This window comes from Pteronotus mesoamericanus, unplaced genomic scaffold, assembly GCF_021234165.1.
Source record: "Pteronotus mesoamericanus isolate MK-2021 breed Mesoamerican mustached bat unplaced genomic scaffold, CSHL_Meso_final scaffold_1186, whole genome shotgun sequence".
NCBI classification, from domain to species: Eukaryota; Metazoa; Chordata; class Mammalia; order Chiroptera; family Mormoopidae; genus Pteronotus; species Pteronotus mesoamericanus.
The window spans coordinates 14,694,507-14,971,672 of NW_026555302.1; the positions used below are offsets into that span (position 1 = coordinate 14,694,507).

A 277,166-nucleotide genomic window follows, 5' to 3' on the forward strand; every position below is an offset into this window, starting at 1 on the left:
CGGGCAAGCTCTGAGTTTGGGACCAGACCCGGCTCCTTGAATCCCCCTTCCAGAACTTCCCCGCTGTCCTTGGCGCCTCTACAGCCGACCCACGGGCGGGCCCTGAGGACCAGTAAGCACGCTTCCCCTCCATCGCTTCCCCCAGACGTCCCTCCCCGCCCCCGCCTTTGGACCCCCCGTTCCCAGAGCCCGTGGCTCCAACTCCGGCCCGCGTCTGCCTGCCCCGCCGCGCCCTCACCTGGGTGGTTCAGGTGGGAGACGATCAAGTAGATGGTGAAGTCCAGGAAGGAGCAGTTACACTTCCAGGGGTTCTCGCTCAGGTACAGGGTCTGCAGCGTGGGGAGGTTTTGGAAGGCGGCGTGGTCCAAGGCCTGCAGGCCGGTGTTCCTCAGGTCCAGGTGCCTCAGGGAGCTGGTGTTGGCGAAGGTGTACTTGTTCAGGGACAACAGGTGAGGGTTGTTGGAGAGGTTCAGCCATACCAGGCTGCTGAGCATGGAGAAGCTGTACGGGGAGATCAAGGTCAGGTTGTTGGAGCTGAGGTCCAGGTGGATGAGCCTGAAGACCCCGATGAAGGTGTAATCCATCACTTCGCTGATCAGGTTGTGCTGGCAGTCCAGGTAGACGAGGTCGCTGAGCAGCCCCAGGTTCATGGCAGGCAAAAAGGTGATGCCGTTGTCGTTCAGGTAGAGCCTCCGGGTGTTCAGGGGTATGTCGGGGGGGTACTCCTTCAGCTCCGCCCCCGTGCACACCACTTCCTGGGCCTGACACTGGCAGCTCTTCGGACACTTGGACCCCGACACCAGCCCCATGCCGAAGGAAAAGAGCAACCACCCAGGCCCAGGGCCTGAAGCAGGGGACATAGTAGGAAGCCACTGTGCAACTACTCTCTCCTTCTACCTCCCTCTCTCCGATCAGACCAGACGGCGGCAGAGGGGCGGGGCGGGGGAGGGGCGCTGGAAAGAACCGTCACACTCTAGCCTTGTGCAGAGCAGTTTTCCATTACAGCAGAACCTGACAGCAGTGGAGACGCGAGGCCGGGCAGCTCTGCCCAGGGCGCGCGCCCAGGTCGCCGCTGGCAGCCTGCCCGCTTGGCAGCCCTGGAAGGTCTCACCCTGGCCCTGCGTCTGCGCGTGAAGGAGAGCCAGGCGGGAGCCACATGACCGCGAGGTTGCCGGCGGACACCTCTGTGATGTCAGCTGCCTCGGACGCCTGCCGGGCGGGGGGAGGGGGCGCTGCCTCTCCGTCTGGGCGGCGTTGGGTGTTTGGGTATCGGTCCGCCGCTGCCCCCCGGGGGTCCCGGGGTCCGCAGCATGGGGTGTGTGCGTGCGTGCGTGAGCGTGTGCGTGTGACAGCCCCCCTCGGCGGAGGGTTAGGTTACGCTGGACCCCTGACCCACAGGCTGGAGACCGAGCGTGGAAACCTGCCCAACTCCCTTCTTTACTGATGCGCAAAGGGACTGGTTTAGGGTCCCTGCTCAGAGGGACCTTTTCCTGAGGTCTTGAATCAGGACGGGCGCCACTGTGTCAGCGTCGTCCGGGGGAGACGGGAGAAGCGGGGCCTCCCTCCGAGAAGGTGCTTCTCTAGGACTGTGTTCCTAGTTTGCCTAAGGCGCTGCCTGCATTATAGGTATAATGTATATGAGATATATATATGAGAGAGATGTGGGGTCTGGCACAAATAACGCCCCTTTTTATTACAAACTCTTGCGTGACAAAATCATAAGCGTGTCCTTCTGTAACAGAACCACATCGCACTCAAGCACGCCGTACATGTTAAGTGAAATGTTCAAATTGCTGTCCATCTCGTATGAGACATTCACGCACCCTACGGACCCCACTCACGCGGGCGTGACTTCTGCCGGGCTCTGGGTTTGTGTGTATTTACATATATAGATGCACACGCACATGCCGGGGTCTTACCGCACCATTCGAACAAGTATAAGCTACTCCCCCTATGACAAAACGCAAATGTCTAAAACAATCTGAGTGTGATGGTGTGACTCTTTCTTACCATTCGGCGTCTCCTAGGGCTGTTAAAATAGTGGCCGCTTCCAGGGCGGACCTGTATCCGTTAATTACCTGCCCGGGGAGGGGTGGGCAGAGAGCCCCTCAAAGGCTCAAGTGGCCCATGCAGCCCTGACGGCAGGAGTTCATTCTTTGAAACGTTCTCGGGGGACGTCGCTGTGATGGTTGATAAGGCAAGGAACGCTGCGTTTTGCTCAGCGTCGTGCCAGCCCCGGAGGGTGACGGCCACCGATCAAGTGGCTGACGCCTGAGCGCGCCCCCCGCTGCTCTACGCGGAGAGGAACGAGAACGCCCGGCGGACCCGTGGCTGGCGGCCGACGCCCGGCCGCGCGTGCTCAGTCGGCCTTCCTCGGGGACCTGACGCGCACGGGGACGATGGCTGAGGAGTGTTTACCAAAAGGAAAGTGACCTCATTTAAGTAGAAAACGCACTTAAAATAATGACTCACATGATAATTGTACTAATTGAAGCAGCGTTTTATTGATAGGGGAGTTACCCTCTCTCTCTGATTAAAAATCCTTGCGGGGTCCTACGGGACCGCCTAGGGGAGGAGCCCGGCACAGGGCGCCCGGAGGGGACCTGGCGCCCGGAGCCTCGCGGTCTCCCTGGGGGCCAGGCCGGGCTGGATGCGGGCAGCGGGGGCGCGTTCCTCAGAGGGACAGCGGGCTGGGCTGCTTGTCTGTCGCCTGTTTCTAATTGAATTGATGGGGGAGATGTCAGTCAATAAAACACGAAGGTCTCGGCGTGCAGTCCTACAATGCGTCATCTGTGTACGCGGTGCCGCGGGTCACCACCGTGCTGCGGTCTGGGTCTCTGAGGGTGTTGTTTTTTTCCCCTTAGCCCCTCGGTGGTCTCTCTCCTGCCGGTGAGGGCTGGCGGCTGCTGGCCCGCGGAGGCTGGTGTAGCCGTTTCCCTGACTTTCCCCCTTTCCTTGTCTGTCTTTCTCCCGCTTCCTGGCCCTTGGGGATCCCGCGCCTCCAGGCCGCCCCCGGAATCTCCAGCCTCCGCCCGCAGACGAGCTTTCTCGAGACAGTGGCTTGGGCCCGGGCTGGCCTATCTGGCTGTGGGATGACCAGAGCTTCCACTTAGCAAAGCCCCAGAGGCGGAACGCGTCCCCGGTCACCGACCCACACCGCGCGGCTCTGCCTGTGTCCCCTGAGCGCCGTATTAACCAAGCAGCGCCGGCCGCGTTAACCCCGGGGAACCGTCCTTTTGCGGGAGGTGGCTGTGAGGGTGGGTCCCGAGGTCTGAATGCCCCGGGGGGTGAGTTTCAGCTTTGCCGGGGGAGACCGGGTCCCTGAAATGTGCTCCTCGTTTTGACAGAGGAAACGTTTGCGGAGCAGACACTGAGTGGGCCGGGTGGGGGGAACAGAGGACGGAGCCGTCCTCCAGCTGGCCGAGTCTCGGGGTGCCTAATGCGGTTTTTCAGGGAGCACCCTAGGAGACGGTTGCCTCAGGGGACCCGCTTCCGGACAAGGCTGTTCGCCCTGGGTCGAGGGGCTGGTGTCTGGCCTTTCTTTGTCTCATCTCTGCACGGAGGGAGGCGGCCTGGGTCGCGTTCGACTCTCCTTAGGGTTCCGAATCCCTCCTTCGGGGAAAGGCCTCAGACACCGCCTGGTAGGGGGGCGTCGCAGGCCACGTGGCACCCCCGTTGGGTGGCTGCAGGGGAGGAACTTGCAGCGTCAGCCTCAGCTGAGCCGCCGTTGGGGTGTGTGTGGCCGTTTCGCCGGCCCCCTCGGCCCCTCGGGGCGAGGGGACCGCCCTGCCAGGCGGGGTCAGTGAGTGTCCTGAGAGGCCCCTGGTGTCGGCACAGCCTCTAGCGGAGTCCAGCCTTGGGCAGGCTCCCACTGTAGCTGGACCTCATGGAGACACTGCCTTCCTGCGTAGGGATCCCCAGGAAGCCGGTGAGCAGGTCCTCTCGGAAGAGAACAAAGTTCCGGAACATGCCGGCAGGCGGGGGGCCCCAGGGCCAAATACATACACCTGCCATGTCTGCATCTCCCTGCGAGCCTTGGCTCTGTTTTCAGCACCGGCTGGTGGCTCCTTTTTTGTCTTTCCGCCAGGCTGCCGGCAGGAGGCCCAGAGGTCTGACCCTTACAAAGCGCAGGCCCGAGGGGACCGCGTCCACTGTGGGACCCCAGGGAGGCCTGTGTCTGCAGGGGTCTTCCACATTCGACGCTTCCTGCAGCCTCCACTACTCAGAGCGACCCCAGAGGACGCCTGGCCGTTGCACGTGTTTTGAGAGGCGTGGGTCAGTCTGTCAGCTTATCACAGATCCACGTGATAGCAGGGGCAGCTGTCCTTGTGCTGACACTCACAGGGGACCCCGCGTGGGAGCCCAGTGAAGTGGGGGGCCCCCGTGGCCGGGCCGGAGGGTTCCGCCGAGGAAGGGCAGCTGGGCGGCGCCTGAGCTTCGCCGTGAGAAGGCCGCTCAGCTGGTGACCGCGGGCGGGCGGGAGGGCGGGCGGGCGCCGTGGCTTCTCGGGGCATCTATTTCCTCTCCGACAAGATGGGAGGAGAGAGACTGCTTTCCCGGGGTTGCTATCAAAATCGCACGTGACTGGATAGAAGACAACTCCCGTCACTTACTAATGCCCCGGTGTCAGGCCTGGGGCCCTCCCAGCAGTGCAGTGAGCAACGTCTTACAAACGGGGAGACAAGCTCCACCAAGTGCCCTTTGCCCAGGGTCGCAGAGCTGGTGACGAACCGCACAGGGGTCCAGGCAGCTCCACTCCTGAGCGCCAGCCCCGAGTGACTCGGCTCCGCCATCCCTACCATGAGCAAGTGCTGCAGAAAGATCTGCCAGCGCCGGGCGGTTCTTGTCCGTCCCTTGTGCCCCATGGCCCCGTGGCCCCGTGACTTGAGGCCAGGCAGACCCCTGGGGCCGCGAGCTGCTTGATCTTGGGGCTCCTCGCCCGTCAGGAGGCTCACGATACTTTTCAGCTATACATGCCTTGGAGGTGGCCTTGTATGACGCTCTTCATTTCTCAGGCAAGGGAGCTAAAAGCAAAAACAACTAGCTAATCTCAATAAACGAGTGGGGTCGCCAGCAGCCGCGGACGCGCTGGTGGCTGAGGTGAGCGGCTCCCGCCGCCGCTGCTGCGGTCCGGAGGGGACCTGCCCAGGTGCCTGGGCGCGCTCCGTCCACCGGGCCAGCCCCCGGGCATCGCGTGCCTGTCGAAGCAAGCACTGCAGAAGTCTCTCCAAACCGGGGAGGCCCCCTCCCCGCTGGCCGGCCCTCCACAGCAATGTCGCTACTAACGTCCCAACACGGAGAGCCCGTGGGGGCCCCTCTGGGGGATCTGTGCCGCCCCCAGGCTCCCGGGAGGTCAGGACGAGGCCTGGGGAAGCTGAGTCCTGTCCCGCTTTATCCGCCTTCCTTGCGCAGAGATTTTAAAGAGAGCGTGTGGCGGGGAGGTGAAGCCTTGCGCACTACGGCCACCAGCAGGCGTTCGAACTTTCTCTGAGGCGCTGTCCACGCGGCAGGTGACCGGAAATGGAAAAGGGCCTCGCGAACCCTGAGCGGGGCTGTGAGGCTGCCCCTGGGTCTCACTTTTCCCTGTGGCTTTAGAAGGCTGTTGACTGGGGAAGGCTGGCGTTCAGAGATCCATTCCCTCATGCGGTGCCCGCATCAGGACCCCCCAGGGGACGACAGGGACGTCGGGGAGAGGCAGGGTCCTGAGGAGGCCGGCTCCGTCCGCTGCGGTCTGGCCAGGGCCTGCCCCCGGGGTAACCGAGCTGGAGCGACCTGCTAACTTCGCGGTGCGCGCTCTGGCTCCCAGCGCCGGGCGGGCTGTGTGTCTCAGGCTGGTGCACGAGAACCCAGTGAGGGCAGATGTGCACCCAGCACCGGCCCCACCCGCGCCCCGGTGCCCTGGGATTATTAGCGTCAGTATCAGAGGCAGGAGCGCTGATCTGTTGTGGGGTAAACGGCCTCCTCGGCTTCATGGGTCTTGTCCTTCCTGGAGACCCTGTGTCAGTATCTGCCTGCTCCCCAAACTGCAGAGGTGAAGGGTCAGAGCAAGGCCCACCTGAGACCCCCGGGCCACACGTCCTGCGGCATCGTTGGACCGCTCGCCGCCACCTCCGTGTTCCAGCTGACAGCTGCCACGTCGGGCGCGCTCAGAGATGGAGTCTTCGGCTGTTGCCCTAGCAACAGAGTTATTAAGCCAAGTTGCAGCGCAGGGAGTATCTCTGCCTGGTGAGGTAATGTCTGTCACATGCAGCCTCCTCATCCTCCCCTTCCCCTCTCGCCCGCCCCAGCCCCCGGCCCCACACCTGGACTGCTGCCCCCACCCCTCCCGGCCTCGTGCCTCCGCCCACCCCCCCCCCGAGGCCCTTGCCTAGTCTCGGGGACCCCACGCTGGCCAGCTCCCCACCAGCCCGAGTGCCCACGGTGATCCCTGACACCCGCAGGGCTGTGGGCTCCGGCCAAGAGCCCGTGGCCGTGGCCGGCCGTGGGCAGGGATGGGACAGAGCCAGCAGGGGCTGGAGAGGGACCCACGAGGGGTGAGTGGGGGCAGGCTGGCTGGGAGGCAACGCGGCGTAACGCGCAGGGTTCGGGTTGGGCTGTTGGGGGCGTGTCCCTGCACCGGGGGGGCGCTGAGGAGGAGGTGGCGGGCGTCGGGGGGACCGGGGTAGGAGGCCGGACCATGTTCCCTCCACACACGTTCTTGGCAACGAGGGAACAGGCTCTGGAAACCCGGGGGACAGGAATTTGCCTGCCCGTGAAGGGAACTCAGACGCCGGGGTTAAACCTGAGAGGTGAACGTGAGGGACTGGTTGGGGGGGGGTGGCCTTGGCCAGGGTGGTCATCAACGGTGGAGCCCTCGCTGGCCGGATTGTTCTCTCAGGAAAGGGCCCCAGGGAGTGCCTGCGGGGGCGGGGGGCGCACGGAGTCTGAGGGCCTCGCCCGGCCCCGTGGACGGCCTGGCTCGGACCTCCGGCTCCCGGACCTGGGCGGGATGCAGGTGCTGTTGGCGAGGCAGCCTCGAGTTTTGTTAGAGCAGCCCAAGCAGAACGAGACGCCAGGTGCAATGGGCTGGTTCTGAACGGTTTTCTGTTCTTTTAATAACAATGCCTCAACGTGGCAACTTGGAAGTATCCCCCCCCCCACCCTCGCCCCATTCCAGGGACCTACACTTTCAATAACCTGCATATGGATTTCAATTCTATTTAATTAAGCCCGAACCTCTAAAGACGCACATTTAATACTCAGGGTAAACTCTTGACATGTTCCCTGTGAAGATAAACACTTGAGATGTCTTTCTGAGCCAGTTCTGAGAAATTACGCTTAGTTGCCATAGAGAGACAGAGAGAGAGAGAGAGAGAGAGAAGCGCATTAAAATGTATCGTGCGCTCCGTGTTTAGGTAACGCATTTAATTAAGCATTCAGGGCCACCGAGGGGCTGCCCAGACCCAGACACCTATTCATGGGTTGAACGTACAGCCCCCAGGAGAGCTTCCGGCTGCTCCCCACCTCCGCCTGGGCGCTTGCGGGGGCTCACCCTTGTCCTGAGTATGGACAGTGTTCAGTCTTCTTAGCCTGTGACACTCCAGCCGTGCCGATCTGGCCCCGGCTCCCTTCCCCGGCTCGCCCGTGCCCAGCTCGCGCCGCGGGCGCTGGCCGGTGCTGTGACACTCACCATTGTTCTGCCTCGGGCCCCCTTTCTCCGGCTCTGTCGGCTTTGCAGGCTCCGTGTGCCCTTTAAAACGCCGACCGCTTCCCCATCCAGTTCAAATGCTACTTTCCTCTGGATTCCTTCAGGCAGGATTAGCTGGGCTTTCCTGGACTTTGTACTTCCCTGGCCATTCTCATCAGCATGTAGCATGAGTATTCATTTTCCCGTGAATACTGACCGGGAGCTCCTGGGGGCCCGGGGACCTTGTCTAATTTATCTGTGTATTTATATAATGCCGAGCTCAGAATGAGTCCTGAGCCACTCTCGTTAAAGGGCGTCCGGTTAATGCTGCTACATTGCCAGTCAATAGTATGCGTCACGATGTTACGGAGATTTTGTTTCAAGGGAAGGGATGATCTGACCCCTGTCTTTTCTGTCGGGCTGCAAATAAAAGCCCCCCAGGGGGAGGAGGCAAGCACCGGGGGCCGTCTGGGGGGCTCTGCCTTCCCTCGGAGCAGAGGAGGCGCACGGCTCATGCGGAGGAACGACCCTTTGGAAGTCCCCCGTCCCGGCCTCTGCCCCTGTGGGCCAGGGCACCAGCGTGTCCAAAGCCATCGGCTCCCTGGGCCCAGCCGGTTAGAACAGGCTCTTGACTCCCGGCCCACGCTTGGCGCCTGGCCGAACGCCACGCTGCCCACCGAGGCCTGTCCCGTGATCGCCACCGCTCCCCGACCTGCTGAGCTGCAGGGTGGGGTGCGCCTGACTGGAGGCACGAGGTGCTGGCGGGTGAGCCGAGGTTCAGGGCTCACAGGCCCGTGGGACGTGCTGCCTGCAGCTCCTGCCAGACGTGCGTCCACGCACTTGCCTCGGAACCTCTTCTGTCGAGTGGTGACACCAGAACCTGCCACGGATGGTGTGAGGTGATCAAGCCCTGCCCAGCCCTGCGGGGGGCAGACAGTGGGTGGGAACCCCCCCGCCCCCGCTCCCAATTCTTCCTCTCCCCGCTCTGTGCAGTCATGAGGAGCCAGAAATGGGAGACGTTCTCGTTAACCTCAAAGGGCGCGAAGAGCTCGAAAACGTGCGCTGGTGATGGGTCCGTGGGCGTGTGTGACGGAAACTCTGCCGCGTCCCGAGAGCAGCCCTCACCCCGACTGCTCTGAGGTTCTGCGGGCGCCTTGGCGCCATCGCGCTGGGCAGGCGGGCGATGAGAGAGAGGGCGAAGAGCTCGGCACTCCCTGCCCCACCCTCTTTTCGAAATAATAAAACAATTTGAGTACAAAACCTTTTCGCATTCCGGTGCTTTTTGCAAAAAAAACGGAAAATACGGAAAAGCATAAGGAAGAAACGAAAAATGTCAGATTCTGTGAGCACGGTCCCCATCTGCGCGCACTCCCCGGCCGTTTTTCTCTGCCGATGGGGACAGGGACTGGGGACAGGGGCCGGGGACAGGGGCCGCTCAGTCAGGGAGGCCTGGCCTCCAGCTGGTGCTCGGCATGGAAGCCGGCGCCCCTCCCCGTGGCCTGGAGGCGGCCCCGCCCGTGACCAGAACGGAGCAAGGTTGTGCCACAACAGCCTGGCCGTCCCCCAGCGACGTGTTCTCAGAGGGTTGCTGGCTTCTTATTTGGCTTCAGGACGTGTAAAAGTTTTACCTTTTGATCTGGAGCGATCGACTCAGGGTTTTCTTTGGTGGCTGCGTCTCGCTTTTACGTCTGACAACCCGTCCTTGTTCCTGAGATCAGGCCGCTCTTCCGCTCCCGCTTCTTCTTCTGGTAATGGTTTCGCTTTCACATGAAGTCTTCGCTCCCTGAGATTTACCGTGTTTTGCGGGGCAGGACCTGGGGGTGTCGCTCTGCAGGCTCCCCGAGGGCACCGTCTAGCCTGACGGACCGCATCCTTCAGAGAGGGCGGTGTCGCTGGGCGAGGTCAAAGGTTAGCCTGAGGTCGTGGATGCTCTAGCATTTGCTGTGGACACACATATATATGTCCATATATATATATATATATATATATTTTTTTTTTTAAGTGACTGCATTGCGGTGACATTGGCTCGCAAAACCACTCAGGCTTCGAGTGCACGACTCAGTAAAGCATCATCGGCTCACGGGGCCGTGCGCCCACTGCCCCACGCAGAGCCTCTCCGTCCCTGTGTCCCCCCGTTGCCCACCTCCACCCAGCCCCCACCCCCTTCCCGCCGGCCCTCGCCACTCTGTGGGCTGTGCCCGTGGGCCGTGCATATATGTTCTCTGGCTCATCCCTTCACCTTCTCGCCTCCATCCTCCCTCCGCCTCTCCTCGGACAGTCCGTCTGTCCGTTCCTCATGGAAATGTTGGTTTTTACAGTTGCTACAGTTGTTACAAGCGAGGAGGCGATGTGTGAATGAGCCCCTGTTTGGGTCCTCGTCCCAGCCCACTCACCGCCCCTACGCCGGACAGCCCCTGGCCACCGGGGCCCACGGGCAGAGTCGAGGCTGCCGCAGGTGAGCGCGGAGCCCGCCCTTCGCTGTAGGCGTGGCTCACGGACCGGTGCTCAGGGCGCGGAGCCTGGGTCGGGTTGGGGGCGGAGATGCGTGGGCCGGTGTCTGGCGAGGGGACCACTTCGTTGTTGTCCCTCGAAGTCCTGAAGGACCGCAGCGAGGGGGCACGTCAGCAGCTGTGTAGGTGATACGGGAGACACGGAGACACGTGTCTGGGCTCCGCGGGAGGAGCTTTGCCCGGGCTGTTTGGGAGCCGGGGCGGGGGCGGGAGGGAGTCCGGCTCCGCTGCACGGCGCTGGGCTGGCGCGGCCACGCTCTCCACTGAATGCTTCAGCGAGAGGTCCGCGCCCTCCGAGCGGACGCAGGAGACGTTTCCGGGCGGACAGCGCCGACTCTTGGCCACCGGGCAGAGAGTACAAAGAGGGCTCTCAAAACGTGAGCGTGTCACCCCCAAAGCCAAAGTGTTCACTGACTTGTCGTCTTCTTTCCTCTTTGCAAATCTACCAGCGTGATGAACATGTGCCTAACAGGGAAGGCAGGCTCCGGAGGGTCTGGAGTTTGGTGGGGCGCCCTCCCACGGGAGGGGAGAGACGCGCAGGAGAAGAAGGAGGCGATGAAAATCCCTTCTCCGAAGTTAGGAATTCTAGCCCCTTGACTTCGGAGCGTGTCGGGGCGTTTTGTACAGAGAGCAGCGCACGGCCGGTTGAACCGGATGAGGCGCAGACCAGAGAAACAGGTGGGGTGGACCCGGAGGCAACGTGACGCCCGGAAGGTCTGGGTGGCGGGGGAGCTACGGTGCCCCCGCCAGGCCCTGGGAGGTGCCCGCTCCCTGCTCCGGACACGGGCCTCGCCACGGGGGTGACTTGGGCGGCTCTCTTCCTTGGGGGAAGCGTGGAGACGGTCCGTCGGCTTGGGAGCCCGATTCCGCACCATCCCTCGTCATAGGGCCTTGACCCCAACCCGCTCGTCCGCCCCTCGTTCCTTCCTCTGAACCGACCGCAGGTCTGGCCTCTGCGTGGGGCCCGGCGACATCGGCTCCCCGCCCGCCACTGAGATCCCGCCCTCCCTCAAGGCCAGCTCCTTGCGGGAGGGACGAGGCCGTGAACACCCGCCCACCTCTCCTCCCTTTCCGGTCACCTCCCCGCATCCCGGTTTCCCCTCCAGCGGTGAATATCTGTGTATCTGTTTGGTGTTCACACACACTGACGTGCAGTTCACAGTGTGTCATAGGCGTCTGTGTAAACGCCCGCTAGATCCTGTATCTCTTACGGTCGGAGCCCGAGTTGTATTCGTTGATCTATATTTTTTTAATGTCTTTTTTTATTTAAGAATTTTTTCAGTTCCAGTTGACAGTCCGTATGATTTTCTGCGCGTGTGAGACCTAGTTTTCTATTTCCTTATTACCCCCCACCCTGCCCCGGGGCTCAGTACAAGTGCGGCCGCTCACCAGGCGCCCGCGGTGGTTTGATGGTGTGACAGATCCTGAGCATCGTGAAGCTCCGCTGCAGGTCAGTCGTGGCAGCTTATTCTCTGGGTGAAGCTGACAAGACAGGAGCAAAGGTGACACTCGGTGTGGGCTCAGCAAGGCTAGGACAGCGGCTGTGTGCCCGAAGGTCAGGGCTCTGTGGGTGCAGAGCTGAGCGAGGCGTGTCTGCTCTGTGCGCACAGGCCATGCGTGGGGCACGGGAAGGACACTGACCACCGCAGGACAGCGTAGGGGACGTCCCCACAGCAGCCTGTGCAGGGGGTTGGGGAGCCCAGAGAAAGGGCATCAAGGCGAGGCTGGGTGAGGTGGGCAGGGAAGGCTTCCTGGAGGAGGTGGCACGTGACCTGCATTTGGATGCAGACGAGAAGGAGGCCACGGTCTCGCTGATCCTCGCCGCCTGCGCCAGGAAAGGGTGCTTGGGGAAATGCAGGCAGGGGGGCTTTTCTCGGGGGAAGGTATTTGACAAAGAAGAAGTGTCGAGGAATCTGGCGGGGGCGCGGGGGAGCGTTAATGACGAGTACCCCCCGAGCAGGGTTTGAAAAGGAGTGGGCGGCCCGTGGCAGCCTTAATTGCTGAGAAAAGTTAAGAGGAGAAATATGACAGATGTAATGGGTCTGAACGTCTGTCATGTCTGATCTGTCACTTCCCCAGACAGGCGCTTGCCTCCCGCCTTCTCCTCGGTGAGAGAGAGCAAGACCCTCCCCTTGCTGAGCTGAGGCTGCCACGCAGGGCCCGGCCGTGGAACAGGGACGAGTCCTGCCCCCTGAGGCAGGAAAGGGCCGCCTCGGGCTGCCTCGCGCTTGTTCAACGATAAAGACGCGCAAGGTGCCTGATGGGGTTTTGAGGCAGGCGAAGTGATGTCTTCCTTCAGACAATAAGAGCGAGCTTGCTGGGGTTCTCTCCCAACGCTGGCCTGTGGCTTTCCACGCCTTCGGAAATCCAGGCAGACGCCGGTTTCAGGGGCTTCTGGGCCCAGCCCCCCCGCCCCTGCGCGAAGCCGGGTCTTTGAGATTCATTCACACAACGGGCAGGGGGTGCAAGAAATGGTGCCGGATCGGCGGCTGGTAGCTGGCCAAGCGGCCGCCTGTCGAAGGCACCTGGTGAGGTTGCCCATCACGCTGCGGCCAGAGCGTCCTCGGCAGACACCAAGCCAGAGGCGTGGCCAGGGCGGGTGGGCGGAGCTGGGCCCAGGCCCTGGGCCGTCTGCACGGGATGGCGGGTTGGGGGAGGATGAGGTTTCAGAGTCGAGCGGGGGTCCCTGAGGTGGGGGGGCCGCAGGGACGCAGAAGAGGCTCCCCACGGCTGAGAAGAAGGAGGCTCCCGGCCTTCCTTCCATCGCGCTCACACTTTGAGGTCGTGACTCTCTGAATAAGGACTTTGTGAGATTTTTTCCCAGAGGCTGTAATAGCTCTTCGACCGCGGGAGTCCCTGGCGATGCACACGTTGTATACGTTAATGGAGTACGATCCTGTGCATATACGCCACCTCCCTGGGCTTTGCTCGTTTACAACTGTGTGGTGCTTCATGGTTTGCGGGGGCCCCATCCCACAGACTCGTCGCTTCTCTGTCGCTGCAAGGATGCCGTGTGACCAGCGACCGAAATCTCAGGGGCGTAAAGAAACCACAGGGCTGTGGTCCAGGCGTCGGGGCGGAGGCGAGAGGGTCCGCGAGGCGGCTCTGCCGGGGCCGGCGAGGCTCGCTCAGAGAGCAGGGGCAGGCGCTGGGCTCTCCGGCGTTCCATCGCGCCCACCCGGGCATGTCGTCATGGTGACGGGAGGGCGCGAGGAGAGGCTCGGGGGAGCCGGCAGGGGGTGGGCCTGGCTGCTCCTGCTTAGCAAAACCGGAGGTCGGAGCCGCTGTGTGAGGCAGTGAGACACGGGACTGTCTCTCTTAGACCAGGAGGTGGTGGAGGAGCTGTGGGGGCCCTTCCTGGGAGCTCCCGGCGGGAGTCCTCGCTGAGCCTTCTGTCGCTGGCGATGCTGGAGCACCGGTAACGGGACCCGGCCTGTGCCGGCAGCCGGGGCTCCTTCCCCTCCAGACACGACGGCTCAGTTTAGGCAGCCCCCCCACCCCCTGCCCCACAAGGCGTTGCAGAAGTTCACGGGGTATGGTCTGTCTACTCACAGCTGAAATAAAGCATTTGAGTTGGGAAAAAACCAAGATGTATCGAGGGCGTCCCTGAGCCAAGCAGGGGGCTGGTGCTCTATGAGCGCCGACGTGCGCCCGAATCACCCCCGGCGCGGATCGTCAGATTTCTGGGTGTCGCTCCCTGGCGATTCAGCTTCTGGGGCCTGCGCTGCGCCCCGTGTCGGTGAGTCCGTCAGGGGAGGGTGATGGAATCGGTCAGGGACACACTGGCGGGGAGAGGGGGAGGGTCACCCTCCCCCGCTGTCACTGTGCCGATGAGCCATCTGAGGATCCCGTTAAAATTCAGGGCCTCGTTCCGTGAGCAGGTCGGGGTGGGGCCAGAGAGCCAGCGCGCCTCCTGCTCCTGGGTGGCGTGGATCGGTTGCCCTGGGGACCCCCTTCTGAGCGGCAAGGCTGGAGGGAGTCCATGGTCGGGTTATAAAGCCCCGTCCCCGCGTAAGGGGCTTGCGGTCGAGGGCAGAGAGGCTGCCACGTCTCCGTGTGAACTTTGCCCAAAATAACCCAAGGATATTACAGATGGAGACGCTCCCACGCCCGTGCCATTGCGGGCGCATAATGAGGCATCCCGAAAAAAGGGTGCGCGCGGCTTTTGATAAATCGCTTCACAAGACAGACAAGTGTATTATGCGTTTGACACAGATTTCTGTCCCACATGGTTAATATCGTCAGAAAAAATATGGGTGCTAAAGAGGTAAGCCCTAATTCTCCAGAAAATTCACTGACGTGGAAAACTTCATTTCCTGATAATGCCGGTAAATCTGTGTTGTGTGCGGCGCTCCATATGTCGTTGGTGCTTGTGAATTGTTCAGTTTTATTAACCTCATTAACAGGGGTAACGCTTGCTTTGTAACAACCGGGGCCGCCATCTGGAGCCTGGAACCCCAGAGTCTGCGGCCCCAGTAGAAGGCAGGGACCCTCCCAACGGGGTCCCGGCCTGATGCTCCTCTGCCCACCACCCCGCCCTGCTGGCGTCCACGTGCTTGCCTCCTGGGCCCACGAGGACCAGACTGACGTGACGTTAGTTCTGGCTCTAGAGGAGACGGGAACAGAGCCAAAGACAGGGACCCTGAGAAACTGCAGGGACCGACGGTGTCGACTTCATCGTTGCGTTTCCTCTTCGTCTTCGCAGATATTCAAACAGCGGCTTTCCATGTGTGCCCCCCTCACGGCCCCGGTGACCCCGACTTTGCCGCCGGCAGCATGACGAGCCGGGTGACGGGGCTGCATCCACGCTCCCAGCTCTCGGGGTGAGTTGGGTTTGGGCTCCTGAGTCTCAGTCTTGGTGGGGAGACCGCCAAGCGCCTGGTAACCGTAGCAACCACGCGTGCCTGTCTGGTGGTCTTGGAGGCGCCTCCCCGGACCCGTCCCAGACCCACCTCTTCCAGCTCCGCCCAAATGCAGGAAGCAGCACTCGGAGGTGCCGTGTGGCAGCAGTGCCAGGGTGCGGCCCCGACTGCGCCCCTCCCCCCACCCCTGGAACAGCCCCCCACAGGGCGAGGGCAGGAGCTGGGGGAATGAGGAGCCGCGCCTGTGGGCACAGCCCCTGCCCGTGGACTGGAGGGGAGAGCGCACCCGTGTGTGCGTGTTTGTGGAAGCGGGAGACCGAGCCGGCTGCACCCGGGGATCGGATCGGACCGACCACGCTGCGCGAGCTCCGCCAAGACCAGCCCACGTCCCCCCCGGGCAGGGGTCTGGCCAGCAGGCGTCCCCTTGCTCCTGACCCACAGGACTCCCGCTGGCGTCACGGAGGGCGGCAAGGTGCCCGTGTGCACGGCTACGTTTCCTGGCTTCCCTTGCACGCGTGTGCAGCCTCGTCACCATGTCCCGGTCATCGAACGCCAGATGGAGCCTCGGGGTGGCTCTCCAGAAAGGCTCTGCGAGGATTGCGGATCCACCTGGAAGGGCGCCCATTTTGCCCTCCTTCCCGCTGCCTGGGATTTGCGGGTGGTGTCTGGGATGTCAGGGGTCATCCTGGCTCGCGAGTGTGGATGCCACGTGCTGAGGAGGGTGGGGCAGGGGAGTCAGAGGGGCCCAGGGCCCTGTTGATTGTGTGTCCATCACAGACGGCCTCCCCGCCGGACGGCTTCCTGGGCTTCAGCCTCGGTGGCCGTGGGCTTTGCATTTGCTGCATCAGATCCAGATGATACCGGAAGCCTCTGGTCTCCGGGGCCGTGTGGCCTGGGCGTTCAGTACCTGCACGTGGTCCCTTCTGTGGGCCTGGCCCCTCTCTGCTTGGAGTCACAGGGGAACGGAGCCAACGCCTGGGAGCCACAGGGCGCAGCGGACGCGTTGGTGAGGAGGCCCTGAGGCACCCCCAGCACCCCCAGCACCCCCGAGAGGTCCCGGGTGTTAATGGAGAGCCGCCCCTCTCCGCTCAGGCCCACGCCCGGTGCCGGGTGCCAGGGGAACGCGGAGTTCAGAGCAGCCACGCGGGTCCCGGGACCTGGGAGGAACCCAGGACCCCTGGAGTCCCCTCGGCTTGAAGCCCGCCGTGCAGACAGGACCCTTGGGCCATCACCTCTCTGCAGGGACTTCGTAGTTGCCTGGGTTTCAGCGACCAACGCGGCTGATGGCACCAGGTCCGGGTTTGGCCGTGGCTGCGAGCAGCCTCTGTGCCCCCGGGGGCCCTGCCTGAGCCGCACCAGCCTCGGCGGAAGCTGCGCGCCGTGCGCCGCGGGCCGCGGGCCGCGGCCTCTAATTCTAACGAAAGGCACGTGGTTTTAAAAAAATCACGGGCACTAGAAGTCGCTATTTTGGAGCACAGAGTCCTATGGATTTTTAATGCACGTATTGAGTCTCGTAATGACCGCCAGACACAGGACACAGGACAATTCCGGTGTCTCAGTGCCCTTCCCCAGGCTACATGGCGGTTTTATTTAAACCTTAAAAAAACCCAAAACAACCCAGCTTATTGACATACAATCACATGCCATACATTTAAAGCATGCCATGTAACGGTTTCTAGGATATTCACAGATACGTGCAGCCATTGCCGGTCTGTTGAGAGCATTTTCCCCACCGCAGAGAGATCCCCTGCCCTTCAGCTAGTGACATCCCCCCGGCCCTAGGCGACCACTCTACTTGCTGCCTGGACTTGCCCGTTGGATGTTTCTTGTAAGTGGACCCATATAGTACACGGCCTTCTGTGCCCGGCCCCGGATCAGCCTGAGGTAGCGTGTACCACTATTTCGTTCCCTTTATGGCTACATAACACCCTGCGTGTGGAGATCCCGCGTGAGTCCAGCCATTTATCCCTCAATGCGTGGACGTCTCTGCCTCCTGGCTGTTGCGACCACAGCCGCCACCAACACTCGTGGGCACATTTTCGTTTGCACACCTGTTTTCACTGCTTTGGGGTCATACGTGGGAGTGGGGGTGCGGGCCACGGGGCGCGTTTATGTTTAATTTCTGAGGAATCGCCGCGGCGGCTGAGCTGTTTGCATTCCCACCCTCACGGTGTGCAAGGGTTCTGGGTCCTGTCTTCTCTCCGCGTCCTCGTCAGCACTTGCTGTTTTCTGTTTTTTTGCTTATAGCCGTCCTAGTGGGTGCATGTTACGTGGCACAATCATTTTGGGGGGAGGTCGTAATATTCTCACGGTCAGGGTGAAAATGTAGAGATTTTTGTTTTATTTTTTGCCAGAAGCCCATCCAAGCTTAACAAAACATAGACTTTCAGAATGAGAGCAATAAAGGGGGATCGGTGGAGGAAATCAGAAGGAACTGCCTAATAAATGCAACACGAGAAAGGGCAAAACCCCTTGTGCACTTTAGTGTAGACACGTTTGTTCCCAGAATGCACCAGGCTCCGGGCTAGGCGCTGGCGCCGAAAACTAACCCGAGAGGAACTGAGCTTGCGAAGTGTTTATTGGGGTGCATGGGGAAGGGGGCCTTCACACAGTTTTGGGTAGCAGGACGGCTTCCTGGGGGTGCATGGGTGAAAAGTCAAGAAATTCTAGATGTAGTTGACGTGCGTGTGTTGGGGCAGCGGGAATCCGTGCTGCAATATTTGGAAAACATTCTCTGGTTGGCCTATTTTTTTTTTTTAAGCCCTTTAGGCTACAGCCTTGGTGGGAGGCTGATGGGCTTCGATCCCCACTGCCGTGGGTGGGTGTACTTCTTCCTTGGGGGAAAATAAATCATAGCTAAGACTTTCGTAAGTATTGCTAGCCTGTGATTATTTGCACTAATTAAAGAGGAACCAATCATTCAGGATGGCAACAATCTAAACAGGGTTTGTGTGGACTTGGGAATGTGTTTTTCCTGTTGGTTCCCAGATGTGGCCGCGGGAGACGTTCTCAGAAGACGCAGGACCGACTCAGTCACCGAGGGCTAGCAACTGGGGCCCGTGGTCTCTCTGGCCGGCGCTTTGCGGGGCTCCGGCCCTCCCCTTTCCTGTGGGGGGAGAGAATTGTTTGGCCTTTAGGCATTTTTGTTTCCTGATTTCTGACAAACAGGCAGAACCCCTCAGAAACCTTTTGATCTCTGTGAGAGGGGGCAAGAATTCTCAGAGGTCCCCCCGGCTGCCCATTCTTGGTTGGTGCCACAAAAACGTTTTGCTAAACCCCTGGAAAGTACAGACTTTTGGTAAGATACACATCTGTTTGTCTTACCCGGGAGGAGCCAGGCGGTGGCCTTGTAAATCAGACAAATGCCTGACGTCGCGGGCCCCACACAGCAGCCTAGACCTTGTCGTACGGTCCACGCACACACGCACGACAGGCCGCATTCTCGAGGACTTGCTTCTGAGCGGCCACCAGTGGAGGTCTGCAGACTCCAATCCCAAATACACAATATTACCCGTGGGTCCAAACAAGAAGCAGACTTGCAGATGGACACAAACACCCCGAACTTGTTTGGGCTCCCTCTGGGAAATGAGTGACACATCTGTATTAAATATTTTTAAAGTTTTGGAAAAATAAGGATCCTTGGGTATCTGGTTTGAATGGCCCATAAAAGTGATTTGTAATTAGCGCGTCAGTTACGTACTTGTTACCTACTGCAAGGTAGCAAATTACCCCCAAACCGAGTGGCTGAAGGTAACAATAAACATCTATTATCTACAGAGTTTCTGGAAATGGATTAGCTGAGCTGCTCTGGCTCTGGGACAGGCAGGGACTTACGCGGAGGCTCGATGGCCTCAGGATCTGCTTCCGTGGCCCCGGAAGTTCCTGCCTCGGTTTCTCTTCAAGGACAAGCCCCCGCCCCCCAGGGCGGGTTAGATGCCCCGCAGCGTGTCGGCCAGCCTGCTCCTCCCAGCACAGGACCCGGGGAGGCAGGGCAGAGGCAGGACTGTCCTCTGTGACCCAGCGTGGGGAGTCGCACGTCATCGCCTGTGCCGTGGCCGACGGACCACCCAGGAACCACCCCTGGGGCGCGTGGGGTAGGATGGGGCAAGGCGGCACAGCGGGGGGCAGGTCCCTGGGAGCCACCGCCACCCGGTACTAATGCACACATCGCCGCACATCAGTCGTTGGACCAGAACTGGCTGGAGCAGCCCTCTGGCGGCAGCCCTCCTCTGAGGACCGCCGTCAAAAAAGATTTCAAATGCAGGGAGCGCCGTTGTGCGTGTGAGCGCCTTTAGGGAGAACGACGTAGGATCGACAGCAGGCTGGGCCCCCGGTCAGGGTTCCGGGAGCCTGGGTTCGTGGTCGCTGTGAGCGGAGAGCCCCGCGGGGGCCGGTACCCTCCCCAGCGTCTCTGAAATGCGTCAGAGGCCTCGCGCTGCCTTGCGATGTCTCCGCGGGGCGCGCTTGGCCGGCCCCGTGGTTTCCAACGGCCTTCGCGGGACCGATGGCGTCCTCTCCGGTCACGGGCCACGTGCTCACGGCCGGTCCTCAGAGGGGGCGCGTTTCGCAGGCCACGCGCTGCGCACCCAGTCTGGCTTTTTGCATCCGGAATGTCAGTGGGTGAGGGGGGCGTCGCGGGCAGACACTCAACTCTGTTCTGGTTCATGTAAATAAGGAAGAACGGCATTTGTGCGTCACTGCGGCCGGGAGCCAACGCTCTGCGAGGCCCCGGAGTCCTCTGCGGGCGACCGCGGCCCCCCGCAGAGACGCCCGCGAGCTGAGCCCCGGGGTAAGACCTGGGCCCGCCTGTTCCTCGTTCCCAGTTTCACGGCAGCCTGCGAGATGTGCCAGTAATGGGGGGCGGCCAGGGTGGCAGTGTCTGTGTCGTGGGCTGCTGCCCGCCGAGACAGCCCCGCCGTCCCCAGCAATGGACGGTGAGAGGTAGGTCAAGTCCGGCTGCGTACGCTGGCGTGCCCCCTGCCGAATGCTCTGCAGACTCTGTCCTGGGTTCCCCTTTCAGCTCCCTGTTTTTGCTCTGGTCCCCCTCGCTCTCCAGCTCTGCCCGCTCCGCGCCGTGGCCCAGCCCCTGCCACCTGGGCCCCCGGGCTGCCGCGGCTGGTGTGGGCGCGTTGGCCGAGTCCGCCGCCTGGGTCTGCACGACCTGGGCTCAGCTCTGCCGACGCACCTCTGTGCTCCAGGACCCCTGGTGCGAGCCCATCCCTGGCCCTGCCGCCGGGGGCTACCACCCTCACGGATGCACCCCCCCTTGGGGACAGCAGCCAACGACCTTGAGTCAGGATCGTTATGGTACTTTGAATTCATAACAGTTCACATGGGCTCCTCCAGGTCTTTTCATTTTTTCTTAACATGTGAGAGTATTTATACGGGAGTCGTCTTGCTCCCATTTAACACACGAGAAAGCCGGGCTGAGAGAAGGGAAGCCGGCAACCGCCAAGTACGGGGGCAGGGTGCCCCGGCCTCCGGACACCGCCCGAGCGGTTCTCGTCACGCCGCAGGCGGCGCGGGATGCGCGGGACCAGAGCGCCGCGGGCCCAGGCTGGTTCGCGGGCGCTGCGCAGGGAACGATCTTGCAACAAACGCTGGACTCTTTTAAAAGAAAACGTGAATGTTGTTCACTCAGGTTGCCCCAAGAAATTAAAAAAGGAAAATGCACGACGGCCTGCCCCGTAATTATCCCGTGGCGGCCGTCGGCATCAGAAGGTTAGGGTGACCTGGCGAGACTTGTGGGGTAGCGGGCAGAGGCGGAAGTGTCAGGATTCTGGGGCCTTTTAATCTGGCTTCTAGCGTCGCCAGATTCTCTAAAATGGCCCTTTGCGGGGAAGAGCCCAGAGCGAGCCAAACAGCGACCTGGGGGCTGGCCTGGCGACGTTTCAGAGGTTCGTTTCCCCAAACACAGACGCAGTCGGACGCAGCCGCGGGGCCCAGCTCCCAGGCGCAGTGGGCGGCCTCCCAACCCCCTCCCCTGAGGCTGGAGACTTCCCCAAGATGCGATGCAGCTTGACCGAATTAAACCGCTGTCAATAGGATGAAAAACACCAGATCAGCTGGGGGCTTTCGCTTGGCGGCCGCGGCCGCCGCGCCAGCTCCTCGGCGAGGCTGGCGAGGCTCGGTCCTGCCGGAGCGGCGGTGGGCGCCAGCAGGGGCACGGTCCTTCGGGGAGGGTGGTTGGCGCGGGGAGGAGCTGGGATTACGCCTGAGCAGCCCGGGGGGCCCGGCAGCCCCGGTCCCCGCTCCCGGTGGGGTCACGGAGCCCAAGGAGCGGCCGCAGCCAGCGTAGGCGGCACCAAGGTCATTGCACCAGGCCCCCGCATCCTGGCGACCAGCCCGAGGTTCGAGCCCTGCTCTCTCCTGCCCGTGAGCCAGGCCTGAGACCAAAGAGTGTGTTCCAGAGCCTCGGCCCAGCCCCGCAGGCTGGGGACAGGCCTGGGTTGCGGGGCGTTCTCTGGGGCCCGTCTTCTCTGGGCGCTTTCCGCTCCTGGCCCACCCCTCCCACCTCCCCGGCTCCCCCTGAACTTCCCCGGGCATTCGCCTCGCATTTGCCTGTTGCTTTGACAATAGTGGGGAGGACGGGGGCGGGGGTGGGGTGGGGTGGGGAGGTCGAGGACAGCAAATGCCACATCATGGTGACAGGGCTGAGGAGTGGCGCGCAGCCAGCGCAGGGTGTCAGCAAACAGCAACAGAGCACCTGGGGCCCTGGGCTGGGGTGTCTCACGCCCTCGCCGGCCACGTCAGGCGCCTCTCGGAACTGGAAACTCATGGTTTTCTCTCGGGGGACAGAGCAGGTGTCCTGCCAGGAGAAAAGCAGGCAAATGAACACAGGTCAAAGCCCCGAGCTGGGACAAAATTCACAGTGGGGTTCATTAGCCCGAAGGAGGCAGCATGGGGCGGCCTGGGCAGTGTCCCCGGTCCTTGCGCCACAAGGGTAATGAAGCGCCCTGGGCCGGGCGCGGAGGGGTGGGGACCTGGCGATGCTGGGCGATCGCACAGACCCGGGGGCGGACCTGCTCTCGGAGCCCAGGAAGTCCCCGGGCGCTGCCCGCCGCCGTGATGGGTCCCACCCAAAGGTCACACGTCTGCCCCCAGGTCACGTGGCTGCTTCCCACGTGGCAATGCCGGGTGTGGCAGGGGGTCCGCTTGCATCGGTCCAGGTTTCCTCTGATCACATGTTAAAACAGAGCTGCTTCCAGGAGTGGGGCTTCTCACGAGACCGTGTCACGCTCACTCCTCGTCCACTGTCCCGAAGGAGACCCGCCTCCCATCCTTCGAGGCTGAAGGCGAGCTGGTTGGGTTTGGAGTCGAGACGAGCGTTTGGAAGGCTGGCCCCGCCCTCCCTCCCTGGCGGCGGCTGTTTGATACGACGCCGTCACGCTGCAGCCTGGGGCTGGGGTTGCGCCCCGTGGACTTGCCCAGCCACGCGTCTCTGGGCCGGCGTCCCCCCTCCCTGGCACGGGGCAGCGATCGACGGCCGCTCCCACTGGGAAGCAGGGCCTGCCCCCAGGGACGTGGGGGGACGCCATGTGCGCTTCCGTCGACTCTGCCTGCCCTCTGCGCGGCTTCGCCCTTGGCCAGGCGAGCTCCCCCTCGCTCCTTACACGCACCCGCGAGGCTGCCTCCTCTATGTGGCCTCCTCGGCTCCCCTCTGGGCGCCCGCAGCGCTCGGCCCGGACCCCAGGTGGAGAAGCTGCCACTTGGCCTGGGAACGTTTCCACGTCCGTCCGCCCCTCGAGTCTTTGAGTGAGTGTCTCGAGGGACTGGGCCTCTGGGGCATCTTCTTTGAAGTCCCCATGTCTAGTCTGTTGAATGACTGAATGACAGGAGCCACCAAGCCACAGCCAGGACAAGGGCAGGCCTTGCCTGGGCGCGATTCCTCTGTGCTCAGCGGTGCACACGCCTCCTCTCTCTCCCTCTCTGTCCTTTAAGGAGTGCGACCTCACGGTCCGTTTTATCACAACGTGCATGTGGTCAGGAACGCGGCGTCGCCTTTGTTCTGTCTGGAGAGACAGCACTTCAGAGGCTGAGACGTGTCACCAGGAGGATGTTTTTAAAAGGTTCTAATGGCCTGGGCGGTGACGTTTCTCGACCCAGGCTGACGCGGTGGAGGCTCCCCCGTGCTCGGCAGAACTCTTAAGGCTGAGCTGGCTCCTGGGCCTGACGCCACTTTCCGCGTGTGCCTGAAAGTTGCAAAACTGCTTTTCTTTGGAAATACCCTCCGTGTCGACGTTTAGCGGGGCCGAGGGCCTGGCCCTGGCGGCATAGACCGGGCCAACGTGCTGTGCGTCCGGAGGCTGCGTGTCCTGCTGGTCCCCAGCGTCCCAGTGCCGTCCCCCGATGCCTCTCTGCTCTGTGCTGACCACCCCCGCTTCGGCGTCCAGTTCGAGGTGCGAAAATTGCTCAGTGAAAAATTAAGCCAAGGCCCCGAATAAGGCTCAGAAAGCTTCCATCAGAGGGACCGAGCCTGCTCCTCACAGCCGCGTCGCTCGGGGTTGCTCCGAAGGGCGGTCGGACTCCGATTTCTTGGGAGCCTCCGGGGTTTCGGCATTCACGGCGGCCTCATCCCCGCGCCCGCCCTGTGAAGCGGGCGGACTTTGGCCGCATCCAAGAGGAAGAATCCGGGGGCCGGAAAGCGGCGTCGGCTGCCCAAGGCCTGGCCGCGCGGGAGGCCACCCTTATCCCAGAGCCCGCGCTTGTCCCCAGTGAACCACACACGGGACGGTGCCCGCAGCACAGCGCCTGCAGCTGCCTGCCTCCCTAATCCACCCTGTGGGATCCGGGCCATTCCTGGCTCGGCACCTCCGGGGCGGCCACGTCCTGTGTGCTGAGGAGGGGCGGCGGTGCGGGGGGGCGGCGATCCTGGAAAACATGTTTGCTCACGGCCCCGTAGGGTCGGAGATTCCTTTGGGCCTTTCCCCGGGCAGCGGAGGGCGGGCGGGGCCAGGGCCAGGACAGTGGAGGACAGCCGCAGCTGGCACAGGCGCAGGGACACTGGCTGGCTGCTAAGTAGGCCGTGTTTAAACCCGTCCCTGACCTTTCCCCGGGCACCTGCCTCGCCTTATCTTGTTTCCACTCCTGGTGCGAAGGCTCTAGACCAGTGTCCTGGTGAACAATGAAAACACCGCAGAAATGCTCTTACGAAGGAGGATATTTGTCTTGGAGACGGGGAGCCCGCCCGTGGGCCGGCAGGAGCTCCGGGCGAGTCCCGAGTGAAGGCCTGGGTGGTCCCTCGCTGTCTCGCACGCTCAGAGAACCTTGGTGGAAAGAGACTGTAGTTTCACCGATTTGGAGCAGGTTGCAAATAGTTCTCTGGGCTGTAAAACTTACCCACTAAAAGCAGCCTGGTCTCTTGAGCCAAAGACCCAACCTTCTGCCAGACGTTGGCTTCTCCTGCCGCCTCCGCCTCCGACCGGAAGGTGTTTGTCTACATGTTTTCATATAGAGCAGCTATGTCTTCAGAACCAAAAAAGGGTGCTGGTTGGAGCAGTTAACCGGACAGTTAGTTCAGTGGATGTCGGCTGGCCAAGCGTGTCTAGGCATAATTACTTTTGTCCTGGTTTTAATTTGTCGTTTATCCGTGTCCAGAAGTGTGGTTTGGCTCAGACGTCTATTTGACAACTCGTTTGTTTCCTCTGGCCTTGGATTTGTGCTTCCTTGGATCTCCCCCTCCCTCTGGCTTGTTCTCTGCTGCAGAAACCAGGGCCGGGTGGCCATGGGCATCCGCTGGCTCCCTGGCACGGGAGCGCTTGACGGCGCTGGGCTGAGAGGGGCCGGAGCCCCTGGTGTCACCTGGCCGGGGAGGTTCCGGCCCTGGGCTTCGTCCGCGGCTTCCAGGCGGGTGGTTCAGTGGAGCAGCTGGGCCTGGGCGGGGCCGCCGGGTCACAAGTGTAAGCGAAATCGGGAGCAGCCTTTAAGGCCACCTGGGGACATGCACGGGGCCCATGGCCTGCGAGTCTAGTGGACCTGGGGAGGCGGGAGTGGAGCTGGGGTCTGATTGATACTGACCCCCCCACTGCGCCCCCGCCGGGCAGATGTCCTTGCATCAGGGCCCGGCTGCGGGGAGGGCGTTGGACCCCTTCTCAGGCCAGGGAAGGACGTCAGAGGCACAGAGCGCGGAGCGACCTGTTTTCAAAGCTGTTTTAGATGTTTCTGCTTCATTGATGGGTATGTTCGTTTTTTTCAAAAAGCAATGGCGGCCCCTTGGTGAGGCCCAGTTTGCGCATGCATCTGGGAGGCAGTCGTTGTTGATACGTCCCTGGAAGGTGTGTGAGGCGGGGCCTGCGGCGTCCGTGGGCGGCCAGGACTGGGGCCGCAGCCCCAGGGCGGTGGTCTGGCCCCCGCCTCCCCCCCCCCCCCGCGCTCCACCGGGCAGCCAAGGCTGGGAGGCGGAGCCCAACCTGGTAGCTTCTGCAGGCGGAGAAACTGAGGCCCCGGCTTCTTGCCCGAATCCTGCTGCTTGTTAGAATGTGTCAAGACCAGGTTCCATTTTATTTTTAGAGAGAGGGGAAGGGAGGGAGAGAAACGTCAACTGGTTGCCTCTTGCACACGCCCCAACTGGGACCACACCTGCAACCCAGGCCCGTGCCCCGAGCGGGAATGGAACCAGCAACCTCTCCCCGTGCGGGAACACGCCAGCCCGCTCAGCCACGCTGGTCAGGGCTCAAGGCCAGAGTCTTCCCCAGCCCTCTCGCGCCACGGTGCCACAGTAAGCTGCTTCTCGTCGTTGTGGCTTTGCTATAAATGAAAAGCAAACTTCAAAATGTACGTTTCCAAAGTACCTTTAAGAAACGGGTTTCGTGTTAAGGCAGCAGTTTGGCCGGCGGGCACCGGTGGTTTCCTACACATCCTCGGGCCGGCGCAGCCGCGCGGTGTCCGCGGCCAGCTGAGGCGCGCGCGGGCTCCCCACGGCAAGGCCAGGGCCCGCTCGCCAGGAGCCGGCTTCCGTGGGCATTCTAGCGGGCAGAGCAAAGCAAGTGAGGTGTCGTTTGCTTTGCTGGGATGAACATGAGATGTCACGCGGAAGCCCAGGCGGGGGCGCGTGTCGCGGCACACGGAAGCCTGAGAGGCCTGTTGCGCTCCTGTCCGCCTCTGGGACAGGGCACACGCTTTCTTTCGGTCTTGACTGTCAGTGGATGACCTCCAGCTGAGATGTTGGGGACGTCCTGAGCAGGGCCACAGCTACAAGCTCAGGGCGGGCTTGTCGCCGATGCTGGTGTGAGGAGGGGGCCGTTCCGTGGGAGGCCGACGGTCCAGAGGAGGGGGTCCTGCCCCTGCTCAGGCTCCGGGGTCAGCCGGGAAGTGAGCTGGGTCCCAGAGGGACAGCGTGGGAGCAGGTCCGAGGGGGCTGACATTTATTTAGGGACATGGCAGCATTGCCTTTGGAATGGATATTTTGAAGGATATTGCAAAGGAGTGGGGACAGATCCCTTTATAACCCAGGGTTTGGTGTTTTCTCATTTCCTTGCCACACAAGCGTATCTCATTATTCTTTCTTTCTTTTTTTCAATCTTTTTTTTAAAGATTGTATTTATTCTTTTTTAGAGAAAGGGAAAGGGAGGGAGAAAGAGAGGGAGAGAAACATCGATGTGTGGTTGCCACTCGCGTGCCCCCTACTGGGGACCTGGCCTGTAACCCAGGCCTGTGCCCTGCCTGGGAATCGAACCAGTGACCCTTTGGTTCTCAGGCTGGCGTTCAATCCACTGAGCTGCACCGGCCAGGGCTCTGTTATTTCTGAATGTATGTGGGCCGCTCGGGGGTGTGAGCTCACATCTCTACCTGCTGTCTCAGGTCTCTGCTCTCATTCTCTTCCTGGCTTGGGCCCCCACCTCGAGTGACTGATACTTAGATTATGTGAAAGGACAGAAAGCAAATGGCCTTGTGTCCTAAGGTCAGCGTTCAGCTGTGCTGGATAGTGCCGCCTTGACCCCCAGGATCCTGCCCGCCGAGCTCTGTGGCATCTGCCCACTGGCCTTGGCCTGCCCTTGACCTTTGGCCGGCCTGGGCCTGTGGCTGCTGCCACCATTCATCCCTCAGCATGTCACCTCTGGCAAAAATAAAATAAAAGTAAAAGAAGGAAAGAAAAAGCCTCAGACATTCCAGATTCTGTCCTGGCCCCTTCCAAAGGCATTTCATAGGAAGGCTTTTTAAAATTAAAAAAACACCAGGGCAAAGAAGTGGTTTTAAAAGGAAATTTCAGGCCAATTATAGGATTGGCGATGCGGAAGGGCCCGGAACGGCAGTGTGGCCAGCCTTGTAGGGAGGACTGGGGTCCTCACCTGCTTCTCGCAGGACCGTGTGGGACAGACGGGCTATTGGCTCCCGCTCCCAGTTTCGGGCAGGTGACCTTCCAGCGACACAGGACGGACCCTCGCCCGCGTCCCCCCGAGGATTTCTCTGGGTGCTCCCCTCCGATCCGCCCTGTCGCTATTTTATCGCCCTGGCAGCCACAAAGTGCTTTCTTAGGCCCGGCTGGAATCTCGGCTACTTAATTGTGAAGTCTATTTTCCATCCCTTGTCAGTTCTGGTTATTTCACTGTGGATTTTTCCCAGATGTGCTCATGGTTTTCACGACGTGCTGAACCCACTTGGACGCGGCAGGGCCTGGCTGCTGCCCGGGCTGTGGCGGCTGCCGGGCCGGGCGTCGGCGAGACCCTCGTTCCCCCTGCCAAGAACCAATGGTTTGCCCTTGGACCAGTCGCTTCCCCTGTCTGGGCCCCTTGTCTCTAACGTGAGGGAACCAGACCACCCGATCTCTGAGGTTTCTTCCAGCTCTGACGACTGTGTTCAACAATTTTGCTTAAAACACTGTGTCTCCAGCAATGAGTCTGTGCCTAGCGTGGATTAGAGACACAAGGACTATTTGTGTCCAGCAGAGTTAAATCATGGGGTCCCCGTGGAAGGCCTCTCTCCGCTCCGCGCGCCCCCTTCAGCCCCTCGATGCGCCGGTCCCGCCCGGGAGCGGCTCCTCCTGAGGCTTGGCGGCCTCCCGGCTGCCGGGGGGGCAGGCCCCGCGGACAACCAGGCCCGGCCTGCGTCTGGTCACTTTGCTGCCGTAGCTGGTCTATTAAAATACCTCCGTGAACCAGTGCCCGTGGGGAAGAGGTTATAAATACATCCCATTATAAATATACCCCATTAAAAATAGATATTGACCGGGAGCTCCAGACACACGTGTGCTCAGCAAACTGAGCTGAGGACAGAAAAGTAGCCTGTCCCCGGGAAGCAACAACACTGGCCTAAATGGTATCTCGGTCTTATCTTGGGGTGCACGTGGCTCGTCATTAGCTCCCAGGCAGTGGAGAGGGCGGGGGGCAGATTCGCCCCGGAAAGTCCCCTGAAGGTAGCACAAGGCCCCAGGAAGTACGTCTTTCTCTCTGGCACAGGACCTAGTCTGAACCCCAGGGAGCGGCTGGGGTGACCGTGTTCCCGGGAGGAGCAGCTGGCTTTGGAAAGGGAGTGGTGTCCTGACACCCCGGTCTCTAAAAGCTGCCACAAGCCCTGGCCGGGTGGCTCAGTTGGCGGGAGCGCCGTCCTGGGCGCCTAAATGTTGCAGTACGTACGATCCCTGGTCAAGGTGAGTACGGGAGGCAACCGAACAACCTTGCTCTCTCGCATCGTTGGCTCTCCCACCCACCCCTGCTCTCAGACCAATAAAACTGTCCTCGGGAAATAAAACACAATAAATGAGTGAGTGAAATGAAATAAAATAAAAGCTGCCGCGAGCCCCCGGTGTGGCAGAGGAAGCCGGGCCGGGGCGGAGCTTCTGCCGGGGTCCAGCGTGTCCTGCCTGGGGGACCTTGGGGAAACCAGTGGCCTTGCGTGGACAGTTGACTGAGGGAGAAGCCGCCTAGCTCAGCACCGAGGCGCGGGCCGGTGGGTCTGCCCTGCCTGGCTGGCGGCCGGCTGCCCTCCGGCTGCGTCTTCATGTGGCTGCCCCTCGGAGCGCGGGGCCTGGGCGCCTCTCCATGTGGCCTGAACTCCTCCTCTTGTAAGGGCGCCGGTCAGCTTGGATTGGGGCCCTGGCCGACCGTCACCTTTTAACCTGGGTTCTCTTCAAAGATGCTATTCCCAGCGGCGGTCTGAGGTCCTGAGGGTAGGCCTTCGGCCTCGGGAGGTGGGTGGGGGAGAGGATCCCGTCCTCAGCACCAGGAGCCCCCTGAGCTTGCACGAGGGGCTGAGATGCCGTGGCTGCGTGGGCCTCTGCCATAGAGCCCCCCCACCCCCGACACGCGATCGGGTGTGAAGCTGGCCCGGCCCCCTCCCCGCCCCCCTTCCTCCTGGAGGAAGGCTCACGCTGACGCCTCCGTCTGGACAGGTGAATGCCTCTCCTTTTCTGAGACCCTTCACAGGTGGTCGCTTGGGTTTATGCTCAAGGACAGGAAGGTCCCTGGGTTCTCAAGTGAGCACCCGGGGACTGGCGGGGGGACTCTCACACCCCTCCAGAAAGCGGCTCCACCCTGAAGGCCGCGGTGGGAGCCGGCGGGTGTGAGGCCTGCAGCAGCAAGTCAGGACCACGCCCCGGGGGGCGGGGGGGCTCCTGTGCCCTCAGCTTCCCGCTTTCTCCCCTCAGCCCCTCCCGCGGGTGAGTCGCCCAGGGCTGCACCCAGCCAGCTATTCGGACCCCAAGAAATAGCCCCGCCAGAGGCGTCCTGACCCCAGACTCCCTCCCTCCCTCCCCTCGTCTCCTTCTACTGCCCTTGCCCTTGGTCCCTCGGCCTCTGTCCATTTCACTGCTCACGACCCAAGCCCCCCGCTCCCTGCCCATCGCTGGGCCTCTCAAGGCGTCCTCTGGGTGTCCGCAGACGGGGGCGGGTTCTCTCGGACGAAGGTTCTATCAAGAAAGGAGCCCTCGCCCAGCGCGCAACCTCCCCCGGCGGACACGCCCCCGCCCCCGCCCTTGCCGGGATCCTTACCTACGGTTTGCGTGTCCGGAATAGGGACCGGGCGCTCCCCGCCACGGCCCTCGGTGGGCCCGACGCCCTGCGCACACGGATGTGCAGCCCTTCCTGGACAAAGCAATGGTGCCTCAAAGGGCAGCATGACTTTCCGGGTGGGCAGGGCTGCAGGCAGCCGTGAGGAAACTAAGTGGTCCCCTCAGCGACCAAAAGCAGAGCCTCCGCGGGCCACCGAACTCTGCCTCCTTCCTCGCCCCCCGCTGGCCCTCGGCTCGGCCCCGGCCCCCTCCCCGGGCCTTTGCTCTGGCTGTCCCCTCGGCGTCAAGCCTGTCCTCGTGGTATCTGCATGCTAACACCCGTATTCCTTCCAATCTTTGCTCAAATGTCAACCCCTCAAGGAAGCTTGTGACAACCCTCTCACAGCAGGAGCCGCGCCTCCCTCCTCCCCAGCACACCCCATCCTGTGCCTTCTGACGCGGCCCTCCCCCCTCAGCTAGCCCTCCGCGTCCTCTTCCTCATGCCGGACGGGAGAGAGCGCCCGAGGTTCCCGCGTGTCCGGAGCCCCTCGCGGTGCCTGCTGAGTCCTCGTCTGCTGTCGGGGCCGCAGACCCTCGGCGTGGGAGCCGCCCACCACCCCGGTCAGCAGCCCCAGCTCCCTGGGGTGGCGAGCTCGCTCCCGGGGTGAACGGATCGGTCTCGCCCTCCAGCTGGCGGGTCCTGGCTCCCCGAGGGCCTTCCGTGTCCCGGGGGCCCCGGTTCACAGGGCTGGAAGGGCGGTCGGAGCGGCAGGAAGGGCCCCCGGGGCGGGCAGAGGCGGAAGGACCCCCGCCTGCTCCCAGCGCAGTTCAGCACACTCACAGGACGTGGGGTGCCGGGGTGGCTGTCACCTTGCAGAACTGCTACCCGCCCCCAGGTGTCCCCCGCCCCCTCGCTGTGCAAGCCTCACGCGGGCCTGTCTGGTGATTCAGCAGCTGAGGGGATGGAGGGTGTCCCACGGCAGAGCCGCGCCTCTCGGGGGAGCAGCATCGAGCGCAGTGCCCGGGGCCCCGCCCCCCCACCGTAAGCCTCGGATTTTCCGTCCCTTCCGTCCCTTCCACGGGAACAGTAAAGCCGGCCTCTCTCCCGGTCAGCGACCTGAGAATCAAGTGTAGCAATGCATATGGAAACGTTCCGGAAAGAATAAAGAGCTTCTCTAGGATAAGAAGGGGCTGTCATTCCCGACGGCTAAGTCGGGGGAGACAGCAGAGCGGTCATTTGCGTGGGCCGTTCCTGTAAATCCTGTGGGTTTTAAAAGCAAATAAGGGACAGACCCGGCCCGCCCTCCCCAGAGAGAGCGGTGGGAGTGTGCCCCGTCCAGCGGTCCAGTGTCGCAGGCCGCCCGTCTGGGGCTCAGCCGGCCTCTCCTGCGGGGCTTGCTCGGATGGGTCGCGCTGCCTGGCCGGGCGCCCGCCTGCTGGTGCGGCCCCTCCCGTGGCCCGGCCCCATCCACGCTGTGGGTCACAGGTGAAGCCGCTTCCCCCGGAGCTTCCTGGGCGCCGTGGGGAGACGGAGGGAAGTGGGTCCACCTGTTGGTTTGTGCGGGACCTGATGGGGGTTTGTAGCAAAAGAGGGAGAAACGTCCTCTCTGGAGGACCTCGCGCTGGGCCAGGCTGTCTCGCGCTTACGCGTCACAGGGTACCTGCCTGCCTCCACCGGGGCGGCCAACCTTTGGGCTTCCCCGGGCCACACAGGAAGAAAAAGGGTTGTCTTGGGCCACACGCTAAATACAATGTGACACATCATCACAAACACAACCTCATCATGTTTTAAGTAAATTTGCGATTTTGTGCGGGGCGGCACCACAGCCGTCCCGGGCTGCGTGTGGCCTGCGGGTCCCAGGATGGACGCCCCCGCCGGCCTAAGGTGTTCCTATGCTCATTTTCAAAAGGAGGGGACGGAGGCTCCGCGAGGCTTGCGGCCTGACCCAGACTCGGGGCCCCTCCCCTCAGCTGCGTGCTCTTGGGCGAGTCATGTCAACGCCTGCCTTCCGCCCCCTCAGCTACGAAGGGCAGCGATAGTAAGTGTGTCCCTCCCTGGGGGCTGTGAGGACCGAGTGGAACCCTGTGTGTGGAGAGCTCTGCGTGCTGGGAAATGGGCCAGGAAGCGAGGGCTTGCTGTGCGGACCTTGGAAGTACTGCTTCCAGCCTGGGACTCCCTCGCTCAAGAACCTTCCATGAGTCACTCTTCCCTGACCCGGGGGAGGGCCTGGCCTCCAGTGCTCCATCCCCTGCCCTCCCACGTCCCCCCCCCCCCCTCCAGCTGTGCCCCGGCAGATGGCGCGTCTGAAATGTCCTCCCTGCCACCTCGCTGCCCATCTGGCACTCTCCCCGCCTCCTCCAGGAAGCCCTCCTCGCAGCCTTGGCCTCCAGGCCCTGTGTCTTCCACGGGCTGCCTGGCGCTGGTGCTGCTGTTCTGTTGTTTCATAATCTCGAGCATCTCTCCGAGGAGGTTGTCGAGCGCCGAGCTCACGGCTCTCATGTCATCGTTGAGTGTCCTCCCAGGACTCCGTGTGGCACTTAGGAGCCTCGGGCTGAACACTCGGGAAACGTCAGCCGATGGACGGGCATACGCAGCTGTCGGATGCCGGCCTCTGCCTCCTGTGTCGCTGCGGCAGGTCACGGCCAGGTCAGCCGCCTCCTCCCCGAGTGCACACCTGGCGTGAGCCCTCGCCCCTCCTGCCTGCCTGGCCCCGCGGCCTGTCCTTGCCGGGCCAGCTCCGGGCCCGAGGACACCGACCTCGGCCGTCCTGCCGACTCGGCACGGCTTCCCCGGCCCGTCCGCGCGCCCGGCTGCGCCGGGCTTGTCTTCCGAGAGCCTGAGAAAGGAGCCCAGGCCTTCCCTGGCTGCGGAGCCGGTGCTCAGCGCCTGGGCTGTGCGGGGTGGGACATGGAGCCCAGAAGAGGGTCTGCCAGAAGCAGCACATGCAGGCCCCGAGCACCCCCGTCGCTCAGCAAGAAGGGACACGTGCCCCCAGGGGACAGGTGTCCGTGGAGTCTGTTCGAACTGCCGCTGGGCACGTTCTCGTCTCTCAGAAGCGTGGTTTCCCGCCCTGCAAACCGCGGGTGACGGTGTCAGGGAAGACCGGTCGTAGCGAGCGTGGCTGGCAGGCCTGTCCCCAGTCCTGTCCTCGAGCCGTTCGTTGGTCGGGTCTCAGCTCAGCGACCCTGCCTTTGAGAGGCCTTCCTTCCCCGCCACCCGGGGACGTCCCTGGTGCGGGCGCAGCCCCGGCGCCCTGGGCGCGTCCTTCCCAGCACCTCTGACGCCCTGGAATGATTTTATCGGTACACGTGACCTGTCTGTCCCCTCCTAGAATGTGGGCCCCGTGATGGCAGGGGACAGGTGGGTCCTCCTCGCCCCGTGTCCCTAACTCCCAGAACAATGCCTGGCGCACAGCGTTGGCAAATCGGGCCTCATTCCTCGGAAAATGGCGCGTTGCCAGGCAGGGGCGGGGTGTCAGGGCCCGTGTGTGACCCTCAGACAGCTCCTCCGCGCTTTCGTGCGGAAAAGGGGCGTTACGGACGGAGAGGCGCCCATGACATAGAGCCTGTTCCTTCAGAAAGAGAAAGATCCGGGGGCTGGAGAGACGGGTGCCGGGGACCTTCCCACTGGGAGCAGCTGAACAAATGCCCCCTTCAACCTGGTTTTGGGGGGTCCCTGCCTCAGCAGCCAGGCACCTGAAATCTCCCGGCCGGGGCACGAGCCTGGGCTGTTCCCACCAGCAGCCGGGCAGTGGAAGGGTGGGCATTTCTGGGGACAGCAGCCTGGCTGGCCCCCCCTTCCCGCGCCCACCCCGCCTCCCCGCTGCTAAAGGAGCCCCAGACGGCCACACCTCCAGGCGAGTGGCCCTCGTGGTTGGTAAGAGCTGTGGCCTCGCCTCGTACCCTCTCCACCCCCAGCCCCGTGCCTGAGCAGGGACGAGGGACAGGAGAGTGCATGGGGGGTGGGGGAGGGGATGTCATTAACAACTGTTCTTTGAGGGAAGAAGAGAGGGGGAGGGGCAGAGAAGAGAGAGCCAAGGCGAAGGAGGGATGGGGGAGGGGCAGGTGGAGAAGGGCGGTGGGGGGAGGGAGCAGAGGGGGGAAGGGGCGCAGAGGAGCGGTGAGAGGGACATGGGGAAGGGCAGGAACCTGGGGTGAGAGAGGAGGCGCCCCCGCGAGCCCAGGGCAGCGCCCGGGTGTGGGACAAGCACAGGGACTCCTCCAAGGCGCTTCGACCGCGTGGGGCCGCGTGGTTCCATCAGTGGCCGGCCTGCAGGGGCCACGTGACAACAGCAGGGGGCGGGCGGTGGTGGGGTGGCGAGCGATCGGTGCTCACAGACAGCGGAGAGAATGTTATTCACCTCCCGACGTGGCAGAGCAGGTCTTGCTCCATCGACCAGACTTTAGGAAGAGGCAGAGCCACAAGCACAAAGCGACAGGTCAGGGTCTGTGGCCGGTCCCTGCTGCCGTGCGTGCGTCGGGGGAGGTGGCTGGAATCCCAGATCAATGCGGTAATTGAGTTATTTCCGTCGAGTGTTTAAGGCTATTACTTTAAGTGAGCGCGGGGCAGTTGGCTGTTTGCTGTAATCGCTTTGGACTCATCGGGCGTATTGATCTCTTCCAGTGCTTCTGGCGTCCTGGAAGCATCAGCAGAAGCCTCCCCTTCCCTCCCGCCCCCCTGCCCCACCGCCTGTTCCCGCTCCCCTCCCCCCCGGCGCCCCTCCTGCCTTCCCAAGTCTTCCTTCTCAAAAGCAAAACAGCCTCCCCGCTGCGGGCCCGGCTGCAAGTTTTCCACTCCACATCATCACCGTTTGTTCTGAAAGCAAAACGCAACTTCCCGAGGGTCCTTCCACTTCTGCGTGCACTCACACACGGCCTCTGTGCTCAACAATGTGCTTTTTACGGTGGAACAGGAGCGAAGACAACAGGTCCACTATAGTCCCGCGATATCCTGGGGCAGGGAGGCCGCTGCCGGTCCAGCCGGGGACATTGTCCCCATTGAGGCCACTCTCCCGCTCCGGGCAGCTCACAATCCCACGCTTTGTGGCCACCGAAGAATCGCGGCCTGTGCCCAGCCCCTCGGACTCCACCCTGCGGGCCCCCAAAGGTCACTGACAGTGATGTCACGGAAAAGCATGCGGTCCCCGAGCCCGTCCTCCGAAGACACGCTGGAAACAGTTGGCGGACACGCCGTCCCCACCCAGCCTGGCCTCCCAGCAGCCCCGGACCCGGAGAATCTCTTCCCCTGGGCGGTGCGGCCCTGGGGCCAGGCCCGCTGACAGCATGTGGCGGCCCGTCGCGTTCCCTGCCATCCCGGCGTCCACCTGGCGGTTGAGGGGACCGGGCACGATGGACCGACGTCCCCGCCCCCGACACTCTGCACCCACTGAACACACGCGTGCGCGCACACATACATTCACACACCGGAGAGGCGCACAGAGACACACACACACACACCAGCTCTGCCTCCATCCCCGTTGCTGCCATGCTGCTGCTGGTCCCGGGCCTGACACGCCGAGTGCCGGGACCCCAGCTTTTACGTGGGAGAGCCCTATTGCCTGACACGTCGCTCCCCCGACTCTTGGTGGTGACCTCCTGCGGTCTTCTGAGTCCCACCCTGGGACCCCTTCACTATCCCGAGCGCGCTGTCTTCCCATCCACGGTGCACAGCTGACCTCGCCTTCCAAGCGCAGCCAGGGCTGCGTCTCCCAAAGGTCCCTGTGCCGGAAGCGTGGAGCTTGGCCAGGCCGGACGCTAGGAGCTGGGGAGCAGCCGTCGGGGAGCGAGGTGGCAGACGGGAGCCCGCGGGGCGGGCGGGGCCGGGGCGCAGGCACTGAGACAGCGGGCGCAGACCTGAGTGGGACTCCAGGGTCCGACCGGGGAGGCCCACGCCGCCTGAGGCGGGTTTCGGGGTCGTGCCAATGGCGGGGACTTTTCTAGAAGACCTTCCGAAGACCCTTTCAACCCTGTCACCGGTCCCGTTCGAGCGGTGGTGTTCTTCGGGTTGCTCAGAAGGCAGAGGCTCCAAAAATAGCAAGCCTCATTATTCCCGATTAAATTTCTTTCCACCTACAGAATTTTCTGAAGGTAACGGGAGGAGGGGGAGGCTGAGCCGGTGCTGAAGGGTTCGGGGAGCAGGGCCATGCTGAGAGGCGAGAGCGGAGAGGAGGGCGTGGAGGACGCGTGGCCCGGCGGGCGAGGCGCAGTCAGGGTGACGAAGCACCGACTGTCCGCCCTGAGGGATGGGGGCCTTCCAGGTGCGCGACGCTCCCAGGGAGGTGCACGTGGATATTAAGGCGATCACGTTGCCACGGGGCCATCGTCCCAGCTGCAGAGGACAGGGTGGGGCGGCCTCAGGGCGACGCCTGTGTGCTCCCCGCGGCGGACTGGTGCGCAGCCCCTCACCCCGACGTGCTTCATGCCCCTGAAAGTCACCTGCGAGGCTGAGGAGGGCACCATGGTGACCGGGGGTCTGGGAGGTCGTGGGAAGAGGCGAGTCTGAAGAAGAGAAGAAATGAAGAATACTTGAACTTCTCTACTTGTCTAAAGAGGAGATTGCCCTCCGTTGAATCCGGGCCCGGCCCCGTCGGCAAACCTGGATTCGCCCCTGTAGCTCCGCCTCAGAATAACCGAGGAGGGTTCCCTGCCTCTTTCCTGTGACATGGAACGTCCCCATTCACTGTCCCTGGGTTTCCTGGGCCTTCTCTTCTCCTGGGTGACTTAGTCCTCATCCCGGGCACTCTCTTCCCGAGTCGCATCTGCATGGACTCCCCCAGGGTTTTACAGGCAGAGTGGAAACCTGGCTCTTCTAGTCACGGCGCGGGCTGCTGGCCCTTCCACGGAACGATTCCAAACAGCCACTTGTTCCGGGGTAAAAATGGCCGAAGAACAGCATGGTTTGACTCAACGCCTCGGAGTGTCCTCCTCTGCAAAGGGGAGGCAACAGGGAGCTGTCGTCGACTGGGCGTAGAGTGTCCGTTTTGCAAGGTGCCCATCGTCCTGGAGATCGGTCGCACAACACGGGAGCCCAAATCCAGCCGGGTGCACTTTAAAGGCCGCACTGGCTCGCATTTCCGTCTGTGCTCCGGGCCGGCGCGGGAGCCAGGCTAGAGTCGTCGAGGACGCCGTGTTGGCTGAGTCTGTTGGAATCCACGGGCGCGTAGTGGGGACCACCAGAGACTGCGCACGGCAGGGGGCGCCGGCCCACCCTCCGCCTCCAGGGCTGCGCGGAGGCGGGTCGCCCGTCCAGATCACGGCACCGCGTGGCCGTCCTGACTCGTGCACGTGTCCTCGTCAGCCTGGCCCCCTGGGGGTGAACCTACTGAAGTTCTGCCCGGAGGAGCGCGACGGGTCGCTGGGCCGGCCGGTAGACCCTGGGTCCTGGCCTCAGACTGAGCACCTCCCGGGACAGGGACACGTGTAGAGCCTGCCTTCTTGTCCTGAGCGCCCACGACGCCCGTCTTTTCCCCACCCTCCCGTTTCCCCAGGCCCCACTCCCCCAGGTCTGTCCTGTTCGCAGCGACCGCTCCCGTTTCAGAGGGGCGTGTGCAAGGCCTGAGGGGCGCAGAGTGAGCACGTGACCCCAGGTCTCCGGAGGTCGCAGCACACGCCCTCCATGAAGGCGCGTGGGAAGGGGGAGCGGACCGGCGTGGGCTGGGATGGTCTGGGACCCTTGATGGTGTGTCTTCTCAGCGACTTTCGAGGGACAGGAAAAGCGGATGGCAAGTGAATGGTCGTGGGTGGGAGGGAGCGGAGGGGACCGAGCGGAGGGGGAGCAGCAGAGGCTGATGCATTCGCGGGGTGAGCCAGTCGCCTGTAGTCTGGGGAGCGGGCCCCGAGCGCCGGTGCCGGGGGTGCTCAGAAAGCCCGGGCTCTCGGCTCTGGCTGCGGGCTTTTCCAGGCTCTGAGGTTTGGGCTTTGTGTGCTTGCTGGTTTGTTTGGAGGCTCCTGAGCCACTTGCCTTGTGAAGTACAACGTATGGAGGAACAGGCTCGGGTGTGTGGTGTGCCCGCAGCAAGAACGCACAATTTAGAAAACTAAAGGCTATCTTTGTGTAGAATACTGAAATTATATGTCTCACTGTATGCGTAATGGGTAACAGCAAAAGGTGACAGAGGACTTGTGAACGACCGAGGCACGGGCAGAACAGACTAGAAGTCACCTTAAAAGCCCACGACCAGTCCCTCATTGTCCCACCTCCCCTATATTCCCGCCTCAAGGTTTCCGGAAAAAATCCAAAGCTCCTTTAAATTCACACAAGATACTGAAAGGACTCGTAGGTTGTTGCTCCTTTTCCCTGCAGGCACGTGCGGCCTGGGAGAAGAGACGTCTAGGTTTTCTTCCAAACCATAGAAAAAGAAGAAAAACACCCAGCCACCCACGATGTACCTTCCCAGCTGCGCCCACTCCCCGGCGGCCGGGGGGCCTTTCCGTTTCCGGAGCCGCCCTCCGCTTGTTTACACCCACGTCTGTTAGGCCCGGCCACAGCAGGGATGTCTGTGGAGCCAATAAACACGAAAACGGCCCCATTCCACGCGCCTCCGAGGCACCTGCTGTTTCATGGACGGAACCCGAGCGGAAGAGGGGAGCTAAGTCCAGGGAGCGGCCGGACGCTCTTCCCGCCACGTTGTGGCAGGACCCCATTTGTTGCGGGGGACCAGCGGGAGGTAAAGAAACAAAGCCAGATTAGCACATCTAGGGGCCGCTGGAAGAGGAAGCCTTATAATCACAGGCTCATGGAGCACGTCTGCGAACACCGTTCTCCTGGAGGAAGGCCAAAGCCCTCGCAGAGCCCCCAGCACCCGGCTCCCCGGCAGAGGCTGATGCGAACGGGGTGCCGGTCCAGGGCCGCGGGCTCAGATGGGCTCATGAGGCGGGAGCCCCCGGCCTCGCCCGTCTATGGTGCCTTCCGCGCGTGGACAACCTGCTCTGTGCTCGGGCGGACAGCTGCTGTTTCACAGGGTAGCAGTGCTGGACGGAGCGGAAATCAGCTCCCGTCTTCTTTAAGATTTGTATTTAGTTATTGATTTTTTAGAGAGAGATCAAGTGCGGGGGCGGTGGATGCGGGGGCGGGGGGCATCGGTTTGTTGTTGCACTTAGTGACACATCCATCGGTTGATTCTTCTATGTGCCTGACCGGGTTGGAGCACCGTCCCCGCGACCTTGGCAAACGGGGACGACGCTCCAGCCGGCTGGGCCGCCTGGCCAGGGCCGGCAGTGGTTTTGAACCCTCCTCCGCCCCCCGCCGACACAGCGCCCGACCCGCTGCCTCTCCCCACTCGTTGGGTGCACAGTGAACCTCGCCAACCAAGAGGCCACACTGAACGGTCCCACGGGGACTTCTGAGCGTCACCCACAGCTGAGTCCAAGGAAACACACGCGTTTCTGGTTTGTTTGTAAATTCACAACCGGTTTTATCCAGACTTTGGTATGTGCTTATATCTTAAAAAATAAGCAAACAAGCAAACAAGCCATCGGCCCTCCCCGCTTAAGCACGAGGGAAGAGCCACACTGCATTAGCAGCAGGAAAGCTGGGGGTGCTAAAGACCCCCCAGGTGGCAGGGCCCAGACAGAGGAGCCCCCCCCCCCGCCCCCTGCCCTCCCCACCGCCAGGCAGGACCCCACCAGGCCGTTTGCAGGTCCCCTGCGGTGCTGCGTCTGTCTGCGCGTTCCCCTGCCCCCTTCCCTGTCTGCAGCTCCCTCTTCTTATCCAAAGCAGCTCCTCATCTCCAGATCAAGTAACGCCCGTTACCATGGCACCCAGCCCTCCGCATTAGGAAGGCATCTCCTCATTGGCGAGCCGCCCCTGCGCCAGCCCAGCCTGTGTGGGAGGCTCAGGGATCGTCAGGGGTCAAGGCGGCTTTGTCGGGTCAGAGGGCGGGGCCCCCACCCTGGGCTCCCGCGACTGCGACCCCCCAGCCACCTTCCTCTCCCCTCGTGCGCGCTGGGGACAGTCACACGTGCTGTCACGGCTCACGTCTCACGGAGGGCTTTCATGTCCAGGCCTCCTCTCAATCCTCACGGCACCTCTGTGAGCTCAGAGGTCGGGGCACATTGTAAAGGCCGAGGACGCCGAAGGGACGTTCAGAGGGTCTGAGGGCTCGAGGCCACGCAGTTACTCAGGGGCAACGCTGGGCTTCAGAGCCGACACTCCCTCTGTCTCCACACTCACGTCTCTCATCGTAGACACACGGACAGACAGTGGGGCAGACAGAGGGACAGGCACAAGGACAGACAGGCAGAAGGGCAGGCACACAGACATAATTCCTACGCCTTCTGCCGAAGGGGTGGTCAATCATTATTCATCGATTTATTGGATTCCATGTGTCTGCTTTTGAATCAAATGTGACCCACCAGCACTGGTCTTGGATCACTTCCCCTACAGACACACTTCTTCCCCTCCCCCCGCCCCGAGGCAGCCCAGCGGGGGGATCAGGGAGGCGCATTTAGGGTTCGCTCAGATGCGGCTCCCAGGCCGGGCGGCGGGGAAGACGCCGTCCCCCAGAACAGCAAGGCAGCGAGGGCACACGGCGGGCGCGCAGAGGAGGGAGCAGGCCGTGCTCGGGAACGAGGCCGCCGCGCTTCTCCGGGGACTGGGACGGACTCCGTCGGGGGAGGGCCGACTGGCTTGAGAGGTGCTAGGGGACCCGCGTCGACACCTGTGTGGGCCAAGGGGGCGCCCTAGTGCCCCGTCAGAGCTGCGCACAAGAGGACTGATGGGCCAGGGCGCACAGGTGGGTGGGAGGCGGGGGTGGGGGGCGTGTGGGTGCCTCCCCGCCTCAGACACGCGCCTTCCTGGTCCACCAGCAGCAAGCTGGTCCGTCCGTGGGAGTTTACAAACAGTCCGCTGCCCGCCTCCCCTGGAAGAGTGTGATTGGTTTTAGCACTCATTCTAATTGCTTTGCTTAATTGCCAGGAAGTCGGATCCCTCCCTGCGGGACAGAGAGTTTATCCCCGTCCCTCGAACGCGGAGAGGGTAACGGATATTCAGGAACGTCGAGTTGGGTCGGTCGACTCTCCTCCCTTTTTGCTTTAGCTTGTGGTGGCCTCGGGTTCTCAGGAGCTGTTTCCACCTTCCGGGAAGCCAGGGGATGTCCTGTCTGACGTGGCAGCTGTCCAGCCTCGGCTGAGGCCCGTGCAGGAGCGGGACCGACCCGCGGGGCTGGGCGGAGGCAGGAGGGGTGACGTCAACACCGCACCCCCCCCCACCCCCCGCGCAGGCAGGCTGGGATTTGGCGTCCGAAAGGTGCAGTCCCTAAATATCTGGGCCCGGGGCGGTGATGTGTCTGAAGTTCCACCTGGAACGTCGCTGAGGTTTGCGCTGCTTCAGAAATAGCGAGGGGCCCTTCACAGCCGCTCCCCGAAGAAGCCGCACACCGGGCACTGCTTCCCGCTCCCCCCACCTTGTGCCTCCGCCAGCCCCCCAGCTCTGCCCCCTCCGCTTTGGCCTGGTGGTGCCGCTTCGCCAGGCCCTCCGTGCGCGAGCGCCCTGAGCTAGTCCTTGTCTGCCGGGCCTGCTGCCGCCTCGTGAAGACTTTTCAAGACGTGCAGCTTCAGGCCAGCGCCAGCTCGCCACCGCACTCAGCCCGTGTTCCAGAACCTTCCCCGGACCAGAGCCTGGCCTGCTGCTTGCCAGGGACAGAGGTGTCGGCCGCGGAAGGACCGCAGCTCCGAGGGGCAGTGTGTGGTGGGAGGAGCACAGGCTCCAGCGTCGGGAGGACTGGTTCCTAAGCCTGACCCGCGACGTGACACGGACCGGGGCCGCGGTCAGGCTACGGAGCGACGTGCGCGCGGCCTCACAGAGCGACCGGGAGGCGCCCGTGAAGGCTGGGACGTGGCGCGCCCAGCCCGCGTGGCCTGGCCTTCCTCAGACACCGCTCTGTGAGGCCTGTGGAGCGTGTTAAAGATACACGTGTCCAGGCATTTTCCACTGCCAAGTACCGGATGCAGGGCGTCCGGGTGGGACCCATAAATCTCTGTGTTTGGCGAGGCCCCCAGAGGAGGCTGGGGCAGAGGGTGCCTGGGCCCTTTGAGCGACGCCACCGCAGGGGGCCCGTCTCAGACCCCCTCTCCCTCTGCTGATTCCCCTGTGTCCCGGGGGTTGACACCAGCTACGCCGCTTCCGGCGTCTCTGCTAAGGCTGATGGGATGCACTGCACAGGACCCTCCCGGGCTCCGTCTGACCTGGCTAAACACTCTGCTCACGACCTTCCTGGTGCCGCCCCCGGCCCCGCCCCCTGTCACCCGTGTCTCCCCTTTTAGATGTTTCTGTTCATTTTTGCGCCTGGACACTGTTACCCAGATGCTGGTGGGGAAAGCAGCTCTCAGTCCTTTCCGAAGTAAAATGCCTTTTGGGGTGCCTTTGGGGTGGGCTACCTGGACACAGAGGTGGTCGCACAGGGCCTGGCGTTGGCCACGAGAAGCTGCGTCCCGGCTGAGCACTATAAAGGCCCTCCCCGCTGGAGGGGACGCGGCGTGGCCGGCGACGTCCCGAGTCCTCAGGGTCAGCAGGCTCTCTGGGTGCGGCCCCCTGCGGTTTGGCCTTTAACGCTGTTTCATGCCCATTGGTACATAAGCTAGAAAAGCAGTTTGTTGACGGTCAGGTGTCTCATGCCCGGGAAATGTCACGACTGCGGTTTACAGAATCGCAGGACCTTGCCGTGGTCCAAGCGCCTGGGGACAGACCCGGGCAGTGTCGCCGAAGTCCTCGCTGGCTTCCACACACTTTGCTCCGGGGACAGATGGTGGCTTTTACTGCCCCACAGAGCCCTTGCCAGAGCCCTGTCACATATAACGGACACTTGCCCTCCTGTAAATAGAGCTCACAGGTGGGGAGGCCTCGGGGAGGCGCGGGGTTCAAGGCGCGCGGTGCGGGGGGGCTCCCCGCCCCTCCCCGCCACGCCCTCCTCAGCTGCCGCAGGATAATCTGCCTCCCGTGGCGCTGGAGGTATATTTAGAGCCTCTTCGCCCAGACGGAGTGGGGCCTGAAAATAGATCTCCGGACTGTGTGCAAGGGGGGTGCCGCCTCCAAGCCCCGACCTGCGTACAGCCAGTGGCCAGCCCAGTGCATCCGTCCGGTCGCGTCCCAGGGCCAGCGGCCTGGAGCTGGGGCTGGGCTCTGCTCTGGTATCGCTTCCTCCGCCCTCAGGGCCTCCAGCAGGCCTCCCCGAGGCCTGGCGGCGACACCCGCCTCGTGGGCTGGGGTGCCTCGGATCTGGACCCCGTCTGGGTGAGGGTGTCCCGTGTTTGCCCTGCTGGCCTCGTTCTGGAGGGGACCAGAGCGTCTCTCGGGCCTCGGCCCTGTTCTTCCCTCCGTGGGCCGCAGGTGCCGAGCACCCTGGGAGCTCCCTTGGGCTCTGCAGCTGCGGCTGAGCTGTGGTTTGAAGTTAAAGGTGGTTATGAGTTACCCGTAGGCTCATCCCAGGAGGGAGGGGCGGGGCTGGCCTGCCCTCAGGTGTCACCCCAGCTTCCAAGCAGGAAGCGTTTATGGAGCGCTCACTGCAGGGGACACAGGCGCTGGATTCTTTGATGACGTAGAGGGGAATTAGCCTTCCCTGCGCGTCAGAAAAACATTCCGGTTCAGCAGCCAGTGAGGGTACTGGGTTGGCTGGAAAGTCCGTTTAGTTTTTTTCTGTAAAAAATAAAAGATACGTTTTTCATTTTCACCAGTAACTTGATCCATTTGTATATTTTCCATGTGGTAGAACGTTGATGGTTCTCAATTAATGTCTCGATTGGATCGCTCTCAACTTCAGTTCGTCTCCCCGTCCATGGAGCATCGTCCAGCGAGGAACCTCCAGCACGGACCTTCGCAGGCCACTTCTGACACGTTTGGCCTGTCACAGCGCCCTCTCCCCACATGGCACACCTCTTTTTTTGCATTTCAGTTGGGTTTTCACCATTCCTGAAATAGGAAAGCATCATAATGCTGAACATGTGTATTTTCTCCCATCTTCGGTATGAAAATGTTTGCACAAAAATTCACCAATTTTGATAAGTTTTTTTTTTTAATGCACGCTGATCTATATGACAGCCGTCACAACACGATCTTACAAAGTTGTGTCGAGTGACGTTAAAGACAACTAAGTGCTACTAGAGCCGTTGTACCGAAAAAACAAAAGTTCTTTTTGGCCCACCCAATACAAAGGGAAATTAAACTGGTGCTGTCATAGGTGTTTAGGCACGTCTGTTTTGGGAGAGGAGCTGGGAGGATGTCCTCACAGGCTGGCGTCGGGGAAGCTCCGCCCATTGGTGAACTCGTGTTCCTGCAGAAGTCACGTCACGGGGTTTGTGTTCCGTGTCAGACTCTGGTGGGAAGGCCGTGGGGGCAACAAAATTGGCTCCGGCCCCGGGGCCACTCATTCGGGGTTTGCTCTCTCGTAAGGCGGGGGGGCTCTCGGGTGCGCTCGTGATAATAGTACGCGGAGGGCGTGTTGGGCGGCCCAGGCGCGGCCCCAGGTCTGACTGAGGGGCCCAGCAGAGCGAGTACTTCACCCAGAGGCCCCCGCAGGGCCCAGGAGACTGGCCTTGGGGACCGAGTCCCATTGGACAGAGAGCAGGAGGGAGGAAGCCTCTTCCGAGTGGAGGAGCAGATTGAACGCACGCGTGAGGAGGGGTCAGTTCCTGGGGTGTCGTCGGTGGGAAACGGTGTGTCACCTGTGACCAGTCCGGGAGGGGAGATGGGGCCAGGATGCGGGGTTCCAGCAGCCCAGGGTCGACGGGACACATTGAGCACAGAGCCGCGGCTGAGGCCGTGGCGCGTGGGGCTCCCGAAGGCCAGGTCTTCCCGAGGGGCTTCCTCAGCCTCTCGCATGCACTGAGCCCCCTCCCTCCTCAGGGCCACTCGACCCTCGTGTCCGGGCCTGGTCCTAGTCCTCCTTGCCCTTCGCCCCGGGGGAGCTGTCCCTCCTCAAAGGCGCCTGCCCCGGCCCTTCCCGCATCAGGTTGGGTTCCCTGGGGGCCTCCCTTCCCAGCGCCCCCGGGCACGTGGTGACGTGTGTGTCCCGGACTACGGGCTTGACGCCGCTCTCCTCTGCCGACTCGCACACGTCCCCATGGTCACGGGCTTCCCGTGTCTGCCCCCTTAGTCTGTCTCCCGTGACGGACACACAGAAAGCTCTCATAAGCGTTGGCTGAATGATGATCGAATGAATGAATGCCAGACCAAAGAAAAAGAAAACACTACATACACCACCCCACGCACTTGTCATAGAAACATATTATTAATAAGAGAGGGACGATTGTTTGGTGCGAAGGTCATTAGCTGGGAGTCAGAGCTGGGTTTTCATGGCCACACCTGTCATTTCATAGCCGTTTCTGCCACCTCTGGGTGGAGAGAGACGGTGGCCTGAAATCGAACTTGGTAGAGCCGCTACCTTCCCCCCTCCGAGTTTGCAGCCGAGGGCCTCAGGTTCCTCATTTGTATTACTGGGGAAATAGAGCCTGCCCCATTGAACTTTACTACTTGGGAAGACCCATCAAAACTTTATATACTGTTACACAAATAGAAAAATAGTAATCTGCATCAACAGTGTGGAGATATTTGCATCTAAGTTTTACATCCGATGCCTATCGGCAATGATCAAATACGTGACCGTGTATTTTGTTCATGTTCGCTGCAAAATACTCTTTTTTTCTCGCCATTGGTCAAAAGCCAGACAACGAACCCGTGAAGGAGACCGGCGGTGAAGCTGCGCTTTCCGTTACCAGGGGAACACGAGACATCAGGCCGGCTCTGTGTCCAGCGTGCCCTCCGCGTGGCCCGGGAGGCCCGGGCGGCTTTGATAAAAACACGAGACCGTCCGAGGTCCGGGGATGTGGGCTCCGCGTCCTGCCGAATGAATTCGCTAATTCCCGCTATGGACCCCAAGTACTCGGCCGTTTGTTTGACAGCCGAGTGAGGACTCAGGGACAGCTGGCGACACCAGAGGGGCCGACGTCGGTGGGACTGTCTGGGAAGGGCTTACGGGAGGATCACGTTGTTATGCCAACAACGGTCTGGGACAAGACACAGTGGTGCCATGCAAAGGACGTGGATTAAAAACAAAAGCCACGTTCCTGCTGCTTCTTGTTCAGGCAAAGTTCATGGCTTGTCATAGGACGTGAAGCCGTATGGAAGGTGTCGCAAGAAAAGCGCTGGTAGAAGCATAACAAGCGTTTTCTAATGAAAAAGTATTTATTGAGCAGCTATGAGCGTTTCTAGCATGTACGTGGGGAAGCAAAGCACGTCGGGATGCAGGCGGGGCAAGGTCAACGGCGTGAGCAATGAACCAGACGCTGGGGTGAACACACCGCGCTGCTCCCGTGAGCAAAGGCTCCAGCCAGAAGGGACCGTCAGAGAAAGGGACGAGAGAGAACGAGAAAGTGTTCGTTCCTTGTGTGTGTACAGGACTTTATAGTATCACACAAAAACAAACAAACAAAAATGTTTGCAGCATTTTTACCCATGTGTTGGGCAACAGATGGAATGCAGTTCATCAGACCTTTGGAAGCAATGACCTGGGGGAGGAATGAGAAATGCGCCGGATGGAAGAAACTGGATCCCGAAGACCTGGGAGGGCGGATGGACCCCACCGTCACCGCTGAGGAACGTGGGGAGGGAATGCACGGGGGCCCCCGAACACACTGCCCGAGAACGGGAGGGGGGATGTGTGTAAAGGCGACAGAACCGGGGTGGGGGGAGCTTGTCGAGTTACTTTTCTGTGAGTGTATATGTGGGGTGAGTGCTCCTGACTTTGTTCCTGCTCTTGACCTTTTTCCTTAGTTTTTGTCCTGGGTTCTCCTCGCGTGGGAGCCCTGATTTGCTCCCATGGGGAGCTCACCTCCCGGGCTCTCGCCGTCCTTTGCTGTATCAGAGGAAACCCTGGGTCCTCGTTCCAGCCCCTCAGGGCTTGGCCCCTCGGGGGGGTGCTGGCGGCACCCCCATCGCCTGGTGACTGCACACGCCGGGAGGAGAAGATGGTCACCTGGCGTGTTGCGTCCGTGAAATTAAAGTCCATCTGTAAGGAAAGGACAGGTCGCGGATGCGTCATGCACTCGGCAATGTGTAGCATGATGGCGAGAGACAGGAGCACTTAGAGATGGTGCTCTGAGGGCCTGGGGGTTTGCGTCTGAGTTTGCCAGACATCCCACTGAGACGACCCCCACGGGCTTCTCTTGCGTGTCCCCAGGAAGTTGGCTAGAATCTGTGGGCTGAAACCATAGGGAGAAGAGGCAGACTCAGCTCAACAAAAACTTTCTCATGGTCAGAACTGCCCAGAAGGGTAATGATGGTAGAGTAGTGAGCTCCCCATCGTTGGAGGCATTCAAGTATAGGCTGAGCAGCGGCTTGTCAGGAAAGCTGTATCACAGACCCAGGCATCGAAGGGGAACCTGGACTCTTTGATCTGCGGGTGGGTTCCACCCATGAGAGTATCCATGTCGGTGAGGATCCCGGGGTGTTGTTGGCCGGGGGTCGTAGGTGAAAACACTGGCTCAGGGAAGGCCAGCGTGTCCTCCCTGCCTGTGACGGGAGCCCGGCTCCCAGCCTCCCTTGTCAGCTTGGCCCCCTGACAGCCCCGTGCCTCTGGCCAGCACCGGGGAGCCCGCCGACCCCAGGGTGCTGTTGCAGCTTCGGTCGCTGGGGACCTGTCTGTCCTCTCCGGCCCCCACCTCCCACGGCCGGTCCCAGGTCCAACAGCAAGTGCATTGGACAGAGGGCAGCCGGACTGAGAAAATGCACTGTAATAAACTCCATTGATTTTTGTGGGTGCAAGTCAAGGAAAAAAGGCACCTAAAGGGCCTTCCATCCGCTGCCGCCTCCCCCCTCTCCTGACCTACAGCGGGGCGGTCACACATCGATCGGCTTCCCAGATAATAGAGCCTGCGACCGGCAGGGACCTCTGGGACGTGCAGGGAGCTGGAAGAGTCGCACGCAGCAGCCCAGCCCCGAGTTAATCAAACTAGCAACAGGATCCCAGGCGGCGGCGGCAGCGGCGGTGGCGGCGGCGGCGGCGGCGGCGGCATTATGCGTGATTACTGACAGGCACCAGCTGCCGCGGTCGCCGGCTCCAGCGCGCTATGTGGCTGCCCCGAGCTAGAGGCGGATTCCTGGCTCATCCGGGAGGGCTGGCCCAGCCCGAGCTCCTGGCTGCGGGGCGGCGATGACCACTCTCGGTCGCCCGCGTTGAAGGGCGGGGGCTGTGCCTGGGGCTGGGGCTGCGATCTCCAGGAGACACGGGCGAGGACGATGAACTGAAGAGTCAACATGTACGGGAATTATTCTCACTTCGTGAAGTTCCCCACCGGCTTCGGCGGTGAGTGTGGCGCCAACTGGACCCCCTGTGGGGGCAGAGGGCACGGGGCACAGCTAACGGGATTAGCAGCGAACCTGCGTGTGTACCTGTGTGTGCAGGGCGCGGGTGCGGGGGAGAGGGGACAGGCGGCCGTAGGAGACGGTCCGCTCGCACATCACGGGGGGAGAGCGCAGGAGGGGATGGGGGGCACGCGGCGAGCGTGCGAACACCTGCGCGGAGCTGGGACCAGGCGTTGCTGCAGCCAGCGAGTCCGTGTGGGTAGGAGAAGTGCGGCGTTACAGGGGAATGACTGGGACTGCCGACCGCCGGCCCGCGGAGAGGAGAGGGCAGCGGGGGCGTTTGCCTCGGGCAGGGTCCCCGGATGGACGCGCCCCGAGGAGGGCGTGCTTGTGGTATTCAGAAGCAGATTTCCCCATAAGTGGGCTTTTTAAAAAGCAAACGTAGCGCTTTCATTTGCCACCTTGCTTTCCTTCCTGTTGGCTTCCCTTTTGATTTGCTAATAGCCCCTGTCCCCTCCCCGCCGTCCCGATTCCGCGGCGGCAGGGGTCACTGCCTCCTCTCCCGGGAGGGCCGGGGCTGGCGGACGATCCCTCCCGAGCTGTGCAAGGCGGTGGGTCGCTCACACCCGCGGGGGCTGCCCTCGCCCCAGGCCCCCCGGATTCGGTGGCCGCCGCCCAGCCAGCAGTGGAGCGGCCGGCCTCTCCCCGGGCAGCTGGTGCTCCTGGGAGCCCTGTGGTTCCTGCCCTGCCCTGCGGTGCTGGCAGGCAGGGCAAAGCAGAAATTCTTGTCAAGTTTTGAGAACGGAAAAGTCCCTGCTCACTCGACCTCCCGTGCGGAGAGACGGCTGTCGGTCTGCAGACTCGGAGCGGCGCCCGGCTGCCCTGCGGCGCAGGACAAGCTGTGAGCCGCGGAGGCCACGCTCGGGGTGGTGTGGTCCTGCGGAGGGGGGGTGCGGGGGGGGGGGCGTGAAGCCAGGGGCCTTGCTCGTTCATCAGGGGCACGGGGGCGTGGCGGCGAGCCAAGCACGGGGTTAGGCCCCGGGGCCAGGGGTGACTGAGACGCGGCCTCTGCCACTTGGGTCAGGGGGCTCAGCCCACAGACGGCCCACGGAAATGCCATGCAGGTTGCCGCTGGGACGTGGGGGTGTGGGGCCGTGTTCCTGGAAGCGGTAAGGTTCAGGCGATGGGGCCGGTCTTGTGACACTGCCTGGTGAGCGTGGTGGCCGGCGCTGGGAGCTGGACATCTGATCTCCAGCTCACGGCCGGGCAGCCAGTTCCTGCGGGTGAAAAGCCTCCTCAGCTCCCTTCTTGGCCCCACTCACAGCCCTTTGCCCTTTGCCTTCCGAGTTCAGGTGCCTGAAGAAGAGGCTTAGCCCTGAGCTTCTCGAGGCCCCGAGGTCTGGGCGGCCTTGGCTCCTTGAATGCCAAGGAGACCGACCCCCTGTGACAGCTGCAGCGAAGAAGGCGCTTGAAGGGGCAGGGCCCTGGGGAGAGAGCTGAGGTCTGGTCCAAAATTCCGGGGCGCTGCTGGACGGCGTCTTGGAATGCTGGCTCCCCGGGGCGTCGAAGAGCAGGCCAGACCTCTCCCTGTGCAGACGTGGAAACCGGGCTCCCAGGGGCAGCAGGGACCAGCCCACGGGGGCGGGAGGGAGGGGCAGGCCCTTCCAGAAAGCCCCTGACTCAGCCTGACCCTAGTATCCCTTGAACCTGGTATAGTGGCCAGAGCGTGACAGGAAGAAGGAAGAAAGAGGGAGGGAGGAGAGAGGGAGGAGGGAGGGACGCGGTCTGGTTCCTAGTTTTTCACCGACCAGCTGTGCGACCTTAGGAAGGCGGCTGGACCTCTCTGAGCCCCAGTGTCTTCATCTGTAAAATAGAATTTATAACTAAGCCCTGTTGTTGTAAACACTAAATGTGCTAACGCCTGAAAAAGCAGCTCCTGGAGCGTCGTCCATACATTGGGTACTAGATTAAAAACAAAGTTAATACATTCACTCCCTCCCTTTTACTTCAGTTCTGACATGCAAATTAATGTTAAAACCAAACCTCCCTGCGGAAGGGGGAATTAGGAATCTGGGGAGATGAAGTGAAACCCGTGAGGGCCCGCAAGCCTTGCGGGTCTAGGCTGTGTTCGCTGGGGAGCCCGGGGTCCGGCTGGGATGAGAGGCGGCCTAGAGGGAAGCCTGTCGGCAGAGAGGAGGGAGGGCGCGTCCAGGTCGGTTCCGGTCCCCAGGGCGGCTTCGCCTGCTCGCCGGTGGGAGGGAGGGCGGTCGCTTCGTTCTGTGGCTGTTTGCGGTGCCCGCCCTGCCAGGCAGGAGGCTGCCCAGGTGCTGAGCCCGTGGACAGAGACGGCGCCGCGCTTTTTCGGAGGTCTGTGCGCGGGCCGCCGTGGGAGGCGGGAGGGCCCGCCCACAGGGACACGCCCACACACCTCAGGGTCGGAGACTGTGTCACCTGCCGCTTCTCACTGCCTGTGCCCTGTGCGCCGGGTGGGGCGGCGCTCAGGGACCCACTGGGCGTGTCCCCGCCGCCCTTCACCTGTTGGCAGGCGGCACCTCAGGGGCTCTGGGGACGCAGCGTCGCCCTCGGGAGGTGACACCTGGGAGTCCTGTCCGGGCTGAGCTCACCCCCAGCTGTCAGACCATCAGGCCCTCAGTGAACAGGACGCGGGTCAGGCTGGCCACAGGGCGGTGACCGGCTGGGTGGCAGTGGCCCCGCAAAGGGCCCACTGTCCCCGCTGTGGCCCTGCCCTGTGACAAGGCGAGAGCCCTTGTCTTCTCTGCCAGGCCCTGGCTTTCCCAGCTGCCCAGGAAGAGATCTGTTAGCCCGGCTGAGCCAGTTGTCACCTCTCAGAAGACGGCAAACAGAGCCCTTAATCCCCGTGCGGCGTGGGACCGTGCGGCCGTGGGACCGTGCGCTAATCCCCGAGGCCAGGAGGCTGCGGGGAGAGGGGAGGCCGCCCCTGCGGGCCCTTGCCCAGCTCGACTCGTGTAAAACTCCTGGCAGCCCCTTGTGGGCACCGGTGCTGGCGCGGCCATGGCCCGGCCCTCCTGCCGAGGACAGTGCGGAGGCCCTGCTGGGGGCGCCGGCGGCGAAGGCCCCGGAGCTGCGGCGAGGCACAGCCACACGCTGGAAGCTGACGCCCGGCTGCAAAGCTGCTCCGCTGGGCTGCGCCTCGTGGCCCCTCTGGGCCTCAGCCTCGCTCTGGCCGCTCAGGCGGCCCACCGGGGGGTCGGGCGCTTCCGCTTCAGCCCTGCCCGCCGCTGCAGACCTGCGGCCTGTCCTTGGAGGAGAAAAACAGGGCTGCTCAGCGGTCACTCGGGGGTTGCAGCGAGCCCTGGAGAGTTCACGGGTGGCTTCTGGGGGCCCGATGTGCCCCTGACCATCTGTGGGATAGTCCCTTTGCACCTGAGAAAGGACACAGGGGAGTCGGGTTGGAGGCGCTTGTGTGTGTGTGGGGGCAATAAGATGGGGGTGTGTGTGTGTGGCGTGGGCGCATGAACGTGTGTGCACGAGTGTGGTGTGCACGTGTGTGCACGTGTCTGCCTGCCACGACATGTCTCCCTCTCTGCACACGTGTGGGTGGCTGAGAGGGCCCCCTGTCATGCACGTGGCCAGCGATGAGGCTCCCGTAGGGAGGAGCATGGGATCTAGGAAGGAACACATTTAGCATAAACTGCTTTCTGGAATATTTACAGTCTTACCGGGAGACAGAGAGCTGAGCGGCAAGTGGGGGAGAAGGACTCCCCGCCCCTCCCTGCCCCTCGCGCTGTGTGTCCTCGTGTGTCCGCGGAGACTCAGCCCCCGGACGGGGGCCGGGACGTCCCGGGCTCCCTGAGGAACCTGGCCCTTCTTCCTTGAGGGAAAGGAGGAGGCGCGGAGGCCCAGGGGGCGCCATTTGTCTCCAGGACGCCCGGGCCTGCGCAGCCCTCGCCGGGGGCACCCCAGTGCGTCTGACTGCGGCGCTGCGCACAGAGCGGAAGCAGCGGCCCGTGTCTGCCAGGCGCCTGCGACCGGGCGCCCCCTCAGTCTCCTCCAGGACCCCGGGAGGGGGGGTGCTGTTGTCCCCACCGCGCCCTTCCCCGGCGGTGCCCAGCCGCAGGGACGTTCCTGCTCCATGCCACCCGCCCCGGCTCACGCCGGGGCCATCACGCTCTCTCCTCTCTTGGACATGAATAATTGCAGCCAAAGAATGAACTCACTGGCTGGGGTCAGGCGACTGGGGCCTCCGGGGTCCCCATAAACACAGGCCGACTTTCCCTGGCGGACCCCGCTGTATTCTAACACACGAGAGCCCGTGTTGCCTTCGCGGGCAGGGGTTGGTGAACGTTTTCTCCACGGAGCCGGAGAGGAAGCGTCCCGGCCTTCGCCGGCTGCGGGGCCCAGGCTCCGTGCTCGGGTCTGTCCCGGTGCGAGGGCTGCCGTGGCCGGCGCATGACACCGCGCCACCTCGGGCGCAGGGCCAGCCGCCTCCGGGCAGTGTGCCAGCCCCCAGGGGATCGCTCTGGAGAAGTTTATTACCGCTTCTGATTTTCCTCCGGTTCACAGTGTTCCCCGGTGCTGGCTCATCCCTGGCTTTTCCCTGTCGCTGAGCTGGATCTTCACAGCTAGACAGGGACCTGCGGGTCACCTGACCCCTCAGGTACAGAGGAGGACACGTGGGAGACCGGTGCGGCTTGCCCAGGACTGGTGGCTATTTGTGGTCTTCCAGCTGGGCCCCCCAGCCCCCCACGGGCCGCCTGGGGCGGAGGCAGAGGAGGGGGTCCGAGCTGCAGGCGGCTTCCTTCCACCCTTAGGTGAAATAGCTCCGCACCCACCGAACGGGGTCGGGGTTAACTCTGCGCAGGGCAGGGATTCAGTAAAACAAAGCCTGGAAAATGATAAACACACAGTCAGGTTAGTTCCCTTTCCCATTCAGGGAAATTTAGAGACCATGATACTAAATCGAGCTAGAATTTTGTCAGTACGTTCTTCCTACGGGACGGAGGGGGCGGGGGCTGTCGGCCCTCAAGCGCTGGGCTGCGCCCTCGCCCTCGGAGAGGCAACTAGGAGCAGAGGCTGAGGCGGGGGATCCGCAGCAGTTGCCGAAAACGCCGTTTGTAACTCGTCCCCTTCGCTCCTGAGATCTGGAAGAGCGCGCGCCGTGACGGGAAGCTGCGGGACACCTCGGCGCCTTTGTCAGAGGGGGGCTTGGCGGGTGAGCGAGGGGCCGAGACAGTAAGAGCTTCTAGTTCAAGCTCAACTCAGGCTCCAGCCGGGGCTTCAGGATCCCGCGTTGGAACTTCACTAATGGAAAGGCTTGTGGCCTCTGATTCCAGAACCACTTGCAAGAAGTCTGAGAGGCGGCAGAGACCGCGCCTCAAGAAAAGCGTGGAGCTGTGTCTTCCGGGCTGCGTGCCGGTGTGCTCTTCCTTGAGGCGACATCTCCTGTCCCTCCTTTTCCCTGTCACTAGTGTCCTGGGGGAGCGGGCTCTTGCAGGGGCTGGGGCTCATGGTGCCTGTGCGTTCTCAGCCCCGGGAATGCAGGGAGCAGAGCAAGGGTTAAAGGTCACCGGCAGGGGAATGGGTGCCCGTCGATCAGCCGTCGATCAGCCGTTCGGCACACAGTGGGGCGTGGGGTCAGAGGCCCAGAAGGGAGCTGTAAACTCGTTACAAGGTCTGAAGTCTGCAGAACGTCTGGAGATCAGTTCTTCTGGAAAGGTCTCTGGGGGCGCAGCTTGGGGGAATGGGCGTGCGGAACGTAGGCCTTGGCCTGGGACCGAATGATGTTGCGTGCGTTACCCCATGGCAAGTGTTGCAGCAAACAGACGTTGGTCCCTGTATAGGTGTTAATTTATTGATTTTAGGGGGAGGAGAGAGAGAGCAAAAGAGAGAGGCACATCGATTTGTTGTTCCACTCATCTATGCATCCATCGGCTGATTCTTGCACATGGCCTGATGCGGGATTGAACCTGCAACCTTGGCACAGTGGGGTGATGCTCTAGCCCAGCTGCCTGGCCAGGGCTGCCTCCCTTATATTTTAAGATGAGGGCAGTCTTTAGGGGACAGTCCCTGTTCAGGGGCTCTGGGGAGGACACCTGGCCACCAAGTCCAGAGAGACAGGGAAGGGGAGGGAGGTCTTGGAATCAGGGGCTGCGTGCAGACACGGTGGGTGTTCAGGGGCCCCAGGAGCAAGGGGGGGCACCCTCAGCACATGCCTGAAACGCCCGCCAGCGTTTGTCTTGAAAGACCGGCTGCTGCGTGCTGCACAGTGTTTGAAACTGGTTTAAAGGGACAGGGCTTCTTCCCGTTAGGGGCGCCCTCTGTCCACCCCGTGCCTCTCCTGTGTTAGGGACGGCATCATACCCACCTGGACCAGCGAGGTTTGTAACTGGGCTCTGGGTGGGGGCGGGTGGGGTGCAAGCAAAATGCGAGAGTCGCATGCAGAAACGTTGACGGTCGTTGTGCCGAACTCGACTTGGAATCCAGACCTGGGATAATTCACAGCAAAGCCCGGGGAAGGCCGCTCTACCATGCGGGACCTCAGCCTCCGAATGCAGCGGGGGTAACCCCGGACGGGCTGACCGCTCCGAGCCAGTGCGGTGTTTGAAGGAACTGACCATGGCCTTCAGCAGGGACCGCCACGTCCACAGTGCCCAGCACGGACCTGGCACGTAGTAAGTGCTCAATAAATGTTTTTTGACTGAACCGGGTGACTGATAAGGAGCCGGGTGAATGGCAGGCGGTACTGTGCGGCTGAAATGAGCTTGAACTTGGGAGCGGGAAGACCTCAGGTTTTCGTCCTGTGTGGCCTTGAGCAAGTCGGCCACCTCCCTGGGACTGTTATCTCTTCTATAACATGAGGTGGTTCTTCAAATCCCAAAGAGCCTGGTGTCTAACCCAAAGCAATATGGCCTTATTAATGTATGACGTAATTCACTCGGAATGGTGATTAAATCGTCAAAAGTATGAACTAGTTTGTATTTGCTCGTTCACCCAAAAAAATAAAATAAAATAAAATAAAACTCCCAAAAGGTTGGTTTGGCAAAGAAGACGGTGGAAGTGTTGGGCCTATTTAAATTGCATCTGTTTGCAAGCAGTTTAAAAAGCATAGTAGGAACGTCATTAGCATATTAACGGGGTGTTAATTACAAAAGAGCCTTTTAGAGCCGATTTTATAAAATCCCCACTTCATAACCATCAGCTCTGGGTCCTTGAAACACAAACTCTGCACTCACATGTGTTACTCAGAAGTAATAAAATCGTAATTTAAAAGTGATCTGCCAACTTGTCACAGATTTCGACGGATTTTTCTCTCCGTTGATCCAAATGAGTGAGGTTTTGCTCTAATTACATATAATGCTGGTGATAATGAGGCTGATTATCAATCTTTGCCTGCTTTTCACTCCTCCATCATTCCAGGTTTTCGGGGAGGGGCGGTGAGGAGCGGGAGAGAGAGGGGCTGCCCCCACCCCCTCTTCCCAGCACTTGAGGAAGCAACCGCCTCCGGTGGCTGGGGCTGCGCACTGGGGGTCAGCCCGCGTGGCTGCCTCTCTGCTTCCTGCTGGTCCGCAGGAGGCCTAGGGGCGGAGCCCTGGTCAGGAGGGGCGTCTCCCCTCCATCGCGTTCCAGCGAGAGGCTCCCCTTTCAAGGAAGCGGCCCGCACCCCACTCCCCATGCCCTGGTACTACTGCATGTTGGACCCCTGTGTCCACCTGGGTGCATGTGTGGAGATTGGAGGCTGGACCAGCCTCCCATCCCAGCTCAGGGCAGCCGGGCAGCTCTGTGTGCGGCGAAGGTGCTCCTGGAAATGCAGAGAGCGATTCAAATGTTGAGATGCGTGTTGCCACGCCCTGGCTCCTGCGGATGGAGCGGGGCGGGGGCCCTGAGGAGGGAACCAAAGCTGGGGCTCAACCGTGAGGGGCCCGGTCGGAAAGCGCCGGAGTGGAAATCCACAGAGGGGCCCCGCTGGCTGGGAAGGGCAGGAGGGGACCGAGATCGGTAGGTGCCTCAGGAGGGAGGTGGCCGAGCCGGCCAGTCCTCTCCGTGGCGGTGAGTGTGGAGGTGGCCTGAGGCCTTCAATTCCCTGGGGTCTTCAAAGGGAATTTCCACTTGTCTTTTGAGAAATACAAAAATTAAAAAAAAAAATTCCTCTTTTTCTAAATGAAAAATGTTTTATAGTTACTGTGTATGTATCAAGAAAACTACCGCTTCGGGTGTTTTGTTTTGTGTTTTTGCATATTTTGGAACTACTTGTTTCTTTTTCTAATTTTAGTGAAGTTTGCTGCTTCAGCCGCATAGGACAGGGTATTTTGAGTCACAAAATGACAGACAAACTGGAGCAAAGTGGTTCTGAAAGTTTTTCCCTTTTTATTTCTAGGTTGTTAATGTATCAGGAAGAAACAGCACAATTTTGTGTAGGCTTTTTCTAAAGAGCTCAACCTTCTTTGTCCAGGTTTCAGCTCCTCCAAAGAAATGTCTTCTACAGATTTAAAAAGAAGGGTTCGGCAGGGCTGGGGTTGGAACCGCCTCTGCCCTCTGTATCCCTGGCCGGCAGGTTCCCTCGAGCGAGCCGTTTATTCCTCTGTCCCCCAGTTTTTGCGTTTGTTGAGGAGGAAGAAGAGTCCCAGCCTCACATTTGTGGGTATGAAACGCACCCATGTGTGCAGAGAGTTTAGAACCGTGTCTGGCTCATGGCGATTGCTCACCTAACATTAGCTGCTGTCGTTGCTATTGCTATTTGTCATGGAGGGGGCTGCTTGAGGGGGCCTTCACGTGGCCGGGCCCTGCTTACCCACCATGCGGAGCGGCCTGTCTGAGTGCTGCAGGCGAAGCAGGGCAAGGGGGCGGAGTGCCTGAGGGCAGGAGGAACAGCCGGGGGTAGGGCCAGCAGGAGATGAGAGGGTGCCGCCGTGAGGGGGTGGGGGGGTGGGGGGGAGGACCTGCGATGCTCCCAGACTTCAGGTGGGGCGCTCTAACTCTTAGAAACTGCAAGTTTTCCTCTGTCCCCTTCCCCGTAGGTGGGTATTAATCGTCTCCATCCTGAGCAGGGTGGCTAATGGGACTGCAAACTCTCTGCCCCAGCCCAACAGCCATGGCCATTTGCTCCCTTCCAGCCAATCAGAAAGGCCCAGGCGTGACATTTTGTTTTTATTGGCTGAGGCTGAGGTTGCTAAGCAACTTCCTCACCTTGGTTCGACTTCTGTAGTTCTAAGTACCCAGCTTGTCTTTCTCAATAAGTGCCCCTTCAACACACATGCAATTCCTTATTCGGGGATTTCAGAGGTTTTCGTTTGCGTAAACATCAGAGACAGATTTCTTATGCAAATGATTTCCATTGATGAACTCTATATATGGTTACATACATTAATTAGCACATACAATAAAAGGAGCCCATTCGTGGGTAGTCGACAGATATGTTTGGAGCATCTCTCACGTTCCAGGCGCAGTGATCGTTGTCTGCAGCCGGGGGAGGGGAATTGAAACTCCGTGGCGGCCAGCAGGGCAGCAGGCGTGCGGAGCGGCAGTCCGTGTGGAGGGCCTCTGGGTGCCGTTCTGGGTTTTGAGGAGCCCTGGGGGTCCGAGGGGAGAGGCCGGGGTGGCTGGGACGGTGGAGGGAGACTTGGGGCCCAGAGCTATGACTCTTTACAGAGCAATTCAGAAAATTCAAAACGATAAACAGGGAGTGTCCCCGTCCCTACCGGTGTAGGCAAAGACCGTCCCTAACGGAGCCCTTCCTGGTGGCCTGGCTCGGGCGGCGTCCTTCGGGTGCCTGGCCTGCCCTGGAATTCCGGCCCGCCCCGGCCCCGCGGCCTACGACGGTCAGTGAGTGGCCACGGCTGCTCCCACTGGGCCCGAGGCCGCGTGGATCTCCATTTCTGGGCCAGGAAACCGCGGTCCAAGGTGCAAGTCCCACCTGCGGCATTTTGGCTTCAGAACCTCACCTTTCCTCAGTGCCCCGAAGCCCTTGGGGACTTCAGAAGCTGCGGTTATGGATACGCCCTGCAGCGTCCCAGTAGCCCTGGTTCCTGGTGACATTCTGAGAGCCTGAGGCCTGACGGAGTCCAGTTCACGACTGGGGGCCTGGGCCAGACTCTGGCCACCCCAGACCGCCCCCCGCACCTGCTCCTCGTAGATGCCGGTCACCTCCTGCCGTCTCTGTGGTCACGAGACAGGGCGGGGGGCCTTCCTGGTGGGCAGGGGGAGACCAGGAGCATGGAAAAGTAGTGTGCGCGCATGTGTGTGCACGCGCGGGGTCGGGGGGAGGTCCCAGCCCTTTCCATCAGAGAGGCTTAGTTTCCTAAAAAGTGTGCCTGAGCAAGGAAGCTAAAATACGTGGGGGAGGGGCGGCCGGCTGGGCACGAGAGGCAGAGGGGGCGCGTGCCCAGCAGCAGCGAGGCTGGGGCGCTGCCGAGCCTCGGAGAGCCAGGCAGTGGGACCAGAAGCAGCAGCAGAGAAAACTAGACTTCGGGTTTGGGCCAGAAACCAGGGTTCTGGCAGACTTAGGGTGCCTTCAGGTCCCGGCTGCGGTTCCCACGAGGCTGAGAGGCAAGGAGGGCACGCGGGAAGCTGCGCCCCGTGGCGGTCAGGCAAGCCCTCGCATCTGCCCCGGGGAGCGGGTGCGTCTTCCACCGAGAGACACCTTTGCCATCGAGGCCATTGCTTTGTCCCTTTTCTAAAAGAAAAGCCATTAGGTTCCCAGAACAGCTGGGTCCCCGGGACACCCAAAGACCCAGAGGGCCTGTGTATAAGGTGCCTGTGCCTTCGAATTTTCGTTTCCAAAAGCATGGCCATGAGCTGGCTCACCTCTTCGGGGCCGCCGACTCAGCAGGAAGGGAGCCGCGGTGTTGCAGGCCACCGCAAACCCAACGCGGACTCGCTGTTTCTCTGTCTCACCGCGCCCCGCCCCGCCCCGCAACGAGCAGCCAAAGCAGGTTCTGCCAGTCGATTCAGAATAACGGAAGCAATGTGCTTTACCCTCCGAATCTCTCTCCCGTCCTCTCCTTTTAGTCTTGGAGCACCTTGTGTGTTCTCCAAAGTCTGTGTGTGTATACACACACATATACATGTATACACACACACACACACACACACACACACACATTTGTGCTGGTCGATGTTTCTTAGATATCATGGTTTACAGACCAATTTGATGATTTTTATATAATGAGTGTCCTTGCGTGTTGAGTGTAACTTTCTCTTAGGTCGATTTACTCTTTTTCTTTACACTTGAACAGCCATTTTTCAGAAGGGAACTCCCTGCAGCCATGGACGCCGAGTCCCTTGCCATAAACAGAGGGACATGCTAAACGTGAACACGGAACGATGAACGCCCTTTGCCGTTCGCCTCCTCACCAGCCCCCGGCCCGTGGGGGTGCGGGGCACAGTCCGGCCCGTCCGGCCTGCAGCTCCGGTCTGGTGTCCTGTACGGGGCGTCCCCGGGATACAGGGAGGACAGGCCGGTCTCCCCGGGACCCACGGGAGCAGAAAGGAAGGAGGGCTGCAGGGCCCGTGGTGGGTGTCAGCAAAGTCGGGAGGAAGGGACAGCGGTTCCCTCAGGGGGCGTGGCTGCGGGGGGGCGGGGCCGGGCCCAGCAGGGATCACGGCTCCTCCCCCATCAGGTCACCTGTCTGGAGGTAGACACGGGCCTCTGTAAATGTCACCGCCGTCCAGGGCCCCAGGAGAGTCTAAAATTATTCTTTGCCGTCCGTCGCCGACGGGGAAGGGCTCTGGTTCTGCCGGCTCGGGTGCGGGGGCGCTGCCCTCTGCTCCCCCGTCCACAAGGCCTTTCTGGTCGAGGCCACTTCAGAACGGAGTCATCTTTTCCCTGCGACTGAGGGCTCTTCACATCATCTCTGCTGTTCTTGACAGCGCAGGCAGGAGAGGGCGAGGGCTTCGGACTGCGCTTGAATCTGGGTTCTGCCGCTTGCGATCCGGGCAGTGCTGGGCGCTGCGCTCGAAGTGGGCAGACAGAACCAGACGCCGCCCCCCACCCCCCGCCCCCCAGTTTCCTGGAAGAGACTTACGTAAACGGACTGTTACTTAGAAAACAGGAAGAAAACCTTAAACCAGGCCAGGAATACCAGGGAAGTCTTCCTGGAGGAGGTGACGCTTGAGCTAGGCCTTGAAGGATGACTACGAACTCACCAGACAACAGAGGCGGGGGCCCGTCATCCCGGACCTGGGCACAGCACGGGGGGAGGGGGAGACCAAGCCTAAGTTTTCCCTGGAGCAGGCTGAGCTGGTCCCCACAGGATAAAATGAGTTAACGTGTGGAGACCCTCAGTTGCTCTTCAGGCCGCGTCGTGTGCGTCTGATGTTCGCCTGAGTCCCCGTGTCCCATCTCCGTGGACCCGTAGCATGTGGTTCCTCTTCAGCTGTGGGCTTCGAACAGGGGCGTTTGTCCACTTATGAGACGGGTCCCTGGGAGCTGCAACGCGCTAGGCAGAATGACTAGAGGGCCCCAAGCTTTGGGGGGACAGGAGCGGCTGTCCTCTCCCCAGCTAGACCTTCCCTGAGCGGACAGGAGCTCAGGAGAAACGCCACGCCGGCACCCCAGTGGGGCGCGCACGCTTCAGGAGAGTCCCACCGCGAAAACGCTGACCTACAAAGACACCGGCACCGCCTGTTCCCGGCCGCATTATTCACAGCAGCCAAGGCGGGGAAGCCCCCTCGGGGCCCCCCGACGGGCGAGTGGAGGCACAGGGGTGCACGCATACGGCGCAGGAGGACTCAGCCGAGAGACGGGGCCCCCGGCCGTTGGCGACAGCACAGGCGGAACGGGGGGGGGGGGCCCTGCTGAGTGAGATGTGGGCCGGGAGAGGCAGTGCCGCAGGACCTCACTCACGTGCGGAATCTAAAGAAGGGAACCGAACAAAAACGGACCTCGGAGATGGGGAGCAGATTGGAGGAGGCCGGGTGGGGCGGCGGCAGAGCTGTGTCCCCTCGGGCTCTGACTCCCGGCACCTGGGACAGTCCCCGGCGCCTCGGTGACCGTGCGCGTTGGTACAAGAGGTGGGGCATCCCACCTGTGTCCTCGCCCCGTCTCCGTGGGCTGGCATTGGCTCCTCTCCCCTGGCTGGCTGGCCGGCCCAGGCCCGGTGGCCAGGCCTGGGGACCTGCGGGCCGTGCCCCCGCGGCCCTGCTGATCTGATGCAGCTGGTGGTGGGCTCCGGGGGGCGGTACCGAGAGCTAGCGCATCGGCGAGCGTGTCGTCTGCGGCCGCCCCGTCCCTGGCTGGCACTCTGCTGCCCGTCGCTCCGGCCCCTCGCTGTGGGCGTGAGCACGTGGCTCGGCTGGAGGGAAGGGCAGGGCACAGGGAGGGAACCCAGGGAGGGGTGTGCGTGTCCCCGCAGGGCCAGCCCGTGCTCCCCAGCCCCCTCACCTCTGCTCTCCCCCCGCAGGTGCCCCCGGCCACTCCGGCTCCTCGTCCATGAGCCCGTCGGCAGCCCTGGCCAGCGGGAAGCCCATGGACGGCCACCCCAGCCACACGGACACCCCCGGGAGCGCCCCGCGGACGCTGAGCGCGGTGGGGGCGCCCCTGAACGCCCTGGGCTCTCCGTACCGCGTGATCACGTCTGCCATGGGCCCGCCCTCAGGAGCACTGGCGGCCCCTCCAGGCGTCAACCTGGTGGCCCCGCCCAGCTCTCAGGTAGGCGCCCTGCCAGCGCGGTCCGCCCCGCGTCCCTCCCATCAGGCGGTCCTCCCCGGGCAGGGCAGCACCGCAGGACCCAGGAGGCCTTGGGGCGCAGGGGACTGCGGTTCTCACGTTCATCAGCGTGGCAGCGAGGTCGCGTTCCTCAGGAGGGGAGGTGCACGGAGCGGAGACGGCACCGGGGTGGTGGCCTGGTGCCTGTCCCTCCCTTCTGGCAACGTCACGGGGAGATGCCAGCTTGTAGTCGGCTGCTCTTGCTGTGATGACGCTGCGTAATAACCAATCCCCAATTTGTCACGGGCCGCAAAAGCACGCCCATTTCCCCTCCCACTCCCACGTCCCTGTGTCGGTGGCTGGGGTGGCTCTGCCCAGGGGAGGCGGCTCTGCTCAGGCCAGGTCCTCTCGTGTCCACCGCGGAACCCGCTGGGTTGGCGCCGGCGTTGGCGGGCAGAGAGAGGCTGTGCTCATCGTGGGAGATTCTGCGGAAACAGTGCAGGGGGTGTGATGGGGGGGTCAACGCCCCGGGGGTCACGTGGGGGACACGCAACGTCACACAGGTAACTGCCAGGCAGCGCTGTACACGCTGTTGTAGGGTGTAGGGTGGAACCGCAGGGACCACAGAGAAGGGGCCGGTGAACGCCCCTGTCGTGGGACCCAAGAGGGTGGGCGGCCGCTCAGAGCGGGGGGGACCGGACAGCCGTGGGGACGGGCACGTACCCACGCCGTTCTCAGCGCCGTAACTGGCAGGGCCCGTGGTGCACCCTTCACGGCGGGCGAGACCCTCAAGGGTTCGTGGACCCATTTTTCTGCGTGTCCGTGGATTCCAGGGGACGGGTGAGCGCCCGTGGGTGAGAGAGAGAGAGGCACGGGGTGGGGACGGGGGGAGGTTCTGGGACAGACAGATGAAGGGAGTTCGTTCACCCGGACGCCAATTTGTGCGGCCCTCGGGGTTTGGGGGCCCTGCAACCCTGTCCTGGGACCGGGACCAGCTTCGAGGCCAAAGCCTGTGCTGTCACGGCAGGGACCGTGGAGCAGGCACAACAGACAAAACCCAAATGGATGGGGGACAGAGTCTCAGAGAGCAGCAGCCGTCTGCTTGAACAGACAAGCAGGGTGGGGCGGCGGAAGGGGCTGGGCCGTGGGCAGGGAGCGGGCAAGCCCTGCCCCCCACTGCGGCTCATGGCCGCCGCGCTCCGGCCCCACGGAGCCAGAGCTGGCCAGCCGACCCGTCTCGTGGCCGTGTGAGTGTGGCTGTTATTCCTGGACCGTCTGTCTGTGCAGAGGGATTGGGGTTGGAAGGTCAGCTCAAAGCCGGGTCCTGGCCAGTGGGGCTGGGTGCGGGGCCGAGGCCACGTGTGGCTCTGGGAGCCGCCCTCAGCCTGCCAAGCGCGCCGGGCCTCGGCGGCCTCAGGCACCAGCCGCGTGTGGGTGGGGCGCCGGAGCCGCACGGCAGCTGGGGCCTCCTTGGCCCAGTTAGCCAGGGGCCGCGGGACACGCGTGCCCTTGGGCTGGCCACGCGCGTCAGACCCTGAGCAGTGAGGATAACTGTGCGGGACGCCCCGGGCTGAGTGCGCGGAGCGGGCCTTGTCTGGGGCCCCGCCCCTGCCGTGCCCAGGGTCTGGGTGCGTATGGCGTGGCGCGAGGGGCGGGGAGGAGCCCCCGAGGGCGCGGCAGGCAGGCCCCCCGTCCCGAGCTCGGTCACTCGTGGTCTGGGCTGCTCTTTGTCCTCTTGTCGGACCTTCGGTCGTGAGGAGTGAAGGGGACGGGGCCGACTCTTTGGGACGGGGCTGTGTCGCCCTTTGCCAACCGCCGCATCTCTCAGGTCCTCGCTCTCTGGTGGGGGGAACCCATTTTGCCCTGGAACGCGGCCGTGATTTTTCTGAAAGTCAAAGTGACTTGCAGACTCACTTCTTAGGCTCCGACAACGCTCTATGGCAATAAGTTATTAATTAGCATTATTTTATTAGACCTCAGTGATAGTCCGTGCACCGAGGGGATGTATATCACACACCGACGTGGTCATTGCCCACCGTGTCCCCGGGGCTGGCAGTTTCTAGAGACGTTCACTGCGGCAAGACTTTGCTGACGTTGGCTCTGGAGGGTGGAAAACCCGTAAGGCCTGCCCCGCTGGGGAGCGGCGGAGCGGACGGGCCGTTTCCAAACACGCCAGGTGTGGGGTTGGGCAGATGCTGATGCGGCTCCAGACAAAACGATCGGGGCCGTGTTTCCTGGGCGTGCGTGTGTGAGTGTGTGAGGCGAGTGTGCGGCGTGTGGCTGTGTGTGCGAGGCTGCGCGTCCTTGCGCGGGGCCTGCCGGCGGGGCCTGGAGCAGGCCCGGGTGTCCCTGGCAGGCTCCCTCCTCTGTCCCCTCCTGACCTTGCCGCCTGGCCTGGGCGCTCTCTGCGGACATTCCTGCCCAGGTGGCGACCGTCACCGAGTCTCTGTCCTTCAGGTGTTTGCATGGATGTAACACAGGCAACGGTCAAGCTGGACCGCACAGGCCATCGGTCTAAGGATAAAAGAAAACGGAAGCCATAAGGTCTTTTCTTCCAGCGAAATCCTCTCTGAAAGGCTAATAATAGACACGTGAAATAAAAGCAGCTCTGGCAGAACCAGGGGACGGAGAGGCGACACCTTCTCCGTCTGCCTCCCGCTCACCTGCACCTCACACTCTGAGTCTGAAAACCGCTGACCTCCTTGCAGACGGGACACGCAGTCTCAGTGACGTGGCCTGGCCGCTACGGCCCGGCTCGGCCCGGTGAGGGAGCGGCGGGTCTGGGCCAGAACCCGGGGCTCCTCCTTCCCAGGGGCCTCTCCTTCCTCCTCAGGACACGGACCCTCCAAGGCCCTCGCTGGAGGAACCAGGTGCCGCGAGGCGTCCGTTTCCTGCACAGGGAGGGTCTTCCTGCCGCCAGTGGCCACCCACCTGCCTTCGGGGGGATCGTCTGGGCTGAGAGCAGCTCAGATGGGGGCTCGGGCTCCGAGTGGCTCCAGGCACCCAGCAGCCCAGGCTCCTCCTGGCCTTGTCGGCCTCGTGGGCCTCGTGTGTTTTCATCCCAACCTCAGGGAGCCTGGAGCCTGGAGCCTCCCTTCAGCCGGCTGCCTCCAAGGGGAAGGGCCAGCGGCGGGGGATGAGGGAGGAGCTCGGGGACCGCCAGCTCCTGGGCTTGCACTCTGGGGGCTGCCTTCGGCCCCCTCCTACCGCTTGGAGGCCGCAAGGACCCCAAGCCGCAGGGAGGCCCCGGGGAAGAGAGCGGCCACACCTGCCCCAGTGCCCCGACCCCCGCCCGGCACCACGTGGACTCGGGAGCAGGGGAGGACAGGGGCTGTCCCGGGGCTCCTGGGTGGGGGCGGGGGGCGGCGGGGACAGGCAGCCGCCAGGGTCTGAGGACAGACAACGCAGTGAAGGAGGAGTGAAGACGGGGGTCCACGCCCCAGGGGGCACCTCCCACCTGTTAGGCCTGGAAGGCACCTGCCTGGGCACCTGGCAGGTGTGACAGCTTGTGCGTCTCCCCTCCTGGCTTTCCTTGCGTTGTTGCCCCAGGCGGAGTGTGAAGGGCCTCAGTCCCCTGCCCAGACCTCTGGTGCCCCGCCCCCCGCCCCCCATCCGCCTCTGCGGCCTCAGCCTTCTTTTCCGCCCCTCGTGGCAGCTCCGCCCACCCCCTGGGCCCGATAAACACTTGCTTAGTGACTTGAGAAGCTACTAAATTTAGAGGGAAGCTCACTCAGGCTCTGTCGTATTTTATGTTTTATCGATCAGTCCTTCGTCCCACCTTTGGTTCAGTGTGAGAATCATGGTTGTTTGATGAGGCGATAGGACCCACAATTCACAGGGACCATATAGAAGTCGGGGACTTCCCTTAGACCCCCAGATAGTCACCAGCCGCCTCCGCCGGCCACGTACGCACCCTGTGCCCCCTTTACGTGAGTTCACGCGTGCCTGTTGTCGATGTTGGTGCCTGTCCCGAATCCTCAGCAAGACCGTGCACTTTTGGGGAGCGAGACAGGTCTTCCCGACTCTCTCTCTCCCTTGACGGTGCCCAGAGGGTGCGCCTGCACCCACGGGACGCAGAAAGGCTGCCCGTGGGATCCGGTTACCCTGTCACCCTGGGAGAGGCCAAAACGCTTAGCAGCGGCTTCTCCGCTGGGGGACGCGGGGTGGGTGACAGCCGCGGGCGTGCGGAGGGGGCGCCCACAGGCTCACGTGTTCCGGCGCCCACACCACCGGCTCCCCAGCAGGGGCCGGGCCCGCGCCGGGCACCGGGAAGACAGAGGCGACCGTCTCCAGCTCCACGGACTTCATAGTTTCGCGGGAAGAGCAGGTGTTCTTTCAAACACGCGACCTGGGGCGTTGTGCCCCATTTCTGGTGCGTTCGGGCAGTTGGCTCGCCATCCTCAGCGGCCCGTTGAAACCATTTACCGTCTCGTCCCCTGCCCCGGGGACTCCGGCCCAGGCGCCCCGGCCGGTTGACGAGAGGAGCGGATGCGCGTGTTCTCTCCCGGCGTTGGCGGTCCGCCTTTTGCCCCCTGGGCCGCGGCTCCTCCCGCAGCAAAGTCGATACTAGCCCGACCCGTGGACGCGCACCGAGGACCTGTCCTGAGCGCGCCGCCCTGTGCGGACTCCCAGCTCCGACGGGAGGCCCGCGTCCCCGCGGCGGAAGCACAGACGCGGGCGAGGGGTGCCTGTCAGGCTGGGCGTCGGCCTGGAAGGGCTGAGGTCTTCCGCCCCACCTTTTCCTCCCCAAATCCGTGTCGCACGTGGGCAGCTCTCAGATGCTCTCTGCCCGGGAGCTACTTCTTGAAACGCACCCCGTGTTCTCTTGCGGACGCCCTGTGGCTTTCGGCCTCGGGGGCTGCGGGCTTCATTGCCCTTTTTTCTCTTGCAGCTCAATGTGGTCAACGGTGTCAGCCTCTCTGAAGACATCAAGCCCTTACCCGGGCTTCCCGGGATTGGGAACATGAACTACCCGTCCACCAGCCCGGGGTCTCTGGTGAAACACATCTGCGCCATCTGTGGGGACAGGTCCTCAGGTGCGCGCGGAGCCGCTCCCCGCGGCCCCAGGCAGGGGCGGCCCGGAGAAGTCCCAGCCGCACCTGTGCGACCCGTGACAAGGGCGCTGAGACAGGTCACAGGGGATTCTGGGCCCAGCAAAGCCACCTCCCATCAGAGCTTCATGTCACAGCTCAAGATGGCACGTCATGTTACGCTACCAAGGCCATGCACCGATTTGTTATTCTAATGGGGAACAGCATTTAAAAAATTCATCGGAGGCCTGCTCATAGTTTACAGACAAGGATCAAATTTTTTTTTAAAGATTTTATTTATTTTTAGAGAGAGGAGTAGGGAGGGAGAAAGAGAGGGAGAGAAACACTGATGTGTGGTTACTCTCGTGCACCATCTACTGGGGACCTGGCCCACACCCCAGGCCTGTGCCCTGACTGGGAATCAAACCGGCGACCCTCTGGTTTGCAGGCCGGCACGCAATCCACTGAGCGTGCCAGCCGGGGCATAAGGATAATAGTTTTAAGCAGGGAGGGCTTCCTAAGTCCCTGGGTCTCAACTGTGGGGAATTATTAGGGAAACTGAGGGTCTTTCTCTGCTAGATCACATGCAACGAGCACAAGTATTTTTAGCAAATATCCCTGTGCCTCGAACGGAAGCAGACATTTTGTTTAACTGCATACATGAGTTGCTTGATAAAATAAATGAAAGCGGCACCTGAGCTCGGACTCGGGCGCCCTTGCGGGGCCCCGGGGCCGGCGCGGGGGCAGCCGCCCACTCTGCGGGTCGGGTCCTGCCCAGCGTCCTGCCCAGGTGACACGCCAGGGTCCCTGCGGGGGGCGGCGCGGGGGCCTTTGACGGCAGAAGCGAACGCGTGCCACAGCGGCCGGTGCCCCCGCCCCTCCCCCGCGCAGGCAAGCACTACGGCGTGTACAGCTGCGAGGGCTGCAAGGGCTTCTTCAAGCGGACCATCCGCAAGGACCTGCTGTACACCTGCCGGGACAACAAGGACTGCCTCATCGACAAGCGCCAGCGGAACCGCTGCCAGTACTGCCGCTACCAGAAGTGCCTGGGCATGGGCATGAAGCGGGAAGGTAGGCGCCCCGGCCGCGCCCGGCCTTCGCCCAGCAACAGCGGCGGGAGCAGGCGGGCGGCCCACGCGGGGCTCCGCGCGCCTGCGAGGCGGGCTCCGCGGGGAGAGGCTGGCGGAGCGGGGAGCCAGCAGGGCCCTGGCAGACCCCGAGTGTGTGTTGGTTTGTCCCCAGAGCAAAGGGGGCAGCAGCGGCTCCCTCCTCCCAGTCGGGGAGGGCTTGGTGAGTGCCTGAGATGGCATCAAAGCAGAGATTTTCAGCCTCTTTCATCTCACGGCACACATAAGCTAACGAATTACTAAAATTCTGTGGCCCGTCAAAAAATATATATTTTTGCCAATCTGATAAAAAAAAATAGGTCTAATTTGGATCCATTCACACCGGACGGCTATGGTTGTGCTGGCCGCTGGCATCTTTTTATTTGACAGTCTCAGGGCAAAGAGCTCCGTGCCCCTGACTAAACGGTCAGGGGGTGCCTGTGTTTGCGGCCCATGGGTTGAAATTCGCTGAATTAGATGAAGGTAAAGGCTCCGCTCAGAGAAGTGCTCATTTCTACCTCTTTGCAATCGGATTCTATTTTTCAAAATGCAGCCTGAACTCAAGCCACCTCGCCTGTATGTGGAATCCACACCCCTCCTCAAACAAACAACCGCGTGAACCAAGCTCAGAGTCGAGAAGAGATGGGTGGCCGCCCGGGGCAGGCGGCCGGCGGTGGCCACGGTGGACAAAGGGGGTCAAAATGTCCAAACTATAAAGCACATACGCCTTGGGGATGGGAGGTCCAGCATGGGGACAGTAGTTGATGATACTTGATTGTGTATTTGAAAGACCCGCCTCCCCGCTGCTGTCCTGACGTCTCTGGACATCTCTGTCCCTCCGTCTCCCAGCTGTGCAGGAAGAAAGGCAGAGGGGCCGGGAGCGGGCGGAGAGCGAGGCCGAGAGCGCCGGCGGGGGCCACGAGGACATGCCCGTGGAGCGGATCCTGGAGGCGGAGCTCGCCGTGGAACCAAAGACGGACGCCTACGGCGACGTGAGCATGGAGAACTCGGTAGGTGGTCTCGACCGTGTCCAGCCGCCCGCTCTCTCGTGGGGGTGGCTGGCGGGCGGTGGGGCGGGCCAGAATCCCAGGGATCGCTTCGCCCTCTCCAGACCAATGACCCCGTCACCAACATCTGCCACGCCGCCGATAAGCAGCTGTTCACCCTCGTCGAGTGGGCCAAGCGCATTCCGCACTTCTCGGGCCTCACCCTGGAGGACCAGGTCATTCTGCTGCGGGCAGGTAAAGGGCGTCGGGGTCCGGTTCTCCTTGGGGCCATCCCTTGGGCTGCCCTTTTGAAATGCCCCTTGGGGGGCCCTAAAGCGAGCAACTCGAAGGGGCCGCCGTCCGCCCCAGCTGTGCGCCACGTTGCTGGTAACCGTAACTCTCCGGGGCTGTTCATTTCTGTGTTATTTGCAGGCGCTTAAATTTGGACGCCGCCCTCCCCCCGCCCCCCCGACACGTTCATTCCCCAATGAAACACCTTTTGTTAACGGAGGGGTGAGACCCTTTTTCTCACGTGAATTTTTGCCGCGTTTAACTTGCAAAGACTGTTCGGTCCTTTGGGTGGAGGCCCCTCTGAAGCCTCATTACCGTCGTGAAATTGGAATAGAGAGCACGTCCCGCATCACAGGCTAGACAGGGCGGCCGCAGGCTTGTCCCAGGTGCTTCCCGGGGTCCCGCCCTACCGGGCGACTCTCCGTTGGCTCCTACTCCCGGGACACGGTGCAGTTGACACATGCCACGTCTCCTGTCTGTCACTGAGCCAGCCCGCTCCCTCATCCCTGTTAGATGACGAGCGAGGGCCTGGCGTCAGCTGGGGGCGCTGTGCTGGTGCCTCCAGACAATGCTGAAGAAATAAAACCAGGTTGTCCGGTCGTGGGGCGAAGATGGCAAGGTCTGTTCCCTTCCTCCGTGTGGCACGGGCATGGTGACCCTTGCCTGCTGCACCTTCAATCCACATTTGTTGATTGATGGAGGAAGTAGAGTCCTTGTCATCACGCTGCCACCTGGGCTGTACTGGAGAGACAGTGGGGGACGCCAGAGCCCCGCCCCCCCCCCCCCCCGCCCCCGGTCCCGCCGCAAGGGGGCCCCAGGCTCCCCCTGTTTCCTCACTTGTCAGCGCTGTGGCCTAGAACCAGCGTTTACTCTCCCCGGACCTCTGCTCCTGCTTCTGTTTTGCGGGGGCGGCTATCAGTGGAGCAAGGCTGTGACCGGGGCCCCTCACGGCTGCCTTCACGTCCCTGCAGGATGGAATGAGCTCCTGATCGCCTCCTTCTCCCACCGCTCGGTGTCCGTGCAGGACGGCATCCTCTTGGCCACGGGCTTGCACGTGCACCGCAGCAGCGCCCACAGCGCCGGCGTGGGCTCCATCTTCGACAGGTGACGCTCCTGCTTCCAGCGTGCACGTGTGCATGCGTGCGCAGGCGTGCGTGCGGGGGCATGGGGGATGGGCAGACTCCGCAGCCGCCCTGGGCTGGAGGCAGAGCCTGAGGCCGAGGAGACCGCAGGCCTGGCGGACGGGGCAGGGCCAAGAGAGAGGCTGAGCCATGAGGTGGAGCCTGTCACGGTGCGGTGGCCGGGAGGTGGGAGGACCCCTTGTCCCCGTGGTTTCCAGAGAGGGACTGGGTGGTTGGCATGACCTCCTAAGTGGGGCTGACAGGGGGCGTTGCACAACGTGCCCTGGGGCAGGGGAGTGAGGGCAGGAGGCCCCGGGGTCGGAGCTGCGGCGCCCAGGCCGAGGTGCTGCGGGACCCTGCAGCGGGAGCCCCGGTCAGGCAGGGACAGCCCAGCCCGGGACCGCGTGCCCTGAATGTCGCCAAAGGAAGATGGAGCCTCGCGGTTTGAGGGCATGAATGGAAGGCGCGGCGATGGGGGGCGCGGGATGCGAGGATGGGGCGCGGGGGAAGCCGGTCTCTGTCCAGGGCCAAGGCCGGGACCCCCGGGCCCCTCCCCCGCGCCATCACGAGCGGTCTTTCAGGGCCACGTGCGTGTCCATCCGCTGTCTCCTCCCCCCACCCCCGCATGCCCCACGCAGACGCCAGCCAGGCCTTGCGCGGGCCCCGCCCTCCTCACGGAGCCCGCAGGCTTCTCCCCGCCACTGGGCGCTGTCCCTGGCTGCGTCCCTGGACGTGCGGTGCCCTCCCCCTGCTTTGTCTGCAGCGTTCCTACTCATTCCCACCGCCCGGGGCTGCCTCGCCAGCCGCAGCGTCCACCGCGCGCCCCGCCCCCCGCCCCCCGCCGGGTTCCCTCGGACTTGGCTCGCGGCCGTCGCTGCCGTTGCGCTGCTGCGTGTTGTGTCCGAGTCCGTTCCTCCGTTTACGTGGTGACCCCTGAGGTCAGGGCCGCAGCTTGTCCCTCTCCGTGCCCCCCGTGCCTGGCACGCAGTCTGGAAGCGAGCGGGCGCCCGGGGAGGGCGGGCCGCGTTCGCGCGTCCCCGCGGCCTGGGCCAGCCTCACCGCCTGCTACTCTTCCCTGTGCAGAGTCCTGACAGAGCTGGTCTCCAAAATGAAAGACATGCGGATGGACAAGTCGGAGCTGGGGTGCCTGCGGGCCATCGTCCTGTTCAACCCAGGTGACCGCGCGGGCCCCGCCCCCGCGGTAGCCCCAGCGTGCCGACACCCTCCAGTCCTCCAGCTCGGCCGAGACCGCGACACAGGGCGGGGGACACGGTGCCTGGGGAGGGCGGAGGGCCGGCTCCTCCCAGCCCCCCCACCCAGCACCATCGTGAAATGTCTTCAGTGTGTGTGGGAGTGGGTGTCTGGGGCCACTGGGGAGACCTGAGCTGGCCGTGGCCTCTGGTAGAACCGAGAGAGGGGGTCAAAGGTGGTCCGGGTGTGCGTGGAATTTTAGGCAAAGCCGGGGCATTTGCCGGTGGATGAGACGCAGGTGCGCCGATGCGGAAGCAGACAGGCGGTAAATGCTGGTGCATGTCTCAGGGCCTTTTGCGTTGTTTCCCTGAGCAGCTGGGGAAACGGGGTTCCCGTTTATAGAGGTGGGGCCGCGATGGGGTGTGTAGGAATCGGGCTCCGTGTTTGGCGTTACCGCCTGAGCTGGGGGTAGACTCCCAGGACCGGTGTCCGGGAGGCCGTGGTCCCCATGAGCCCGGAGCTGAGAGGGCAGGGCTGGTGGTGGCGGACACCTGTGTGCAGGGCTGGGCACCAGGTGGGAGCGAGCTGCTCCCCTCCCCCGCCCCGGGAGCAGGGCAAGGTCCGCGGGGAAGCGGGAGGAGGGCTGCAGTCAGGGCGAGGGCGGGGGGAGCAGGAGATTCATAAAGGACCTGAGAAGGGGCCGGGAGGCAGGCGGGAAGAGGAGCCGGCCCGCGGGCTGAACCTGCTCAGCAAGTGGGGGTGGCTTCGCCCTGCGCTGTGGCTGGGAGACCATGAAGCCCTCTGGGCACGTGCCTCACCCCCGGAGGCGGGGGCTCTGGTTCCCGACGCAGGACGGAGCCTGCCAGCCTGTGCCCACCTCACCCTCACGCCGTGCCCAGCACGTAGCAAGCGTGCGCGCGAAGGCGCTCTTTCTGAACCGCCCAGATGGGCTGACACTCTCCTCCTGGGAGTCAGCGGCGGAGCTCGCGCCTAGGAGCTCTGGGACTGACGGGGCACGAGGGGCCGGCTGTGGGTTTCGTGGCTGCTCCCCGACCAGCGTGGGGCTGGGAACCCTGCGGCGGGGGGTGGCCGGCCTGGGCGGAGGCAGCCTCTGTGGCTGGTGTCCCCGCGGTGAGATCAGCCATCTTTTCCAGATGCCAAGGGTCTGTCCAACCCCTCGGAGGTGGAGACGCTCCGGGAGAAGGTTTACGCCACCCTGGAGACCTACACCAAGCAGAAGTACCCGGAGCAGCCAGGCAGGTGAGGCGGCCACCCCGTCCTCCGGGCCCGTAGTGGGCGGTGGGGGCGGCGGGCGCGGTCTGGGTCGCTTCCGGATGGCACTTTACGTCCACGACAAGCCGAAAGCCACCCAGGCCCTGGCTCCGGGAAGCGGGATCTTGCATCTTGTGTCCATCGCGCAGCCTGGCGGACGCCCTTCCCCCGTCAGCCCTTTGAGGACTGGGTACTGAAACCTACAGAACGGCCGTTTTCAGGGCTTTGTAGAATTTCACGGAGGGTGTGTCCTGACGTGTTTAGTCACAGCGTTGGGCTTGGTGCTGAGCTGGTTCCCAAGGACGCGCCCTTGAGAAACTTGGGGACTTGTTTTCCCTCGGAGGGGCTGCGGGGGCCTGGGCTGCCTCCTGGCCCAGGGCAGAGCCTGGGAGCTCAGGGACAGGGTGCAGCGGCTGGGGCCCTGGGTGTCGCTTCGGTGTGGACACAAGGTGACCACCCCGAGGCTGGGCAGCTATGTCAGGGAGGTCCCCTGGCGGCAGGGCGCGCCTGTTTCTGGGCGGTAGCATGCTGCCACCCAGTGTACACTCTTCAGAATGCATGTCGCAAAGGCGCAGCCTGTTCAGGAGGGGACAGACGCGTCCCCTCACCCCCAGCAGGCCCCTCCCCCCTCCCCGTGAGCGAGGACAGCAGCGGCTGCACCCCGGGGCTGGGACTGTGAATGGTGTGCTTATGCCCAGAGCCCCCATCTCAGCTCCGCGATCCAGGCCACGCGGCAGAGAGGGCCGCAGCGCCGGACGCCCAGCCGTTCACGAATGGCCCGACTGGCGCTGTTAGAGTAAAAAGAACTGTTTCCAGAGGTAGGCTAACTTTGCACTTCATAGAGAAGCTGCTTCCTTTGCCGAATTCCGTACAATCCCCTCGTGGGGGGGCTTCCTGCCCCTTCGCCCGCGGCCTCTCCGCTGCCCGCGACGCTGGCAGATGCGCTCGGAGGCTTCAAACAGCACTTGGGCAGGTTGCCGGGGCCTAGCAGAGACCTTCGACGTTTCCACGCAGAGAGGTGACTCCTGCCTGCCGGGCTGGGCCGTTCTGTTTTTCTCATATTACCTTGTCCCCTGCGGTGTGAACGTAGAAACAGAGGTGCTTTTGGGCAGCATTAAACTTCTTCCTTGAACCCGCCTCATCAGAAGCTGCCCAGGAGGCCAGGGGACTGACGGCGCCTTTAGGAGAAAGCTCCAGCCGCGCCCAGCGCTCCCGAGGGTTAGGTTCTCCGGCTCCCGCGTCCCCTCTTCCACATGGAAGGCCCAGAGGACGGACCCCGCCCCACGGCCCCGTCCTCACTGCCACGCGTGTCTGGCCGCGCCCTGACCGCCCCCCCGGGTGCCCCCGCAGGTTCGCCAAGCTGCTGCTCCGCCTGCCGGCCCTGCGGTCGATCGGCCTCAAGTGCCTGGAGCACCTGTTCTTCTTCAAGCTCATCGGGGACACGCCCATTGACACCTTCCTCATGGAGATGCTGGAGACCCCGCTGCAGGTCACCTGAGCGTCACGGCCGTGCCCCCCGACCCGGGGAGTTCCGGGCGGGTGTGCGTGGCCCCTGCCCCGCCCACGGTCCTCCGCGTCCCACCGTCCCTTCCTGCTCCCACAATGTGACGCTTATAATAAAGACACCTTTCTACAGACTCGGCTTGCAGAGGCAGGGTTTGCGTAGGTGCGAGGGGCCACCTTCTTGGCTGGATAAAGGGCGGGGGTCCTTCTGGAAGCGCTTGGGAGAACTCACCCCGTCTCTGTACCTGCAATGGGTTTGTATTTTTCTTTCCCTTGCCAAGGAAGCAAATGAATGACTAATAAAATAAGACGCCTCGTCTGGGCAGTGGCGGGGCAGGTGTGTCGGTGGGGGTCGGGGGTCCGGGTGCACCCGGGCTGGGTCCTGAGGCAGCCCCTGGACAGCCGGGGAGGAAACCCTGTTTCAGAGCCAGCTTGGCTGTTGTGTTTTGGTTTTGTTTTTTCCTACTAAGAATAATAAACAGAAAGAGCCCTGTCCTGCCCTGGGGGTGGGGTGGGCGTTGAGTAAGGAGGCGGGGGAAGGGTCTTAGGCCCTGGGGGGCGGGGAGACTGGTAACTAAACAGTGAAATTCATGTGATTACCCAGCCACAGTAAACAGACCAGAGTCCATGGACTTTATTTTCTGTTATTATCTAACCCCACGTCGCCTGTTCTTAAAAGGGGATGAGAGAAAACCTCCCCAGCTCCAGCCCTTGGAGCCCTACTGTGTGCTGGACAGGGAGCGCCCAGAGGGTGGGGACCTTGCCTTACTGAGGTCACAAGCAGCCCGTCTTCCGCAAGTCACCTTCCCGCCGCCGGCAGGACCAGGGCTTAGGGTCCCTGCCCCGCAGTCACCGCTCCTGAGGGAAGCGTGGTCCCACCCTCCTCGGGTGGTTGGTGTGGGGACGAGAGGATGTCACGACAGCACCTTGTGCACTAGGAGGGGCTGTAACGAAGACGCCGTTGGCACAGCGAACCTCTCTGGGCCTCCACCGCCCCTGTTCGTACCCTCAGCGGAACCGGGCAAAGGGCTGTACCTTGCAGTTGCTTCCTTGCTCAAACCCCCTGTGAGTCCCTCTGTCTATTAAGCAGCGGGTCTCGCCAGGGGCAGCTGGGCTCTGTCCCCGCCTCCCGCCCCGGCGGGAGACCGAATGTCTGCAGTGTGGGGGCGGTCCCCACCCCTGTGTCCGGCCCCAGGTGTCACCAGTGCGGGAGACGGCTGCACAGCATCGCTGACAAGCACGGGGTGAAGGGGACGTGCTCCCGCCGGGGACGCTGGCTGAGGGCCCGAGGCGCGGCGAGCACGCCCCTCGCACTCGGGGCAGGAGCTACCAGGGGCGTCCGCAGGCCTTGGCGACATTATGAAGTGATGCTGGGGCTGTTCCCTCACGTTCTTCTTGGGCCTAGACTCACAGAAGGTGGAGATTTCAGGAGAGAATTGCTAAAAATTAGGGAAACTTGGCGGCAGAGCTGTGCTTTATCCCTCCTTGTCAGGGGGGCCTGGAGGAGGGAGGGGCCCCAAGGGAGCCCTCCCGAGCCTGGATGCGGGTCCCTACAGGGCAGGGGGGCTGTGAGCCCACCCCCGGCTGAGGCTCCTCAGTGGCAGAAGCACGGGGCCGCCCTGGTGGGGCGGCGGGGACCCATGCCTTCCCCTCGACCAGGGCCCCGAAGACCGGGCCCATCTTGAGGGTGAGAGAGGAGCGCAGAGAGGGGGTGGCACTGAGCGTCCCCGCCCCACTCGGCCCGGCCAGGAGGTGGCGTTTCCCGGGGGCCCAGTGAACACCGGGGAGGAGGTCAAGCTCAGAGCAGCCGCAGGTCTGAGCCCGAGGGCGTGGCCGGGCCCGGCCGGGGCGCCGGCAGTAAGAGGCCGCGGCTGAGCGGCCGTGGGGTGTGACAGGGGGCCCCCAGAGGTCGGTGTTGCATCAACCAGGAGGTCCAGGGGAGCCCGCGCTGCCCGCGCCTGGTCCCGGTGCCGGCCCCTGTTCCCCAGGGGGCCTCCTGAAGAACCAGCTCCCCCGTGCCCCAGCGGGAGGCACCTGCGGGGGACTTGCCAGGCAAAGGGCATTGCTGGGACTTGCCCCTTTATTCCCATTGAGCAGAGGGAGGGAAGTTAGATCCAGAGAGCGAGGCGGGAGGGATGCGGCAGGGGTGGGGGCGGGGAGGGGTAGAGAGGGCACGCTGGTCCCTGGCCAGTGGGCAGGCCCGGCTGGGAGGGGCTTCGCAGCCGATGCGAGGTGGACGTTTGCACGGCACTGGGCTTTTTAACTGGATGCTCGGAGCTCGGCCTGAGGTCCTGTCTCTGGGAAGGTGTGCAGGCCACGGCGGGGAGGGAGAGAGCCTTTTCCTGTCTGTATCCCCCCGGTGCCACCTGCCAGAACAAGGCCTCCCTCGGTCCCGCCCCTCTGCCTCCAGCTGTGGCCCCCCGGCCCCCACGGCAGCTGCACCCACGTGGTCTCTCTTCGGAGAGAAGCCCGGGTTTCCCGAAGGGCGACCGAGGCTCCCCCTGGCTGGGCCCCCCAGGCTCGCTCGCCTCCTGCCGTGGAGCCCTCCCCTCCACCCAGGGGGCCTCTGTCTGCTCCACCGCCCCTCCCCTCGGCCCCTCCCCTCGACCCCGCGTGAACTCCCGCCGCCCTGCAGCTTCCTGCGCCCCCTCCTTGGGCCATGGTCAGTCTTTGGTGCCTCCATTAAAAAAATTACTTTCCAGCGACAGTTGAAATGCAATACCCTATTAGTTGCAGGTGTGTGAGGTGGTGACGAGATGTTGACAGACCTTAGGGGTGGTCCGGGACCCCCCACCCCCCCACCCCCGCCCGACCCCGCAGCTCCTGCACCGTCACTGTGCCCCCCACGGGCCCCTGTTTCAAACCACCGGTGCTGTGCGCTGCTGCCGCAGCGGGCATCCCACCTGCATCGCGGGTAAACCCCGTGAGAGCAGTGGTCAAGGGTTTCCAAACGTCCCCACCCACCACCCCCTAAGCAGGGAAGGCGGGTCTCCAAAAGACCTGCAGCCTGTGAAGGGGAGGAGGGGACACAGCCTGTCCCAGTGCGGGAAGAGCCGCTTTCACCCCGCCGTGGGACTCCACGCGCGCCTTCTCCACACTGCGCGGCCGCCGGCCAGGCCCGGTGCACCTGCCGCGCGCGCGCTGCCCGCCCGGCCCCGCGGGATCCCCGGCGCGCAGATGGCCGGGCGCGGGCGCCCTCTGCCGCCAGCCCGGGGCGTCGCAGGCGCCTTCCCGGGCAAGCGGCCGCGGGTCGCTGCCGTGCAAACTGCTTTCTGGGCTTTCCGAGAGTGCGCTCTGCGCTTTTGGGGAAGACCTGCGTGTGCACCTGTTTCCACGTAACCGCCCACGGAAGAAACCCGGAGACGATCGCTTTAAGGAAAAGAGGCGAGAAGCAGCCAGCGCTCCGCCACGTCGGCGTCACGCCGCTGAGTGTGGCTGCGCTGAGCACTTCGGCACCGCAGCGGTGCCGGATCAGGGCGCAGGCGCCACGGCCCGAGGTTTGGTCGGCGACTTTGGGGTCTGGGAACTCTCCGAAATGTTTCCCTGTAAAATCAACGCTAATTGCGGCTTCCCTTTGCGCCATGTGGGGTCACAGAAGTTCCCGAGGCACCCCGACCTTCGGGAAATGGGGGGCAGCTGGAGTTTGAAAAATAGGCCTTAAAGCGACCCAGAAGGTCAAACAGGCCCCTGGCCAGACAACCACACAGTGGAGGATCAGCTTCTGGGGGTGATGTGGGGTCAGAAGAGGAATCAAAAGGGCAGGGCGGGGTGGGGGCTCATGGGAAAGAGGGGGTGTCGTGTGAAAGTTGGGGGTCCGGCGGAGAAGGCTTCCTTCCAACAGGGCTTGGTCTGCGCTGCAGAGGAACCAGCCTCTTCTCACCTGCCAGCCCCTCGCTGACTGGCGGGGCCCCTGGCCTGGAGCTTCTGAGACACGGGGTGATGGGTCATGCACCGTGTGACAGCAGATGTTCCCATGGCAACATGACCTGCAGGCTTCTTTCTCAGAGGTAGATCGGGGACGTTTGAGGGGGACTGAGTGTGCGTGTTCAAGGGGACCGTTTTAGTGGCAAATTTGTTTTAAAAAGATTTTATTTTTTTAGAGAGAGAGGGGAAGGGGGGGAGAAAGAGAGGGAGAGAAACTTCAATCGGTTGCCCCCCACACGCCCCCACTGGGGACTGGGCCCGCAGCCCAGGCGTGTGCTCTGACTGGGAATCGAACTGGCGGCACTGCGGTTTGCAGGCCGCACTCTGTGCACTGAGCCACACCAGCCAGGGCTTAGGGACAAGTTCTGCTCTTTTCCTGGAAAGGCCCGGACCCGGCCACAGTGCGGTGTGTGAACATGCTGGCTCAGCCCTCCCTGAGTTCACAGAGTCCAAGTCCACAGTACACGCTTAGTTCTAGAGCTCATCCAAGGTCACATGGCTAGCATGGGACAGGCCCCAAATACGAGCTCAGAAATGCGCCTCAACGTGCATCATGCACCGCCCCTTCCCCCCACCTTCGGGAAGACGGCCGGTTCCAGGCCCCACCCCCCACCTTGTGAAGCAGACGCACAAACCCAGGACTGTCCTGCCTCGGTTTCTTTTGTGGAACCTGGATGTCACTCCGTTCAGGCACTCCCTCCCCGGGAAAAAGCCGACCACCCATGGGACAGCTGACGTGAGCAGGGGACAGCTGTTTGGACTTGTCCACAGCCAGAGACACACTTGGTTTTTCCTCTGTAGAAGGATGTTCTCTCCCGCCCCCCCCAAGTTGCCTGATTCCAAACTGGCTGAGCCACTTTTGTTCACATTTTCCAAGCGATTCCGTCCCTGGGGAGGGGAGAGAACGTGGAGAGACCTGGAGCAGAAGGACAAGCCCGGGGTGATGATGCGCGCGGGGAAGCAGGAGGCTGCGGTGGACGCTCTCTCACCCCTCACGCTCAGCGTTCCGCAGCCAGGGGCCGTCGCAGGCCGTGGCAGCCGGTCGTGATGCTCAGCGGGTGTCTGGGCCCACGCCTACCTGTCCACTCGTCACACACGGTGACGCCCTCGAGGGACCCCAATGAGGGTTGCAGAGCGCCGATGCACGTGAGAAAAAAAGGGAAAGTGTTGGAAATGCGTAAAGATAAAAATTGAGCAAAAAACAAAACAAAACAAACATTTCGCCTATATTTCAAAAGCAGCTCGGGGCCTCCCTCTCAGAATTGCCCAGTGAAAGGTCTGATGTCACTGAGCTCTGCGTGAGGAATGAGATGCAGGCAAAGCTGACAGTGTTCAGTAATGACAAGAAGGCAGAACTCTCACGTGGGGGCGTGCGGTCCGTGGAAAGACGCAGCGTGATTTAGTGTGTAAGTCCGGTGACACGGGAGGAAGCTAATGTGTCTGCGAAAAGGCACTTTGACGGCTGGTCCGGGGTGGAGGCTGACTCACTGCGGTTCCTGGAAGGCCTGTCAAAGCTGGGGCGCCCCCCGCTCCTGTCCTCGCCGCACACAGGCTTCCCGGAGGCAGGGACGGCTCTTGGGGAGGAGCGTCCCTTCCAAGCCAGTGACTCCTCAGGGCCTTTGCGTCTTGCCCAGGGGGCAGCGGCGCCCCCTCCCCCCCACACGCACACACACAATGTAGTCACATGGTCGCGGGGCTGCGAGGGATGGAGGAGGGAGAAGCGAGGACAGAGGCGTAGGCGGGACGAGGAGACGCCCCTGTCCCCCGCCCTGGGCTGGATTCAGTGCCGAGGAAGAGTTTCTGACCCCTCCCCCCACAACCACAGGCACCTGGGTCAAGGCAGCTGCAGACGCCACAGCCACGGGATTCCTTCCTGGGCCGTGCAGGGCAGGGGGCGCCGGGCGGCCGGGTGGGTGCAGACTCCCGGGCCCCCTCTGCGCAGCTGCCCCGTCCAGTCTGTTGGAGGAACCCAGGGCCTCTGTGAGCCAGGCCCCCGGCGCTGCCCCACGCGCTCACTCTCCACCTCCATCTCTGCTCTGGGGCCGCAGCGGCAGGAAAGGAAACGGGGAGACTGGGGCCGGCTCTCAAATGTCCTTCCCCAGGCACGAGGCGCGTCACCCCACCCACAGGCCGCTGGCCGGAGCAGGCGGTGAGGACACATCGGCCTCGAGGGACAAGTGCACGGAAGGAGAGGTGAGTCTGAGCCTCTGGTGAGCGTGCGTCATGTCCGCCACTGAGTGTCACCGTCCAGGCGGCAGGGGGACACCGCCACACCGGGACGGGAGACCGGGTTCGAGGGGCGTCTCACCCCGTGTCGCACGGCTTTCGGTGCTCAGGGTCCTGTTGCGCCCACTTGCCGCCCTCCTGAGTCCTTTGCATCTCCGCTCGTCCAGCGTTGAAAAGAACCAATTCCAACAGGTCGCGAGAATGAGCAGAAAGAAGGGAATTCCATGTCGAGTCTTCCATCCCCGACGGCTGCTTCCGTCAGGGCTCACGACACCTGTCACGCTTCTCACGCACCTGCGCTTGTCAGCAGCGGCGTGTCCTTGGGCGCCGGCCGAGGCCCAGCATGACTCACAGGAGACCCGCCGCGCGTCCACGGGCCTTTGACCGCGGCGTATGTTCACGTTATGTGCCCCTGAACCGTCCCTTGTAAACGCCTCCTTTTCCACCAACCTCTTCCAGAAGAATCTCCACCTTCTTGCTGGGGGTGTCCTGGATTGGGGGGTGCCCTGGATTGGGGGGTGCCCTGGCTCTGCAGAAGCTGCTCAGGCAGTTCCAGGAACATGGGTGCGTTAAGGCAAAACATCGGACATTCAGCCACTGAGCCTCTCATGCTGCCGTGTAGCCCCCCAACCGCCGCAGGAGTCGGCCCTGCCGGGGACCGATGAGACGCGCCGATGTGCCCGGCCCCCGTGGGAGTCAGCCTCTGCTCCAGGTGGCAGGGTCAGCAGGGGGCGCAGCAACCGTCCGCCCTCGTGGCGTTTGCCTTCTGGGCAATCGGAAAGCGGCCAAGGAAACCCGCAGGTAAAGAGCTCTGTTTCTGGGAGAGGATGCGGGGGAGGAACCTGCAAGAGAAGGGGAGGCGGGACGCCCTGTGGCGGGGGAGGGGCTGGCCGTCTTAGACGGAGGGGCTGGGGAAGGCTCCGGGGAGACGCTCCTCATCGGAGACGGGGCCAGCGCGGCTGAGATCTGGCCCAGGATTCCGTTCAGCGTGCGTGTGCAAGCGTGTGCAGGAGTCTGCGATGCGTGTGTATATGTGCACATGTGTGCAAGATTGGGGGGTGTGTGCATCTGTGTGCAAGAGCGAGTATCTAAGGAGCAGTGTTCGCAAGTGTCCTCAGGGGCAGTAAGTCCATCTTGCCCCACAGTCCAGGGACAGCACCTGTAGGGGCCCCTGGCAGGAGGTAACTTGGCGAGGAGGGCACAGGGACCTGGCGTCCTGGTGAGCAAGTGCAGGGCCGGAAGCGCCACGTCAAGGCCGGCCTCCCTGTCCGTGCTCAGGGCCAGAGTCTGATGCACCAGAGCGAGCCCGGTTCAAAGCCCACAGCGACCGGCGTGGCCCACAACCCCCTCCTCTGTGCAAAGGGGCGCAGTTGCCACTGCCGTCAGAACTGGGGAGATGCTGGTCCTCGCAGCGGCGGGGGGCCGGGCAGGAGAGGGCCAGGCTCCTGAGGACCGGCCCGCGGCAGTTTCCTGTCACCGGTAGCTGGTGTGGGACGCGGGTGGGCCCTGCTCCCTCGGTGTTTTTGAATCTGCTTGACTTCTGGGAAGTTTCTAGGGCTCCTCACGAGTCCTGCAAGGAGACGGGGGGATCTGAGGGGCCCTGTTTGGAGGGACCATGGGGCCCTGGACCCCAGTGGCGGGCGGCGCTGAGACCGGGCAGCAGAGGGCCCGGCTGGCCCGCCCTGAGGCCCAGGAGTTCGGGGACAGGGCCGTCCTCGCCGCCTCGCCCGCGCTCCCTCGCCCGGTAATTGCTTTTCTTGGCATTTCAGGGTAGGAGGTCATGTTAGATTCTTTTCCTTCAAATACTCCCCTGTACATCAAAGTGGAAGGGCAGGAAGGTACAAAGAAATAAATCGGGGAGGATGCAGCGCGCTCTCGGCGGCTTTCATGTCTGGGATGTGCAGGAATGCTGGGGTGGGCCGGGGCGCTTATCTCCCCGAGTTCAAGGAAGCCGCTGGGTGGGAGTGTGGCGTCCAAACGCAGACACCGGCCGGGCAGAGAGCAGGGCCGGGGCCGCACGAACGCCGGAGGCAGGGGCAGAGCTCCTCAAGCTGAGATGGCGCGGCGGATAACACCGGCCTCAGACAGAGCGATAAAACACGCCAGGGAGGGGAGGCGGCCGCGAGGAGGGCCCGCGGAGGGGGCGCCTTGGCTCGCGGGCCTCGCTGGACCCGCTTTCTCACCTGCAAGGAGCATCTCACAGTCTGGTGGGTCCATGTGCGAGAGCCTCCTGGGCACTCTGACTGGGCACAGCTCAGCCTCTTCCAGAGAGCGCGGGGCGCACTGAGGCCTGAAGGCGGTTGGATTGTCCCAGCCTGGCCTTGGTCCTTGACCTTCACAAGTTCACCATCTGGTGGAGGGGACGGTGGGAGCCTGTGGTAGAGACGGCGAAAGTCTCAAGCCACGCAGAGCAAAGGGATACCCGATGAGCTCAGGAGAGAGGGGCCTTAAAGGGGTGCCCCTGAGTAAGCCGGGGAGGTCCCCGCTGGAATCCTCAGTGCAGGAGGGAACTTCCAGGACAGAGAGGGACGGTGCTGGTGGAAAGGCGGCTGGTCACCTGCCAGGCTGTAGCACCGGGACGCTGTGAGGGTGCCGCGCACGTTTGTGAGCTCCCGCAGGAGCCTGCGTTGGTCCTGGGCGCGCAGGGCGCAACACACGTTCGATTTTTGTCTCTCCCTGTCTCCTCTTCCCGTTAAATGAAATTCATACTTTTTTTTTTTATAGGGCAGCTTGGCAGTGTGCCTCGAAAAAGTTAGATATGGTCAAACTCCTTCACCCAAATGTTTTCTGTGTCCAGGAACATGTTCCAAGGAAACGCTCGGGGCTGATGACTCCCATTAACCGAGCTCCGGGTGCGAGGCCCGGCCTGAGCCGACTCCGGGTGCTGGTTTATTTCGTCCTCGCCACCGCGGGGCATCGGGCTGGGAGGCGGCAGTATGGCCGCGCTGTGTGCGAGAAACGCGAGACCTAGGAAACCTGGGCGGGTTTGCCCGAAGTTACAGTGAGCAACAGATCAGGCCAGGATTCGAATCCATGTCTGAGTGACTCAAAAGCCTATTTGGGACCCACGCAATTTTCTCCCTCTTTAGGGACAAAGACAGTGACTGATGTTTAAGGACGGATTACACCGCGGACACAGTTCACAGGCTGTGTATTACGGAGACACGGGAAACCGGAGAACACCTCCCCGCCCTGACAACCTATTTATAATGCGCTGTGTTGCGATGAAATGCCGTGTACAACGGGGGCCTGATTTTATGAAAACACAGGACGGCGGAGGACACTGAGAAAAATAAAGGGTCGCTATTTGTTACGTGTTCACACTGGAATTGTGGACAGCTTTCATCTCATGCTTTGTGTAGTTTCAGGCATTTTTAAAAAGACGGCATGGCTGTTGCAGTCAGAAAACGGGAAGAAATCTCCCAGAAACGGTTCGCTTTTCATCGTGAAGCAAACACCCGGCCGGTGTGGAAATCTCCGAGACTGTCTGGCGGGCACGGGAAGGGCAGAGCGGCCCTCATCTGCGTGCTCAGGGGTCCGGGCTGGCCCTCCGGCCTATTTCCTTTCAGTCTCTCATCTGCGCGCCGTCTGGTTTTCGGTTTATCTCACGTGCTCAGGTTTAAGTGCGGGCGCCGCCGTTTCCGTGGCGACTGGGAGTAAGAAAACTTCCTTTCTGGGTCCACTGTCTCCGCCACTTGACCGAACACCTGCAGGGACCGAGGTGAGCCCTCGGCAGGCCTGCGGCCCCTCCGGGTTCAGAGCCTGGCGCTTCTCAGCTGTCGATAGCTGCCCGCAACCGGGGCGGGGGTGGGGCCCCTGAGTTTTGCGCGTCCGGAGCTGAAGCTTGGCAGGGGTGAGCGGGGAGAGGAGGCCCCAAGGCGGGGCAGGCGCGATGGGGGGCCGTGGGGAGGATCTCACCGCTCACAGTTAGAAATTGAGATTTGACATATAAGGCCGCTGGGACGAGGCCGCTCTTCCAAGTGGGGGATGCTGCGTGATTAAAACAGGGAGCGGAAACGCGTCTCTGGCAGCTGCGCCCTGGCGGAAGGCTGGGGCCGTGGGCTGGGAGGCGGGCCTGCGGGTTCCAGCCAGAGCGCCCTGCCTGACTGCCCGCCCGGCGAGGCTGCTGGGACAGCGCTGGCCGAGGGGGAAGGGTGACTCAGGGCTGAGATTCGGGGACCCCTGGGGCCGAGGGGGCAAGGGCGGGGAGCCAAGGCCGTGGGGAGGCCCCAGTGCCTGGCAGGGGGAGAAAGCGCCGTTAAGCAGCATCTCCCCCCGCCCCCCCGCCTTCTGGCTTCTCGGTTGCCTGGGTGTACAAGGAACAAATTTGTGGTGTGGCCGGATTCCAGGCCAGTCATCCATCATCCGCCATGAACCCTCACTAAGCTCTCATCGCACACTCGGCGGCCTCGCCCACTCCGAGAGCGAGCTCTGGAGGCGGTCCAGGGGTCTGCCCGAGGTGGCTCGCCAGATCCTCCCTTGAACTCTGCTCCCTCCCTCGCTCTCTTCCTGTGTTTTCTTTTAATTCAGAAAAAGCAACAGCAACAGCTGGCAGCCCCTTCCTGCACCGGCCTCATCCCTCCCTGTGGCTTGGCCGGGAGCGCGCCTGGCCGGATCGGGGTGATCTAACCGCGAGCTCAGGCTCTGGCCCCGAAGCCCCAGCCCTGCCAGCTGCCCAGGGTCCCCAGGGGCGGGGCCGCGGCTTGAGGAGCTGGGCGCTGGGCCTGGGTCACGTGGGCACAGGCGCGGGAGCAGCCCAGCCCTCCCAAGGCCCAACTCCGAGCCTGAGCCTCCTGGTCTGTGAACCCTCAGGGACAGAGGCCGCCCCCCTTGCTGGGTTGTCGCCAGACTCCCGCGCAGAAGACCTGCCGGTGGGGCGAGCCCTGGGCCCGTATTTGAGGTTATTAATCATTAGTATGGGGCTCAGCGTCCCCTCCCTTTCTGTGACACCGCGCGGCTTGTCCCCCCGGGCGGGCTCAGATGTGCCCGTGTCTTCCAGTGTTCTGCGGGCATTTTTATCATTATTTTTTAAATATTGTTCTTGTTAAAACATGAAATATTTTGTTTTTGTCGGTCCATCATACTGCAAAATCGCCCGTGGAAAACACCATCCCAAAACATGCTGGGATGGGAACGGTAGAGACTCGCCTAAATGGCCTATAAAATGTACCTCACTGGACACGCAGGGCCACGAGCAATGGAGACAGAATGTCCTGGCGGCCGAGATTCGATGCAAAGCGCCAGGAGGCAAAGCCCAGGCCGAGGACCACCGACCGCATACTCGGAGGGAGGGCGTCTGTGCCGGCCGCGGAGCGGGACCCGAAAGCGTCCCCGCCGGCTTGCGTGCTCCCTGTGTTGACCCCGGTGCTGACCCGGACCCCCGTGGGCGGGCCTGAGGGCGGGCGCGTGAGGCCGCCTTGCGGAGCCTGGGGAGGCGCGGCGGTGCCCCAGCGCCCCGGAGTGCTGAACGGGCGCTGGCCGCTGTGGGGTGGGGGCGAAGGGGCCCCGTCCCCTTTCCGCACGCAGCACGGCTACGGCACCCCGGCAGCGCAGGCGAGCACTGCCCAGGTGAGACCTGGCGGTGTGAGGGGCTCGGGAGGGAAGGGGCCTAGCAGCGGCCACCTTACCTGCGAGCCCCCATGCCGGGCGGCAGTGCTCGTGAGGGTACACGATCGGGGCTCGGGGCTGGGTCTTCAAGGACAGAGAGTGAACCCCGTCAGTGCTTCAGGGAACTGGGGACTCCCCGGGGTCCCCCTCCGCCCTGCCCCACGCCGTAGCTGGGCTCTCTCAGCTGAAAGATTGGAACTACCGAGTCCGGCCTCTGTGAGTCTCCCAGGGGAGAAGATGGACTTGGAACGTTTCCCACGGGAGGCCCGAGTGTCCTGTCCCGTGGGTGAGGGACAGCCAACCAGCCGGGAGGGGACAAGGTGGACGGAGGGGCCCCGCCTGATCCAGGCACACAGCTGAGACGCGAACCTCCCAGGAAAGGGCCCCGCTTGTCAAGTACCGGTGTCAGCCCTTACAGAGCGCTGACTGGAAATCAACCATTGAACAGCGTTAATGTTAAAACACACTGGGAATCTGTTCACGGCCGATCTAAGCCGTCTCTTTCTTTTTATTAAGGGCAGATGTTTTTCTTGCTGAAGGTAACGCACGTACATGAAAAGCCGTGTTTGCAGACAAGTGAATAGAAGGGAAAAGGTCCCCCCCAAGCCAGCCCCTCAGATTTGACCCAGGGCCCCCAGGGGTGACAGGCACAGACACCACTGTGCTGGGCCAACCCCGGGCCTGCCGGTCGTCTCGCTGTTGAGCCCGATACTCGCTCTCCCTTCCCGAGGGAAGGTGGGCAGCTTGGTTGGAATCATGTGGGGTCCCCACGGAGGCAGCTGTGCTCTGGGGAGTGAACGGGGTTCTCTGGCCACCAGAGAGGACTAGAAGGTCTCAGAACAAAGGCCATCTGTCCCCGGAAGGGGCAGCGACACCCCAAGCGGTTCCTTTCGGGGAACAGGGTTTGAAGTGGAACATGACACAGCTTGGGAGGCTCTCGGGGCGTGAGGGCACCGTGAGGCAACTGCACATCCGCGCCACGCTCAGCGCGCTGGGGCGGGGACGACAGGTCTGAAGTCCCGGCTGGTGCTTGGAGAGGGGACGCTCGGCCGTGACCGTGAGGCCGACGACGGGGGGCCGGGCTCCTGTCGCGATTGACTGTGTTTCTTTTTCTTTTTTTACAAGATTTTGTTTTCCAAGAGAGGGGACGGGAGAGAGAAAAGCATTGTTTGGCTGCCTCTTGCACGCCCCCGACCAGGGACCCGCCCGCACCCCAGGCAGGTGCCCTGCCCAGGAATTGAACCAGCGACCTTTTGGTTCGCAGGCCGGCGCCCAATCCACGGAGCCCCACCAGCCGGGCCGGCGCATTTCTAATCTAAGCTGTCATTTCCATTTCTGTGGTCGGACCTGTCTATGATGTGGCTCCTGACCCTGCTTTTGTCCTTCCTGATCGTCCTCTCCGAACCTCAGTGTTCTCGTCTGTAAAACGGGGACCACCCCACTCCCTCCCCGACGGGGTTGTTAGGCCGGCGACCTAAATAACGCAGGCAAAGGCATCGGGAGGAGGGCTCGTCCTGCAGGAAGTGCTCAGTGAGTACCGGGTGCTGACGTTGCTTGACACCATCAAGGATGTTATTGCCCGTGCCCTGTCTTCCCGACATGGGCTTCGGCGGACTCGGTTCCCGGGGCCTCGACAGCCTGTGCGGGTCCCGCTTACTTTTGGTTAGCAAATAAGCGAATCGCAGCAAATTTCCTGCTTTGGTCTCTTTCTGGATATTTTCACGGCTGTCGATGCCTGAAGGACTCTGATTACTTCCCTGTTTGCGGCTTTTCTTGGCAGTTGAATTGAATTAAATTGAATCGGGATTTTAAGTGTCTGAGTGCTGAATAAGAAGGGCCCCTGGATCTGAAAATAATAAAAGTGTATTTGATTAACAATTTTAATAGCCCGGACTTTTCCGTAATTCCCTTCTGCCTGATTTCCAAAGAGTCAGAGTTGGCGAGGCATTTTATACGTGTTGAAGGTACGCTTTTTTGCATGTTTGTATATTGTCGGTCTCGGTGTTTAATCGGGAAAAACAAAGGAGCACGTTTATGTCTACGATCAAATTACGACCGTGAACTCGGCTCGACGTGCCTGGGTGTCGTGCGGGTAAGACCGGCCCCTCCGCCTGGGAGGCTGTGTCCACCCTCCGCCTCTCGTCTCCGTGACGAGGCTCTCGGTGCCGAGCGGCCGCCTGCCCTCCAGGGCGCAGCCAAGTGCCCCTTTCAGACCCCTCGCTTGTTGGCATGTGGACGCATTTGTCCACTCCCGAAGTGCGTGTTCATCGATGGCTCCCTGTGGCCACGCAGGGGCAAGCGGCCCCTGATCTCACGGGCCTGTCCTTCCAGAAGGCAAGTCGGCAGAAAACAGACGCAGGGACGACCAAGCAGCAGCCCGACGGCGATGAACACTGTGAAGAAAAGCCGGGCCCGGGGCGGGGGGGCGGGGCGGAGGGGGCGGCAGAAGGGGCCGCCGTCTGGCGAGGGCCAGGGTGGCTCTGACAGAGAGACAACGGCGCAGAGGCCTGAGGACCCAGGCAGGAGGCACAGGCGTCCGGGGGCAGAAGGGACGCCGGTGCAAAGCCCCCGAGGTGCGATCTTGTCCAAAGGCAGGCACGTTGAAGGACCCGAGACCCAAATTTTAAAAGGGGGAAGCCCTGGGCTATCGACAAGGCCGTCGACTGGCCTCTCAGACCTGGAACCGTGAGCGTGCCCAAGAGCAGCTTTCGCTTGTATTTTGTTTTAAACTGGGCCGGGGTCCGCAGGGAGGCTTGTGTTCCTTGTGCGTCACGTCCAACCGACGGGAAGTGGCTGCTTGGAGCTCACGGCCGAGCGGGACTCTGAGCCACATCCCGGCTCGCGGCCACGGCGGGGGTGTGTGGGCACGTGGGGTGGGCCCGGGCGGTGTGGAGGCCTCAAATTTGCCATCGTGGGGCGGGTCAGCCCCAGGGTGGGGCTTGTCTCATGCTCAGTTCTCCGTGGGAGCGCACACCGGCGTGGAGCGGGGGGAGGCCGCCCCTGCAGTAACTGCCGCCCCCCAACCTCGACCACGTCCACTGCCCCGTGGCCTGGCCTCCTCGCACACCTGGCCCCTGCGCCCTGACAGCTACAGTGTGTGCGGGGGGCAGGGACGGTCAGAGATGTGCTCAGTGACATTACGTACACCCTCCGGGTTCCTGGGAAGGAGGCTGAAGCAAGGACGTTGCCTTCTTATGGTCCACTCGGAAACCACATGAGTGCTTGAAACGGGGATCCAGACCTAGGCCTGCGGGGGCCGGCTTGGGGTGACCCAGCCGCGGTCCGCGGTCCCTGGAAGGGCGTCGTGACCAGGCAGCCTCTCGTCCTGGCGCCTGGGAGCGAGGTCAGCTGCGTGAAGGGGTCTGCGACGATCCGGCAGCGCCACGCCTGGGGCCTGGCCCCCGCGGGGGGCTCTCTTCCAACAGGCCTCCAACGCCGGGAAGTCAGGGAGTCAGAAGGGCCCCCTTCCTCACCCCCGCCACACCCCTGCGACAAACACTGTCACGTCCGTCTAAGACCCGAGAGGCGTTCCTGGTGGTCGGGGGGCCAACAGTTGGCCGCGTTAGGCAGGCAAGCCGGGGAGAGGAACCAGGAGGCCGCGGGGCCTGAGGAAGCTGGGATTTGTTGATCCCCATAGGCATGTGGCGGGAAAACGTGAGGATTTGGGTGACTTTGAGCTCAGGTGAGCGTGGAGGCTGGGAGAGGGCCCTGTGCTTTTGCAGGCTGCGGCCACCAGGGGGTGCTCGAGTTTGCGGCACCGTCGGAGCCGCTGGGTCCCCGTGGTGGGCGGTGGCGTTCTGGGCCAGGGGACTGGGGCTTCCTGAGCAGGAATCCCGGTGAAGGCGTCCGGGGACTCAGTGCCCTCCGGGAATGACGGCTGCTTTCTCAACGCCAAAGCGGCACGCTGTGTCACTGCGGGGAGGCCTTGGCCAGCGGCTTTGCATTAGGCAGGGACCGGGGACTGTCCTCCCCACCCCGCACCTGCCAGGCATCATGGGGCAATTTTGCTTTTAATTTTTTTCCACTAGAAAGTAGTTTCAGCTCCTGACACGAAGTGCCTTCTTCCTTGCAGCGTGGCCTTCCTTCCGCGTGACCCCTGGGCGCTTCAGTCAGGAGTCAGCAGGCGGGACGGCTGGGCCCCGTCTCTTGTGCCCGAGGCGGCCCCACCCTCGTCTCCCAGCGGCGGTGCCAGTGGGGGCAGCCGTCTCCCTCTTGGCCAGACGCGGCTGAGCACGGCGGCGGCCCCATGGGCTCCGGCATGCTCGCTTCTCTGGGTCCCCGGGAGGGTTGGGGGGCCAGGTGAGGGGGGCTCGGGGAACAGACGCCGGCCAGCCCGCCTCCTCCCCTCCCCAGAGGCACAGCCACAAGGCAGAGAGCCAGGGTCGAGGCCCAGCAGGGGCCCCGGAGTACAACACCGGAGACAGGCGCCTGCCGCTCAGCGCCGAGGCCTTGTCTTTCCCAGGTGGGTACCCGACAGGCGTTTGGGCTTAAATTTTCAGGGCGGTACCAGCGGGGGCAGGTCTGTGGTCCAGCATTTCACAGTGAAATCCCGTGTGAGTTTGGGACCTGAGAAAAGGGATGTATCGCCAGGGTCCGGCTAGGAAACAGCGAGCGTTTCAAATAAAGAACAGTGAACGGGGTATAACACTGTTATTCGGTCACTGAAAGGCAGGAGGGGACACTAGGTTGTTGTAAGGGTAGCGACAGCAGGGGGCCCCTATCGTGGGGCTCAGGGCTCAAAGGGAAGATGTCGGAATTATCGAAATCGGGACCGTGGAGGAGAGGCCTGCGGGCCTGGGACCCAGCGCTCGGAGGACGGGGCACGGCCAGCTGGGGTGTGTGTCTCGCAGGCGGACACCGGGGCGCCAGGTCTGCCGGGGTGGGGGCCGGGGTGCAAGCTGGGACAGCAGAGAGCAAGGAGAAGGGAGTGGGACCGAACCTCTGCTTCTCTTCCCCTGTCCTTTATTTTTAAAATTCTTTATCCCTGATGCTTCAAGACCCACAGGTTTGATGACCAACCCCCAAGACGTCGGACTGGCTGCCCAAGTTCCTGCACAGGAAGACGGCCCCGTTCTGACCTTCAAGCTGGAGAAAGTTCTGTGCAGATGGCAGGACAGGGGTCTCTGGGCTGCCCTCCTGAACTGGGAGGTCCCGGGAAAAACTGCGGAGGGGAGCTCCTGCCCCCTTGTGGACACTTGTGGTTCTGCAGGAGGGTACTGTGACCTACTGCTGGCTGGCTGCTGACTTCGAGTGCCCCCAGCCTTGACCTCCAGGGATGACCAGTTTGATCCTTGATGCAGACAAGGGAGCCCTCAGCACCGGTTTATGGTAACAAAGTCTTTCTTTCAAAGGAATAAAAGTCTTATTACAGAGCTCTCTGTCCACTGCTCAAAGATCCTCCTGGCCTATGTGGCCAGGTGCAGACATGTGCCTGAGGCCTCGGAGGACCCTTTTAAATGGGGATCAGCAGCTTTTTCTGTAAAGAATCAGTGAACACGTCAGGCTGTGACCACGCCGTGTGTGCCTCAGTCACTTGACTCTGCCGCTACGGCTGGACGGTGGCCGCAGGTGGGGACCAGACCGAAGAGTAGATTGCGTTCTGACACGGCTTTATAATCTACATTTTATATAATTTTCAGGTGTCATGAAATGCCCTCCTTTTGACTTTATAAAATCATTTTAAAAAGTAAAAACCGTTCTTAACTTACCAGCCGTATACAAACAGGCGGCGAGCTGCGTTGGACCCGTGGCTGAGGCGCTGGGTCATGGCTGAAGGCACTAGATGGGCCACCGTGAGTGGAGACCATCGGGGCGCCTCCGGCCCCGCCTCGCCATCCCGGGAAGGAGCCGTGCCCGCGGGATGTGGCCGAGGGGCCAGCCCGAGCTCCCAGTCCCCCCTTCTACAGGTGCCAGGGGGTTTCCTAGGGGAGAGACTCTTGCTCCGAATGTCCCCCTTTTTCTTACTGGACAGAGGGCCTCCTTTTCACCAAGATCCGTGTTGCTGGCTCTCACACACCAAGGTGTTCACAGGCCTGAACGTAAGACACGGTTTGGGTGCGCCTTGCACGCCAGCCCCTCACCAGTGAGGAGAGCCCCCCTCCACGCACAGAAAGCGTGATGGGTCTGTGGCGGTGGCATTTCGATGGGGTTACCCAGGAACTCAGTCCTTTCCAAAGCAAGCTGCCCCTGGCCTGTGACTTCTCTGTGTCCTGGACATTCAAACAGCAAAGCTGGAGGCTGACATAGAAACAGGATGAACATAAGGAACTTTGAAGGCTTCAAAAGGGCTTTTTGTGTGGGGGGAGGGAAACCCAGTTTAGAGCAGTGTTACTTTTGGGTTGCAATGTGAAAAGTCAAGGCTCGGTCTTTGTGTTTTGTTGGATGTGGGTGAAGAAAGGACACCCGGTTGGCGTGAGGGGACAGGGACAGGGGGGTGAGGCCACTGCACCCGTCTTTACTCCCTGGGTTCAAACCCGCTCAGCTTCTGCTTTGCCTCCTTCCCTCCCCGCCTGTCGGCAGGTCCGACGCCGCCGGGCTGGAGCGCAGGCCCCAGGCCCAGGTGTGCGCGCCGGACGACAGGTCCGGAAAGGCGGTGTCCTGTGCCAGACGAAGGGACCCTGAGGAGGCCCTCAGGACGTGTCTGAGGGCACAAGAGGCAGGCGGTCAGCCGGGCGGGGACGGGGACACGCACGGTGTGCAGGGGAAGCGTTGGGTCAGGTCTCCGCCAGCCACCGGTGGGCAGGGTTAGGGTTCGAGTTGATGGGGGAGGGGGAAGCTAGAACAGGGCGCGCGGTCAGCCTCGCGGAGGAATTCGGACTTTGTGGGGAGGGGGGCTCTGTCACAGGGCCCAGGAGGCGTGTGTGAGATCCGGCGGTGACAGTGTGGGACGGCCCGGGCGGGACAGCTGACCCCCGCGTCCCCCCAGGCTGCCTTTCTGCTCTGGAGGCCGCCGGCCCATCCGGGGAAGCCCCGCCCCACGTCCGCCCTGTTGCTGGGGAGTGGACGCAGCCCCGCCGGCCGGGCGCAACCACTGCCTGGGCCTGTGAGTCAGCGGGAGCCCAGCCAGCGCACCCGTGGGGAGAAAGCCGAGCCGAGGAACTCCGAGGGACGCCCTCCTCCTGCCCCCCCAGCCCAGATGTTCTGGGAGGCTCCAGCGGGAGCCTGGGCACACCCACTGCGTACAGGCCAGCCGGGCCCCGCTGCTCGGCTACCTGGCTCTCAGCGGCTGCTGGCGCGGAACCAGGCCGGCGGCTCAGCGGTGGCGGGGGCCCCGGACCGCCGATGGGGGCTCTGCCGACCAGGGGATGGATCCGAGGCATGGCCTCGGTCACGGACACTTGGCGGCTCCGGCCGGGGCAGAGCACGTTCAGGCTGAGGTTCAGGGTGGACCTCACTCCTCTGTGTGTGAAATCAATGAGGTAATGAATGTGGAAACTTTGGAAAAGTCATCAAACGTTCGCTGCACCCCATCCCTCTCCTCCTCCTGCTCTGCGCTGTCCCTCATGTCCTCAAGCTCCTCGGGGACGCGCTCCTGCCTCACGCCTTCCTAACCACCGACAGGGACTGGGCGTTGCTGACGCAGGTTCCCGAGGGGACTCTCCTCCTGCCCCGTGAGTTCATAGCAGCTGTTCTTGGCCTGATCTGGGCCCGGAGATTCTTATTTAAACAGAGCAATAACGTCTGTCCACTCCGCTCCCTCCCCTTCCTTCTTCTCGTGAATTGTCACTCACTGTGGCCAGGGGCGGTCACCCCTGATACAGCTTCCGCCCCAGCCCCAGCCCGCAGAGGCTCTCCGCTGCCTGCAGACCAGTGAACGCTCAGGCCCAGGGTGCGGGCTCCTGGCCGGCCCCTCCCTGTGCTCGCAGAGACGCTCCGACTCCCCCGGGCTTCGCCCTTGGCGCCTTCGCCCGGCCGTGCGCCCAGCACGCCCGCAGATCACTCGCCTCCCGACGAACTTCCCCGCTTTCTCCAGGGTTCAAACGGGGTTGTAAATTAATTATTTATGGGACGAGAAAGGTGGGAATGATTATATTTTAGGCACATCAAAGAAACAGTCTTTGTCATGATCTCCGTACTGTTTCCAAGCTGCAGGGGCTCACTGTGTGCAAGGCGCTGTGCGGAGGACCGCGCGGGAGGCTCGGTTTACCCACCTGGGCACAGGGACCTGGGGCTATGGGGTTAAGGCTACACTTCTTTCTTTCTTTCTTTCTTTCTTTCTTTCTTTCTTTCTTTCTTTCTTTCTTTCTTTCTTTCTTTCTTTCTTTTTTGCTTACTCCAACAAATCCACAATTACAACTCTAATTCTGCTGCAAAAGTATCTGGGGAGTGGCCGTTCCCCTTTTCGCTCCAGCGACCAGGAGGCTCAAAGGCAAAGTGGACTCTCGGTCACAGTCGCTCTTGGCGCGTTCAAACGTGCCCCCGTAACAGGTGCCAAGTGTGCATCCAGACCCGTGCAGGATGTGCCCGCGCGCGCGAGGGCCAGCCCTTGACTCGCAGGGTGAGCGTATCGGCACGGCCTCTTCTCTCCAGCCCTCATCCTGCCGTCCGATGTCATGGGTTTGTCATCTGTGTCCTGAGTTTCACGTTGACTAAAATTCTTTGCAGGAGCGATGAGGCCCTGTCACTCCACACACGGTGGGGAAAAGCAGGCTGACCGTTGTGAGTACCCGAAACTCTGGGTTTCTTCTTCTTTTTGAAATTCTCACTCAAGGACATTTTTTCCTGTTGCTTTTAGAGAGAGAGGAAGGGAGAGAGAGCATCAATGACTGGTGCCTCCCGTACGCGCCTGGACTGGGGATTGAACCCGCAACCCTTCAGCGATGAGATCACGCTCCAACCAGCTGGGCCGCACCAGCCAGCCTGCAGAGTTTATTCTTGTATTCTTACTTACTAATTATTGTATTGTTTTCCGTACGGACAACTAGAAGCCTACGGTGCCCCACCCTGAGAGGCAGCCATGCCCCAGCCCTGGTCTCGGGGTCATGGGTGTGCCCTCCGTGGCTCCCGGCGTGGCGGGCCAGGGGGTCAGCGCCCCGGCCCAGGGCGCTGCCGACCCTCACCTGCTCACATGGCTCCCTTGGTGTGGGGGCCGGGGGTTCCTTGTGCCCCCTACCCCCGCGATTTCCAGGTTCCTGGCGTCTGCTGTGAAATGTCGCGTGTAGACGTCGAAGGTGCGGTGGGCGGGAGCCCAGGAGGGCAGGGGTCACCGGGTGGCGGCGGGTTCTGGGGCTTGTTACAGAGCACGTGGGGTTGTCCCAGAAGAAACCCCTTCACAGCCAAAGGCCGACTTCTCTTCAGCGTGGTTAGTGCCAGTCCCGCTGTGCGGAGGCCTATGCCCCAGAGCCAGGGACCAGGGCCACGTTTATCAACGAAACACGGTCGGGGGGGGCGGTCGGCCGATGAGGGGGGGCTGACTGTGCGTCTGTTGCCGTGCTGCCTGTTTGTTTGTGTTATTTCATTTAACACACGCAGAAACACCCCCAGTTCCTTCGGGGGGGCCGAGGCTTGGAGAGGTTAGGGAACGTCCCGGCCCGCATGGGACCCAGGACCCCTCGTCGGACCCGAGGCGACGTTCCTTCGAAGCTGCCCGCTCATTCGTGGGCGGGGGCCGTGTGGAGATCCCCCCTGCCCCCGTGTACTTAAACACTAACGTGACCACACAGGCTGTCGGCTGTTTCACGCCTGTCACGTCCGTCCGCGCTTGAGGAGCAGGGACCTCCTCTCCTGCCCAGATGCGCCAGCTGGGACCTGGCAGGGCCGGGCGGGTTAAGGCCAAACTGTTCACCAATGTCACCGCGGGACTAGAACTCAGGCCTCTGCCTTCCCGTCACAGCCCGTGCCCTGGGACAGGGACTCCCATGGAGGGCAGCCTCCACTTAGCCACCAAGCCTTCCTTGGGTCTCTTCGGTGTGCAGGCTCAGGTGAGACCCGGGTGGGTCCTTCTCTGTTGGCGCTCAGTCCACAGGGAGCCAAGTGGGTAGGTGGATCGTTTTCCTCCAAGACCCAAAGAATATGGTACTTCAACTGGTGCCCGGGTGGCCTGGGCTAGCGTACCCCGTGCCCGGGGCCATCCTTGCCCTGCGGGCGGGGGAGCCACGCTTGCCTGGCTCTCCCTCCCCTCCCGGAAGCCGCTGTGCGATGCCCCCGCCCCCCCAGAACGTGCGGCGGCCCCTGGTCCCCCAGCTCCCCTGAGCGCTGTGACTGCCCGCCGGACCAGGGCCTTCCCTGAGAGGGGCCCGGTGGCCAGGGAGGCCTGCCGCTCTGCGTGTCCCCACCGGCCAGGCCCCAGCTGCCCCCACGGGAGGGCTGCCTCCTCCGTCCAGGCAGAGACGCGTCTGCTTTCTTTCCTCGCGCTGGAAATGCACTTGGACTTTTTTTTTAAAAAACAAATAACACAATTTTCCCTTTGTGTTTCCCTTAATAAAACACAGGAATGAAAGCAAGAAGGGAAAGTAAAACAACATGTTGCTGTCATCTCCACTCTGCGGTGGGACGTCCCTCTCTCCGCCCCCCCCCCACGCTCCCCCCGACATCCCAGCCACAGAGAGTCGCGGGCCTCCTGGTGCTGCTTCGTGTCCCGGCCCCGGCAGGGGCAGCTCCGAGGCCGGCCTGGGCATCTCGCCCCATCTGCCGCGACCGCACTCGATTGAGGACGGACAATGGGAGGGCGCCTCCTCCCGGAGGAGGGTGCCGCAGGCCGCAAGGCCCGCACAGCTTCTTGGGACCCCGCAGTCACCCCTTGCGCGTTGGCCCCAGCCTCTTGTCCAGCGAGGACGCCTCCCGGGCCAGCCTGGCAAGGACCCCGTGTCTCCTGCTCCAAGCAGAGCGCTCGGCTTAAGGCCTAGACCCTGGACGCCTTGGAATCTGCTTGAGGTTGAGGGACTCCCAGCCTTTGGATCGGCCGCCGGTCTCTCAGCGAGGAGGAGTACAAGTTTCCGCACGTGGGGCCAAATGCCAATTGCCCCCGGTGGGAAAGGGCGCGGGGTTCAGGAGTAACACCTGCAGCATGTCACCAGCAGCCACGCCAGTGGGAGTCCAGGCCATGGACACGCCGTTGCTGGAAGGTGCACGGGTCCGGGGCCACGGTGTGTAAGCGACAGGAAGCCGAGCGCAGGCAGGTTCCAAGGACGGAGAACAGGACAGAGCCGGCAGCGTTGCTCCCGTCTGAGGGGCCTCGGAAGGAGCGGCTGACGCGGCCCATGGCCGGCCCCGAAATTCAATGGGCCGGAGGTGGACGCCTGAGAAAGGGAATTTTGACCTCATTTAAGCCCACGTTGGAGCCGATGGGCGTCCAGGTTACGTTTAACTCTACACACCCAGCGTTTTGGGGGTGGTGTTCGGCTCGCTTCCGCACGTCCTCGGGACTCCTTTCTGCGGAAGGGGAGACCGTGGCCCGCCGTTCGCCCAGCGCCGCTGGACAGGGCCTCTGTGACGTGCTCTTTCATTGAAAAGGTGAAATGGCAGTGTTTGAGTTTGCAGTGGAAACCGGAGGCCTAATCAGGAGGGTGTTCTGTGGCTGGGACGCGCCTGTCCACCCGTCCACAGCCCAGAGCCAGGCGGGGATGGTCCTGAGTGTCCCTAATACCCCGGGAGAGGCCAAATAAACCACAGAAGAGAGAACCCCAGCTACGCAAGGTGTCTCTTTATTGCTCCAGGCACATCACTTAGACGTGTCAGCCGGCCCGTGCCAGGACAGGTTCTGCAAAGCACCTGTCAAGGACCGGGCGGTTCTGCTGCCCCGGCCCCCGCTCCCTGACTCCTCTGTCCCCAGCCTGTCCGATTTCATAAACTTCCGACAGTGAGGGCCTTTCGGACCGTGGCTCCTGGCCCCTTCGTTTCAGGCACGGAAGGATTGGTGCCCTGGCCCCGCCGTGGCCCCTCGCACTCCGGAGCGGGGCAGGGGCCGGAACCAAGGCTCATCCTGGGACGCTGGGCCCCCGCGCTTGCGCCTTCAGGGCAGACCCCACGGCAGCCCAGCACGTGGCGTTTGTCCATCCCGCCCGCGGGCCCGGCTCTGCGCCCTGGGGCTGGCGCCTGACAAAGGGACACAGTCTCCCTCCTGAAGGTGCCCAAGGGCCCCCAGCAGGGCAAAGGCATCCCCAGCAAACCCTCGCGCGACTCTGCAAGGAACATCCTCCCGCTCGGGCGATGCATTTCCTGTGTTCAAGGCCTTTGGTGACACCCAGGCTCTGCTAGGCATTCCAGAGGGTTCCTGGAGATGGTGCCGGCCCTGCTCCGTTTTCTTGTCTAACTTCTAGCTTATACACTACCCCTGAGAGCGCTTTTAATCCATAGTTTTTTCCCTACTCTTTTTGGGGTGGCAGAAAGCACAGAAGACAGGTGTTGGGAGACATGCCACTCGCCATCTGGGCCACCTCAGAGCACGCCCGCCCCCAGCCCTGCTCAGCCCCAGGGGCTCACGGAAGAGATGGCTAAACCGACTTGTTCTGCCTCCCTCAGAGGTGCCTTGTAAAGACCAAGCACCATCATGCGCGTGAAAGGACCAGACAGGCAGGAAGCAGTGCTCCCCTGCGAGGTGCTGCAGGCTTCGCCCTTCCCCACGGCTTCCCCACGGCTTCCCCACGGCTCCCCCGAGGGCCCGCGCAGTGCTCGGCTTGTGCCTGCTGGCCCGGCCCCTTGCACCCGCGCGTGGGGTCACCGCCCCTGAGCCCGCCGGAGCAAGGGCTGCCCGCAACTTTCTCTAAAAAATAAGGACGTGATCTTGTCCTCCGAGAAGGCTGCTATGGGGCACCTTGCCTGCTCAGGCACCGTGTGCCTCGGTGCCAGGCGATTCTGATTCGGTCTCCTCTGGACCCGCCACCGGAGCCCGGGGAGAATCCGTGTGCCCTGGGACGCCCCGGGGCACTCGGGGCGCCCCCAGCCCCGCTCCCCTAGCACCCGTGAGTATTGGGATAATCACTGTCTCTGCCTCACAGGCTTGTTGCAAAGATTAAATGAGTGAACCAGGCCTGGCACAAAGTCAATGCTGGAGAGGTGTCAGCTGGCCTTACGGTTTATTGAGGGGCCACGTGGGGCCAGGCACCGAGCTAGCCTCCTGTATACACAGCGGATGAAGACCCCGTTCCTGCTCCTGGGGGGCGGGGCTAAAAGTCTAGCACTGCCGGCCGAGGGTAGGGGTGCCGCACTGACATTTTCCCCAGACGCTGTGGCCCCCTCAGCGGCCCCCTTGAGCTCCGTCGATGCCGCCCCTGCGTCTGGGGTCAGACCCTGCCAGGTCTGCAGCAGGAGCCTGATCCACGCATCGCGGGGTCCCCTGGCCTCTGCACACCCCAGCGAGGAGCGGGTAGAGAGCCCAACTTGGGAACTCCAGGGAGCCTCTTGGTGACCTGGCGGGGTTTGGAGAGCTCGTAGGTGCAGGGGCCGCGACCACGCGCCGCCAGCGGCCTCTGCGCACGCCCCGTGGCCGGGTGAGGGCTGCCCAGCTTTCTCCCTCGCAGCGGCGTACGGGCGCCGCGGTCCGGGAGGCTCTGGGAGCTCGGTGCAGGCCCGCGCGCCCTGAGGTGGCGGTTACACGTGCAGGGAGGAAACTTGGCGCGCCCCGGAGGTCGCCGCGGCCGAGGGGCGCGCCCGGCGGGGGCCGCGCAGCCGGCTCGGAACGGGAGCGCGGCGGCCCCTCCGCGGGACGCGCTCCAGCCCCCTCCCCGAGCTCCCCACCCATCCCTGCGCCGCGCACGCAGCCGTCGCCCGGCCGAGCGGCCGGATTCGCCCCGGCCGACAGGGCCCGACTCGCACCCAGGACCAGGGCTGCCGCCGTCCCTCTCCGCTTCCGAGAAGCGTCGGCCCTCCGCTCGCCCCGAGGAGCGACCGGGGGCGGGCAGGACGTCCCGAGAAGGCCGGCGCCCGCGGCCACGTCCCGGCCCGGCCCGCGCGCCAAGGAGCGGGCTCCCTCCCGGGTGCGCCGGGCCGGGCGGGCGCTCCCTGCAGCCTCGAGGGCCTTTGCCTCCCGGGCCCGCAGCTGGTCCCGCTCCGGCCGCGCGGAGAGCTCGCCCGTCAGGTAAGGGAGGCGGCCCGCGCTGGGCTCCGGCTCGGGCCGGCGTTTCTGAAAGTTGATTTGAAATGCAGCCAAGAGTGCGCAGGGCCGCGCGGCTCCGCCCCGAGGCGACTCCTCTGCTCCCGCAGACGTTCCCGGCACCGGCGGGCGGCAGGAGGACGGGTCCGGACCTCCTGCGCTGCCCGCTGCGCCGGGGCAGGTGAGGGGCGTGCAGGGTCGGCCGGGCGCGGGCTGCGGAGCTGGCGGTCCCGCGTGCCGGGGCCTTTCGCCCCATCCCACCCGGGAGCTGGGTTCCGGCCGGGACGTCCCCAGGGCCCACCGCAGTGGAGGCTGGGCGGAGTCGGCCGGCTCGGGAGCCCTGGGCTGGGCCGGGGTGGGGACGTGGGGGCAGGGGAGGAGAAGCGCAGTTGGGGGGTGGAGGCCTAAGTACATAACGCGTTGACTTCGAGTGAAGTCAGATCAGTTGGAGCAGCTCGCGGTGACTCGTCTCTCCGCCCACCCCACGTTCCCCTTGGCTGGCCTCTACCCTGCGGCTCATTCTGGTCACCCTGGCCACTCCCTCCAGCCTTTCCCAGGAGTGCGGCGGCCCCGTCCCGGAGGGCACGACGCCAGACGCGTCGTTTCCTCTCCTCCGCAGGTCCTCGCGGCCCGGCGCGAACATGCTGGACGGGCTGAAGATGGAGGAAAACTTCCAAAGCGCCATCGAGACCTCGGCCTCCTTCTCGTCGCTTCTGGGTGAGTCCTCCCGCCGCGCGGCCCCCGGCGCCCCGGCCCTCAGGTCCGGATCCGGAGCCCGGCTCCCTGGGACGCGCTGGGCAACAGGGGAGCTGGCGCCCCGCGTCCTGCACTCCTCTGAGCCCCCGTCTGTCGCCGGTTCCTCGGTCCCTCCTACCCCAAACCGACCCGCTGACCCGGCCTCCCGCGCGCGCGGGACATCGAATTCCCCAAAGCCGCTGGGGCTGGGCGAGCAGGCTCGCAGACGACCGATTTGCAAGTGATTAAAAACACCCAAGGCTGGATTTTTAATTACGGAGCTGATCGACGGCTCTCAAATGCCTTCCCGTCCCGGGCGGCCCGGAGGCCAGCGTCGAGGAGGCTTCTGGCGCCCGCCGACCCCAGCCGCGGTTGCAGGCGAGGGGCTTTTCCGGGCCGGTGGGCAGCGCCGTGCCGGGATTAGCCTGCACGGCGGGGCCCTCGCCTGGGCTTTAATTAACTGGAGCCGGAGCTCCGGCCGGAGGTCCTCCGCCTCCCCAGCCCCTTCGCAGCGACCGCAGGGCAGCGACGCGCCCAGGGCCTCAACAGAATGTCCGCACACGGGACCCCGGAGCCAGGCCAGGACCTCACCCCACCCCGCGTGCCCTTGGGAGCTTTCAAGTTCAGGGAGTGGGTGTTTCGATTGTTTCAACGGGAGGGGCTTTCGTTTTGTCCTTTACTCTCGCCTCTCTGCATGGCTCGGAGCCGCTCGAGCGGAGTGAAGGCGGGGAGGAGACAGTTCGGAGGGAGAAGCCGTATCGAGAGAAGCCCCCCAACTCCCCAAATGACACGCAGTCGCGGGCGCTGCGTTCCCCTCTTCCAGCTGCCCTTCCGGAAACTCCCCGACTCGGCGGCCTGGGACAAGCGCGGGGCCTGGGCTGGCAGCGTTCTGGCGCAGCGCGTGCACGCACCTCCGCTTGAAGCCGGCAGCGGGGCTCGCCCCGGGCACTGCGGGGCAGGTTCCCACCATGAGACGGGGCAGAGAGGGTAGAGAAGGTCCACCTGAGAAGCGTCTCGCGGCTCCTCCGAGCTTCCCTGCCGGTGCCCCACGTCGGTGACCCCCATGCTGGCGAGCCGGTGGCCGGGTCCCCCGAGGGAGTGGCGCTGCGAAGTAGGGAAGAGCCAGGCCCTTCGGGACACCATGCACAAGGCTACTGTGACCGAGGGGCAGGGCCTTCTTTAAAATGCTGTGAAAGGTGCCAGCAAAGGTTGCCCCGCGTCCCCCACTCCCCACAAAGTGCCTCATCCCGCGCGCGCGCGGACAAAACAGAAGCCCTGTGCGGTAGGACCGAAGGAGAGCCCCGTTTGCTGAGTCGGTCTGGGCTCCGTATCGCTCTCCTGCAGCGGAGGCGCCCGCGGGCTTTCCGGAACCCTGGCTGGGGGCAGGGGCGCGCACGGTATCTCCGCGCCCAATGCGCTCCTGTTTTATCTTTCTCTTTATTTGGTTGCCTCTTAATTATGAAAAACCCATCTGCAGTTTGCACACCAGCCGAGATGCCGCGATGTGGGTTCATGGGTTTGAACACGCGGAGTTTGCCTGAGGCGAGATGGCATTTTTCTGTATGCACGGGACGTGTTAGGAAGCCGAGGGGGAAAAACATTTTTTTAAGTCTTCCCGCAAAGACATAAAAATAAAAAAATTCAGAACTTCGTTTTAGCAAAAGACAAACCCAAACAAAACGCTCGTTACACACTCGGTTTTAATAACAGTCCGTAGAGACAAGTGCAGGGAGTGATTTCACGACTGCACGGCAGGCCCCGGAGAGCAGAGTTATTGGAAGTCTAATTTTGCAGGATGCGCGCATACCCGGGTAGGTTTGATAATTAAAGGTTACTCACGGATTTCCTCTCCCTCCTCTGGTGGAATTTAAACCGTCCCCGTTTGTTAGAAGCGCCGCTTGGGTTGATTTTGCGCGGGTCTCCACACCTCGGCCGCCTGGGTCAGCAGGGGGTTCCCCCTGGTGGGGCCGCGCGCTCACCCGCCGGCCTCTGTCGCTGCTGCTGCAGGTAGAGCGGCGAGCCCCAAGGCTGTCTGCGAGGGCTGTCAGCGGGTCATCTCGGACAGGTTTCTGCTGCGGCTCAACGACAGCTTCTGGCACGAACAGTGTGTGCAGTGCGCCTCCTGCAAGGAGCCCCTGGAGACCACCTGCTTCTACCGGGACAAGAAGCTCTACTGCAAGTACGACTACGAGAAGTAAGTGTTCCGCGCTGCCCGGCGCGCCCCCGGGCAGACGATCGCCGGTGCCCTACGGCGCATCGATCCTGGGAGGCGCAAGCGGCACGGGAAGGCCCAGGGACGCGGGCCGCCCTCCTCCGCAACCGGAGCGCTCCTCGGGAGGCGGAGAACTGCGCCGCCCTCGGCCGCCGCCGGCCGCCGCCGGCCCCCCGGGACGCGCGAGCGAGGGTTGCCCTCTGTGGTCTGCTCGCCCGGTTTTCAGCCCTCTGGGGCCACTACCCGGACTTGGGGTGTCCGTCAAGCTTGTTCCCTCCATCCCCTCTTCCCTGGGGTGCCCTGCGGGCTGCCAGTGTCCCCCCTCCCCGCGCCCCCCTCCCCGTCTCCTCGCCGGTTCCCAGCCTGCCTGACCCACCTGTCTGTGCGCCCCCTCCCACCCAGCGCTGAGGCCCGGAGGTGAGGCCCAGCGGTGACGCTGTATGGGGGATCCCAAGGCTTCGGTGCCCCGCGCGCTTCTCTTGCTCGGCTTTGTCCGCTGGGGTTTCTACAGATTGCGCTCAGCAATGGTGTCGTGGCCCCTCTGAGCTCGGGGCGCGCACCCCGTTTGCTCTCACCGTGTGCTCTCCCCCTCCCTTCCCCGTTTCTACAAACCCCAGGGCGCAGGGCTGCCAGGCCGCTAGGCCTCCCGGCCGCCCCGGAGGCCTGACACTGCTCGGCGCTCCCTTGCTCCTCGCTCCCTTGCTCCTCGCTCCCTTGCTCCTCGCTGCTCCTCCGGCGTCTCTTCCCAGACCCCTGGGTGCGCGTTTGGGCCACGCAGCAGAGGGCACTTCCCGGCTGCTGACTGATCACCCCCGTTGCATTGGGAGGAGAATTAGGAGGCAGGTAATTCAGAAAGTGGATTACTGCGACTCTCGACTTCTTTGATATCTAAGGCTTCCGTGAGGCCCGGGAGTGGGGTAGGGTTTCCTGGTTGTCCCCAGGTGGCTAGAGTGGCTCCCAGGAGCTAAGGAGAGGGGACTGCTGTCCAGGTCAAAATGGCTAGTTAACAGGGACACCGACTGAGCAGAGCCACGGAGGGCATAGAAGGACAGGGAAGGGACAGAGTCGGAGGCCTGTGTGTTTTCTGCATTGGGGCCAGTCGGAGTGCCCCATCCGTCTTGGGAGCCCGCCGGGGAGTCCCGCATTTGTCACTAGTGAAGGGACCGGACAGTGCTCCATCGGGGTAATCAAGGGAGGGTCCGTGTGCATGCAAAGCGTTTTCTTCATGTTATTAAAACCACACAATGAAGGGGGGTGGGCAGAAGTCTCCACGCAACCAGAGCGCTCAGGAAAAACACGGACGGATGTTCTCCGTGTGCTGGGTTTAGGTTTGCTAAAACGTGACAGCGCTCTTCGGCCCGTGGCCACGTGGAAAATACTCTGTCTGCTACTCCGTGCTGCTTTGCCGTAATATACTTGAGCTTATGCCACCCGCCCCCCCCCCCCCCGCCACCCCAGTGGATAGAGTACCGGGCATTTTGTAATTTGTTTTGAGATGGTAACTACATTTTCAGCCCTAAAAGAAGAAATACATGTTTGATTTAGGATGAGCTGTACAACGCAGAACAATATAAAGTGCACACGCACGACCGCTTCCCAAAGTGGTAATTATGGTGAGCGTTAAAAAGAAAAAAGAGAGGCCTGTATCTGTCTGCTCTCGGTTGCCTGTTGATTGCCCCGGTGTGTGAGAGCAAGGTGCAGCCGTCAGGCGATCCGGCACGTTCTGCCTGTCGACGCGAGCTCCCGGTTGACGGCTCACGTTCCCTCCTCGCGCCTGCATCCGAAGGTTTGGGGATCTTGCGGACCTTGCGGACCGTCTTTATCTTTCTGCTTAGAGACAATTACGGAAATGCCCACGCCCTTTGGGCAGAACACCAGCTAATTCACCAGGATTGGAGCTTAGGGAAGGATTTGGGTTGTGAATTCCTATTCTGTTGGTTAAAAAAAAGAAAAAATCGCCATCAGAAAAGGCCGGCCGGCCAGTCAGAGCTCTTCTAAGGAGGTCGGGCTGTGTCCAGGGAGGGAACAGTGGCTGTGGGGCCCTCCCCACAACAACGGCCCTGCCGTGGCGGCCCCTCGAGGCCTGGCGGTTTGGGCAGATGAGCCCACTTAGGGTCACGTCTTCCCCCAACAAAGCTGCTTCTGCCGAGGGAAAATTGCAGGGATCGACTCAGCAGCTGTTGGCCAGAGCCGGGAGGATTTGAGAGAGGCCCTGGGTGAGCCGCGCTGCTCGGAAGAGAGGTGGCGGTGCGGCAGGGAGGGCTCCCGTTGTAATTTCCACACACATTTTGGAAATGCAGATGCCCGGACGCGGTGGCTTGGACTCGGTAGCGCGCGGTGCATTCTCAGTGCTTGTCTGCGCCCAGCCCATCGGTGGTGGTGGTGGTGATTTTTTTTTTTTAAGATTCCTTTGATTTCTTTTTCCCCTGCTCCTCAATCTCCCATCCCAAGCCCACGCTTCTTTCAACAAAACAGGGTTTTCTTAGATTTGACCATCTTCATGGTGTGAGTGTGCACAGTGGGAGAGAAAGGAGAACGTTGTTTCTTTGTTTTAAAGTCGGGCTCCAGACAAACTCCTTTATTCTTTGGCATCGGATGGAGCGGCTTCTACACGCAAGGCGCGGGCTGGGGGGCGGGTGAGGACAGAGGGCTCAGCCTGCCTTCAGGGGGCGTGCAGCGGGGCGCCGTCCCCATCCGCGCGATCCTGGCTAGCGAGGATTTCTCGGAAGCCCCTCCACGGAGCTTGGTGGGGGACTTGGTGCTGGACCCGGGCTGTCCGGAATGACCAGGTATTTGCCCCCTACAGGGATGCAATCTAATTTCAGATGATAGCTGTGAAACAGACAGCGCGTTTCCTCTTTGACAAATACGTTTGTGAACAGAAGTTTGCTTTTCTCATTGGATCGCTTTAAAAATGGGAGGCCCAGAGAAGGCAAACAGAGAGGAAACTATGGCAGAGTTTGAAGTGGTCAGACAACGATGGTGGTAGAAGGTAGAGCGCTTATTTCAAAAGGAGCATTCGTGAGTTCCCCAGCGTTCCTGCAATTCAAACGCTGCTTCTCTACGCGAAAATGAAAAAGCAGCTCGCTCGGGTGCGTCTTCGGGGAAGGTCAGAAACAGCGTCCGGACCAGGCAGGTTTATCGCCTTTATTTTAGCCATTTGTGTGTGCGTTTCTGGCTGCTGGGTAGTTTTGCATTTGAATTATTAGCTGCCTGTTCGCAGTGTCAGGCGGCCAGTTAAAAAGTGGAATTTCTGCTCTATCCACTAGTGGCGACACCTTCTCCACGTCAAGCACCGAATTTGTCTAATTAAAAAAAAAATGGGATCAACAGGGGCAGTGTAGGCGCACAGCCATCCGTTTGAAAGCCTCAGGGTGTTTTGTTAAATATTTCTGTCCTACGCTATGACACCCTTAGGAGAAATTTATCTTCTGCTCATCCAAAACAAATAAGCATTTAAGGCTGGAGTGGAGAACACTGATTTATGAACATCCAGAAATGAAGAACTGGACGTGACTTTTATTGTTCGTGACATGTCATCCAAGAAAAATGACTGGCCAGGTGGGGTGCTACGTTTACGGAGCTGAGGAAGGAGGCTGGAGGTGTGGATGCTTAAAAAGCCGGACGCGACTGTCTGCTGCGCTCCTGAAAGTCAGCAGGCAACCAAAATAGTTTCCAGCCGAGGGGACTCCTATTTATGGAACTGTCGGTCCCTCGTTAACCGAGCCCTACGATCTGGTTACATTGGAGTTTTCCCTAAATTTGTTCCCAAGAAATACTGCAGTTGGACTTCGGTCAGAGACAGAAGAGGCTGCTGAGTAACAGGAATGTGGTAATAGAGCAGAGGATGACGCCTTCTGGAAGGGGTCCCGCAGTTAAATCAAGCCGAGGCTGTGTCTTTCACGTGCCTGGCGGCTCGGCGCGGTGGGCAGGGTCTGCTCCCCTCCTGTGGGAGGTTCATCATCGCCCCTCGGTTGCTGAGGACGGCGCGGGGGTGGCCTGGGGCGGTATTGCTGTCACTGGGGCCGCTGTCCTCACATTGTCACTCCCCACATGCCCTTGGGACACGAGCCTCGGGAGGCCTTGGCTGGACGGCCGGGCCACGGTCCCCTCCCCCGGCCCCGACGCGGGGCCCCGTGCGCGTCAGGCCTAGCGCTCCCTCGGTGGCATCCTTTTGTGGACCTGCTGCTTGGCAGCTCCTCGCAGAGGATGGCCGAGCTAAGGGTCTCTATGCGGGCCCGTCACGCACCAACTCTGCGTTTTATCGAGGCTCTGCAGCGCGGGTGTGTAGGGAAGGCAGTGGTTCGCTTTTGTTGCTGGGACGTTACTTGGAGATCCAAAGTGGGCACGCGGGGACTCCTGAGGGGAGCCACAGAGGCCATTGTCCCGTTTTTGCTTGGCTTTGTGCTCTGGCCCTGCTCCTGGCGCAATCAGTGCTAAGGAATATGAATGCCAAACACGGCCAGGTCACGAATGGGTCTGCGTGCAGTTGTGGGGGAGGGGGGCGGGTTAGCTCCGAACATGCAGCGCCGTCCCCAGGCCATGGACGTGCGCGCGCAAAAGAACGCGTCCCTCTCTTTGTATTTAGAGGGAGACTGGAAATGGTCCTCGCTCGGGGCGTTTTCTCTGTTATATGTGCTGGTCCCTGCGCAGGACTTTCTTGGAATCTAAGACTAAAAAGTCTGAAGGAAACCCAGGCAGCCGGAGTAGCTGGTGACGGAGCCCTGGGACTTCCAGACAGGCATTGCCTTTCAGGGTGGGCGCGGGGCGTTCTTTTGGTTCTTACGCGAGCGGTGCACACGCAACAGTTAGTATCCTGTGCGATTCCACACACCGTGCACGCCTTGGACCCCTGTCACCTGGCTGAGGTGTGGCTCTTGGTCTCCAGAGTTAAGTGGCAAGAGCTTCCCTGGTAGTTCGTTGTTTGTCTGGCTTTGTAGTTTCATTTTTCTCATTTACGACTTTTGTATTCCCCCACTACTGTTAGAATTGTGAGAGGGGCCTTTTCATGGTTGCTTCTTAATCCTGGGTGGTAATGAAGAGGTGCTGGATCTCCGATGAGAACAATTCCGTTTATTAAACCATCAGCTAATTATTGCTCATGGTCAAAGACATTTGGGGGGCCCCAAGTGTTTGGAAGTGAGAGAAGAAACAAGGACTTAGAAGAGCCATGATAGTACCGGAAGTCTAGTAAACCTTCTTAGACTACGTGCCTATACAAAATGCCGTTGCTGAATCATATCAAGTTCAAACCACCCCCAGTGGAGTCACGTTCCCTTGACAAGTAAGCACAGTTGTGCAACACAGGGAGATGAATTATGGGGGCGGGGGGTGCCGTCACTACCAGCCTAAAAAGATTTAAAAATGATTTCTGCCTTTGCTGTGAGCTCTTAGCTCTTCTTTGAATGCTTTTCAGTTGTTTTTATATCTCTCCCATGGATTTTTAAATGCCTCTCACGTCTTCAGAGGGGAGGTCTCGGTGGGCAGGTGAGCTAAGGGGCGGGGCTGCGGGCGTGCCGGGTGCCCGTCCCACATGGGAGCCCGCCTGCGTCCGGGGTGTCTGTCGCCCTGCTGAGTCTTTTGGATGTGGTCTGGCGCAGTCCGTAATCTCAGGAGCCACGTGTAGAGAAGATTCTGGAGGAAATATCGTTATGGGACAGAGGGCAGAGGCCTTGCCTGTCCATGTGCCTGTTTTCTGGAACCACAGAGAACCTGGCTGGGTGTTCTCAGGTTTTAGGTTCTCCCCTTGTCTTTGACTTGTGGGACGTGGGTTGACACAAGTATGACAAGCCGAATAGGCCACGTCATCAGTGACCGTGGCCGGTGGCAGCTTTGTGCCGCTTTTTCACACGTGAAAGGAACCTCGTCCACCGTCCTGCTGAAATGAAACAAACGCCTTCCAAATGTCAAACTGTTATTTTAGTCGCGCACACTCGTCCGTCTATATTTTTAACCACGACGAAATCAATCCAACGGCTGCGGCCCCGGCCTTGGTCGGGGGCCGGATTAGCGCTCCGTGGGCGGACGGCGGTGGCACTCGACCCGTGCTGCGCGTCTCTTTTCACACTCCTGGAAATAAATAAAACGCGACTTAGGATGGGGATCGCATTTCCTCCGGTGTCAGACCGCCATCAGAGCGCCGCAGAAACGCGGGACACTAGGGACGATGCTGGGGAGGGCGGGCACGGGGGTCCCACCTCGGGGGGCACCCGGCCCCGTCACGAACGGCCTTGTTGGGGCGGTGAGGGAGGGATTTTTAAAACCTGCCTCTGTGCTGCGCTTGGCCGCGGAGACCCGCCGCGGCCCAGCCACCGCGGAGCTCGTCCCCACCTGCCCAGTGCGCGCAGCGAGCTGGGGCTTAGTGAAGCCCTGCTGACTCTGACTCGTGTGCCTTAACATGGCAACAGCTGAGAACACCGAGTGGACGGAGCTTTGCCCTGTCGCCCTCTGACGTCACACGGAGCAGTGTGGTCCCCTCCGGCCGTGCAGGTAGCCGGCGGGGGCCCTGTTTTTGGACAATAGGACCACTGCCTGCCGTTTCTGACTCCCCAGGCTTCCTTGGCTCTGCGCCCTCCTAGACGGACGTTTGGTTATCGTCACCATGGAGCGGGCGAGCCCTGGCAGACACCTGGCCGCTGTGGGTTGGGCTACCTGGTCCGACAGGCCCAATGAGACTCTCTTTATATATATATAAAAAAAAAAAATCCTCAGCTTCCAGCGTCGCTGGGGACAGACTATGTCTACATGGGGCAGGGCAAAGCAGCTTTATAGTTGTTCATATGGACTGTAATACAATACTTAATCAATAATAATAACAATACAAGAATAAATTCTGTGTTTGCGTACGCACAACCGCCAACCGGCTTTGGACCCGCCCTGCGTATGTAGAGGTCACATCCGGCCCATCCTGTCCTGCCCCACCCCCCACACCCCGGTGTCCTGTGGAATCCTGTTCACGTGACTCCTGCAAGTGTCGGAAGTCACTCAGACACCGTCTCACCCCCCCGCCCCCCCGGGCCAGCCTCGCGGACCATCAGGCCGCTCCGGATGTTCCCTCTTGGCGGGAGCAGACGAGGCTGTTAGATGCACAGAATGCCAGGCCTCCGGGTCCCGGAGCAGGGCTCAGCCCGATAGTGCTCTCAGGGCTGCGTGGCCCCGTGGCCGCGACCCTTTGGGTGGCCGTTAGGGGCCCCCGGATATCTCTCTGAGTGTCCCTCCCTGGCACCTTGGCGGGTACGGGGCCATGTGCTGCCCATGCCCGTGGGCGGTTTTTGGCGGGCCGGAGAAGTGCCTGGGACCGACGCCGTCACAGGGAGCCAAGGGGACTCGTCCTGTGCGGCAAAGCCTGGCCGGTGCCCAGTGGGGTGGACACCCATCCCCCGTTCCCAGCGCTTTGCTGCTTCTTTGGACACACGCCTCTCTGGCCAGGGGCACACAGTCCTCTCTCTCGAGCCCGGGGCCTGGTGGCTGCAACGAAAAGGGGCAGCCATGTCCTCCCTCCCCCGCCTTCAGCGACCCGGCAGTCACAGTTCCCTTGCTTCCCCCCCCCCCACGCGCCCCCCACCCCCCGCCGCCATGCCTCAGGAGCCTTTAAAAGGATTTTTTCAAAACAAAACAAAACAAAACACCCCCTCCTGGACTCTAGATTAGCCTCTTAAGCGCTTAAAAGTTCCTTTAAATACCAAACGCCGGGCTCCTGGGGACTGTCCCCGAACCCTATTTTCATTCTTCACATTGTTGTCATTCGCCGCGCAGCAGACGCGGGCCAGCCCGCCCGGCCCAGAACCGACCCCTCTCTGTGTGCGGCAGGGTCCCGGTGTGTCTTTGTTGGAGGCCTGGCCAGCTGGGCCCCCAGCTCCAGGCGAGTAGAGGTCGGTGTCTATGGGGACGGGGGGCGGCGCCCAGGAAAGGGAGCAGGCGGGCGGTGGGGGACGGCGTGGCTCGTACCGTTTCCGGGAGTTTGGCCATGGCCGGCCTCTCCCCCGTGCTGGGGAGACCCAGGAATGGGGGGCTCCCATGGCCGGGATTTGAAAACCTGCCTTCACCCTGAGAGTCGGTCAGGTGGCTTTGGGGCCCTTCTGCCTGGGGCCCCGCAGAAGCGTGGGGGCGCGGTTTCTGCTCATGCCCCCGGCGCGGCCGGCCCAACACAGCCCGGAGAGGGGTCCTTACGGCCACAGCGGCCCTTGCCTGGCGCTCGGACCTGCGCTGCAGCCTCTTTCCCAGGAGCCTTCTCCAAGCCCCCTCCCCTGCCCCCTGCCCACCCCGGTCCTTTCAGGCTTCCTGTCCCCCGGGTGGCTCGTGGGGACTGCTTTCTGGTTCCCACCGTGGAACAGATCCTTTTTAACCTGCCCGTGGAGCGCTGCTGCCCCTGCCGCGGGCGCCCCGGCCGCCTCCCCGCCTGCCCCCGCGTGGCATGACAGCGTTTCCTATTGTGCGTGTCTCCTGCCCGCCTGCCCAGGGACAGCCACCCTCCGCACGGGGACGCAGCACAGCGTTCCAGAGACAAACACCACCGGCAGGACCACAAGGTGGGCTTTGGAGATCCGGAGGTGGCGACAGTCCCCGAGACCCCTCCCCGCTCGTTTCTGGCTGGGCTGTCCCAGGGTCCCGCCCCCGCCCTCCCCTGGGCGCTAAGCCCCGGAGCTCCAGGCGGCCGCAGGACAGGGGTTCCCGCCCCACGCTCGGGACCGCCGCTCTGCCCTGGGCCCATCTTGGGACCTTTGGAATTTCCAAGTGCCCTGGATGCAGGCTGGGACCTGCCCGTAGCAGGCCATCCCGTGTGGGGGGGGGGGGGCGTCATGAAATAAGTCACACTGGGACGTCCGGAGCCATTTGATTTTCTTCCAGGGACACTTCCAATGGGGAGGGTGTTCGCGCAAAGGAATGACTATCGTGCGTGGGCCAGCGAGGGAGGCGCTTTGGCAGGAGGCACACACCGCTTGGTCGGGCGCCTGCCTGCCTGTCTCCGGGTGAGGCCGGCAGGGGCCCCCCCGCCCCCTAATCTGTTCTTTGGGGTGTTACTTTCATTCTGCTCTGTTACTGGTTGCAACCTCCCATTTCCTTTTCTTTTTTTAATAGTGATATTTTATTTATTACTATTATTGTTTTTAATCCTCACTCAAGGATATATTTATTGATTGGAGAGAGAGAGGAAGGAGGAGAAAGAGAGAGAGAAACATTGATCGGTTGTCTCCCATACCCACCCTGCCCGGGGATCGAACCTGCACACTTTCAGTGATGGGACCGTGCTCCAACCCACTGAGCAGCCTGGCCAGGGCAGTATCTTCCATTTCAAAAGTCAAGCCCTTCGATGGCCGGGGGTTAGACGGGCGGATGAGGGTCGTCGGGCACGGCTCCGCACTCTCCATGACGAGACATGTAATGTGAAATGCGTGTCCAGAGATGCCCGAGCCACTGTGTCCTCATCTAGATGACGAATAGGACAGCAACCGCCTCATAGGCTTATTGGGAGGATTACGGGAGCCAAGGAGCAGGGATAGCTTCCCAGGGAGACGGAGAATTCCACGGAGCGGGGGGTCATTCCTGTTGGCTTTTTAATGTGAGTAAAAGGACTCTCTTCCCAGCAGCCGCGTGCTGTGGCCCAGCGTCGTGGTCGGGAACGTGGGCTCCGGAGCCGGTGTCCAGCATCCAGTCCTCCTCGGTCCCCGCCCAGCAGCTGTGTTGCCTTGGGCAAGGGTCTCGCTTTCTCTGTGCCTGTTTGCTGTCCCCACAGTGGGGACCATCACAGCCCCAACCCCACAGGGTCCTTTTGTATTCGTAAAGCCTGCAAACCATTGCGTGACTCACAGAAAATGCCGTAGGGGGGCTTGTGGAAAAAAGTGCATCCTCTACAATGTTCCGAGAGTCTTCATAGGGAGGCTCTGCACGGGACCTCAGGACAAACTCACAGGCTGGGCAGGAGCGGCTGCTTCCCTGCCCTTGCCGTCGAGGAGACTGCCGCTCCGAGAGGCGGCCGCCTTGCCCGGGCCCCGCCATGGGCGGAGGGGGAGCCGCGGGCTGTCCCCCGCCGCGGGCTCCGGGCCCAGCGGCCTTCCCGCCCGCTCCCACCATCTGCTGCTTGGATTCTCGCATCACACCCACGTGAGGTCACAATTCTCGGTTTGTCCTGTTGAACCAGCTCTTGGAAAACAAGTCCCCACCTGCTCAATACTTGAGCGGTCAGCTGTTCCTGCTCCGTGTGGTTTTAAAGGACGTTTTGTTGGACCTGGGGGTCGCCTGCCTGCTTGTGTGTGAACCCTGCCCTGCATGTGCGCCTCTCCCATCCCGCCTCGTCCCGTCCTTGTCTCTCTCCGCGGTCCCTCGAGTGTGGCCGCCCTTCCCTTCGGAAGAATGACACGAAGGCAGCGAGCGTCCCTGCGCCTCCTCTCTGGCCCCCAGAGTTTCCTGACGGTGACCTCTGGTCTGGGGGCCTGTGTGCACATTGGGCGGCGGGGCTGTCAAACGTCGGATCCGAGCCTCCCGGACGTAGCTTCTGCCGGGACCGCCAGCAGCTGTCCCTCTGCCGTGCGGGCCACCGCTCTCCAGGCTTCCCTGAGGATGGGCCTGTGTTTGGAGCTAGAAACCGTCCCAGTGCATCCGCGGGAGGCTCTGGCCAGGACGGCCCTCCCTCGTGCTCATTGCTTGGCCCGGCTGGACTGGAAGGGGGACAACAGTACCTTGGTTGTTAAGGAAATCGAGTATTCCCGAGGTCGAGTATTTCTCTCACTGCTGCCCACACTGGGTTCTCTTAGTCGTGGTCAATTTCAGAGAGAATTTCATCTCTGTAACCGGGCCTTTCCTCAAAGTAGGGATTTGGGGTAACACATCAGAAACCTGGGATGCACTTGACTAGTTGTAGGTGCAGTTCTCGACCTTGGAGTTAAGCGGAATCTTACAAACAGCTGGTTCATTAATTAAATCACCCGTTCACTCATGGAATCATCAGGCAGAATTATTGCATTCCTGGATATGCCAGGCGTGTACCAGACGAAGCCCTGGCGTACTGGCGACCTAGGAGAGACTGCTGAGAGGCAGCAATGAAACAGATGCTCCAGCGGAGAGCAAAATTGTCTTAAGAGCGGCGAGGCCCGGGGCCGGGACCCAGCCTTGGCTCGGTAGCATGCTGTGCCAGTCGCGGTTCGCGCGGTGCTGCTTGCCGGCACCTGAAGTGCATGCTGCTTGTGGTCTGTCCCCTGCCTGTGTCGCTAGGTCATGAACTCTGTGGGGACAGGGACCTGCCGGTTCCTGTAACCTTAAGTTTTCTTCAACTGCCTTATTCCTAGCATCTTGTATGGTACTTGATGCACGGGAGGCCGTAGGCAAAGGCGTGTCGGTGAAATGGAAAAGTGACTCAAAGGATTGATGGGTTGGGGTTGTTGAACAGGCCTCGCAGAAGAGGAGACAGACAACAAACCGGCAAACACGGCTGCAGTTCAAAGGGCGGCCGCGCCGTGAAGATAGCGAAGGGCGCGCAGCCAAGCAGAGCCCGGGGACGCGGGCTGGAGGCTCTGTCGGCCTATCAATAAGGGAGGAGAACGCCTGAGGGATGGAGCGCCCTCAGAGCAAGGCCGAGGCTGGGCAGGGCCAGCGTCCGGGGGCCCCGGGACAGTCTGGGGGGACGCCAGCAGGGGGCTCCTGGAAGACGCAGTGCGCGGTATTTCAGCAGTAGGCCCAGCTCTTTGCCCTTGGACGTGGCCATTAGTCATTGATAACCTAATCGAGAACTGTTTCATCAGAGGCTTGGAGGGGACAGGACAGCGTTTACTGGGCTGTCCAGGCAAAAGGCACTGAAGAGCAGGGGGTGTGTGCGTCCGGCTCTTTTGAGGAGACGGGTCATGGAAGAAGCGTGGAGGCCGGACGAGGGGGCGAGATCTCAGGGTGGCGTAGTTGTGAGCCTCCTCCGTGGCCGCGAGGTTAGCCAGGAAAGGGAGGGGGGTCGAGGCCGGGGGGCCGGGCATCAGGCGGAGAGAGGAGGAACCTGGGGAGGGGCCAGGCACGCCCCGAGCACAGGCCCCGCCCCCGAAGCACAGGCCCCGCCCCGGCTTGGTCCTTCTGCGCCATCTGCTCCTGCTGTGCTCTCCTGCGTTTCTCTGTGGCTCCGCTGGAGCTGGTCACCACGGAGCGGGGTGGGGTCTGCCACGGGCGGGTCCGCGCTCCGTTGCTCTTCGGGGTCCCCGGACGTGGCCGCTATAGCGTCCCACGTGGCTCCTTCCCCAGCTCCCCTGGCCCCTGGCGGCGGAGGCGGGCTCTGGCCTGGGTCCCCCTGCAGGCGCAGGCCGGCTTCTTGCGCGCCTCCTTTTTCCGCCACCCTCCTGGTGCTGCCCCTTGTCCGCGTGGAGCTCCGTGGGGTCAGGGTGTGGTCCGAGGTGTCCCCGTGGGGCTGATGCCGGAGCACAGGGTGCCGGTCCCCTCAGCCAGGCCCTTGGCCGCGAGCCCCTCAGCGTGCCTGCCAGCTGGCGGGCGTTTGCAGGCTGCGACACCGGAGAGGAGGGGCTCTAAACGGGGGGCTCCCAGGTGAGGACACTGTCTGCTCGTGCACCCGCCCACGGCGGCCGGCGGCCGCTCTGTGTCGTAGTCTTGTCCGTGTGGTTCGTCCCTCTGCTCCTCCGCGCTGGAGGCCAGAGCAGCCTCGTGCGTAACCGTGGCGTTCGCGGTCCTTGAGCTTCCCTCCCGCCTTTCCCTCCACTTTGGCCGCTCAGACTTGGCATGCCCTTTGACCTCTGGAATGATCTCGCCTACCCTAGCGCCTTGACCCTGTGCCCGCGGAGGTGGAGCGGGATCACAGCGGGGACAGGGAGCGGGGAGCCGTCGGTGGTGGGTGGGAACCTACGCCTGGGCCTGTCAGATCCCAGTGACCCTGGGTAGGCAGAGGTGGCGGGCTCCCAAGGGGCGGGATCTCTTCACTCAGCAGGGAATGAGCCTGAGATGGGCGTTTCCAAAGAAGCCGTATCCCGCCCGGCTGCGCCCCTGGGGCGGCAAATCCAGCGGAAAATAGAGCGGCGATGGCTCACGTGGCACCACAGCCAGCCAGCCGATGCCCGGAATGAATTTTTCGACTTACCGGCTGGCGGTAAGAGCCTTGCACAGACCGAGCTCAGTGTTGCTGGAGGGGAGGCCTGGGGGCGATACCTGCCGCCCCGCTCCTGCTCAGTCCCCTGCTGACAGTGACGAGAGCGAGGCCAAACGGGCCGCACCCTTTCAAATGGCAGCGCGGCCACGGGGGGACATTCGGGGCCAAGCCGAGTTACTCTCAGCTCAGCGAAACCACCCCCCCCGCCCCGCCGCTGGCCCTTGTCCCCTCTCACTTATTAAAGGATTGGACGCCTTCCCCAGTGGACGCCCTTAAAAATTTAATGACGAGCCGTGTGGCCGTGGCCCAGCCATACAGCGGATCTCAGCTTCGTCCTGACGTTCGTCGGGGGAACGGGAGTTCGAAGCTCGCTTGACCTGTAAAAGGGGACGGCCCACCGTCCCTCAAGTCACGGGCCACGAGTGCAGGGAGCTCCCGTTCCTGACGCTGGACCAGGCTGAGCTGGTGGCCGGGAAGCGATGCAGGGAGGGCCTGTCCTGCCGGGGGCCCTCTGCCCGGGCCTGGCTCTGCCCGACGGCCCCCGCCATGGGTCAGGACTGACACTGTTGGGAGGAGGAGCTGGCAGAGAGCTGGGTGCCCAGGGCCTTGTTTGGGGTTGTAAATGTGTGTAAGGGGGTCAGTGCTTTGCGGCTTCTTAAACAGGACTCGCAGGCTTTGAATGGCCCCTTTTCAGGATAGAAAACACACACACGTGCGTGCGCGCACACACGGACACGCTTTCTCTCCCTGTGTAACAACGTGTGTACCTGTGCTGTCACGGAGCGAGGTCGGGGTGTATCCTGTGGCCAGAGAGCTGAGTCAGGGCCCCTTGGTTTCCATGGGGACCCAACCCCGATCCTCAGACTCACCAGCACCAAGGAAGGGCAAGTAACTGTGCTCATCAGCCACGACCAAGCTCAAAGGCCAAGGTCCTCGAAGGCCGAGTGTTCTGGATGAGCAGGTCTGTGCTGGGGCGTGCAGTGCGGGCGGAGGGGGGTGAGTCTGTGGTTGGGGGGATCCATAGCTTTTATCAGACCCCGGCAGCTGCCTGGGATCCCAGAGTGGCTACGAGTTTGTGGCCCAGAAGAAGAGGGATGGATGAGGAGATGACAGCATCGTCAGGGTGGACGGCAGAAGACAGGCATGCCCCCTCCCCCGTCCCCTCCCCGCCCTGACAGGGGTTCAGATTGCAGCTCTGTTCCTTGACCAGTTAACCTCTGAGGCATCTGCCTCCTTATGGCAAAGAGGCAGAAACAGTGTCTTTACATATGGTGCAGGGATTAAAGACTGCGCGTGTTCATACAGCGTCTAGTAAAGATCCTCCGTCGATGGCAGCTAATTATACTAATAATTTATTCGCTAATGTGTAGCAATGCCAGCCAACTGTAGATTATGCCCATATGGGCAATTTTATTCTCATACCGGTGGTTTGTTTCTTGCATTACTTTTAAACCTCAACACTACTTTTCTAAGAATTCTCAGTGGATACACCTAATATGTTAAAAGGAAATAAAAGCCGACAGATTGCCCTGTAAAGCAAGAACACACATCAGGCGCAAGAAAGAAAAACCGGGAATAAGAAATACTTGCCCTGAGAACAGGAGCTTTGATGAACAGATAAGATCTACTCAGTGTTGCCATTTTGTATGAACTGACTGATAAACTGAAGCGGCGGGCATCCGGCCCTGCTGGTTACATTAATCCTAAACTGAAAAATAATGAGCAAATTTGTTAAGTAGGCTTCTGTTTACCTTTCTTTGCCAACAATTACGATCATCTGTTGGCCATGGAAGGTTGAAACGCATCCTCCTTCCAGCTTGGTTATAGCTGTCAGGAGAAAACACCGTATTTCGGTTTCACGAAGGTGTGAACGTCGCGGGTCTCATGATCCTTCACGGAGGCTCAGCCTCTCTTGGGAGGTGCCCAGGACTTGCGCTGCCAGCCCAGACCGGCTCCTAATTGATCGGTTTGCTGATAGTAATTTAGCGAATGGGCACACACGCTGATTTTCAAATGTACCTATAACACTAATTAATGCGCACGCCGCGTGACTGTGTTAGCTTTTATGAGAGGGTTCACAGCCTCAGAATTTGTGTTTTCTTGTGAAAATCACACCTAGTTTCTCACCCTGGCCGGGTAGCCCAGTGGGTTAGAGCGTCGTCCCTGACATGCCAAGTTGCGGTTTCGATCCCTGGTGAGGGCACATACAAGAAAACACCAGTGGCCGTGACTGGTGTGGCTCAATTGGTTGGAGGTCGTCCCACAAAGCGAAAGATCGTGGGTTCGCTTTTCGGTCAGGGCACGTGCCTGGGTTGTGGGTTTGGTCCCCGGTTGTGGCGCGTACACAAGACAACCAGTCAATGTTTCTCTCTCACATGGATGTTTCCCTCTTTCTTCCTCCCTTCCCCTCTTTCTAAAAATAAATAAATAAAAATTTAAAGACGTTATTTAAAAAAAAAGAACCAACCAACGAATGCATAAATACGTGCAACAACAAATTGCTGTCTCTCTTTCTCTCTTTCTTTCTCCCTCGCCCGCCCCCCTCCTGTCTCTGTCTAAAGGCAGTAAATAGAACATTTGAAAAAAACCACACACAGTTTCTCTTGATCTCCTAACGCTCCCCCGGCCCCGCCGCGCGTCTCTGGCTGCCGGCATTCAGGGCCGCAGCGAGAGAACAGCCTGGGGTGTGTGGGAGGGGGCGCTGCATGAGCTGGTCACCCCCAGTCCCCTCCCAGACGAGGAAACTGAGGCTCAAAGAGGCAGAGGGCCCGTCCCGACGTCACAGGGCGCCTAAGGGGCACGGACGGCAACCAGGCTCAGGCGGTCGAAGGTCAAGGCCCGTGCGCTCGCTCTGTGTCCCCGCGGCCTTGTCTGCGCGGCAGAGCCAGGAGCGGCCGCCTGCCCTGGCCCCCGCTGCCTGCGGAGGCCCTGCCCGCGTCTCCGAGAGGATGTCAGTTCAGGAAGTGCCGGGGCCGTCCTGGTGCTCCTCTGGAGGTCTCTGTCGCCCTCCCAGACGCAGTGACGCAAGCAGTCCTCTGGGTGGCTGGCCGGGCGGGCCCTGAGGGCGGGGCTGAGTCTGCGATGGCGGACGCGTTGACTCGGTAAACCGCTCGCCGCCCTGTCTCCTGGGTTTGCGCACAGGGAGCTGTGACTGCCAGTCACCATAATTGTATCCTGGGCGCAAACAATATCTACATGTCGTATGTGTTCGTGTCTATATGCACATACACATGTGCAAGCGTTAGATTTTAAAGAGGGGAGGTACTTCATGGGTCACGCATAATATAATGATTGAAAACAGGAAACAGGCTGCCTGATTTCCACCCCTTACTTCTCAAGGACATCTCCTGTAGACAGCAGATAGCTGAGTTTTGCTTGTTTTTCTTCTCCTTCCTCCTCCTCCTCTTCTTCTTCATCCAGCTGACAGCCTCTTTCTTTTAACTGAAGTGTTTGGTCCATTAATGTTTAGTGTAATTATTGATACAGCTGCATTTCAGGCTCCCATTTTGCTATGTTTATGCTCATTTTATTTTTTCTTTCTATTAATGCACTGTTTTCTGTTCTCCATTTTTCCTTTTATGCCTTTCTTTGCTAACTGAAATTTTTGTTTTAGAATTTAATTTTAATATGTTATTGGCTTTTTAATGATATCTCTTAGATTATTAATTCTTACAGTAGTGGCTCCCAGGATTACAATATGTATATTTAATTGTTCATAATGGACTTCGAGTTAATATTGTGCCCCTGCACATAACATGTAAAGACCTTGGAATGAATACATTTATTTGCTCTCTTCTTTCTTTTCTTTGCTACTTTCAGTCTCCCCCCCCCCCCGTTCTTCAGATTGGATAATAATCTATTGATCTATTGTATATTTAAGGTCATTGATACTTTCTTTGTCATCTCCAATCTGCTGTTAAGCCAGTTCAGTGAATGTTTTATTTTAGATACTGTAGCTTTCGATGCTGGCGTACAGAGTAGCCACGAGCAGCACGGGGCCCTCTAAATTTGGGCTGAAATTGAACACAAGTAGACGCGTGGGTCTTCAGCTGCACCAGCCACGTGGTGAGCGCCTGTGGCCTCCTGTAGCGAGCGGCCCTGCGCGGGTGAGCGGCGATGCGTTTCCATCACGGCGGGAAGTTACATGAGACAGGGCTGCCACGCCCTTCCCCTCGGATTCCGTTTCCCCGTGTGAGCGTCTCCGATGGCATTCCCCATCTTTTCGTTCTTTGGGGGCATGTTCTCCTTCCCATCTTTGAGCGTAGTTAGATGCGTTAATGCCGCGGTCAGTGAGTGCCACCATCTGGGTGGTGTGAGGGCGTGGCACCTGTGGACTCTCTTTTCTCTCACGAATGGGTCACGTCAAGCATGTCAGATTGTGTTCTGGACGTGATACATTGCAGACAACCTGGATTCTGACGATTTTTCGGGGAATACTTGTATTTTAAGAGATTTCCAGCAGGCGAGGTAACTTGGCTGGCCTCACGCTGTAACTCTGCCTTCCGTGCGGCGCGAGGGAGCTGGCGTCTCAGTTCATGCCCTCGCTCCTTCGCGGGTCTGGGGCGCCCACCCGGCACCCGTGTGGGGCAGAGGCCAGTGCTTGTGTGTGTGGAGCTGGGGCTCCTTCTCTCTGGGTTTCCCCGGCTCCTGCTCTCATTTTAAAGTCTGTCCTCTGGTCCTTCCAGCCAAGAAGGCTGATTTTTTCCCATCTGCTTCTCCTAGTTCCTCTGTTCAAGGAGAAGCAGGACGGTCGTCTGTTTAACGCCGTGGTGTTAAGCGGCGTTCACACTATCGCGAGCTCATCGTTTCCTTTTGCGTAGGTGGAGGTCCCTAGTCCCCACCTGGGCTGTGCACACACTGCACGACACATGCGCGCACACACAAGGCATACGTCTGTCTTACAGGTAGCCATTGCTTATCAGGAACATTTCGATTACTTGATGTGACTCTGTAACTTACTGTATGTTTCCATGGGACTTGATTTTTTTCCTAAAAGACTTTATTAATTTATTTTTAGACAGCGAGGAAAGGAGGGAGAAAGTGGGAGAGAAATATCAATGTGTGCTTGCCTCTCGCGCACCCCTTCCTGGGGACCTGGCCCACAACCCAGGCTTGTGCCCTGGGAATCGAACCAGTGACCCTTCGGTTCGCAGGCTGGTGCTCAATCCATTGAGCCACAGCAGCCAGGGAAGACTTGATTTTTTTGAGAGGTGGTGGGGAGGGCAGTCTGGCAGATTCTAGTAGTAACAGCCTTTCTGCTTGACTCCGCCGAAGTGTTTGTTTCCCTGTGTGTTCCCCTGGCTGCACCCCACACCCGCCAGGCACTGGGGGGTATTTTGACCTGAGGGGACCGGCTACCTCCTGCGTTGTTGCTGTTCTCCTTCCCTGCTCACTGGGTGGCTCGGTCTCACTTCCTTCCCCCGGGTGCGAGGTGGCCCTCCCGGTCCCGTAGTGCTTGCCCTTCACTGGACGGCAGCCGCGTCCAGTTGTTGGCGCGGTTGGGGACAGAGGGGTCCAGCCTGGCCTGGAGGTGAAGCCAGGCGCCTCAGCTCCTGACCTCTGCAGAGGCCGGCGACCCCGTCTGCAGCCCCGGGCGCTCTCACCGCGGGGCCGGCGTCTCCCGAGGCACCGTAACGCGGCTGGGAGTGCCGTTTTGTGTTCAGAGACTCCTGCCCCCGAGAGACAGCCTGCTGCTTCTCCCCTGACCGTCGCGTCCTGAGCTGAGTTTGCCTCAGGAGCCCATGTTCCCTCCATGGGGGTCCGAGACAGAGCAGCGGTCCCGAGCGAGGGAGGGCGGGCACGGTCTCCTGGGCTGTTCGGCAGGAAACCTGGAGCCCGCTGGGAAAGGAAGGTCCACCGCCCTCGTCTCTGGAGGCGCCGCCTGCTGCCGGTCCACCCCCTGGGGCTCATCTGCCCTGCGATGGCCCAGCAGGGTGCCAGCCGCCGCGGGCACAGGCGCGCCAGCCCTGACGGTGGCCCCCTCTTGCCGGCGACTCCTCCGTCTCAGCCGGGCCCGGGTGCTGGCCAGGCGCCCGAGGCCAAGGCACCGCCGGGCGGGCGCGGCAGAGGTGTGCGGGGCCTGCCTTCCAGGCCTGCGGCTGTGTCGGCCTGGCCTGTGCCTGCGTCTGCGTGTCACGCACTCAGCGTCACGCTCCGCCTCCGCGCCCAGGGACAGCATGAGGTCCCGAGGAGCGAGTGCCCTGTCCCCGGCACTCACAGCAGGAGCAGGCTCTGGGCCCAGCAGCCGCCGCTCAGGCTACGTGGTTTCTGCGTGATGTCCTGAGAAGGAGGCGGACGAGGGCCCAGCGTGGGCTCTGGGTGCCAAGCGTCCCTTCTCTGGCCTGCGTCGTGGTCCCCGCCTCCTCCTTCCTTCTGCACCCCCCGCCCTGTGTCATCCTGGGCCGACCCTGGGTCTCCCGGCAGAGGGAGGGGACCGTTTCCCCATTAAAGCTCCTCGTGGGCTCTGCCGGTAGGGCTGGTAGCGGGGCAGCGCTGGGGACTCCCCACCTTTGAGAATTCCCAGGAAAGGCCTCTCAGCGGGAAGGGTTTACGATGGAGACAATGCCGCTTTCACAGGCTTTAATTACACTTGACTCCGAAGGCTCCCCCGGCAGGAGCTACCTCGTTGAAAGGGGCTGGACTGGGGCTCAGGGCGAGGTGGGGGGCGTTCCCTGGCTGCTGCCGTCTCCGGGCCTGGGCCCCCGCGGCCCAGCCAGTTTCTCTGCTGGAGGTTCAGTGTCAGGGGCGCGGGGACTGGAGCCGGTCAACGGGGAGGGGACCCCTGGGCGTGGAGCCGGAGCTCTGGGGGTGGCTGCCCAGGTCTGGTGGCTTTTCTGGTGGCTTTGGGGTCCAGCCTCAGCTCCAGGACGCTGCCCAGCCCGCCCTTGCCCCCGCTCGTCCGGCACACCCAGAGGCCGGCGTGGCCCCTGGGGGCTCTTGCTCTGAAGTCAGCCTGGACTCTGGCGCGGCCAGGTGACCTGGGCCCTTCCTGGTGTCCCAGCGGCTGCGGCCGCCCCTTGGAAGGCGGCCTGGGCGTGGGGTGGTCCTGGGGGATGTGCAGGGGAGAGTCGGCCACAGTCAGGGGGCAGTCGGGTCTCTTCTCTCCATGGGGACGCGTCGTCACCCTCCTGTTGGTGCCCCACGGCCTTCCCCGTCGTCCTCTCCTGCCCTCTCCCGCCGACGCGGCCTCCGCTCCCCTACACCCAGCCGCACCCCTAGACCGTGACTTTCCATCCCTGGCCCCCCCAGGCTGCCCTGCTCTCCTCCGTGTTTCCGGCTGCCGGGCAAGGGCGCTTGAAGCTGCTGAGCCGTGGACAGGCGGGTGTCGGAGGGCTTCTCCGGCTCCACGTCGCCGGCACCAGGAAGAGGAACGCCAGGGAACTGAGCTAGTTTGGGAGAAAACAGACGAGTTAGGATCTGGAGACTTGATCCCACGGCAGGAAACGGGATGGGCAGGGCCGGGGAGGAGGCACCGCAGAGCCGTGCGGAGACACCCGGGGGCCGTGGGGCCACGTACGGTGCCCCCTCAACGCGCCGGCCCACTTGCGGGGCGCAGTCGGGCCTCCGCGTCCTCATCCGTGAAATGGGAAGCCAGCTGGCTGGGCTCTGCCGCCCAGGGACGCCTCCGCCTCGTAGTCCAGGCCCTGACCAGTTCTGCAAGCCACCCCCCTCCTGGGTGGGGGTGCTGTCCCCTCCTGGAAAGGACGCAGGAGGAGCCCGGGAAGCACGGTGGTTCCTGTGGCCCCGACCGGCTGCTCTTCCTGCTGCCGGCCCCGGAGCGCCACGCCTGCCCCGTGGGTGCGGGGACGTCCCGAGCCTCAGGAGCCGTCCTGTGGAACCCGGACGCTGGCAGCTCAGGCGTGTCCGAAGCCACACATCCTCCCGCCCAGCTCATCTGCCCGCTCCCCTCCTCCCGCCTCCGGTCCCTTTCCCTGGCATCACCACGCAGCCTGTGGGAAAGATCGGAGAGGCGGTGATGGATTTGACGGAAGCGTGTGTAATATAAAAGGGCAACGCCGAGCCTGGAGGGACCGGGGCTGCGTGAGCTCCAATATTGCTCCCTCCAGCGGGGCAGCGTGGCCCCGTGGGATTGCTCACAATATTACTGCCACCGGAGGGCGGGGAGGCAGGCCGGCGGGGGCGGGGGGGCTCGGGGCAGCTGCGACAGGACCCAGCAGGGCAACCACGGCAGTGGCCGTATTTTAATAATAGTAAAAATAGTCATCATTGTGTTTTCCAGGGTTATTAACTGGGGGCAGGCGGGTTTATTAACTCTCCGCTTATTAACTTGGAGAAGTCTTTGCCTGTGGCAGCGTCTACCCGAGGCCTGCTGCTGGGTCGGGGAGCCCGCGTCTCGGCTCTGCAGCAGGGAGGGGGGCGCGGGAGGCGGGAGGGGGAGCGGCAGTGATATCCCAAGTAATTAGAGAGACTTTATTGAAATCAAACACGCGGGCAAGAAGTGGTAATTAACGGAGAGACGAGGACGCTCCGGTCCCGCGCACCTGAGGACGGAGGGGCTGTCACAGAGAGCCCTGTCCAGGAACACAGGGGCACTTGGGAGAGGCCGCGTGGGTGGGGAAGGATGTGTGTATTTTATTTCATTTTTTAAAAGAGTTTGTTTCTTTTTTAGAAAGAGGGGAAAGGAGGGAGAAAGAGAGGGAGAGAAATAGCCATGTGTGATTGCCTCTCGTGTGCTCCCTGCTGGGGGCCTGGCCTGCAACCCTGGCCTGTGTCCTGCCTGGGAATCGAACTGGTGACTTTCAGTGTGCAGGCTGGTGCTCCATCCACGGAGCCACACCAGCCAGGGCAGAACCCGTGCACTTTAAAATAGAGGTCTAAGCTGAACAGCGCAGGAGGGAAGCACCTCTCCCCTTGTTGCCATAGCTGCACAGTACAAAAGAGAAAACAATAAAGCGGGAAAAGACAGAGCAGGCTTGCTGGAGATTCCGGTCCGTCCCTGAAGTTCCCCGGGTGCGCTAGGTACAGGAGGAGCGGACTGAGCCGGTCTGGGGAGGTCAGGTCCAGACCTCGGGACGAGGATTAGGGTGAGGGACTCCCGGGGGGCAGAGTTTGGGAGTGTGAGGCTCACCTCGTGGTACTGGGACTAGGAACGCCCTGGTTTCCTGGGGTCCCTTCGGAGGCTGTGCAGTCGCTTGGAGGCTCTTGGAGACAGAGCCTGCAGCTGAGGAGCGGGACCAGCGTGGAGAGATGGTCAGCTCACCTCAGGAAGGAGATTTCCTAAGGCTGCATTTGAACTTAAGTGCATCCTTTGTTTGACGGTGGCCTAGAAGATATTTTAAAATCCTTCGAGGAAACATTTATTTGCTTCCTGCTATGGTTCAGTGCAAAGAAGAAAACGGGCCCACCTAGCCGACTCTGCCTTCGCAAGAGCGTTGGATCTGGGGACAGAAAGTCCAGGTTTAAGACGCGCGAACCCCCGTTTTCTGTGTGGAAGGGGGGCACATGATGTCTCAGGGCTGGAGCCAGGGTGGCAGGAGGCTGCAGAGAGGTTGTCATTGTTGGGATGGTTATCCTCGCTCCGTGAGGCCGAGGTCCCGGCTTGCACCTGCGTACGCTCCTCTCCCGGCAGCGTCCCTGCCGGCTGGGCTTTCCCGGCTCCTTCCAGAGCCAGACGGCGAAGAGCCGCTCGGTCAACATTGACACAGGGGTTGCTCTGTGTCTGACGTGTCCAATCAGCTGTCTCGCGGGCAGCCTCTGTCCTCGGGGCTCTGGGACTTGGGGCCACAATGTGCTGTGGTCCCGCCTGGGCCCTCCAGGATTACAGGGCTGGCTTCTCCCTAGGAGGGCATCCAGCTGAGCCCTTGTCGGGGCCGCATGATGCACGGCCAGGTCCGAGGGGGCTGAGCTGTGTGGCCAGGCCCCCACGCAGCCCTCCGGTCAGCCTCAGGTGGCCTCAGTCCTCCCACACCGAGAGCTGAGCTCACGCCTTTTGCCTGTGGTGCGGCTGGTCTGTTGGAGAAGGCTGCGCCTTCTGCGTGATACCCCGCTCGCTCAGCATTCACTCCCCGAACCCGCTGACGCAGGCCCCGGGCTCCTGCTCCCAGGCGTGCGTCTCACGTTAACAAAGCGTCCTCCTCACCGATCGCTTTTGGAGCCGCGTGTTGATGGGGCCCCAGGACAGACGAGGCAATGCCCCCGGGGAGTTTCTCTCCATTGTTAGAAGGGAGGTGATCACCTTTCATTCTGTACACTTGCAGGCTCTCAGCAAATGTTGGCTCTGCTGCAGCTGGGCCCAAGGGATGGAAGGAGAGAAACAAGACGAGACCCCTGCCTGTTGGGGTTTTATGCAGGAGTTGGAAGCGCAGGTTGGATAGTATTGAGGGCAGGGAAACCAACAAGTACAAGCAGTGGAGGGTCAATCCAGTGTCCCGGGCCTGTCCCGAAGGAGCGAAGGCGCCTCTAACAGGGGCTGCCGAGGGAACTCGGGAAGGCTTCCCAGCGGAGGCTTTGATTCGGGTCTGGGTGAGGGCACAGGGCAGGGCCAGAGCTGCCCTGGTATGCGGCCGGGGGCGGGGCAGGTGGCCACGGCCTGGTGGGGGGGGCAGGTCTTACCCTATGACAGCGGTATCTCTACTTGTAACATGTATGGAAAAATGATAACATCAAACCAGTGAGGTCATGGTACGGATACAGCGTTTCTACTTTTAAGTTAATCTGTTGAAGGGAGATGAGTCAGCTGCTGCTCCGAGCGGGCTCCAGCATCCAGGTGGCGGGACAGGCGGCACAGGCGGCACAGACCGCGTCTGAGACGGGGGAATCCCCAAAGGTCAGGAAATGCCGGTGCAACGTTGGCCTCACCTTACGTGTTTGGTGCCGTACAGTTTACAACACATTGTCCTATATTTTATGTGGTTTATCATCGTAACTGCTCTCTATGGTGGAGGGGACTAGTGTGATTGATTACTTTGGAGCCAATTAGAATTTTAATGTGTGTATTTATTGATTGAATTCTGGCTGCTCATTTTACCTCTAAGGAGACGTGGCTTGGGGAAGTCGGCTCGCTCAGGGAGAGACAGCTAGAGAGCAGCGCACGGGGGTCAGATCCTGGGCCTCTTGATACCCCCCACCCCGGCTCCACCGCCGCGGAGGAGTCGGGGACGTAGGTATTCCAGGCACAGGGGATGGCATTCGAGGGAACGGAGTTAGAATTGGGATTCCAACCCAAGAGGTCCAGCACAAGACGGGCGTGCTGACGTAGGACCTGGTTGCATGGGAATGGAAAGAGCAGGAAAAACAAGTGTGGGAATCCTTGGAGAAGGGCTTTCCGAGTCTGAGATGTCAAGGAAACATAGTGGACGATTATTATATCATCGTCGTCATTGTCACATAACATGCAATTCACCATTTTAATCATTTGACAGCGTACGAGTCAGTGGCTTCCGGTCCATTCACAATGTCACGATACCGTTGCTACCACTAATTCCAGAGCATGTCCATCACCCCAAAGGAAGCCCTGGGCCCGCGAAGCAGGTGCTCCTTTGTCCCTGTCCCCAGCCCCTGGGAGACATTTCGCTGCTCTCTGTCCCTGTGGATTTCCCTGTTCTGGGTATTCCATAGCAGTGGAGCCCTGGAATACATGGTCTTTTATGTCTGGCTTCGTCCACATAGCAGAATATTTCCAAGGTTCATGCGTGCTGTGGTGTATAGCAGTCCTTCCTTCCTTTTTAACCGGCGAACGCTATTCCGCTGCAAGGATAGGCCACATTCTGTTGTTCATCCATCAGTGGATAACCATTTGGGTTGTTTCCACAGTATGGCTATCAGGGATAAGACTGCTCTGGCTATGCATGTGCACGTGTTGTTTGAACACCTGCTTTTAATTCTCTTGGGTCCATCCCAAAATTCTAATTGGCTCCAAAGTAATCAATCACACTAGTCCCCTCCACCATAGAGAGCAGTTACGATAGATGTTGCATCCAGGCGGGGGCACATGGCGATGCCCTATTCACTTGGAGGAGCTGCCCGACCCTCCCCCCGGCAGCCTCGGCAGGCTTCACGTGCCCCCCGTGGATGGAGGTGCCGATGTCTTCGCCTCCTCGCCCACGCGCGGTGTCTCCCAGCGTCTCTCGATTGCAGCCAAGCTCGCGGGTGTGAAGAGGCAGCTCCTTGTGGTTTTGATTTGCATTTTCGTGGCGACAGATCGTGTGCTTGTCGGCCGTTTGTCCTCTCTGGAGAAATGCCTACTCAAGTCGTTTGCCATTTTTTAATTGTGCGTTTTGTCTTTTTGTGGCTGAATTAATTGTAAGAGCCTTTATATATGACTGTGTAGACCTTTATCGGTTGTGTGATTTGCCAATGTTTTCTCCCATTCTGGGGCGTGTCTTTCTATCTTCTTGATCATATCTTTGGATGCACAAAAGGTTTTGATTTTGATGAAGCCCAGTTACCTGTTTCTTAAACTTTAAAACAAGAGGTTCCCACGGCTGAGTGTTACGATGCTGTAACGGTCAGACCCCGAATTGTGAAGCGATTACGCGCTTATCGGGGAACATTGGGAAGGCGTTTAAACATAAAGACATTGAAAGTTCGGCATGACGCCACTGCTCGCAGGTCGCCCCCTGGTGTTCTGGAGCCTTTCGAGACGTCCCCCTGTTCCGGCGGGTTTCTGCCCGTGTGATCCGTGTGGCCGCCTTTTACCTGTCCCTTCACACTTTATTTGTCCTCATAACCGTTTTCATTGCCAGGATGTTGTGCGTGTTTTTCCCTATCAGTGTTTGAAAGCACATATGGTTTTGCCCTGACTGCTGTGGCTCAGTGGGCTGAGCATCATTCCGCAGACAGGAAGGTCGCGGGTTCGCTTCCCGGTCAGGGCACAGGCCTGGGGCGCAGGACCAGGTCCCTGGCTGGGGCACGTGCAAGAGGCAGCCGATAGACGTTGCTCTCGTGCGACACTGTTTCTCTCCTTCCCCTCTCTAAATAAATAAATAAAACCTTTTAAAGAATTTAAAAAAAGAGGTACATATAGTTTTATTTGTTATGAAACTTATTATAGCGTAATTTGCGTAACCATTTATATTATTGTGATTAACACTTAGGTGACTTTCCTGATGATACGTATTTTGTTACATCTTGGAGTACATTCTTAGATTCCTAAAGGGAAGGATTACAGCGCAAAACATACTAACATTTTTTTTAAGGTTCTTGAGGATCTTTTCCTTCCCTCCCTCCCTTCCTCTCTTTCTCTCTCTCTGTCTTTCACCCCGAAGGAGGCCTAGGCGGGCTCAGGTAGCAGTGAATTTCTGTTCGGAACCCGCCGTGGGCTGGGCCAGGGCTGGGCCTTCGCAGCGAGGGTTCGCGTGCTCAAGGAGGGGCCGCCCCTTCCCCGCCCGACCCTTGCTGTCCTTGCCGCTCCCCGCAGCCCTTCCCGAACCTGACCGACCCTGACCAGTGATGGCGGTAGAGCCAGCAGGGCCTACCCGCTTCTTCAAAAGCCCAGTCTGGCCTCTCTGCGGCTTTCCAGGCGGGGTCCCTCGTCCATAAGCAGATGTCACAGCCTGGTTTCTGTTGGCACTTCAGGGGAAGAGTCTGCATTACTGTATTTTACTGTATATAGTGCACAATTGTTTGCCCACATTTTGAGGGGAAAAGTGAGGATGTGCATTATATGTGGGTCTAATGATTATATACCATGGATATAATAATTACATACCATGGGTATAATAATCCCGTGTACAATGTGAAGGAAAACGTAGGTGTGCCTTATACACGGCAAAATACGGTATATATTTTTTGATGTGAGGATGTCATGGATATTAAGTTACCTTGTTGAATAAATGCAACTTTTTCAAGGAGAAGCAATAAACAAAAAGGCAGCCTTTTTTTTTTTTTTAAGCAGATGTTTCTAAGTCCCTTTCCAGAGAAGCTCTCCCTGTGTGCCCTGCGTGCAAAGGTGGCGTCAGGATGTTCTCGTCTCCCCTCATTCACCTTTTAAAAAATAGGGTTCACATTTTAGAGCAGTTTTCTGTTCACTGAAAAATTGAGAGGAGGGCACAGAGATTTCGCCTCCACCCCCCGCCAGGCACAGCCTCCCCACTGTCCACGCTCCCCGCGGAGGGTCCCTCCGGCGGAGCCGATGAACCTCCAGTGACAGGCCACCGCCCCCCGAGTCCGGTCTGCACTGGGGTCCCTCTGGGTGGACGCCCCGCGGGTTTGGACACATGTGGACGGGCGTGCGTCAGCATTAGAGCCTCGTGCCTGGAAACCCCCCGCGTGGTGTGTCCATCCCTCCTCCCCGCCACCCTTTGCGACCGCGCAGCGTGTTCCCGGCTCCGTAGTTCTGCTTTATCCGGAATGTCATGGAAGTGGAATCGCACAGTAGGCACGCTCTTCAGGTGGCCTCTGTCACTGAGTCGCAGGCACTGCAGCTTCCGCCGTGTCTTCCGCGGCCCGACAGCCCCTTTCTTTCTGGCGTTGAGCGCTCCGGCGTGTGTGGGTGGGCCCGTTCGTGTATCTCTTCCCTGACCGAGGGCCACCTTGCTTGCTTCCCAGTTTTGGCAATTACGGAGAAAGCTGCTGCAAAGACCTCCGCGTCTGGTCTAGGCGTCCCCTCTCCCAGTGAAGGTGCATTTCTACCGCCACGTTCCACGTATGGCTTTAAGCGTTGCGCCTAGGTATTGCTTGCTTTCTCGCTGCGGTGAATAAAATCCCTCCATCTACCCTAAATTTCCTTTGTTGCTAACATCATAGAAAAACTATGGAGTTTTTACATGTGCTCTTGTGCCTTATATTTTACCGAACTTATTAATTTTAAGAGATTTTTGTTGCTCTCTCAGTTTTATTCGTTTTCAAATAATGACTGTTTGTGTCTCACTCTTCCCAGCAGGTGCATGTCCAGGCGTCTGTTTTGTCTGATTTCGCTTTTGCTTGTTTTTTCGACAGGGATCTTCAGAGCTTAAACAGTCGAGGTAACGGGTCATTCTTCTCTTCTCCCCGGGTTTTCAGGAGAAATGGATGCCTTCAGAGTTTTTAAAGTGTGATGTTGGCTGTAGGTTTAAGGTTAATTTTTTTTTATATCATGTTAAGTGATAGCTCTCTTTCCTACTGAGAGGTTGGTGGGCATTGGTGTGTGTGTATGAGAGAAAGAGACAGACAGACAGACAGACAGACAGACAGGGGTCTCAGCTGCATTACGTTCAACTTCAATAGCAAAGCCCAGCTGGCCCTGCTCGAACGGTTAATCAGAAGGGGCTTCTTCCTTCCCCATCGCAGATGCCTGGGTGGGCGGCAGGGGCGGAGGGGAGGGGCGGCTGCTCTGTGCTGTCAGCTTCCTGTGCTCCTTCTGCCCACCCTCGGCCCCGGCCCGCATTCTCACGGCCAAGAGCCTGGCACAGCCCAGCCTCCCGGGCCCATTCTGGCAGGAAGACGCGGGCAGGGCCCAGAGGGTGAGAGGCCAGAGAACTGGTGCTCTTCGCTCAGCACCTCCCCCACGGCTGCGAGGGCTTCCGTGACCACCTCCTTAAAGGGCCGGTGGCCCTGAGGGCGGAGGCGGCCTGGGAGCAGGGCCCGAGGCTGTGGCGGTCAGTCGGCAGGCCAGCCGCCGCTGGCCGGCGTGGAGGCAGAAGGCGGGGAGCCCGGGACGAGGGAGATGCCGTGTGGCCGTCGCCCGCGCTCCGGGCAGGGGGGCGGCCAGCTTTCTGCGAGTTCGAGTTCGGGCTTCCTCCTGACCCCCGGGGCTGGCCCCCGGGAGTCGCTTTGCCTTCCCGTGCGTGGGCCGCCCGGGAGGGAGCCCGGCAGCGGGCCCCTGAAAACGCTCCTGTTCTCATGGCTCGGTTTGCGATTGGATTTTTTTTTTTTTCTTTTTTGGTTAATGAGTAAACGGCTCTTTCGCCCTGACCTTTATGGGGCTGTTATTAAATTGCTTCTGCGTGAACAGCCCCGTAAGGTGACGAGGATGTCGGAAAGGTGGTGCGCGGCCAGCGGGCAGCGGCAGGAAAGATGCTTTGCAAGGAAGTAGAGGGAGAGGACGGGCAGAAAAGGGCCGCAGTCGGGGCCGCCCCCCAGCCGGGGGAGGGAGGACAGGGAGCTGCGGGGTCAGCGCGCCCTGTCTGCTTTGCTTATTCTCTCACCGGGGGTGAAGCGTCTCACTTTGCAGTTTTACTGGGAAAAGCCGCCCCCCCCCCCCCCCCCCCCCCGCTGCCTTTGTGGCAACTATGAATTGCTTCCTGCATTTCTGCCGCGTAAATAAAGCTGGTCGCCGGGGAGCCCGTGCCCCGGCGGATAAGCGGCGGGTCATGAATGTGGTGCTGCCCCTGAACCCGGGGGATGACGTGAGGTCCGCGAGCGGCTCAGGAAATTTACCAGAGCCCGTTTCAGCTGGCGGTGATGTGTTTTAAATCCCCCGTAATGCACCGAGGGAATCAAATTAGATAATAGTTTGCAGAAACCCGGGCCTGGAGCCCCGCTCGGCGGGCCCGGATCCCCGCGGGTTCCCTTGCTCGTGCCTCGGGGCGTCCCTGGGCCCCATGGGGCCCGCACGGCCCTGTCCCCCCAACGGAGAGCCAGCACACCTGGCGAGCCTGGGGTCTTCTCCGTATCCTGGTTCCTGGCCATCCTTGGGCGCTAAGAGGTGAACTCTAAGAAGCCAACGATTTTGGCCCTAAGAGAGGGGTCCGTCCTTCCGCGTGTGGGTTCATCCCTGCGGCCACCCCCTTTCCAACGTCTTCCCCTGGGCAGACCCAGCGGCAGGAGCGGGGGCATGTGTGCCCACGGGTTCTGGGGGTCATTGCGCTTCTGTGGGTTTGACGAGTAGAATGGGAACTTTTGGGGGGTGCGTCTCTTCCCCGCCCTCGACTGGGCAGGTCTTGCGGTGCAGAGCGGCTCTGGAGAACAGAGCGGTGAGCTGGGGGAGGGCTCCCCATGTATAGGGTGGGTGCCGGGTACTGGGGTGCAGTGGGCGCGGAGGGAGTGCTTAGAAATACATGAAGAAGCTCGCCGCTGCCCTGGCTGAGGACCGATTCCATCAAGGCTCCTATCAGGTTAGTCCTTCCCTCCCTCCCTCCCCCCTGTGTCTCTCAGCCTTGTGTTCCCTCTCTTCACACACGCACACACATGTACACGCTTGTACACACACAAGACGCACGAACCACGGAAACGGGCTGAGCTCCACCACCGGACAAGAAAACCTGTCCTCCCATCAAGAAACGCAAAGGCCCCCCCGCCACCGCGCCACCCACTGACCGGGCGAGAGGGTCCGTTCGCCGCCAGCCAGACTCTGACCCTGACACCCTGCTGCAGAGACGGCCAGCGGGTCCACCCCAGGCCGCGGCCACCGGTCCCCCGGGACGGCGCCGTCCGCGGCCGTTGGGGAGCAGGCCCTCAGGGCCTTCGGGACCCACAGCGCCCAGGACCCAGGTGTGAAGTGGGGGCTGCTGGGCGGGGCCCTGCCTGGGCTCTAGGCGACACCCTGCGTGCGAGGAGCCCTGCCCAGCCGCCTGAGGCGTGGTGTTCTGGTTGACAGCCGGGTGTTTGGGCCCCACGCCCAAAAGGGGGGCAGGTGGGGGTCAGGCGTGCGCGGGGCTCCCCAGAGCCTTCCCTGCCTCCGCAGCGGCTTTGAGGTTCAGCCAAGGGCCCCAGCCCGCGGGAGGGCCGGCTCCCCGTGCTGCTGGTCCGGCTGAGCGCGGGCCGCGCTGGACCCACCCGGAGTCAGGGGACAAGGATTTAGTTTTACAGCGTTGGATTAAGGGCCAAATGCAAGATGACTTGGATAATTTTCTCTCCGCTGGCTCCTTAGCTACAAGCAATTTACTCTAACCTTCCCCCATAATGCCAATTACACTGTTAGCACGCACTTCAAAGCGCACGCTGCGGTTGGGGTTTCCTGTGCCGATGTCCCAGGGGCTTCGAACCAAGGTTGGAGCCGGTGGAGACAAGAGGAAGTGGGGGTTTCCTGCGTGTTCCTTGCTGAGCGTGGACAGTGCAGAGCTCAGGGAGGGTGGGCGGAGCCAGCCCCAAGCTGGAGGGGACAGTCAGGAGTGGAGGAGGTGGCCTCTGGCGAGATGGCCTCCATCAGCAGAAAGTCAGCGGCTTCCCAGACGTCCCCAAGCGGGAAGGGTGGAGAACAGAGGGGAAGGGAAAGAAAACAGGACTAAGAGAGTTCACTGACAGGCATGTCTTGCGGGGCTTGTCACGAGGGACAAGCTGCGGAACGCCAGGGTGGCCTCTCTCATGGGGGTGTCCGATCGGTCACCTAACCAGGGGCAGGGGGACAGAACAGGCTGTGGGTGTCGGGCTCCGGGGCGTGTGCCTGCGCCCGGCGCCCCTGACTGCGCCCGTAGCCCGCCCAGGGATTGTAACAGTCACGGGGAGCTGACCCCAGGGACCGGCCCCGAGCCGGTCGCGGGAGAGAGGGAGCCGCGGCGGGGTGGGACGGGCACGTCCCCAGCCGTCTGGCCGGAAGCCGTGGACGCCTGCGCTCTCTTCAACCAGAGGCCCGAGGAAGGGGAGGGAGTCCCTAGAGCGAGAGGCAGAGGAGCCAAGGCGCTGGGGGGGGAATGCTGTTTCTAAAAGACAGAGGGAGAACCGGGAGAAAGAGACCGGGGAGAAGGGACCCCGAGATGCCAGGCGGGTGAGGGGCGTTGGGGGCCAGCGGGCCAGGGGCGGCCGGGGCCCGAGGCTGCGGGCGCTGCGCCCGCCTCCTGTCAGGTCTGCAGGCCAGGTGGGCACGGCGCGCGGACACGCCTGGCCCCCCGCCGTGCCCCCCACAAAACGCCCGCACGGCACGGGGGCTCCCGAGGCCGTTGGGAGCGCCCGGGGCGCTGGGCTGCTAGAGGCTGGCCCAGCGCGCGTCGGTCCCCCTGTGCCAAGTGCCCGGCCTTGGCCTCCGAGGGACGAGCTAGCTGTTCTGAGGCCAGAGCCTCCCCCCGCGGGTGACTGTCCCGCCCCCGCCTTGCTCCAGGCAGTTGCTTCACCAGGAGGTGTCATTTTGTGGAGGAGCCTGTCACCTCTCTGCCCTTAATCCCTCTGCTCTGTGGGGCCAGGGCTGGCCCGGGTTCTGGCCCCTCCGCTCCCTGCCTCTGTCACCCCGGCTGCCCCGTCCCGCCCTGGTGTCTGAGGGCAGCTGGTGCAGGGCCCGCCACGGCCTCCTCCTGGGACGCCGGGCTGCGTCTTCGGGGGTTTTCCGAAGGCGGCGTTTGCAGGGTGCGGACTGTGGGTGAGCCGCGGCAGGAAGGGAGTGGGGCTGGGCGTTCACGTCCCTGGCTCCTTCCCTGTGCGGTCTCTACCCGCGAGCTTCGTCCTTGTCCTGGAAACCTCGGCTGCCGTCGGCTGTGCTTTCCACGGCAGCGGCTCCCTACCCTGTCTCCGTAGCCAGGACAGCTGCCCCCAGTCCCCAGCCCTGGGACACTGTGCTGTCCCGTGGTGCTCTCTTCATGCCCCTCTACACCTTTGTAAACAGCACCTTCTAAAACTCAGCGATTCAGCCCAGCGGCAGCCGCAGGCAAGGGTATGAGCGTGACGAAGTCCGAAGTCGGTGCGTCCTTTCCAAATGGCCGGTGACGTGAGGCCGGTGTTCTGCCCGCTGTGTCTGGCTTGCTCGAGGGGCAGACATCAGGGCAGGTGGGGACAGAGCGGAGGAGGTGGCTTTCCGGGGGCGGGGTGTGCGTGCCGCCCTCGGGCTGGGAGCAGGCGGCTTCTTGGGAGCGTGACCTGTCATCGTGATGGGCCGTACGGTTGCTGCCCAGAACGGCACCCCTTTAGGGGAGCTTCAAGAGCCTTTTTTCCTGGTGTGCGGCCTCTCTGCGCGGCCTTCGGAGCAGGAGCTGAAAGAGAGTTCCTCTGGGTTTGGTTCAGTTCTCTCTTCTCCACCCAAAGTCTGAACGTATGTCCCCCTTACTGCGGGCCGCACTGAGCCCCCGGAAGGCAGCAGCCTGGACCCCAGCGGCGTGTCCTCTGCTAAGGGTCTGTCCGCTGGGGTGGCTCAGCCGGGGACGGACAGTCTGTCTCCGAGGCGGCTCACCGCTGTGGCCGGCAAGTCGGTCCTGGCTCTCGCCTGGGAGCTCAGTGGGGCCGTGGCAGGGGGTCTCGGTCCCTGTCCCCGCCGGCCTGTGCACGGGCCGCTTGGGCTTCCTCCCATCATGGCGGCTGGTTTCAGGCGACCGGAAGTGGGAGCTGCCACTCTTACAAGGTGGGCCCCTTCAGTCGCTTCCACTGTCCCGGTGCCTGCCCAGATTCGTGGTGAGGGCACAGGGTTACAGCTGTTGATGGACAGACAGTCAAAGACTCGTTCACCTTCCGATATCTCCAATCAGTCACAATAAGCATACCTGTCGTCTGTATGAAAAATCCAAGGCAGGAGCGTGGAGACAGCGGCCGCGGAACCACAGCGGACGCGGGGCCGAGCTGGTCTGCGGGTGTGGACGTGCCGGGCCCCCAGCCCGCGCTGCTGCCCCGCGTCATCTGACGAACAGCCGTGGGTCTTTCCTGTCCCCAGGGCCCCAGCTCTCAGCCTCAAGGCACGTTAGGACGGCAATAAGGGAGGCACTCCAGTCCTTTTATAAAAACCGCTGGAACAGAGTCTGGCTATTTAGAAAACAAAGGGGAACCTGTATACCCTACAGCAGAAGCCGCTCTCCTGTGTGGGGGCTGAGCAGGGATGTGGGGGCCCGCCGGAGCGTGTCACCTCCCGTTCCGGAGGTAAAGCGGGCCGCGCAGGACCACCCGCACTAAGGGCCGCGACGGCGCCAGGAGCCCTCTTCCGGGTCCCTTGGAGGCTGTGAGCTGAGAGCGGTGGCTTGAGGGAGCTCCCAGCCCTCGTGGTTGGCGTACGTGCCCAGTGCCCTCCGAGAAGCTCCTGGGGCATCTGGGTCTCACAGCAACAGGGCCCTCCTTCAAGAAGCTTGAAGCCCGTGTGTGGGGGCGGGGGGGGGGCGGTGCCAGAGGTGAAGCGCTCACCTTCGCGGAGCCTGTGGGTGGCACGCCCTTCCCTCCGTCCCTCAGTGCCATGTCCACAGATAGAACTGGTCAGCCCGGCGTGCCAGCCTGTGGGCTCGGGTGCCGGTCCTGGGAAAGGGGCGGATGAGTTCCGGTATCTGGAGCGTCTGGGTGCCCCGTCCGCAGGCCTGTCCGTGCAGCGACGTGAGGCCCGCAGACCTCCCGGTGTCCCTGCGCCTGTCCGCCCCCTTGCCCGGGGTTCCGAGGGCGGGACACTCTGGGCTCGGGGCCGTCCGGCGGCTCCAGAGTCGGCCTCAGAGGAGGTTTCTTGCCACAGGAACCCACGTGAGGCTGGGAGCGTGGTCCAAGGGTGACGCGCCCGAGACTGTTCTTACACCTGGGGCCTCATTTGTCACGTGATCATGAACCACCGGCCAGGCGTGCGCTGCGTCGGGCCTGCGCGCCCGGGGTCTGTGGAACTCAGCTGGGCGGGGCAGGCGGTCCTGGCTCCTCCGGTTCCAGCCAGGCCTTCCCAGGACGTGGGAGGGCCCCCGGGAAGGAAAAAGTGCCGATCCCACCGACGGAAATGCGTCGTCTTGGGGATCCCGTTGCATCCGCCAAATCACCCCTCCAGTAAGGCAGCTGAGCGCCCGGGGCCCTGGCCGTGTGGCTCAGCTCGCTGGGCAGTGTCCTGTCCCCCCGAGGCTTTGGTCACCTGTCCGATGGGGAGACGGTGTGACAATAGGGGTTGAGGAAGTGACTGTGCAGGGCAGGTGAGGAGCATTTTCCTCCTGTCTGTCCTCCCCCGCCCGCCATGGGGGCGCTGGGGTGGGCAGGTCCGCCCTTCTGGGCTCCCTGCGCAGGGCCTCCATGGAGGTGGCACGTGGGTCTCTTGGAGCACTTGGCCACGTCAGGTCCCCCAGGCCGGGGGTTCCTCTCTGGGGGAGCTGCAGAGAGCCGTGCAGGGGGCGCACGGGACCCCGAGCGTCTGAGCAGGAGCCGAACCTGCAGGAAGGACGGGCGGAGCTGGGCTGGAGGCGGGGTGGGGGACCCTCGGGGAAGAGGGGGCGGCACCGGGGCAGACTGCGGCTGCTGCTGTGGGACCCGAGGCCCGGCCTGGGGGAGCCGCAGGTGCCCCTGCCTCTCTGGCGAGAGATAACGAATGAGCTGACAGCCGGCCCCGCAGCCCCCCGCCAGGACGCCCCGGTTTTGCCACTGGGGGCTCTTGCCAGACAGAGGTACCTTCCCTGCCAGGTTTTTGTTATTAAAGTTGATCCCACGTATCAGAACACAAGCCTTGGAAATCGGCCCCCGAGGGGGACCCGGGGCTCTACGCCGCGGCTGTGCCAAGGGCGGGGGGGGGGGCCCGCGCGTCGGGAGTGGGCCCTGAGCATCACTCAGTCTGTCAGGGCATCGCTGTGGTAATCACTTCCAAATGGCTCCCAACGGCGGCGGGGGGGCGCCCTCCAGTTGCCCAAGGAATGTCTTGACTCGGGACAGAGCCGGGGGGCTCTTCCATGGGCGGCTCTCCTTTCCAAAGGGGACCGACGGCAGAACACGAGACGCCGTGCGCCTCTCTGAGCATCATCTGTAATCACAGCCACGCCCACAGAGCGGGGGCGGGCGCAGGGATGGGGGGCCTTGTCCGGCCCCCTTGGCTGATCGGGACGTGCTTCCGGGACGTGTGCCCCTCCAGAGCCGACATGAGGCGTCTCCGGCGTCTTCCGAGGCCGAGGTGGCCGGAGTGTGCGCGCACGGTCACGGATGCTGCCTCCCCGCGGGTGGACGGGCAGTGAGGTCATCTTCCGCACGCCCAGGCCCACACTGCAAGGCCGGGGCCCACGCCCCACGCCCCACACCCCACGCCCACAGCACCACTGTTGAGTCACGTGATTGTGATCAAGGCTCTTAACCTTCCTGAGCCTCGACGGTCTTACCTGTAAAACGGGAATTGCGGTGACTGCTGGATGGAACTGCTGGGAGGACTGCGCGTTGGAGGAAGTGCAAATCACACCTGGAGGTGCTTCCTATAGTTCTTAAAACAACAACCTGGAAGCGTTTCAGTGTCTCTCCTAACGCGTGACTTCGGAGGGGAGTTGGTCGGTTCTGACCACACGCGGGGCAGCCGCCCGGAGCCGTTGTGCCCACACGTGCCCGAACTTTGCTGCCCGCGTCCCTATTTTACCTGCTCCCGACTGCCCCTCTCACACCCCTTGGCTGCTGGGGACGCTGGACTAGAGCGGAGGGGATGTGGCCACGTGGCTCGTGGGCCGAGCATCTTGGGCCTTCTCGGCTCTCCGCCCTGGCGTCCAGTTCTCGGGCACTGACCCTGGGTTCCCGACACCCTGCCCTGGATGCTCAACCCCAGGAACTGGTTCTGCGCCCCAGCCTCTACAGGACTGAGGACCAAGGGGGAGTAGCATTTGAAACCACATTGGGCGGCCGTCACCGTCTTTTTAAAACGTTTAAATGTGCCCTGGCCGGTGTGGCTCAGTGGATAGAGCGCCAGCCTGCCAAGGCAAAGGGTCACCGGTTCGATTCCCAGTCCGGGCACGTGCCTGGGCTGCAGGCCAGGTCCCCAGTAGGGGGCACGCGAGAGGGAACCACACATGGATGTGTCTCCCCCTTCCTCTTTCTGCCTCCCTTCCCCTCTCTCTGAAAATATATAAATAAAATCTTTTAAAAAAAGTTACAACATGCTGTGTGTAGGGACCATGTTCATGAAAGAGCTGAGTCCACGAGTCCGTGCAGATACACGTTGTCCAGTGACAGGCATGCTCAGGGCTCGTGGCGTTTCTTCTCAGTCCTGCCCCCGTGGGTGGGGGTCCCCGGAGGTGTGCAGAGTGCTGGGGCGGTGGCAGCCTGGGGGAAGGTGCTGTCAAGCTGGGTGGAGGTCTGGGGGTTCCAGGAGGGGCGGCCAGCATCCGACAACGCCTTTATTACGTGTGCACGTACTGCGCGCCCCGAAGTCCTTCTGGGAGAGTGTGACGGGGGCGGGGGTCCCGATGGCCGTCTTCACTTCCTCTGTGGCTCAGGCGCAGCTGCGGCTGGTGCCTTTCTCGCGTTGCTCTCCGCGCTTGGGCTTGGCCAAGCCAGCCCACCTCCCTTGTTATTTCTCCCTGGCACTTCGGCGATCCAGAATTCTTGTGGACTGGCAACCCATCTTCTGGATAGCGAGCATCTCTACGCTCTACGCCTTTCTGGAACCGGGTCTGGCCAGGCTTGGCCGGACGGGGCTCTGCGGGCGCGATGGAGCAGAGATGGATTTTCACACACACGCGGGAACTCCCCCTCACGTCCTTTGTCTCTCCCTCCCTCTTCGCCATCCTCCCGCTTTCCCTCCGCTCCCAGAGCTGGGCCTGGCGCTGCTTCCTGTGCGTCAGCAGAACGGGTTTCCTGCCATTTGTTTCCTTGTTGTTTCTGGGGGGAGAAGGGAGCTTGGCCCGCCTTGCCTGCGTGGCCTGCTGCCCTCGCATGAAGCCTTGGGGAGTTCTCATGAGCTCTGCCCGTGTGCGCAGACACGGCCTCCGGCTCCGGGCCGAGCCCCTCTCTTGCTGACCAGTCCCCGCTGGGTGGTGCTTGGTCGGGGGAGAGGCGGGGTGGCACCCAGCTTCCACTGGGGGCTGGAGCAGAAGTCCTCTGGAGGGTGGCCCGTCGGGCAGCCCGTCGGGCAGCGGTGGCCAGGCCACCAGCCGCCTCCTGTGAGGTGGGTCCCGTTACTGTTCCCATTTTGCAGATGAGAAAACCGAGGCCCGGAGCGGCTGCCGTTAGGAAATAGAGCGGAGCCTGGCTTCCTGGCCTCCGTCCTGGCCACGCCTCAACCCAGAGCGTGCACAGCACCTGCCCATGACCTCCCCCCGCCTGGGGTATGCACCCCTGGGAGCGGGTGGGGTGAGCTCTGCTTCTTAAGAAAATGATGGTGTCTGGCCTGGGATGGTCCCGCCTGTGGCTCCTGCCTGGAAACCCGCCCTGAGCCCCACGTGCCGGGCAGCGGCTGCCTCCTCGGCCCTACCCTGGCCCCCCGTTCCTGCCCCTGCCTGCTTCTCCCCACCCTCTGCGCCCTCAGACCCGGAGGGCCCAAGGGGAGGGAGGCGTAGGTGCCGTCTGCAGCAACGAGTCGTTGGGCTACTGAAGCCACGTCCAAGGACAGCAGGACCCCAGGAGGTCCCGAGGTGACACGGCCACTGTCCCGGCCGTGGAATGCGCTCCCCCGTGCCTGTCTTGTGCTTTTGTACACCTTGTCGAGGATCCATAAGCCACCCAGGGCCCCTGCGTGGGCACCAGGCCGCCAACCACGGAGTCGGCCACGCACAGTGTCCGTGGCCCCCACACGCCGGGAGGAGGGCAGGTGCCACCTGTGGCCACGGAGGGGTGGGCGGCGTCTGTGGGTGCGGGGGCAGGACCACCGGGGCTGCGGGGAGGCGGGGCGCAAGGAGCCGGTCCCAGGTCCACCCGCACGCCGGGGGCCGCCTGGGCGCTCTGCCCGCCTGTCTGTCTGTCCGGTGTCGTAGTCTTGGCACGGACGGTGTGGTGTCTCTCGCTCTCCCTCCCTTGTCCCGGCCGAGGTGCGTGGAATTCACCCATCACCTTCTCAAAGCCAGAGAAGTTCATTATGATTATTTGTGCTCCACCCTTCCAAAGACGATGGAGGCCATTTCCAATGACAACAAATGCCGTGGCCTGAACGTCTGAGTCCCCCCAAGCCCCCACGCTGAACCCTACCCCCCAACGTGGTGGCATTTGGAGGAGGGGCCTTTGGGAGGTACCCTTTTTTGCCATGTCTAATGCGCATCCTCATTTTTCCCTCAAAAATGTGGGCAAAAGCATGCACTTTACATGGGAGAATATGGGAATTCGGTTTCGATGAGGTCCCAAGGTTGGGGACCCCATGATAGGGTCTGTGCCCTTGTCGGGAGAGGCCTGAGCCCTCCCTCTCGGTCGCATGAGGACACAGCGAAGCGTCGCCGTCATGGAGCCCCCAGCCCCCCAGGGACCTCGGCCGGGGATGTCCCAGCCTCCAGGACCCTAGGAAGTAAGTGCTGCGCAAGCCCCCAGCCCTGGGTCTCCCTCAGAGCCGCCCGAGCTGAGACCCCCGAGGAACCGCAGAACGACTGAGACAGGAATCAGAGAACAAGGGCAAGGACAGAGGGGATGGTGGGGAGCGCGGGCTGCTCCCAAAAACACCGGCTCAGAGGACCACGGGCGCCTGGTTCTGAGCTTCCCCGGCACCGGGAAAGGCAGCCCCGCAGGGGGGCCGCCCAGCACCCCCGTGCGTCCGCAGGGTGAGCGGGCCCTTTTCCCGGAGGCTGGGGACTCGTGGAGGTGATTACCCTCCTTGTCATTGGGCAGCTTAGTGGGCAGCAGTTTTGCGAAAAGGACTTTGCGAGAAACTCAGAGGCACCATCTCACCGCACAGCTTTGCGGTGCCCGTGCGAGGCCCAGAGCCGCTGGATGCGGGCGTTTCTGATGGGCAGCAGAGGCAATGGAGGGGGAGAACGCGGACCGCCGCTGTTGGGGCCGCCGGAGTGGTCCGCGTCTGAGCAGCATCGGCGGGGTCTCAGGACGCGGTCTTCTGTCCCCTGCTGGGTGGGCCGTGAGCGGGGGGCGGCCAATTGTCTCTGCCATTTGACGGTCTGTCTGCGTGGCTCTGGAGAGGTCACCTCACTGTGGCTGAGCCGGCGCCGGCCTGAGCACTTCTGCTTCTGTCGAAGGCGAAGATGAAGGACGGCTGGGGGCCCCTCTGTGCGGCGGCATTGTGCCACCCCGTGTTTTCCCCTCTCCCTGGGGCCGGAAGCGGAGCGCTCCGCCTGGACCGCCCTGAGAGAGCACGTGGCTCTCCAGGGCCGAGCCGCTGGGCCGCGTGGAGAACAAAGGAAGAAGGGAGAGGCGATGGAGTCTGTTGTTTGCTGTGGGGCCCTGTCTGTGTTCCCTCTCCTCCTGCTCTGCCCCCGCTTTCCTTTCCTTCTCAAGTCCAGTCTTGGAACCTGGCTGTCATTTTTGACACGGGAGCACCATATTTAGCAAAGGGTTCTCACTTTTTTTTTTTTTTTTTAAAAAACACGAATTCCATTGGCCTGTAAGCGGCTTGTCTGTGTCCACAGGGAGGGCACACTTTGCGGGGGGCTGAGTAAGCAGGCCCTAGCCAGTGGTCCCCCGCTCCTGTCCCCGGTGGGTGTGTGTTAAGTAAACGGCGGGTCTCAGGCCCCGCCGCGCACCTGGGTGTGTGTGGTCCGGCACTGCCGCCTTCAGCCGCATGGGTGCCAGGTGTGACCTAGGCAGGCGGGTGGAGTGCCCAGGAGAAACCGAGCCACAGAGAATCCCCCCTGGAAGGGGAAAGGATGTCAACGTGGGCCCTCAGCGGTTTCCACAGATGGTGCGAGGTATCTGTCCCTGGCTTCTCCCCAGGCCTGGGCTTGTGTTAAGCCGGTTCTGCGAGCTGGCGATTTTCGCGAGATCCACGCCTGTGTGCACCGTGGGCGGCGAGGGGGCTCTTGGTCCGATCCCATATGTAAGGAAAACCGAAATCTGGGCTGCGATTCTTTCTCCACCAGAACCTGCTGCCCCTCCGACTCGCTCACCCTCGGATGCCATCCTGGAGCCTCTGGGGTTGAGCAGGCGGGGCTCTCGGTCCCTGCTGTCCCCCTGTCCACGGACCGCCTGGGACTGACTCTGGGACTGGGAGAGGAGGGCAGGCGGGCGGGGGGAGGGAGAGTTCTGGGCATTTCTGCAATATTAGTGCTGTGCAAATAAAATGCAAATTAAAACTGCGTGCTCCAGCACTGAGCAAAGGTGACGCCAATTTGCTTTTAATTTCTCTTCTGTGCGGCTGCAGGCCCCGCGGCCCCCAGGGAGCCGTGGTGGGAGCAGGGAGGCGGGGAACTCAGGGAGAAGCCGGCGGCAGGGTGGTGGGCTGTGGGCTCGAACGTGGGTCCTCCTGTCTGACGTGCGCGAAGCAGGGCGCTTCTGAGAAGGGCTGATGGCCTGTCTTCCCTGGGCTTGGGGACAAGAGAGGTTTGGGAGAAGGGGCAAGGGCTCGCCCCGGGCCAGGCTGAGGTTCTGATGGAGGAGAGGGAGGCGGTGCTTTCTCGTGTGTCTGGGGAACTCTGTTGAGGAAGGCCCTTTGAGCTGTCCCCACACAAGGGCACACTCATGACGAGAAAACCCTTTCCAGAAGGTCAAGGGGAGAGTGAGGTGGGCAGCCCTCTGCCTGGCCTCAGGCCATGAGCACCGGTAGCTGACGGCAGGCTCCGGTCGCTCCGAGCCCAGAACGACGGGGCGAGAGCTGAGCGTGTCGGCAGATGGCCGTGCGCGCTCCAGCAATCAGGTCTCCGGGGTGCTGGTGGGCTCCCTCCCACCTGTTGGCATCATGCTTGGCAAGTCTCCTGGTGACTCAGAATCACGGGGTGTCTCTCTTCCCACGGGTCCCCGAAGAGCGTCCCAACCCAACGGCCCTTGTCCCATGAAAGGGCCTCAGGCAGCCCATCTTAGGTGGCCGAACCAATGACCCGCAGGCACGCTGGGTCAACGCCGGGCCTCGGCCAGGTCGGGGGGGGGGGAGAAGGGCAGGCTGGGAGGTGAAGTCGGGGGTCAAGGAGAGCTAATTGCCACGTCTTGGAAGTTGTTCGTAGCATAGTTCCCAAAAAGACTTCCTTTTTGTTTTCCGTGTATTGTTCGATCGCCCCATTGTCGGTCCTACCTGCCGAAGAGAAATGTTGTAACGCCCTGAAACCGAATTATAAAACGGGGATTAACTCCGTGTTGACTTTGCCTCCTGGCTGATTTGCCGTATGAACTGGGTTTAAGGCGTCTCCCGCTAAACCTCGTGGATTTCGGTCCATCGCGCCAGAGGAGCCGTTCATTAAAGATTTCATGCTGACGTTATTTGTTTAGGCTTTGCTGCCCTTTCCCTGGATTCCCTCCCTTTTATGCAATAATGATATCTTTCAGGGAGAGAATGCCTTCCGTCCTTGGCATTAAGGGCTTTCAGCGGTGGGGAACGTGGCCCCGCGGCCAGCGGCTCGGCAGGGAGTCAGCGGCCGAGGGGGCCTCCGGCCGCCCCATGGCCAGGACTGGCTGCACGGATGGCGAGGCCACAGCACTCCCTGGGCAGCAGACTTCGTGTCCGGCTGCCCCTGGCGACCTCAGTTCCATGAACAAGGGACTCGCCTTTTCCTTTTGCTCTGAGACACCCGGGGGCCGTCAGGGTGTGAGTTCACGTTCGTTGCCGCCGCCTCTGCAGCGAGCAGATGCGGCAGGGCCCCTTGCGGGGCTGAGACGGGCCGGAGGACCTGGCTCTGTTGACGTCACGGGTCGGAGACGCTGCCCGTGGACAGGCCAGCCAGCCTCTTGGACCTCACGGTTTCCATCCACAGAATGAGCGGAAGAAAATACCCCTTGGACTTGCTGTGAGGATGATGTCAGATTGTGCTTGTCACGAGCTCAGCCTATCGGAGATGCACCCTGTCCCTGGCCCACCAGTGGGCACGTGTCCCAGGGCGGAACTCCTAGCGTCGACATCCTCTTAACCTACGAACCCGACGGAAGAGGTCACTCCTTCCGTCATTGTCGGTGGCTGCCTGGTATCATGTTCGGTCATTGGTGACACTTAGGATTGTGGGTCATTTTGGTTGTGTCCAGGGGCGACCATCCCATCTGCGGGCCCTGGGACGTCCTGTAGCGGGGCAGCTGGATGTCGTGGGAGTCCGTGACAGGAAGTGCTGCCTCGGTTTCTCTTGGGACGCCGCGAAGCGAGGTGATCTCAGGCGGCCCCATTGGCCACCTCGGCCCTGGCCAGAGGTCACCTGCCAAAGCCCAGACAGAGGGGATGGGGAGGCTGGGAAGCGGCGCTCAGCGAAGGGACGCGTGTAAGCCATGCAGGGCGGAGTTCTCACGCTCCCCGCAGGGCGCCGGTGCTGGATTTGGTCGGGGTGGCCGGTGAGGCCAGGGTGAGGGGGGTCCCAGGCTAAGCTTGGACTGCGGCTCTAGGGCGGGATTTTCAGCAGCGCAGCCGCCCCTCTGTATCCGCTCTTCCCTGTCCAAGGTGCAACCAATCACAGATCAAAGATACTTGAAAAATCACGTTACGTTGTTGCTGACGCCTGCCGTGTCGTTAGGCCCAGCACGGTTGGACAGGTGTCTTTTTCTTGGCATTATTCCCTAAATGGTACAGTGTAACCACTATTCACACAGCCTTGCGTTAGGTATTGAAAGTAATCTAGACATGACTTAAAATGTAAGGGATCATATGCGCAGGCTGCATGCAGGTACTGCCCATTTTACAGGACGCTTTGGCGCCCGTGGATTTTGGTACCCGTGGGGGTTCTGAATCCCCTGCGGACACGGAGGGGCGACTCTGTGTGATAGAAACCAATCTGTTTTAGAAGGAAAAAGCAAGCACGTTTGCTGGCGTCGCAGACCCTATGGTTGTTTCAACAAGTGTCTGTAGATCGGAAAGACTGTTTGGCGTTAATTTATGGGTCAAGCGAGAGACTACGCCTTACAGATGTATGTCCCCTATAAATGTGTGTCTCTGTGTGTTTTTAAGCAACTTAAAAGATGTGACAAGCCAGTTAGGTCAGTGTCTGCAGGTATTTTGAGTGGGATGGCTAACTCGCGTCTTTAATCCATCCTCTAAAGGGTGCGACTGTTCCCCACCCACCATTCCTGGCTAAAGAAATATTTTGAACGGGAGCAAAGCAAACGAGCTGTCTTCTCCCATTGTTCAGGACAGCGCCCAGACAGGCGCCCAGGTTCCAGCCCGTGTCCTCGCTTTGCCCCTGCCAGTGGCAGGAGCCCACGCCCCTCACGCCCTCCTGGCCCCTGCCCCGTCCGCCTCGCCTTGGGGGCTGGGGAGGGGCGCCCGGAGGGGCCTCTCCTCAAAGAGCAGCGTCTTTTGGGCTCTGGGTTTGCTCCCTCCTCTTTCACACACGTGTGCGGAATGTGCCGCTCCCCGGCCATCGCGCACTTGGATCGCGGTCAGGGGACTCTGACGCGGATGCCCTTGTCCCTGGCGGAGCCGGGGGCTTATATCTGGGAGCTGGGGGAGAAGTGAAACTTCTAGGTTGTTAAGATGATGCCTTATTTCTTTAATCCCTGATTATAAAAGGCATACGGGGCTACCTGTTCATGTAAAAGGTGAGCGTTTATAGGTACCCGTGTTTATTGTAGAACATTGGGAATCAGAAGGAAGAAACTGCAGTCCTCTGTTCCGGAGTAATCCTGCCAACCATCAGGCCTCTCGCCTCCCAAGGCGTCTTTTGTTTTCCTGCCTGCACATTGTTGTGGGGACCCTTCAGAGCCTGCTTCTGCGTTATTTTGAATTCAGGAGGCACCCTCGGCCCCACGGAGAGCCACGGGTGAGCAGTCATTGCCCACTTCACTCACCTCGCTCTCTAGATGAGCGAGGGGACCCCGAACGCACAAGAGAAGAGGCTAGCCCGGCCCTGAACCCCTCTTCACCCCTAACCGAGGGACAGGTCTGCTATTCCACACACCTGAGATCGTGTCTGCCCTCTGACCGTTGTGCTGGAAAGCCCACGCCTGCGTGTGGTGGCCCTCGGGGTCCCCTCGGTGCCTGGGGTGGCGCGGCGGGGCAGTGGCCAGCAGCCGCCCCTCGCTGCTGAGTGCCTCGGAAGGGCTGCCAAGGGGGGAGCAGCAGCGAGGTCTGCGGTCTGTAGCGTGACCCACGACCGTGCTCACGTCCCCCTTGAGTAACCTCAGTTCTGGCCGCTCCGGCTGTGGGTCATGGAGTGTCCAGAGTGGGGGCTTTACGTGGGCGCTGGATGTGGATTTAACAGAGATGCTGAGGGGACGGCGCCCCTGGTGATTCTCGCGCTCTGCGGGCAGCTCGGTCCCCGCCCGGAGCGGGTGGCTTTGCCCGTGAGCACTCCGTGACTCTCACACAGACTCAGGCCCCGTCCTGAGGTCCTGGACGCCGGGGCCGTGAGCACTTTTATATGTCGAATCCCTAGTAGGTGGGCAGTGGGGGGTGCTAGGTGGGATTTTCGGCTCATCCCCACATCCGGCCCAGGACACTTTGCATTCGACCCTGTGGCCGGGCTGGGTGCCAGGGGGTCCGAGCACGCACCAGAGTCCTCTGAGCACACGAGAGCCACCTCTGGGTCCCCCTGTGCTTGTGTGCATGGCTGGGCTGCGGGCTTCCGTGGTACCTCAACAACCAGAGGAAAGGAGCCAAGCACACATTCAGGCGACTTGGGGTTGGTGTATTTATTTATTTTTTATCCTCACCTGTGGATATGTTTATTGATTGTAAAGAGAGAGGAAGGGGGAAAGAGAGGAACATCAGTGTGAAAGAGAAACATTGATTGGTTGCCTCCTGGATGTACCCCATCCGGGGATCGGACCCACAACCCTTTGATGCCTGGGGCGATGCTCCAACCAACTGAGCCACCCGACCAGGGCCTGGGTGGGTGGTTTTTAAGGTGTATTGACAATACCCACCTTGCTTCCAGCTCCGGATGGACACCTGGCCATTACTCCCCAACGTGACCACAAAAGACTAGAGGGAGGCGCAGGCGAGGCGGCCGTTGTGCGGCACGGGCGTTTTTTAAGACACTCCGCCGGGGGCCAGACGTCTGTTTGCTCTGTGCACTCAGCCCAGCTGCTGGCCCCAATAACTCGCTCTGCCCTTCGGACGTTACCTAGTGATTTTTATGGAGCTCAATCGAAAGGAAATTTGAGAAGGAGATCACTTCCTCTATTTTAATTAGAGTCCTGAGACTGCTGGCCCGCAACAGTTGCGCCGGCGCGCGGCCGCTGAGCCCGGCTGCGGGGCCTGCCGCCGGCACCGGGCGCCTTAGGCGTCTGGAGAGGGCTCGTGCAAGCGCTGGGGCATGACTGTCGCTGCCGCCCGCGCGTGTGAGCGCGGGCACACACACACACACACACACACACACACACACGGTGTGCTTCGTACAGGTGTTTGAACAGTCCCCGGAGAACGCACGTTTTCCGTTGTAATAAAGAACACACCAGCTGTAGCCTAGGAGACACGGGTCCCACCAGAACGGGAATCTGTAGCCACGTCTTGGCTGCCCGCAGGCGCAGCGCAGGGCGGGGGGTGGGGCGCCCGTCCGAGGGCAGCCTCACGCTGCCCTGAAGGTCCCGGTGGCAGCTACAGTGGAGGGGACAGCTGCCTGCTGTTCCTCACACATCAGTCCCTGGGGAGGAATCAGAGCTAAGTGGCTGTTGCCAAGGGGCGCAGCTCGGCTCCCACCGCTGGTCACAGAAACACGACACTTCTTGTCTCCAGGCGCCTTTCCGGCCCTCATCTCTGCCCGTGCTTGGGAATCACCGGGCGGGGAGGGACTGGGGGGGCCACCTACCTGTGCCCCCACGGCGTGTCAACCCTTCCTCTGTGTCACCCCCTGGGGCGGCCGTAAATTTCGTTATCTCCGCTTAATAACGTGGGGCTCGCGCGCATTTGTTCCAGGCGAAATGACAGCAGCTTCAAGCCTAGTGACTTGCAGGTGATTTAAACCGCTCATCTGGATGTGTTTAACGCACTTCAGTTTTATTATCTGGGTTTTCGTACCGGGAGTTAATGAATAACTCGGTCCGTCTCCACAGTCTCCACAGCGCCGCCGCCGCCGCACGGGGACCCTGGCGGGGGGCCATGTGCCGGCCCGCACCCCCGAGCTGGCTCGGTGGCGGGGTCCCGGGCGGCGGTCTGCGGCTCGGGATTCTGAAATGAAGGCGATGTTCGAGGCATGGAGGGGTTAGTCCATTTGTTGTCATTGTCCTTTGTTAATGGGTTTCTTTCTTTTTTTCTTGGAACACGGGTCGCTTCCCCTTAATTGACTTTTCATAGACTTGTCAGGAATAGTGTGTGTGTCCGCAAGACTCTGTGTGAAGTCCGGGGGCGATGGCTCGGGGGCCGCTGCGGCCTTTGTGGGAGGTACGGGCTGGGGGTCGGCGAAACAATTCCGGGTGGGGGGCCTGGGCCGAGGGGCCGCCGTCCCCCTTCCTGCGCCTGCAGCGGGAGCGTCGGGGCTCCGGCCGCCTGGGCAGCCAAGGACCCCTCAGGCGGGACCCCTCTGAGGCCAGTCCCAGCCATGTCCTGCCACCGCCTCCTTTTTGGCAAATTACTCTCTGCACGTGGGCCTCTTTCTCGAAGGCTCCCCCTTACAGGGTTCAGGCGCCTTGGAGGCGTGGACTGTGGTGTGTGCAGAGGATTTGTCGTCACCGGTCCTGTTCTGCCCCAGAACCTACTCCCGGGCGTAGTGAGTTGGGCGGGTCAGATGGACTTTCTAGAAGCTCCGAGGCTTCCTATCACTCAGACAAATACAAGGGGCAGTCTGGGCTTATTTTTCCTATTAATCTGGCCCTAACACCACTTTCTGTGGTATTTGTCTGCTGGATTTTAACCCGGCCGGGTGGGAGGAGGGGCGGGGAGGTGGGGGGCTTGAGGGGGTGCGCCCGGGCCGCTGCAGCGTTTGCGGATTGCCGGGCCTTCCGGCACCAAACGCCCTTTATCGTGTGACGTTATCCCGGACTTTGCTCTAATTATTTCTAGACCTGATCTTGCAAATGCTCGGAACGCCTGCCCGAGGTATTAAAAAATGGAAGAGGGCTCGGCTTCCCAGCCGGCGGAGGTTGAATTTGAGTCCTGGTGCCTCAGTGGCCTGGGTGGTCCCAGACCATGCGCTTTCTAACCCTCAGTTTCCCCGTTTGCATTGTAAAGGGGCTCAATAACCCCGCTGGATGCAAGAGACCGCGTGGAAAGCGCCCGTTTCAGTGCTTGGTGCGTACCGGGCACTCTGCCCTCTACCCTGGAGACTCGCGGTCCATCCGCACTCAACTGGGGAAACTGAGGCCCAGAGGGGTTCCGGTAACTTGATCCGGGCAAAGCCAAGGGCGTTCTCCTGAGATTCGGGTTTCTGCCGCTGTGCGCTTTGCGGTCCAGGCCGGGACGCCATAGATGGCTGGGGGCCCGTCGCGAAGGGATTGAGGGACCTGGCCTGCAGCCCTGCCCCCCACCCTGACTCGGTGCTCCCGGAGACGTCCCCCACTGGGGGAAAGACACTCACCCTCGTGGAGCATCCACACAGCTAGCGCTTCCACGCGAGTGAACGGCTCGGAGCCCTGAGCCCACCGGCATCGGAATGTTGAGCCCCATCTGCAGCCGGCAAATCCGGGGGTAGGGGTCTAAAGTCCTTTGCCCACCATCACAGAGGGCGTGAGAGCGGTGGACCAGCCCACCTGCCTGCTCCCCCGGCCCCTGCCACGACGGCCGGCGGTCCTACCTCCTCTCGGCTCTCAGCCTTTGAGTCTAGACAAGACCCGTGTTTGCTTTCCTGGCCAAAGAGAGGGGCTGCCGTTTTTCTCATTAGCTAGTCTATACTCTGGCCCACTCCGAGGGACAGGGGCACCTGGCTGGCAAAGGTGGGGTGTCCTGGGACGCCTGTCCTTCCGCCGCACTCCAAGTCCAGGCGGCCAAGCGCCCTTGGCGAGGCCAGGCTCGTCAGGTGGACAAGGCATTTGGACACGAGGCTTCCCGCGCTCCTCCTGGTGGCCGTCCCGGCTGGGGGCAGGTCCTTGCTCCCAGCCTAAGCCCCGTCCTTTCTGTTTGCTCCCAGTGGGGGCGCAGACAGCGGGTCCTCGCGGGCCCCATGCTAATCCTCCGCGAGGAAGCCCACGTGCGTGCGTTTGCCTTGGAGATTCAGGCCTTCTCTCGTCTTCCAGGCAAGCGGGCCGTGCTTCCAGGCAGCCCCGAGACACAGGGCAGCTCTCACGCCAGGGAAGGCCGGCAGAGCTGCCCCGATCCCTTCCAGAACGGTCCCTGGCTTTTGGGTGTTGTGGGAAGGGACCGGAAGATTTACAGAGTCGGGGTTCCGGGCTGGAGGGGCAGGACACGTGGTCCCAGGGGCCGTCTGGTTCTATAGAGGAGTCGCACCCCGGGGCCCACACTCCCCAGCCTGGGTGGGCGCGGAGGGGCCAGAGCTCCCGCAGGATGTGCTCCCCGGGACCCCTTCCAGCTGCGCGATGGGCCCTCGCTGTGAGGTAGAGGTGAGACCCCCTTCATTTCCTCGTGGGCCCTGCATCTGGCTGGAGAGGTCCACGTGCATCTGGGCCAGGGGACCACCTTTGTTCTTTGTACGAATGGCACTGCTGGCCTGTGGCCAGGGCATCGACGATGCTCTTCCGCATGAGGAGCACTTCCTCCGTGCCAGCATGTGGCGAGGGCGGCTCCCCGTCTTCTGCACCCGTTCCACAGACGGGGAGACCGAGGCACCCGGGTGCTCCTGCAGGCGACAGTGTGGGGGCTGTGGCCCCTGGTCCTCGTGGCCGCGCAGGCTGGCCAGACCCCGGAAGCCTCCCCGCGCCCCCCGCCTGCCCTCCCTGTGGGACAGGAGGGCTCAGGGTGCTGGGGCGGGGGCGAGCGGAGGGGCCCTGGCGGGGCACCCCCGCCTGCACTCGGCAGACGCTCCCGTAAACCTCGCGGAGAACAACCACTCCAACCAGAAGGTTTAAGAGGCCCCGTGGGCACCGTCTGGTCACGGCTCTAACATCCGCCAGCTCGGAATCACAGTGTGTACAGTGCGGGTCCCCACGCAGGGCCACGCAGGCACCGGACCGGGCTGCTCGCTGTGATCACTGCTGCTGCCTGCCCCGCCTCCCGGGGACAGGGCCTGACTTCCAGGAGGGCCCCCGGGTCCCCATGGGGAGGTGTCCTTTCCAGTTCCGCTTTCGCGGGCCTGCTCCCCCTCCTGGTCCTAACGCCAACACACACACGCGCGCGCGCACATGCACACGCTAAGCCGGGGTGATCGGGGAGCTGGCGAGTGAGATCCGTGACCAGGACGGTTTGCACGGTCGTGGCAAATGCCGTTTATCTCGCTCATGTGCACGACGCCCGCACTCACGGCTCACGGTCTGCACTGTGCAGGCCACTCTCCCGGCAGGTGGGCGGGGCCGATGGGACGTTCACCCGCCAGGGGAGCAGGGTGCCGCTCAGAGCCAGGGCAGGGCGGCTTGTGTTCACGCCTGTGCGGTTGCTTGGCAGCCCCAGACACGCTCCCCGGCCTCCGGCCCTCAACCCTGCTTCTCAAAGTTCGCACGGACCTGGAGACCGTTTGTGATGTCGGGGGCTGGGGTGGGAGGGGGCGGACTCGGGTCTCTTTACTTCTGCCAATGGCGGCCGTGGTCATCCGGTAACGTCTGGCCAGCGGCGACAAAGGGCTGTTAGGCAGGAAGTAGGTCAGGGGAGCGAGGGGCGTGGTGGGTGACGAAAGTGACGAGGACACTCCTACCTCCATGTCCAGGGCTGCGTGCGCGCGTTTTGTGCGTGGGGAGAGTCCTGAGTTTGAGAAGTGCTTTGAGGGCCTGCCGGGCTCCGTTCTAGCCCCCCAGGCTGGCTTCTCTGCCGAGGGAGTTCCGCGGGAGGGGAGGACCAGGAGCAAAGTGACAAGCGAGAGAAGCGGCGACTGGCTGGGTACTTCAGCGCGGGGTCCTCGGGGGCCTGTCCGAGCTGCGATCCGATGGCCGGAGGGAGCTGTCCGTGAGGACAAGGAGGGGCAGGTAGCGGAAGAGGTGGCCTCGTCTGGAACACACTGGAGGCGCGGAAGGAGCCGGGGGGCGGAGCTGAGTGACAGACGGCGGCGGGAGTGGGGTGACTTGGGGTTGGACACATGGCAAGGATCAGACTGGGAGTTTTGGTAAATTTGAGCAGGGAGTTTGGATTTTGTGCTAAATCTGTCAGGAAATGACCGGAGAGCTGGCTGCGGGGCCGTGAGGTCCGAGCGGGCTTTCAGACGGTCACCCTGGTGCTGGGGGTGACAGACCAGAACCCAAGGTGACGTCCAGGTAGGTGGAGCCCTGCTGGCCGCCATGTCGACTCTGTGGCGTGGGGGGGGCGTGGCCAAGTGACGTGTCAGGTGCGTGTGATACATCCAAGTGGGGAGGCCAGACAGGCGACTGGACAGGAGTCCGAGTTTGGAGGCGTGGCCAGAGGTGGAGGTTTGGGAGTCACCAGCCCGTGGACGGTGCAGAAAGCATGGGGCCGGAGGGGTGACGAGGGCAGAGAGGGTGGAGAGGGGAGAGCAGAGCCAGGACCCGGGTTCAGGCTCCAGCCGGGTGCCGGTGCGTTCGGGCCGTGGGCTGGAGGGGCTGTGAGCTTCCTTCTGTCTGTTGTTGGAGGCGTCTGAGCCCCCAGCCCCCGGCAGCCGGTTCTCAGCTGCGGGCTGCTGGTCACAAGGGGCCAAGCGAGACGTTATCGGCCCAAACCCACCGTCCCCTCTGGTGGGGGGAACCCCGCAATTATATGGATAATCTAAAAATCCATAGAACTGCTGATCGGTCAACAGGTAACATACTGAATGTTTACCATGGGTCAGGCCAGCGAGTTTCAGCCCGTGCACTGCGAGAATGTTTAAAACATGCAGCACCTGACTGGTTAGTCCGCGCCCCGACCGCTTTTCCCTTAGATTGTCAAATAAAAGAAAATGACAACAGTCAACACAGCAATAGCCACCTGGCGTGAATGAATCAAAGTTATATCTATTCTTTTGTCAGATTGGCAAAAAATAGACGTATGTTTTTGGTGTGCCGCAGAATTTTAGTTATCTGTTTATGTGTGCCCTGGGGTGAGGAAGGTTGAAAATTGCTGGGTTGGGCAATATGCTAGGAAATGGTGCTTCACGTTGAGGGGGCAGTGCATTGCAGCTTGGCACACGTGGGCACACCCATGTCAGGGGCATTCTCACCTGCAGGCACGCGTGGCTGCGTGGATGGTCCGTGGCAGCCACTATGGACACACCCGCCCCTCTGTCCCCATGAAGCCTGCCGTCCACTCGGTCTGCGGTCAGCCCGGAGCTCCCGCGTGCCCACCTCGGGCAATCCTGGGGGATCTCCGGTCTCCTGGGATGGAGCTGGGCTCCCTTGTCAGCCTCCCTGTCCCGCATCTTCCCAGCGTCCTGCTCAAGCCTGTCAGACGCCCACCTGTGGACAGTTAGCGTGTACCTCCGGGCCCCGGCCAGCGGCGTGGGGCTGGGTGTGCCGTCCCCGCTGCGGCGTTTTGGTGGGGACTTGGGCTCTGGGCAGCCACACGCAAGAGTCTGTAAGCACGAGAGGGGCCTGGAGACTTCCTTCCAGAAAGACGACTGTCTTGCATCTCTGCTTCTATTTTCCCGGCGGCACCAAAGAAGTTCCCTGCCTCTCTCCCCATTTGCCGCTGCAGGGGACTTGGGGTTCTGTTTTATGGCTGCCCCCAAGCCACAGCCTGTGCAGGGTGCATGGGCGGCCCTGGCCACCGGGGCCAGTTCTCGTGTCCTGGCGGGCCGAGGGGCTTCTTCACTTTGCAGCCGGTGCCTGTGCGCGGGTCCTGGGCCCAGACCTTCGGCTCCGCTCTGCGCCGCGTGTCACGGGGGCCCGTGTGACACGCAGACTGTCCGGGGAGTTTGGGTGAGGGGTCCGCGGGCCACGCCAGGGGTGAACAGAAACGCAAACTGCATGTAGCAGCAACAACGTTCAAGAAGGTTCGCGTCTGATCTCAGATACAGAAGCCTGCTTCCAGGCCTCGGCCATTTCTACCCAACTCCGTCCAACCTGCGGCAGAAACAGAGGCTGGACTCCCGGGGCGCACCTTCCAGGCAACCAAGCTGGCTTTCTGGACGCCCGGGTAGTAGTGATGCTAACAAGGTTTTAATGTAACAGTGACGATGGCCTAGCCCCCGCCCCCCACAAATAACCTCCAGTGTGGACTGCCAGGGTCTCGGTGCCAGGCCGTCTCGTCCAGCGCCGAGTGAATGCAGGAGGTGCGCCGTTTGAGGGGGGCGGAGGGCCGTGGAGGGCGGCCCAGAACCCCACGCCCTCCGTCTCTGAGTCCGGCCCCGTGTTCCCTAAGGACTGGCCCTGGGTGACGGCACTGTGGTTGCGGGGGCGGGGGGGGGGCCGCTGGTCTTCAGGGTTGGGATCCCCTTTAAAAGCGCCTCCCCTTGCCTGGTTGCCAAGTGCCCCTGAGCCTGAGGTGAGGAATTCTGATTGGCAGCATCCGTAGGAATTCAGACAAGGGAGCAGCGCGGAGAAACGGGGCGCTTCGGGCGGGACCCTGGCCGTGGAGCCGCGTGGGGCTCCGGTGAGCCCGAATCTGCTGAGAACACACTTTCCGAACATGCCGCTAGGCTGGCTGCCTTTGTTCGGGGGTTTGTTCAGCATTATCGGAAGAATGCCGTGGCTCAGCCTGCTCCGTGTGAAGCCTAATTCTCCCCCTGTCTGGAGCCACAGCCTGGTGGGTTCAATTTTTCTCTCTCCGTAGGGCTGCGGGCTCTCTGCTACTCCAGCCAAAAAAACACTCATATTTTAGCAAGCTTAGTCCCAGTCTGGTTGCCAGGCAGTAAAACGAGCACTTGCCCGCCCCGGGGAGAGGGGGCCGCGGGATGGAAAGGGGTCATGTAAGCGGCTCGCTCGGGCCCTCCCCCCAGATCTGCACAGGAGAGTCTCGGGGCAGCCCCTGTGTTTAGTGACGTGCGGGGAGGCTGCTGCCTCGGGCCGAGCGGTGGCCGTGTGTCGGACGAACGGCACAGGATATTTTTGTCTTTGCAGAGAGGCTGCGGGTAGGATACGTCTGCCCCGGGGCCGCTTTGGGAGGGCATTAGAAACACTCATTGGACGGACGCTGTCCTGCGCAGGCGGCGTTGACCGTTTCACCAAAGGGGAAACCGAGGCACGCGACAACAGCTGAGCTTCTTGCACTGGGAGGACAGAGGAGCCAGGCAGACGGCGGGGCGGGTGGTGGGGCAGGCGGAGTGGGTCTCTCAGATGTTCCCGCAGGTTCCGGGCGGGCGGGAGGATGGCCTGGGCCTCCTGCGCGGAGGCTCCGCCGCGGCTTCTCGCGGCTTCTCGCAGACCCTGCGGTCGGTTGCGGTCCGCGGAGGACGGCCCCGCCTCCCTTGGGCACGTTTGGTGAGTGCGCCCCCAGAGCGCGCCGCCTTCCCTTCTGCTGGGGGACCCGTCCTGCACCCACAGGGGCCTTGGGGCACGGGTGGCTCCTTGCTGGTGACTTCCGGGGCCCGCGTCCCTGTGGCTCGTCCAACGAGGCCCACCCTCAGCCCGGGCGGCTGCCCTGGGCACCAGGCACCGGCCGAAGCCCTGAGGCCACCCCGTCGGCCTCCGCACGGACCAGCCTTCTCGTGCGGCAGCCGAGGCCTGTGTGTGGGCTTTGTCCAGTGCTGCCCTCCCGCCCCGTCCACTGCCAGGCAGGCTGGGCGCTGGTCCTAGCGCAGGTGGTGTGGGCGCCCGGGATCACGGAGCCAGCGAGGCTGGGAGCCCAGCGAGCAGGAGGAGACAGCCAGGGGTTGGTGAGGGACGCGGCGTTCTGGATGTGCCGGGAGGAGGAGGGAGGACAGGCCATCCCTCAGGGAAGAGGAAGCCGCCGGGGAGAGCTTCCTGCTCGCGGAGTAGCTGCCGAGGGCCGCCGGGCGCCGGGCACGTTCCAGGTCCTCGGGCCCAAAGGTGAGTGGGTCACAGCCGCGTGTCAGATGTTGGTACAAGGCTGGGGGGGAGGGGGTCGCGCACCCGTGGAGAGCGCAGCATGAGCTGGGGCGGTTCTGGATGGCGGCCTGGGTGACTCCCGCCCCGCCCCTGCTGGGCCGCCGGGCGCCGTTTACCCATTTACCCGGGAGGGCGAGCACAGCCTGCACCTCCGGAGCGAGGACGGCGTCGGCGGGTGTGGCAGCGCCCGGGAGGACTGGCGGAGAGGAGCCGATGTCGTTAGCTGTTAGCTGTTCCCGGAAATTGGCATCGGCACCGACGTGCAAGGCCGCGCACTCTTGGGGGTTCACAGACCCGGAGGAAACCCCACCTTATTTATTTCTTTTTACCCTCACCTGAGGATATGTTTTACTGATTTTAGAGAGAGAGGAAGCGGGGGGGGGGGGAGGGGAGAGAAACGTCAATATCAATCAGTTGCCTCCTGTATGTGCCCCGATGGGGGATCGAACCCTCAGCCTTTCAGCATCTGGGACGACACTCTGACCCACCGCGCCCCTGGCCTGGGCCTTTATTTCTTTAGCTGGAAGAAACTGGATGCTTGCCCAGACCCCCCTTTCTCTGCCCCGCTGGCAAAAGCCATTTCAGGTGCTGCCAGGCGCCTGGGGCAGAGGTGGTGTCCCCAACGGGAGGACCAGGCCTGCTGGTGGCCACAGTGGCTAGAGCAGGGTGTGCCAGGGCCCGGGGGCGCAGGCAGGCCGGGGGAGCCTGGGAGGACTGGGCTTTCTGTGGAGCAGTGACAACCCGGGCCACACCCACCCGTGACAGGAACACGCGTCCCGTCTGGGAGGGGGCGTGCGGGGGAAGCCGCAGCGCGTGAAGCCGCGCCGGCGCTGCCGCCCTGCTGGTGGCCCCTGCACGGCGTCCCGGCCACCGGCCCGGCCCTGGCCTACGCCTGCCCGGGCGGGGGGCTTGGCACAGCTGCCCCCCCGCAGCCGGTGCTCCTGGTCGAGAGCCCTGGCTGAGAGCAGGGAGGGGGGCCGGAGTCAGGACAACGTCGCCGAGCGGGTGCGCCCCCCCCAGAGCCTCTGAGCCCAGCCCCTGCCGCTGCCGGTGCCCCGACTCCAGCCGGCCCTGCGTTCCGCCAGCCCTGGGCGGCCTGCCACACAGCCCCACCCGTGGCCTTGCCCAACGAGCCCGCGCGGGTCCCTTCCCAGGCATCCCCTTTCCTGTCCCCCCAGCCGCGTCCAAGACCCTGGAGCTGCTGCCCTCGCGCTGCCTTCTCCCAGCGAGGGTCTGGTGGCCGTGCAGACCCTCTGCGCACATCGCTGCCAGCCACTGGGGCGCGGCGGCCGGCCCGGGCCGCCATGATTGCGGACGACAGAGCCGACACCGCAGGCTACGCTGGCCCCCCGCACCCCGCTGCCTCGGGGACCTCTTCACCCCGCGGGGCCCCGTTTGTCCTGTACACTGGAGCTGGTGCGCAAGAAGGATGAGACCCCCGCTCACGTGCGGAGTCCTGGGCTGTATGAAGTACGCGCATGCGCCTTCCCTCTCACACGGTCCTCCCTCCCCGCTTCCCGACGACATCCTTTTCCCCAGAGTCTCTGAAGAGCTGAGGAATTTATTCCAACCAAGGGAGAGCACAGCCGGTCCCTCTCGAAAAGGAGTTTCGCTTTTCTCTACGAATTCTGCGCCATGTAGAATGACGTTGTCTGAGAGGAGTGGGCGGCCCCGTCCGCACGCGGTGGTCACCACCGAAACCCTGGGTGCCGCGCTCACCCTGGGTGAGAGCGTAAGGCCGAGGGGCCGCTGGCTGTTCGCGCTCAGAGGTCAGCCGTCGCGTCCTGCGGGCGGAGGCCTGCTGGGACCCTCGGGCGCTGCCCGCAGGGGCTGGGCCTTGCCCGCGGCTGCGGGGCGAAGGCCGTCTGCCTGGCTGGAATCTTTTCAGGCTCAGAGAGCTCTTCGCGGGCAAGGGCCCGCTCTTAGAGGCCCGGCAGGCTCCCGTCACGAGACGGGAGGGGCTGCTTGGTGGGCGGGGAGGGCGCCCCGGCGTCCGCGGTGGTCACGGAGCCTCAGCGCGCGCAGTCTCGGGCTCTCCCTCCGGCTTCCCCTGCGTCCTCCCCGACTTCTCTCACGCCCCGCCCCGCCCCCGCCGCCCCCGGCCCTCCGGGGAGCGGCCCATCACTCACGCTCCGGCTGCCTTTGTGAAACCTCAGCGCTGGTCCCCACAGGGCTGCGGTTATCTCCTGGCCTGGCCCCGTCCGCTCTTGTTCTCGGAGTTGGCTGGTGTTCAAACTCACGGGGGGAAGACACACATGCACACAGGCGCGCACGCACACACACACGCAGCGCCAGGAATGCTCTAGAAACCAGAGGGGTGGGAGCCCCGCTCCTCCGGGTCTTTCCCTTCTCACCACCCCTCCCCGAGCCCCCATTCCAGGAGCACAACCCCGCTCTTTTCCCCGGAGGGCGACCGCTGGGTGTCCAACGTCTGGAATTATAACAGAAAGGCGCGGGTCCAGGGGCGGGGATGACGGTGTGGAGGAGGGGCCGGCAGGGCGCTGGGGATGGGGGTGTTGTGAAGCCCCTTGAAGTCACCTGGAGGTGAGGGGACCTCTGTCACTCTGTCAGGATGCACGTGTGCCCCCTGGCATTTTTATGGGGGTGCGTCTCGCAGGTGCTAAGAGTGGGGGCGCCGTAATGGAGCCCGGACTTGGGCGTGTTGGGAGCGTGGGTCGCACCTGCTAATGAGTAACTGCCGTGTGTGCGCTAACCAGCGGTCAGCTGTGGCTGTGGGGACTGGGGGGTGGGGGGGCAGGGGGAGGCCCCACCTGGGGCTCTGCGGGGAGCTGGGGGGAGGGGCCCCGACGGCCCTGCAGGGCCATTTCAGACATCAGCTGGCGTGCTGGTCGGGGAGAAGCCCCGCTTGCGGGAAGCCAGAGGGTTCCTTCCACTTTCAACCCCGGAGCTCTGGCAACTTCTGCTGTAGCGGAGTTAAGTTAGATATGAAACCGGGACCCAAAAAACTGACGCTGGCCAGACGAGATAGTACGGGCACCGATAGTCCTGCAAACAGGTCGGGAAATGGGACTTGTTATCCGCTCTCGGGGGCCCGCGATGCTCCACCACTCGCCTTTCCTTCCGTTACTGCAGTTGATCCTCCCAACGACATCAGGAAACACGTGCTGCTGTCTTCATGCTGCACGGGGGGAAACTGAGGCTCCGAGAGCGTACGTAACGCACCCTTCAGTGGCTTCCCCCCCGAGCGTCACCTCCAGGCATTTTCACGGGTTGCCTCCGCGGTGCCTTACCCCGTGACCTCCACGGCAACAGAGCCATGAGGTTCCCCGGGGCCCGGCAGCCGCTCTTTCCGGGGCGGCGGCCGTCCATCAGCCTGGCCGTCAGCACGCTGCCTCTCCTGATTTCAGAGGTCGGGGTGCCCCCGCCCCTGCCGCCCCCAGAGTCCAGCGCCGGGGAGGTGGGTTAGCTGAGGGCGGCTTGGTGGCGCCCCCGCGGTAGAGGTCAGCAGGCAGCCGTCTGCTGTTAGGAGGTGCCTGCCTGCTGGGGGTGCTGTGGTCCCCGTGAAGCTGGCCACACAGGCTCTGCCCTGTGGACTACCCACGCTGTCCCTGTGCAAAGGCCTGGGAACGGGTCCTAAGGCTTGTCACTCTTGATGGAGATGGGGAAGCCCCCTCCCCAGACTGGCTCGGGGCGCGTTCTGACCCAGCCCGTGAGGACCAGCCCAAGGGCCAGCGCAGGAGCTGCCCCGTCCTCGCAGCCCGCGGTCCTCGCAGCCCGCAGCTTCCGCTGGGCCAGGGCAAATCCAAACTGCGGGCCGTCCCTCCAGGGGCCAGCGGGGATGCGGGCGCAGCGTGAGGCCAGGCCACAGAAAGCCCTCCGTTTCCTCCTCGGGCCGCGGGAGGGGGTAGGGGTGCTTGTAAAGGCCTGTCTGTGGCCCATAGAAGAATGTTCACGGAAGATCTAAGTCCTGCCTCCTTCCCAGCCCCTCACGCTGTTTGGGGACCTCCCCAGGCTCTGCTGTGAGCCGAGGGCCTTGTCAGCCCCCGGTTTAGCTCCCTGGCCTCTTCCTAACCACACCATCAATAACGGTCGCTCAGAGACCCGCGCAGACCCCGCGCGAACCAGCCTGCCTGCTCCGGGCCTCCGGGGAGCTTTTGGGTTTCTCCGAGCCCCTGACTGCAGCCCTGGCCGGACCGTGGAACAGGGCCAGCGGGCTTCCCCGCCCATCGCGGCCTCCCCACGGCACGCCCGCCCCCACGGCCCGGGTTTCCCCTCCCCCCACGCCCGGGTTTTGGTCCGAGTCGATGGAGGGGCGCACACCCTCGGACCTGGGGTGTGCGCCGGTCAGAGCCCAGCGGACGAGGAGACGGACTGGATGGCAGGGACAGGAGCAGGAAGGACGGTCCTGCCACAACTTCGGGGCACCCTCACGTGGGCCCTGCTGCTTCCAGGGAGCGAAGGGGGCCGGTCGGCGCTCCAGCCACTGGCGTAACCAGATCTCCGTGGGCTCTTGAAAAATGGGGCTCTCTTCAGCGGCGAATGTTTGCAATTAACTTTAACATATGGTGGAATTTGTTTTTGCGTCCGAACAGCACGATAGGCAGCGAGGGCCGGGCAGGGAAGCGCCCGGCTTGTCACGCCCTGGGCCTCGCGGGTGGGCGGGGTCTTCCTGCGCCCTTTGCCGCGCAGCCGCTGCCCTCCGTGGCCTGCGGCGGGGTCAGCCAGGGCCCAAGCCCTCCCTCTGGCCCCGCAGGTCCGCTCCCTCCCAGGTGCTTCTACCTGCCCCGCAGGCGCACGGGAAAGTGTGGGTGGGGCTCAGCAGCCTGCGTGGCCTCCGTGACCCTGTAGTTTGGCCACCGCCTTCAGCACCTTGGGATTCCACTTGTCTCGCGGAAGCCGTGGGCAGTGATCGCCACTGCCACAGGGGTCGGGGGTCAGCTCTGCGACCCCAGCCCAGGGGACACCGTGACAAGCCGCAAAACCAAGCGAATGGGGGCTTCCGCCAATAGGAGCGCGAGTTCCACCGGGACGGCAAACGGGAGGCTCCGGTCGCTGTGTCTGTGTGGCAGCTGAACTGTGTCCACAGAGACCGGCCGCCCCCCGCCCCCGATCCCTGCCCTCCCTCCCGGGGCGTCGGCTCCTGTCCTGCCGGTCGGCCCGCGCCTGCCAGATGGCGTCCCGCCCCCTGGGACGGGCTCCGCGACAGGGTCCCCCGTGGGGTGGAAAGAGCTGGGTTATGGCTTCCTCCTTGTTCACTTCTTCCCCGTGGAGTTTCCTGTTTCTCAGAAGCTCCCCTCAGCCTCCGCCGGCGTCCCTTTGGCTGCGACTGGACCTCATGCCCACTGCAGGCTAGTCACTGGCAAAGGGGAGAGGGATGGGTCGACCGGCCACGTGTCCTGTGATGGTGACATTCTGCTGCCCAGCCCGGTCAGGGTTCCGCCAGCAAGTGCCAGCGGCATCGGGAAGGTGGCAACAGCGTCTGCCGCGTCACCCTGCCCTGTCGGGAAGGCAGCGGTTGCTGGGATGCTGGGAGGGGAGACGTCGCAGCTGGGAGGCTGGGGTGGGGGTGGATGGGGCCGCGGTGGCCCACGCCTGGCCGAGCTCCTTCCGCGTCTCTCCCGTGTGCTCGCCCCAAGCCCTGCCTCAGCTCAGATGCGTCGGGGTTCCTCATTTCCTACACAGGAGGGGTCAAGGCCGGCGGAGGAGCCTGCTCCGTCCGGCTCTGGACGAGCTCACATCTGGCAGGAAGCACTCATTTCCTGCAGTTACCTCCTCACGCTCCTATCTGTGCGGGGCAGGTAGCAGGGCTCCAGCCTCCTTCCCACCTGCTGGGCTCGCTCCGGAGTCTCCTCCGTGCGCCCTGCCGGTCCCCTGACTCAGCCACCCAGAGTCGGCCCGTGAGTGGAGGCTCTCACTTTAGTTGTGTCCTTGGCGGTTACCTCCTGGATCGCCCCACCTGGCGGCCCCCCGTCCCCTATGAGCCTCCAGTGCCTTCGTTGCCAGCGAGCCCGCGTGAGCTGCGTAGAGAGCGGGATGGGCGTAGGAGACCGGGCAGGGGCACGAGGCTCGAGCTGCCCCCAAAGACTGGGGCGGCGGCGGGGACAGGAGCCAGGCCAGGCCCTGAGGGCGGGAGGAGGCCGTCTCTAAGAAGGCACAGGGTCCTCACACTCCTGCCCCTGCTTCGCCTTCAAGCATCTTAATCCTCTCCCTCTGGGAGCAGGTAACACTGGCCCGCGGGGGCCGCCCTGGACAGCGCGGGTCGGGGACGGGGCTCTCATCGCAGAGAGTTCTGCTGGTGGAGGGGGTCCCCGGGGAGGTGTCCGCTCCCATCTGCACACGTAACTTGTCACTGCGGTTCCCAGCCAGGAATCCTGTTTCACGGAGATTCTTGCGGTTCTGTAGCTCCTCCCGTCTGTCCCTGCTCCCTAATCCCCTGCACGGATCTGGATGTGGGAAGCAGAACCCTATGAAAGGCATCCAAGACGAAAATTACATCCCAGACTTGCACATGGACGTTGCGGTCGGGGGCGGGGGGCCTGCTGGCTGGCGCTGCTCGCTGCCACCATCCCTGCTGGGGTTTCCTCCCCTCCCCCAGGCCCCGCTTGCTTGCCTCCCCCCGAGTTCCAGGGCTGACACGCCCTGGGTTAGACCCAGCCTTTGTCGCTGGTCTCACAGTTGGGCTGTCATTCCAGCAGGCGGGGGGCAGCCCCTGGCCTTTCCTGTCCAGGCGAAATATTTCAGTGTAACGGATAACCTATTCCTCCAGCTCTACCTGACTTGCGTTGGCAGGGGTGATAATGTTGCCTGTGGTCACATAGAGCCTCTGCTTTGATGAGAATGGTGCTCCGAGCTGAGTTAGGCAGTGAAAGGGTGGGGCTTTAGTGGGTTTGGGTCGTCACAGACTTGATTTGAATCCTGGTATCTCCGATGACCGGCTGCGTAATGCCGAACAAATGACTTCAGCCTTCACGCGCCTTTCTTTTCCTCATCTGTAAAATGGGTGACATGACATAATTGAGTTCTGGGTGGGGTCCCCCTGGCCTCTGCGTTGAAAATGAACATGTCAGGGGGTGGGAAGGAGCAGGTGGCCCACCAGGAAGCGGCTGAGCATCCCGGGAAGATGCGGTGGAAGCGGGCGGAGGTGGCGGGTGGCAGGTTCTGGCCGTCCCGTGACGGTGGAGCAGACACGGCTTGTTGACAGTTTGCATAGGGAGCGTGCAGAGACAGGAGTTGGGGACAGTCCTGAGATGTTTGTCTCGGGGGACAGGAAGTTGTGGGCACCGCCCATCAACAGGGAAATGGCTCTTGTGGTTGGAGTGGATCTGGGTCAGGATGAGGTGGGCGGGATGAGAGCAGGAACTCTGTTTTGGTTTTGTTAAGCTGGAGATTTTGATGAGAAATCCAAGTGAAGCTATTGGGTAGGTGGGTGGATTTAGGAGAGACACCTGGGGTAGAGACAGACATTTCAACGTCATGGAAAATGATTTGAAGTCGTGAGCATGGATGAAGTCACCCAGGGCGATGAGCATGAGAGAGAGAGAAGGGGATGAGACATTTCAGGTTGAGGGAGATGAGGGGGACTAGCAAGGGGCCCAAGAAGGAGTGACCAGTGCGACAGGACAGTGGGAGCCAAGTGGCCACAGTGCCAGGTCCGCTGATGGGCTCGGTATGACCCTGACTAAGCACCATGGCCGTCACTAGCGACCACCACAAGGCACTTTTGTTAGAAAGAGTAAGACAGGGGCCTGATGCGATGGGCCTGAAGAGAGCAGAAGCAGGGGAATTGGAGATAAAAAACAGAAATAACTTATTTTTGAACTTTCCTACAAAGGCTATCAAATCAACGAGGAGGTAGGATCAAGAGAAGGGTAGTTTTTTTCCCGATATGGGAAAAATAAGAAAAATATATATGTAAAAATATGAGCAATTATATATGACGTAGCTTTGGAGTGAGCAAGAAGTGATGAAGGCTAGTGCCTACGTGGAGGAGTCGTCCTGAGAGGAGTTTGTGACACGCCAGACCTTGAATGGGAGGGGGGGTCCTTCCTATAACGGAGGACTTCATGTACCTACATCTTGACTACAGTGAGGTAATGAAAAAGAGCTTTTAATTTTCCCGCTGAGAGAGAGTCAAGAAACAGAAAGTCCAGGATGGTGCGACTGCTTAGGAAAGTTTCAAGGATCCAGGCTCCTCTCCTCTTGCTCTGCATCCTTAACAGGTGGCTTTTATTCTCTTAGTGCCAAGATGGCTGATTCATCTCTAGGTGTGACATTTTAATTCCAGGCACAGAAATAAAGGAAAAGGTGAAGAGTGAAATGTGTGCACCAGCTGAACCTGTCTCATTTCATAAAGAGAACAATAGCTTTTTGAAAACATCCCCCTCCCACCCCTATACCCTGTACTACCTTATACGGTCCCTCCTAGCTGCAAGGGAGTCTGGGCAGGTGAGGGGGGGGGTTTGTTTGTTTGTTTTTTGTTTTTTGTGTGTTTTTTTTAAGTGAGAACACACTGAGATTTTAGTTACAGGAGGTAGAATATGAAAGATCATTGTGTCTTCCAGTTTAAAAACCTTATTGTGTTCTTAATTTTTAGAAATCGTGGTAAAATGCACGTAACATTAAATTTACCACCTCAACCATTTTGAAGGCTACAGTTCAGTGGCATTAAGTACATTCACGTGGTTGTGCTATGATTACCACCCTCCGTCTCCAGAACACGTTTCATCTTGCGACACTGAAACTGCGCATCCAGTAAACAGTAACTCCCCATTCCCACCTCCCCGACACCCCGGCACCCACCCTTCCACCTTCTCTCTCTCTGACACTTCCCTACTCAAACTATCTCCTAGAAGTGGAATCATGTACAGTCTTTGTCCTTTCGTGACTGCTTTCATTCATTTACGTAACGTCCTCATGATGTTGCAGCGTGCGTCAGAATTTCCTTCCTTTGTAAGGCGGAGTAATACTCCATTACAGTCCATTCCTACAGTGTGCGCCACATTTGGTTTCCCCATTCCCTGGCGGCTCTCCCCCTTTAGGCTGCTGTAAATAATGCTGCTCTGACCATGGGTGTGCAAACATGTCTTTGAGTCCCTGCTGTCGATGATTTCCGGTATTCACCGAGATGTAGAATTGCCGGATCATATGGGGGATTCTCTTTTTTAATTTTTCTGAGGGACTTGTGTACAGTTTTCTATGGCAGCGATGCACTTGTGCAGCCAGTAGTGCACCTGGGATCTAATTTCTCTACCTCCTCGCCAACTTTTTTTTTTTTTATAGCAGCCATCCTCACGGGTGTGGTGTCTTTTAGTTTATAATGGGTGGGGAAAGCGTTGAGGGATAAAAAGGGCAAAAAAAGATGAAGGGTAAAAAGAAAGAGAACAGAGCTAAGAATGGTCTCACTCCCCCTGGGTCAGACTTCGCTGAAAACTTTCCGGGGCTCTCGGGACACCTGGCTTATTTTTGCTGGATTGGGGAACGCATCAGCCACACGCTGCTGACACACGGGTTTTGCCCTGCGTGATGAGGTGCATGGAGTCAAATAACAGAATCTGCCCTGCCCCCGCCCACCACCCACCACCCACTTCAGAGCTGAGCTGTTTTACAAGATCCCACAGGCTGCGAGATCTTTGCACTGAGGCATCCTGGGAATTCAGACCCTCCAGAGAGGCGGTCTGCCCTGCACATGGAAAGGGCCAGTCCCACGTGCCGCTCCCTCTGAGTGGCTTCCCTGCCCCCCACGGTGGGAGATCTTCACTCCGATGGCCAGGCCATGTTTTTCTTTCCTTGTCACCCATGGAAGACTGGGTGACCCTGAGAACAGACGTTACACAGGGTCCGGCAGAAGTAACGCCTGCTTGAGGGAGGTGGGTAGGGTACTATCGTGGGCGCGATAAATCATAGCTTTCCTTGGAACGTTTCACTGAAAACGTCACACGGTGTGCTTGAGTGCGGTATTGCAGTATTACAGAATGACCTGCTTATGATTTCGTAATAAAAGGTTTTGTGCTCAGACAGGGGCGCTACCTGGGCCAGACCCTGTATATATACAGGAGTCGACGAAAGTGGGTGCGCGGCTGGGACGATGTGCCACACAGAGTCTGTCCTTCCTTAATTTGAGTCCTCACCTGAGGATAGGTGGCACGGGTTGTTTAGAGAGAGTGGACGGGAGAGAGAGACACATCGATCTGAGAGCGAAACATCGACATCAGAGCGCAGCATCGACAGCTGCCTCCTGTCTGCGCCCCGGCTGGGGGTTGAACCTGCAGGCTTTTGGTGCAGGGGAGGAGGCTCCCCGCCCAGCTGAGCCACCCGGCCAGGGCCAGAGTTTATCCTTGTATTATTATTTATTTACGACTTACCGCGTTACTTCCTGCTCACCCACCTCTGCCCACGGCTGCAGGGGAGGGGAAGGGAGAGCAGCAGCGACTCCCAGGGCCCGGGGCTGGGCCGCGTGCGGGCTGCTGGAGCCCCAGCTGACCGGGCGCAAGGTCGGTGGCCTCCAGAATGCGCCTGCTTCCTAATGCTGTGCCGTGGGCGTCAGCGGCTTCTATGCGGAACTCCGGGGTTGTGACAGTGTGGCTCTTCCCCACCCCACCCCCGCCGCCCCCCAGGGCGTAGAGTGTGGTGGTAGGAATGAAACGCGATGGCGACAAAAGCAAACAGGATTCGGGGAGCGCTCGGTGTGGCCCCCGGCTGAGTGCTCAGAATCTTCCCATTGAAGCATCATCCATGACGCCCCTGTCTTCCCACTATCCTCTCTCTCGCGCGCGCGCGCGCACACACACACACACAGCCAGGAAACACGCATTCTTTGTAAGAGTATACATTGCCTTGGCCACGTGCCATCCAGCCAAGCCAAAAATCACGGAACAATAGGAATCTGTGCCCAGAAGATCAGCTAAAAATACCTCCTCCCCAGCTCTGCTGTGTGCTGGGTATGTTTAAGAGCGTCCCAGGAGGCTAATGAGGATGAAGGGAAAGGAAAACTGACATTTTCAAAGGAAACCAAACCTTTAACTCTCTAAAAAGGAAACATATATTTTCCGTAGGCCTGCTTTATGTTTCTTGCCCTGTTCGCTTGTCTGCGTGACAATATGGAAAGTCTGTAATCGATGCCGTGCCACCTCGGCCGGGGTCGCTGCCATCCATGCGTTCACCGCAGTCTTTGGCTCTGCGGCCCGAATCCTAGACAGCTTCCCGGGTTTTGGCCAAAAAGGGGAGGGGGCAGGGGGGCGGGGGGAGCCAGAGAGACTCGCTGTCTCCCGCCCTGCCCACCCATTCAGCTGTTTAGGGTTCAGCACGGATACCCAGGGACACCCAGTTCCACCCCCCGCTGGGCTATGGGTCACCTGTTTTCTTTCTCGGCCATTGACAGAGCCCCAAGCTCTCGGTGGCCTTGACGTTCCCTGTGGTCTGGGCTCGGTCCCCGCTCCTTCTTGGCCTTTGGTTTCGTTCCAGTCCTAAAGGCGGGGGAGAGGGTGACTGATCTCGTGGGGGGTCTGACGGTTCGGGAAGCAGGACCTGGAGACCGACGTCTCAGGGCAGGTCCCCAGCCGGTAAGCAGCGCCTGCGGCCTGAAGGGATGCGGGGATGGGTCTGTGCCGCGCGTTGGCCCGGTGGTGTCAGCGTTGACCAAATAGCAACAGCCGGCCCTGCCTGGCTCGAGCCCGCGGTGCTGCCGGCTTCCTGAACGTGCGCTGGGCGGTAGGCAACGAACTGGGGGTTGGTCAACACGCAGTGGCTAATGTCAACGTTGACCGTGGGTTAGGGGAGACGAGAGCCACAGCTGCCTGAACGACGTGCACTTTCTGTCTCTTCTCAAGTATTTGTCCGTGCATTTTTGCCTGTTGGTCTTTTCGCCAGTAACCTGGGAAAGGCCGGCTGGAGCTTGGTCGAACGTGTTACAATAGGGAGGGCCAGCGCCGCGAGAGATGCGCGGAGTTTCTGTTTTGGGCGCAGTCTTGCTATAAAGGACCTCCTACCAGCATTTACCGGGGCAGATCGCCGCCAGCTCCTTCAGACACGTCACCTCACTCAGTCTGCGCAGCGACCGCACAGAGAGGGAAGCAGAGCCTCTGGGGCGTTCCAGCGGGTCGGCGCTCTCAGAGGTGGAGCCGAGACTTGCACCCAGGTCCCGTCAGACTCGAAGACCGGGCTGGCCTCCTCCGCCTGGCTGGCCCTCGACCGGCGCTGCATGGGAGCGAGGGAGGGACCCCCCACCTTCCGAGGCGGAAGCCACCCGCGGCCGGCGGCCTGTGCGAGGCATGAGGAGCCGAGCGCGCTGCCCTGCGTGTCTCGGGCTTCGCCGGCCTCGCCCCTTTGTGCGGCCCTCCCCGCCGCCCCCAGGAGCCCCCGGGACACGGAGCCGCTGGTCGGCTCCGCCAGACACCTATTGTTCCCTGTTTCCTCCCCACCGCGGAGGCTTGAGACGGTCCCCCATAGAAGATCCCGCCATGTCTATTGTCCCCGCAGACTTTCCCACCGCCCCGGGACCACGGGCCCCGTCGCTCATGTGGTGGTGTTGGCTCAGCCTCAAGGACAGAGACCTGGAGCCAGCCGACAAGGTTGCTCGTGTCACTGCTTCTGAGGCCACAAGCCATGCTTTTGGTTCCCAATACTTTTGAATGCCCTCCTTCAGTTGAGCCACATGGTCTCCCAGACTCCCGGCAGCAGGGTCCCCGACAGGCAGGCTTGGCTGATGGCCAATGCCTGTCTCGGGCCTGGGTGACCTGTTTCCAAGTCAACATGGCACGAATGAGTGCTGCCGCGCTGCCCCCTGGTGGAGAGGGTGGAAACTGAGGGCCCGCCGCCTCACTTTGCTAAGGAGCTGCACAAAGGCCCCTGCCTCTCTCCCGGGTTGCTAAGCCCGCGGGCTCCGAGGTCCAGGGATGGAAGCGCGTTTGCGCGCAGCGCGGGTGCAGAGGCGATCTCGTCCGCAGTCGCCTGCCGTCCGAGGCGGCCAGTGGCCCTCACCTCGTATTCTGATGGGACAAAGCCGGTCCACTCCCCGTTGGCCTGCAGTGGGCATGTTTTGTGTGCTGCTTTTGACTTCCCTCCTCCCACGCCACGCGGAGGCTTTGAGAAGCCCCCTGGGAGGTCCCCAGGACTCTGGGTCAAGGCGAAGGAAGGTCTCAGTGTTTGCAAACATACCCTTGGTTCAAGAGCCTTCGGGGGTGTTAGGGTGGGGGCGCCCCCTCTGTTTCTGCTCAGTTCTCACGGGCCCCAGAGCCCTGGCCCGGGGTTTCAGGAGGCTTCCGCATGTCCCTGGGGTTGGGGGGCTGTGTCGCCAGCCTGGGGGGCAGGTACGGGGGTACACGGCATCGTCCAGGGTCCGGCACGCAGAGGACGACGGGGCAGGGGTGGGCGAGACGGGAGGCAGCCGTGGGAGGTCATGGGTGTCGATACCGAGAAGAAGGTGGAGGCTCCGTCGGCCCAGTTCTTGGTTTTGACTTTGACCGACAGAGCAGGGAGGCCTATCGTCCAGCCGCGCCGGGCAACGGCGTGGACAGCTGGTTCTGGGCAACTAGTCCAGAACTGCGAGTGGGGTGAATCCAGACGAATCCCGTGTGGCCTGGGGGCACGGCCGCAGGTGGGACCCCGCTTCCCTGACATTCCCGGGCGGGCCCCCACGCCCGCAGCCAGCATGGCCGAAACGCTGGCCTCTGACCTTCTTCCCTTGTCCGTGACCTTGGTCCTCAATGACCCGCCCGGGCCCGCTCTCTCCCTGTTCCTCTAGGGAAGCTGGACCCGCCCCGTCTCTGGCACCATGAACCATCAGCTTTCGTTTTTTCACTAAGTTCTCTCTCATATGTCATATTCGGCTTTCGTCACCCCCCCCCCCCCCCCGGCTCCAGCTCCTCCAACCCCCCTCCCCGCCCTCCTCCAGCACCGGCCACATCGCCATGGCAGTGGCGGCCGTTTTCTTGAGGGTTCGCCGTGCGCCAAGCGCTGGGTGAGGCGGTCGCCCTGCCGTCCGGTCAGTCCTTCCTGGGCCCTGTAAGGACGCTCTGCCGCGGTTCCCCGTGCGCCGATGAGGGAACACGGGCCCCCTTCGCCTGGCCAGGGACGCGCGGCTCGGTGCTGGAGCGGGGACCTGGCTCTCTAGTCCCCGGATTGCACGCTGCTGCCTCCTGCCCTGCTATTTCTGTGACTCCCTGTCTCTCTGGCTGAGCTTTCTGGGTCTTCTGCGTGGACTGGGAACAGTGACCCACTGTGTCCCCTGGTGGATGGGGGCCCAGCACGGGCTGCCCCGTTTCCTGACCTGTTGGGCGGTAGAGGAGACCCCCGTGTGGGGGTGTGCGGGGCAGAGCGTCTCCCAGACACAGAGGACAGTCCTTTCTCAGGGGTCCCTTCAGGTACTTGGGGGCCCAGCTGCTGGGAGGGCGGACGGACCGGCTTGGCTCCTGCCTGCCCCCTGCACGTGGCCGGAGAGTCTCGGGACCTCCTGCAAAGCGGGGGCCGGTCCCGGAACCCTCTCGGGAGCTGAGGCAGCCGTCCCAGCTGCTGGATCTTTCTGTTTCTCCGAGAAAGCAGTGCCAGGCAGGGCAGGAGGGAGAGGGAAGGAAGCTGCTGCTAGCAGCCCCATGGACGCCCCGTCCTGCACAGGACCGAGCTTACGCGGAACGAGCTCCTCTTCGAGGTCAGACGGGCTCCATCGACTCTCGCCCCACAGAGCTGGGGAGGCAGCCGGCGCAGAAACGCCACGTTCCCGGCACCCTGTGTGCATTCGGTGAAGATCGAGTCCCTTTTCCATCTTCCACAAGCCTCTTTCCCATCGAGGTCAAATAACGTGAGGGCTGACCCATGTTGGAATGACAAGGGCCCCAACGTTCAGGACGATGGAGTGGCTTCTCCAGGACCGCACATGGGCAGCGATACCCAGGGGTCCGCACGGCATCTCCCAGGCGCCCGCTGCGTTCCTGCAGCTCAGGGGGAGCGGCGGTCCCCACGGTCTGGGCCCCCGCCTTGGGCACCCTCGCCGGGCCCCCGAGGACTCCCTCAGGGGTCGGGTCCGGCTCTGCCCTGAGACAGCCTGTCTCCCTAGCGCAGAGCAGGGTCCCAAACCTGTGTGAAAAGTTCAAAGCACAAACATGGAGCGCGTTAAGCAATCAGCCAGCCTGGGAGTTTCAAAGATGCTTAGGAGCAGACGGCTTTCTTCAAATGAAGCCTTTTCTAGAAATCACTCACTCACTCACTGAATAAGTTCTTTTTGGAAACATATTTTCAAAAAGGAGAGAGGCATATGGCGGGGGTGGGCAGTGGATTTAGCTGGTATGTGCTGTGTGTGTGTGTGTGTGTGTGTGTGTGTGTTTGCACAGCCGCCCCTTGGCCTTCGCTCTGTTGTGTTTATAGAGCCGTATCTGGGGAGAACACGGTTCTGGAAAGATTCCGTTCGGAGAGTTCCACAGCAGGGCTGTGTCCAGCCAAAATGCTGCCTGGGGACCTGGCGCTGGCGGAGTGAGCGTCTCTGGGTGAAAGGGGTGGGGGGAGGGGACCCAGGGAGGGGACAGTCATCTGTCCGGGCTCTCAGCTCTTGGTGTCGCTCTGGTGGGCGGCACCTGCTGCTGGTCGGCCCTGGGGGGGCGTTGGCCCCTGCGGGGAGGGCGCACTTGTCTGAGGGGCGCGCCCCGCCCGGCCCCCCCAGGAGCCCGCCCCTCGCCCCTCCGTCCCTGTCCCACTCAGCACCTTGCTCCTCCCTGGGGGACGTCGGCAGGTCTGACGCCAGTGAGGAGGATGTGTGCTCTCAGCATAGAGCGAGCTCAGGGACCTCTTACACCCAGAGAGCCAACTTTGGGGCCATAACTAACTAACTAACTAACCCAATCTCACCCACAAAAGCCAGAAGACAGAGGCGGGGGCCAATAAAAATGACGAAAAATCAGCCTTAGGGGCCATGAGGTTCTGGTCGAATCCTCAGGAGGCCAGGCTCGCGGGCATCGGGCATCGCTGCGGCCGCTCACGAGGGAGCCTGCTGGGGCTGCGGGGGGGCCGGCCATGGGCTGCGAGTCCCGCTGACCATGAGGCGGTGGGGCGCCGGCCAGCGGGGGCGCCCCCCGGAGCGGGGAGTTGGGTGTCCCTGTGTCTCAGAGCTCAGGCCGCGCTGGGGGAGACGGGAGCAGATCCAGGTGGGATTTCCACCAGCCCGGCCTCCCCTGCCGGCTGCAGGGGCGGGAAAGGGCAGAGGGGGCGGGGAGGGAAGGCAGAGAGAGGGGAGAGCGCAGCCTCGGTGGGGGAGGGGTGCCTCCTGCACACGGGAGCCCACGGGTCCGTCCGGGGTGCGTGTGCTCCCGCAACCTGCCATCTCGCCCCTTGTACAGGAGGGGGGACCAGCGTGAAGAGGAGAGGGGTTTTGAAGAATGGATGTTGGCCGGGGTGGGGGGGGCAGGGTGAGCGTTGTCAGGGGAGCCTAGAGGGGCTGGATGTTTCGGGGAACCTCGCCTCACCTCCCTGGGGCTGCCGCGCACCCGGTGAGGGAGAACCGACGGTCAGCGGGGGACAGGACCATGGAGATCACGTCCAGGGTTTGGGAAGAGACGGGCTGTGTTTTCATTGTGACCTGGGCGTTTTTGGTTTTGTTTTTTAATTTAATCTTTATTGTATTTTTTTCCATTACCATTCAGTCCCCTTACGCCCCCTCCCCCGAGCAGTCCCCACCCTGTTGTCCGTGTCCAGGAGCCCTTTTCCCTTTTTGCTCCATCTCTCCATCCCCTCAACAAACCCTCTGCCTGTCTGAGCCTCCGAGGAAACAACGTGGGGGGCGTGGCGTCGGCAGCGGGGGGGGGGGTGCCCCCGCCGCCCAGACAGCTGTGTACACGCCCGGCACACGGGCCGGCGGCGCGCACCCTCCGCCTTGAGTCGCTCAGGGTCAGCGAGGTACCGAAGGCAGGGCAGACGGAGGGCCGCTGGTCCCCACCCAGAGGGCGCAGAGGGAGAGAGCGGAGAGGAAGGGCTGCCCCTCCGTCCCGGTCCGTGTCCCCACCGGCCGTGGCGCGTCCAGGATTGGAGCCCACGCAACTCCCGCCGCTCCCTCCAGCCGCTCCCGAGCCGCGCGGACCCTCCCTTCTCCAGCGGGGTGGATTTCTGGGGTGAGGTCCGCGTGGAGGAGGAGGAGGCGCAAGAAGAGGCGATTCTCAGGGTGGACGTTACCACGCGCAGATGCGACCACCTGCGGTGCGGACGCCCAGCGCTCGGAGGGGACGCGGAGGAGGGCCTGGGACAAAGGAGGAGGGGACGGTTTCGGAGGGGCATCGACTGGTTTGCTCAGGTGGGCAAACAGTGTCAGAGGGGCGGGCTTTCTGCCTGGCGCAGGGGGCGGGGACTGACGAGCCCGGAGCATCAAAACACATTTCTTTGTTTGGAAACAGAGATGTGGGCGCTCTAATGAATGTCCAGAGATATTTCTAGAGGACATTATCTCTGTGTTTATGCCATGTGCTTTGACAAAGGGAATTTGTCAAGGAAGCAGGAGCGGGTCTCTCCTGGGTGCCCCTGGAGCGTGACAAGGGCACGCGTTCCTCTGCGGGACCTACTGTGCGTCGGCCCCTCCGCGGGGCTCTGCCGCGCTCGTTGCTCCTGCCTCCTCGGGGCACTTCGTCTGCATTTACAGAGCTTCCCTTGCCACGCGTCCGCGGCCTGGGCCCTGGTGTTCCTTCTGCTCTTGGCTTGAGGGGAGACCTGGGCCCCAGTGGGACCTCTGTCACAGATCCTTCCTGCTTTGTCCCCACCCCCAGGCTGTTTGCTGTCAAATGTGGGGGCTGCTTCGAGGCCATCGCCCCAAACGAGTTTGTAATGCGGGCCCAGAAGAGCGTGTACCACCTGGGCTGCTTCTGCTGCTGCGTGTGTGAGCGGCAGCTCCAGAAGGGAGACGAGTTTGTTCTGAAGGAGGGCCAGCTGCTCTGCAAAGGGGACTACGAGAAGGAGCGGGAGCTGCTCAGCCTGGTGAGCCCGGCGGCGTCTGACTCGGGTGAGTGCTGCGTGGTGCGCGGGGATGCGGGGGGCAGGGCGGGCCGTGCAGGGGGGTGGTCGCAGGGCCCTGTCCCAGGAGGGCCAGGCACCAGGGCCATCTGGCGCCACGGACGGCAGCTCTGTGCTTTCCGGGAACTCCTTTTGTAAGGTGGGAGTGATCTTGTATCAGTCAGCATGGCCACGATGTGCTGCGTAACAAATGACCCCGGATGCCATGCGTCGACGCTTGGTCACACACAGCCTCGGGGTTGGTGGGAGTGACTCCTCCTCAGGCTGACGGTCTCCCGTCCCCTGCGGGCTGGTGGGCTCAGCCCCAGGCTGCGGCCCCAGCTCACGTCCGCTCCACAGGCATCCCTCCGGGGTCTGGGCTGGGCTCTTTCCCTGGGAGCAGCCTGTGCTCAGAAGGCATGCCCAGCCCCGCAAACTCATGTCAAGCCTCCGCTCCTTCCGCGTCTGCTGAAGCAACACCAAACTTCGAACCTGCAGTCCAGAGGAGGGAAGCTCCCTGGGGGTCCTGCCTGCCCCTCAGGTGGATGCGGGACGCTCTTCAAGGGAGGGGTGAGGGTGGCGGCGGTCAGTCTGCCCCGTCGCTGACCACTCATCCTCGTTTTCTCATCTAAACTGAGCTCCACTTGGCGTAAGAGGGCCAGCCCCGTCTTTCCCTGTGGACGTCCCGCTGAGCCCCGCACTAGGGATATTCCAGAGCCTGAACATCCCTCAGGTGCTCAGATGCTGGGCGATCAGCACAGCTGCGGACAGTCCTGCCCGCCTGGGGAGACTCTGTCCTTTCTCACGTGGAGACAAAGGCTGAGGTCCCGTCTTTCCTGGCACACAGGCGTGCGGGGCTTGCTCACTCAGCGATCCGGTTGCGGATTGTAATTGGACCCACTATGGGGCCTCTGTGTATTGCCACCTCCCTGCCCTCCGTGCGCAAGGACAAAAGGAAGAGGTTGGGTCCAAGGGGCGTTAAGAGAGGCAGGATTTTCAGGGGATGGGGGCCGCAACAGGCCCCGCCCTGCCCGCCTCTTCAGCCGTGCGGTCAGCCCTGCGCGTCCTTTTGAGGCTGACGCCGACACGCGGGAGCTTCCTGGTCCCCTCATCCGTATATTCATTCAGCAGCCACATTGGAGGGCTTGCTCCAGGCCAGGGACGGGGTCGTGATGAGTGACAAGAACGGTGTGGGGACAGGGAGCTGCCACGAGAACGTCCGATGAAGTGATTATAGATCGTCAGGCTAGGGGAGTGAGGACTGACCGAGGGCCTCGTTGTTGCCTTCCGGTGGTGGGGCCAGACCTACTTTTCCCGTCCAGCTGCAGAAAGCAGAAGTAGACTCTGCTTATTCCATTGTTTCACAAAACCGCCGGGCGCTCACCCTGGAGGCAGGAGGGGAGAGGAGGCAGCCTGGCTCCACGGGGGCGGCAGAAAGCCGTTCGGCTGATTGGAGCAGGGCCCCTCGGAGGCTGGACCCCTTGTTGACACTAGTGCCGGCGAGGTGGGAGGGGCGGACGGTTCTAGAAGACACCGACGGCCCTGTCAACTCTGCATGTATCATGGTCTCTGCAGCTTTAAGTGGGGTGACGTTAAAGTCTCCACCAGAATATTGTTGATATTCTATAAATCTCACCGGTCTCGCGTCATAAAACGCGTTGTGCACCAGAGCCCCCCAAGCCCCCCCGACAACCCCCGTGGGCCAGCTGCTAGAAAACGAGGCTGTAGCTGTTCGTACCTCTGTCCCCTTAACGAAGCTCAGCGTGACGCAGGAAGGGAGGGCCGGGTCCGCGAGGACCGATGGGGCTGAGCGAATCTCCCGGGAAAGACGGCCGCCTGGCCGCAGGCCTCCCAGGGGGCGCCCTGTGTGGGGCGCTGTCCCCGTGCAAGTACAACGTCCCCTCTTGCGCGCGGCCTGGGCGCTTCGCCTGTTGGCGGCTCTTGACAGGTGTTTGTGGAGTGAATGACTGAGCGGCCTGTCCTCGTCAATGTATTCAGTGACTTGGATGAAGACGCAGAAGGTAGGTGGCTTTGGTGTGTCGGTGACAGGGGACACGGGGGGGCAGCGGGGTCACCCCCTGCTCACAGAGAGCTTGACAGCCTGCCAGCGTCCGCAGGAGGGAATCTAAGTGCTGGGTTTCGAAATTCAGTGGTCATTAGGCGGGAGGGGGCCCGTTTGGGTAGGGAGTCACCTGGGGTTCCGGTGGCCTTAACGCCAACAGGGACCAAAGGGAATGGCACGTTAACACAACTACGATGTCCCTAAGACGGACGACAGCTCCCTTGTTTTATTGCATCGCTCAGAGCACGTTCAGATACGTGGCCTCATTTTAAATGATGTGTTTTATGGGGTCGCTGACAAGCTAGAGAGAGTCTTGAGGAGAGGGGGACAGCTTGTTAAGTGACAAATAGGCGACCTCACTCAGTGTGTGCAGCTTTGCGTAGCTAAGGCGCCGGGGCTGGCGAGAGCCACCCTCGAGGGTGCAGACCGTGGACGGGGCAGAGGGACAGACCGGGGTGCGGGGAGAGTAGGACGGTGTCTGACCAGGGCGCAGCCCGGCTGCCCTTGTGGGACGAGAGCCCTCTTGCTGTTAACGTGTGCCCGCGGCTGGCGGGAGACAGACCGGGTGGGGGGCCCCCGCTTCCCAGAGCACGCGGAACGGTCACTGCTCGACGGGACACCAAACTCAGGAGGAGCTCCGTGGCCGGGTCTTCATCCTGGTGCGGCCGGAGGCTCCTTCGGTCGCTGTCCCTGCTGTGCTGGTGGCCTTTAGAGCTCATGCAGGGGACAGGACCCCACAGCCAGAAAGAGTTCATCGTCTCTGCCCTTGGGGGCCCCTCGGTGCCCCGGGCCTCCGGGACGGGCCTCCGGGACGGGCCTCCGGGACGGGCCTCCACTCTCAAGGCCTCTGTCACCGGCCCCCGCGCCCACCCGGGGCGCTCCGGCCTCCGCGGCTCCGGCCCGGGGCGGCTCGGACCTCCCCTCCTGCGTGCGGCCTGTCCGGCTCGTTCCCGCGGCCCCTGGGCCGTCTCCGCGGAGACCTCTGCCGTGGCCTTGGTTCTGCTCTCGGGGACTCATGGAATCAGTCCGTCTCCCGGCGCGGGGCAGCCGTTGGAGCCGGGGCAGACCCGCGCCCTCCGCGCGCCTTCTCCGTCCCCCACCCTGCCAGCCGCCCCCAGAAGGGGCTGCCGGCCCTGCCCGTGAAGACGCCGCAATCTCTTTAGAATGTACCACCCAGAGGGGGCTGAAATCTTCCATATGTGGCCTGAACGGGCACGTGGGATTATTCCTCCTTGTCATCCGTTGATGGGGTCTATGATTCCAGGAGCTTCTGGACCCGTAAGTGGGGGCAGGAACTTGGTGGCTCCTGAACGGTCCATGTTGCGCTGGGCAGTGATCTACCCATCTCAACCGCACATTTGTTTTTAAACATCAGGGGCTGTCTGAGAATGTCTTGGCCAGCAGTTTTCAAAAACTTTTTATATTTTTAAATAAAAGTTTACACTTACAGAGAAATTCCAAAGTAAGACAGAAGCTCCCATGTCCCCTCCCCCGGCCCCCTCCCCCCCAGTTACCATTTCACACATACACGCACATTTTGATGCCTGTCCCATGTAAACTACAAAACCACCGTTAGTACAGCGCTAGTCACCGAGTGATCGGCTTTGCTCGATTTCAAGAGACTTCCCACTGGTGCCTTTGTCCGTTCCAGCATCCGAGCTAGGACTCCATGTTGCATTTTGTTTGATGTTACGTTTATGTTAAATTGCCTTTCTCCCCTTTCATTTTTGAAACCATTGGGCACGTCCAGACAGAATTTCATTTTTTGCCCCTCCCTCTGCCAATGTCTTTTATGCTTTATTTCCTTTTAGCGTTTTCCACCGTGGGATCGAACTGTTCTCTGCTCGTTTGCTTGGGGGTTTGTTTATTTGCCGTTTGGGGGGTTTCTCCCCTAAAGAAGAGGATGCGTGTTAGGTCGTGCCCAGAATTTATTCCTTGCCCATTTCCATCCCTAAGGCTTGAACCGTTCGTTACACCCTCGAGGCGTACCAGCCGCTCCTTGGTCACGCCCAGGTCCGGGAGCAGCTGGCTCCTCATCCCTTCTCTTGTCTTCTGAGACGGGCTCTTCCGGAAGCTCCGCTGCCGTAGAAGGAACTTCCCGGAGGAAGGCCCCGCCATGAGGGCTGCTTTCTGCAGAGGAGGCTTTTTCTGGTGGTAGAACTACAGCGATCCGGGCCTCTGTTTATTGGGGAGGTAGCCTGGGTGCCTGGAGCCGCTCTGTCCTCAGGGTCTGTGGGCATCTGGCGCTAGCGCAGGGCCCGGCACGCAGGGGGCGCTCAGTCATGTGTGCTGTTTGTCCCTTTCTGTTAGCCTCTGGGGCCCGCAGCACCGGGGCCCCAGCGTGCAGTGGGGGCCTTCTGCCTGGGGCTGGAATGGAGGTCCCCACCCCTGGCCTGCCGCGGAGGTGGTCAGCCCTCTGTCCACCCGGCTCTCTTTAGGGCACGTGAGATGGCGGCTTTGGAAGGTCCGGTGGCTCCCCTGTCGCTGTCATTGTGAAATACCTCCTTCTCCCTCTCCTCCGAGTCGGCCTCATCACCCCTGGCATTTAGACACTGGTTTTCATTTTCTTCCGCGACCTTGGAGCTGAGCTTTTTAAAAATCCTTTACAGAAGTATTTCCCTCAGCCTATCGGGGGGGGGCTCCTCTCCTCCTCCAGCCAATCAGAAGAGAGAGGCCGCAGTGGCCGCACGCGTCCTGCCGACGCCCGCTGCCCGGCGGGATTGTCTTGTCAGTTCCTGGTCATGAATTTTTAAAACGCAAGACAGAAAAGGCCACGTCAGCAGGAGGTGTGGGGGTCTCGCCTGCGCGTGGCGGCGCCCAGGGCCCGGGGTCTCCCGTTCGGCAGGTCGGAGCTGGGGTCTCCTCCTTCGCTCGCCAGCCGCGACCTGGGGAAGCCGACGTCCCTGCTCCAGGACCCCGCTCCCTGAGGGGTGAAAAGCAGGTGACGTGCCTCCCGTGCGGGTGCCTGGAGGACTGCGAGGAGGTCGCGTGCGAGGACCCGGGACGGCGCCGACACCCAGTGCATGGCAGCAGGGGCCATTTTACCTGCTGGGCAGGGGGCGCGCGTGCTCCTGGGAGCCCTGGCTTGTGACCTACGTCCCCAAAGATCCACCGCTTCAACCATGTCTCATCATCTTCTTTGCTCTTCTGTTTTAGACGCTTCTGGACAGCCGACCCGAGGGCCCCTCAGGGCGGTACAGAGAGCGGGCCTGCCGTTTTGGGGGACTCGGGTCCGGGAGCGGGAGGTGGGCGGGGTCACGCCGGAGTGTCTCAGAGGAGGCCTCCCGTCCCCACACATCGCTAGCGCTGCCCCTGGAAGGTCCACACGGAGACCCAGAGGAAACAGTCCTGCAGCCGCCTCTTCACGGGAATTCTAAGCAGGAACGGGGGTGGGGTGGTTGCGTGTGGGACTCCGCCACCCCCTCTCACAGGCTGGAAAGGGGGCCTCGAATGGTTTTGATTTGAGCTCCTCTGAATGCCGGAGTGCCCCTCATTCCTGAATGTAACGTTTTCTGGTTCTCTGGGGGCAGTGAGGGGTGGTATACGAACCCTTCAGTCCAAGGTGGTGGCACGTCTCCCAGCTCCGAATGACTTGCCTTGGGCGAGGACCACACTCCTTTCCCGCAACACGAGTCTGCGAGGCCAGGGAGGGCCCTGCGCCTGGCAGTTGCCCGCCGCGAGCGCCCTGTTTCCCTGGGGGCCCCCGTCAGCTTCCCTCTGCTAGAGGCCGTGGTCTCCTGATGGTCCTCCAGGCGGCTGGCCACCTCCCCGACCTTTTGTCCGGCAGGTATTTCTCAGTGACGCCAGCGCTGAGTCAGGCTTCGTGCTCAGTGTGGGCTTTGAGCTGCAGCAAAAGAAGTTGAGGGCCCTGGCTGGGGTGGCTCAGTGGGCTGAGCACCGGCCTGCGAACCGAGGAGTCACCGGCTCCATCCCAGTCGGGGCAGAGGATGGGTTGCAGGCCAGGCCCCCAGCAGGGGGCGCGCGAGAGGCAACCGCACAGGGATGTTTCTCTCCCTCCCTTCCCCTCTCTCTAAAAATAAATAAAATCTTCAAAAAAAAAAAAAAAAGTTGAGAAAAACATCTCAAAGCCAGGACAGCAGCGGGGCCACTTTGAGGTGAGGGAGAGGACAGGCACCGCCCGGACGTCCGTCCTGTTAGCCTTTAAGAAACAGAGGGTGAGCCATTTTCTGATGAAAAAACAAACCAACCTTGAATAGGTCTTAAAACCTGCCGGTAAATGTTACAGTTGTTAAGAAATACATTTAAATCACATTTTACATTTTCCTGTAAAGCAGCTTTTAAGACTCTTGTCTGCAACAGCGTTTTCCAGAAAGTTTGAGCTGCGGCTCAGCGGCAAATGTTTTTCCTCACACCCTCCTCTAGACACAGTTGTGTGTGTGTGTGTGTGTGAAATAAAAGTTTCAGCACTTACGTTGGCTCACCGCTCAGCCCTCGTGCTGGCGGTTTCTGCTCTATTTATTTTTAAAGTCCTGTCTTAGCCCCTCCATTGATTTCATAACATGCTGTCGGATGAAGACTGAAAATGCGAACCCTACCGCTTCAAAGGGCAGTTTCTTACAAACCCGGCCCCAGGTTCCAGAATTGGCATAAATTCCTCCAATTTCCCTCAGTAAAGAAATATGTTCCCGTCTTCCACCTGGTCCCTCCGTGCGTCAGGTGCCGAGAAAAAGACCAAAGGCACAGAAGACCCCACTGGCCCCCGGGCTTGGTGTAGAGCCTTCCACAGAGTAAACACGCCACGACCATGATGTTTTTATGGTCGTCGGTGTTGTCACAGAGACGTGAAGGGCATGCGTGTGTACGTCACGACTAGCACAGAGGTGTGGCGGGCCCTTCCGGATGTATTCATCTGGCCCCTCTGGGTTGTCAGCCGGAGGCAGATGGAGCTGCCTGAGCCTCCCAGGCTGTTCCCAAAGCAGCTGTGGTCGCTCCGTAGCAGCCAGGCCTCGGAACCGACGGCCGGAACCCTTTGCTGCCTTCCGTCCGAGGCCGGGCTTTTCTCTCCTGTTCTGAACCTCCGCCTGCTGCTGTCTTTGTTTTGTCTTCCTGCAAAAGATGGGGAAACAGGGACACAGGACACTCAAGTCAGGGATAAGCCGGAGTAAGAACTTAATTCTACCAATTACAGAGTCAGGACACTTGATACCCAGCCTTTGCGGTGCCTGGGAGTTGGGGCAAGTCTGCCTTTGGTGCCTGAAATGTGACAGCTCCAGACGAGGCATTGTCTCTTTCCTAGGGACTGTAATTTAATTTTGATGGGGTCACACTGAATACCACTGGTGTAAGCCGTCATTTAAAATGCGTGCAATTGCTTTGGAGGCTGTTTACTCAGTAAGAGCGCGCTGGGCGCGTTCACGTCCCCTGCGCGCGCTCCCTGTAAGGGAGAAGGTCGGTCGCGTGGACTGTGGTGAGTTTTGCATGACGAGGACAGTGCCTCCGGTTTTCGAACCCTGGCTCTGCACAAAGCGTTGCCTGCAGCACCCAACATGAGGGCACGAACTTGACCCTCCCGTGGAGCCGAGGGCGAGGCAGCGTTGGGATGATTCCCAGCCTACAGGCTGGGAAGGTGGGTACCGACACGTGAGCCTTTTGCTTCTGGTCCTCCAGCTGGTCACGGAAGGAGCTGGAATCCGCCCCCGGGCGGTCCAGCTGCGGGGCCGCCTCTCTTCCCACGGCCCTCGCGCTGCGTTCTGGGTGCGCGGGTGGCCCTCCCGGCGGCGATGCCCGTGGTCCAGCGACCCAGTCGGACTTCACACCTTGGGAGCCCAGCGCAGGCTCTTCTCACAGACGATTAGAGCAAGGGAAGCGAGGGGATTTGAACCACGTTGACGCTCCCTTTCAGATCCCACACCAGTTCACCTTCTGCTCCAACATCAGTCCCTCCTCAATAACCCATCTCTGTCCCTTGGCCTCTCTCGGGCCCCTCCTGGAAGGCTTTGAAGGACCCGAGGATGTGCGTGTGTGTCCGTGGACGTGCTTTTAAAGCACGTGCAACGTGCTGTCCGCAGTTGGTTGGTTTGGCTTTGTTTTTGCCGTTGCTCAGCACACTTCTGTGCCGCTCCCGTGGCAGGAAATCCCAGTCGACCTATTTATCCGGACGAGCAGAATCGGCCACGCTGCCCAAAGCCCTCGTTAATGAAATGAATAAATACAACAGTGCAGTTAATCAGTGCAGAGCAGAAAAGACTCCTTTTCTGCAGGCTGACCTGCAGTGCCAGCCATCTGTCCAGACCCCACCCTTGAGAGACATGTGCGCCCTCAGGTCTGCATGTCCGGGGGCAGGGAGGGCGCATGTGTCCTGTCTGGGTACAGCGGCAGGACTCCGCCGTGTGACCGGTGGATGCCGGGAGTGAGGTCTCTGGTCACGCAAGGCCAGCCTGTGGCTTCTGCCTCTCACCCCCTGAGCTCAGTGGCCAGAGAAGCGTGTAGTCAAGGTGATGGAGGAGGTAGAAGGGAAACACCGTTGTTCTTGCTCAGACGATCCAGCCAAGCACATCAGTGTTTAGAATTCCCACCTACAGGCCCCACAATGGCTCTAAAGGTGCATTATTAGTTCACTGAGCAGGAGGGAGAATCACCTCCCATACTGCCCTGTGCCCTGTACTGGGGACCTGGGAAAGCCCAATGTCCCATTTAGGAGGGCTGGTGGCAGACCAGCTCGCGGCTTCCCCTGAGTACTCTGGTGTTTTGTGCTGCAGAAGTGTACAGAAAACCGGGTGATTTAAGAGCTGCTGAATTCTTCGTGGCCCAAATCCAGGTTTCCATGCGGGGAGTCTGACGCATGCGTGCTTTTCTTGGTGATTCTGAGCGGGAATGGAGTTGCGTGTGCATGCGCGTGCGCGCAGTGGGATCCGTGGGCCAAGCTGGCGTTCAAGGTGACTGTGCAGGTAGCCTCCTTAGGAACCCGTAAACGTGGGAGAACAGTGGGCACCAGCTCGGCCTCCATCCCGTCATGGGGCTGCGCAAGGACTGGCTCTGGGGCGTGGGGACGCGTAGAAGCGTATGAGGCTTGACGGCCGAGCAGACGTTGCCGAGCCGTGACCTCGTGGCGGGTCTGTCCCAGGAGATCGTCCGGTGGAGGGAGGCTGTCAACAACCACATAAATAGGTAAACAAGATTCCATGTCCCCGCGAGCGCTACTCGTCGAAGAGGTCACTCTCTAAACTTGTTGGACGTCTGTCTTTAAAGAAAGACTTGGGGCCCCTGCGGAATGTGCCTCGAGGGCTCGATGGGAATCCTGTGCAGCCAGGGGTCCCAGTCGTTGCTCCAGCAGCAGGTGGGGTTCAGGGGACAGGGATGGGGCCCTCAGCCGCTGTTTTTCACAGCTGCACAGCTTCGGTGCTGAGCCAGCAAGGTTCTGGAAGTAAAAGAAAGGACCGCCTTCCTCTTAGAGTGAGCAGGCTGGTGAGGTTTAGCCAACAAAAATCCTGTTAAGTTTCAATTTCCAACAAACAGTGATTAACTTTTGTGTGTGTACATCCCATGCAACTGAAATATTATTGCTCCTCGGAAATTCGGATTTGCCTGTGTGCTCCGCGTTTTACCTGGCCGCCCGGAGATCCGGGGCAGGGGCGGGGGCGGGGGCGAGCAGCAGGGGCTGATGGGTGCTGTGGTCTACAAGGAGGCACACCTAGACGATGATCCATGGATCGGCTGATGAGAGAGAGAAGTGTGAATTTGTCCCCAGACACCTGGGTTTCTGTTCCCCTTCTGTACCCAGCCTTGGCCCCAACCAGGCACAGCGAGACTGCCTCTCAGCCTTAGAGGAAGGGAAGGTGGCGGTAGGGCTCTCCTCTCCCGCTACCTTGGCAACTGCCTTCTGCCTTCGCCTCACAATTGCGCCCCAGCTGGGCAGTCTCCAGTCCCGTTTCTTTTCTTTCTCTCACTCACTGCTCACTTTCCCTCTCAGGGCTCAGCCCGTGGGGCGCCCTGTATCATCGAGTCTGGGGGAGCCTCTGGGCCAGATCAAACATGCCCCGCGGTGGGTGTGGGGTGTGTGGGGCCTGTGCGGCGGTGGGTGCCCAGCACGCAAATGGGAGCGGGGCCCCACGAGGTGGTAGGCGCCCAGAGCGCGCATGGTGGGGGTGGGGCGCCCCAGGCAGTAGGTACCCTGGATGTGCACGGTGGGGGCGGGGCACGAGAGGCGGTAGGTGCCGAAGGCGCACATGGTGGGGGCGGGGTCGCGCGACGCTGTCGGTGCCCCGGGCATGCATGATGGGGGCAGGGGCCGCGAAGGGGTAGGTCCCAAGGGCGCGCACGGCGTGTGCAGGGGTGCGCAAAGTGGTAGGCGCCAAGTGTCCGGGTGGCGGGGGAGGTGGCGCGCAAGGCGGTCGGTGCATGGGCGCGCACGGTGTGTGCCGGGGGTGCAGGGGCGCGCGAGGCGGTCGGTGCAGGGACGCGCACAGTGTGTGCGGAGGGGCGCTCGAAGTGGTCGGTGCATGAGCGCGCACGGTGTGCGAGGCGGGGCGGGGGCGCGCGAGGCGGTCGGTGCACGGTCGCGCACGGTGTGTGCAGAGGGGCGCGCGCAAGGAAGTCGGTGCATGGGCGCGCACGGTGTGTGCTGGGGGCGCGCGAGGCGGTCGGTGCATGGGCGCGCCTGCGGGGGCGCGCAAGGTGGTAGGTGCTCTACGCGCGCCTGCGAGGGCGCGCGAGGTGGTAGGTGCCCTAGGCGCTCGAGGTGGTGGGTGGGGGGCGCGCGAGGCGCTGGCTGCCAAGCGCGCACTTGAACGGAGCGCACATCCCCCGCACATTCTGCCCGCTCTTCAAAGGCCTTTAGAAATGGAAGCGGACGAGCGCAGAAAACACACATGGACGGCAGTTTTATGAGAAAATGCAGATAAAGAGCCCGGCGTTGGGGCCATATGTTCACCATAATCTCCAAAGCCGGCCCTTCAATTACAGCCTCCCCTGAGTTCTGATGCCGGTCCTGAATAAACAAGCCGCTCTGAAAGGAGGACTTGGTTTCCAATTAAAAGTGTACTAACATTTCTCCTTCCCTTAATTCCCCCGGGCGCAGGGCCCGGGTCGCGACGGGGTCGTCCTGTCCCCAGCCCTCCTCTTCGCGGGTCCTGTTCCCAAGTGACGTCAAGCAGAGGGATTAGGGCCCACCTTGTGTCCCCTGCGCCGCCGCAGAGTTAATTAAAGTAATGCCACATAAATCCGCCTGCTGGCTTCTGGGGGAGCCGCGCCTTTGGGCTGGGCTTGGAAAGGAGGTTTTCAGAAAGCAGGTGCTGGGGATGGGGGTGGGTGTGTGTGTGCGCGCACGCGCGCGCGCGCGGGAGCGCGCTGAGGTCATCTTCTGTCTCACCCCCACGTTTCCACCTCTGCACATGCTCAGAAAGGGACAGATGCACAGACACGCCACCTGAATCCAGCTCCTCTTCCGGGCCCAGGGGCACCTGCGTCCTGGCCAGGTTTTGCTCCCCAGACTTGTGGTGCACACTCTGCTCCAGGCAGAACTGCTCACTCCCCTCCTTCGTGCCACGAGAATTCTAAGGGCATAAGTAAACGTCGGGAAGACAAGAGGCTGTTTAAGTCGCAGAAAAGCAACCTCGCACCTCCGGCTTCTCTAGGAGCCCGTGAGTGGTGGGATCCAAGCAGGCAGGCCCTTGAACTCCACGCCACGGCATCTGAAATGCTCTGTTTCTATGGAATTTGTCTCTTCGGAGCCAGGGGAAAGTGGCCTGGTTTCAGATGTGGGAGTGATTGACAGATTAACTTCCTGGCCTACTCTCTAGACCACGAAAGAATCAAAGAATGGAAGCCATTATCTGAAAAATTCCAGGAACATCAACAAGCAGAAAATCCTCACCAGATCATTCAAATGCAAATGGCTTTCCTCCTTTTAGGAATTATCCCCCCCAAGTAATTACTTCAGTTTTCACTTTGGCCTTGGAGGGGCAGACTTCAGAGACTCCGGCTGCTAAGTCCACGGCCCGGGTGTTTGTTCCTTGCTCTCTTAGTGACGCTAAATTAAATTGAGGCCAGTTCGGCAAACATTTCGAGGGTCTGGCTCTCTGTCCCACGCTGGGTTAGACACCGGTGGTCACAAGACGGAGGGAAATAGCCTTTGCGTTGTAAGCATTCAGGTTCCTGGTGGATAAGACATGCCTATAACAAAGTAATTCCAGGAAAATGCCATGCGCATGTGTGTTATCGTTGCCATACAGGTGCTAAGGTCACGGAGACGGGGGCAAGGGGCAGTAATTCCCCTTGAGGGGCTGGGGGAACGGGGGCTGTTTGGAAAATGCTTCACAATGGGTGTGACATTGTGGCTGAGTCCGCACAGGAAGGCTGTTGCAGATGGTGAAAGGTATGCAGTGTGTTGTTAGAAGAAAGGGCGCAGCCGCTTCCGGTGGGCGGGGTCGCAGGCGCCGGGCTGCGGTGGGTGGGGGAGCGGCTGAGATGGAGGGTCCCTCGGGGCACTGAGGTCCCGGTGTTGGCGAGTGGCAGGACTGGTGCCAAATAGGGGGGCTTTGGGTATCTTCCTGGGTATGTGCTGAAGGTGGTCTGATCTGAAGTTTGTACACGCAGCTGGGGGAGGCGGGGGCGGGGTAGACTCCCGCGGGGGCTCTGTCTTGTCAAGTCCGAGAACGACTGACCGGGAGCAGCCCAGAGAGCCCGTCAGATGCACGCAACAATGACTGACCTCACGCGTGAGCAGCAGGTGCCCACAGTATTGCTGGTGACTTGCTGGTGACCACAGTCTACAGACACCGCTGTCCTGCGAGTCCCAGGACGGCCGTGGGTCACCCTGATCTCCCCCAGCGCATGTGACTGCAGACGTTGGGTAAGCTCGGAAGGGTGAGGAACTGATGCCCACGTTTCTTGGCCATTCTAGAATAATCCTACGACGCCGTGGGGCCCCCACCCCGTCCCTTCTGTTTCAGATTCTGACCGATGTAGCCTTCTGTCTGCGCACGTTTTCATGAGTGAATACACAAGAGGACGTGGGAGTCGGATGAGGCTCAGGCATCTTTTTTCTGGCTCTGATCCTAGGGCGTATAAATGACACACACTTTCCACGCGTCGCCACGGTCACCATCACCGCCCACGTTCTCCATTCGGACAGCACTTGAGCCTGAATTCCATGACCAGCCTCCGACGGTGCGCCCCGGGCACTTGAAAGATAAAAAAGACACTGCGTCCATTACAGAGACGGACTTCGATGCCCCGGAATCTGTCAGGGGATTTGCTGTCTGCACATAAATTGACGCTGAGCTGCTGTCCACGCTGAGAGTTTGAATGACTGTAGAGAAGAGAGGAACTGATGAGAGAGGAAGATGAGGACAGCAGCCGTCGGTGGATCAGTCAGTGCATTTTTTAAAAAAAGACTGCGGGGTTGGATACTGGGTTTTACTATCCAGTTCTTCCATCTGGTGGCCGGTGGCCTGGGGGACCTCTGGACCTCCCTTTCATACCTTGTGAAAGGGACTCGTGAGGCCCTTGCAGGGCAACAGGCAAAGTGCTCGGCACGGTGCCTGGTGCGAAGTAAGTGCTCAGCGAAGGAAACTGGTTGTTGGACGCATGCCCCGCGGACTTGCGCGGGTCCTCGCGACACCTGTCGTAGCCTGACAAGGAGAGTGAGGACGTGCGAAGTGCCAGCGCTCAAGGGCGTCTTCCTGGCTCACCGGCGCCCTCAGCCAGGGCGGGGCGGCTGCGCTTTCAGCTGCTTGACAGTCACGCAAGGAACCGCAGCTGGTGCGGCCTTCCCAGCAGCTGGGCTGTGACGAGAGGGAATTCGGGTCCTTGAAGGGGGGACAGAAGATGCCAGACACCATCCCTGAGAAGGGGAACGTGCCAAATGGAAGGTGACCTTGGCTCTAGCACTTTCCCCAAGACTTCGTTCAGGCTCACGGAGCTGGGGCCGCCCGTCCGTTTTCTCTGCGTTCTGCTAATTTTCTAGGTCCGCCGTGAGCTGCAGCCGGAGAAGCCGGGCACCTTGGCAGACAGCTGCCCGTCCCCCAGAGCAGGCGGGCAAGGACGCTGGATGCCTCCCGCCCTGAGCAGAGCACCGAGAGGGCCCAGCTGGCACCGCACCTGCCTCCCGCTGGGCGGTGCCCTGCTGCGGGCATGCTCCGTGCTGTGGTGGAGAGAGACCCACAGCCACCTCCCTTGGCCTTCGACAGGCTGCTAGGACTGCGGACGGGCACCTCCTGGGTCTCCTCTGAGGCCCATCAGGAGGAGTGGAAATGCCTCCTTGTGGACCAATCTGAGGCCTTTGCACCTGACTCAGTAACTGCCAGTGGGAAGGGACCAGGGCAGGTCTGCACCTCTTTCCAAAAGGCTACAGGCCACTCCCACCCTCCTCCGAGGCTGCTCCTGCCCCGGCACAGGCGAAGCCCCGACTGCCTGCCCCGTGGACCGTGGGGGCGGGTTCGTGCTCTCTGACCGGGGATGTACCCAAGGATCAGGGGCGGCAGAAGGAAAGCTTTTCCTCCTCGTGTCTGAGGGAGCCCCCTTGAGTGCTTCGCCAGGTGCAGGGGGCACATCCGGCCTTGCTGTGTTGGCAGGTTTCCAGTAAAGGCAGGCTCATGATCATTAAGTTTCCAGAGAGTTGGGAGGAACTTGTATCAGAGTGTCCTGGAGGCTAGAATTCTCAAGGTATAACCTTTAGAACTGAGAATTTTCAGAGCAGGTAAAAATGCCTATTACATCACTTTAAGAAGGCAAACACCATTCAGCTAGAATAACAACACGCGTAATTTGCGCCAAACCTGGCTCCATGGAACCCAAGTGCCTAGAATTCCCGATGAAGGAGAGCGTGCTGTTTGGAATCCTCCTTCAGTACAAAGAAGGAGTCGGTCAGGAAACGCGCTGGTAGCAAAGGCTCGTTCTAAACATCGGCCCTGAGGCAGTGTCCCCAGCACCGCTGAGCACCCGGTCATCTGGGCTTCCCACCGGGTGGCGTCTAAAGCGACCGCTTATGTTCAGAACAGTGCGCCTCGGGCCTTAACCAAAAAACCAAGAACCATAAAAAAGACGGACTCTGCCCACAAACTCTAATGAGCGAATCCAAAAGACAGAATGGCTGACTTCAGAGAACCTTTCAGCCCCCACGGGTGAGGGGGTTTGGTGTGCGGAGTTGATGAGAACAGCTCTTCCCCGCGACACCACTTCTGCGGCTCCTGCCGGAAACGCAAACCTGTATTTACCAGGAGTAACGAGGCGACACCGGGCAAACCCGAGGCGGTAGGAATGCTGCAAGATCGCCTGTGTTTTCCCACCGTGAAGGCCCGGGGGGTGGAAGGCTGGGGAGCGTCCCGGTCGGAGGAGGACGGGGCACGGCGGCTGGCCGCAGCGTGGCCTCCTCCCGGGTCGGGTCTTGGACCAGAAGGCCGGCATCAGAGGGACAAATAGCAATCTTTGAATGAAGATTCAAATTTGCGTTGTATTAATGCCACTTTTAGAATGGGCAATTGGACTGTTTATGCAAGAAGGTCACTATTCTTAGAAAACCTGGCGTATTTAGTGGACCCCGCCCGCCCCCGCCCCCGCCCTGCCGGTTCCCGGGGCTCAGTCTGCTCAGCCGGAAACGGAATCATGACCGTCTCTGACCTTGCCCTCCCAGCACCTACGACAGACCCCCGGCGTGCGCAGGGGTCCCTGGACTCGGGGCCAGGATGCCGGAGGCCCGGGCTGGGGGCTGCTGTGACCAGACATCCAGCCCCTCACCTATCTGGGGCTCAGTCTCCCCGCTGTAACAGGAAGTCACTGACCTGGAAGGTTCCAGGCTGCCATCTCGTTGCCCAGCATGTTCCTTCGAGGGGATGTGCCGGGTTGGGGGGTGGGGCAAGAACTCTTGTCACATGACGATTCGTGCACCACGTGACATCAGTGGGAAACCGGCTGGGTCCACTTCGCACGGCCCCGGCGGGGAGTTCTTGCCCCATATGCGGGGCTGGCCTCGCCACGGGGGAGAGCGGAGCGCGGCAGGCTCGTGGGAGCACGTGGGGGCTCAGGCCGCCGCCCCGGCTGGGCCCTCGGGACGGTCTTGCTGCTGCCCTCCTGTAGCTTCCATGTTAAGCCATTATAGTAACAAGGAGAAATTAGACAAAAACATGGTGGCGCCAGAGCTTAAGCCCAGAGATTGCCGGTCATCTTCACAAACGCTTTCTCGGAAGGTCTCAGGCCACGTTTTCCAGCGAGGGCACCCGCTGTGGCATCGTCCGTGGGACAGTTAATTATTGCACATCCGTGGCCTCCATCGGTTGTGTGCCGGGAAGGCCACCGGTCCCCGGAACCACCAGAGAGAGTCCTCACACAGTTCCAAACGTCCCCGGGGCACGGAACACTGCTGATGGAGAGCTGTTGGTCAATTCAGTGATTGTAACCAGACGGCAGTGACGTTAGCGCCTTCCCCTTTCATTGGAGAACACGGACATCGGCGTTGAAAGATCTCTAAGCCGTCGCCCCTCCAGCTCCCTCACTTCCTAGAGGAGGGAATTGGGGTGGCGTGCCTCGTCCGAGGCCACAGCGTGGTTCCTGGGGGAGGCACATGCAGTCTCAGCTCCCTCCCCCCTGCCCACTGCAGGGCCAGTGTGATGGCCCCCTCGGTGTCATTTATGTGGCCGAAGAGATATTCGGGGACATGGGACACAGTCGTGACTACAGAGGATATGACCGGAAGGCGGTCTCTGACGTCCGCCGATGGGTGCCATCCCTGAGGTCCTGCGCCTTGGAGTTTTCTGGAATGACCAGCCCCTTAACCACTTTGTCATGTGTAAGAGGACTTAGGCGCTTGCAGCCGAGCCGATGCTGTTTCACGGGCTGAGGCATTTTTACTGGTTGCGTGTTAACACACCCAGACCTGGGATAGCATGCGTCGTTGCACGAGAGTTTAACTGGTCCCATTTTGTTTCTGGGTGGCCCATAAAATAACCCCGTTTTGCAAGGAAGGGCAGCTGGAATTTGATGACCCGTGGTAGCTGATTCCCAGGACAGATTGCGGAGGTCATTGCCTTCGCAACTGCTCCCTGGTGTTGCGCCTGTAGCGGAAGCTTTTTAACAGTTCACTCGGTCGAGGGCCCAGAAGGGCAGACACAGTGGAGAGAGGCCCCAGGAGCAGAACTAACCTGCTGTCCTGTTCTCTCTCCAGTCCCCACAAGGAAGTCCCGCTAATGTCCTTTCTGGCCTCCAGCTTTGATCTGCAGCTCTGGGGATCTGGCCATGGTGCTGACTGCGCATAGAACCTTGGTACCCGTTTCCAGGGACTCCTGTACCTGCAGCCTGAGGCTCGGGACAAACAACTGCGGTGTCTCGTCACCTGCCTGCTGCTCCGGAAGGACCTTACGGAGGTGGTTCCGTGTAGTGATAGGGGCTCGGAGCTGCCTTCGGCTTCAGCACGGCTAGGGAGGCGGAGCGTCCGAGAGGCTCACCTGGGGCAGGAGGGGCCGTTGCCCCACCAGTGTGGTCCCTTGTCGGCCTCAAGGACTGTGCCAGCCAGAGGCCAACCAGGAGGCAGAAGCAACCGTCGGCATTTAAAACGGAGAGCAGTTCATGCTGAGGGTTGGCACCCCGGCCGATGAGATTGTTGACATGCAGACAAATCGGGATGCTGAGACCCGTCACAGCTTTGCGAGAGGAAGCTGCAGGCTGACACATGACACCCGGGGGAGCTGAAACTTCGGTGGGCTTTTCCGGTATGACTTGGAGACCTCCGGGAACAGCTGTGGCCAGAGGTACCACCCAAAGCAGAAGGAGGGCTCACAAATGCCTCGGTTTCTCCCTTTCCTTGGACTTCCTTTTAAACTCCTCCCATGGGCTGAACCCAGACAGGTGCAGGCCCCCAGGTGATACAGGGGACCCATGGATGGCATCTGAGTCCAAGGAACCACACGTAACCTAGGCAACCCAAGACACCGGCGAGGAAGAAATTGGAGGCGTCGGAAATGGCGGGCGGGTGATGGAGTAGGGTCCAGAGGCGCAGACCTGGCTGCGTGGCGGCTTCACGCGAGCGGGGCACCTCCACGGGCAGTCCGGTCAGCCCTGACCAGCCAGGCCACGTCCCAGCCAGGCCACGTCTCTGTGACGAAGTCCACAGTGAGCTTGTCCAGCGAGGAGTCTCTTCTGCAGTGAGAACACTTAGCATGTTTGCCCACTCCCTGCCCCCTCCACTCCAAATTCCCCACAGGGCTGTTATCGGGGTCTCTTTTCAAACTGGTGAAAAAATGAACTCCTGGGCTTCCAACCCTGCCTAGAAACAATTTTATTTTCTCAAACAATTTTATCCCCCCGAACGCGCCGTGAACGCAGAGAAATCGGACCATTCCCGGGAGACTAGGTGCTTGATCCGCTGGAGTCAGTGGAGGCGGCAAACACACTCGAACCTGAGTAATGTCAACTGCAGACGGGGCTGTGTGTCCCACACCCCGCGCCGGCGGCCCGCTGGGCGCTTGGGAGGGGCTTTACGGAGACCGAGCACTGAGCCCCAACCCAAGATTCGGCTGGTTGTGTGTCCCAGGTCCCCGCTCAGAGGCAGGCCAGGCTGGCACGGTGTAAGTTACAGGTTTTTTGGTGCATTGATCTGTGCTTGATTTGAATGCAGTGACAAGGTGCACGGATTTCCTGAGATCCCAGTGGCAGGCGTTTCTCGTCCATGACACGTCTGTACCCAGGGACAGTCAGCGGTTACACAGAGCTTATCAATTTGAGTTGCATGTGGCCACATTGTCTTTAAAAAGGGGAAGGAGAAAGTGATAGGAAAGCTCAGAGAGGAAAAGATGCAGCAGGCATGTATACACACTCATGTTCATGTGTGTGCGCATATGCATGCACATACATTGCGCCTGTGGGCATGTGTGTGCCTGTGTGCAAGTGTGTGCGTGCCAGCATACAGCCCGTTTGCATACTGAAAGGCCCGAGTCCGGTGCAAATCCTCAGTAACTTTGCCATTACCGCCAAGACCATCCCGTTCCCTGCAAACCTCCTGGGCACAAGTTCCACTTCTGAGCAGCAGCCAAGCTGGGGACAGAGCAGCGCCCCGGTGGTGGCAGGGGGCCAGCACCCCCGCGTGGAGCCCAGGTCCCTGGGGGCCCACCTGGACGGCTGAACTGGCATGCCCTGGCCCCGGCCCCGGCCCTCCCCCGCCGCCGCCCTGGCACGGAAACCCCGTGCGCAGCGGTCGTGGCTGAACAAAGGCGCCTTTCTTGGGGCACAGCCTAGGAAGCAGCTGACTCGGGAGTGCACGGAGCTCTCTGACCCTGGCGCTGGGGGCCTTCCTGAGCGGGGCGGCAGTGGCCGTGGGGGGCGGCACGCGGCGGGACCAGAGTTAACGTCAGCTCGGTCCCTTCGGGACTGAGAGAATGGCTCTTCCGGCAGGTGCTCGGGGGCAGGGTCGGTCCCCGGGAGGCTTCCCCGGTAGCTCTTTTGTCCTCGCCCTCCAGTAGCGGCGACACCGCCCCCTGTTGGGCAGCTCCTGAAATTCTGCTTCTTCCCAACAACCGCACAGGGCGGGACAGGTCAGGTGGGCAGGGGGTGGGCGGAAGACAGAGCTCCGAGCTGGGCGCCCTGGGGCAAGGGGTCCCCCCTGCCCGGGCCTCGGTTTACTCATCTGTGAGAAAAGGCTAGTTATCCATTTTCCTGCCTTATCACATCGTCATGGAAACAGTGCACCTGTGAAACCATGTCTAGTATCAGGTAAGCACGGGAATACGTACGTCACCTTGCAGATGAACAGATTATTCTGTGTCATTGAAAGTTCTTTCATTTTGGCACAAAGTGCCCCCCTTTCTGCCTGTAACTGGGGTTGCTCCTTTGTGTCACTCGGTTTTAAATCGAGTGACACCTGCCCTGCATCATCGTGCCCTGTGCCCTCCCTGGTCCTGTAGCAGCTGGGACTCCCTCTCTGTCCCAAGTTGTCCTTGTGCCGCGACTGACCTCTGAGCCCCCCAGTACTGGCCTATTGAGCAAGCGACAAAAAGAATGCATCCCAGTCACCTCAGGGGGCCTGGCTTGGGTCTGAGGGGAGATCCCCTTGAAGAGCTGTGCGTCAGGCCGTTTCCAAACCATGGGACCCAGCTTCTCTGGGGACCGTCACTCGCTGACCCCGGGTTGGAAGCGCGGCCTCGCCTCGGGCCGCCCGCTGTGTCTGGGAGAGCGGGCTCCATGCCGTGGTGCCGAGCAGGGACCGAACAGCTTCCTCCCACCGCCGCCCCCCCCCCAGCCCTGGCCCCTTCCCCACCGCCCCCAGCCCGAAGGGCGTTTCCGGGCCCCTCGCGGGAAGCGTGGGAGGCCTGCCCCCGCCTCTCCCTGCCTCCCTCGCCCGCGCCTCCCGGCCGAGCTCCTATCCTCTGGCCCTGTTTATGGGCCGCTGGGACTCTTCCAGCCACCTGACATGAATCTTCGAGGCCCCCCAGGTAGCTCAGCCCGTCTCGGCCGTGAACCGCGTCTGGGCCTTTCATCTGCGGTTGTTTATGTCACGAACGGTGGGAGGCCTGGGCCGGGGCAGCAACACCGTGAACCGATCCAGGCTTTTTTTTTTTTCTTTCTTCTGTTTTACAAGAAAGGGGGGGAAGACAGGCCCCGAGAGCCATGTTTCCAAGTCTGTGCCAAGCACGTTCATTTCCCCCCGCCCGGCTGCGCTGAGACGGCATCTCCGCTTCCCCACGAGGCGTCCCAGGGAGACTGCGTTCGTGTCCAGGTGGCCTCCGGGGACGCTGACGTGTTGGGGGAGACGCAAGGGGTGCTGTCATCTCTGCTGAGGGCGTCGGCTTCAGTTACGAGGGATTGCAGGGCCGTGGCGGGCGGAGGAGCCGCCGGCGCCCGAGAGGGGCCGTCCTCTCTGCCATCAGAGGGCTTGGAGGCGTTCCTTCCTCTTCTCCCGGTCCTCGCGCTGGTTCCCGGGGAACCTCCCGGGGAACCTCCCGGGGAACCTCCCGGATCTCTGCGAGCTTTCCTTGGGGAGGGCGGATTGATTTGTGTATATTTTAGACACTGGCTGTTTTCCTGGAGGAGTGGGCGTCAGAGTCCGACTGAGGAAAGGCCCGCGCCTTGGGGACATCCCAGGCAGCCCGGAAACCCCCGGCACGGTCAGAGGGCACCGCCGTGCCCATGACGTGTCCAGCGCAGCGGACAGACGCCAGGCAGTGGCGACTGGCGGCCTGCCTTCCACTCGGCAGCTGGGTTGTGACGTGGTCCTATGGGAGCGAACACCACCCCCTCCAGCCATTGACCCTCTGTGTCTGTGAGCAGGGGCGCCGCCCACACTGCCATCACCAGGAAAAAGGGACCAGTGGCCAGGAGGGCTCTAGAGCGGTGCCCTTCTCCCTCCCCCCCTGAGAACAAACGTCACCTCTCTCCTCTTAGGGCAGCTGAGAGGACGCGTGAGCCGCCGCCTGCGGTCTCTCTGCGTCCTCCGAAATGCACACCAAGGGCGGGCCTCGGACGGGGACCCCGCCCCCAGTTCCATCCTGGGGAGTGAGCCTGTCTCCCAGGCAAGCTCAGGTCACAAAACACCAGGGGCGTGGCCATCCTGCCTCTGGGCTTGAGCAGACTCGCCATGACATCCCTGTCCCGGAAGCTTCCCCGACTCCCAGCCCCCTCTTTCTCTCCCTTCTCACAAGCGCTGCCCACACCCCTACATCCTGTACAAGGTGCCGCCAGCGTTGCCCAGGGTCCCGTCCGCAACGAGAGAGACGTCTGCACTCGGGCACCTGCTGCTGCAAGGAACAGAAACGTGTGCCTCAGGGCCAGAGCTCTCCTTTTACTTGGAAGGAACGATGGCGACGATGGCGGCGGTGGTCATTTACTGGGCACCGTCGACAGCGTTAGAAACCCTTCCCACTTACCATCTCATTGAATTCCAACAATACTGCTACTTCCCCCAATGAGAACGCTGGTTCTCGACAATTCGTTCAAAATCACACGTGATCATGGGCCGTTCCCGAGAGTGAAGCCGAGGTCGTGAGACTCCAAAGCCGAGGGTGCAGGTGCTGCGCCGTGTCGCTTTCCAAATGGTGTTTCCGTACACGAGCCATTGCGCTGAAGTCTTTGGGGACGGGACGCCCTCCCTGGTTACCAGCGCACATTGTAGCAGACGGCCGGAGGGTGACCAAAAGAATCAGGCCGACTCCGGAAACGTTCGCAGGGGCCGTGTCGTGGGCAAAGCTGGAATAAGATATGAGGTTTCTGAATACATACAACTGCACATGGAACACGTTCTATACGGCGGACCTGCTGTTCGTGTGTCCCACACTCGGCTCCTCTTAGTCCCTGCCTTCCGTGGTCCTTGGGTGGGGTGTCGGCCCCATGGTCTCATGTGTCACTGACGGCATCCCTGGCACCCCAGGGCGTCCTCGTGACCCCGAGGCGTCCAACAGCGGAGAGAAGTATTGTTCCCACTGAGGATGGGGCTGGGGGTCTCCGGGCAGCGGGGTGCGGGGCGGGGCCCAGAAAGAGTGTGTCTGTGAGTCGGTGGCTTCCTGTTTCCCCCTCTTCTCCTCTCATGTCTCCCCTCGAGTCCCTGAAGCCTCCAGCACTTACTCTTTTCCTTGCGCTTCGAAAAAAGTCTGTCCAGGAAGACCCTCGAGTGCTCTCCTGCAGACGTGTGGCAGTGGTGAGCGGGCTGAGTGACCCTGGAAGAAAAACTTCTCCTCGTCACGAGGATCTCCCTGGGTCTGTTGGGTTTATTCATTTGCGCTGTGGGGCGGGGGAGAGCGGCAGAAGGAAAGACGTCTCCCCACAGCATCCAATAGGGGCCTCCTGGGCACCAGGACACATAACGCGGCTCCGTGTGCAGGCAGGACCCTCTACGCTCAGCACGGTCTGCACACAGCGACTTCCGCAGGCAGGATCCCCCGTGCTCAGCACGGTCTGCAAGTGGCCCTGTTTGCAGGGAGGACCCTCTGCACGCGGCACAGTCTGCACGCGGCACAGTCTGCACGTGGCACAGTCTGCGCGCGGCGCTGTCTGCAGGCAGGACCCTCTGCGCGCGGCAACCTCTGCACACGGCCCAGTCTGCACGCGGCGCCGTTTGCGGGCAGGGCCCTCTGCACGCGGCACTTTCTGCAGGCGGCACCCTCTGCGCGCATGCGGTACTGTCTGCAAGCGGCTTTCTCTGCGCGCGGCACTATCTGCACGCCGCACGGCTTGCACACGGTGCCTTCTGCGCGCAGGACCCTCTGCACGCGGCCCAGTCTCCACGCAGGACCGTGTGTACGCAGCGCCCTCTGCACGCAGTGCCGTCCGCACGCGGCACCGTTTGAACGAGCGCCTCTGCCCGCGTCACCACTCATTCCGCACACAGCTCTGCTGCTGATGCTGCTCACTGGGTGGCTGGTCCTGTCACCCGTGTGCCGATGAGGAAACTGAGGCTCCGCATGTGGGTTCCGCACAGGAGGTGACTCACGTGCGCCAGACGTGTACTGAGGGCGTAGTTTGGGTGGGGGCCTGAGGTCGCCCTGTCACACTGCAAAGGTCACACCCTCAGGGACCCCCGGGGAGTGTCCTTTCACGCTCAGCCTGTACGCCCAGCGTTCACGGAGACGAGCAAGACGGCCACACTCAGGCACAGAGCCATCTTGGCTGCGCGGACAGAGGGCTGCGTCCGGCCAGTGTCCGGCAGTGGCCCTGAGGGACACAGCGCCTTGGTTTCTGCGTCTTCCAGGCAAAAGCGATGATGAGGAAAGTCTCTGCAAGTCCGCCCACGGGGCTGGGAAGGGCGCCGCCGAGGACGGCAAGGACCCCAAGCGCCCCAAGCGTCCCAGGACCATCCTGACCACCCAGCAGCGGAGAGCGTTCAAGGCCTCGTTTGAGGTGTCCTCCAAGCCGTGCAGAAAGGTGAGGGGGATGGGGAGGGGGCAGGCCCGGGCCCCCCTTTCTGCGTGGTTGCTCGGCTCCTGGGGTGCCCACGGGCTCCAGGGGCTGCGGGGGGGTGGGGGGCGCTGTGCGTGGCGTGCAGGTGGCCTTGAGCCTGGCGGGAGGCTCCGGGGCCGGGGCCGGGGCCGTGCCGGGGCTCGAGCAGACCCTCGCCGGGCCTGTGGGTGGGTGTCCTCCCGCCCCTGGCCGAGCGCTCACACTGCCATTCCCTGAGCGTGGGCGGCGGGGAGGACCCGGCGCTGTGACAGAGCCGCGCCGCAGCGGCTCGTGGGGTGCACTCTTTCTGTGGTCCCGCGTGTCGCTCGTGGGGAGGCGGTCTGGGGACTCGGCCGCGCGGCAGTTCCTTGTCTTTGCTGTTGAGCGCTCTCCCGCCTCTGCAGGGGCCACGGTTGGTTCACCCGCCTGTGGATGGGGCGGGGGCTGTCCCCTGCTTGGGGGCGTCACAGACCAGGCTCCTGGGCATTCTCATGGAAAAAGAAAAATACGGTGGTTTAACCAGAAGGGTTTATTTCTCTCGTTGGGCGTGGTCCGGAGGTGACAGTCCTAGACTGCCCGGGTCTCTGTGGTCCATCACGTGGGCCGGGCGTGGCTGAGTTGTCACCGTTGCCTGCAGCCACCGCGGTGGGGAAAGAGGAAGAGTAGGGCACACGGCTGCTTTTTTACGGGCAAACCCAGGATTCTTGGCTCCACTTTCATTCATAGGTTTTGGCCAAAACTTAATCCTGTGCAGAGCCCCCTGCCAGGGGCTGGGAAGGGAGTCTGGGTGACCACGCGCCCCGCTGAGACTTAGCCTGGGGATTCGACGGCCGATGGGAGGAAGGGGGAGCATGGGCGGCAATTGGCCGTCTTGGCCACGTTTATTAAGTACCTGCCATGTGTCGACTGCTTGTCACGTGTCCGCAGGGAGGGTGCGTGTTTGAACACATCTCTTTCTCGGGGGTCCGCATCGCCCCCTGTCGGCACAGCTCCGGGTTCCGAACGGCCCCTGTCTCACTCCGGGCAGGGCTCACGCACAGTGACCATGAGCGTGAATCTCCCACGCGTTTGGGTTCCGTGTAACACCCAAAACCACCTCGAGCCGTGAGGGACAGGGCCAACCATCAAGGTCAAAGAAGCAAGCCCGGAGAAGGGATCGGGGGACCCCTTGTGCTTTTGCACATTGGCCTTCTCCCCGACTTCTCCTGGCGGGGGTTCATGCACGTGTGTGACGTTCAGCTGATGCACCGTGGGTTTGCCAGTGTCCGGGAGCCCCTCGGCGGCCCGATGGCCAGAGCGAGAGACGCCCACTGCCTCTGGGAGTTCCCATCTAACAGGACAGCTGTCCTCCAGCTGTTTCCCTGTGGGAGGACCCTCTCCCCGCCTGACGGAAGCGACGCCTTTGGGTTGGGGTTTCCCTGCCCGTGGGCCCCACGACGTGGCCCGTGGGCATCCCGTGCTCTGGGGGCAGAGAGCTCTGCCTGGGCTGAGACACCAACAGTTCCGTGTCTCGTGGTGCCTTTTTCCCAGGTGAGGGAGACGCTGGCTGCGGAGACGGGGCTGAGTGTCCGTGTGGTGCAGGTGTGGTTCCAGAACCAGCGAGCCAAGGTAGCGTCTGCCGCCCGCCCCCCGCCCCCCGCCCCCCCCCCCCCGTGTCTGTGCGGCCGGGTCCCGGAGCCGCGAGCGGGAGCACCTCGCGCTCGCTGACCAGAGCACCTTCGGCAGGGGGTTCTCCTGACTCGGGCGCTCTGTTACCAGCAATCCCCGGGGCACAGCGCCGTGTGGCAGGGGACACCGGTGCTTGGTTTGGTGAGATGCTTTCATTTTCCCGGCGGCCATGGCTGTGAACCTGGCCAGCCACGCGTGTGAATGTCTTTCTGGACCTTTTGGGAAAAGCAGTTTCTTCAAGTCCCGTTAGTTTAACCCAGACCCCAAAGTTCTTTTAAAATTCCAGAGAAACCTACATGTCACACACGTGATTGTCCTGTTACAACACCGTGGCCCTGGGGACGCCTTCCCCCCGCCCCCGGGGCCATGTCTCCCCGCCCCCAGGGGAGGGCTAGACCTCCGTGTGGTCTCGGCAGTCCCCTGACGCGGGCCTTTACTGGAGACCTCACCACGCACGTGTCCTGTGACCGGCCACTCTCGAGCCCTGATCTTCCGTGGGCGATAAACAAACGGCTTCTGATTAGCCACACTTGTTTAAGGGAACGTGTCCCTACCCGAATTCCTCAGAACGGGGCCGTGGGCGTGTCTTCCACGGTCCCCACCCCGGGAGAGGGTGTCATGGGTCAGTAGGTCTGGGGGAGCTGCAGCCCCGGAGCACGGAGTGCACATGGAGCCCGAGAAACCTGGCAGCAAAGCATCTGTCTAACCTAGTGTCTCCCACGCCCTCGGAGCGCACACCGGCTTCTTGGGGCGCCCTGGCGTTCCACGGAACCCGGTTTGGGAACCGCTGGGCTACCAGGCTCCTCCCAGGAAGTGTGTGCACTCACGTGGCCTTCGGGAGGCAAGCTCCGCCCCTAGAGGCCGGGCTGTCCTGGTGGGTCCTCAGACGCAAGGGCCAACGGGGAGGGGGCGCGTGGGGACAGCCTCCCCACACTCGGGCCTCACGTGAGACTGTCACTACGTCAGCAGCAAGTTTTATTTGCCGAGACAGCGTTGCCGCCCAGCCGGCTGTCATTCCGTGGTGGTCGCGAGGGGATGGCACGTGGACCTCTGGGCGCTGCTCCTTAGCGTGGCTCCCGTGAGAGTCACGGCCCGGGACGTGGTCCTGCTCCTCGCACGCGAGCCCTCCCCGCGGCCTGAGCCCGCGGCAGGTCCCGCCGTCTAACCCGGGGGCCCTCTGCTCGTCAGATGAAGAAGCTGGCCCGGCGGCAGCAGCAGCAGCAAGACCAGCAGACCAGCCAGAGGCTGAGCTCCGGTAAGTGCGTAGCCTCCCCTGCTCAGCTCTTCGGACACCACCTGCGTGGGGCGGGGACCTTCGGGGGGGTGGGGGAACTGAGCCCCAGGAGCTCGGGAGGCGGCCCTGGGGGCGTCGGCGCGGCCCGCGGCGCCTCAGCACGCCCAGCCCTCTGTCCTCTGGGACGTGAACTCGCTAGAAGACGCCACTGTGACCTGGCCCTTGCCAAAACGACGTGAAATGGTGAAAATGACGATAGTAGACTAACAGTGTCCCGTTCTCACTGCTGCTGGCCAGATGCTTCCACCCCCGACTCCCCCAGGCGAGCGGAGGGGTTATTACAGGCTCTGCCGGGCGGGCTGGGGTCCCCGGCGAGGAGGGACTGCGCTGGGCCCGAGACGCCGAGACACCTCTGAGCGGCAGTTTCACGGGGCTCCTCGGGGGGTCGTGCTGGTGGGGCCTTTGGATCCGCCCGCTCCCGTGGCTGTAACCTGAGCGCACTCCCGGAGGCCTCTGTTTTAATGACACATCGCTTTGAGGAAGCCCTCAGGTTCAGCGGCCCCGTCCCTGTCCTCCAAGCGATGCCCGATGGCCCTTGTGAGGCCCAGGCTGGGACCCCGCGATGCCGCTCATTTCTATCCAGTCTGTGAACGAGGAAACCAGGGCCCAGGAAGGGAAATAAGATGACGTAGCCATGGTTGCACCTCTTGTGTGGCCACCGCCCTCCACGATGACCCTGCAGGACGGGACGCTCGTCCCTGGTGGTCACAGCCTGGACACTGAGCAGGGCTGACCCGGGGTGTGGCTTCCGAGGCTGAGTCATCGGGGTGAGGCTACTCCTGCTTCCCACTCTCCGGGGCCCCACGCCCAGGGAAGCCAGCTGCCTGTGACGTCCACGCAGCCGGGCAGCAGCGGGTGCCCCGGGCCCGGCCCACCCCTCTGCAAGGCCAGGCTCCCTGTGTGACACCCGCCTGCCGCTCACTCTCGTCTCCTCACGGAGCCACAGCAAACGCCGGGGCCGGGCGGGGCCCCCGGGACTAGGGATGTGGTGCCCAGAAGCCGCTGGGTGTACCTCGGTGGCCGCGGGGGCGCTGGGCTGTCTGCGGGCAGTGACCCGCTGCCGCCTCTGCCCCGCAGCTCAGACAAACGGCGGCGGCAGTGCCGGCCTGGAGGCCATCATGAACCCCTACACGGCGCTGCCCACCCCGCAGCAGCTGCTGGCCATCGAGCAAGGCGTCTACGGTGCGGACCCCTTCCGGCAGGGCCTCACCCCGCCCCAGATGCCCGGAGACCACATGCACCCCTACGGTAAGAGGGCGCCCGCGGCCAGGCCCAGGCAGGGGTCCGTGGTGTCTGTCACCTCGTCCTTGTCCCCGTCTGATCTGTTAAGGAGACGAGACCCGGCGAGAGTGGCCGCCGCCCTCCAGGGCGACCCTCGGGGATGCTCACCTTTGTTGAATGACACGTCCCTAGTTCACTTGCCCGCCCCCCCCTCCCCCTCCGCCTCCCAGGTGACCCCACAGGCCCCAGGACCGCTCCCGGCTCCCTGGTGTGGGTCTCTGCCTCCCTCCGTCCCAAACGCATCGGCCGGTCCCCAGGGGCTCCAGGAAACGGAGGCGAAGGGTGCACATGTGTGGTCCCCAACAGTCCTCTGTCGGGGTGCTGGGGCGTCGAGGGCGGATGCCCCACCCACCTCCGCAGACGAGTTCAGGGAGAGCCTGGGTGGGCGGTGCCCGCGCATGCTCGCTCCCTCGCCCTCCCCATTCAAGGCCCACGGTGGCCACCCAGGACCCCGCCTGCCCAGCCGTCCCCGCACCCACCGTCTCCGCGGTCTGCTGCCTGCTCTGGCCGTTTGGTCCTGTTCTCAGTTTTTGCGCCGCAGACACCAGCCCCCGGGGAAAGCAGAGCCCTTGGTGGTCGGGGACTGCGATCCCGCCTCCGGTGCACACAGCCCACCCTCTGCACCCCCCCCCCCCAGCAGCTTCACCGGGGGACACACCGACGCCCCCGCCCTGAGGGACGTCCCCGCTCCCAGACCCTGACGTCCATGTCCGGTCTCCATTGCAGGTGCTGAGCCCCTTTTCCACGACCTGGATAGCGACGACACCTCCCTCAGTAACCTGGGAGACTGTTTCCTAGCAACCTCAGAAGCCGGGCCCCTGCAGTCCCGCGTGGGGAACCCCATCGACCACCTGTACTCCATGCAGAATTCTTACTTCACCTCTTGAGCCTGCCCCCAGCGCCGGGCGGCTAGACCCCGACTGGAGCACTGGAGGGGGAGGGGTCGGCTGGCTTTAGGACGCGGAGGCGGGGAGAGGGGGGCTGGGGGTGGGGGGGCGTCTTGTCGGGGGTGTGTCGTGTGATGCTCTGGGGTAGGTCGGCATTTCCAAAGACTGGCTACATAACGGATCGCGTAGTTTAATGTTTCTAATAAGAGTTAGTGTTAGGTACGCAGGTGTGTTTATCACGAAGGACGGGGACGTTTTACGTAGACGTTGTCACGCAGACTAGATGGTTAGAGGCCCCTAACGGCTTCCCCTGAGTCGGGGGAAGCGCTTCACAAGAGGTGCATACGTCTCTCCGTCCATGCGGCCCATAGACAGACAGACAGATGTGTGTGTGAGTGTGTAACCTTTCTTACTTTATCATCAAAGTCTATTCCTAATTATGACAGACACCAGCTGTACAGCAAAGTAACTTTATTTTCAGTGTGAGCTATATTTAAGGAAATGCTTGATGCACTTAAGTTATAAAACGAGATGATTTACTTTTATAAACTTTATTTTTAGTTGGAAGGGACGCGTCGGCAGGGCGGAGGGGCTGCTCCCCCGGGGTCACCGAGGTCGGGGGCCAGCAGTGCACGCTCTGGGCTTTTGCCCTCCTGGGGGGTCGAAGCGGGGGGGCCCGGGGGACAGAACAGCCCTCGATTATGCTCCTAGAGAGCGTAACGCCTGGACCCTCTTCGGCTTTCTCTTAAATTCTGGCTCGAGGTGGCTGGCGGCGCCAGGAACGGCAGTTGGCTCCTGGCGGTCATCGCTGGCGAGGGGGGGGGCGGCTGAGAGGATGTACCTACCTCACTGGGGGGGGGGGGGGGGCGCTGAGGCCTCGTTTGCCCCCAGGACGCAGGAGCAGGGCTGAGGCGGGCCCCCAAGGTTTGTTTAAACACAACTGGGCTGGTCACGTGGCAAAGCAGGCCCCCAGGGCTGGCTGCACAGCTAGAGGACTTCTGTCCCCGAGGTCCCCGCAGCAAAGCCTGGGCCGCAGCCGTGAGGGCAGGAGCGCCGGGGGAGCGCCCAGTCCTTGGGGGCAGGGGCCGCGGCGGAGGGGACGCAGGAGGGGACCAGGGCTCTCCGGCCAGGGCGGCGAGCTGCGGCCTGGCTGTGGTCTGCCCTCCAAGAATGGTTTCTACAGTTTCAGAAGGTGGTAAAAATAAAAGCTGAAAAGAGACGGAGGCTGTGCCTGGTGTGTGTGTGCGTGGCCCAGAAGCCCAAGACTCCTGTTGTCTCTACTTTCTGCAAAGGGGGCGCGGGTCCCGGGCCCGAGGGCCTGTTTCTGGAGGCGGGGCGGTAGGGGGGGCACTCCTCCCGGCTCCCCTCTCCCCCTGAGCACAGCCACCCAGCTGCCATCATGCCTGGGGACAGGCGCCCCCGTTCCCCATGTGGCGCTCAGACGGTGCCTTCTGTGTCTGGAGTCCGGGAGCTGGGAAGGAGTGATGGGGAGGTCTGGGTCAGCTAGGACTCCTCCGAGAGGTAGGGGACAGGCTGGCCTCCCTCCAGGGGACGTCGCCAGCCACGACAGCGTCGGGCCCAGCGGCTCGCCCCATTGCGCTCCGCCAGGCCGAGGGCCCAGGCCCCCTTAGGGTAGCGTCTTCGGCGGGTGGCGTTTGTGCGCTAGTGAGTAATTTCTGCAAGCCACCAAGAGCCCACCCCGTGCAGCGAGCGGACATCGGGCAGACGCGTGGGGCCTCCTGGCCTCCGTGGAAAGGCCCCGCGGAGAACGTCACAGGTTCCACGTGTGTGAGCTGGACAGAGATGCTGTCCCACTCCTCAGCCTCGGCAAACCAAGACGAAAGTAAAAACTTCTTACAGACAAGTTGTCATTGACTCAGTGGCGTGGATGGTGGGCGGGAACCAGGGGACACAGGTGTTTTGTCAACAGGGACACGGGGCTGAGACTGGGCAGAGTGTGAGTGTGTGGATGTGAGTGTGTAAGTGTGTGAGGTCCCTATGACAACCCTCTGGATTCAACAGGGAGGGCGTGACATCCTCCACGTTGCAGATGAGAGACCTGTAGCTCAGAGAAATTAAGCCTCAGGGCGCAGCGTTGAGCTCCTTCTCCATTTGTCCTGGCGCTCAGTCTCCTGCCTGCCCCCCCCGGCACCCCAACTTTGAAGTGGCTGGTGCGTAGACCCCTAGGAACACATGCACGCCCAGGTGCTGCCGTGAGGGGTACGGAGAAGTCACATTACCTTTCCCGCCTCCAAGGAGCTAACGATGTAGATGAAAGTAAAGACATGCACGTGAACTTGACCTGCACGCCAGGTGTCGGACGGCTGGCGCGGACGCTGTGTGCTCTGCGCGTCAGGAGAGGCTTCGCCAAGAAGGGGAGGCGCGAGCCGAGCCATCAGAGAGGGGCGGCGAGGAGGGGGGACATGCCCAACCAGAGGGCCGGGGGGGGGCAACGTGCGGAGGAGGGGGCGCCAGGTGCGGGCAAGTGCCTAGAGAGCCCTGTGGTGGGAGCGGAGCATTGCCCGATGGTGGAATTGGAGGCGCTGGGTGAGGCCGATGGTGACGGTGTTTGTGGCAGGAGTGTGTCACCAGCAATTTGCAGATAGTCATTTCCCCTTAATCTGCTCTCTTTTAAGACAATGCCCTCCAGTTTTAGCCAGCACGAGGCTGCTGGGAATAGAGCCTACGCCCCCGCAAAGTCCAGTGCAGCCGAGTGTGCCCGCTTGACCAAGCCCGGGCCGGTGAGAGAGCCCGAGTGCCTATGGTGTGTTGGAGGTCCTGCCCCTTTCTCCTTCCCTGTGCCACTTTGTCCTTCATGGCTGGAATGCAGACATGATGGCTGGAGCTGGAGCAGCTATCTTAGGCCCTGAGGTGAACATGTGAATGGAGGCCCCACAAGGTGCCACACAGTAGGAGGAGCCTGGGTTCCTGAGGATTTCTGGGAGCCACGCCGCCGGTCTAGCCCTGAACTACCTACATCCAAACATAATGTATGAGAGAGAAATAAACGTATTTTTTTTAAAGTTACTGTTGTTTTGTGTTTCTTTGACTCCCTGTCAGATCGACTCTGGATACACAAAGCCAAACCCAGCTGGAAAGAAAGCGGAGCCCCTTTTGTCCCCTCACGCTGCAAAGACGCTCGGTAGTGGGAGCTGGCAGGGGCGGGACCGGCGTCGGGGGGCGGCGGAGAGGGTCGCCTGGCCCCTTTGGAATCTGCAGGTGGTCTGAGGCCACAGACATTAGTGCTGGGTCCTCTCATCCCCCCGAGAAAGGGGTCAGGGTGGCTTATTTGTCCATCTCCTCTCAACACACCTCTCCGAACCTCCCCACATGTCCTGGGCACCCATGGCCCACGGGGAGCCAGGCGCCAGCGCCCTGCAGGAGGCTGGTCCGCGGTCCCTGTGCCGTTTCCTACGTACCCCACCTGGGGCCGCCCCATTGTTCATCGACATAGGCACACGTACACATTTTTGACATACGACATGTGTGTACATGCTCTCTATACACACACAGACGCACACATTAGGAGGCATGTTGACCAGAAGTCCCGTGCCCCCGGCTGGCCAGGTATGTTCTCTTAATTCGAGGTCCAAGCTGTCATTTGGGCAAAGCCAGGCCATGGTCACTGGTGTGTTGGGACCCAGGGGAGAGGGGAGGTGGAGTCAAAGGCTCGCCTCACCTCCTGGGGCGGGAAGAAGGCGTCTCCAGCCCTCTGCCCCCCACCCCCGCAGTGGGGGGGAGCAGAAAGGGCGGCGGGAGGACACCCGGAGGAGGTTTGCTCCTGTCCTGAGCTAGGAGACAGGACGCAGAGACCCCCGCAGCCTCCGGACGACCGCCTGCTGCCGCAGAGAGAGGAGGACCCGCGTCGTGGGGTTAGGGGGGGGGGTTAGGGCCTTCGGGGGAGGGGCCAAGTGGGGCTGGCTGATCACGAGCCCCCCTCCAGGGCGGCAGCGGGCTGCTTATCGCGGTCAGACAGCGGCCGCCACTCCCCTGGCCTCCGGTTTCCGGGATTCCACTGGAGAAGCACCCCCCGCCCCGCCTCCCCGCTCACCCCCAACGCGCTCCCCCGGGGGAGGAGCCGGGTGCGGGGTAGCCGGGCCTGCAGGGCCTGGTCCTGGCCCAGCAACGAGGAAGGTGCCGTTGGGGGCCAGAGCCACTCAAGGGGATTGCGTTGGGTATCCTGACTGGCTACAAATCTCAGCTTCATCCTTTAATTAGATTTGCCAGTAAAGCTGATTGAAGTGGGGGAAAAAAACTCGATATGGCTGGTTCCTTGGTGATATTCACCAATTAGCTGGAAACTTGGGCAGCAACAAAAAAAAAAAAGGCAGTAATTTTTTTTTTGTTCCCCTAAAACTCCAACATTAAATACCCATAGGCCCACCAGTAAAAGTTCGTGCGACAAATCAAGGTAAATGGTTTGCTCGTTCATCTGCTCGGTGTTCGAGAGCAGCTTCTGAAGGGCTCTCTCCAGGCCCGAGAAGTGGGCATGAGTTTCAGCCTGAGGGCTTGGCTTTGGAAGAAATGCCTCTCCCTTTTCTCAGCGGTGGCCTCGCGTCCAGCTTCCGTCCCCTCCCCACCCGGCTGGTCCCCTCCCCAGCCCGGGGCCCGGGGCCACGTCCCAGTTGTGGGTCTCAGAAAACGGCCAAGTGGCAGCGGCAGGGGCCGTCTGGCGGGTCCTGCCGTCACCCCGAGGTGCCCTCGCTCAGACAGCACCGCTCTCCGTGTGCCCGCCGCCGCCCTGGCCAGGACACTCGCCGCGTGCGTCTCCCGGGTGTTCCCGCGGCTTCACCAGGGGCCCGGGAGCCCCCTTCATTCCTCTTCCTGGGATCGAGCCTGGAGCCCCGTTCGACTCTGGGGAGAAGCGCATCTTCCTTTTGTTTCTGATCAAGACCTTTGTCCACACCCTGCGTCCTCCCTCTTCGGCCTTGAACTCTCCCATGATAAAAAAAAAAGGAAGGTTTTATTCGGGGGTGTTTCCTGGCTGCCTTACATTCTGGGAATGACCGGCTTTTCCCCAGAGAGAGCAAGTCCAGCTGGCGAGAAGAGGCTTGTGCCCCGAGGGTGAGGATGGGCCGGGGCTTTACCGGAGGTACAAGCGGAGTTGGTAGAGGCCGGCGGGGGGGGGGGGCGGGGGGGAGGCGGCCTCCCGGGGGAGGTGAGGGTGGAGCTGGGCCTCGAAAGGTGAGAACGCCAGCAGCGCAGGTGGGAAGTACAGGCCAGGAGGAAGAAATCCTTAGAGGACGAGCGGGTCGTCCCGTCTGGGGCGACGGCACAGTGGCTGGACCGCAGCGGGCAGGGGGACGCGGGGATGGGGGCAGGCAGGGCCCGCACGGGCTGTGAGGAGACTGCGACCCAGCCGTCTGGACTGGGAAGGGCCTCATGGGCCTACGTGGCAGACGGGACTTCCCACCCCGCCGGGCAGGACTGACTCAGTTCCGCAAACCCCCCTGAGCCTCCCCCGGGAGGGGCAGGCCGTGTGCGAGGAAGGTAAAGGCGCAGCCGCCACCCTCACGGAGCTTCGCGGTTGGTCAGGAGAGAAGGCGTATTGTTAAGTCCTTTTAGTGTATGTATGTAACACAGCACATGGCAATTTCGCAACCTGCGTAAGACACACGAATCTACAAAATACAGCCAGCATTGCATGCACGCGCACGGGTATACCTAAGGGGGGGCCCCAGCAAGTCAGGTCTCTGCCCCCCACCCGGAGGTCAGAGGGCGAAACCCCTGCGGTGATGGAGTCAGCTTCCCACGTTCACTCGGTCACTGGCCTGGGGAGGATCGGACGCCCCGTGGACAGAAGCGGCCGTGGTCCTTCTTTACCGAGACGGGGAAATCAGCGTGGACGCAGACGGGCTCTGTTCCTCCTCCCGCCCCTTCCCGCCCCATGCCCCCCCTCGGAGCTCCGACCCTCTCAGGGGTAGGGGCTCAGATGCGTGCCTGCCCGTGGGGACTGCGTGTACAAGTGCAAGGTCAGTGGCTGCCTGGAATCAGGTGGCCCTCGCTGTGGGCCCTCGGGACGCACCGTTGTGGCCTGGCGTAGGGGGATTGCGGGAAGGGGGGCTAATTTGGGGAATCATTTGGTGGCAGAAGTCACAGGACTTGGTCACTGGCTGGACAGGGAAGAAGAGGGAGGGGAAGTTGAAGACCTTTTGGGCTCGAGGAACTTGGCCCATGGCGGTGTCTTTACAAATGGGAAACGCTGAGTCAACCCTGCCCCATCCGGTCCTCTGTCCAGCAGGGTCCTTCTGACAAATGCAAAGAGAACGCGGGACGGGGTCTGGCCCAGCCCTCGGGGGGCCTCAGGCCTGCGTCTGGGATTCAGCCTGGCTAGGCGAGCCTCTCAGGGAGGCTGCGGGGGAGGCTCGGTGCCCGCCGCCGCTGAGGGGCCGCCGAGGACCCCGGCAGGGCAGAGAGCTTCAGGGCTCTGAGGCGGCCTGGCCGGGAAAACGAAGGTCCCCGGTGCAGGAGGGTGAGGAGAGGAGAAAGCTCGGGTGGGGACTGACCTTCCCCAGGGACGCGGGCGTTCCATCAACAACCCCTCTTTGTGTCGGATTGTGCCCGATGGCCTGAGATTTGCCGGCGGATCACCTTTCAGGCGGGGAGTTCCCCGCGATGCTATCAGGAGAGGCCGGGCTCGCTCTGAGTGATCGCACTTCGATGACCTCGCTTCGCAAAGGCAGGTGGAGACAGGGCTTGGAGTTACGCGGCGGGTTCTGGCCAAGAGAGCGGTCAGCGCGGGGCAGGGGAGCCACGGGGACCGGGCCCCAGGAGGCGGACCGAGGCGGGCGCACACGCACACCGCCTGTGCCGTTGTAAACCTTCCGTTGGCCCTGGTGAACATGCCGGAAGACATGCATGCCGTTCATGTCAAGGACGGATTTTACAAACCCAGTGTATCCCGCGTTTTATTGTTCGGCATGCCCGCCGGCCACATTGCAAGGGCTCACCAGCCACAGGCCGTGGGGCCGACGGCATCGGAACCCTGGAGAACGTGGGCTTAGGACACATTTCCGATGGGGAAGGAGGGGGTGGGGGTGGGGGGTTGGTGGTTCTCGCGCGACACCTCTGATCAAATGGCGGCTCTGCGGCCGGAAACTCACGCACATCTGGCTGCGTGTGCTGGTCAAGGGCTCCCCAGGGTGAGTCCCCGAACTCTCTTGCACCATCCGCCTCTGTGTTTCCTACCTCCGTTTACCCCGACACCTGCCGCAGGGAAAACACGGAAAGAACCGGAGGCTTGGTCAGGCGAGCGCAGCGCTCTGCGGTCTTGGAATCGGGGCAGAGCGGACCCCCAGCCTGCGCGACGTAACGTCCGCGCTTCACACCCTCGGGTAGCGGGCCATAAGTTGGTAGCTCACGGGATAACCGCTTGCTCCTTGGCCTTTGGCAGGGTCTGGACAATGTGCTGGCTGAGGGCGGGGATCGCGCCCCGGGTGCCGCAACGCGGGGGGCGGAGCCGAGGCCGACCTGAGGCGGCCAGGGCTTCCTGCCGGACAGCATCGCCAGTTCCTAGCGCAACGCCTGGCAAACAACAAACCCTGGGAAAATATTCGTTCAGTTAACAAAATGTCCAAGAGGTCAACACCTTGACCTTTGCTCCTATGAAGAAAGAGAAGGAGGTATTTCATGCCGACCTCAAGCCAGCAGGCGGCCTGGTCAGTCGCTGGGAGAGAGGGGTGTCCCTGGGCGGGCTGCTCACGGACCCCTCGTCCAGTGCGGCCCCAGCTCCACACGCGTGCCTCGTGCCACGGTCTGCACCGGCCTGGTGACGTGGCAACAAGTGCAGCCCTCGGCCAGGAGAGAAGCAGCCACTGCACGACACACGCCTAAGCAGAAACCTGCGCCCAGTGGCCTGGGAAAGCACCGGAGGGCGAACGTGGACCTGCCCAGGGAAGCTGGGGGTGCTGCGCAGAAGGCACCCGAGCCCGTCCGGGAGGCAAGCGGGTGCCGGCCTGGGGACACGGGAGGGGGTGCTCAGGATCCTGGCACCCAACGGTGCCCGTGGCCCTTCTGTTTGGCGATTTTTACCGATTACTGCCCTCCCGCCCCCCTGCAGGCCCTGCGGCGTGGTCAGGGCTGACGGCACCCGCCACGTGGCTCCGCGTCCCAGCTTCCTGGGGCTCGTGGCTCCAGCCGGTGTGGCTGATGCCACCCACCCGGCAGCCTGGGTCCCACTGATCCTAGAAGCCTCTCAGCCGTGTCCCAGCGCCTGGCTCCTTGGGCCGGAAGCCCACATGCTGAGCGGGGACGGGCGCTGCTTGGCGGGTTTGCGGGGTGGCGGGGCTGGTGTCCCAGCTGCGTCTCTGCTGGGGGCTGCCCTCAGGTGGGCTCCCTCTGCGGGCGTGGCCGCCCAGTTCTCCTGACACGGGCTCGGCCTCCTGGGTGGACCGACGGCAGCCGCACGGATGATCGTTCGTGTCCTGGGTCCCCGCGGTCCCCGCCGGCCAGCAGCTGCCAGGCCCTGCGCGGCCTCGCTCCTTTCAGACGGGGGAGGGCGAGGGGGGCCCCGCGAGCCCCGGGGAGGCCTGCCTCCTGAGGGGGGACCGCCCCAGGGCCCTCTCCATTTCCTGACCTCGGCCGTTGGTGACCCGGCCCTGCCCCCGAGGGGCGCAGGTGTCCTTGCCCAGTCACCTCCTCATTCACACGCACTCCGCAGCCCAGGCCCGGCCTGCTGCTCCCGGGAGGCCGGTGACGCTCATTGTCAACACCTTTGCTGTATCCTTATCTTTGATTGGCAGAAAGACTGTCTGCCATTCAGGGGGTTCAGGTAGCAGCCAGCAGGCGGGGGTGGGGGGTTGCAGCCCCAGAGGCCTCCGGAGGCAAATGATCCAGAAACGTGTTTACAGGGAGGTCTGAGACCTTGGGGCCACGGCGCAGGGGGACCCACGAGCATCTGCAGAGCGTATTAGGTGACGGCCACTGCCCCTGGCTGCACTTGACCCTCCACCCTCGATGGGGCCCAGAGGACGGCTCCCGCGCGTCCCGGCCTGGCCTGAGGCTGTGGCGCTCGGAGCCTGGGCCAGTCTCGGGACACACATCTCTGCAGACTACACCGTGGAGGGTCAGGCCCCAACGATGGTGGTGCCCAGGACACCGCCTGGGCCCTCTGCCCCCTCCCCTCGCCTTCCCTCCCCTGTTCAATGAGCTAAGTGCCCGCGTGGAGGTGCTGAGGATATCACAGGAGACAAAGGCCAGCCTCTCAAGGGAGGGACCTGCAAAGTTTCCGTGTGGGCAGGGGACCCCCCGCCGGGAGTTCCATCTGGGGACCTTTGTTCCCTGTCACCTGCAACTTTGTACACAGAACTCTCTATTTTGTCTCCTACTTATGACCTAAATTGGTTGAGGCCAATCGGTTCTGCGTTAAACACGTTAAACAAAGGATGGCGCTCACAATTGCTCCGAAACGGTTCCGCACAGACCCTGCGGCGCACGGCTGCCCCTGAGTTCCTCTACGACTGTCCCCAACACCTGTGTCCCTGAGCCTCCCCGCCCTCTCCCGGGCTGTGGCCTGTTCTCCCCACGGCTGCGGCCCGAGGCTTGTAGCCAGTCTGTCGGTGGGCCCGCGGCCGGTTTCTGACGGGGGGGATCTGATGAGGCGGCGCCACCGTGAACGCTTCGCACGCTTCTTGGCGTACGTGTGCAAGGGCGGCTTCCAGGCTGTGGGCGGTGGCTCGCTGTGGACCAGCGCTTTAACATAATGGAACGAAATTAAGTCGAATGTATTACCTACCACCTGCCCGGCAGAGGAAGGATATACATATTTTTTTTCTAAAAGAGAGGACAATATTGTTTTCTGGAACATCTGAGTTACCGCTGGATCCCTTTATGTCCACGCGCGCACGCAGCCTCGGCGCATCGCGCACGCTCAGGGCTGCAGCTCGACGTGAGCAGCCACTGCCGTGTGCGGCCACGCACACGGGTCGCGAGTGCGTGCGGGTGCGTGTGAGCGTGCACGCGGCAGGGTGGGCGAGTACCGCTGCAGAAACAGAGATGTGGGAGCCTGGAGGTCCTAGGATCACGTGGCTTCTGCTTTACCCCTGGACATTTATTTTCCGACGTGGACGCGTACCGTTTCCCTTTCGCAGTGGACATCGATCTTGTCCAGGGAGCTGATTTCTTTTCGGCTGGCGAATAGGGGAAAACGTTCTTGTCGTGGTTTTCATGTGCATTTCTCTGACTACTAACGTGCTGAGACGTGATTCTCACGTGCCGTGCCTCGCCTCCTGTGACATGCCCGGGCCACTTCTTGGTCCGTTTTTTGAATGTTCGTATTGACTCGCAGAGGACTGTTCCTACTCTGGACGCAAGCGTTGTCGACGTACGATATGTGCCAAACACCTTCTCCCAACTCTCAGTTTCCACTTCCCCCTCGATTCTGTCGATGACCAGAAAATTTTATTTTTTATTGCGTTAACGAGGTAAAACTGACATCCAAACCTGCACGTAGCAAAGGCATGCAGTCGGGTGAGTTTGGCTGTGGCGCGCACCGTCGGTACCCTTACAACCATCAGAGCGACAGACGTCCCCAAACCTCCGGCGGTTTCCCTGTGCTCCTCGCTGTGTGTGAAAGCCATGAGCCCAAGGTCTACACTCTTAGCAAAGCGTGAAGTGCTCCGTGTTGGGTTCCTAGCCACGGGCGCTGTGTCTTACGGAGGACCTCTGCTTACCCGCCCTGGTGTAACCGAAGCTCTCTACCCACCGAACGACGACTCATCCGCCCCTCCCCCGCCCCGGTCCCTGGCGTCCTATTTTCTGATTCTGCGCATCGGACCATTTTAGGGTTCCCAGGGGAGAGGAGTCAGTCCTTCTGTAACTGGCTTATTTCACTTCGCATCCTGTCTTCCGGGTTCAGCCGTGCCGTCGCCGATGCTCAAATTCCTGCCTCTTTGAGGGGGAAGGACGTCTCTTTTTACGGATGTAGCCCATGTTGTTACCCGTCCATCGGCCGACGGACGCGTGGGCTGTGTCCTGTCTTGGCTGTTACGCATCACCGCGCGGTGAGCATGGGGTGCAGACATCTCTTCGACGTTACGATTTCAGTGTTTTTGGATAAACTCCCAGAGGTGGGGTGGTTGGGTCATACGGAAATTCTAGTTTTCCTTTTATAAGGGGACCCCTGATGCCTTCCGCAGCGACGGCACCGACTCTCCTCCCCACCCACGGTGCACGAGGTTTCCGGCTCCTCCCTAATCGTTTGTGTCCTCGATGACCATTGCTCCTACCGTCACACAGAGGTGAGGGGCGGGCTTCCCACCCGCTCCGAGCCTGCGCGTTGACCGGCCCACAGGTGCGCGGTCTCGGGAGGAGGCAGTTTGGCTGCAGAAACAGAACACCTCAGGAAACCTATTTTCTAGAGGCTATTGTTTTTCAAAGCCAGAAACAATGCGCTTCCCCGCGTAAGCCTACACTTAGAGCGATAGGACCCGAGCGGAAGCTGACAGGCCCTCTTCTCTGACCCCGGCTGCCCGCGCTGTCAAGTGGCCGTTCCCAGCCGCTGAGCCACGCCGAGCTGAGTCACACGGAGGAGCCGGTCTGCGCCCGCATCCCATCTGAGCCACCCGGCCGCGAAAACCCCCCGAGGCCGTCTGGGGCCGCCCGTGAGGGGGCCTGTACCGGTCAGTGCATTCCATTGTATTGTACTTTTTAAGATTTTATTCACTTTTTATTTTTAATTCTACTTTATTGATTATGCGATTACAGTTGTCCTGACTTTTCCCCCTTTCGCCCCCTCCACCCAGCACCCGCCTCCCTCAGGCCGTCCCCCAGCCTGGTTCATGTCCCCGGGTCATGCCTGTAAGTTCTCCGACTGTTCCATTTCCTGTGCTGTGCTTTACATCCCCACGGCTGTTCTGTAACTACCTGTTTGTGCTTCTTAATCCCCTCACCTCTTCGCCCATCCCCCCACATCCCTCTCCCATCTCTTTATCTTTAACCTTTGGCCTTTTAATAACGATGTGCCTTCGGGTGGGCCTCTCTGCATCCGTCTGTTTGGGACCCTCTGTGCTTCCTGGACTTGCATGTCTATTTCCTTCACCAGGTTAGGGAAGTTTTCTTTCGTTATTTTTTTCAAATAGATTTCCAATTTCTTGCGCTTTCTCTTCTCCTTCTAGCACTCCTATGAGGCGAATGTTGGGCCTCGTAAAGTTGTCCCACAGGCTGCTTACACGATCCTCATTTTATTTGGATTCTTTTTTCTTCTTGTTGTTCTGATTTCTTTTTGTTTGCTTCCTTATGTTCCAAACCATTGATCTGATTGTTGGCTTCATCCACTCTACTGTCGTTTCCCTGTAAATTGTCCTTTATTTCAATTAGTGTGTCCTTCGTTTCTGACTGGGCCGTTTTTATGCTGTTGAGGTCTCGCTCAGTTCCTAGAGCCTCCTTATAGCCAGTGTTTTGAACTCTGCATCTGAGAGATTGCTTATCTCCATGTCATTTAGCTCTGTTTCTGGAGCTTTGATCTGCTCTTTCCTTTGGGCCATGCCTCTTTGTCTCCTTGCTTTGGCAGCCTCCCCGTGTTTGTTTCTATGTGTTAGGGTCAGCTGCTGTGACTCCGTGTCCTGGCACTGTGGCCTCAGTGTAGCAGGTGTCCTGTAGGCTCCAGCGGCACAGCCTCCCCATCACCCAAGCCGGGCACTCGAGGTGCGTCCTTCGTGTGGGCTGAGTGCACCCTCCTCTTGTAGTGGAGCCTGGGTTGCTGTTGGCAGGTGAATGGGACGAGTTTACCCAGGTCACTCAGCTGCCAGGAGTGGCCGTGACCGCTGACCACCACCCTCTGCCCTCCGCAGACGATCCCGCTGTGCAGGGGCAGGTGGTGGTGCTCTGAGGTGGCCTGTAGCTGCCCACCGGGTGCGCTGGCCCTGGGGTTTCCCGCGTGGCGCAGGCCAAAGTCAGCCCCCACCTGTGTTTTGCCCGGGGCGCCCTCCCTGAGCTATAAAACAATCTGCGGTGGCTGCTACTTGTGCTGGACTTGGAGATTCCCAGGCGAAGCCACGCTGTGAATCTAGGCTGGGGGACGGGGGGGCTTGGGGCTCACTGAGGCCAGCTGCTGCTTGTTTGAGAGGATTTAGGAAGCTGTGCAGCCTGAGTGAAGACTAGCCATTCCTGTGGAGAAGCAGCTTGGGTGGGCCCAGAGTTGGGTGGGGCGGAGTCTCAGGGGATCTCCCAGGCGGGTCAAACAGTGTTAGCTGGGTCGTTGGAGACTCAGATATGACACCAGCCTGCCATTTCTGTGGTTCTGTTGGGGGGAGGGTTTAGATAAGGGACAATGGCCTCTGCTCATCTGAATGACGAACACTTCAGTTCCTCCCCATGTGCCACGGGTGCCTTTCAAGCTGCTACCCCACTGCTGGAGCTCAGAAGGAGTGAGTCTGAGTCGGTGAGTCCATGCCTGGGCTCTTTAAGAGGAACTGCTTGGGGCTCCAGCAGTTTCTTCCACCGACTCAGTCCCCACTGGTTTTTGTGGCCAGAAGTTGTGGGACTTCTCTTCCCGGCGCTGGAACCCTGGGCTGGGGGGCCTGGTGTGGGGCTGGGACTCCTCGCTCCTGGGATGTCCCTCCTCTGGAATGTTTATCCACCGCACGTGGGCGTGGGAGCCGCCCATCGCGCATTTGTGCCCCTCCTACCAGTCCGGATGGTTGTGGTTTCTTTAATTCCGTAGTTGTCAGACTTCCACTCAACTCGATTTCTGATGGTTCTGAGCGATGGCGGTTCTACACTTTCGTTATAATTTTGTTGTGGGTGTGGGAAGAGGTGAGCCGTGCCTGCCTACACTGCCGTCTTGACCGATAGTCTAGCTAGTGCATTTTAAAATGAACTGATCAGTATCAACAAAGCCCCAGGCAGCTGATTGGTTATTTCAATCAGTAAGAAATAGAATGAAGTCCAACTGATACACATGAACTCAGTGGGAAGTCCATCGCGTCTGGGTCCCCCAAAGAACACAGTGTTTATTTTACTTCTCACTTTCATCCAAATAATTAGGCGTCCCGTTGGCCCAACTGTGGTAGGGCTCTGGGCTCCGGGCTCTTCCTTGGCGTTTGACCACACTCCCAACTCGCCAGCTTTTGCGCAGCCTCCCACTTCTCTAGCTGAATACGATGGGCGTCGGTGCGGGTCAAGGCTGGGAGCTTTGGGGTCTGTCCCTGCAGGGCCCAAATCTCAGCTCCAGTCTACAGCGTCCCTGGGCTGTGTGGCCTTTAGGAAGTTACTTGCTGTTTCTGGGCCTTGGCTTCCTTTTCTGTAAATGGGAGATAATAATAGTGCCCACCTCAGAGTGGTTAATCCACATAAGGCACTTTAAATAGTGAAGGGAAGCTGAAAGGCGCTCCTCAAAATAGTTATTAAACATCAAATGTGTGCAGTTCAGAAGCAGCGAGACCAGTAAGTTAGCGTGAAGTTCAGCAGGAAGCCCGCAGGTAATCTGCAGACTTCCTGAGGCCAGTGATGTCAGGCGTCCAGCCACGGGCCGGTGATGTGATTCTCTGCTCTCGGTGGTGTTGGCGTCGCAGCTCTGAACACACGTTTGCCGACTGTCATACCTCGAACGTGGCATTTCTTATGCCTACTGGCACACTCTAAATCCAGGGCAGCCTGACCGACCACCCTTGACGTTCCATCTCTCCCCGGCCATGGCGGGCGTGCGGCGTTGTGTCCGAGCTGAGGCACTCGGGCTGGCGTCAGGGAACGGAGCAGAAACTGCTCCTTTTGGCGCCTCACCAGGAAAGGCTCCCAGGCCCCCCACCTCAGGCGCCAGGTCCCAAGAGGTCAGCTGGTCAATGGGTGCCCTGTTTTATTTATGTCCACAAGACACTACGCGTCAGGCGGTTCCTGTCTCTCCCTGGGCTCCCGGAAGCAGAGCTGAGTCCCAGGTGTAACCGGGGAGAAAGGGCGTGAGAGCAGGGGGTGGGTGCAGGCGGAGCAGAGCCCCGGGGCCGCGCTGGGTGCCTGGGCAGGTGGCGGCTGCCTGGCCCCGGCAGACCAAGGGGCTGGAAGGGCGTCTCCAGACCTCCCGCGGGGGCGGGGGGAGGGGGGGCGGAGGCCGTGGGTGGCGTGTGCCCTCCGGCTCCCGCCGGCCATTGGCCATGCAGGTTCGCGCTCCAGGTGGGCTTCCGAGGGGTTCAAGGCACAGTGTCAGCGGAGGTGGGGACGCGGGGCGAGCGCCTGTCTGTCCTGCCCGTGTGAAGCCGCCCTCCGCTTCCGAGGAGGTGAGGATGTGCAGAGGCGTCACCAGTCCGTGTCAGACCTGCCTACCGGAGACACTGTCACTGTGCCCAGGCCACCAGGGGCCGGGCGAGAAGGCGGGAATGTTTTCTCTCTGACCCTCTTTCTGACACTGCCCCCGTTGGGCTCTGTGAGAAGCTCTGAGCCCCGATGTTGATAAATCTGTGGTTTTCCCGCTGGTGGACTTTGTTTTGAAACTAAACCAAACTCAAGGCGGTTCTCGCCTCCGTGGCGGGCGCACGGCCCGTGTATCACGCAGCCACACGCAGCCACATGCAGCCTGGTGCCAGCTGATCTAAGCTGGGTTTCAAGCTGGGTTCGTATTAACATCTCCTCTTTTGATGGGCGCTGATCCCGCCTTCTCATTCCAGCAGCCTGTGCCCCGGGCCTCTGGGTCCCGCTTGATGGACACGTGCGAGCATCCCAGCCCCCACCCCATCTGGTAGGTGGCTGGGATCCACGCAGCCCCCTCCCCACTGCCAGCCGTCCTCTCACGACCGGGAGGAGGCACCCAGCACGGCCTCTGCTCCAGGAGCTCACGCACGCCGCCCTCCCCGCCGCCGCCTTCGGCGGTGCCCTCACGCACACGCGCGCGTTCACGGGCCAGCCAGGATCTCAGGTCCATGGCGCCGCCCCCGCGGCAAGATCCTCCCTTTCCCTTGGGTTCTGATACCACGGGGCACACGCTCAGCTTCCGTGTAGAGCACACGCGAGGAGTCCGGAGCCTGAGTGCGCCGGTGGACTGTGACCGCGTGGGAATCCCAAAGCCTGGACCACGCTGTGGGCCGGCGCCCCCAAGGTCCCGTCCATTGTGGCCAGTGCCACGCCGCCCACGGTTCTGCAGCCACCTAGCAAAAGTGCAGGCACAAACCTGCCTCTTGCAAATATATTAAATAGTGTTTCACCAATACAAGCAACTTAGCAAAACCTGAGGCCCAGGTGATGGTGGAGTGACGGTGGCCACGAGGGGCAGGACGGCCTCCGGGAGACCGACGTCACGCTTCTCTATTGTTCACTGTGTCCTGCTGGCTGCACATGTGGACCCGGAATTTTCTTCTCCAGCGTTTCGTCCAGCGAGACACCCAGCGGTGTCAGGCGAGGTGACCCTCTCTACCTTGGTGTCTCCTGATGGCTCCTGGCGTCCTGTGAGGCCAGCTCGGAGCAGGTGGGCAGCGTGACACTCTATGTGAAGTCGGGGAGCCCCCTGAGCACACAACCCCTTGTGGCGCTGAACACCCGCTCCCCCTTGTGCTCACCACACGTGCCCGTGGGTAACAGGTGGCCGCAGAAGCAGGCACGGTCTGAGGCGCCTTCCAGCGCAGCGCTGCCCGGTTCTGTCTTTGCAGAACATCGGGTCCAGAGAGAGGAATAAGATGGACTCTCCAAGGATATTGGTCACCCACATCTCCTTCCTACCCAGCCCTCTCCCCGAGCCCTTGTATCCCATACTCCTTCCCAACACCGCATAGGCTGTCTGTCAATTTTTTATCTTCTTTGCTCTCTCTCTGCCCCAAAGGTGTAAGTTCTGAAAGGAAGGTATTTCTGCATCTTGCTCCCTGCTGACTGCCCAGCTCCCAGGACAGTGCCCGGCACATAGTAGGTGCTCAGTGAGCTCTTGAATGCCATGGGCATGAGGCAGGCTGGATGAGACAGATTACACAAGATTCTTTCCCTATGAATCTCAATTGTCTTCATTATAAGAAGGCGCGTCTACCCCCTGCTTGTCTGGACGCTGTGCAGGAGGCACACATGTTTCCTTCCACCTGATTTTTCCAGCGAGGAGAACGGGCCCCAGGAGGGTAGTGACTCGCCCGGGGTTCCACCGCACATTCTTGAGGCTGGAACCCCAAGTCTTCGGACATTCAGCCCCCTGTCCCTTTAACTTCACTCTTCCTGGGGCATTATTAAATTAATTTCTCCTCCAGATAATAGCGAATGTTTTAAATGATGACCTGGGTCCAAAAATCTTTTATCAAGTAGGAGCATGAAACTGGATACAGCAGTTTCCAACCATAAGGAAGCACATAAGATACTTAAATGGACATATAGATCAAATCTCTGGACTAAGAAAACATGTCAGTCCTCATCTAAATTCCTTCCCCGTAATGGAATTTAATTATGATTATACTCAAATGAAGTGGTATTTTCAGGAATTTGAAAAGAACGTATCAGGCATCTAACTTCTCTGGTGAATTTGAAAATAGGAGAAGATGTGATGAACGCAGGCAAGATAAGGGAAAGCTCTCTCTCTCTTTCTCTCCCTCTCTCTCTCTCTCTCTCCCCTCTCTCTCTCTCTCTCTCCATCTCTCTCTGTCTCTGTTCCTCTCTCACACACACACATGCACACACACTTGCTTTTTACATTTTGCCGACAGACTCTGGAACTCTCATGGGTTCTTTGCCAGGAAGGACTGAGGGCAGCAGGCGGGTCAGGCTGTGTCTGGAAAGGGACAGGGTCCAAGGCGGGCCTCCCCCGGCACGGTCTGGAATGCGTGGGTTCTTGACTTTGTGCAGGAAGATTTCATAACGCAAGTCCGGGTGATTCTGAGAGTACGTTTATTAACGCTGGGGACAGCGGGACGAAGGAAGGGCGTACGATAGAAAAGGCAAGACCGCAGTGACCGGAGTGAGCCTGGGCGAGGCCACGTGGACGCAGGAGAGGAAGTCACAGGAAGGGAAGTGAGCCACGCTGGGCTGCATGGACTCAGGAAACAAGTCGCCAAGGCAAAGGGGGGCCCCTGGAGACAGGCTCACGGGGGGAGCCTGGGACGAGCCGCCGCCGCCCGCTGCTCCCTTGGCTGCGGGTCTTGTCAGAACCCTTAGAGTTTAGGACAAAGATACATGTTTGAGGAAAGAAAGGGTGGGGAGAGGCACTAGCGTACTCAGGGGAGAGCACATACTGGGTCCTTTGCCTTACGGGTTTTTATCTGTTTTTCTAAAGGCGGGAACTTCAGGGGAAGGTCTCAATCCGAATATCCATCCGCCTTCCAGATGTGTCCCTTGATATGCTGATTCATCGACATGAGCTTCGAGGAGGCTTAGGGTCATTCTCTGGCCATTTTCATCCTCCAGGAATGTCCCCGGAGAGGGACTGGGATCGAGGCGGGTCTGTCTCAGCGTGGTCTGGAATGAGTACACCATTTGTCCTAAGGGCCCTTGTTTGGGGAAGATAAGCTCTTGAAATTCATTAGCTGGCTGTAAATTGCCCTACTGTCTGTTTTTCTGTCTGACTCAGTTTCCCCACCTACTTGCCACGGAATTTTCCTAGTGTCTTACTGACCTGCCTTAAGACAGCGTAGTGCAGAGGAGGGAGGGCTGAACCCGGGAGCATTGAACTTGGGTTTCCTCTGTCTATTGCCAACCAGCCATGAGCACCCGGGCAGGTGATTTCCTGGGGTCTCACTGGCCGGTGGCAGGGGCGGCCTTGCTGCCATGAGTAGCCAGCAAGGGCCGACAGGTGCTTTCCTACGCTTTGTCGCAATGGTCAGGGTAGGTGCTGGGCTTAGCCTGTGGCATGGTGGTGCCTCTCAGGCTTCGGCCAGGAAAACATCAGGGTCCCGGCCGCGTTCCCAGAGGTCGGGGGCCGGCCCGGGGTCTGCCGGTTTAGCATACGCCCGGAGGTTCGGATGCAGCCGGCAGATCCCCGTATTTTGGGACCATGGCGGAGTTCCCACTCAAATGGATCAGAGAAAGCACCTGCATTTTCAGGACCAGGCTGCCCTGTTGCAGACTCATGGCGACCGAATCAGAACGCCATCGTCAGAGAAAGACTAAAGGCAGGGAGGACGAAACAAGGCCAGGCGCGTGCCGGGCGCGGTGCGGGGTCTCCGGTCCGTGCGGCCGAGGGAGGCCTGCAGGTTCCCGGGGCCCTCAGGTCATGTCGTGATGGAGGCCGAGGCGCGAGAGAAAGTGCCGCCGTGACCCAGCCCCGGGGCCTCTTCGCAGCTGCCTGCTGGGTGGGTCTAACTCATTACCCCATTTCCCAAAGCAGGACAGCGAAGGCCGGTGCCTTGTCCTGGGTCACACAGCTGCTGAGCAGGAGGCGCTGGGTGAGACGCCAGACCTCTGACGTCTAAGCCTTGTCTTCTTTGCCGTATAGATTCCCCACCCCCTGATGTTAAAGAACGCCCGTGAGCGAGCCAGGCAGAAAGTGCAGGGCAGAAAAAAGTGAAGAAGTATCCCCGATGAAGCCTGCACAGGACTGCTGGTGTTTAACGTGGGTACCGCTTGGGGCAGGGGCAGATCACTCAGAAAAACTGAGAGGACCCTGGCTGGTGCGCTCGGCGGACTGAGTGCCCGCCTGCAAACCAAAGGGTCACTGGTTCGATTCCCAGGCAGGGCACACGCCTGGGTTGGCGGCCAAGTCCCCAGTAGGGGGCGCACGAGAGGCAACCACACACTGATTTCCCCCCTCTTCTCCCTCCCTTCCCCTCGCTCTAAAAGTAAATAAATAAAATCTTAGAAAAATTGAGGAGGTGACAGTGACTTGGGGCCTTGAAAGCCTCAGGGCGCTCCCCGCTGCCCTGGCCCACGGAGAGGCCCCGGAGGTCGGCAGTGGGTACATCCAGTGACATAAAGTGTCAATGACAGATGCAGCTCAGAGCGCCGGCTGCAAGGGGCTGGCATTTTAACAGGGAAGGAAATACTAAGCCCGAGGAATGCGTGTCTAATTGCGGAATTTCGGGTCACCCTGAACAAGCGGGGTGAGTGAGGAGGCCTCCCCATCGCGCCCGGCAGGAGAGCCCTGCCCTGCTTCTGCCTGCTGCCCAGGAGAGGGGGACCTTGCTCACGCATGGGTCAGACACTTCTCCAGAAGGATCGTCGATGCGGGAGCTGCGTCCCGGGCCTCAGAGCTGCCCGTGAGGGGTGAAGCGGCTGCCCCGGGCACTGCCCTCTGACTGGGGACCTGTCCCCCCATCCATGGCAGCCCCTGGGCCCCCACAACCGGCAGGGCGCTTGCTCCTTCCCCTCAGAGCAGCCGGGGCTGGCGGTCCCCGACCACCACGCCTCTCAGAGCCACCTGCCACTACACGTGGCTGGCCGCCGAGTGTCCGGGAGGCCCTTGTTAGCCGGCAGCTGTCCCGACCTGCACAAGGGCCCTTTGCTGAGTCCAACCGCCTCTGCAAACCCTCTGAGGTCTGGGTCAATGACGCCGGCAAACGGTGTCGAGCCTCCCTGAAGAGGCGCCTTAGGGAGGGAGCCTTTTATCCGCTGCCACACCACCAGGGGAAGAAAGTAAAGTTTGCTCTGCTCTCGAGCCGGCCACCTGCAGAAGGCCCTCCCGCGGGGATTCCCATCTGCTGCCGCTCCCAGCGCTGGGCCGGGGCTGGGGGCGCAGCTCTTTGTGGCTCCTCAGGATTCCCTGAGCTAGGAACGCCTCGTGGGCGCGCCCTCGGACCCCCGCTCGATCTGCTCCGGCTGCGGGTTGTCTGCCCCCTGGGCTGCCGCGGTGCGGGGCAGTTGAAGACGGCCTGGCTGAGGCGTTGTGCGACCTGGGCTTTGATGAAGGGCGTGTTCTAAACGTCCTAAGCAGTTACGAGCCAGTGGCTTCCAGCCATGGGGACATTTCATAGAATCCTAAGTGATCGAGAGCAAGGAGGACTTGTAAACCCCCGGAGGGGGAGCAGCGCTGTGAGGGGGCGGAGGGTCTCCCATCGCGGGCGGGTTTTGATCGCTCGTGGGATGGAAGCTCCTCGGAAATGAGACCCCAACCCAAACCGGCCCAGGGCTCCCCTTTCCTGACCCCCCTCCGGGCCCCGCGCCAACCCCGGTTTGCGAAGCCACCCTGCATGGCCCACGATAGAGCCTCGATCATCATCTGTCCTTATGAGTTAGTATCGCCGCAACTCAGTTTCCCGCCCTGCAGGTGGGCGTAACAGGGTTGCCGCGTGAGGAGTAACCCCCGGAGCCGAAGCGAAGCCGCGGCACGGGCCGCCGTCCGGCGGGCGACCCGTAACTGTCTCCTCCTTCTGTCTCCAGCTTTCAGCACCCAGCCAAACTCTTAGTTGGGCCTGTGCTTCGCCCCAGAACGGGCCTTGCGGTGGCCAGGGCTGCGCCTGGTCACAGGTGCTGCAGAGTGGGGCTCCCCCAAGCTGTGCCCTTTTCTGGCCTTTCTCGCCTTCCTACGTCCAATGCCTCCACGCACGCCCTTTATCTAGCAAACGCTTACGGAGCGCGATGGATCAGGCCCTTCGCATTCTCTCAGCTGCTCACGAGGGGCGTTGCCGCCCTCATCTTGCTGATACAGGCCCTGCGGGTTGGAGCATCTGCGCCCCAGTCACGCGCCGGACGGGGTGGCAAAGCCAGGGAGGGAACAGGGAACTCTGTTTTGCAGGCTGAGCTGCTCCCGCGGGGTTGTCTTGCCTGTGTGTCCCTTCCACGTCAAACTGAGCTTGCAGATGGCTGGTCGGTGACAGGTGCCCCTGTCGTCCCCAACAGACCTTGTCGTGGGAGGGGCGCCGCCAACGTGAGCCATCAGTTGTGTTGGAGGTGGGGGACTGGACCTCCAGGGACCAAATCCCCTTGTTTTTACACGGCAGCGCTCGCCCCAGGCTGGGCCCTGCCCAGGGACGCTGGGCAGTCCATGTCATTAAAGTCCACGGCGCTCGGAGCTGTGGATTTGAGTACCTCCTTGGTTGATTTGTGCCAGTATCTGCCCTGAACACCGTTAACACCCCCCGCTGCCTGCGTACCTGTGTGAGGGCTACAGACACTCTGCCAGTGGCTCTGGGGATGGGACGGGGCCCTTTCGATGCTGATGCCGCTGTTTTGGGGGCACGTTCCCTGAGCGGCCTTGTCTGCCTTTGCGGCCTGTCATGCTCACCGTGGTTCTGCCACGTAGGCGCCACATATCCCTTTGGCAGGTGGGGGACTGAGGCTCAGCGAGGTCAGGAGACCTGTGCAAGCCCCGGAGCCAGTTTGTGTCCGGGGGCAAATGTTCCCCCGAGGGTACACGGTTCCGAACCTGTGGCCTCTCCCGTCGAATGACCCAGCCTTTCCCGGTCTGACCGGCTCTGTCGAGCTGTCAGTCGAGGCTCACGGCTCGGCCGGGGGGATCGTCTGTGTTACGCGTCCCAACGTGCCCCGTGGTCTGCCGGCCCCCAGGGCTGAAGCCACTCAGAGCCGCGGCAGCCTCCTGCCTGGCGTCGCCTCCGGGGCCGAGCCGCAGCCCTCAGAGCCCGGGCAGGGCTTGGCGCTGGAAGTCGGGAAGGAAAGAATGCTCCGGTGACTTCAATGTTAATAAGGACTGAGCCCAGAAGTGGTTCGTGCCTCACAAAGGCCACTCTGTCCTCCGCCGGCAGCCTGGGGGTCCTGTTTCAGCCCGGGCCGGCCACCCTGGCTCGGCCGCGGTCCTGCCGCGGGAGCAGGCCAGGCCCCGATAACATCGCCGCGGCACAGTGGGCCTTTGTGTGCCGGGGGGGCTCCGGTTACCTGGGCAGGTAGGAGGCGGGCTCCGCGCCGGGGCCGGGGAAGGAGGCGGCGGAGTAAACACAGGCAGGAAAGGGGAGGGCTCGGGAAACCCCAAAGGAAGCTTTCTTCCCCCGTGCCCCTGAGGCGCTTCCCAAGGAACCTGCCTCGTCACCGCCACCGAGCCTCAGCCAAGGGAGGGACAGGGTGCAATGGCGCGGCTGCTCACAGCCAGACGTGGGCCAGCCCACCAGCCCTGGCGCATCTCCGCCGTCCCTGGGGCCCTCCCTGTGACAGGTCACAGGCCAGCTGTCTTCCAAGCCAGCGACCTCTGTGTCGGAAGCCAGCGGGCGGGAACCTGCCCTCAGGTGCGAGTCAGGCGGCCGCCCCGCCAAGAAAGGTGGCCGCGGGCACTCAGCCCGTGCCAGCTCCCCGGACGCTGAGCTGGAGGGGCAGCTCCGCCAGGGGAGTCGGGGCCCTTGCTGGGAATGGGCCCGGTCCTCTGAGTCTTGTGCTGCAGGCTGTGGTGACATAAAGCTTCGGGGACATCAAGTGGAGGCTGCAGGGCCGGGTGCCGTACCCTCGAGGGCCCGGCTTGGCCCCTCCCCCCGCACCCCGCACCCCACACCCTGGTGCCCACACTCGCCCGTCCCCATGGTCCTCAGGTGACCCCCTGCCACCGTCTCTGCCCCACCAGGTCACACTCCCCCTCGCCCACACTGCCCACTGCTCCTTCTCCCCACGACAGGCCAGTGTCCCAGGCCTGGGGGCTCCGAGGTCCAGGGAAAGAGGAGAAGCCAGGCTAGGACCCTGGTTCTGTTGGGGGAACTCCGCTGTCTGGGACCAAAGCAAATGACCACCAACTTGATGGCTTCAAACAAAAACGTGTTCTCTCATGGTTCGGGAGCTCGGAGTCCTAAGCCAAGGTGCTGGCAGGGCGACATTCTGAAGGTGCCAGGGGACAGTCCCTCTTTCCTCTCCCTGCTCCTGGGGGCACCAGGCATTCCTCGGATGGGGTCCCTCCCTCCCGCCGCCCGGTCCCTCCCCGTCAGCCTGTGCACTGTCTTCTAGCCCATATAAAGGCGTGTGCGCCACCCACAGGCTCTGGCGTCAGGACAGGGACAGGCGCTAAAGGCAGATACCGGTCTGGCGTGGGCCGATCCGTGTCCTGACTGCGTTTCTAAAAACGGAACCTTGCGGTTTGACTTCAGACGAACGCCTCGCGGTGGGCATTGGGATCCTCGCTGGCAGCCTCCAGCGGCATTGGGAGCGACTTCGAGCGCTCGTTCGTTTATTTCCTTCCAGCCGCGCCCGGGGCTCACCGTAGGGGTTCAGCTCAGGGAGATGGGGCTCCGGTGGCCCTGGGCCAAGAGGGGAGGCGCCGTGGGAAGCGTCCTTTCCTGAGTGGCTTTGGAAGAAGTGTTGCCACCTGCCAAGGAGCTGGAAGGGACGGTGGGGCTGTCCCCAGGGCTCTCTGCTCAAGAGACGATTTGCCGGAGCGCAGCGGGCCCGCCTGAAGGCTGGGCTCCCAGAATGTCCCTCGCTGCTGGTCGGCGGCCATGTTGCGGCTGGTCCTGGAGGTGGCGGGAGGAACAGCAGGGGCCCCGCGCCCCGAACTCCCCGCGACGGGGCTGGCCATGCTATTGCACTCCCCGGGCATCACAAAAGGGCCGACTTCGGGGGGCCCTTGCCCCTTTGGAAAGGCGCACAGCGTGCAGTTTGTGAGCTCAGAGGACGTCCTGTCACTTGCCTCTGGAACTTTCCCCCTCAAGGACAGGGTCCTGCGTGTTCCCTCTTGGTGACCTCTGTTCCCCTTGGGGACAAGACTGCGGAGCTGGTGGAGCCTGGGAAATAAATAGCTTGGACTGAATGAATAAACCACGTGCAGACGGCAGCGAGTAGCTGCTGGGTGGCCCCCTCACTTAAAGTCCTAGAAACGGTTGAGTGTTCGGTGACGGGGGAGGGACCACGGGGGGAAGGAGCCCGTGGGGGTGGCGGGGCTGGTCCTGCTCTTCATGGCGGTCTCGGTGTCGTGGGTGTTCACACGTGTGAACACGTCAAGCTGTTTTCTTTAAATACGCACACGTTACTGCACGCCAGTCATGTCTCAATAAAGCTCTTTCTGAAAAAGAATACATGTAGATCTAAAAGGGCGCCCTGGAACCGGGCCTCGTGACACCATCCGTCATCGGACGCAGCCACCTCCTTCGTGCAGCTTTACCATCGCCTTTATTCTGAGGTCGGGGCAGGCGAAGCCAGGACAGGCGGAGCGACTGCCTGAGGGTCGCCGGGTGTTGGGAGCTGGGGACACGGAGCGCACATCCCGTGGTGTCCCGTCCACCGAGCTTTCTGCTCACCGTCGAACGGTTTCGTCTCCCCTCTTGGGTTCCGTCCCACCCACCTCTGCGCCTTCGTTGTCACGTGGGGGCTTTGCGCTGGGGGAAGTGACATAAAAGGCCTGCGGGAGGGCGGAGAAGGTGTGTGTAGAGATGCTCTTCGGGCAACAGGGCCCGGCCGAACGCAGCGCTGAGAGCGAGCCTCAAGCGCTTGGAGCCGGAACGCGCTGCTAGGATTGCGGCCTCCGCCGAGTGTGGGAGTGTGCGCGTGCGCGTGCGCGTGCGCGTGCGCGTGTGCGCGCGGGGAGCGGGGGCGGCGTGACTGCGAGCGGCAACCGCACAGAGCGCGGAGCCGCCCTGCCGTTCCGCAGCAGCTGCTCCTGTTTACAGGCTCTTCTCTGCCCATCTTATCTCGCCGAGGATCACATTTTTCCAAGCGGTTCCACTCCTCAGACGCTTTGGAAACGAATGTGTCATCCCTTCCCCTTCGCCCTGGCCGGCCCGGCGTCCGTGACCCCAACGGGAGGGAGCCCCGGGGAGGCAGCCTCCGCCTCCCCCTCGCACCTCTCCTCCGCTGCCCCCGGGCCGGTGACCGCTGTGTCTCTCCGAATTCAAGAACGGCCCTCGATGGGGTTGCCCCTTCCTGGGCTTCAGGGAGTGAAGATAGAAAGTACATTGAGAGGCCGCAGAGGCGGTGAGAGGCGCAGGCGCTCCCTGGAAGCTGACGGACGGGACCGTGCCCTCTGCCTGGGGGCAGGAGCCGAGGGCGGATGTTGTGCCCGGCGGGCACAGTCGCATGTCGCACGTCGCAGGTCAATCCCACGAGGAACTATGTGGCGAGGCCTCGCCTCGGGTGGAGGAGGCAGGAACAGGCAGGACGGGCTGCCAGGTCCAGTTCCGGCCCTGGAGCAACAGCGGCGTCTGCTCACCGCCCTGGGCCTCCATTTTCTTCTTCTTAAGGTCCCTGAACAGGCCTGCTGCTCCGTCTCCCCCATGACACCCCACACCTCCTTGGTGGCTCTTACAGATAAAAGCGGAGAAGACACGTGCTAGTGTTCGTTGGGTTTTCTTTCCCGAGTGACCCAACGGTCACGTTGGTGGCATCTGTACAGATTTCAGTGGGCGCGGGGGCTTCTGAGCGGGGCCCTCCCTTCGGGGGGTTCAGGTGAACACCTTGGACCCCTCAGGGGCAGGGACGGATGCCGCTGAGGCCCGACGGAGAGGGCCGCTTTCCTGTCTAGCTTGCTGGGGATCTTCCGGGGTGTCACGGTGTTCACAGTCCTCACCGCGGCCCTGGACAGGCGGCCTTCCCCGGGACCCCCACCGTGTCAGGTGAGCTCTGCATTTCGTGGCTGAGGTCCCCCTGCGGAGGGCCACCTGCCGGAACCCAAACCCCAAATCCAGCCCGCGATGCCGCAGTTCCCTGCTGGCCTCCTTCCTGCCGGGACTTGGTGCGGACGCGCTCCTGGCGAGCACCGATGTCGAAGGGAAAACGCAGGCCGGCTTCCTTCTGACGCCCAGTCACACACCCGTTTCCTGGGGTCCCTCTGCCAGAGGCAGGATAGGGACCGCGGTGCAGAAAGCACAGGCAAGGAGGCAAACCCAACGCAAGCGAGGCGCTCCTAATAATAGTTACAGCTCTTGAGCTGTAACTGGAACGAGCTGTTTTAGGAGAACAGACTCATTTGCACCTTCGACAACAACTATCGGGGCCCCGTCTAAGTGCTGGGAGCTCAATTAAGAGCCGAGGAGACAGAGATGAACAGCAGGTCTGCTCGCTCCCTCGGAAAGCTCAGAGGCCAAGAGGGGGGCGGCAGACACGTACGATGGACCCAGGTACGTTGCCACGCAGCGCGCGCCCGTGGACAGAGGGGTCGCGAGCCAGGGAGCGACTGACCGTGCGGGTGACGTTTGACCAGGGTCTTGAGGGGCGAGTAGGAACCTGCTAGTCAGCGGGGGCGGGGGGGGGGCACTCCTTATTGACTAGGGGGTTCAGAGGCCGAGGGGCCAGCTGCCAGAGGTGTGGCCGAGGGGGATTGCTGGGCGCTCGGGGACAGGCCTGGCGACCCCCGGGGCCCTTCCGAGCCCCGGATTCTGTGAACGAGCCCCAGGCAGGGGGCCCCATGGCGCTGCGTGTAGGTTACAATCCATCAACATGTGCCTCCCAAGTCTCAGCCTCACGGGACCGGAGCGGGTGTGAGAGGGGTCAGGGGCCGGAGAACCCACCGTTTCTTTGCCCCGAGGGCACGTATCTCTTCACACTTGCCAGCTGTGGATGTTGAACCAGGCAGGCAAGATGGGGGGGAGGGGGGCACGTGGAGAGTGGGGGGCGCCCAGGAGAGCATCACTCCCTGCACGCCTTGCCGAGCTGGGGGCGGCCCGATGCCCAGGCGGCTGCCGCTGCCCTGGGCCGTCCGGAGCAGCTGAGGCCGCCTCCCTGGCTGCAGCTGCACGTCTGAGCCGGGCAGCCACCCGCGGCTCTTCCCCTGCCGTCCGCACGCACCGCGTCCTTCTGCCAAGAAAAGCCGTCGAAACAAAGGAGGAAAGCGCAGCCAGCGTCTCCCAGTCCCCGCAGCCGCGTTGTAGGCTGGAGAATACCTGAATTGTTCACATTCCTGACTCCGCTCCGGTGAGCCAGGTGCACGCAGGTGGGGCCGCCGTCCGTTTTCCTCACCTGCGGGGCAGAGAGGCCCCACAGACAGGTGGGCAGACAGACCCGCTATTGTCGCCCGCGCGGGGTGGTGTATCAAATGCATCTTAAGAAGGGCTTGGGGCTTGAGGCTCTTGGGTCTCCTGGGCACAGACTTATGGGGAAGAAACCTTAGAAACGGAGGCGTTTCTTCTGGGCATGGGGTCAGGGGAGAACATTCGGGCAACTGAGTCTGGCCACATTCTCAGTGACTTCTCACGGTCAGTCAGAGGTAGGAATAGCCCACTTTTACTTCCAGCTTCCAAAATACAAACTTGGCTCTCACACTCGTTAAAGTCTGGAACTAGTTAACACTTCGAGTTTCTTCTGGGATGTCTGTCAAGAAGGATTAGCAGCCAGCTGATGGATGTGGGTTCAGACTGCAGTGAACTTGTAACATCCACTCCGCTCCCGGAGGCCAGCCTGGCGTCCCCTGCCGGGCCCTCCGGGTCGGCGAGAGAGGCGGCGCGATCGGGCGGAGTCGACGGTGGGTGCCAGCGGCCTGTAGGCCACGGAGAGTCTTGATATTGACTCTTATAAAGAAATAGGTCAATACTTCTTTTTGCCAAAACATATAGGAAGGATAACCCCCATACGAGCCAGACTGGTTGTTTACAAGAGATGGTGGGAATGGAGGGAAGGAATCGGGGGTGGTATAACCCTTCTTTAAAAATATTTCTTGCGCAAATTTAACTTTTGGAATCACGTTCATGTTTTACTGCCCAATAAACTCGAGTCGCTATGGATGGAGAAAGGCCATAAAATGGAACATAAACAGAAACCAATGACCCTACGTGCATTTCAAGTGAACAACATAATCTGCCGAGGGGCTGAAACCGGCCCCCGCGGCCTGGGAGCGCGGCGCGGTCGTGCGCCTGGGCCTGAAGTCAGAAAGGACTGTAAGCACGAACCGGGCTCCGTGCGGCAGGCTGGCCTTCCCGGAGGGACGGCCGGCAGCTTGGAAGCGATGGTGTGGACGTTCCAGATTGGGGCACCTGAGCGCGTGTTTGGGGACGGGGGCAGGGCCCTCACCGTCATGGAGGGAGGGGCACACATGCGAGGGGAAGGTCACCGCGACCCAGAGGCGCCGGTTCACATGGCAGTGCCGGTGCGAGCGCCCGTCTGTTTGCGTGCGTGGCGTGTGTGACAGGCACAGGCTCACGGTGTGACCAGCTCCGTCTGAGAAGCAGGGGCCGTCTCAGGACAATGAGATCGTCTGTGTGTTACCGGTCGTTACAGAAACCCTTTTTTTTTTTTCATTGTGAAAGGATCCCCCATCTAGGCCCTAACACATCGGCCACCTTGCTTCTCTTCCTTCTGTTCCTGGGGCGAACACTTAAGTCCTCCTCCCCCAGCGAATGCCAGTCGGACAACACAGCGCCCTCGGCCGCAGGCTTCGCACTGGCCCTGGGACCGCGTCCCCGCCCAGCGGCCCGCCGGCGCCCTCCCCTCCCCAGGACCTCCCACCCCGCCTCCGCCACGGCCTTCCTCGCTGTTTCTCTGAGCTTGATTTTTCCCTTTTTGATTCCACATGCAAGGGCTGCTCGGCGGCGCTTTTCTTTCTCTGTCTATCTGACTCCGCTTGGTGCGACGCCCTCCAGGTCCGCCCGTGCTGGCGCCCAGGGCAGGATTTCCTCCTTTCTGGCGGCTGGACAATATCGCGGAGTGTGCGCGTGCGCGTGCGCGCGAGTCACAGAACTGAGAAGCGCTGAGGCCAGAACCCGGCCGGGCATGGCACCTGTTCGTACCGAGCTTCCCCCGCGGCACGACGGTCACGCCTCCGACCCCCAGCAGACGTTCAGGCCGCTGATTGGAGTGCGATGTCTGTGTGCGCGTGTATTTTAGGTCACTATTCACAAATGTATTGTATTTCTACGTACCAGCACTGAACCCTGGATTCAAAGTTTGAAAAGCAATACCAGTTACAGCAACACCCCCAAAATGAAAGACTTGGTTACAAATCTAACAAATATGAGCAGGATCTGTGCACCAAAAACACCGATGGGAAAAAAATCAAAGAAAACCTAAATGAATGAAAGATAATCCAGGTGTATGGATTGGAAGAATCAAACCGATAAGCTGAACATCTCCCCCGCCAGTTGATCTACAGACCCAGTGCAATTCCAGTCAAAGTCTCAGTGCACCTTCTCTTGTGCAGATGCAAGAAAGATGTTATTGCCGTCAAGCGGTCAGCATTACGTTTTCGACTGGTGTGGTAACTGGTAGGGTTCCCGCTTGAGTGTAACCGGTGGTTCCTAACGAACAGGATTTTGTGTGAGTGCTACACACATGTTTCCTAGGAACGGTGTCTTGCTTTTTAAGACTATTTTATGGACTGCGACGTTCGGAGCCTCTGTCGCGGTCCGTGTCCCCGCCCTGCCCTTGGGCCTGGCTCCCCCACAAGACGTCGTTCTTCCTGCAAAGTGGCATAGGCGCTGTGGCACTCATCGCTGTCCTGGGAGGGGGTCACCTCGCTGTCAGGGCCCGGACCGGAGGACACACGGCCACAGGCCCCTGTCCCTCCCACGCGCCCGCAGCTGTTGGCTGACTTTTCCAGGTAAAAGACGAGCATGAGCACCTTCAGAATCTTCAATTCTGAATTTTCGGCTGCGTATGTTTCTAGCAAGTTTGCCTCTTTGTGATACCGCTGGCTGCCATTAACCCAAAGCCGAAGTGCGGCCTTGTCCACTCTTCCTGGGGAGCCGGGGGTTCGGAGAGGCTGTTCCAGCGCAGAGACGTCGACCTCAGATCCAGGGAGAAGGGGGGGAGGGGAGGAGGCTGGGAGAGAGGCGGAAACGCCCACGTGCGTGTCCGTGGGACCCAACAGCCAGCTCCGGCGAGGACAGGTGACGTTTGCAACAGGTCCTCAGGGGCCTGAGAAACAGTCCCCCAGACCCGGAGGCTGCGAACCCTCATTTCTAACCCCAAACACCGCCCCGTCCAGGAAAGGGGGAGGCGCACCTCAGGGCCCCCAGCACCGAGTGGGGAAAGGGGCACGGCTGCCTCCGCCCAGCGCTGCCGCCGGAGCCACAGGCCGGTTCTTCACGCTGAGGTTTGCTGAGCGACAGAGGGGCGGGACCCCGGCTGTGACGACGGTTACGGTCTGAGGGCAACAGCTCGTGAGATGGCTGGCGCGACAACCCAATCAGTGACACATAAACGCCCACACTGGCTCGTGTCCCTGCGGGGACGCGGCTTTCCAATACTGTCGCCGTGTTCCGGGAAGCGGACGATCTGTTCACTGAAGGCCTGAGCCCCCCTAGAGGCTGGCGGGCACGGGGGTACTTACCCCGCGGGTCTCCTGGGGGCAGGCGGGGCGGCGGCTGCGCGGTGGGACTCGGCGCCCGCACTTGCGTGCGCCTCCGCGCGTGTGCACACCCCTCCGCCTCGCGCGTCTGTGCGCACCTGCCCGCGAACGCGCAGCGGGCGCCTCGCTCTCCCACGGACGTCAAACGTGCTCACCAGCTTCACATCGGGCCGAGATCCAATGGGCCCAAGGAGGAAAATCGGCGCAGGTGGCGTTCCGTTTCACAGGGGAGCACGGGAGGGCTCCCACGGAGCCTGCCCCGTAGGCGTTTGATTTCCAGGCGCGCCTGCGACCCCGCGGTTCAGCTCCGGAGCTCCGAGGACGCCCCTTCTCGCCGGCTTCCCGTGCTGGTTTTCTGGGGTGCACCGGCGCCCTCTGCTGGGCACGCGGCGGGAAACGCGGGCCCGAGACGCTCTTCGCTCCGGGACAACGGAGGACAAACGCAGGTGCGTGCCCCGCCCCGAGAAGGGCAGGAACCTAGGGCCGTGGGACCCAGCTCTCCCCAGCACCCTCGCCCCCCACCCCAGCAGCGTCAGACTCCACACTTTGTCAAAATCAGCACTAGAACGTTCTGCAGCGAGGGCCAGCCTCTCCCTTTGTGCAGGGGAGCCACTAGCTGGCGGGCACTTCACGGGACCAGGGACAGGAGCCAGTGGCTTCTTTGTTACTGAGGTAAAATTCACCTAACAAAGTCGATGACCTTAAACTGTACAGTTTCGTGGCATTTGGTGCCTTCACACTGTTGTGCAAGCTCCACCTCTGTCTAGTTCTAAAATATTGTAACACCCCCGCCCCCGGAAAATCCCGTGCCTGGATTATTAAGCGGTGGCTTTTCCTCGGCAGCCCCGCCCGCCCCACCCCTGCCAACCGCCAGGCTGCGTCCGTCCCTCCGTGGACGCCCTCTTCTGGGTGGTTCGTTAATGTAAGCGGAATCTGACTGTGTGTGACCTTGTGTGACCAGCTGCCTTCACTCAGTGAGGGGTGTTCAAGGCTCATCCCCGCTGTCGCCTGTACTGGCGAGTCCTGCCTTTTTCAGGGCCGAGTAATATTCCGTGGCGCCCGCACACCGGATGTTGTCTGTCTGTTCACCCGCCGGCGGACACGCGAGTGGCTCCCACTCCTGACCCTGGCGACCAGCGAGTATTCGTGTGCAAGGACCTCTTCAAGGGGTCTGTCGCAATTCTTTCGATGTAGAGAGAGAAATGGCATTGCTGGGTCATGCGGCAGTTCTGTGTTTACCTCTTTGAGAACCCACCAAACTGTTTTCTGAGCCAATGAATGTTTAATTTCATGCAATTGCAATTCGTAATGAATTACTTTTAAATTTACAAAAAAAAAACAGCAAACAAAAAACCAAAGCCCCAAACCCTAATGATTCTACAGCACTGTAATTTTTTTCCTGAGCGATAGAACAGGTTGCTTAGAAACTGTCCAGGCAACATTGAACACCTACATTCCTCCAGGAAAAACATCCATAGATATCGATAACCTTGCCTTGTTTTTATTTTCACCCTCCATTAGAGGGGACTAGATCACAGGTCACGAGAAAGAAGAACCGAAAGCGACCTTAGCGGTTGACCATCGGGGCTCGGACGTTTCGTGGGTGAAGAGGCTGAGGCCCAGAGAGGTGCCGATTCTTCGTAAGCCGCCTGGGCGGGCTCCGGGGCGGCGCCGGCGGCAGCAGAGAGCGGGAGCCGGCTGCGGGGGGATTGGGAGGCGAGCCGCGGGGTGGTTCACTGGCCAGAGCGGGGGTGTGGGGCGCGGCCAAGCCGTCCAGGTTAAATCCTGCCTCCATTGCATCCTAGAGCCAGAGCCCACGGGTCCTTCGTGCCTCGGGTGCACCGTGAGTCCCGCGGCCCTCGCTCCCCGTGGTGTTGCCGGCTGGCCCACGCGTGGACGGCTGCCGAGGCAGCGTCCCCTTGAACCTCCCAAGCCACTCCGCCTGCTCTGCCCTGCAGCCTGGACGTTCTCCCCACGCCCCCAGCTCCCGGGCCGGCACCAGGGCGAGGCCCCACGCACGTGACCTCCGCTCTCCCGGCCCCTGTGTCCTCGACGAGCGGGCGTGTGATGTCCCCCCGCTCTCTGCCCAGCAACACGGCGCCGGTCTCCCTCCTGCTGTTCCCTCCGTCTGGGCTGCTCCTCCCAAAGGTGCCCGAGCCGCCCCCTCCCGCCCTTCCCTCAGGCCTCTGCTCAGATGCCACCTCTGTCTGCGCTAAATACGAGGGCCCTTTGCCACCGGGGCTCTCTGCCCCGTCCCAGGAGTTGGCGTTAGACGTGTTACGCCCTGCATTCTGTATAAAGTTAGCTCATGTCCCTCCCCCCACCCCCCCTCCTGCACGCGACCCCAGCATGTGGGCCCTTCAGGGACCGGGACCTTGTCTCTTTGGTTCTCCGTGGAGCCAATAACAGCAACTGGCCCACAGCATGTGAAGAAAAGGAGGAAGGAGGACAGAAGGACAAAGAAGAGGATGGGGCAAGTCGTCCCATCTGAGAAGTGGGACTGGGAGCCACGCTTACCTCGCAGGGTTGAAACGGCTCTCCGTGGGCGCGGCCCTGTGCCGGGCGCTTGTGACGTGCTCAGCAGACACCACTCCTTGTCAAGGTCTTTCCTCGTCATCTGCACGGCGTGCGGCCCGGACAACAGCCCAGACAAGGCCTCGCCCACCCTCACCCCCCGTCCTCGCCGGGGGCCCACCTGACCTGCCGCGTTCCGCCTCGAGGCGGCGCTCTCAGCCCCTGCTGTTGCCTGCTCACTGCTCCACGCAGGGCTCCTAGTTCCTGCCGCTTCTCCATGGGCGCCTTGCCACCTGGTACATCGACGCGCTGACTTCACATCCAGGATGCACACACGCATGCACGCACGCTTGCCCATCGTCCTCAGCTTCCCACGAGATAACACAATGGCATCACCTTCTTGCCTCTGGGTCAGGGCTTCTGATTTCTATCATGAGACAACACGGTGGCACCACCCCCTTACACGTGGGTCTCCCGGCAGTCAGGACAGGGCTGGTGACCTGCCCCCGCAGACAGGGGCCGGACCCCACTGCCCAAGGCGACCTAAGGCATCTACGAGGGGACCGCGGTCTCTCTGGGTCTGTTTCCTGGGCTGGTCTCTCACTGGAAAAGAACGGGACTGGCGGCCTGTCTCCTCGCCAACACAACGTGTCCCTTGGGACCTTGGTCCTCAAGCGGGAGTCCCGATCCCCCGGGGGTACACAAGGTCAGCTCCAGAACGAGCGTAGCCAGCGCCCCGGAGCCCCCGCTTTCAGGAGACTGTTTGGAGTGGGGCACAGATATGCTGTGGAGTAGACTCTGATACCCGCATCGTGTTTAAGGTGAAGTGTTCGTCCTGAGGGACCTGCCTGCCTTCTGGTTCCATCTCCGTCCCCCGGGCTCCTGATGTGCTTCCCAGCCCCACAGGCCCAAGTCTGCCCCGTCTTCTGCTCCGTCAGTCCGTCGATGGGGCGGGCTGAGGGCCATTCCTGAGCCGGGGTCTCAGCTGCAGGCAGGTGCGTGCCTTTCGCAGCTACATTCATCCGACTGGCACGGCTCATACGAAATCTGGAACCTACCCGCTCTCGAGAGCATCGCTCAGTTAACACAGCGGAGCTGACGCGGGCCTTTTATTTAGGGGAGGGGCTTTCCTTATTTTCCAATAATTGATATCGGAAAATACAGGCCGCACCGAACACGCCTTCAGTGTTTGTAGGCGGGGCCTAGGCTCACGCAGCTTTTAAGGTTCTGATGGTGGATGTTATTCGCTCCTCAGGGTCCAATCAAGGTCTTTGACCCTGGGAGCCACCTTGGCCCATGGTTCCCCGGAGGCTCCCCCGCTGGTCGGGTGGCGGTCCCTGCGGCAGCAAACCCGGGTCCTCTGAGGGACCCGTCGCTGGTGCCTGAGGCCGGTAATTACACTTAATAATACGGTCGGTTTGCGGGCCGCAGAGTCAAAACCGCGGTCTGGAGAGTTCAAAAATTCATCCCGCGGCCGCCTCCCTGTCTTCATTCCTGGGCCCGCTTTCTCAGGTTACTCTCCTTTGACCAAAGAAAATTATAATCACAGGGAAGGAGCTTCAACCAAACATCTGCGAGGGAAACAAGCAGAGCTATTCACCTGCGTAATCAAAGCGGCTCCTCAATTACCCGGGGCACGGCGGTGACCTGGAATGCGACCACAGCGGCGGCCACGCCGGGGTCCCCCTTGCTAATGGGCACAAATTGACGGACGGGGAAAATCGCCTGTGGCCCCCTCGCCCCCGAGTCCCCTTCAGTCCCAGCCCCGGGCCTGCGCGCTCGCCCGTGGGCGGAATCAGGCGGGGGCGGCGCAGCGATAGGAGATTAAAGGAGACGCTCCGTGGAATCCCCGGAGATAACAGAAAGTTGAAATCGACTTGGGAACGGGGCTACTCCTGTCATCTCCGGCTGTTGAAAGTGTTCTTTTCACAGCGGTGACCTCGTCAGGTTGATGGTGGGCTGGGCGCGGGGCGCTCCATTGCTTTGAAGGAGGGAGCCCTCCCTTTTCTTGCCAGCCGGGGTCCCGGGGGAGCTGTCCTGGCAGGGGACAGTGTCCTGGCGGGCTTGCCCTCTCCAGCTCCATCCCTTTGGTGTGTGGAAGCGCCACTGTGTTCGCAGAGCTTCTGGGTGACACCCGTGCCTGGGGACTGTGTCTTTAGGGATCGGTGGGCCCTGACCTTTCGTAACCCACCGGGGACCCGCTATGGGACCGTGAAGCCAGGTTTGAGGGGACCGCCCCGGCCGGGGCAGGCGGGGCCGCACAGACGAGGGGACCTCGGGGGGCCCTCGAGCCGGAGCAGAGACCAGCCAGCCCTTCTATCTCCTGACTCGGGGACGTCTGTCCCTGAGCAGAGAGAGGAGCAGGCGGACGCTCCGCACACCCAGGGGCTTCGAAAGGATGTGGACATTTGCGCTCTAGAGGGAGCAGGTCTTCGTGGTCTTAGCCGGGGCCCACAGGGCCGGGCCCCTCGCACCCTGGCGACCAGCAGACCCCGCGTCCTGACCCCCGGGAATGTCCCCGCTGTCACCGCGCGTCTCGCAGCCTGTCTTCTGCAGCCGCCTGCCCGAGGGAGGAGGCACCCGCCAGCTTCCTCCCCAAACGGCACCCCCTGCCCCTTCCTGGCGTGACGTGCCCACGGCGGGGCTTCAGTTTATTTTTTGTTCAAACCGCACGCCTGCTCTGCGCACGCGCTGGGAGGAAGGCTCCGTGCAGGGCGCCGCGTGACCCCGCGTGGCTCTCGCATCCCGAGAGTCACGAGCCGCTCGCCTGGGCCTTTCGCTGCTGCTGGCACCCTCAGCGCCTTGCACAGCCCCTGCCTCTGGTGACCTGGCCGAGCTCGAGGGGATCCCACGTATAACAGTGGGGGGGACCCAGACGGACGTGCCCCTGCTCCCCGGGGGTCCTCGGGGTGTGGGCCTGGCCCGGCAGCTGCAGCGGCACCTGGGCATTTGTCAGAAATGCCACTCCCCTGACACAGACAGGCGGGGTCCCCAAGCTGAGCTCCACACCCCTGGCCCCCCAGCGGTTCTGAGGACCCTGCGCCCGGTCTGAGGGCGCGGCCGCCGGCGCCCGGGATGTGCTCTTTCCGTAACGAGCTGGTGTGTAGTGAGGGGGTGCGGAACTTCACCGGGTGTGTGCGGGTCTGTCACCCTGCCACGCGGCTCCGGCGGCCGAGTGGCCGAGGCCGGTTGTCAGGGTGTGCCCCGCCGGCCGCAGCGGGAGCTGCCCGTCTGTCGCCACGCACGCCCGCTCCCCGTGCTGTCCTCGGTTTGCCCCCACCGCCCCGCCCCTGGCATCTGGGGGGGGGCGCGGAGGAAAGATGGGGCTTGATCGGAGCGAGCCCTCGCTGGCCCCTGCGCTATGCACGGCATTCCCAGGCCCGGGCCCGGCCGCCCAAGCGCCGGCCCCTGCTGACGCTCACCTGCACCGGGTAGACAGTGAGGGTTTGTTCGAGGCGCAACGCTGTGCACTCAAGTGCAGATAACAGAGGCCCGGGGTCAGGCGCGCTGCCCGGGGCGGCTTTCATCTCGGGCCCCGTGGGTGGGGCGCGGAGCGCGGCGGGGCCCGCCCGCCCGGCCCTCAATGCCGCCTTGTTCTGCCCCTGCTTATCTACCATCACTCTGATGTCACAGGTTTCGTTCGGGTAGCTGACTTCAAAGGTGCTTTTCAAATTTTTTTAATTTTTCTATTTCAGGGATAATAGCCCAGCTTTTCAAAAGCATTTTGCTTTGCAATCAAATCAAACAATTTTAAACGGGACGGGGCCGCGGTAACCCAGCCCCGGCCCGGGGGCCCCCAAAGGCCGCCAGGAGCTCGGCCAGTTCCGACGGACGGACAAAGGGGAGCTGTGCCTCCGTCTGGGTTCTTCCCAGGAGCCATCCGCACGTGGGGCCTCCAAAAACCGCAAAGTGGCCCTCACCGCTCTCCTCTCGGGGCCCGTGGATTCGGCCGGTCCAGTTTCCTCCAGGGCCTGGCCGGCGGTCGAATCACAGACCCACCGATTAGGACGGGTCGGCGCTAAGTCCCTGGGAAAATCGGGCTGAGCGCTGGCCCGCGCGTTTTATGGACTCGGCTCTCGTCCCAGGCCAGGCCCATAACTGGACCACAGGGTCTGCCCTCTGGGGCCTGCTCCCCGCTTCGTCCTCTCCCTTTGACGTGGCGAAGGCCGAATGCCCCGCGTGGCTGTCTAAGTCCCAGGCTGGCCCCACCTGACTGGGAGGTGGGCTCAGGCCCGGGAGGGAGCCTTTGGTGTTTCTAGCAAATAGCAATGGGCTTGAAGGGCGTCTTCAAGCGGCTGGAAGCCTGCTCCGGGGGAGGAAGAAGCCGGCGCCTTGGTGCCCCCGGAGGCGATGCAGGGCCGGTGGGCAGACGGCCCGGGGATGTCGGTTCCCAGAGTGGGTGTTCCCGTGGCTGCCATGAGAAGCAACGCCGGAGCGGCTTCAAGAACACGACTTATCATCTCAGAGGTCCAACACGGGTCCCCCGGGGCTAACTCGAGGCGGCCCTTCGACGGAGACAGTCCCTCGTCCTGCCGTTTGTGGCTTCCAGGGGCTGCCCACGTCTCTGGGCCTGTGACCCCCAGGCTCCATCCGCAAAGCCAGCAACGTTGCACTGCTTATTTGTGCATCAGGGATGACAACGTTCTTTGCCTTCCTGCAGGGCCGTGGTGGGATTGAACAAGACGTCCGTGTGCAGGGACGCTCTCAGGGAGTGTATTTGCTCACAGGGAGTCTGTTCTGTGCTGGTTCAATGCCGCTTGTCCCCTGTGCCGGGCCCTGTCCAGGCGCCCAGGACAGCTCAAGGAGCGGACCAGGCAGAAGGTGCCGGGCTTCGCGGCGCTCCCGCCCCGCCAGGGAGCAAACAACGATGAACAGCGCACGTGATAAATAAGGGCATCGCCGAAAACGCTGGAAGAGGAGAAGAGCTACGGGGAAATAGAGTGAGAGGCATCGGGAGGGTGCGTGGCGAGTTGCAGGTTGGAATGGCCTCGTCGTGACAGCGCGGTTCGGACAAAGGCTTGAGCAGAGGGGGAAGCCGGCCGCGCGGTTCTCTGGGGCAGAGCAGGGAGGCGAGCAGGCTGGGAGGACAGTGCAGCGGGCAGGGATGTGGCCGCGGCGGCAAGGGAAAGGGGCAACAGAGATACAGGGGCGGGGGGACGGGGCGGCCTAAGGGTTTGGCTTTCCCTCCGAGTGAGATGGAAGCTGCCGGAAGAGGGCGAGCAGACGAGCGGTGTGCGCAGCTAAGCTTCCAAGGCAAGGACTCTGCTCCTCGGGCTCCCTCCCCGCGGCCCCCGGGTGAGGAGGACGTGGATCTGGACTGAGGAGGCGGCCGCGGAGGAGGACTCTGATCCATTTTGACGGAAAAGCCACTCGCGCTGGCTAATGTCGATGGTAAGGAAAGGGTGCAGAGGACGGCGAGGCTGGGGCCTGCCACAGTTCGAAAGGCGAAGTCCGCGCCAGCTAACAGGGAAGAGACTGAAGGTGGAGCCCATTTGGAGAAAAAAAATAAGGAGTTTCGTTTGGGGTGTGTTAATATTGTGATACCTATTACGTATCTAAATATTGATGTGGAAGAGACAGTGAGATGTAGAAACCTGCCGTTCAGTGGGTAAGAAAAGACTTGGTAATATCGAAAGAACTGTACAATTCTCAGTTCCGGGTTTTGTGGACGGTTAGTTCCAGGAGGGCGAGGAGGGTGTAGGATTCCCATCTGAATCGCCAAAGTGCCAAGCAGAGTGTTTCTCAAGGTCTGGTGCCCCGTTAATATTGACTGGGTCACGGAGCCTGCGCCTTTCGCTCCGTGCGGTGGGTCCGCAGCGTAAATACAGGACCGACGCGCCCACAGCTTGGCCTAACGCTTTCTCTTCTGCTCATTACGACTCAAGAACGACAACTAGGAAGAATGTGTTTTCTGGCAAGAGCCCCGCCTCCCAGCATCCCAGCATTTCCTCCTGCGACAGGTCGGCAGGTAAAGTGAGTGACCCTGTCCCCAAGTAAGTGCTGCAGGAGCCTGAGGACGAGGAGCCATGGAAGGGACAGGGCAAGTCCCCCCCTGTTCCCTGCACGTGACTGCAAAATCCCACATTTGCTTCTCGTGTATTCTTCTCTTCCTCTTAAAGTCTCATCCTTCCTCTATTCTCCCAACTGACCCCTACTCTGGGCCCTGAAGAGAGCTTTTTCTTTTTCAGAGATTTTATTTATTTTTAGAGAGAGGGGAAGGGGGGAGATAGAGAGAGAGAGAGAGATGTCGATCGACGGGAGAGAGGGACGTGGATCGGTTGCTCCCTGTGCACCCCCGCCGGGGACCGACCCCGCAGCCCAGGCACGTCTCCCGACGGGGAGTCGACCCAGCGACCTTTCACGTCGTGGGATGATGCCCGACCCACTGAGCCGCAGCGGCCAGGGCTGAAGAGAGCTTGTTATCTGAGAGCCTCAGAGGCCGACGGACCTCGTGAGCCCTCCAAGGCTTAACCCTGCTTTGTCGTCTCAGGCATTTAAATCCAGAGGAGCCAGCCGGCTGCCTAGTACCTTCCTGTCAGCTTGTGCTCTCCCGGGGCAGGCTCTTCGGGCTTGAATCTAGACGGAGAAGGACCTATTTTGATTCAGACACAGCCTGGGCTCACCCTGGCGTGGACCAGGGGTGCATTAAATCGCGCATGGGCACTTTTTAAACTACAGACCCAGGGCCACGGCCTGGCTCTGCCAACTCAGAGGCCTCCAGGCCTTGGGCTGCATTTTCTGCAGCATCGTTGTTGGGTCTGATACGGGCGGCCCGTGGATTTAGACCACGCTCCTTCCTTCTAGCAAGATGGCACTCACGCCATCTGACGTACCTTCCCCATATTTAACGGTGCCCCCCAAAGTGTTCAAACCGCCTCTGCAATGCGTTGTTTTCTTCTTCGCAAGCCCGTGAAGAAAGCCGGAGGGGTTATAGCCATTTTGCCAAATTAGAAACAAAAGGCCCGGGCAGTTTATGTCTCAGTCGAGGGTCACAGCTAGTCAGCGCGGGCACCCGAACTTGAACCTGTGCCTCAGTCCGAACCCAAGGCCGTCTGTACACATGGCACGGAACACTCGGTGCGTTCCCTGGGAGCTCGTTCCCCACCGCCCCCCTACGGAGCGGGGTGCTGCTTCTGTGAAGTTGCCACGCTTGGGGTGTCATCCAAACGGAGGAGGCGCTGTTACCTTCTTGAAAGTTTCACGCTGGCCCTTGGCGGGGAGCCATTGCCTGCCCGGCCATTTGTGCGTGCCTGACTGCACGCTTGTGACACGGGCCGTTGACAACGCCATTGCTGTCTCCTCTCACGCCGCGCCCCCCGCCCCGCCGGCCCGGCTCCCTGGCGCACGGAGTGATGCTTGTAAATTGTTCACGTTGCCTCCACGAGCCTCCGTTCACAGCAGGGACGAAGGGTGTGATGGGAAAGACGTTGGCCTCGTTGGGACAAGGGGGAGAGAAGAAGGCGGGGCCTAGCGCCCCCTGCAGCCCCTCCCGCGACGACGGACCGTTGCCACTTGCCGGGGAGATTTTCCTGCATTAAGCCGGTGGTTGAGAAGGTGCTGGGTTGGGGCGATTTTGCCTTTCTGAGATGTGACCCTGAGGCCAGGAAATCAATGTCGCAGGCTCCTAGGAAAGCACGGGGAGAGGTGAGGGGTGAGAGCTGAGCCTCCCCGGTGACCGAAGGGGCTCCCCACGCGGCTGGTGGCAGCGGCACGGTGGGCCCTCGGCGGCGGGGGGTGCGTCCCCGGGGGCCCGAGGTGATGGGCAGCTCACCAGGCCGGGAACTTAACCTTGGCGAACTCGTCGGTCAGCTCATCGAATATTCAGAGAAACAGAGATCTATTTCAGCTCTACCGCTAAAAATTCAGGTATTTCCCACGCAGGTAAAAGTTTGACTCGAATCCCAATAGGATGGACATGCATGAGACCTTCTTAGGGGCAGAGGGTATTTCGGGGGCCAGAGCAGAGGGAAGGGGCGGGGGTTTTTAATCCTCACCTGAGGATGTGTTTATTGATTTGAGAGAGAGAGCGAGAGACTGATGGGAGAGGTTGCCTCCTGCGCGTGCCCTGGCTGGAGTCGAGCCGCAGTCTTTTGGTGCACGGGACGATGCTGGGAGTCGCCTGACCACGGGAAGGGGGTCGTTCAAGGCCAAGGGGGTAACGAGTGGGGCCGGACAGTTTTCAGACGGAGGGTTCCAATTCCTTAGCGGGTGGCGGAAACAGGTTACCAGCTTCCTGTCAGCGTTTAACAAGAGGAAAGAGGACAGAAACTGTCTGCGGGTGTTGTGTGTCATGGTGAGGAGTGTTGTCTCGCGAACACCTCCTCTGCGCGCTGGGGGGCGGGTGTCATTGTCCCGTGTGTGCGTCTGGGTCGGAGGAAGCACAGCGGGAATCCCGCAGAGGGGAGGGCCCGGAGGTCGCAGCGCACCCCGAGCGCCCAGCCCCAGGCCGCACCCTGGCTCGCGGGCCCTGGCGCCGTGGGCCACGTCCCGTCCGGCCTGATGGGAAGCTCTGCAGAGACGGCCGCAGACCCGACGCCCGCCCGGCAGTGCCTGCCCGCCCGGCCCACGCCGCCCCCAGCCCCAGGCAGCCACGCCTCTGCTCCCTGTCTCTCTGGATTTGCCTCTTTGGGAGCCGGCCTCTCTCACGGGGTGTCCTGTCTGCAAGGCCCGCCGGGCTGCGGCCCCCTTTTCGCTGCCCAAAGCTTCCTCGCGGTGGACACGCCTGGTTTTGCCTCTCCCTTCGTCGGGGGTGGGCGCGCGGGCGGGCGGTTCCGCTTTTGCTGTCGCGCACTTCCCTGCACGCATCTGTGTGCGGACCCTGTGCTCATTTCTCGGGACACACGCCGACACGTACGAGGCGGCCCCACGGTCACTCTGGGCCGAGACTTTTCAAGTGGCCCGGCTCCTCCCCAAAGCACCCGCCCCATTTTACGTTCCCGGGGGCAGGGCCCGCGGGGTGCGACCCCCTCACCCTCCTCCACCCCGTCTCGGCCCGTCCTTCCATTAGGGCCGCGCTAGCGGTGGGGGAAACCTGCTGTTTCCTGTGTTTTGATTTGCATTTATTTCCCCGATGGCTCGTGAGGCCTGGGCATCTTTTCGCGAACTTTTCAGCCTTTTGTGTGTCTTGGGAGAAGTCTCCATTTAGAGCCTTTGCTTGCTCTATCTATCTTTAACTCTCACCTGAGGATATGTTCATTGATTTGAGAGAGAGAGAGAGAAATATCGATCGGTCGCCTGCCATGTGCGACCTGACGGGATCGAGCCAACGACAGGTTATAGGGCGATGCTCCCACCTGCTGAGCCACCCAGCCAGGGCAGCCGCTGCCTGTTTGAAAGATCGGGTTATTTCTCTCTTTATTACTGAGCCGTAGGAGCGCTTTACATAGCCCAGGAGCACGTGGCTCCTCAGGTGCATCCTTCACAAAGGAGCTCTGGTTTCATTGTCCCGATGGTGTTTCTCGCCTCCGATTCGCTCTCGGTATGGGCACCCCGTGAACGACGCGGGGCGTCCTGCCCCCGGCGGCGGCCGTGGGTCCGCGCGGGGCAGGTGCCCGAGGACTCCCCGGTCTGCGTGAGTCCTTTTGTGACCGACTCTTGGGCCCACCCACGCAGTCAAGAGGGCCGCCCGCCCGGCCCAGAAGCGGAGGGGCGGGCCTTCCGGTTGTCTGGGCTGACAGAGAGGTGACCGCACCAACCGGGCATTTGTTCACGCAAAACCGTCCGCGGACCTCACCGCTGCGCGGTGCGCGTGGCGGCCACCGAGGCCAGTCTGCTGGTCAGGGGCACAGAATTGGAGTCGGCTTGGACCCAGAGTGCGGGAGGGCCAGGCCGCAGGCAGGGGTGGCCCAGGAGCCCCGTCTCCGAGTCCAGGCCCAGCCTCCCTGCCTACACGCCCGCCCTGCCACCGCCTGCCCACCGGGCAGGCGCTTGAGCTCTCCGACCCGCCTCTCCGGGGAGCAAGGCTGGCCAGGGGGGTCCCAGCAGGGCTTTGGGTCTTGGCCAAAGTCAAGGGCGGCCGCTGGGCCCAGGGGCGTGGACGCTGGGCTCGAGGGTGGGGCCCGCTTTTCCCTTGTTTAGCAGACAGGACGCCCCAGCAGCGAGGGGCGCCTGCGCGCGTCTGCCAGAGACACGTCCTGGCTGAGGGCTCCGCGACACAGCGGCAGATGACAGGACCGCAGGCAGTCCGTCCCCTTCTAGGGAACGAGGCAAGGATTCCTTTAACACAATGTGACAACTAATCTCTCTATAGCATCTGACTGAGAGGTTTTAATTACTGCTGTGACCCACGCACGTGCGCTCTTCATTCGCGCCAGCAGCCGGGCGTCCCGGCGGCTCCCCGTGAGTTTGCCCGGCTCCAGCCCGCGCCCTTGTTTTCCCCTTGTCTCTGTATTCCCGTCTCCTCCGGCTTTGTCTACCCCTCCCTTCGTTTCTTCTTCCTGGCCAGGGTGAGCTCACCGCGCTTCTGCTTTGGATGTAAGGCGGGGCCCTTCGGCCCCGAGGCGGCCGTGAAGCCGGCGGTGAGAGGGACCGAGCGGCCGGCCCAGCCGCGCTGGCATCCTGGAGCCGGCCTCTGTGGGGAGTCAGTGCGTGCGGCACAGAGGAGCCCTGGGTGGGGGGTAGGGCAGGAATTGCAGAATGAATCGGGGGCTCCCCCCACATCAGACTTCCCTGCAGCTCAGGAATTAAACGGTGACCCGCTTCTGAGCCTGTGCTGTTACCGCACCAAATACCTGGCCTTTTGCCGTGTGAACCCCACAGGTGCCTCGACGCTACAAGGACAGGTGTCTGGATATTTGGACGCCCAGGACACGACGCTTAGATTATCCGTTTCTATCCAAATATGAGCCGTTCAGGGCATCGGCCGGAAGCGTATTGGGAACCTCCGTCCGCAAGTCTGCCTGCCTCTGGGCAAAACGATGGGAAGCGCCCCGAGGCTGAGAGGGTGGACGCGCTGACGCTGGTCAGGCAGCCCGTGGGCCCCCAGGGGCCGCGGGGGCGGCCTCTCCTGGCAGTTTGAACACACGCACACGTGGACGCCTGCTCGGATCACAGAGCAAGGCCACGGGCAGAAGAGGGACGGCCCGGCCGTCCCTGCCCCTCCCACGGCAGCGAGGTCGGCAGCGAGGTCGGCGCTGGGCGCCCTCTGCCCACGCGCCTCCCCGGCCTGCGGGGGGCATTCCCTCCTCCGCGCTTGCATTGCCCCGGGAACTGGAAGGGCTCTGGGGCTCAGAGCCGCTCTCCCGGGCCCAATGCGACAGCCATTCGGAGGGACAGATGTGACGCTCGACTTGCTACTAAAAGTTCTGATGGAGACTGTCCGCTCATGAATCTTGTTTGCTGTGAGGGCCTGTCACCGTTGGTGGTGCTAGCCTGTCACTCCCTGTGCCCTGCTGTGGCCCGGGTCGCGTGCCGGCCACCAGGCCAGGCACGTCCGGTGGATCTACCTGCCCAGCCCCAGATCCGACTCCGGGCAGCCCGGGACCTGGACTCTGACAGTCCGTTCCATCCCATAATTCTCTCCCTCTGCCGAGACTCTGACCGAGAATCGGACTCCCGGCCTGTCCTCCAAACCCGCCCCGTCCTTGTCGCTCCCGAACCTTCGTGTGCGGCCGCGTCCTCGGGGCAGACCCGCCGCCGCCGGCCTCCTTTCTGCAGGCCTTTCCTCTGCGCCCCCGGTGTGCTCACAACGGCGGGGGTAGGAGGACTCCGATGGGAGGGCGTCGTCGCAGCCTCAGCTCGGTGACCGGAATGCTGAGTGGCCTTAATTGCGTCCCTCGGGCTCCTCGAGCCTCAGTTTCCCCTGTGTCGACAGGGCGGGTTTAGGCTCTGCGGCCTCTGAGGGGCTTGCTGTAGACGCCCAGCGAGCCCAGGGCTGTGATTTCAGAGTGGGCACGCTCGCGCCGCTACGCACCCGCTCGCTTCTGCAGGGCAGGACGGCCACCGGGCCACCGGGCCACGGGGCTCCCCCTTTCTGTCTGCCAGAGCCTCCTGCGCGCACCGTGTGCCTGGCATGGTCTTGTTCGATGAGATCGCGTGGCACTTCTCTTGCTACAACTGGACCTGGCTTCGCAGTTTGTTCTCTGACGTGCAATGGAAAGGAACCCACGTGACTTCTTATTGAACGACTACACCCCACCTTCTTCCGTTCGTGCACGGTGCGTGCTTGGGCTGAAATGCACATTTTGATGAAAAGGAAGGAGGCCTGCCCGCCCCCTCTGATGCTTGTCTCTCCCTGTGTGTGCGGAGACCGTGTGCTCCCGGCTGAGCTGTGCGCGGCCACTCACCCAGGATGCCCGCTTCCACCCCCGGCCTTGATCACAAGGACTGAGGCGTGTCCTTGGTCACAATAATACCCGACTATGGTATTATTTTTAAAATCCAGTGTCGCAAGAGCCTAGGTTTTCACTGAGCACATTCTGGGAAAAGCCGCCCCCGAGGTCTGGAGCGCTCGGCCCGCGCCGGGTCGGCGAGGCAAACAGGGCTGGCGGGGACGGTGTGCCGAAGGCCCCCGGCTGTCCCCCGGCTGCGCCCAGCCCTGCACGGAGGGCGGGTCCCCGTGGAGGGCGGCAGAAGGCCTTGCTGGCCTGAGCCTCGGGAATTGCCTCTTCTGTCCCTGATTCGACCTGATCCAGCTTTGACAAGCTGTCCCCACGCTTCCGTGGGCGGCCTTGCCCATTCCGAGAAAGCCGGGCTCTCTCACCAGCACCAGCCGTGCCGACGACCGGGCTCCGCCCTGGGCAGGACAGAGGGCCGCTGACCCCGGGCTTGAGCAGCCCACACCCAGCCGACGCCCGATGGGCCGCCTTGCTCGTGGACCCCAAACACCGCCTGCCTGTGGAGGCGGTGCCAGGGCAGGAGGGAGGGCTGGAAACCAGAAAAGGCTATTTCTGGACCGTGCAGAGTTAGAAACAAGATGGTGACACAGGATGTCCCCGTGACGTCCCCAAAGCTTCTTCATTGCACGCAAAACCCCTGCGATGAACAGACTTTTAAAGAAAGAACACCCGTGTGTGGCTACGTCCGGACCTGTGACCTGATCCCCTGGCCCGGGGCAGGATGCGAAGGAAAGCCACTGCGCGGGACGCGGAGGGCGCAAGGGGACGCAGCGGCAGGGGCGCTGGCCTCAGCCCCGGCAGCCCCCGCAGCCTGCACGGCCCGAGGGCGGACGGGTGCACCGGGTGGGGGGCTGTCCTGCTGGCGGCTGCAACCCCGGGCCCCCCTGTTCCAGCCCCGTCCCGCCCGGCTGTCCCTCACCCGGTGTCCCTGCCCACGCTGGGATGTCCCGGGCCTCAGCCTGCACCTCCCTGCTGGACTGTGGCCCAGCAGAGGCAGGGGACACGCCTCCTGGGCGGGGCGTTGTGGCCCTCCTCACACGGCGCGGAGGTCCGAGCGCGCCCGCCCGGCCCGGCTCCTGCGTGTCTCCGCACTCACCGCGCCGGTCACCCGCGCCCGCGTCCGGCCAGGCCGTCCCGGCTCAGGGCACTGCTGTTGTCCTGGCCACGCTGTGAGCTTATCCTCCCGCCCCCTCCCGCCCGTTGGATGACAAGCATCAGAAAGAGGGCCCGGTCCCCCGTCTGCAGTGTCCCCGTCCTGTGTGCGTGAGCATCAGCCGCGCTCGACCGAGGCACTCAACCCGGTGCTCAGACGGCCGCGTGGAGCACGCCCTGCTGTTGAACGGGACGCCGGACGAGCACACCCAAGGGCGCAGGCGGGGGCTGGCCTCCGCCGCCCCACCCCGGCCCCCGGTCCCTGCCGCGAGGGCTGGAGGGCCCAGAGCGGGGCAGGGCGGGCGTGCGGGCGATGCGATTGCAGGAGCCGGCCCGAGGACCGGACGCCTCTGTCATCCGCCCGGGTGGTAGCCCTGCGGGGGGCTAATAAGAAGCGAGGTGTCAGGCGGGGGTGGCCGGGCGGTTGCAGCTGCTCACAGGCCGACAGCAGGTGGGGCCACCTGCGTGCCCGCTGCTACCTGTGCGCACAGGCCCTGCCTCCTAACGAGCTTGTTACTGCCCGCGGCGGAAGGGGCTCCGGGCCCTCCCCCGCCCCTCTGCCCACTTCTGGCCAGCGGCCTCGGCTCCCGGGCAGGAGGGCTGGCTCGACGTTGGCCCTTGTACCTACGTGGGGACCTGTCTCTGCTCGCGGGCTTCCCTGGCTGCCTCCAGGCCCGGACGGGGGGAGCACAGGGTCACTGCGGTAACCCCCCACCCGCCCTGTGCCTGGTCCGGGTGTAACTGCCCACCCCCTGCCCACAGCTCCTGACGGAGGCCCGCTTCGCGCACACGCAGCTCAGGAGTCCCTTCTGCAGGTGGCCTCCCTGGGCCCGGCCCCACCTTGGACCTGAGCCCCGGGGCCTGTGCCTGGCTCTCTGGCACCTCCTCCCGGGGTTGTGCCGTGACTCCCAGTTTGTTTCCAGGACGCGCCGCGGGCACCCCCTGCTCTTCTGGGGGCTGCCTGGCCCAGGGGCGGGCTGTGTGCGGCCAGTGGGGGGAGGGCCGACATGAGCCCCTTGTTCGCATTCCCGGCCCAGCTCAACTCTGTGCCCCAGGGCCCGGGAAGGCCCGCGGGCCTGTCCCCAGCCCGCCCCTCCCAGGGGAGCCCTGTGAGGGCTCCGTAACTACCAGGGCTTGGCCCCTGCCCCGCCCCGATGGGCACATGTGTCCTTCGAGTGCATTGCCGTCAGATGGGGGTTCAAGGCGTGTCCTCCGCTTGGAGGGACAATGGGCTCTAAAGCAGCTTCAGAGCTTTCTGAAAAACATGGGTTCCTCCTCGCACCCTGCTGGCCGCACAGACCGGGCGTGCTCCGCGCACTCCCTGCACCGGCCTGCGTCCCTCTGCCGGCCTCCCTCTCCCTCCCCTGCGTAGGTGCCTGGGGCCCCCACACCCCCCCTCCCAATGCAGGAATGCGCATGATCACACTCCTCTCGCGTAAAGGTAGGAAGAGAGGTGCCTGATGTCCATGGTGGAGGGGAGTCATTTCTGGGTGTTGGGAGACGAGGGTCCCGTTGATGCCCCACAAGGAAGCCCGGAACCTCCTCCTGCCCCTGACTGGGCGCCGGACGAAAGGAGGAGAAAGAAGCAGGTCCCGACGCCCCGCTCCGGCAGCGCGACCGGGCTCCGGGCACAGCTGCGTCCTCCGAGCGCGCGCACGGCCCAGCGTGCGCACCTGCCGCCGAGCCCCGCCGCGCTCCGCCTCTCCGAACAGCTGGCCCGCGTGTCACAGCCAATTAGGCTTCGGAGGGAGTGAGAGGAGAGGAGTGACACCGCATACTGACCCCCGCTGTCACGGGGCAGATGTGGAGGCCGGCCCGCGTCCCCGCACGGCCACGCCGCTAATTAATCACCTCGGCCGCAGGCGTGTGACAGCGCCGCGCGCGCGGGCGCACGTGGAGGCGGGAGGCACCTGCTGGGACAGCTGCGGGGGCGCCGCCGCCCCCGCCGCCCCCTCTGTCATCTGGCCTGGCAGGTCTGCTTCTGGCAGGTTGTCACCGAAGCTGTTGGGGTTAAAAGGAAGGGTGGGAATGAGGGGAAACTTTAAAAGCCATATAATTACTCAGAGCGCGGGTCGGGTGGGCTGGACGGGAGCCAGCCCGAGGGGCGCGCGCTCCCTCCCGGCAGGGCCGCGCGGGCAGAGGCCGCTGGGTGTGCAAGGAGAATCTGCGCAGGAGTGGGCCCCGGGCGGGAGGCCCTGCAGCGGGGGTCTGCCTCGTGCTCCTCCCACGGGCCCCTCCCTGCCCACCCCTCCACCCTGGCCTCCCTTCAGCCGGTCCCTTGTCCCTTCCTTCAGGGGACGCACAGCCCCTGCGCAGCTTTGAGGATGGGACTTAGTCATCACCGTGCCCAGGACAGGCTGCCCCCTGCCCCCTGCGTTTTCCAATCACAGCGCTCAAGACGCTGAAGCGCGGCTGCCCACGCGCTGAGCGCTGGGGCCCTGACCGGGCTCGGCCAGGCCCCACGCAGGGTCCGGTGCCCGCTTTGCCCTGGTCAATGTCTGCCCAGTGATTCCCGAGTAGGACGCCATCCGGCCGCCAGGAGCTCAGGTGAGCCGGGGAGCTGGGCGCGCTCCGGCAGGTGCAGCCAGGGCGAGCCCGGGTGTCACACGGCAAGGCAGGGGTGAGGGTGAGGGCAGAGGAGAGAGCACCGCCCGGGTCCCGCCACCGTGCACCTAAGTGACCCTGTATGGTTGACGTCTGCTTTCGTGGCAATTTTGGGTCAAGCCTGGCTCGTTCCTGTTAAAGCTCAAAATAACGGCAAGGGCCGCCAGATCAATCGCTATGCATTAAACTCTCCGGCAAAGCCCTTCTTCTCCAAGACAAAGCTTGTCCTTGTCACTCACACACTGAGACCAGCCAAGGTGCTTCAGGTGACATTCGTGCCTGGGAGCTTGTTACAAGCATCCGTGCGGACGCAGATCAGGGAGGGCCCATTCGTTCTCACTGTAAGACTCAGGACTAGTCACATCTGTCAAATCGAGGCCAAACTCTTGATCTCTCAGTGGGTGGTCAGGAGGCCTTCTGGTCTCCAGCCTCAGTGGCGGGTTCAGGGCGCCTCCTGCCCTCAGCGGGTCCACCTGGTGACCGCTGGCTTTCCTTCAAGATCCTCCCCCGCCGCCACCGCCCCAAAACCTCTGTGCTCAGACCTCCTTTCTGGAGAGAACCTAAACCAGGAGCCGGGAGGGCTGGCCACAGAAACCGTGCAGCGGACAATGACAAGAAGTGTCCCCGGCAGCTACGGGCAGTGGTGGGAGATCCCGGCTGAGCTCCTTCCAATTTTTTCATGGTCAGAGGGAAGAGAGAAGCCGCGAACACACCGGACGGCGTCTTCCGGCCTCTCTGGGCGGTCGCCGAAGCAGCAGCTGCTCGTTCTGTGATTAGGACACGGAAGCTTCTAGGCTCTGAGAGAGGGAACCACGCTTAGGGAAGAGAACGTTTCCACAGGACACCTCTACCCGGAGGCCTCGACCTTGGAAGACCCCAAAGTGTCTCTGAGTTTCTAGAGACAAGCCAGAGAGGAGGAGACAGAAGCAGTTTTAAAATAAGCGGTGTAAAAAGTTCAATAAATGATACCTTAAATTGTCAAAACTGGAATTGGCGGCTTCAGATATGTGAAAAGTAACTAAATTAAACAAACAGAGCCACACACGCAGAGGGGCGACAGCTGCCGGCGGTCGGCTGCCGGGACCCGCTGACGCCGTGAGCCCCCCACGGGCACGGGCGGGGGCCAGCCCGGGCCCGCCTTCCGGGGCGTCTGACCTGCGACCCCTGTGGACCGCGCCTTGGGTGGCCAGCCTCCCCGCAGGGCTGGCCACGCCCTGGATTCCGTTGATTTGTTTTTAAGTCACATTTAGTCGGGTGACAGGGGTTGCTATCCTACAAGGATACGCACTTGACAGGCAGGCTGGGGTCCAACTCAAGGGCCCCCTTGTTGCGCGACTTGGAGCCGCCCTCTTTTGTTCAGCTGCTACTTCCCAAGCGCACACACCCACTCGCACGTGCTCACTTGCACTCACACACACCCTCGCCAAGTCCCCGCACTCACATCCCCCGTGAGCACACGGCGTCGGGCACTCTGGGGACCCTGGGGACGACACAGTGGGGTGTTCTGGCCACAGAGCTTCCACGTAGTGACAAGTGCCACTCTCCCCAGGCCACCGTTGGCGTGACAAGGCGGGGTGGCAATGCTGACCCCGAAGCCAGGTCACCACGTGTGAGGACAGTACGCAGAGCGACAACCAGGCCTGTGTGCGTTCCGTTTTGGCTTTTGACCCTTGTTTTGGCCGTGATCTGTGCCACAGGTCGTGATTGGTGGCACATGCGGTGAGCGATGGATGGACCAGTGTGTGCGCTCTCGCACGTTAGTCTACCCGGAAAGAAAGAGCGGATCAGCTGAAATTTTTCTTCTTCCTTTTCCAGCGTCTCGTTAGCTTCTTTCTTGAAAACACTTTTCTTCTGCTTGATGCTGAACTCCATGGGGGCGGAGCTGGGGACGCAGGAAGAGGTCTTCCACCTGCCGTGGCCCGCGCGCGTGTGACCGTGGGTGTGCGTGAGTGTGCGCCGCTCATGTGGGCGTGTGCCTGCGTGTGCACGCGTGTTTGTGAGTGTGTGGCCCGCGCCTGCCTGTCGGGAGGGCGCCGCGGCGTCGCTCACGGGCCGAACGGAGGCCGGCGCCCGCGCCACGCGGGACAGGGAGTCTTCGGGGAGAGTTACAAGGCTGTCGGGAAACTAGTCCCTGGTGCATCGAAAAGTGACTTTTGTGGACAGACGCTTTTCTAGCTAACTTGCCTTTGACTGCAAAATCAAAGTAAATAAAATGAAAAACAAGGGGAAGTGGTCTGAAAAATAATGAAGGAATATCCCAGAAACCAGAAACCAGCAGGGATTTAAAAAACAAATAGCTGACAAGCCGAACCTCGTTGGTGAGGTTTACACGGAGCAAGAACGACCGGCCTCAGCGTCTCGCCGCACAGCGCGGCCTGCGGAGGGCGGTCCGGTCGCGGAGCGCCGGCGGGTCAGGGACGGCTCCGGCCCACGTGCGGGCCCCAGGTGCGGCCGCGGGTGGGCAGCGTTTCCTCGGAAGGGCGACGGCTCCATCTTGTGGCCACACTCAGAACTGCAACCCCTCTGCGGAAATTCCACTTGGGCTCCAGGCGGGACAGCCGGTGTCTCCCCGTCTGCAAGCAGCCCCGCCCTCCTCTTGTGATATCATAGAAAATTATGATGTCACTTATATTTTGGCCTCTGCCCCGGGGTTGTTGGCACAAGCTCCTAGATTTCTAGCAGCTTCCTGGGCGACAGGAGTGCCTTTCGTTTGATCGAGGCGGCTCCAGCTGGGCGCCTGGCTGGTTTCTGGGGGGAACTGGCCACCGAGAGACCCGGCCGAGATGGGAAGCTCGAGGTCCTCGGCCCCGTGCGCCCTCGGAGGGCGGGCAGCGCTGGAGTGTTGTTTGTGACGGCCTGTGCCTACGTGATGAGGTCTCCGTGAAAACCCCAGCGGTACGGGTTGGGGCAACTTCGGGCTGGTGAGCGCGTCTGTGTGTGGAGTGGGACAGGGACACCCCCACTCTCCACGGGGACAGAAGCTCCTCCCCTCAGGCCTCTCTTCCTCTGGCCGTTCACGCGTCTCCTTTATTACGTACCCAACTGGCCACCGTGTCCCCCTGAGTTCTGTGGGCTCTCCTGACATAGGGATCGAGTCTGAGACGGGGCCACGGGGACCTCCGGTTTGCAGCCACGTGGGACAGGAGTTGTGCGTAACCGGGGGACCCCCCCTCGCATTGGCACCTGTCGTGGGGGGCCGTCTCGGGGGACCGGGCCCCTGAGCCGCAAGGTCTGGGCCGACTCCAGGCAGGGAGTCAGGGTCAGACTGACCTGCAGGACACGCAGCTGGGGGGCGGGGCCACCGCGCGTCTGGTGTCAGCAGCGGGGGCGGCTTTTCCTTCCCCGACCTGCGGCCGCCGCCGCCTCCTTCAAAGGCGGCCGCGGTGACCTGGGTCAACGGCGGGGTCTCAGAGGACAGGCGCTGGATGGGAAGAGGGGTCAGAGGTCCCCAGTCATGCGGGGGCGGGATGGGGACCTCGACAACACTGTAGCTACTAGCGACATTCCAGCGGCTTATTGTAAAGTAGCCTCTTTAATTAAAAAAGGCTTTAAATAATAGAACACACAAACAGCATAATACAATCAGCTGTCGATGGCCGTCAACTCATAGCCTGTCTTACTTTATTCTGTAGCCCTATATCCCGTATCCCTCCGACTGCTGCAATTATTTTGAGACAAATGATATCATTTCTATATAAATACTTTAGAAAATATCTCTAAGTATAGACTCTTTGAAAAATAAAACTATAATGTTGTGATCGTACCCCCAAAATGAACGGTAATTCTTGAATATCACCATTCATTTAGGTTCACATTTCTCCAATTGTCTTACAACTTTTTAAGAAAAGATATTATGTATTTATTTTTAGAGAGAGGGGGAGGGAGGGAGAAAGAGAGGGAGAGAAACATCACTGTGTGTGGTCGCCTCTTGCGCCCCCTGCTGGGGGCCTGGCCCGCTACCCAGGCCTGCGCCCTGACCGGGAATTGAACCGGCAACCCTATGGTTTGCAGGCTGGTGCTCAGTCCACTGAGCCACACCGGCCAGGGCTGTTTTATAACTTTCTGACAGTTTGTTTTGAACAGGGCTACCAACAAATCTGTGTGCCGGGGTTGGTCCGTATGCCTGTTGCTGCTACTCTCAACAAACAGGTCCCCTTGGAGACCCTCCCCCGCAGTGGGTGAAGACGCCAGGTGGACTCTCCTGCCGACGGAGTCGTAGCCGGGGCTCCTCTGTCTCCTTCGTACGGAGACGTGTCTCCTGTGTCTGCCAAGATGGGCACCGAGGCCCAGGGGCTTGGTCACGCCCGGATGGGGTGTTGTCGCCGACGCTGCCGCGCAGGTGGGACTGTGAGCTCCCAGGGGCGGGCCGTGCCGTCTGCCCAGCTGCCGCTTTGGAGTCACCGCCCGGGCCTGCCTGTCCTGGGGGCTGTGGCGTGGCGACGCTGGGCCGTCTCCCCTGGCCCAGGCTGGCGGACCCTTGTAGCTCACATTTCTCTGACTTTAAGATACACTGGTTTTGGTTTTTTTTTTCTTGTAACTTCAGGTGTTTTAGGTTCAAGGACAACGTTTTAGGTTCAAGGACATAGGATGGCAATAGAGGTGGCTTTTTCTCGGGCGCGTGCACTGAGCCTAGGTCCTGCCCGTTGCTCTGACCCACATCATCCCTAAAAAAGCCGGCTCTCTGAAGGGCGCGCGTTCGGTGCAGAGGGTCTCCCGGCTTCACGGGGGCTGAGCACCCTAGCATTCAGGGTGCGGCGTCTGTGCGTCCTGCTTCCAGGTCAGCGCAGGGGGTCCTCAGAAGCGCCTTGGCGGCTCTGAGAGGGTGACGGAGCATTAGACACTCAAGGCAAAAGAGCTAGAACCGGAGGAAGCGAGTCGCCTCTTCGTTTTCTGTCATCTCCTGTCCTTTCTTCTTCTTCTTCTTCGCTCAACACAGGAGATCAGATTCTCGACTTCAGATGGGACGGGGGCCGGAATGTGTGTGTCCCCCGGGACTGGAGGTTGGAACCTACCCCTCAAGGGGATGGTGGTGCAAGGGGAAGCTGGTGGGGCGCTGGCAGCCGGCCCGCCAGGCAGAGAGCGGGCGCTCAGCGTGGCCCGTGGCAGCCGGCCGTCGCGCGGAACGATGACGAGGTCAGGGCGGCGTGTGCTCCGGGCTCTTTGGGGGCGGTGCTGACCGGCGGCCGAGGGCGACTTTGATGGTCCACGGAGGGCGGAGGGGCCGTCCGGGCTGAGGCCGCGGGTCCCCGAGGCCCTTCCCGCTTTGCGTGTTGCGTCCTGTGCTCTGGCCTCCTTGGCTCGCGGCTTCAAGCTCCCTTCGCCGCTCCCGCCGGGGGGCAGGGCTTGTGACAAGGGGACACGCGTCTCCTGCCAACAGCCACACGCTTCTGTCCAGCCAGGGCGGTCACGTGGCCGCCCCGGGGGAGGCTGGGACACGGGGTGGGGGGGCCGCGGCCACCGGGGCTGGAACAGGAGCCTCCGAGCCAGCAGGGGGCACGGGTGGCTGAGGGGGGGACGCTCCAACCTCCTCCTGAAACGACCCTGCCTCTAGTGCCCGGCGCCCTCGGGGTGGGACCGCGGAAGCGCCTCAACAGCTGGACACTAAGCTTGTCACCAGCTTGGGCTTGAGCCAAGCTCGGCGAAGGGCCCTCCCATTTCTCGGCCCCGGGCGCAAATGCTGCCCGTGTGGGCAGAAGGAAGGCACGGCCTCAGGGCAGAACTCACACAGCAGCGCGCCTCTGTTGTTTCCATTCCCTCTGCGCCCCTCGCACCTGCCCGCCCCCCCAGCCACAAGACCCAGCGGTCTCGGCCCCGGCTGCACAGCGCCACGCCGGAGAGCCCTGGCCGTTCCTCAGGCCCGGCCCTCCCCGCAGGCAGCGAATCAGCGTCCCTGCCGGTGGGACCCGCGTCTCAGCAGTGTGACCGTCTCTGGGGAGACCCAGGCGCCGCCCGGGTGGAAATCCCCGCAGCGAGAGCGGCCCTCTGCCGTCCCGGGCACACGGCAGGGCCTCCCGGGGGCTTCTGAAAACGCGGATGCCGGTCCCCCCCGCCGAAGTCCTGGCTTCACTGGACGGGGCGGGGCGCGCCGGACAAGGGCCCCCAGCCCGGTCTCACCTGCAGCCGGGTCTCACCCGCGGCCACGTCTGGGAAGCCCTGCCGGCAGCGCCCACCTCGGAAGGCGGGAAGGACGCGGTTTTCCCCTGTTCCCGGGACACAAAACCGCTAAGGTGGGGCCCGCTCCCCCCCGCCACTGTGTTCGCGGTCATGGCGACGCTGCGGCCCCCGACCTGGGTGGCACCGTAGACCCTCCGAGGCGTTTCACAGATTTCAAATCCCTGGACTGTGCTGTCTGAAATTTTAATGCGACTGTGGGGGCGGGGGCTGGAGCCGTGTTTGTTTGTGTATAAAGCTCCTCCACCGGTTTTAAGGAAAGCCCTGGTGGAGGACGGCGAAACAGCAGGGACGGCAGCAGCAAGCGTGACAATAACAACAGCCCGTGAAAGCCTGTAACGCTGCCCCCGGAAGACCGTGTTCACGGCGGGGGCAGGGGCGGCTCTGAGAACGCCCGGCTGTCTCCCCGTCCCCGTCTGCGGGGGGCACAGCCCTCTGGTCTAAGAGTAGGGCCTGCTCGCTGCCTCCTGCTGCTCCGTCACTCAGCATGGCAGGAGGTCTCAGCGAATGTTCCACACTCACCAGCAGCGTGGCTTAGGCCGGCCCCTGCCTGAAGCCACCTGTTTAAGGCTGCGTCCAACTCTCTGCCTAGACAATGCCGCTCTGTCCGGCGCCTGGCCGGCTGCCCTGACCCATCCGGTTTTTCTTGAAGGTCTTGGTCACGCACTGGGCTCGGGGTTGTGTCCACAAAGCCACCAGCCTGGGGTGGCCTATGTCCCCTTCATCTCAGAGGTGGCAGGTGCTGGCAGGGCTAAGGTCCCTCTCTCCCTTCCATGGGCTCCTCAGCTGCAACCAGCGGAGAGGGCGCCGGGGGCTGCCCAGAAAGCCTGGGGGTGTGGACGGCACTCTTCCCCAAGCCCACTTGTTAAGTGGCGGGGGTTTTGTGACCAGTCCCTCGGTCGAGGAGTCCTGTCGGCGTTTGTGGGTAGGGCCTGGGGTTCTTTTTTATTTTTATTTTTTTAAAGGTTTTATTTATTTATTTTAGAGAGAAGGGAAGGGAGGGAGAAAGAGAGGGAGAGAAACATCAGTGTGTGGTTGCTCTAACGTGCTCCCTACGGGGGACCTGGCCTACAACCCAGACACAAGCCCTGACTGGGAATCAAACCGGCGACGGTTTGGTTCGCAGACCGGCGCCCAATCCACTGAGCCACACCAGCCAGGGCTGGGGTTCTTTTTTAATTGAGTGTATTGGGGTGACATTGGTTAACAAAATTATGTAGGTTTGAGGCGTATAATTCTATGACACATCATCTGAGAATTGCATTGTGTGTTCCCCACCCACAGTCAACTCTCCCTCTGTCACCGTGTGGAGGGCAGTTCCTAAACATCCTGAAGTGCCGCGGACGGCCCAGCGTGATAAGGAATTGTCACAGCAAAAACGTCCATCCGTACGGAGCTGCCTGAGGAGCCCAGTGCCCGGCTCCGTTTAACAGGACACATGAGGACTTTTGGCAAAATTCTAATATACCTTAAATTTCCTAGAAATGAAGCGCCTAAGCCAGCTCCAGGGACTGTTCTTTGTTTGGTTCAGAATTTTGCCTTTTTTTTTTTTTTTTTTTTATTTCAAGGGAAAAAAAAATCACAGCACCTACAGCAACGCTGGTGGCATTGAGGATCCCAAAGCAGCGCCTTTCAGTGCGACGTTTTGCCGGTTCTGACAAAGAGGCACGTTTCCGATGCCTGTGTCTCCTAGAAGACTTGGGCTCGGGATTTATACAATTTACACACATGCAGTGTATATTGAGGACTGTGTGTACTTACTTCGTTAGTTTCTTATTTTAAATAAACTTCCCCTGGACCCTTACTTTATATCATAATGAGGATCTTGGGCTATTTTGGACTCGGTGCCCCATAAGCTACAGTCCGTCCAAGCAGCAAAGGGCAAAGAACGTCCGTTTCTGAACAGGCCCCAGGAAAAGGCCTGGTGTTCCCAGGCTATGGGGCAATTCCACAGGTTGGCCACTGGAGGGCGCTGGAAGCTCGCCCAATGCGCAGGGCGCCGGCCGCATCCCCTTCCCGCCACGTGGAATCCATACCCATGCAAATTGCTAGCAGGGTCCCCCACCTGGGGCCTCTTTCCCCCAAGTGTCTCCTCTCCCGCATCTTCTGTTTCCCACGTGGGCCAGCGCTGGCTGGCCTCCTTCCCCGCGGTGCCCCGGGCCCGGTGGCCCGTCCCTCCGCGCTTGGAGGACTTCACGGTGAGGAGGTGCAGAGCGCGCCGTGGGGGGGTCCACCTGCAGGCCTCGTGGGCCCGAGGGCCGAGTGGCGCGGTGTGTGCGGCAGGACCCCTTTAACGCTGGGATAGACAAGGGGCCCAGGGAGCGGCAGCGCCTCGGTATCTTCAAAGCAGCTGCTTGGCGCCCAGAGAACATTCGCCGACGCGAAGGCCTCGGCTGCAGGAGGCCCGGGAGGAGCCAGGCGCTCCGGGGGTCGGAGCCGCTCCCTTTCCTCCGGGTCGCACAGGTCGGCTGGGGGTTTGCTCCCATGCAGAGGTGGGGGGCGCACCTCGGCGCCTTCTCTGCGGGCTGCCAGGGAAGACGAGGCCGCGCCGGGACCGTGGCCTTGGAGCCGGAGCAGACGAGAGACCAGCTCATCGCCCGCCAGCTGGCGCCCTGCCGGAACCGTGAGACCCCCCTGCCCCCCGGGAAGTGCAGCGGGAAGAGGACGGCTCAGGAAGTGGCTCCCTCAGGCGACCTGGGCATGGCAGGGAGGCAGGGGACAGGGCGGGGAGGGAGCGCCCGGGGGCGAGCTCGGGAGCCACCTCGCGCCACGTGGCGGGTACAGATGTTCATAGGATCACAGACAACGTGAGCGGGTGAAGCCCGGAGCGGCCCTGCCCGGCCAGCGGTGAGCGCACACGGAGGGCCGTCCTCCTCGGCCACGCGGTCCAGGAAGGAGCGAAGCGGCGGATGGGGATGAAGCCAGGTTCCTGGGGCCGCCCTGGCCCTGGATTCAGGTCTTGGTGCCCGTCTCCAGCTTGGAGCCAACCGGCCAGTCTCTGTGCCTTCAGCTCCTGCGTTGCCCTGAAACGCACGCTTTGCCGGAAGCTGGTTTTTTAAGAACGCCGGTGCAGCAGACCAGGGGATGGTGGGGTCCCGGCCGGACAGAGGCGACGTGGGGGCCTCGGGCAGCGCCCTTGGAGCGGCGGGTCGTGTCCCCGGCCATGGTCCGCAGGCCTGCCTCTGGCCGAGCACTGCCCCGCCTCTGGGGGTGCGGGCAGCCCCTCCGAGAAGGGAGGCTGTCGAAGGCCCCTCGCTCCCCGTTAGATGGTGGTTTGGTGATGGGACCGGGCCGTGGGACCACTGGGGCTGAGGCTCGTGCTGGGGACGTGGAGGGGGCAGCGGGGACCCAGCACACCCCACTTGGGGGCTGGGCCGCGTGTTGCTCTTTCCCCGGGGCTCTGAGGGCGTGGAGGCGCTGGTGGCTCGGGGCTTGGTGAGATTTCCATTTCAAAGTGTGAATCGTCAAGACTCCAAAATAAAAAAAAAAAAGGTCGCACTCATTGGAAAAGCCAGTTATTTTTAAAAACAACTATCTGATGAACTTTAAAAAATCTAATTAAACCCTTGTGGCTTTTCCCCCCCTTTCTCACCGCGGCCGGCGAAGGGGGTGCATTCAAACGCACTCCCTTCCTCTTCACGAAACAGGTTTGTGCGCCGACTCAGCTGGAGCTTAGGCTGCAGTGGTTTCTGAGGTCATATTTCTTTTGAAGATCAGTTGAATATTTATGTGTGTGTGTGTTTTGATGTTAAAATTCCCAATTCTCACTGTGCCTTCTAAGTTTTCTAGGACTTTAAAAATATACTCGTCAGAGAGTCGGTGGAATCAATTGCTTGCTGTATAAATTCTCCATGGGGTAGACCAGCTTTCCTGTGCAAAACGTGGGTTTTTTTAAAAAACACATAAATGTTTCCCTTCGATTTTATTATTATTATTATTATTACTATTATTTTTAGAGAGAGGAGATGGGAGCAAGAAAGAGAGGGAGAGCAACATCGATGTGCGAGAGAAACACCCAGCGGTTGCCTCTAGCACACGCCCCACCCGGGGACCGAACCTGCGGCCCGGCACAGGCCCTGAGCAGGAACTGAGCCGGCGGCCTTCCGCTTTGCGGGACGAAGCCCACCGCGCCGAGCCATAGCGGTCAGGGCCAAAATGTGGTGTTAACCAAGTTTTCTTTTCCTTTTTGTCTCATCCCTTGAGCTGCCCCTACCAACTTTTGTCGCTGTCCCCGCCTGTCCATTGTGGCCTGGCAGGACCTTTGGAAACGGCGGCCACAAGCCCTCGGTGTGACGACAGCCAGCCCGCCAAACGCTGCCGCGTGCGGGCGGCAGGGCAGCTGAGAGGGTGCGGAGCGTCGCAGGCCGGAGCTCCCTTTGGGCAGGTTCCCTCTGAATCAGCGGCTGGTGTCCTTCGAGAAACGGTTGTTTCTTTCTGCCATTGGGGTTGTCACACTACCAGGCCCCCCGGCCGCCGGCCCGTAGAGAGTGCCAGGGGCCGCTGTGGCCCTCACGCAGCCACAGATCTTCTGTGACGCACCCCTGCGGCGACGACCCGCCGGCGTAGGCGGCGGAGGGACCCCGTGGCTGTCGACCCGAAATGTGTACCGCCCCGCGTCTCACACAGGAGCCCCGCCGGCCGCCGTTCCAGCGGCAGTGGGAGCCCGGCCCCGCCCCCTCCGTGAGACGGCTCAGTGGGGGCGGCGCGCGCCTGGCCTTCCTGCGGCCGTCCCGAGGGCCCCCCTTTTCCCCGGGGTCACGTGAGGCCCTGAGAAGGGCCAACCGAGTCGTCAGCGCCGAGCATGAGGGTGTCCCCAAGGGTTTTGCGCACGTCACCTCCCATCATTCTTACCACCGCCCCGCGAGGTCCCTGTTGAGACCGTCCTCTGCGAAGGAGCGCGTTTAGATCTCCTGCAACCCGCCCACGTCTGTAGGACTTGTCCACGGAGGCGGAGACTGTGCCTCGACTTCTCTGCCTCACCAACCACTCGGTGGCACCTGCCAACACCTGCCAACCTCTTATCAGAACCGACAGACCAAGGAACCCGGTTCTGTCTGCGTTTGGGCCCAACAGCCAAGGACCCGGCTCTTGGGCCCAAACGCGGACTCTCCCTCCTCCAAGGACGCAAGGCGGTCGGCCCTCGGGACAGAGCCCTTCCAAACGCACAGCCTCACTCTCCCACGGGAATCCAGACGAATCCACGCGCGGAACAGGCGCTCGGAGGCCCGTGCGGGACCCACGGGTGGGGCGTCGTGAGACACGCTTCCCAGGACCCTGGAGGACCGACGCGTGCCGGGTGGAGGCACCGGGACGGAAACGTGTCTTCCCCACGGCAGGGTCCCCGGGGCTGCCGTTCAAAGCTCTCCTTTAGGGCGAGCCCGTCTGACGGAGTTGCAGACGGTGAGAGACGCCCCCTCCCCAGCTGCACCTGGCATCCCGCGGACATTTGCGTTCCACACGCCGAGTAAATCTCCCGGTGAGATTGTGCGCGGCTGCCCAGCCCGGCGGGGGGCAGGGCAGGGGGTGCCCCTGGAGGGCGGCGCGGCGGGGCCGCGGGTCGCTGACCCCCCTCCTCTAAGAGCCGGGCCTGCGGGCCCTGTGAGGACGAGCTCGCTCGCTGCCGCCGCACAACCCGGTGCGTAAAAACACAGTCTCATCAACTCTCAGCTCTTGACTTCAACCGGTTATTGCCCAAAGTGCCAGGTATTCGCTGCAATTCATATTCCTTTTCCCTGGCAGCAACGTGTTTGAAAAAATAATCTATTTTTTAATGACTCTTCAGAACGGAATACAATAATACTGCACCGCGGGGCTTTTCCTCACTTCAGCGAGAGCCCAGGAAGATTTTAAATGTTTTCTGAACCGCACGACCCTCCATGAAACTCTTGGGACTAGAGGTGGGTCACCGGGCTTGAGTCTGTTCAGAAACAGAGCTTTTCACGTCCCCAGCAATTCAGCGAACTGCCCGGCAGATGCGGTGGGCGCTGAAGGAACCATTAAGAGCTATTAGCCGAATAATATCCGTGCTAACAAGCCCCACGCAGCAGATCTCCGTGACAATGCGCCTTCCACGAGGGCCCTAAACACCCCTCGCTCCACAAGGGTCCCATTAGCTAATTAATAAGGGTGAGAGTTTCAACACAAGACTCTGCCTAAGCCTCTGAGCGGCCCCGCCGGCGGCGGCGGCACACGTGGCGCTCCTCCCCCGGCCCCTGGAGCGGCAAGCCTGTGCCGGCGGCGCGGGCCGGGTTCCTCTGCGCTTTCGTCCCTCCCTCCCCGACACGGTCCCTGCGAACGTGCTTCCAGAGCCGCTCCCCCGCGGGTGTGATGAGGACCCTTGATGTGTGCCGTTCAGCCTCAATCCTCCGCAGAGACAGTCCTCCGTCTGTGCTTTCCGCCGCGGGTGCCAGGCTCCCGCTGTACGCCAGGCCGTTGGCGCAGCGCGGCCGGGGAAGCTCCTGGAGCTCCGTGCCTGCCCCTCCGGGGCCTTGGAATGTCCCAGCAGGAGTTTAGTCCAGCCCGTCGTGGCCGCCTGCAGCTGTAGGAAGACAAGGCCACAACCTCTCAGCTCCCCAAAGTTCTTCACGTCGGAGCGTTAGTTGGGCTACGGTGCAGCTCTCAGGGCGGGACGGGGACGGAAAGAGCGCGGGACCCCGACCGCCTCGCGGCCTCCCGAGTTCCCCGGAGAATGCATTTCTGTATTTTAAAGAAACAGAGAAAGGCAACCTCTGATCAAGAAGCCAGAGTGGGGATGGTAGTTGGCCAGGGCGGGGTGGGGGGAGCGGAATAAATAACAGAAAACCTGATACGGACCAGCCAGGCCGGGAGGCCCCTGCCGGCGGCTTTGGTGGAACCTTGGTAAACAGGCTGAGGCAAGAGCCACCGGTATGGCTGTCACTATGCGGTCACCGTCCCAGCGGGGACCTGGTCGTCAGCCACCGCAGCTGGTGCAGGGAGTCTCCCCCAGATTCTGTGGGTGACACAGTGGTTCCTTTGCTGTGTCAATGTCCTTCAAAGCGCAAAAGAGTTAGCATCACGTACAGCAATGTGTAAAAGGCCGGACCATAGCAGTAATGTCTTTGTTTCAGGAATCTGGAAAAATTTGCAATTTTAGTAACTGGTGATGTTTAGATACTTCTAATGACCTCCTGGAGCAATAGTTTAGCTTTGTAACTTCAATTTAAAATAGACAATTGAGTAATTGATTTAGTCCTATAAATTTAGGTTGAAGTCTCACTAATTTTATATACGGTGTTAAAATATTTACGAGAACCTAAGGTTCACTGTATTTAAATCTAATTTATTAGATTTATAAGAATTACTTAGGTATGAGGAAAGTTTTTCAGCCAGATAATTGAAGTGTTTAAAGAGGAAATTGAATATATTGAATTTATAAATTCAGTTTAAAATTTGTAAAGGAGCTTAACCACGTTTGTAAATGAGACCAAACATTAATAAACTGTCTCCCTTCCCCCCAAACACGACTGTGAAGATCTGCTAGATTTAAAAACAAAATAATAAGATTTGCAAATTGACCTAAAAAGCTTAAGAAAGGATTACATTTGGGGATTAATAATTTTAATAAAGTGAGCATTAGTTACTACAACCAAAGAAGATACATGATTAGAATTTTCTGATGCTCCTAAGAACACACACACACACACACACACACACACACACTCCCTTCTACTCAGGATTCATGAGGTTTTAGTCAGCCTGAAAAAAAATTACTTGAATGATTGTTTGATGGCGTTGAGGAGATTTTGATTGAATTTTCCAGTCTTCAGACTATTTTCCCAAAAGTTTCCTGAGGCCAAACCCAGCGAATGGCGGCCCATTCATTCAGCGCGGTGTTCCCCAAACTTGAGCGGTACGTGTGGGCCTTTTGGAAAGGGAGCGAATGCTCAGAACCCCTGCGTTCCATTATGTTTGCGTTATCATAAAACTAGGTGTAAACTGTTCACGTCGGAGTCGTAGTACACCCCGCACAACTCAACCAACGAACTACGACCTCAGACACAGACATAACGGCCGTGGCGTGAACAGCCTCTGGGAGGAGCCACGTTTGGCTGGAGCTCAGCCACGGCTTGCGACGTGGCCGTGGTGCCGGTGCGCAGCCCACGCGCCCGGAGTCCGCAGCCCGTGGTCCCTGTGAGCTGCTGACTGCACCACCTCCGGCTACGGAGCCGCGCCCCGGGCGCGCCTGGCTGTCCCCTGGCACCGGTGAGTCGTTTGCCGTTGAGGTCACCCCATTCTCCCCGGCTCTGGGGAGCCACTCGGGGACTGTCCCTTGGCGGCAAGGTCAGTGCAGGCCACAGTGACCGAGGGCCCCGAAATCCTGTGGCCGAGCTCAGGGAGTGAGAGGATCCAGAATATCTGAACGTTACGATTGGGGATTATTGTGAAACTGAAAATGGGATTTTAGGCTGTGTTTCATAGGGGACGCCCACAGACGTGGCAGGACCTCCAGTCTGAGAGACGTACAGTCCCGTGGGGAGAGCTGACGCGTTGGAGAAAGGCAAACGCGGGTTCCAGCCCGAGCTTCCTCTTACCAATCATGGCGGGGTGGGCTCTGGGGGTCTCTCTTCCCCGCTTACACAGTAAGGATGATACCGATCACATAGAGTTGGACGGAGACTTACAGGCAAAGTGCGGAATGTTGTGAGCGACAGTGAGTACTCAGCACGAGGGGGTCGCTGTCACTGTTGCAGGCGAACCACGCTTCGCGTATTTGCCGGGAAGCCTGCCCCGCAGTTCTGAGTGCGTGTGTGCACGTGTGCACGGAGGGTGCGCCGCTGGGAATCAGGCGTGTCTCCACTGTGCACTCAGGAAAGCGAGCGCGCGGATCCTTTGCTTTCCAAAGGTTTGCATCCTGCCTCCTGGCTTCTCCATCAGCACTTGTTTCCGCACGTGGAAATGAATTGAAGGAGATTCTTCCCTTTTACAAAACACTGTAAAAAGCGTGAGCGGTGCCCGGGGCTGCCGGTCGGGCGTCACGTGGGTCAGCAGTGCCCCGCTGGGCAGGTGTTGCTCCTGCCCCCCACGCCCTCCCTCCTGCGCTCCCGCATGTGACGGCACGTTCAGCCTGTGCGGGGGAGGCAGGTTGTGGGCCTTGACTGGTTCTTTTCTGTGTCCGGGAACGCTCAGAATTTGTCCATACAGACCAACGCTCGTCACGTCTCCGCTTCGCGCTGTTCGGCTTCTGGGAGGTTTCGCGGGAACCTCTGCTTCCAGAACGTGGGCCCTGTGCGCGCGGTGATTTCCACACATTCTCGGTGGGGCCCCAGCGAGGATGCGGGGTGGGAGCTGCGGGGCTGCGGGGTCCAGGGCCTTTACTCTGCCTTCAGCCACGGTGATTTTGTTTTACACACACACCCTACATGCATGGCTTCTGTTTAAGATAATATTGGAATAAGTGAACTCATGGCTGCTAATAAAAGAAACATCGAAAACCATTCGTGTGTTTTTTAAATTTTAAAAATTTCATTAGTATATTAGCATGATGATGCGGATGAAGACCGTTGGCTGGTATGTATGTGGCAGACACAGGCTGCGTTAGGGATTATCACAGTCCTGACTCTCGTGGTAAAAAATTAGAAGCGTGTGTGTGCTTTTTGCCTCCTGAGTTAGGCTGAATGAAGTACCTGGTACGACACCGCCCTGAAATACTCCTCAGTTTAGAAGGCTGTGCACACGGGTTTTCCAGGCCCAGACTTCCACCGCGATTCCTGAAACGTCAGGCAAAACCGCTTTCTCGCCTCCTGAAACACTCGCCCGCGGCTCTGCGTAGCCGGCAGCGAGGACTTCACGCCTCCTGCCGCCGCCGCCGCCTAATGAACCCGCATCCTCATTGACTCCTATCAAAGTGAGTACACGCGACACAGATCCCAGGGGGCTGAGAAGAGCAGGCTGCCGCTGAGGATTTCACGGTCACTTCATCCCAGGGGCCTCAGAACCGCAAGACAGGCAGGCCCGCGGGCGGACCCCCCGCCCCGGGTCTCCCTCGCACACAGGCGCGTGCACACACCCAGGCAGACACGCGGGAAGGGGGCCGCCTGCCACCTTACGGTCGTGCCTGTTACCTGCGGCCTGGGCTGTGGCTCGTCTGAGGGACTGATTAATTCTGAACTTGGAAAAAAACACACGACAAGCATGAGAGAATAGATGGCCTAAATTTCGTATAAATTTTTGTAAACTGTGACCTATGTTTGCCATCTGATGCGTATTCCATGTTTGTCAAAGGTGAAAAACTCATTTGATCCAGAAAATGTTACGTGAATCATCTTCTCCTTTTTTTTCTCCTTTGGCCGAGGGGCCCCCTTCTCGTTGTGACGACCTGCGGCTGATGGAAATGGGGGCAGTGGGACATTCGGAGGGTCGTGGCCCCGATTCTCAGAGGCACCAGGCGCTTCGGAGGTGGCCCTCCCTTCAGCTGTCCCTCAGCGCAGGGGACGGGGCGGCAGGGCTGCCCGGGGCCTCGGCTGTCACTCCCGCAGGTGACTTCGGAATCGACTCTGTGTTCCCCTTCAAGAGAGTCGTTATTTCCAACAATCTGGACCGGGTGGGTGGATTGAACGGACCACATCCTTATTTTAATAGGTCATTAAAATAAATGGAAAAAAACAAACAATCCCTCGCGTGATTGTAGAACCTGTGTTTCCTGCCATGCAGTCCCAGCCAGAAGCTCGGTGTGGATGTAGTAAAATGACGCCGTGCCCCACCGGGGACACAATCCTTGAATCCTGGGGGCAGGAATAAACGAGTAAGGCGGAAGAAGAACATGTCTAGCGCAGGCAGCCGAGGGAGGAGGGCGCGCTCGGGGTCGGGGGAGACACTGAACCGAGATGTCAGAAAACAGGGTTTTCGCTTCCACACCCAGGGAGCGGCCGGTGTCAGCGGAGCCGCTGACTCTTGTGTCCCGGTCACTGTCCTCTGTGGGAAGGCCTGAGCATGGGGGACGTGGGTTGCTGTCCGCTAGCGCCGTTCCGCAGGATGTCCCGCATCTCCTCCTCCTGGTGTGTGGCTGGTTGTGCTTCCTCCTGTGTTCATGGAAGAACACGCACACGCGCGGGAAGTTTGGTGAGAGTTTATTGGCGTCAGCGCCGGAAGGACTGTCTCAAGGGACCAAGGAAACACTCAGAGGACAGCGGCAGCACCTGCTACACACTCAGGATCCAAGGGGAGGACGGAAGGAAGGAACGGGCGGCGCGGAGGCCGATGGGGGGTGGGAGGGCGCCGGGATGGGCCGAGAGGCCCGGTGGGGACCCCCGTGCTTCTTGTCCGGGCGGGCACGGGCCGTTAACAGCCAACGCTGCCGCCCCCGGAGAGGCTGGGCGCGAGCGGCCCTGTGTCCCCTGCCGGCTGTGGTGCCTTCGAGGGGGGTCGAGGGACGACAATGACCGACACGTGGCAGGCGAGCTGTCCCGGACACACGGAGCGTAGGCAGGGCTCACCCCCGTCGAGGGCTGGCCTTTGCCAAGGAAGCTGTGGGCCTGGGCGTGACTGCCCGCCGGGCCCCGCCCGGCGAGGGGTCTGCGATCAGGCCGCCTGCGCGGCCGCGTGTGGCCCTGGGCTTGTCCGGCTCGTGGCGGGGCCCCTTCCTTGTCGACGCGCACGGCGCCGGGGGCCAGTGTGTCGCTCTGAGGCGCGCGCCCTTCTCTCGGTGTCGCGGCCGTAGAAGCTCCGGCCGGGGTGCCATCGCGGTGCCATCGTGGTGCCGGGTCCCCGAGGGGCTGTAAGGAGCAGAGCCCTGTTGCGGGCTGGGCGCGGGGCGTAGGAGACGTTCTCGTTCGGTCGGGCCTTGGAGCTGCGCGTTGTCTGTCACGGCCCCGAAACCGGCCGTCCCGACCTGCACCCTGTCCGTGCGTGGGAAGCGCTAGGATTTGTCACACACGAGGCTGCAGAAAGCCCTGTGTTTGGAAGTTTGAAATCGTGTTATCGCATTTAGGTTTTCGAAGCGCTCGAGAGGGAAGTGCAGTGTGTTGCCTCTTTAGGAACGTCTTCGTGGGAGCGGGACATGGAGCTCACACGCGTCGTCACGAGAGGCCCATGTGAGACGGCACAGCCACGCGCCCGCAGGGGAGAGAGCAGAGCCGGCCGGGCCGCGCTCAGCAGGCCGCGGGCCCTCTGGTTTCACGCTGCATTTTGCTGGTTTGGGCATATTTCAGCATCTGTTTTTAACGGATGAGGAGAAATGTCGGCTTGGGGTCTGGGAGTAAATACTGTTTCGGGGGCTCAGGAGAGACGCCGTGGCGGGGGGTCTTGTAAACACTGCGTTGTGTTCTGTCAGCACGGCCGTGATCCTTTTCCTCTTTTTAATTGGAGGGGCTTCCTCGGAGCCTGAAGCTGACTGTCCCCCGAGCCGCGCCCGCCTGTCCCGGGCGCCGGGCCTTGCTCATCACACAGCTGTTCCCCGCCCCCGGGCCGGGCAGATTTGCAATCCTTGCGCTGAAGCAGGTAGATTTCAGGAGACGTGGGGGTTTATAATGGCAATGAAATGCTCATACTTCTATACAAAAGTTTTTAAAAATCTCTTCCACTAAAATGCTGCTCGGGCTGTACTCTTCCGAGCTGTCCTTCGAAGACAGGGGACAGGCCCGGCTCGAGCGCAAGCCAGCGTCCCCCCCGCCACCCCGCCAGGAGGCGGGCGGCCTGAGCAACGACTGCGCACTGGGCGCGGACGGGGTTCGTAGAGGAGGCAGCTGACGTGCATGTGATCTTCCCTTCACGGTTCCTCCTTTTCAGAAAATTGCGTCCCCATCAAACAGCCTCTTGGTGCCTCCGTTGAGATCGGCCGCAAATCTGCAGGCACCCGGTGTCTCCCTCGGGGTCTCTCTGTCTGTGACCGCGGCCCTCGGACCAGACTTCGGAAACATGGCTTTATCGCTGCTGCCTTGCAAATCCACCCCAGTGACGCCGTGGCGGGTGAGGCACCCTGAGGAAGCATCCACGGTCGGAGCCCCCGGCTGTCACCTCGCGCTGTCCTCTGCTCCCAGACCTCGTCCCTCAGAGCAGCATCCAGTCGTGGCCGTGCCCCTGAGTCCGCACGCTCTTGTCCCCGCGCCGCCCCCCGGCCCCGCACCTGCTGGCCGGCCGCCCTGCCGGCCCCCGGCAACATGCCGGGCCCACCCCTGGCTGTCCCCTCCTCCTGGAGCCCCCTGTCCCCAGTCACCTGCCCAGGCACGCCCCCAAGGGCCCACGTCTTTGCTCTAGCGTCACCTCTTCAGAGAGTCCCTACTGGCCTGCTGGCTCAGCTATACCTGTCCTGTGACGTTATCGCCCTTGTCACTGCCTGATGTGACGTCGTACACGTGTCACTGGCAGTGAAAGTGAGACCCCTGCTGTGTTTGAGGCCCCAGAGCTGGGGACGGGGGGCTGCTCGCTGTCCTTGCAGGGGAGGCCGAGCTCCGCTTGGACGGGAGACGCGAACGGGACTTCAGACTCAGGGTTTCTTCACAGAGCCAAGCGCCGTGGCCAAAGGGAGAAGCTCGAGGGAATTCCAGGGAGATTTTAACATGTGCTTCCCGGAGTTTAGGGGCTTCCTAGGGCCCGGTGTCTGGCTCGGCAAGAGGTAGAACAGAAGGTTGAAGACCCTACCGTGGAAGCGTTGTGGGCAGCTGAGGAGGGGCTTTGCTGCGGCCGGGTCAGGACCAAGACTGTGGGCAGGACACCCAACGTGGAGGCGGGGCTCCAAATGCAGCGCTTGGACCTGAACCCGCACAGGCCGTTCAGGGCGGGGCCCTGTCGCCGACCCCTCCGCCTGCGGCCGGGGCCTTGGAGAGGCTCCCACGGCGGCGGGGGTGGTGGGGGGAAGATGTGAGGCAGATGAAACAGCAAAACTTCCATCTGTTTCTGGGTTTTTTTTAAAAAAAACCTAACCTGTGAAAGAAACCCCTTCCCCACCTAAAGACAGTAGCCGACCCGTCTGTCCCGAGCCACCTTTGAGGCTCTGTGTCGGGCTGGGGGGGAGGGGGCGGGAGTGAGGACAGGGGCAGGGTCGGAGGCGGCCAGGCGGCCCTGAGCGGGGCCGTGTCCCTTCGCAGGGAGGGGGTCGCACTTGGGTGCCTGCCTGGCTCCCAGGAGGAGCCCCGGGGTCCCCGCTCCGTGGGCCCTGGGGGCCGGGACCCGAGTTTCCGCTTGCAGGAGGCTCGATGGTTCGGACCGGCAGGTGGTCCCCGGGATGGTAACGCGTGTTGTCATGGAAAGAAACGCGTTCTAATTGATAGATGAAAATAATACCTTGTTTTAATTCCTGCATCTTTAAAAAATGAATGGCAAGACCGAGCACTTCTGCCGTGCGGTTTATTCGCAGCCTTGTGCCTTCTTGCGCGTTGTGGGTTTTGTACGGTTACCTTTCAGCGTCCCTGGCCTTCTTGTCCCTTTTAAATACAGTGGCGAGACCCCCGGTGCCGCGCTCTGCGGCGGAGGAAATGTGCCGCGGGACGTCGCGGGTGCCTCGGATGAGGGCCTGTGTGGCCGAGCCCTGGTCCCCTGCACCTCCTCCCGGCGGCCGGGCGGTGTGAGCGCTGGGCGGGCGCGGGGACGCGCGGAGACGGCGTGGCCAGGGCCTGGGCCTCTGTGAATCCGCAGCTTAATTACTGCCCCACAGGCCCTGGAAATGTCTTGTAAATAATTTCTCATTTAACCTCAAAACACTCCGATGAACCGAGAATCAAGCACGATGATAATGTTGACGTTTTGTGGACGCCGCCGCGGGGAGGGAGCGATGGCCACACGCGTCAGGTCACGGGCAGGTCAGACCCGGCTCAGCCCCAACGCTGTCATTTTATGGTAATGCAAACGCGCCTTTATCTGTCACCATCAGGAGGAAGGGGCAGGTTGCTGCAGTTCATTTTCAGTTAAATAAAAATTACCCCTTTAACTACCAATTTAAAAAACATTTGATAAACCTTTCACAAAAAACGTGACTGATTGATAGTACCCATTTCTCTTCTCCTCCTCTCGAGACGCCATTAAAATGGTAGTAAATAAAATTTCCAAAGGTAGAAAGCGCAGCCAGGAAGAGAGCGGCCCAGATGGAAATTTTAAATCAATTCCAGAGCGTCGGGGGAGAGAGAGAGACCGAGAGAGGGGAGGGGAAGTCGCCCCTGTCGCAGCAGGTCAGCAGGCGCCCCGACCCTGTGACACCCCGCGAACTGCGGTCTCTGGGCCGGCAGCGCAGCGTCACTCTGCGCAGAGAGGAAATTCCCGAGCCCGGCGCCCGGGACGCGAAAGCCCACGGAGGGCCTGGTGGTGCTGCTGAGGCAGCCGCTCTTGGCTTCCCTGACCCAGCGAGGTGCGCGCGCTCCCTCCTGCCGCAGCACACGGGGGTCCTGGCCCCCGGCGCCCCGGTGCGGGCCGTGTACCTGCGCAGTCGGCCCCGCCGCCCACACCCGTACCAGCCGCCGGTGGCCCTGCACAATTTGCCCTCAGGAGTTTTCCCTTCCTCCTGGGAGTGCCCTGGCGGCTGTGTGGAAAATCAGTTTACTTTGTACGGGGGCGGGAGGGAGAGGAGTCTACTCTGGGCGCTCTGTTCTGTCCCGACTTGTCCCTGACTTGTCATTTCGCCAGGACCCGTCTTCATTGCTGGCGCTTTGTGGCAGGCCTTGAATGCAGGGTTGAGAATCCAACTTCGATCTCTGTTTTCACATTGTTTCTGGTTGTTCTGAGCTTTGCATTTCCCTGTTTATTTTAGAATCCGCTTATCCATTTCTGTTTTCAAAAGACTGTGGGCACCATGATAAGAATTTTGTCTAACCTATAGATTGCTTTGAAGAGAACCGGCCCCTTCGCAGTGCGGAGACCTCCGCCTCCCGAGGCAGCACGCCCCCCGCTTCGCTGAGCTGTTCTCCAAGGCGTGTCAGCGGTTCTGAGTTCTTGGGAAGGGCCTCCCACGCTTTTTGTTCAAGTTGTCCTGACCTTTCCCAGGTGTGCTGATGTGCGGGTACATGGAATTTCTTACGGTGTTTTCCAGGCCTTCCCTGGTGCTTTATATTGACCTCGTTTCTGGAGACCTTCTGATTCCACTTACTGGGTCTCGTAGCTTTGCTTTCTTAAGATTCCATAAAGCTTTCCATCTCAACAATGATCTCATCTGTGAATAGTTTACTACCTTCTTTGCAGTCTTGCTACTTTATTACCGCCTGCCTTTCTGCCCCGGGTAATGCGGCGGAGGTCCTCCCTACGCCCTTGTGTTGCGTCAGCTCTTCAGAGAACAACGCTCAACACAGCTTCACTATCACCGCTGAGAATGATTCATTTTTCATAGATGTCTTTTATCGGGTTGAGAAAGCCTCCTATTGCTATTCAAAAATTTTTTAAAATCATAAATGAGTGTTAAAATGCGACAGTTTTTTTCCCTACCACTGTGGAGGTGACTGTATGCGTTTTGTCTATCATTTTGTTATTGTGATGAGTTACTTTGATTTCCAATTGTGAAGCCAACCTGGCAGCTTTGGAATAAACTCCACTTGGTCGCACAGAGACCTGGCGCCCTTTGCTAAGCAGCGCTCCATGTTCATGCGGCAAGGCTGACTTGCGGTTTCCCTTTCTTGGCGTAGCTTGACAAATTTTGACATTAAGGTTCTAGCAACCTTGCAAAGAAGCTACAGAGTTTTCTTTTCTCCCTGTTTTCTGAAAATTTTAAGAGATCATTGTTATTTCGCCCTTTCCACGTTTGATAGAACTGGCCACGGAAAGCGTCCGGACCTGATGTTTTCCTTGTGGGCAAGTCCTTTGTTATCAATTCAATTTTAAGAATAGATGTGACTACTTGTGCTTCCTTTTCCTTCCGTGTCAGCTTCGACAAGTTGTGTCTCAGTTCTTTAAGCTTATAAATACTATTTTTACTGCAATTCATCCACTCAGAGGATTCATCTTTGGGTGAGCTTTCAGGCAGCTCGATCTGAAGCTCTAAGGGATGAGTTCCCTTTACTG

The 277,166-nt window shown here is 61.6% G+C and overlaps 3 protein-coding genes across 4 annotated transcripts in view; 2 read left to right on the plus strand and 1 right to left on the minus strand.

Moving 5' to 3' along the window:
• Positions 1–860, minus strand: part of LRRC52 (leucine rich repeat containing 52) — an 8,702-nt gene extending 7,842 nt beyond the window's left edge. The window contains exon 1 of the mRNA XM_054587827.1: positions 239–860. Within this exon, the coding sequence (XP_054443802.1) occupies positions 239–860 (622 nt within the window). The remainder of the gene's footprint in view (positions 1–238) is intronic.
• A 47,138-nt stretch (positions 861–47,998) lies between these two features.
• On the plus strand, positions 47,999–74,505 carry RXRG (retinoid X receptor gamma). Its single transcript, XM_054587830.1, has 10 exons — positions 47,999–48,254; positions 61,633–61,880; positions 66,769–66,913; positions 67,799–67,978; positions 68,863–69,023; positions 69,125–69,254; positions 70,262–70,394; positions 71,495–71,586; positions 72,757–72,862; positions 74,225–74,505. Exons 1-10 carry the CDS (start codon positions 48,206–48,208, stop codon positions 74,370–74,372), a joined length of 1,392 nt encoding a protein of 463 aa, XP_054443805.1. The 5' UTR covers positions 47,999–48,205; the 3' UTR covers positions 74,373–74,505.
• Positions 74,506–100,804: 26,299 nt separating this feature from the next.
• On the plus strand, positions 100,805–204,494 carry LMX1A (LIM homeobox transcription factor 1 alpha). Of its 2 annotated transcripts, XM_054587571.1 has the most exons (9): positions 100,805–100,880; positions 102,906–103,092; positions 175,267–175,499; positions 199,177–199,349; positions 200,895–200,972; positions 202,221–202,281; positions 202,611–202,637; positions 203,377–203,574; positions 204,334–204,494. In XM_054587571.1, exons 1-9 carry the CDS (start codon positions 100,805–100,807, stop codon positions 204,492–204,494), a joined length of 1,194 nt encoding a protein of 397 aa, XP_054443546.1. The 2 variants fall into 2 exon arrangements, with proteins under 2 accessions (XP_054443546.1, XP_054443547.1); XM_054587572.1 differs by lacking the exon at positions 202,611–202,637 and having other exon boundaries at positions 202,221–202,287; positions 203,404–203,574.
• Positions 204,495–277,166: the final 72,672 nt, after the last annotated feature.

Bases quoted from the DNA above. Each gene is read 5' to 3' on its own strand.
- RXRG (XM_054587830.1), top strand. From the start codon at position 48,206: ATGTACGGGAATTATTCTCACTTCGTGAAGTTCCCCACCGGCTTCGGC. The intron at 66,914-67,798 runs GTGCGCGCGGAG...TCCCCCGCGCAG, and splicing joins CTGTGGGGACAGGTCCTCAG to GCAAGCACTACGGCGTGTAC. The intron at 69,255-70,261 runs GTAAAGGGCGTC...ACGTCCCTGCAG, and splicing joins GGTCATTCTGCTGCGGGCAG to GATGGAATGAGCTCCTGATC.
- LMX1A (XM_054587571.1), top strand. From the start codon at position 100,805: ATGCTGGACGGGCTGAAGATGGAGGAAAACTTCCAAAGCGCCATCGAG. The intron at 199,350-200,894 runs GTGAGGGGGATG...CCTTTTTCCCAG, and splicing joins CCTCCAAGCCGTGCAGAAAG to GTGAGGGAGACGCTGGCTGC. The intron at 202,638-203,376 runs GCGAGGAGGGAC...GTCTGCGGGCAG, and splicing joins CGGGCGGGCTGGGGTCCCCG to TGACCCGCTGCCGCCTCTGC.